The 287444-nt window shown below is 43.3% G+C and overlaps 4 protein-coding genes across 16 annotated transcripts; all 4 read left to right on the top strand.

Moving 5' to 3' along the window:
- Positions 1 to 43063: 43063 nt before the first annotated feature.
- On the top strand, positions 43064 to 45715 carry FOXL2 (forkhead box L2). Its single transcript, XM_005529600.2, has one exon. It carries the CDS (start codon positions 43442 to 43444, stop codon positions 44360 to 44362), a length of 921 nt encoding a protein of 306 aa, XP_005529657.2. The 5' UTR covers positions 43064 to 43441; the 3' UTR covers positions 44363 to 45715.
- Positions 45716 to 74229: 28514 nt separating this feature from the next.
- On the top strand, positions 74230 to 162118 carry PIK3CB (phosphatidylinositol-4,5-bisphosphate 3-kinase catalytic subunit beta). Of its 5 annotated transcripts, none has more exons than XM_088060909.1 (24): positions 74230 to 74248; positions 112232 to 112347; positions 125511 to 125693; positions 126706 to 126931; positions 129575 to 129798; positions 132464 to 132646; positions 132866 to 133036; positions 133532 to 133609; positions 136155 to 136406; positions 136733 to 136829; positions 137633 to 137763; positions 140642 to 140695; positions 141370 to 141558; positions 146091 to 146212; positions 147101 to 147244; positions 148231 to 148330; positions 150442 to 150620; positions 151252 to 151361; positions 151666 to 151744; positions 157192 to 157359; positions 157796 to 157919; positions 158935 to 159080; positions 159876 to 160008; positions 160470 to 162118. In XM_088060909.1, the coding sequence occupies exons 3-24, from the start codon at positions 125541 to 125543 to the stop codon at positions 160605 to 160607; spliced, it is 3201 nt and encodes a 1066-aa protein (XP_087917035.1). In that variant the 5' UTR covers positions 74230 to 74248; positions 112232 to 112347; positions 125511 to 125540; the 3' UTR covers positions 160608 to 162118. The 5 variants fall into 5 exon arrangements, with proteins under 5 accessions (XP_087917035.1, XP_087917036.1, XP_005529658.1 ...); XM_088060910.1 differs by lacking the exon at positions 74230 to 74248 and adding an exon at positions 83500 to 83518; XM_005529601.3 differs by lacking the exon at positions 74230 to 74248 and adding an exon at positions 93649 to 93762.
- Positions 162119 to 173901: 11783 nt separating this feature from the next.
- LOC102113586 (vesicle-associated membrane protein 2) lies at positions 173902 to 222366 on the top strand. The gene is made up of 5 exons (XM_014258369.2): positions 173902 to 174008; positions 204891 to 205008; positions 209286 to 209444; positions 211225 to 211276; positions 213624 to 222366. Coding segments are annotated over exons 1-5 (348 nt in total). The 5' UTR covers positions 173902 to 174006; the 3' UTR covers positions 213641 to 222366.
- A 14539-nt stretch (positions 222367 to 236905) lies between these two features.
- On the top strand, positions 236906 to 282879 carry PER2 (period circadian regulator 2). 9 transcript variants are annotated; one of them, XM_088060911.1, is made up of 26 exons: positions 236906 to 236923; positions 243744 to 243800; positions 244673 to 244736; positions 246587 to 246839; positions 252945 to 253427; positions 254090 to 254158; positions 257258 to 257412; positions 258035 to 258156; positions 259603 to 259804; positions 261362 to 261413; positions 262812 to 262954; positions 263158 to 263236; positions 267604 to 267710; positions 268345 to 268498; positions 268677 to 268785; positions 269181 to 269312; positions 270471 to 270567; positions 271084 to 271237; positions 271320 to 271447; positions 272899 to 273072; positions 273333 to 273593; positions 274336 to 275183; positions 276939 to 277125; positions 277601 to 277793; positions 279355 to 279505; positions 280444 to 282879. In XM_088060911.1, exons 5-26 carry the CDS (start codon positions 253156 to 253158, stop codon positions 280591 to 280593), a joined length of 3939 nt encoding a protein of 1312 aa, XP_087917037.1. In that variant the 5' UTR covers positions 236906 to 236923; positions 243744 to 243800; positions 244673 to 244736; positions 246587 to 246839; positions 252945 to 253155; the 3' UTR covers positions 280594 to 282879. The 9 variants fall into 9 exon arrangements, with proteins under 9 accessions (XP_087917037.1, XP_014113858.2, XP_014113862.2 ...); XM_014258383.2 differs by lacking the exon at positions 236906 to 236923 and adding an exon at positions 237155 to 237234 and having other exon boundaries at positions 246679 to 246839; XM_014258387.2 differs by lacking the exon at positions 236906 to 236923 and adding an exon at positions 237155 to 237234 and having other exon boundaries at positions 246673 to 246839.
- The last annotated feature ends 4565 nt before the right edge of the window (positions 282880 to 287444 follow it).

Raw genomic sequence — 287444 nt, 5'->3', positions numbered from 1 at the left:
AAGAGGCTGGTTTTTGGTGGCAGGCTCTTTTTATGAATTAATGTTAGTTTGCAGTGGGTAGAAGAAATTCCAATAGATTTAAAGAGCTTTAACATTTAATTGAATTTAATCTCCATATACCTTTTCTATTTCCACATGCCTGAAAATTTCCACAAGTTAATTATCAGTTAGTGACTCTGCTCTTTGTCAGATGAGTAATTGAAGCAGGTTATAATTCAGAATCAGACAGCTGCTTTGGAAGTGATGGCACCTGCGTCTCCTGCCAGTTATGTGAGTTCATTGAAAAAAGGCAGAAACAATGGAATATTATTCCATGTCAGCACTCAAAGCACTTGTATTTCACAGGACAGTCTTGTCCACCCAATTTTTCTCTCTGCATTCATCCACTGATGTGTTTTTACCTCATCTTTACCTTCTTCCTCAAATCTGCTCCTTTTTCTGATTGTTCTTTCTGAATACAGAGTACAAAACCTGTCCCTCAGGTCAGAGGAACACTTGAGAGAAGAACAATTAATTCCATGAGAGATATTTATTAATAACATTGCAATATGCTCCAGAAAAGACTCAGGACCCTACTGCCCACTACATTTACATATTGTCATCCTTCCCTTAAAAACTCCCCAAATTGCCTCAGGTGGGAATTTCAGAAGGATCTGAATAACTTCACTTTTCATCCTCACCCAGGTTCCAGGGGCCTTTCTCTCAGGGATAGCCAAGAGATGCTTTAGGGCTAAATATAAGTTGTCTTCCTAATGGTTTTTCAGATTTTCTTCTGAGGTTTATCAGTTCTAGCTGACATCATTTCTGGCAGCTGAATTCTGGTTTGTTACATCAGCAGCTCTGAAAACAGGGAGGTGATGGGAACCTGCCTTCTACGTAGAAAAGTCGCGAAATGTCCATGCCACAAGGGAAGGTTGAATTGTGTCAGAAAATACCAGTTTTCTCCTTTTTCACCTCTCCTGTAACTACTTCAGGTGTTTACTGCATTTGTCACATTTTATTTGGGAGTGCAGATTTCAGTGCACCTCTGTTTCTTTGGGAGGTGTGTGTGCACGTGTCAACGTGTGCAGGAAAGACAATTTCTCTTCTACTCTTCTTAAAATATTTTTATTTGCTATTCATGGAGAGCACCTCTCTAGGGCAAAGCTGAAATAATACAAATACAATTGTTTCTCCCCCTCCCTCACCCACTCCAAAAAATCCCAGAATGTGAAGGTCCTCTCCTGGAAATGAGTCCAGCCCCGTGGATATTCCTTCCTGCAGGAAAAAGAAGGAGCAGGTGCCAAGTCAAAGCTTTCCATCCAGAGGGATGAGTGCGACTGTAAAGAAGTTAAAACAGTGCCTAGTGTTGATTACCTAATAATCACATTTGAAATAGGCTTTTCCCACCCCTGAATATTGCTGGGGTCACTTGGAAGAGGAATGACTGCAGGGATTTCACTCGGGGTGGGGATCCACAGGCAAAAATGCAGTGAATAACTCCTGCGGTATTCTACCCGCTGCAGAGAAACCTTCACCTCTTGCTGGAGATTTTTGGCATCCAGAAGAGCTTATCTTTGAGCAACATGTAGAGTGTAAGGTGAATTGCAAAAGAGGAATGCAGACAGCTTCTCCTATCAGCACATTGTTTTGGTTAAAACTCTGCTGGAGTTTTGTAAAAATGTGCTTGGGGGAAGAGAAACAAGACAAAGTCAGCCTGTCCTCTGGGATTGTTTAGTTAATCAAACAAGCTTATTGGGAAATTGACACTTCTGGGCTTAGAAAATAATTGCTTTTTTATTTTTCAGATGCCTTCAAACACTGTATCCAGCTGTCTGAATAACAACCAGGCACAGAAACAAGCTCTTGCACTTCTGGCTGTAAATGCAAATGTGGAGGGCCAGGAGCCTGCATTGTCAGCACAGGTCTGGCGGGTTTACCTTGAGAAAAGGAGTATTTTTAGACCTGACTTCTTGTGAGGGACTGTGGATCTTGCAGCACTCCGGATGTTGGCAAGAGCAAAACTCTCAGCAAATCACCTTTTCTCTGATATTTTCTGCTTTGTTTTAGAGTTATCTGATAACTTCCACCAATATTAGCTGTTCTTTCGTGATTTCTATAAAACCACCCCTTAGGAACTGCCTGCTTGCAAGGCTGGATGTCCTGTCCTTCCCTCTCCTGAGCACAGCAGTGTGACTCCTACAGCATCGATGCAAAACCCTCCTGGAAATTTCAGATGCGTTCGTCAGCAGTTCATTAAAATGTGCTCTTGCATGTTTCTAAATCATTTTTGCAGGGAATTAAGGCCCTCCCTCCAAAAAAAAAGTATGAATTTTCTTTGTGTGTTGTTGCCAGCCCTGAGAATCACCCTGGCTGCTTTGCCTTGATCCCTGGCCCTGGAGAAAAATGCTGCTGCTGGTTTCTGCCCAGAGCAGCTCTTGTGCAGACACCTTCAATTCTCTGTCACCAGCCTTGCCACTACTCTATCTAATTCCCTTTTCTTCCTTGCTCTTCTTTTATATTTGTGACATTATATATTGTGTTTATTATATTATTTTATATATATATTATGTGATACTTCCTGAGCAGCTTTAGGAGTTTCAGTGCTTGCTGTTTCCTCAGCTGCTTTTTACACCCTCTGCATTCTGTGGGTTTGAATTTTAACCCTGAGAAGTAGGGCTATATTGCACTTGAAGCATGGGAAGTAAAGCCTCTAATTTCCAAATCATTTAAAATCTAGGTTATCATTTTGGTGATCAATCTCCTCAGCTGGGGAGCTCACCTGTGGTCTCAAAGAGAGTGAATGGGGGAGAGGTATGTGAAGTTTGGGGAGGTTTTTTAAAGAACTTTAAGGAAAAAAAACAGGCAGAATAACAATAAATACCTGATCTGGGGGGAAAAACAGGCAGAATAACAATAAATACCCAATCTGAGGGCAGAGAACAGGCAGAATAACAATAAATACCTGATCAGAGGGCAGAGAACAGGCAGAATAATAATAAATACCTGATCTGAGGGGAAAAACAGGCAGAATAACAATAAATACCCAGTCTGGGGGCAGAGAACAGGCAGAATAACAATAAATACCCAGTCTGGGGGCAGAGAACAGGCAGAATAACAATAAATACCCAGTCTGGGGGCAGAGAACAGGCAGAATAACAATAAATACCCGAAGTGCAGAGCACAGCCCTGCTCCATGCCCAGACAGCTCCAGGCCCGATGGTATCTGAGTGACACCAAAGCACCGTCCTTAGCAAGATCTGCACATTCCTTGTCAGCAAATGCCTTTAGGAAGTGTGCAACAGGAAACAGAGAGAGGAGTCCCTGTCTCCAAGCCCACAAGCATTTCCCTGCTGCCTGGAGACCCTTCTTCTGCCCTGTGTGGTTGAGAGAAGTTTCCTGAGCTGCTCAGGGACTGATGCTCCTGTACCACTGTATCTTTTTCCAGCTGGCTGTGGCACGCTGTAGGAACATGTTTAATGTGCATTTTGGGGAGTGGAGGAGGCTGAAGATGTAAGTAAATAATAGAGAACTCGTAATGCTGTGTATTTAATAAATGTATTGTTCTGGTGTTAAATCTGGTTTAGACAAAAGTGGAATGATCAGCAATGAAGTAGCCATTTCCTAGGAGCTGATTTTCTTGTCATTTCAGACATGTAAATACATAACTCTCTCCTATCCCATCATGTATTTTTTTTTCCTAAAAATATCTTGTGTGCCAAATGAATATTTATTTATCTTTAATGTAGGCAAAGTAAATATATGCAGCTTACTAAAGCACTTTAAAAAAGCAAATGTTGAACAGAGGCAAGGTTTGATTTGTCATTTGCACTCCAATAATTCAGGGTTTCAAAGTTTGGTTCTGCACTTCACAGAATAACTCCCAGGAAAATCTCTTTGGTCAAATATGTCCCTGTGGAAATCTGTCATGCTGGATTTAGTTCCTTAGTTCTTGGGTTTTTTTCTTTTTTCTTTTTTTTTTCTTTCATATTTTTTAGGATCTTAATTGGATTTTTATTTTAAGGATGAGAAAGAAGAGAAGTTTCACTGCACAAATTCAGAGGGAATCAGTAAAGTTTCACCTCCCTTTTGTGGGGCTGTTAGCCAAAAAGGAAGATACCTCTAGTGTTTCACTCCAAGAAAAAAAAAAAATGAAGTGTCTGTTTGGCCCTGGTTGGAGCTATCTGATAAGGAGCTGGAATTTATCATTAAAAAAGTCCTGAAGTTGAACTTCAGCTCTTCAGAATGGACTCACCTTTGTGTGTGTCTATGCATGGTCAGCTTCCTTTGTGCCAGTAATCAACAGCAAATTATCTGGGGGAGTTAAGTGGCCAAAGAAAAAATTCTGAGATGAGCAATCACTTTGTTCAAACTTTCTCTGATTCCCCTACTTTTGTGTCCCTGGTTTTGCCCTTTCTCTCGCATTAATTGAATCTGTTAATTACCTGGACATCTCTCATGATTTTTTTGTTCAGTCTACGTGAATCTTCTCTCTTTTTAGGAGGTAAATGGGTTCAGTACAGGCAAGAGGAAGAGTAAATTGTCCTTCCTGGTAATTAACCCTGCTAATGAATGCCCTGCCTGGTGGCTGTGCTGCTCCAGAAAACAGCCTCTTTCCAGGAACATGGAAGTCCTGAGACAGCCTGAAAAGACAATGAACCCAGAGACTGTGGCAATGGAAAGTCAAGACTGATGTAAAAATGCAGACTGTCTCAAAAACAAATAACTGGATTGGCACAATAGTGGCAAATCCTTCTTATTTAACTGCTTTGACAAAGGGAAACTTTCCAAAATACTAAAATGAAAGACTTAGCTGTGCTATTCATATCAAATAATTCCAGCAACCCTCCAGCAAACCTTTCTTCATCATCCTGTGAATAACCTGAGTTAGAACAGCTGGATAAGGAACAACTCAGAATTGCAGATGCTGCAATGCAGATTATATTTTATTAAACTGAAATGAGAGACATTGCAAACTCTCCCAGGGAGTTCAGGAGTTTCCACCCTCCTAGTAATTGCATACTGTACAGGAAATGGAGGTTAAAAAAAATTACAAAAGTCACTCAGGGTATCTCTAATAGCGTCAATGCCTTGAAACAAGTTCTCATCTCAGAAATCCTCTGGAAGAAAGAATCAGGAAAGCCTTTTGGCAGTTCTTGGTACTTGTCAGGAAAAAAGCTCCTGAGCTGTAGTGCAGCCCCCCAGGCCTTTGCAGACCCTGCAGTGACATCTGCATTTCACACTGAACTCTCCTGTGCCCAAAGTACCCAGACAGGTGTGTTGCTCTCTTCTCTCCTCACCCCTGCTTTCCCCTGTAGGCACCACCTCCTAAACAGGGTTGTGTTTGCTACTCCTGCAGAGCTGGAAGGATTTCACTCTGTTCATTCCACACACGAGCAGACAAGAGCATTATCAGCCTGCAGCTTCCATCTCACCAAGGTGATGCAAGATAAAAACTCAGCACTGGAGCTGCAGCTCCAGGTTGCTCTTGCCCACAGCACATCCCCCTCTCTGGGAGTACAGCTGTGCTCCAAGCTTCTCTCCAGCCACCTGGGCTCAAACTGCATCTTAAAGGGAGAGCAGTGCTTTTCCTCCTCCTTCCTCTCCTTTCCTAATGAATACTCTTAAAAAAAAATAAATAAATCCAAGTCTGCTGTTAGCTCTTGAGAATAAGGTTGTTTTGGCAGTTGCAAGTCATGACAGTCGCTATAAAAGGGAGGCTTTATACTCAGATTGTGCTTTGTGAGGTAATTCTCTAAAAAACTTGGAGTACTGGGAGTGTTTCATCCACAGCAGTGCCAGAATGATCAGTTTCCTCTCTGGAGTGGAGACAGAGGGAGGATTATCTGGGAAGTAGAACACTTAATTTTTTGTTTTCTTCAGTGGCTGAGTCATTAACAGGTGTATGGTCAAGGACCAGAAGGTTCTGCACCATGTTCTTATTTCTTCTGGCTGCCTATAATCTGCTTCAAATTGGCCATGAGCTGCATGTACCTTAAAATAGGCACTGTGTACCCCTCAAAAGGAAGGAAATATTTGCTTGCAATTTATAGAAAAGATGCTTTAAATAAAGGCTTGACTTAGCCTGTCCAAATGCAGGAAGCTGAGGCTCTTCAAGATGTGATATATGGGGTGTACCTGATGGATTGTGCTGGAATTGCTTCATGGTTCTGTAGGAAATCCAACTCCTTGTTCAGCAGAGTTACCTGGATTTCTTTACATGTGAAAAAGGGAGTGGTGGATTTTTGTGCATCTCATTTGCTCTGTTTCCCAGAACAAACACAAGGTTGCATGAGTTCCATTAAAATGGCCATATTTGAATTTAAACTATCACAAGTGCTAAAGTCTTGTGGGAGAGGAATAAAAAAAGCTCTGAGTTGTGACACGAATCTCACAGCACTTCCTTTGAGGCTCCATCAGAATAGTAAATTAGTTACACTGAAACCACCATGCTACACAAAATATTTGGTTTAGTTCTCTCTTTGTTACTGGTGCAAGATAGAGGCTCTTAGGAAAACTGAACAATGCACAATACATAAATTAGGCAATTTAGAGTACTGGTAGGGTTGTATTACTATAGAAAGTACAGCTATATTAGCTGCTTTATATTAGCTATATTATATAAGTAGGATGTCCAGGAGAACTTAATTTATCAAAGATTTAGGTAAATTTCAAATTAACATCCTCAAATGTTCCTAAATTGATGTGAATCCCTGACTTAGCGCTCTGTCAGTAATATTAATATGCTGCAGTAATTATGAGAATAGTTATCAACACTTATTTAACTTCTTCCTTTCTGAAATGTCTGTCCAGTTAACAGCAGTGCCATTTACATGATCTAGAGGGGAATTTGATTCTATGTGTGAGCTAACACAAGTAGGCAGCAAATTTGTACTCATTAAGTTTTATTAGAAGATCACATTTGGGGTTTGGCTGGATGATAGAAAGTGTCAAATCTGGAAATACAGCCTCTAGCACATGTGGCTATCCAAGCTATAAAAATGGGAAATACAGAAATAAAGTGGTTCTATGCTTAAAAATGCAAATCTGTGCAGACTGAAAGTGAAAAAGGTGTTTGAAAGATGCCAAACTCTCTTGGTTTACATCATGGGATCTCAAAAGATCAAGTCATATAAAAGGTGATATAACAAATCTCAGATTTGTAATTTTATGCTTCAAGGAAATAAACTAAGCATTTCTATTGTCATATTTGAAGCAAGATGCATAAGAAATAAAAATCCTACAGTGTGCACTGTATTCCTATTTTTATTTTTAATGATTTCAATTTGAAATTATAGGTAATTATTAGATACCAAAAGGTAGCATGTGGTTTTATATAGTTTCTCAGAACTTATTCTTTTCTTGCTGCTATTTCATATTCATATATTTCAATAATGAAAGGGCATTACATTTATATTTTTATTTATATATTGTATAATATACATTTATATTTTTATTTATATTTTTATTTATATTTTTATTTTTATTTATATCTATATTTATATTTTATTTTTATCTTTATTTATATTTATATTTATATTTATATTTGTATTTATATTTATATCTATATCTATGTGTATATTTATATTTATATTTGTATTTATATCTATATCTATGTGTATATTTATATTTGTATTTGTATTTGTATTTGTATTGATATTTATATTTATATCTATATCTATGTGTATATGTATATGTATATTTATGTTTATGTTTACATTTACATTTATGTTTATGTTTATATTTATATTTATATTTATATTTATATTTATATTTATATTTATATTTATATTTATTTATATTTGTATTTATATTTATATTTATATCTATATCTGTATATTTATATTTATATTTATATTTGTATTTGTATTTGTATTGATATTTATATTTATATCTATATCTATGTGTATATGTATATGTATATTTCTGTTTATGTTTATGTTTATGTTTATATTTGTATTTATATTTATATTTGTGTTTGTATTGATATTTATATTTAGATCTATATCTATGTGTATATGTATATGTATATTTCTGTTTATGTTTATGTTTATGTTTATATTTGTATTTATATTTGTATTTGTATTGATATTTATATTTATATCTATATCTATGTGTATATGTATATTTATGTTTATGTTTACATTTATATTTATATTTATATTTATATTTATATTTATATTTGTATTTGTATTTGTATTTGTATTTGTATTGATATTTATATTTATATCTATATTTATATTTACATATTGTATAATATACGTTTATATTTATATTTATATGTTGATTTATATATAACTGCTTCAGTGAAGGCTTTCTGTCAGTAAGAATCAACCGGCTCATTTAAGAGCTTGGAGTTTTTATTTTTCTTTGACTCACAGCCAGCAACCAAATTCCCTGGCTCTTGTGTCCTCTTGGAGTGCTAGGAAAGGCAAAGAGCACACAAGTGGAAAAGAGCTCACAGGATGCTGCAAGGACAGGCCACCATCACACACCTGGCAAATCCTGCCCAGCGTGAGTCACAACGGGCTGAACACACCGAAACCTCTGGCTGCACTGACACGTTTCAGGTATCTAAAACACGTAACAAGAGTAAGAGCACAGAGCTGAGGGCTGGGACCTGCTGGTTGTGGTGTCAGCCAGATGTTTGCTGGCCCCGTCTGTCAGTGGCAGGAGCAGAGGAAATGGGTGACATCAGGGAGAACCTCGCCTGCAGTGGGCTGCTCGGTATCTTTCCAATCTCAGGCTGTTCATCCTTTCAGAAGAGAGGATGGTTTGTCCTGGGAGCGGGATCTGGAACAGGCCCAGGCTGTGTGAGGAGCACTTGTCCTTTTCTTGCTCCCGAGGCAGCGGAAGATGACAGCCTGTGTAGACCATGACCCCGAAACCATGGCCCCTGTCCCTCCCGTGCAGGATGCTGCTGCTGCCAGATGATTTACAGGACGGTGGAGCTCCCTGCCAGCTGGGAAAAGCTCAGCACTGCATGCAAGGGGCAGGGAATGTCCTCTCCACCAGCCCAGACACACAGAGCTGTCCCTGCAGATGGCTCTGGTGGTATCTGCCAGTCATGGTGGATGTCACCAGATCCCACAGTGTCCTCACCTCTCTGAGTTTCTGTACTCCTGGGTGGGGACTGCTCACCCTGCACAGACTGACTGCAGGGTTAGATCCAGCTTCGGGTCACTTCCACCCCCAGAGACATCCTTTCCATCATGAGAGCTTCAGGAGAAGAGAAGGGCTTTTCTACACCCAGGTGGCACAGAGAAGTTAACTAGGGTTGAATTCAGAGAGGCTGTGGGCTGTGCTGGAGGACAAGGCAGAGATTAGTGCACAGTTTCTGAGGGAGGGCAAGCACTTGGATGGACAAAGAGATCAGAAATAATAAAGAGCTGGCAGCTTAGGCTGGGTGTGCAAGGCAGGGAGAGCTGCAACCAGTGATATGTTCAGAGATGTTCAGATCAAAGGGAATAAGGAAGGTGAAAACTGAATTTAGAATTCTTAACCCTCCTAGTCCAAAACCAGGAGTAGATGCACAAGGAGACTGACAGGGACTTGAGGAAGACAGGTGTTGGGACAAGGATCTCGATCCACATTATCATCGTCATCATCATCACCACCATCATCATCATCATCATCATCATCATCATCATCATCATCATCATCATCATCATCATTGCTGTGCTGCTCAAGTTTATTTGCTCTGTGTTGTCTTCTGCTCAGTGAAGTCTTTTGTTGTTTTGTGATTGGTGATTAGTCTGTTCTGTGATTTTGTTTGTGAGAGATGCTCCATGGCTCGATTGCTCCCTCTGCCCTGGCTGTGCCTGCTCCAGGCTGTCCTGTCTGAGATGCAACACGTTCTATTCAGGATTATATATTCAATAAGTTATATTCAGGATATGAAAGAACCATGGGTGTGCACAGGGACATGGGGAGGTTTTCAGGTAAATTTCTTACCCTTCGTAAGATTCCACTGCTACTGTGTCTGTTGCTGGTCCCTGAGCTGGCAGCTTTTATGGAACCCATTATTTCAAATTATCTTTGTTGTGAGGTGAGAGAGAGCCACAGTCCCACACTGCATGGATGAAATCAGGACTTCTTTTCACTTTGTGGATCACTTCACACTTTTAAATACTTGAGTTTCACATGCTGTGTCGTGACAGGTTATATAATATTGTCATATAATTCTCCCTGGCTGACTTTAGTTTTTATTTCACTGAAAACTGCATATCATGAGGAAACCTCATCTCACTCTCCACTTCTCTAAGAGACTCATGAGCACATTGGACACCACAAGCTCTAGTGGAGATTCTCGTGGAGCTCCACAGTTTCCTGTGGCAAGGGACTCCCACCCTGTTTATTAGAAGGTTATTTATCAATGTGAACACCTACCATGTTTATTCTCCCATTTGAACTTAAAGCTCAGAGAGAGAAGAAATTTATCATGAGCTCTTTGGGAATGTAAGTAAGGTACATGAGTAAGAAACCCATATCTGTGTTTGTTTATCTTTTCAGAGAAAATCTGTATCTCTAAAATTCTGGCAGCCCATTAGCCATCCCAATCTCCTTGGTCTCGCTCGAGGTTATTTTGATAAATGTGCATTTTCTGTCCCCTTGACATGATGTGCTTAGATATTCCTGTAGTCTTCACATACAAGAATATCTATTTTACCTTTTAATTTTCTTTAAACAAGAATTAACTCTGTAGTTAAAGCTCTCCTGAGATGGAGCTTCTCCTCCTACAAGCAGGAACACAGCATCGGTGTTAGTGTTCCTGCTAGGAACATTTTGATCTTGGTGCTCAGGAGCAGCTGAAGAATTGTTTCTGCTCTTGTCTATTTTCTGACCAACTGCTTTGTGCATTTTTTGGGGGGGAAAGGGATGTTTGGGGTTTTTATTGTAATATTATTTACAGGAAAACTTGGAAATATAACTAGAGTTTTAAGATGATGTTCTTGAGTTTTAAGATGGGTCCTGAAAAACTGGGTGAGAAAATAATCTTGGTTGGACCTTGACTTTTTAAAATTTTATTTTTATTTAAGAAAATGAAATCTTGAAATGGATTTCCTAAAAGCCCAACATAGTGGTCTTATGTGAAGCAAAATTATTAACTTTCCTGTCAAGACGTTGCTTCTTGAAGATAAAATCGAAGGTGATCTTGTTATGAACAGACAATTTGAACACAAATATTTTATTAAAAATCTGTGAGATGTAATACTTTGTTAAAAATTCATTTGCTTGAGAGAGGATCATCTGAGCCACCCCATGTGGGGACTGGTGGCTTGGTGAGAGTGTCCCAGCAGTGCCCCTGAGCACACATGGGCTGATGTGTACCTTGGGTTCATCCCATTTGGGGTGATCTGCTTCCCAAAGCCCCTTTGCTCACTTCATTGCTCTGTTTGAGCTGTACCCTGTGCTGCCTTGTGCAAAGACATTTCCCTGGGTGAAACACAGATCATACAATGAGTGTACCTCACGTGGGTGTCGAGGTGAAGAACGAGGCGTGGGACCACCTTGCTTTGAGATGATTTATTGCTCAAGCAGACAGGTAAAATGCCAGTCTCAAGGTGTGAGATTTGGAGGAGCAACAAGTCAGCCATAGCTCAAGGTAGCCATGGGTTTCTCCTTCTCACCACAATATATAACATTTTGCTCCAATAGACACGAAACTTGTTTCTATTATTAACCTCTCACCTTTGTTTAATTTTGCCACATTGTGTCTGTCCCTCACTGAGCTGACAGGTCACTTACCCACACACACACACCTCTGTTACAGCTTCCAGAGCCCCAGCCTACTCTCTAAGTCACATCATTACAGTTCAAACTTCAAACTCTTTTGCTTAATATAATTTCTTACTTACTCAAAGCATATTCTTACTTATACCTATAGGGACATAAGTTTATAATTTCTCTACCCAATTTCTGTGCACCTCCATCATTACATTAACCCAAGCTCTTTCCAAGGCTGCAGATTGAACCCTTCAGCATCTGTGGAATTCTCCATTTTTCCATTTCCCACACTTGGGTTTGGATTTTTTCTCTTCACATTTCTTTCCTGGGGCTCTGCAGTCACACTCCCCAGTTCCTGCCTGACCTGGTGCTCAGCTGGTTTGAAGTTGGCCAGGTGGATCCTCTCCTTTTGATGGTGTTTGAGGAGAAAGGTTGGTTAGTTCTTCTCCCATCTACAACCTTTTGAATATAGCCTGAGAGAAAAGTCAGTGTAAAATGCTGTCTGCAGAGCTGTGGAAAGGGACCCATCCCTCAGGAGTGACAGAGCTGTGACACACATCACCAGGACACAGTCTGCTCTGCTGTGCTCTGCACTGTGATGCAAGAGCTGCTCCTCCCTTCCCAGTCAATCAGTCAGGTGATGGATGTGATCAAAAGATTTTAAATGTATCAGCTTGCTTATAAATCACAGCCCTGACAAAAGCAGCATTGTAGCATCCTCTGAACGACCAGGAATTCCTCCTTCTCCCTGATAGTTCCATTTTACATAACCCTAAAAAAGACCAGAAAGCCTTACAATAAAACCACTCTAGAAATAAGGGATTCCTTCATCAAAATGATTTCCAGAATTATTTTTAATCCCAGGAGAATGGGAGAATTCAGACCCATGAATGGACCCATGATCAGCAGCAGTGCCTGTCCTGGGCCCTGCACAGCTTGGGTGGGTGCTCAGTCGAGTCTCTCCTCAGAAACCAATCCAAAACAACAAGGTTTCAGAAGATTTCAGGGAAGAATCCCTTTTCAGATAATTCATGCAAAGTAGTTTTAAAAAAAAAAAATATTCCTTTTTCTTCATAAGTACCATCCCATCCCCCTGGAGAAATCCTCAGTCTGACATCTGCTACTGCTGCTCTGCCTGTTATTATTACTTGTCTTAGAGCCTCTGCCCATTCTTTTGCTTCCACAGCTGCTGCTGGTGTTTCCTCTTGGTGCTTCCTGCCTGCCTGGCCTGAATTCCATCTGGCACCCTCTGGCATCCAGTTGACTACAGGGCTTATTTCTGCAGTAGGAACATGAAATAATATTTGGGTTTCATTTTCTTTTGAGGAGCTCTTCAAGACCCTCTCATGAAGGTAATTTATTATTTTTCCATGCTAACCCTTTGATCTGTGGAGGATCTTGTACCCATGTGAGCTTTGCCAGTGCCTGTAGGGTCTGCAGAGAAACTTGGGGCTGATTTCCTACTGCAAAAAACCTTGAGGAGCTGGTTTGGATGGGGAAGGGGGTGGAATTGGCACTTTTATGAGTGTACATCCTTGCCCTGGGAGCATCCCTGAAAATCTCTGCTTGCTGTAGACACTTCCCAGTAGAGAGGGAAAAATACAGGCAGGAATTCAGGCTGTGCCTTCTCTCTTATTCCTTCACTTTGGTGTCTCTCTGAAAGCCCAGAGAAGGTTTGTGGTGAGTCCTCCTTCCCAGTGCCCTGGAAGATGCTTCCTTCAGCCTTCAGGAGAAGAGGGAGTGCCTGGCTGGGCCCTCTCATCACCAAAGATAACAGCTAAGAGCTGGAGAAGAGGCAAACAACTGAAATTGCAGAATCTTCTCCTTTGTCACCGTATATTTCTCACATTTAATGATAATTAAATTATCACATGAGCACATTCATAATGTAGTACTGCATTTAACTGTGTTAAGGATGGCATGCCCAAGGTATTTTGACTTCTGAGAACTGATAGATGAGAACCTGGCTTCTGGAAGATGAGACATTTGAAAGAGTCCACAGCTTGTGGCAACGGCTTATCAGCAATATCCCCACATGGCTTACTGATACGAGGTTTTTCTGGTTTTATTAGATCACCCAGGAAATATTCCTGTACTAGCACTGATCCCTGCCAGCATCCTGAAGGGTGGGGAGCTTGTTGACATGATTATCTGGAAAAGACATCTTTTTTTTTTCCTGTCCTGAAGTTACCAGCTGCAGTCTATTAATGGCCAAAATAGACTTCTGAGGTAATATTATCTTTTCACCTATCCCATGTAGATTTTTTAAATTTGGAACCAAAATGAATCCTTACTTAGCTGCACTGTGAGTAGCCTGGTGCTGGCTTGTGCACAGAGTGGCTCAAGTGAAGGATTACAGCTACAATCAGTAGTAGTACAGCCCCCACTCGTCTTCATCTAGATGTGGGGCACTATTTACACTGAAAAAGTGTAAGAAGTTATCCTAGGAGATAATACTGGCTAATAATCATTTTTTATGGATGAAATTATTTCCAGAACAACATCTCTGTCCAGGACAGAGAATACCAAGGAAAGGCTGGTCTGCAGTGAGCACAAGGAGTGACATTCTAAGGGATGCAGGGAGCTGTGCTCCCCCAAGCAAGGACCAAGGACATCTCTGCTAGCCCAGAAGCTGAAGATTCAGAAATTACATGGAAATACCGGTAAATTAAAAGGAAAAGGTTGTTATCACCTCCCTTTCTCCTGAAATTACTTAGTTAGCTCTGTTGAAGGAGCTGAGTGCAAGCAGAGACACAGGTCTGAAATCCCAGCTCTGGAAAGAAACAGTTTCCAGGTGGAGGGATCAGCCTGTTCAGAGGCACAAGGTTTGTTTCTTGCAGCTGGCCTTGGAAGATTATTTCTCAATGTTTTGCTGTCATGCTGCTCACACCACAGTTAAGCAGCACCTAAAACATTCTCAAGGCAAGGAAACCAATGAATGAGGAAAAATGAATTTGAATTTACGAGACAAAAATGTGTAACCTGTAAAGGGTTTCATCCCCATGTAATTTTGTGTCAGTACAATGGAGTGGGGAAGAACAAGAGTAATCCTTTGCCCAAAAAAAAAGCTAATTTTTAAGAGGACCAAGCTGCTGAGCCCTGACATGTCTTATATTCCTTAAATCCGTATTTGCCATACTCAGATTTCTATCAAAATACAGGACAAACGCTATGAAGAGGATCCCCAGCTTGTAAGAATGTTGAGTAAAAGCCTGGAAACACAGGGAATGGGTGACAGTGCACTGCAGTCCTGCAGAGAGAAGTGTGGGGAGCTTCCACCAGAACATTCCTTGGTGACTCCTGCTCCTCCTTTGGAGGGATCTGGGCACTGCCAGGGACCTCAGAGGTGAGTGCTACACAGGAAACTCTATTGCCTCTCCCAAAGAGCAAGAGCGAGCACAGGAGGGGTTAATTTTGACTTCTTAGTTAATTCTTAGGTGGTGTCTTGGGAGTGTGCTTGACAATCTTAACTTGACACCTGTAGATATATATTTATTTTTATTGGAACATAGAATTACATTGGATTTTAAGTGATTCCGTTTGGTTTGTAAAATGATATTTTGTTTATATTGGTTCTTCTGGTTTGTTTTCAAAATGTTGTTACAGTGAGTTCTTAAATATTTTAATTAGCAGCACATTAAAAAATACTGTTTTCAGGGAATTAAGTTATTTAGAACTAGTTAAGGCCCTGCTGTATCACTTTAACCTGAATCTAGGCTGCTAATCCTGTTGAATAACAAAAACACTGAATTTCCCTCCCTGGTTGTAGATTCAGGCAGATGCTTGAGAGTAAAGTGCACCTTGAATGTCACACAAGGGGAGAAAATTAGAAAATTGAATATTTTTATATATCTCTAAAACATAAATTAATTCCACTAGTGTTGGTTATGTAATCTAGTGGAATGTCTGAAATTCCTGGGGTATCTGCTTCTGTTTCGTATGATATTTCTGGTGATGTCCAATAAAACACTCACAGGATGTTCCTTTAAGCTGAAAAAAAGATTTTGGTTTTCCCATACTTGTAAACATTTGAGTTCCTTGATATTATTTTATTTTAATGTCATGTATTTAAAAAAATTAACATTCCCAAAGCCATTAGGTCTCTCCTCATTGCTTTTATTGAGCGTTTGTCATCTCCTTGGGGGCCACACAAATAAATGCATCGTGTACAGCAATGTCTGTAAGGTAAAGGTGTAAAGGTGTGGCCATTCAGAAACCTAATATAAAACATTCAGAAACCACATCTAAAACATAAATATGTGCATTGTCCATAGAGCTGGGCTTTACTTTGGCCACACCAGTGCTGCCTTCCTTTGGATAGGGATGGGATCTTCCTCTCATTTTCCCTTTTCCATGGTTCCCCCTCCTTGTCACCATCCTTGCTGGCAGGGTTTGGCCCTGCACCCAAGCCTGGGCTGTTTTCCCTCGGGTTTTGGGGAATATTTTGGAGGCTCCCGGTGCCTCCCAGCCGAGATCTGTCACTGTGTCTCAGCTCTCTGCCTCTGCTCCCTGTGCAGCCCCAGTGCCAGCAGGATTTGCCCTCCCGGATAAAAAGCACAGCATTAGAGGCCCCCAGTCTGAGCAGCTCCGTGATCCCCTGGTGCAATTCCAAACTGCCCTGCTGGTTTCTGGGCCTCTCCCTGGCATTTCGTGGGAGAGCTGCAGCCTTGCTAAACATCCTCCCCTCTCTGCCAGCAGTGGCCTTCTCTGTGACCCTGGTGCTCCTGGAGCAGCTTTCCTGTGCCTGTGCCTTTCTGGCTCACCACCTACATCCCAAATGCCACCCAAAGCCCAGAGTTCCAGCCTTGCCTCCGAACAGTCTGCAGCAGCTTAAGGAAAACATCCTCTGGCTGCTGCCTGAAAAAGGTTCAATCATTATTTCTCTAATCCTCCTAAAGTAAAAAGGCTGGCCACCAAAAACAAATAGGAGGGAGACCCCACACACATATTGGCTGGCTTTTTATCAAAGAGGTAACAGGAATAAAATAAAATAAAATAAAATAAAATAAAATAAAATAAAATAAAATAAAATAAAATAAAATAAAATAAAATAAAATAAAAATTATAAAATAAAATAAAATAAAATAACAAAATAATAAAATAATTAAAAATTAAAATAAAAATAATAAAATAAAATAAATAAAATAAAAATTATAAAATAAAATAAAATTTTATAAAATTATAAAATAAAATAAAATTTTAATAAAATAAAATAAAATAAAATCAAAATTAAAAAATAAAATAAATAAAATAAAATAAAAAATAAAATAAAATAAATAAATAAAATAAAAATTATAAAATAAAATAAAATAAAAATTATAAAATTAAATTAAATTAAATAATAAAATAAAATGAAAAATAAAAAAAAAATAAAAATAATAAAATAAAATAAAATAAAATAAAATAAAATAAAATAAAATAAAATAAAATAAAATAAAATAAAATCTTGACAATTACCTCTGCCATCTGGAAAATACAAACTCAAAAATGTCTGTCCATGCAAATAAAACAGATTTGTACATTGAATATTTTTTGTGTGTGTTTTTCTGTAATATTCCCATCAGCTCCTGGTTCTTAAGAACCATTTCAGAATAGGTGTATGTTAAGCAGTAGTAAGGACAGAGTGTACTGCTCAGGAAGAAATAAGGTGAAATACCCATCAAGAACAGGGTGATTGGAAGAACTGACTTAAAGCAAGTTCACAATTCTGTGCTACTGAGGCCATCCCTGCTTTAAAGCCTCTGCCCCTTGCTGCTGAAGCTCTCTCCAGTGCATCCCCACAGGTGATGGATGCACTCCAGTTCTTTCAGGAGGTATTTTCCATCCAGTGCTCTCTGTAGCAGGGCCAGGGACAAGGCAGCCCCAGAGAGATTTCCAGGCTTTAGCAGAGTGAAAGGGAGTTTGGTTGAAATTAATGTGGCAGACAAAAAATATTTGAAGACCACTTTCTACCAAACTCCTTGTTAATGCTCCAGGGAGCAGAGCAGGGAGTGAGATCACAAAGTCATCCCCAGTGTTTGCTCCAGCATTATTTTTACTGACTGCTCAAAGTTTTGCTCTTTCTAAAGTCCTTAAGGGCCCACTTGCCTCATAACCTCTTATCTTTTTCTCACTGCTGCTCGTGGCTTTGCTTGGGAATGCTCACTCCAGCCACCCTCAAGCACCTTCTTGCTCATGCCTGGGGAAGGCAGCACCCTGCTTCCAATTAGCAAGGCAGGGAATTTGGCTGCAGGAGCCTCTTCCTAACGAGAAACACCTCTGGTGCTCTGTTGTTTGTGTTTGGTGCCTACTGTCCCCAGTGGAGCTCCAGAGATTGCTGTGCTTGGAACCAGATACACAGATCTTGTCCTCATTAGGAGAAAGGTGGTTTTGATGTCTCACTAAAGGGATTCAAAAGACTCGAGCTTAATACAAATCTGTTGCTGTTTTTAAAAGGGGGTTGTTAACTTTGAATAGCTAAAATAGATTAAAACAGCTGCTGTCTTTGGCAAGGCTGTGGCAATGGTTAAAACCAGGAGACAGCTGTGGTACAGCTTAGCCAGAAGCTGCCAGAGAGACTCTCTAGGAAGGTGGGGTGAGCTCTTGTTTCTGCTGCTGGCACCAGTCAGGATCTCCTTTCCACAGCTGCTCTGTGTAGCTCCAGGGGTGCCTGCCTCACCTGCCAGGGTGCCTTGTTGTGTAAAACACAACAAATTGGTGAAACAGGACTCGTACCTTTGAGCAGCTTCCTAATTTCTCTGTGTGTAACTCTTTGCTGCTCCACACCCTGTGTGAGTGCACAATGGGTAGGAAATTCCTTCACAAGGGTTGACACAGCCCCAGCTTTCCCCTTAGGCTCTGGAAACTCTGTTGGACTAAAATTTTACATGAGGAGGAAAAATTGTCAGCTGTGAGGGGAGAGAAGAAAGTCACCATCGATCTGAGTGACAAAATGATGTTTGCCCATAGAAATGAAGTTTTTTTCTGGTACAGGCTGGACAGCTTTGTCCAGATTATATTTCACCAAGAGTCATTCAAAGTCTGGTTCTCTTCATTTTCTCTTTCAGTTCTGTGAGCATTGCAACTTCTGATGTGAAAAGTTGTTCCTACACCATTATACTGTTTATGTTTTTAACCCTAAAATATGCCAGTCTAACCTTCTGACTAACCTTAATGGGATAAAACCCTTAGCATCTCCTTGTTTTCTTCAGCTCCTTCAGTTCTCTGAATTAGAATTACTTACATACTGCTATTGTATTTAAATTCAGAATTTGCATTGTATTTAAATACAGAAATCTCTGTGGGTAATGACTAGTTTGGCTCTAATTATTGCATTGGAAGCCTGAGGCTAGAGTGAGGTTATTGCTTAAATAATATATTAAAGAAAGGAGGCCATTTGGCTGTTTTTGTTAAAAATCCTGGGGCAATCATTTGTGTAAAATCACTGAAGGTTCATACAAATGACACCTGTATAAGCTCCAGGGAGAATGTTCTTCTCAGTTGGTGCTAGAAAAACCCCAGCTTGAGAGTCGTTAATGAAGCAGAAGGACTGCAGAAAAGTTCCCTCCTGCATCTCTACTGAGAGATTCAGGAATAGCTGAAGCAGCTAAGAAATATCACTCATCACTGCTCCAAAACCTGATAGTGGGCTTGGGGGGTGCACCTAAGAGGCTCTTGGAAACTTCTGAAATTGTTTTCATGCTTTAAGGGTTATATTTAACCTTCATTAAATGTTCAAGTAAGTGAATATTTTGGTGTATTAAGTGGGGTTCAGGTTGCAGTGCAGACCACCACTCATTTCTGCTTTAATCTTTGCCCTTATGAGAAGTACTGACCAAGTTTAGACACTATTTAATCTCTTTTTTTCCCCATCTCTTGAATTAAAACCGCCAACAGAACAAAAAACTTTTAAAAAGTCCTACTTACATCTGATCTAAACCAAATGTGTGTTAATATCAGTTTTTCTGAATATCTAGGAACTCATCATGGCTTTGTTAGCTTGGGTACCACGGGCTGGGGATATTCCCAGCGTGTTCTGGTCCCAGGCAGGGCTGGCAGGAACCTGCAGCCTGTCCCAGCTCACACCCAGCTCTTGGCATTTCTCTGGAGGGGAGCCTGAGGTGTCCCCAGCACCTCCCTCCTGGGGCTCTGCTGGCACCAAGGCTCTGCCCAGCATTTCGGGAAGGTGCACGTCCAGGTTTGATTCCCCAGTGTTTTATTTTTCAGATCAGCTCTGCCTACTGGAGTGAGGTTTGGTGGGGTGAACTTGCAAAGTCAGACACGTGAAAGGAGTACTGAAATCCTTTTAAACTGGCTGGACCTACTCCAGATAACTTGCTGGGCTTCTCATGCTGCCAGAGACCGAGAGCTGTGGGGCCGTGTGTCTCACAAGCAAACCACAAAGCCGTGATGCCTGCCCTGAAGCAGCAGCAATCAGAGGTTCCAGAGCTGGGATCAGGTTGTTGGAAGCTCCTGGGGGCTCTGTGCTCGTCCTGCCCTTGGAGCACTCTGGTTTCTGAGCCTGGTACCGCAGGATGCTGCAGCCAGGCTTCTCCAGGGAGCTGCTGCTGCCCTGCCAGGGGCTGGGGACACTCTCTGGCTCTGCACCCCAGCTGTGAGTGTCTGAAAACACCCCCGAAGCCGTGATTCCAGAGAAACTCCACACTCTGCAAATCTCCTTTCAGCAGAAGAGCTGGGACCTGCCCCGCACACGCACAAGGGCTGGACCGGCTTCAGCAGGAGCCAGCAGGCTCTGGCAAGGGCCCCGTGCTGGAAACAGCATTCTGCTCATTCTTCTGCCTGCTCACAGTCCTGCTCTTGTCCAAGGTGGGGACAGCCTGTGCTAGTGGGGAGGGAAAGGAGCAATGAGCTTATTTTGGCCCGTGTTATTTAGGGAGTCAGGCTGCACGTTACAGCATCACCTTACAATCCATAGAAAATGAAATCCTGCTGAAGTCCTGCTCACACCTCTGTGGGGGCTGTGCAAGGGTGTGCAGGGCTGTCCCCCTCCCTGGTACCCTGTGTCCCCTGTGCTGTGCCCCTGGCAGGCTCAGGGCCTGCAATGTTCCAGTCCCTGCAATGTTCCAGTCCCTGCAATATTCCACTCCCTGCAATGTTCCACTCCCTGCAATGTTCCAGTTCCTGGCACTGAGGGCAGGGGACCCTGCCCTGGGACTGCTGGAGCACCAAACTCAGGTTTGGTGTCAGCCCTGGGGCTCTGGAGGGGTGGGACGCAGGGCAGGGAGGGGACACTGTGGGGACACTGTGGGGGCAATCTCTGGGAAGCTCCTCACAGCCAGGGACATGAGGATTTTGCTTCTATTTCCAAGCTTTTGTTTTCATTTCCATACTTTTGCTCTCTGAGCTGTCCCTGAAGCTGGCTAATTTTTCATTCAGAAGAACAAAAGCTAATACATAAAAAAAAATCAGGGAAAAAAACCCAAACCCCAAGCTTCTAATATAACAAATTATCCTCCATACAAACTCAATATTTGGTGTCACTTCAGTGCTCATTCTGCACTTCTAGAGATGTCTGGGATTTCTCCCCTGTTTGTGGGCAGTGCTATAACCAGAGCTGGGTGATGTTTTGCAGCTCTCTGTTGTTACTCACAAAAAATGCAAGTTCTAAAATACTTTACTAAATTCAAAGCTTCTAAGGAATAAGTGAATCTATTAAAAAAAAAAAAAGGCAAACACAAAACCAACTATTGTGGTATTTAAATGAAGTTTACATTTCATATTTCAAATTATATTTTTATTTAGAAATCCAAAATGTTACTTTAGATAATTCTATAGGCTGGGAAAACCAGCGAAATTCATTCAAGATTTCATTTTGGGTCAGCCAAAAGGATTTATTTAAAACAGGAAAAAAAAAAATTTAAAAAAACCAACTCTAGAAACATAAATCAATTTCTAAGAGCTGGGAAAAAAAAAAAAAAGTGAAAAATCCATTCTTAAACTTCTGGTTTAGTCAGTGAAGAAAACTTTTGTTCTGGACATTCAGATCTCTGGAGCTAGTGAGGTGATGAATCTTTGTCCAGCTTCCCTTCAAATAATTAAGACATATTTTCTGTATATTACATTTCCTGGTAATATGATAGCTCCACTTTTACATAATGCTATTTCAGAATTGATAAGACTGGAGGTAATTAATTCTAATATAATTATTTGTTACCCACTGGAGATCATGCACAATAGCACAGGCTAAAAAGGAGAGCTTTTCAGAAAGCAAGGATAGAAGGAGTACACAGAGCAGATTTTTTAAATTATGTTTTTTTCAAATGCTTTCATTAATAAATGTTACTAAAACAGAAATTCAGACAGGAACTGCAGCTCTGTCTTGGCAGCAGTGGGCACTGGCTGCAGCTGGGATCCACTGACCCTGGCTGGGGATTTTGGGGATTTGGGGAGACCCCTGCTGCAGCAGCAGGGACACGAGCTGCTGCCTGGTACAAATTTCAAACAAATAAATTGCTTTCATGAATAAATCCTAACAGCACCCCAGCTCTGGCCACAGCCTGGCTGAGACCTGTGCGATCACTGAGCTGGTCGGTACCTGATAACTACTCTGCCCCTCCTCAGAACACCTATTTTTACATGAATTGTTAAATTCACAAAACCATCTGCAGTGATCCAGCCCTGATTATAGTGTGCAGATGAATTGAGAGGTCCTGTTCCATAACCTCTGCGTGACTTTGAAATGCACATTCCACTCAGGAGCCTAACGCAATCTGTTTCCACTGAAGGAGAGCAACGCTGGAAATATGATTACAATAATTGTATTATGAACATGGCATTGTCGTGATCAAGTGAAGGGCTCCAAAATGTAACTGATAAAATTGTAACTTTGACCTCCATCTTTAGCTCAAAAACTCGGTCCAGTTCAAACATCCCTGTGTATGAGGCTCAAAGGCAGGCCCAACACTTCAACCCCTGCTCCCAGGAGCCACTTCACAGACAAAATTTGGGTAAACAAGAGCTGGTGGGAGGGGAGAAACAGGATCCATCTTTTGATGTCCATTTAGAGCGTAAAAGACTAAATCTTGTGCTGCAACAGTTCCATCAATTCCCTGCAGCCAGAGCAACAGAGAATTCAATTTGAAATTCCTGTGAAAACACGCTGGGGCAAATTCATGCTTGATGTAAATTGTTGTAACTTCCCTGGCTGTACTGGTATCACTGAAACCAATGAATTTGGGACTGTTTGCACCAGATGAGGATTCATCCCCTTCGTAAATATTTACGCAAAAAATGAGAAAATTGGAGTAATTTAAAAATATTTTAATGTGGTGTTCCCAATCATGCAGAACATAGTAGACCCCTTCTGCTTTGCTTTCTTACCCTCTGGCTTCATTCAGGTCCTACTTTGAATTTCTTAGCTAAATATGGAAAGAAATGTGTAAATTGTACCAGTCCTACCATTAGTTTCAGTTTGCAGAAGTGCCATTGATACAGACTCCTGCATTTATTTGGGGTGGAAAGTGTCTATTTAAATTGTGAGATCAATCGTCAAATTAGATGTGTGACTGCACACATCGTTCCAGTGTTTATTTTCTTTCCTGGCACACTTATGGCTCTTTGGGCTTGAAGAATGTAACTCAATTGGAATGAGCCTCGGTGATAAAATGGTCATCACATAAGATGTCTTTGTGTTGTTTTGAAATGTCCTATTACAAGGCATTTTAATAAACTTTGTTTTTATTTTCCTTGATTAATAACACATTTGCTTGTGAATTTTCTGGGATGTTTGATTCATGGCCTTTCCTTTCTTTTCCTTAGAACTCCTTGGTGGCAGCAGCCTCCAGGAGGCCTTGTGGGACTATCCCATGGCGATCTGACCTGGTCCTGCCTTTGTCCAAGTAATTTTAGTCGCACTAACACTTTTGACCCCTGGTGTCATTGATAAGCTCCAGAGCACCGGGTGCTGCGTCAAAAAAGTTTTGAAAGATCTGCAGAAAACCAAATGCTTAAAGCCATGTGATTGATATTTGTTTGTTTTAATGATGAATATAGAAAATAATACTCTGTCACTTTCTCTGCTCTGCCCAGTCACACTGACAGAGAACCTGTTTCATGGAAAGTAGATACATTACATGTATTAAAAACTGCCAGGGATGCAAGGGAGAATATTCTGTTTTCATCTTCTCTGCTCAATAGCTGATAGGATTCTTACCTGCTGCTCAGCTGTGTTAAGAAGGAAAGACACTGAGGGTAGGGCAAGGCATTAAACAGCAGCAGTTGATCACTTCTGCTAATATGGTTTCACTATAAGATACTGTCATCTTCTTCTGATTGGCATTTGCCTCTCAGAGAATTGTTTGGCTAATGCACAGCTTAATACTTTCATTTTCTCTTTTTCTTTTCTTCTTATTTTTTTTTTTTTTGTTGAAACTGGCTTTTATCTTTAAACTGTTTTTATAAAGCAGAAAACTGTCCCTTTGAACTCGTCCTCTGATGTCATAAGAGCTGGGAGCTGACATGAATTACGCTGTGAAAATGCTGACACTTAGAGCTAGGTACCAGCATGTGCTAAAGCGCAGTAACACATGATGCGCCCCAGAATATTTTTTTACCGTAGTGTTATTAGTGGCAGGCTCTTTGGTCTGAACGCCTTTGATAAGCAAAATTAGCACACTGTTTTTTCAGCCTAAGTATGGTAAATTCTTTCCCCTTTTGGGGTCAAAAAGTATAAATATTAAAGAAAACTCCAAGCGTCGCTGTTTGCAAGGTTACAATGTTTGTTATTAGAGCTGCGGAATACGTTCAGTCCTTTAGAGAAGACATTGTGAGGGAGCCCTGAAAGGACAGGAAACATCTCTATTTGCTGGCAGCGTGCCTGTATTACACATATTACACATTTTGCTCCCAGTGCCATCCTGATGGCACGGCAGGGAGAGCCGGCTCAGCTATGCAGAACGAAAACAGCCGGCAGATCGATATTTCATAACACAGCACGCATAACACGGGGGGAAAGGGAATTACAGGAGGCTCTTTGCAGGAAGCCATTTCTGTGGGCAGCTAAAAAAACCCAGGATGTTCACTGGAATTAGGGCCCTAATCTCAGTCCCCTCCCGGGAGGAGAGGCAGAAGGCAGGAAGCACTTTGCACAGGGCTTCCTCTGGGTGCCCCAGAGATGTCCCACAGAGAAGCCTGGTTTTAATGCTGCATTCCTCAGCACAAATAAAGCACAGCTTTACAGCCTTACTTGTGCAAGGCTTGAAAAGAGACTCTTATGGAACCCTCCAGCCTAGGTATAGTGAGGCAATAAGGAAAAGCACCGTTTCCCTGACACTTTTTCTTTTAATACAACAGGGTTATGCCTTACATGAAGACAAAGTGGATTGTGCATCTTAAGTGACATCAGAAAATGATACAGTGCTGTGCATCCTCTAAAGAAGGCTGAGTTTAGCACCACTTATTTCCATCTTTAACCATCCTCTAACTGTGCCTTGTATAAACAGTTTTGATTCCATAAGGCAATTTTCCTGATTGTGTTAATGGATATTACCCTTCCCATGAGCCAACAGAAAGCTTGGAGAGACTTTTAATCTCCCCGTTTTCTTACCCAAAAAAAGAGATCCAACCAATCAAAAAACCCCCAGCCTTCCATTTTCTTTTAACCTAGTCCATAGCTCATGGAGACTAAAACAAGAGAATAAAAAATCCAATGCATTTGTCACTAATGCCAATTAAGAGCAGCAGCTCTGGCTGGGCTGAGGATGGAAGCCTGGCCTGGCTCTGGGCACTCATGTGCAGGGCAGAGAGAGGGAGCAGTGCTGGGTTTCCTGGGGACAATCCTGCTGCTGCCATCATGCTGAGCATGGGTGACAACCTCAGCTGCCTTGGGAGCAGCGAGGATGCTGCAGCCCCTCCAGAGCACAGCGCTGTTCACAGCTGGGTTCCAGAACAGAACAGCCCCACTGGAGCCTGTTTGGGTTCACCTGGCAACAGAGGCCAGACAAAGCTGAAAGAATCACAGCAGATTTATTTAATGAAGGGCTTTCAGGTATGTTAAGGGCAGTCAGAAACCTCCCAGAGGCTGCACCCAAGCTGGAAGATGGTCACAAGTTTCTCAGACAATTACAAGTTTGGTCCATTTCCATCTCAGGGGTTAATGCTCCAATTACAGCTGCAGCTAATGAAGTCATTTACCCCCAGTTTGTTCCCCCCAATTCACTTTTGTTTATTCTTTCAGGGCCTGAGGCTGTGGGGTGTCCTTGAATCTCAGGCCTAGAGGGATTGTTTTGTCTGACCAAAGCACGAAGACAGTAACTAACACTTTATACCCAGTTTAGAGCTATGCACTAATGCAGTATAGGATCTAAAAAATAGAAAAGCTAAAATCTTAAGGCATCATCAGGTGATGTGCTCATCCTCCCCCCGTGGTGCCAAGCCCCTGAGCAGCACTGAGGGCTGTGGGGAATGCAGATGTGGCAAGGAAAGGGCAGCAGCTGGAGGCAGCTGGGGCTGAAGAGAGCAGCACCACGGTGCCCTCACAGCCAGGCTGGGGCTGTGGTGACACCAGGGTGAGCTGCACCCCTCTGCACCCCACGGGAGCACCGGGAAAAACCACATCTGGAGACAGCAAATGTGCAGGGAACACCAGGCTGTACATTGGTGTGTGCTGTGTAGGAATTACCATTTCAATAGTAACTGCGCAGTCATCTTTAGCAACTGCTTCTGCCACCAGAGCTCTCTCTGATAAGGATTTCTGCTGTTTGGAGGATTTATAACCGCAAGATAAGGTGATTACATTCAGAGGAAGTTGTTGCTGCTGAAGGAGCCCCCAGCAGGAGGATTGGTGCAGAAGTCTGCTCTGGTTTCTTGCCCTGTGTTGCTGCTTTACACATCCAGAGTGGCCCTGAGCTGCACACAGGGTGCCCCCAGCTCCATCCCAAACATCCTTCCCACACCACCTCCTCACACTCCTGGCCCCTCTTTTCTCCCCCTGCAGATGAGCTCAGGCTGCTTGAAAGAAAATGCTGATAAAGTTCTGTTCAAGTCCAAAATGGTGTTCTGTTGAACATATTTTATTTTCTTCAGAGACTTTAACTTTAGCCTTGATTTTTGGGGCTTTCTTTTTGCCAAAATAGTGTGAAAGATACAAGAAATTTTCATCTTTTTTACACCCAAAAGAGGGGGGAAAAAAGGGGGGAAATAAAACACCCTAAGAAATAACCAAATCCAGGCAGATGTACCTTAGCTTTGAACAAGGAAGGGCAATTTGTGATAGGCTTTTCCAGAAATGGACTATTTGGAGGGAGGATACTTGCTTGGATAGGGAAAAGAAAAACAAACAAACAAAAAAAAATGATGGGAATTATTAGGAGAGAAGAAGAAACAGTGAGAGAATAAAGCAGGAAAAGGGACTTTGGAAGAATAGGAGAGGCACAGCAAGGGTGGACAGAGGCACTTGGAGACCCAAGGGCACTTCATGAGCCTCACAGGTTGAGTTCTCTCATCTTCCACTGCCCCAAGCTCTCTAACAGAGTTGTCCCAGCTGGAGGGGTAATTTTCATCCTCTCCAAACCAGTCACAACATTTTGAACAAGAATGGTGCAAGAAGAAGAATGAAGAAAAGGCTGGAGGTGAGCAGAACCTGCAAAGGGGCCAAGCACAGGTGGAACAGCAAGCCTGAATATACTGGTGATAAAAGACTTGTCAGAAGAAACTCATGAGAAAGATGTCAAAGTGAGGAAAATGAGAAGGCTATTGAGAGCTTTGAAAGTTAGAATTTCAGGAAAAGTGGAGCTGTTTTGCAGGAGAAGCCCATGTGCCTGCTGCCTTGTATTTTTGCTGCTTTTCTTCAGAGAATTAGGAAAAAATGTGGAACTTTGTATGGGAGCTGGATTTGTGTTTAGGTGGACTTTGGGGAATTTATAACATAATGAGAAGGATTCTTGGACAGCCCCTGCAGGAACCTGAGGCTGTCAGAGGCAGCAGGGGTGCCACAGGCTCTGTTGAGCTGGGCTCTCCTGAGCCTTCCCAGCTCCTGCTGTGCCGGGATCAAACCTCAGCTCCCAACTCCCTGGGCATGGATCACTGCCAGAACAGGAGGAGAATCCTGTGAGACCCCCCCAGCACCCAGCCAGAGCTACATTTTGGCTCAGCAGGGCTGAGAGGAGAAGTGCAGCCCCCTGAGAGAGGCTCAGAGCCCAGCTGCTGTCAGAGCCTCTCCTGCACAGGGTGGATGTGCTACAGGAGCTCATCCCTCGTGTGTGGGGACACATCTGTGGGGGAGAAAAACCAGCCAGGAGCATCGTTCTGAACCTTCTGGATGCCAGCAGGGAGGACTGGCTGCAGCCTTGGCTCGTGAAGTGGTGCCTCTGGGACTGGAAGCTTTTCCTCACAGTTTGAAAAGCTGTGTTGTGAAAAATGCTTTAATACTCACGATTCAACTGATTTTAAAGTGGATAATCATCACTGAGCTTTAAATACACAGAGCTTGTTGTTGGAGCTACAGCTTTTCTTTGTTAATACTAACATTAAATATTTATTCTGGATAAGGATAATCTAGTAATATGGGGAAACACCTGCAATTGAACTGCTGTGATAAGGATCTCTACTATACACTTCTCCTGCCAATATTTTCACAAGCCTCACTTTTTTCAGGGGTAAATAAAGTTAATTCATTTTCCACTCCTGTTGTCTCACGAATTTGAATGTATTTGATGCATGAATCTTTGCAATAGTTTGTAAAGCCCAGCTCAAAAGCTGTGCTAATTTGTTTAAGGAGTTCTGTTTGACAGAAGCCCCTTTTTTCCCCCCAGCACTAATAGGGTGATGATGATTGGGTCATTTTGGGAAACACCAGAGCAGGAGAAGGCAGCTGGAGATGGTGTGTGAGGAAACCCAAAACCATGCCAGGATTTAAGATTTTATGAAGCTGCAGCAATATTCTGTCTCACCCCAATGGAGCTGCATGAGCCACAGGCAGCTCCTCCCTGTTTGCACATGGCCCTTTCTGTGTGGCTTCCTAAAACCTGTAACAGGGTAAAGTTTTCACTTGAAAATGGAGAACGAAGTGATTCGTTTCTGCCTCTGACAATAACCCACCTCACACAGAGCTGTGCTCCCTACAGAGCCCCAAACCCACCTTACACAGAGCTGTGCTCCCTACAGAGCCCCAAACCCACCTCACACAGAGCTGTGCTCCCTACAGAGCCCCAAACCCACCTCACAGAACCCCAAATCCACCTCACAGAGCCCCAAACCCACCTCACAGAGCCCCAAACCCACCTCACAGAGCCCCAAATCCACCTCACAGAGCCCCAAACCCACCTCACAGAGCCCCAAACCCACCTCACAGAGCCCCAAACCCACCTCACAGAGCCCCAAACCCACCTCACAGAGCCCCAAACCCACCTCACAGAGCCCCAAACCCAACTTACACAGAGCACATGAACTCAGACTCCTCTGGGGATTTACAAAGGCTCCCCAGCCTTTCCCCCCTTGTGCTGTTCTGTGTTGCACTCTGAGTGTCAAACACAAATAAGAATATTTGCTTGCTTCCCTTCACACATTTTAACACCCACTGAACACAGCTTTGTAATGAGTCCCTGGTTGGAGTAGGAGTACAGCTGGCAGTGAGGAAATTCAGTGCTTCTGTTTCCCTGTTCCTCATCCCAGGTTGCATACATAGCACTGAAAGGCAGCAAATACTATTTTTTTTTATAACATAAGTAACAAATAACATTTCCATTGTATTTCCATTGCATTCTAAAGAGATTTTTGACCAGGATATATTTATTTGAGATAAAACCAATGTTGATGTTTAACCCACAGAAACTCTTGTTTGTTTTTTGTTTGTCCTAATCCTGCTTTAAAGGCTCCAGTGAAATCTTTCTGTGGAGTACTGAATACCCAGGAGATGTGGCACACCTTTTCTCCTGGCTTCTAGTTCTGCTTGTGTTCTTTTTAAAAAAGCTAATCTAGCTGGAGAACACAGCCAGTTAAAGATGCCTTTCTGTGTGTCAAGTTCCTCCCTCATGTACTAAACCCTGTAGTAACTACAACACTTCTGAGAGCAGGATTTGGGCTCTGTTTATCTGGAATAAATAATTGCCATTGTTTATTCCAGGGCTGGGGTGTCTGTGTTCTCAAACGAGGAACAGGCAGAGGAAAATTTATATGTAGATGAAATCAAATAATAATGTGGATGTTCTTCTTTTGCAGCTCCCTGAGTTGTGCTGTGCACGCAGGGCAATGCAGTGGCAGCATGGTATCACTGATGGGCTGCCTGCCTTTTTCTGTGCCTGTTCCCAGAGAATGTAAATCTGGATTATCTCCTCTTTTAACCATTGAAAAGTAATAAACAATGAAGTTAGAAACTCACAGGAAAATTGTGCATCTTTTAGAGGAGTTTTTTTTTCCCAGTGGGAGTAGGGGGCTAAGTCCTGCTTTTGGTCAGGTTCTGGCCAGGTGTGTGAGAGAAAGGATCCCCCAGCACTCAGTGAGAGCTGGTGAAGGGCACTGCATCCTCAGTCTGTGGTGGGAAAGTGGGAAATGAGCTCCCCACAGGGCTCTTTCCCTGCAGATTTGGCTGCAGCCAGCCAGGAGGGAAATGTCCACGTCATGGCCCCTGTGGAGACAGCACCAGGGCTAAGCCCTGCTCCCCTTTACTTTTTTACTTTATCCTCATTATTTTTATCTTGTATTACTTTATTATCACTGTCATTCTTTGGGTGACATCATTCAGTTTCACTTAAAACTACAGAAAAGCCTGGAATACCTGCAAACAATTTCAGGTGTTAAACTGGGGCCAAAGACCTTCAGAGGACATTCTGTTGTCAGAAGTTTATTGCTCCAGTGCTGACATTTGCTTCAATAAGCAGCACATTCTCAGAGCTTGCTCTTAGAACCCTCATGAAATGATCCTGGAACATCTGCTGAGATTAAACATTTTCCTTGTTTACTTTAAAAATTACAAACTTACTTATCCAAACTCCTTTTTTTTTTTTTTTTGTGTTGCTGTAGCACCCATTTACATAGGAAGGCTTAAAAAAACTCAACAAATCCAGTGAAGATGTGAATTTAAAACAAATTGCTTTAGCAGCTGTCCTAAACAACTAAAACTAAAAGTCCTAATAGTCCAACTATAACTAAAAGTCCTGTGTAGACTTACTGTACTTTGTGTAACTTAGTTAACCCAAAAGCTCTTGGTAGTGAATAAGTTGAGGGCTGATGGTAATTAATTAATCCACTTTAAATTCAGTATAATTTCCTGAGTGTGTGTCTGTAGGCAGCTCTGTGGAATACATGCTGCAGAAATGGAAACCAGTGAGGATTTTACTCTCCTCCAAAATACTTTGGTTCCTATCTAGGTCTGGTGGCTGCTCCTCAAAATCTGAAGTTTTTGCAGTGACTGCGTTGTTGGAGACTTGGGATTGTTACCAACCTCTTGCATAGTCTCAGTGTCCTCTTCATCAAATTTTAATTAAACATTTTCATTAAGAAAATGAAGGTTCCTTAGACATGTTGTTCATGTCAGCCTTCCCAACCATTTCAGAGCCTTTTTTAAATCTATAGCAGTGGAGTTTAGAGGAATACTGTGAGCTTGGTAGTAAATCTTCCAGGGAAGATTCTGTTGGCAGGGTGGGAGGCATTAGGTGCTGCTTCAGAATAATCTGTGCTGACCTCACTAACACACAGAACATATCCTAGCAGGGTTTGGGATTGGAAGTGCTGCAAACTGTGCATTGTGCTGCAGCAGCCTTGTGTGCACAGTTCCTCGTCCAGTGACCATTTACAGCCTTTGAAATTCTAATTTATCCTTTTCCAGTATAAAATGTAATAGCATCACTGTTAAAAAAAAAAATAAAATAAAAAAAAAAAAAACTCTTGAATTTATACCAAGTATTTAATGGCAAAATCACAATTTTTTTTTTATTCCACTTAGCCATTTGGCAGTGGAAAGGCCACTGCCTGTGTTCTCTCTTTGAAGTCTGAAAAAAAAATCTGGCCTAGGTTCTTTATTTGGGGAAAAGAGATTTGCCTTGTGTAACGATTATTCTAATGCCATGAGACACTCCGGGTGCGTTGTATTTTCCTGACATAAACATTTAGCTCATCTTTTGTTTTTAAACCGATGGCTACTCACACCAGCCCTGCAGAATGTGGAAAGAAAAGTTCCCTCTCAAGAGGGATTGTCTTCTCTGCTGATTTTCCACAAGATTTTGCTCGGTGTCATGCATTATAATTATATGACAGGAGAGTATGGCATAGCGTTTCCCATAGGTTTCCTATGTGAGATAAGCGAGATAAACACGGTGCTTTATTTCTGCAGGAGCGCTGCGCGGTTTCCTGGCTCGCGGGAGCTGCGGCTCTCCCGGCTGCACAATGCTCCGTGTCCTGCAGGGAAGCTCCCTGCACAAAGCAAGGAAACCTCTGGGCTCAGCTGGCTGTGCTGGGCTTCCTGACAATGTCCTTATCGCCCAAGGGTCCCTCCACGCTCCTGCAGAGCTCTCTGCGGGCCAGGGGAGCTGCTGTTTATTTTTCTCCCCGTTCTGGGAGGCCTTTACTTGGATCTCTCCTCTGTTCCTGGGCTCCAGCAAAACCGGGAGCACCGAGGTCTGCTCCAGGGTGTGCTCAGCTTGACTTCCAATGACCCACCTCTGCTTCAGCCCTGGCACCCTGGCCAGGGAAATATTCTGCTTAGGGATGGCTTTGCTGAAGCAGGGAGAGGGTCTCTGGTTACAGGAGCGGTGAGCAGCAGAGGTGCTTGCGGTTTGTTCCACGGCCTGAATTGTGCAGAAGGGGAAAGAATACCCAGGCATCACTTTCCCAGGCAGCTGGGAAGCTTGTGCTGTAGGTGCCAGGAAACCTGGGTGGGTGAGAGGTTGAAGAGCTTCAGAAGGGTTCGTCAGGAGAGGCTGGAAAATTGCAGTAATGCTGCGAGTGTTGGTGGTTAACGAGACACCTCAGCCATGGAGGGGTGACCTCCTCCTCCTCCTCCACAGCTTCAGAGCTTTGCAGTTCCCTGAAGTTTTGCTTTCCCATTTTACTTTCTCTAAGTTCTTTTTTTAGTCTCAGACCAAGTTTTGTAACGCACTGACATCTGCTGTGTGTTTGACTAACACAGGCAGCAAAGAGCTGAAACAGGCCTTGCAGCCAGGGCAGAGCTTGAGAAATCAAACCTGAGAGAAAGGGGAAAGAGGGTGGGAGAACCTGGCAGCTCGAGGAGGTAAGAGGCAACCAACCTCCCTGCCCTTAGGAATCCCCTGTCATAATGGTTTTATGGAAGAGGTGCACAAAGTAAGCCAATTTCAGTCACACAAACAGCAGTTGTATCCATGGACTGTAGTTATCACCATGTAGAAAAAACTACTTTAGCTCCATTTTTCCTTTCTTTTTTGATCTAATAATCAGGGTTGTGGTGATGTGGTGGACATCATGTGGTGGGCACAAGATCCTGATAAATGGCTTTTGTGCCACTTTTTGGACACACTGAGGTGGAGAGGAAGAAGTGTAGGTGAATGATGCCACTACCTGCACCATGAGCACTCCATCATGCACATTTACAAATCCTGTAAGGCAGGAGCAGCCTCCAGCCCTCCAGCAAATAATTGTAGGTACCACAGCAGGAGCTGCTGCACGACAGCATCACTTTTAAAACACTAAACCAACCTCTGAAAACACTCTCTCAGTTCAATAGCAGCAAAACTTGGTTTTTTTGGTGGAGGTTGGTTTGTGGCAGAGATGTCAAGCAGCAGAGGCGCTCCCTGGCACTGTGGGACAACCAAACCTCCTCTGCCTCACTCTAAGGCAGCCCCAGCTCCTGCCCCAGCTACATTTCAGCTGGACATTTCAGAGACCCAGTGCAAAACTAATCAGAAATCTTTCATCAGAACAGTTTTAAACAAGAAACTGAGTTGTGCTAAAGGCAATAGGCAATTTTTACCAATAGGCAGTTTTGATTTTTACAGAAAAATTGACAGTATTTCTAATGAAAAACTGAAGCCAGGCTGGGATTTTTTTTATATGTTGTTCAGCAGAAAATAATAGTTTATAAAACCTCACTTTTTTTCTTCTTACAAAAAAAAAGTTCTTTGCTGGTTTCAGGAAAATTTAACAGCCTCTCTGAAAAGGGGGGAACCTCCTAACAAATGGTTTTTCAAAATATATATTTATACCAGCTTCATCAATGAGTTATGAGGTTATCCCCCACGTTAGTCCCTCCATATAGGTATTTTTTAAGGTAATAAGCCTCTGAGGCAGGCAAGACTCAATGCATAGACACTTGAGCAAGAAAGGGGACGTGGGGGTTTTTTTCCCCCATTTTCTATCCCCAAAGCGGCTGTAAAATCTTGTTTTGTAAATGTATGCTTTACTAGAAAAACTAGGGTTTAAATAGGTGATAAACCGTAGTTTCTCCTTTTCTTCATTCCCAGCAAATGTGCAAAATAGCTGCAAGGCCATGACAGTGCTGGATTAACACCTCACCAACAGCAAGAACTGAAACAGAAAAGTACCTTTTCATTATGAGGAGTTTTAAACAGCAGGGGAAATCCTGCTCCCCTCGAGATCAGGAGGGAAATTCCTTTTCAGCTTCATAAGAACCAAAATGTAGCTCTGCATTATTCTGAGAGGCTGTTTAAAAGCCCCAGCATTTCCATCCCCCTGCAGTGGTCGCACAGTCAGGAAAAGCAGCTCTTTCCAGCCTGGTGTTGAGGTTCCAGGGCAGTGCAGAGCCTGCTCAGGAACATTCCTTCAGCACCTGTAGCATGAAGGGACTGCTGCCTCTCTCTTTCTGTGTAGGGTTTTTGTTGTTGTTGTTTCAATGGGACAATGCCTCCCTGGAAAATCTGTGCTGAAGCACCCTTCACTCATCGTTTTTAATATTTCTTATTGCCAAGCCCCACCACATTTTCAAAGGGAGGTGTCTGACACAATCACAGTCAGGGTTTAGAATGTGGGTTCCCAGATGCATTTAAAGACCCTGAGTATTAATTTGTGAGAATTAAATTCATGAGACCCTAATTCATGAGAAACCACGTGTACAAAAATGTGACATGGGATGACTGATGGAGGATCCAGCAGCAAGCAGAGCTTTGTTTTATGCCTTCCAGCAATGATGCTGTTTGTAAAACACCTGAATTGCCCACAAAGTGGGTGACATGCTGTATAATATTCCAGTCATGACATCAAGTGCAAGAAAAGTTGTAATTGCTAATTAATAAACTTATCAGGTGAAGCTGAGCCCAGCTCTCCTAGCTGGAGTGTCACCCTTGGTCACCTGCACATCCTCAGAGCTCTCTCTGGAAGGGGGCAGGGATACACAAAAGCTGACACATCCCTCAAGGCAAAACCCTTCTGAGAATGAAACAGCCAAACCCCCTCATATCCCCTGCCACTGATTTAATTCAGCTACAATCAGAGCTTTAAAACACCCAACTGTTGCACCCTGCCCACTAAAAATGAACCATGGAAAAATAATAAATTTTAATTTTTTGAACTGTTGTTCCAAATATCTGGTGGAGACTTTAACATGCATTTGGTGCAATACCTGCTTCCATATCCAGTGAGCAGTGCCAGAGCTCAGCCCCACACGAAGCCATCAAACAGAGCTGGCTCAATACAGTATTCAGGCATGTAGCACATGCTTTTCTGTGCAAATAAATGCTCTTCCGTGCTTTGTATGATGGCACCAGGCAGATGAAGACTCATACAGAGCTTAACTTCTCCTGACAGCTATTCTCATAATGAGCCTCTATTTTATTTGTTGCAAGGGATAGCTACAAACTGGATGAAAAAATGAAAACAAATTGAAATTAAATTATATGTAAGTAAACAAACTGTAATAAAATGAGCAGGCTGAACTTTCATCTACATTTCAACTGGATTTGAACCAAGTCCCTTCTGAGAGTCTAAGAAAGTTTGGTTAATTATTTTTTTTGTTTGGTCTGCTCTGCATTTCCTTGCTCTCATTGTGACCAAGAGGAGAAAACTGCGAGCAGCTCTGATCTGCTGTTTCTGGCCAGGTCAAAAGTAGGACAGGCTTGGAAATGTCATGAAAATTCCCATGTTTGGTAGATTCCCAGTTCAGGTTTTCATGCTCAGAAGGTTGGAACGAGATGGAGATAAACTAAAAGACCTCAAGGTGATTGTACGGACAAAAATCAACCAGAATTTAGGTGGCCAAGCTTAAACTGAAATATTCAACTTCTTCAAAGTTTCTGTTCTTGCCACGAAGGGAAATTCAGTGTTTTTGGGTTTGCATTGTGCTTCCAAGCCCACTGTCTGACTGGGACAATGCAGGGACCTAAGAGGTATCTGAGGGTCAGATCCACCTTCCACTGGCACTGCCACCTCTATCTCCAGTCAGTGTCTGCTTTCAGGTTATGCTTTCGAGTTCTGGGGGGAGTCTGAGGCTGGCTTGGGCTAAAGCTTAGCTCCTTTCCTCCAGAAGGAAGAGAATTACTTCTATCACATCACTTTTAACCTGATTATCTAGAGATGGCATGTGGTTTGGTCCAGCAAAACAGATTTGTTGTCAGATCAAACCTAGTTATTTATCTTGCAATCTTATAATCTGTGTAGAAGCACAGTAGTTACATTTAAAAGGAGACAATCTTGTGCTTCTAATTGTTTTTAAAGTGCAGCCTGTAGCTGGGAGAGGCACAGCTAGAGTTAGGAGGGAATGCTTTGTCAAGTGCACCACCCTGACCGGGAAGAAGGAAAAAGGAACAGATTTACAGGTGCAGTCGGTGTGCTCCTCCTGAACCCTTCAGGTTTGTAAGAGGGGGAAGGAGCTCCTGACAGCCCTCTCTCACCATAACTGTGCCCCCTGGATCTGGCAGGGCGTTCTCTGGGAGCTGCAGCCAGGGCTTCTGCTCAGCAAGCAGGCGGGGAGAGGCTTGTGTGCGCAGAGAGTTACTCACAAATTGTTTAGGTGGGTAATATCCACACACATTCCAGGTGTGGACAGGCTATTTAAAACAAAAGCACACTGTTCCTGGCTGATACAGCCCCTTCTGCAAGTTCTGGAAGACCCTGGGACATGACTACTCAGCTTTAACCAAGTTCAACCCCTTCTGCATTGCTCAGAAATGGAAGAGGAGCGCGACTTTGATGGTCACAATGTAGATGGCAAAGTCTGAGTGTGCACACGGATTTTACAGCACTTGGCTGTGTCTGGCTGGCTTTCTCCCAGGGCAGCACCTCTGCAGGAGCCTGCAGAGAGTGGACACAGGGCACTGACCATGCCTCACACAAATTCTCAGGGAGCTGCTAAAGACAAAACTCGAATTCTCAGTCCGCAGACTCTGCCCAAACTCAGCGGTGTGAGTGAGTCAGCAGGAGCTGAAACTGAAATCAGCAGAGCTGCAAACGTGTGCAAGCATGTCCCCAGCTGGCCAGCCCTCCGACAGCAGAGAGAGCAGGAGTATCCCCAAAAACTCCCACAGCAAAGTGGGTAGATTAAATAAATTCAGAGAGATTATGTTGATTCATCATGGCTGCAGTTTGGGACCCACATTCTCAGAAAAGTAATAGAAAACAAATTTTTGTTGATGTCTGTAGGTTGGTTGGAAGATTTTTTTCTTGAAGTTTCTTTTTTTCAAAAAAGCTGAAATTTGTATAATTTTCCTTGCTTCAATATTTAGCTAAGCAATTTTCAAATGGTCTAAACAAGCACACAGAATTTTTTATTACCTAAAAATGATCTGATAAGCTGTGTATCTCTACAGCAACAATGGGAGACGCCTGCTTTGGCTCTAATTTTGTTGTACAATGTTATTAATTTGCAACTTCGGGGTGATCTGGACATGAGTGGACTTGTATTTATGGTTTGGGGTTTTTATCCTTTTTCTTTTCCCTTCCCCATGCTTTGTAGAAAAATAAGCATCAATTTTGAAGTGCTAGGAAGAGCAGCTTGCTTTTGAGGCTGTCAGACTGATACAAATGATCTTTGCTTCGAGCTTCCTAAAAAGACATAATTTCTACTCTGTCTAAAAAGCAGAGGCTGCCTTGTTTGTTTTTATTTGCAGCATTCAGCAGCGTTGCTGTAGGCCACGAACTGCAGGATGGCAGCAGCACAGGATTATCCTGCAGAGCCCTAACTGCTGAATCCATAACAGGCAACCTGAACTCTGCTGCGGGCTGCCATTTAATACCGCAAGAAACTGTTTGCATTTCATCATGGAACCGGTTGTGTGAATTCAGGAACCTTCCCTGGATCAGGCTGTGTTTCCAGATGAAAGAAAGGAACTTCCAAATGGTGGGGTGAAATACAGAGTTTGTTTTCCTGTAGGCCTGTTCTCTAAGCATAAACAAATATACCGGAGTGAAGACTCAGGCTCAGGCTACAGAAGAGAAGCTGAGAAGAGGAAAGATGGGAAGCAGGAACAGATGAGGGAAAAAGGCTGGGGCTGTCTTTTCTCGTGAGATAGATTTCTTTGATATTGAGACAGCAGGACCAGGCTCAAAATTAAATGGGATCATCAAAATATCTTCAGAGTATCAGCTGAAAGGGGGAAATCTACTCTCTGGATGCTAAAACCTTTCACTCCCGTTGGATTTGGTAGAGAATTGAGCCCATTTGTAACTCTGCCCCTCAGGCTCTGTTAGATGGGCTTTTATTCAATGTGATTTCAGTCCAGATCATAAAAAAGTTGCTCTGTTCCTCATGAAGCTCACATTATGGATGCACAGCCATCATGGTCTATGGATTGCTTAGTTTTTCCTGTAAAAACAGAAATCCTTGTACAGCTGGGAGCTTGTAAAAACAAGCCTGAAGCTACCAAAATTTTTAGCTGTACAGTATAAATGAGAAACTAAATTCTCCACTGCAAAACATATAGGCACCTAAATATGCTCGAGGTTTTGACAATGAGACTCATTCACCCAGAAGAAGACACTTTCCAGGTGAATATTTCCTTGTGCTGGCATCACACCCTGAGTAATGGAATTAAAGAGCGTTTATGAAATGCTGGACACTGTGCTGCTGGGAATCCCGAACAGAGGGGAAAGCGGAGCTGTGTTTGTGGTGCCCCTAGATGAGCGAGGTGGTTTGCAGACCAAGTGAGAGGTGAGGTTTTGAAAACGCCAGCTTTTCCGAGAGAGAGTTTAGGGTCTAAGGGCAGCGACACGCAGGCAGTTTCGTCTCACATAATTGTTGCCTTGAGGTCGCAAAGTTTTTATTCATTGTCATCGGTGCTGTGCCGACAAAAGCACCTCCAGGTTCGAGCCCTGCCTCTTGCTGTCGTTTAGAAAGGGAGAGAAACGGGCTCGGGAGAGGAAGCGGGGCCGGCCCGGTCCGAGCTGCGGGCACGGGGGCAGCCGCGTCCCGGGGCAGCTCCGCTCCCTCCGCCCGAGGGGCCACGGAGCTCCCGCGCCCGTACCTCGGGAAAATGCCCTCCTCGCAGCCTTTGAACAGATTAAATCTGATGAATTCTCGTTGAGGCCAGAATATTTTATTTCCCGCAGCACATTTCGTTAACTCTCATGAGCGCCGTGGTGTGAGACAGATCCGCGCACGCCGCGTTTAACACGAACCCTAATTTTTCTGGGTTTGTTATGGGGAAAAATATTCCACGATCTTAAAGACAGGTAGTACCTGGGAAAACAACATTAAAATAAATATATATAGAGAGAAAAACTAGGAATACTTGAAATGGTGACTGCCTTGTCGCGGCCGCTCTGCGGGCTGTGCCGAGGGAAGGAGAAGCGCTGGGGGCACGGAGCGGGGACCGAGAGCGCCCGGCCCTGCCCGGCTCCCGGAGCCCCTCACCGCCGCGGGTCCCGTTCCTCAGGAAAACGGGAACAAGGCACGCCTGGGGCGGATTTCACATCCGTGTGGAGCCGAATGAACGCGGGCAGTGCCGGCACGGCCCCAGCGGGCTCCACAGTCCCGAAAGGTGATTCATTCCGGGGCTCCAGCCGCGTGCCGGGCCCCGGGAGCCGGGCAGCGGAACGGAGCAGGAGCCGCAGGGCTGACCGGCCGGTCCCCGGCGGTGCGGGGGGCGAGAGCCCTGCCCCGGTGCCGGCAGGAGCCGAACGGGAGCGGGGCTCTCCGAGCCAGGGGCGGACCGGCGCTCCCCGCCCGAGACACGTTTCCTCGCCAAGAGAAAAGGAGGGAAAAAAAAGCAACCTTTGGGAGAGGAAGGCTGTCGCATTTTCAAGCAAACCGACCTTGTAGGTTCTGCTGCCTGAGGAGGGTGAGTAGAAACGAAAACCCGAAGCACTCGGGCTACTCGGGTCTTATCGGCGATTCAGCACGGCTTTCGAGGGAATCTTCGTCCGGGCTGCCGGGGCCAGACGCGGGGATGGTCCCGTGTCCCGTGTCCCCTCCGCCCTGCGCTGTCCCCCGCCACCGGGCTGAGCCCTGCGGGGATATCGCCCCGGGGCCGTGCCGGGGGCTCTGTGCTCCCTTCGGGAACCGGAACCCGGTCCGGATCGCTAGCGGCGAAGCCCCAGTTTTTTGAGTCTCTCGGGTCGCCTCTCTTAGCGGGGTTGAGCGGCCGGGATTGAGTCCCGCTCTGCCCGCCTCCCTCCCGGCTTCTCCGCACCGGAGCCGGGCCGCGGCCGGGGCTGCTCTGCCCTCGTGTGCAGAAGGCGAGAGCCCTTTCCCCCCCTCAGCAGGCCGGGACACGGGCACGGCACTGTGAGCCCTCTCCATTGCTAATTCCCCTCCTGCTTCCCGTACCCCGGCGAGCGGCTGCAGGACCGGGTCGGGAGCGGCTCCGCTGGCTCCTTCTGCTCTCGCCCTGTCCGCGTTCGTCCGGCTGCTGCCCGGCCCCGAGAGCGGCCCCGGGCAGGGGGGGCTCAGCCGGGTCACGGGCGGACCGGGCCGCTCCCCGGGGCCGTGCCGGGATCCCCGCTCCTTCTCCCGAAAGGGCTCTCCGCGCTCCTCTGCTCGCTTCCCGTCCCCCTTGCTTGCATTCCCCTCGCCGCGACATTTCCGTGGGTGCCGATAAACCCTCAGCTCTCTGCTTACCGCTGCTACAGCGGACAGCTGCCAGGGGCGTGTTCCTGCGCTTTCAGGTAGTTGTTTCATGTCCCAAAAAGGGCTTAATTAGGAAAGGGGAGAGGGGAAAGCCCGACAGCCCCTGCCTGCCCTTGTGTCAAGCGTTCAAGTAGCCGCACTCGGGGCTGCGCGCTCACCTTTGCTGCTCGGCCCGACCGCAGCTCCCAGCGCTGGCCTGAGCTTCTGCCCTGGTGTTCATCCCAAATCGCCCTTGGTGGGGCTGTCAAAAAAACCCAAACAAGACCCTCGGATGTCAAATGTTCTTTGGAGCGAGCGAGCCCCGCCAAGGAGCCCCGCGCCCGGTTTAGGAGTGAGAAGGGAGGAATGTGCCATTTGGGGAGGTGATGACACACGCGGCCGTGCTGCTACACCTGCACCGGCCCTCGCCGTGGAAATGCCTGCGAGGGGGAGCGCCGAGAGCAGCATGGGTGGCCGGCAGAAAGAAGCTCTCCCCGGCCCTGGGGGAGCCCGGCAGCCCCGGCCCCGACGGCGAGGCACAGCTGGCTCCGGCTGCTGCGTCGACCTGCTCGGATCGAACCGCAGAAGAGCCGCCGGGGGCTGCCCGAGGAGGGGAACCCTGGAGAGGGTCTCTCCTGTGGGCCTCATCCCTTCCCAGTTTCGTTTGTGCCCGGTGGCGGCGTATTTATTCCCGGCGGGAATAAACGGGCCTCCTTTCTGGGACCGAAATCACACAGCGCGGCTTCACACGTTCCACCGCCGACGGGAGATAAGGGATTGGTTATATGGGTCTAGGAGAAGATGCAGAAACGTGTTCTAACTGGGACATATAGAAATATATAATTTATATATATATAATAGTTCCTCGAAGAGCGAATTTATTTCTCTGTTAAAATACGTTTCTACATCTTCGACTGCCTTTTCCCGCAATTAGACTGTCCCGGGTAGGGGAGCAGGGACCCGTAGCCGGGCAGGGGAAGGAGAAATCCGCTCATGGGCCACCGAAGCCCTGGGTGCCCCGACGGGAGAGGCCGGCTTCCCCGGGAAAGCACGTTCGGGAGCTGCCAGGCCCCCGGGCTCACGCTTGGTTACGAAAATCGACATCGCATTTAAAATCGTCGGGACAGGGCACATTGGCGTGCCAGAAAGGCAGGAGCGAGTCCGAGGGCTGTGAGCTGCCGGCGGGCAGAGCTGCGGGCGCCCAGGCGAGCGTGCAGCTGCTCCCAGGGCGGATTTGAGCAGCCCGAGGTGCTCCTGGCACGGCCGGGGAGGTTCCTGCTCAGATGGGCCCGGCTCCTGCTGCTGCCGGTGGGAGCCTCGTCTGCTGGAAAGGCTCAGGGGTCAAACGGGGCCGGTGTGCCCCGCTGCCGGGACAGGACCGAAGAGTCCGCTATAAACCGGTGTAAAATCCTGCCGCTGTACCCGTGCCTCAGCAGCCCGGGACACCGGTTTGTTACAGCCCGGGACACCGGTTTGTTACAGCCCGGGACACCGGTTTGTTACAGCCCGGGACACGGGTTTGTTACAGCCCGGGACACGGGTTTGTTACAGCCCGGGACACGGGTTTGTTACAGCCCGGGACACGGGTTTGTTACAGCCCGGGACACGGGTTTGTTACAGCCCGGGACACCGGTTTGTTACAGCCCGGGACACCGGTTTGTTACAGCCCGGGACACCGGTTTGTTACAGCCCGGGACACGGGTTTGTTACAGCCCGGGACACCGGTTTGTTACAGCCCGGGACACCGGTTTGTTACAGCCCGGGGCACTAGTTTGTGACAGCCCGGGACACCGGTTTGTTACAGCGGCATCTCTTGCGCTCGGGCCAGCTGACGCTGACTGTCTGCTGCTCGGGGAGGCTCTGCCTGAAGGCAGGAGAGGGGAAGGAGAGGGGAATGTCAGTGCCACCTATTCTACTCCAGGAACCACGTGAAATAAGCTGAAGCCCTCCAGGGGAAAGAGCAGGAAAGCTTCCCAGTTTGTCATCCCCCGTCTCGCCACCCTGCCCCGGCTCTCGAGGTTCCTGTCAGCCCCGCAGCCGCGCAGGGACCCGCGTGTACTCCGCGGGGAGGGAGAAGGAGCGACCCGACACCTTTTGCTTTCTGCCTTCCGCAAATAAGAGCCGCAAGAACCAACTTGCAGGGAGAGGCAAGAGCCCTCCTTGTGCTCCCCGGGCGCGATCGGTTGGCGGGGCCCGCGGCCAAGACATATAAACGCGACCGCGTGTGCTGCTGGACGTGTGACAAGCCGCCGTGGCAAGGCGAGCGCCGCGGGCACACCCCTTCGCACCCAGCGCCGGGCGGGAGGGGAGCGCGGCCCCGCCGGGCTCCGGGGTGGGCGGCGGAGGCTCCCCCAGCGCCCCCCGGACACCGCCCCCCGCCTCCCCCCGCCCCCGGCGGCGCGGCCGGGCCGGGGCGGGTCCGCTCCGCTCCGCGGGGCCCCGTCGGGCCGCGTGTGCGCGGGGCTGAGCGCGGCGCCGTGACTGCAGGCTGAACTCGGCCGTGCCCAGCGGCCCGGCCGCGATAGGGGAGCGGGCTCCTGACGAAAGCGGAACTCGGCCGGGCCCATACAAATCAGAAAAGAGCCCGGCCGCCGCGGCAGAGGGGAGCGGAGCCCGCGGGGGCAGGGACGCCGCCGCCGCCGCGCTGCACGGACCAGCGGCGCCGCGAGAGGCTCCTCCCGCTCTCCGTCCGGGTCCCGGCTTCTACTCCGGCTTCGGCCCCGTCCCGGCCAGCGCGGAGCGGAGCGGGACGGCCGCCGGCAGCGGGCTCCGTGCAGCGGGCAGCGCTCCGCACCGCGCGGCGCTGGACGCCACGGGCTGCGGGCGCGGGGCACCATGATGAGCAACTACCCGGACGGACAGGAGGACACGGTGGCGCTGCTGGCTCATGACACCGGCGGCAGCAAGGAGCCGGATCGGGGCAAAGAGGAGCTGAGCTCGGACAAGGGCCCCGAGAAGCCGGACCCGTCGCAGAAGCCCCCCTATTCCTACGTGGCCCTGATCGCCATGGCCATTCGGGAGAGCGCGGAGAAGAGGCTCACGCTGTCCGGGATCTACCAGTACATCATCAGCAAGTTCCCTTTCTACGAGAAGAACAAGAAAGGCTGGCAGAACAGCATCCGCCACAACCTCAGCCTCAACGAGTGCTTCATCAAGGTGCCCCGGGAGGGCGGCGGCGAGCGCAAGGGCAACTACTGGACCCTGGACCCCGCCTGCGAGGACATGTTCGAGAAGGGCAACTACCGCAGGAGACGAAGGATGAAACGGCCTTTCCGACCTCCTCCGACCCACTTCCAGCCTGGCAAGACTCTCTTCGGCCCCGACAGCTACGGCTACCTGTCCCCGCCCAAGTACTTGCAGTCCACCTTCATGAACAACTCGTGGCCGCTGGCGCAGCCCCCCGCGCCCATGCCCTACACGTCCTGCCAGATGTCTGGTGGGAACGTCAGCCCCGTCAATGTGAAAGGACTCTCGGGCCCGGCGTCCTACAGCCCCTACTCGAGGGTGCAGAGCATGGCGCTGCCCAGCATGGTGAACTCCTACAACGGCATGGGCCACCACCACCACCACCCGCACGCCCACCACCCCCAGCAGCTGAGCCCGGCCAGCCCTGCGCCGCCCGCGGCCCCGGCGGCAAACGGAGCCGGCCTCCAGTTTGCCTGCGCCCGCCAGCCCGCCGAGCTGTCCATGATGCACTGTTCGTACTGGGAGCATGACAGCAAACACAGCGCCCTGCACTCCCGCATAGACATCTAGGGAGGCTCCGGCCAGCCGCCGTCACAGAAATGCACCGGCCCCGCTTGCCCCTCTCCTGCCCCGGCGCGTTCCCCTGCGCTCCGTGGCTCTCCTCCTCTTCTCTAGCCACGGACTTCCCTCTCTCTGTGCCCAAACTCTCACCGTGGGGAAATAGCAGCCTTTCCCCGCGTGTAGTGTCAGTGTAGGAGCCGTCCCTCCGTGAGAAGAAGGCAGTGTAAGTGTGGGGCTTCCCCGCGGGGCTGCTCCGGCCGCCTGTCTCCGGCCGAGCGGGGATTCACCGGGAGTTTCTCTGCTCGTCTGTGTGGCTTTGTGAGTTGCTGGGTTTGGTGAGAGATTTTTTGGTTTCGGTTTGTTTGCTTTGGTTGTTTTTTTTGTTTTCTTTTAATTTGTTTTGTTTGGTTTGGTTTGGTTTTTTTTTGTTTTCTGTATGGTGTTTTTTTGTGTTTTGTTTGGTTTTTTTTTGTTTGGCTTTTTTTTGGTGGCGGGGGGGAATGCATCTAATCAAAAATTGGTTGTTCAGCCCTCCAAATTATGCTCCTTTGTAATTCGGCCGAAATCTTTTCGGGCTCAGCCATGGGGAGAGTAAAGCGGAGATTTGTAAATAGCGGAGGCATTTTCACGCGTGCGGTGCGGGGCTGGCGGGGCCTAAACACCACCGTGTGCCCGAGTTGCTCGTCTTCCTCCTTCTGTTCATCCCCTCTGTCTTCTTCCTCGCTCTGCAAAGCACTGCGCTTCTTCCGAGCTGTGGCTTGTCGTTAAAAAAGTACTTTACGTGGGGACTGCTGTAACAGCAGATGTGCGATATTGCTGGTTAATAGAAACCGACAAACAGAACCCGCCAGGGTCACTCGTGGCACGTTTCAGCTGCGATAAATATATTTTTTAAAGGAGACAATGTCCTCTGAGGTCTTAAACGTAATTTTATACAGGTCTAAAAAAATTATTTTGATGTTATTAAAAGAAAAAAAAAAAAAAGAGAGACGCTTTCCTGTAAATTGGGATATTTTTCCGTGAGCATATTATTATTAATAATGAAAGTTTAAACTATCTTCAGTTTTTTTGCCCCCAAACCTGGCCCAAAATGGATTTTTCCGGTAGGTTCTGCTTTTGAATGTTCACCCTTTTTCTTAAAAAGTTTCGATCCTTCAATTTTACATAGATTAATGTGGAAAAAAATAGCGATTTCAAAACAGGGGCCAGTTAGTAGCGATTTTGTAAATGTTTGTGTAAACAAATAGATAGATGCTGTGGCATAGTACCATTTTGGGACCAACTTTTCTAGAATGAACTAGCACTTTCATTGTACTTTCTAGCATTGTAAAGTCTCCAATAAAATGCCTTTCCTTCTTTCCATATCGTTTTATTTCACTCCGCTCCTCCGCGTTGGGAATGGGAAAGCGGCGCGGGGAGCGGGGCGGGCGCTGTGCGCTGTGGCTGCCCGGGGCTGCGGGCACTGCTCCCGGCCTGGGCTGCACCGCCCCTGCCCGGGGCTCTGGGCACCGCTCCTGCCCGGGGCTCTGGGCACCGCTCCCGGCCTGGGCTGCACCGCTCCTGCCCGGGGCTCTGGGCACCGCTCCTGCCCGGGGCTGCGAGCACCGCTCCTGCCCGGGGCTGCGAGCACCGCTCCTGCCCGGGGCTCTGGGCACCGCTCCTGCCCGGGGCTGCGAGCACCGCTCCTGCCCGGGGCTGTGAGCATCTCTCCTGCCCGGGGCTGCACCGCTCCTGCCCGGGGCTGCGAGCACCGCTCCTGCCCGGGGCTGCACCGCTCCTGCCCGGGGCTGCACCGCTCCTGCCCGGGGCTGCACCGCTCCTGCCCGGGGCTGCACCGCTCCTGCCCGGGGCTGCACCGCTCCTGCCCGGGGCTGCGAGCACCGCTCCCCGGTGCTCAGCACGGGGTTGGCCTGCGGGAACCCTGCTGGGCGCTCCACCGGCCCCGCTCCTGGTGTCCGGAGCACCGAGGAGATTCGGGGCCCGTTGCGTTGGTTCCGCGGGCCCGGGAGCGCCTCGGCTCCGGGCCGGGCAGGTGCCGGCACCTCGCCCGTGTGCCCGGCCCGGGACGCCGGCGGCGAAGGCCGCGGGGCAGCGCCTGGGGCTGTGCCGGACCCTGGCTCCGTTTTCGTTTCGGAGCCGTGGTCCTGGAAGGAAAAGAGCGGTACCGTGTCGCCCCGAGGCCGGCCCGACCACGTTGCTAAGGGGCCTGAGCCCCATCGGGCCCGGGAGCCGCAGGCGGATCTCTCTTCCCTCGCCGGGCCGGTGCCTGCGGGAGCGGCCTGGGCCTCGCTTCCGACCCTGCCCGTCCTGGTCGGCAGCGAGCCCTGAGGGCCCGGGGCTCAGGATGGGCCATGCGGGGCGGCCCCCGCCCGCTGCCGTCCCGGCTCCAGCGGCTCCGCTCCGGCCTGGACCGGGCCTGCGGCCCCGCGGCAGCAGCGGGGATGCGGACAGGGCTGCCGGGGGTGAAATCCGCTAAAGGGGCTGGCACTCCGCTCCGCAGACAGGGGCCTGGCACTTGCCCTTGCCCGGGGGCCCGGCGCTCTTCCTTCTACCAGGGGCTGCTTCCCGGCACGGCAGGAAGCGGGAGCCTCCTGCCCGGTCACAGAAAGCAATGCGAGACGTGGGGACTGGTGGCATCTCTGCCGCTCGGCGGGGACAGAAGGGCAGAAGGGCTCTGGGGAACCCGCCGGCCCATCCTGGGGCCCTGCTGAGCCCCCCGGCCCTGCTCACCAGGCGGGGAGGGCGCTGCGAGCGGTGATGCGGCCGAGGGGCTCCGCAGAAAGTGGGGTCGCTGCGAGTGGAGCCGCCACTGCTCCGTGCACCGGGGGAACGCGAGGCCGAAGGCCGAAGGCCGATGCCAGAGACGCAGGATGTGACAGAGTCTCAGGCCGTGCGCGGTGGAGGCTCTGCGGGAGCAGCGCGCTGCTCTGCGCCTCCGACCTGTCCGGGGCCCTCGCGTGGGAGCGGGCGGTGGAGGGGAGAGGTAGCACCGCTCACACGCACCGAGGACCGCGGCTTTGCACCGGAAGGCTCAGGGCTTTGGCTGCTTTCTCCTTACTAGAGAGGTACCGCCAATACCGCTACTTTCCTCCTGGGTATGTTGAGGCCAAAGGAGAAACCCCCGCCACCGGAGGTGGGCACGGGGTGAAGGGAGGGTGAGAGCACCTCCCTGGACCCCTTCACAGGCCCACGGGCCCCTCCCCGGGCTCCTTCCTGAGCTGTGCCGTCGTTCGGCCTGAAGCAAAGGCTGGGCCGTCCTTGGCGCACTCCCGGGAGCAGCTGGGGCTCACCAGCTTTGAGTGAAGCGATACCTGACCGTGCCAGCTGCAGAGAGAGAAGGCGGCACGCCGGGACCGGGCAGGGTCGTGCGAATGGAGCTATTCCAATTTCCGAGTTGTCTCCACCAAGGTGCCGCTGTGCTTGAGCCCATAGCGAGAGGCAGGAGCCGCGCGTTGGGAGAGAAGGGGACGACAGGGCCGTGCTCCCGTTCTCCCTGCCCGGCCGGGGTCTGTCCCTCTGCCGGGCTCTCCCTGTGCTCGACCGGGGCTCTGCTCTCCCTCGGCCCGGGCTCCCCGCGCCGCTCCCGGGCAGCCGTGACCGTCGCGCCTGTAGGATATTTTCACAATCGTTTTCTGTATTTTGCAAACAGAGTCTGCACTGAATACAAACTCGCAGGGAAAACACTGGAAGAGGCAGGCCGCCGTCCGTGACCGTGCTCGCCGGGCGCTTGTCGGGCGACGGCCCGAGGGAGGGCTGGTCCTGCCGGCAGCAGCCGGGCCTCAGTTCAGTGCCTCAGGCCTGGGGAGGGGTGCCCATCATCTCCCCGCACGCCGCTGCTTTCCTCGGCAGCGGGCACGGGCCCTGGGGAGCCGGCACGAACCGCGCTGAGCGCTACCGAGCAGCCAGGCACGCAGGGACCGAGTGTGCCGGCTGAGCTCCGCAACCAGCCCGAGGGACAGCCCGGCTGATGTGCAGGATGGGCCGAACCCGGCACAGCCCGGCTGATGTGCAGGATGGGCCGAACCCGGCACAGCCCGGCTGATGTGCAGGATGGGCCGAACCCGGCACAGCCCGGCTGATGTGCAGGAGCGGCCGAACCCGGGACAGAGGCACTTGGGACCGCAGGGGCTGAGCGGGATCAGGGGCTGTGCAGAGCCCTCTGCAGCCAGCTCCGTGGGCACGAACACCACCGTAGGACGAAGCGGTGCCCGCGGTGGCTCAGCATTCCCTCGGCCCGGGTCGTCACCTCCTCCCGCGGCTCCCACCTGTCCCCGGCCGCGCCGCCACCGAGCCCCGCGGGCCCCTGACAGAATGGAAGCGGCCGAGCGCAGCACTCTCGGCAAGCGCTGGCTCTGCGCCTTGTGTAAGGTCTTTCCCCGTTATAGAAATGACGGCAGGAGGAAGGCGCACGGAGAGGGACGAGCTCCCCGGGACAGCACCCAGGCGCGGAGCCTCCCCCGGTGCCGGTGCTGCTCCGGGGGCCAGAGCCAGGGAAGGGGGGCTCGGGACTGCTGAGCCACTGCCCTCTCGGAGCGGCCCCGGCTTTATGCAACGCTGGCGAGAGATGAAAGCAGAAGGGCGAGGGGTGTTTCCTCCCTGACCGGAGCGGGTGTGGAAGCAGCCTGCCCCTGTCGGGGAAGGACAGAGTTTGATCCCCGAGGCTGAGCGGACTCCCAGCGCCCCTCTGCTGCTCCAGCCCCCGGGGCAGTGCCAGCTCCGGGGGATGCTTTGCCACAGCAGCTTTCTCTTCCTCTCCGGTCCTTTGCGTAGGCCGCAAAGGTCCTTTGAGCCTGGCCGGGCTCGGAGGGTGGCAGAGCCCTGGGGGCCGGGAGCGCTCCCCGGCGGCTCGGCACGGCACGGCTCGGCACGGCACGGCTCGGCACGGCACGGAAGGACACAGCACGGAAGGACACGGCTCAGCACGGCAGGACGAGGCTCGGCACTTCACGGCTCGGCTGCCCTCTGCCTGCGGGCCGGCGGGAGCGCGGGTGCTGAACCGTGGGCTCTGTCCCGGCCTCGTTCGTCGTGCCGGGCCCGGGCAGGCGGCAGCGGCCTCGGGCAGGGCAGAGCCAAGCTCCGTGAGGAGACACACACAGAGCTCTTACCTTGAGCCCTCCCTCTCGCCCCGGCCGGAGAGGCTGTTTAATACCGCCTGATTCCTGGTATTCTTGTCAGTGTTTTAAGTGGTGAAAAAGTCATTTCCAGTCCCATGGTCCGCGTTTCACCCTGAACTCATTGAAAAGAGAGTGCGGGGTCAGGACTGTTTATTATACAACCAATTAAAACAGGAAAATATGCAAAGGCTTCATTCAGCGAGATCCGGCTATTGTTGAACCGAAAACGATATTTTTGTTTCAAAAATAAAAAAAGTACATTTGTTACTTTAAAAAAAAAAATCTCCTCTCTGCGTGTGTGACAGTCGGGAGCGCGGCGAGTTCTGGCTCGGCCCGTGAGGCCTCGGTGGGGCGGGCGGCGGGCAGGCCCCGGGACCCCCCGTTCCCCCTCCCCGAGGGCTCCGCTCCTGTGCAGGCAGCAGGGACCGGCCGGCCTCAAACGCCAGGTTTGCTCCGTGCAGGAGGGCACGGGCAGCTGGCGTGGTGCTTCGGTCAATACGGCGAAAAAGCTATTGCGAGGGCTAAAAAGCTCGACGCCCTGGCTGACTCGGGCAGGGCCGGGATAACCTCGGGCAGGGCTGGAGAGCCCCGAGAAGCGCTGCAGAGCCCAGTGCTGAGCCCCGGGGAGGCGCCGGCAGCCCTGGAGGGGTGCAGGGAGAGTGGCCTCAGCGGGGCTCCGGGCTCTGCGGTCCCCCTGCGGCTCTTCCATCCACCCATGAGAAATCCACCAAAAGCCCTGGGTCTGCCGGGCATCGCCACCCTGGCAGGTTCTGCCCTGGGGCCGGGTAACATCTGCCCCAGAGCAGGCCAGGCGGGAGGGCAGGGGGCTCGGAACCCTGCCCAGGTAACCCTCGGGGATGTGCTCAGCAGCGAGCCTGGGAAGCGTTCACCAAAACAATCGCTCGCTCTGGCCTAATCCAATGAGTTTATTTTAGTCCTCGAGCTGTATTGAAAACATTCGCTCTGCTTCTTGTGGTTGTTTACAGTATGTTGGTCTCAACATCACAGCCGCCCTTCTGGAAAAGTCTAACGGGATTCAGGCAGAGGGAAACCAGCACAGAAGGGACTCGGAAAGCATGATGGTATATGATTAATCAAATCAGAGACAGGAAGGCGGAGGTAATCAATGAGTTTTCACTTATAGTTTATTTGGATGGACATCTTTTTCCTTTTTCTTTCCGTAAGTTTAGAAACCACACGGGGTTTTGTTGGCCAAACAAGCAGCTGCAGGATTTGGTGGGCTGGTGGGAATTCGTTCAAAATCAGCTGCATGTTTTCTGAAGAAGAATTCGGCTTTCGACAAAAGCTCGTTCTTGTTGCGGCCGCAGGCACACGGCGCCGGGCACCGGGCAGGGCTGAGCCCCGGGGACTCCGCCTGCCCCCGCCGGCCCGGAAAGAGGCGGGCGAGGAGCACACATCGGGCAGGGAAGGAGAGCCTTGCTCTGCCTCAAGCTGCGCAGTGAACAAATACCCTAAGAAATCTCATCAGGTGCGATTTTAAAGTGAAACACCGGCTCTCCCTGCTCTGCCTCCGAGAGAGGGTTTGCGAGCTGTGTAAGGCCTTTTCCCGTTATGAAATGCGGGCAGGAAGAAAGGCACCCTGCCCTGCCGTGCCGGAGGTGCCAAACTCGGTTTTCCCTGAGGACACGTGCGGGTGCGGGCACACAGGCGGCTCCTGACACCGGTGGAAGCTCCTGGCTTCCCACGAGGACCTGTGAGCCCTACGGTTTTGTTGTCAGATTAATTGTTCGCCTACTTTCGTTTAATTTCTTTCTCTCTCCAAAAGGAACTTCTCCCCCACCCTACGTGAGTAACGAATTCGGAGAGAATACGAAATAGCGGGAATTTCACCTTTCTCGTTCACAGTGACCATTTCCCATGCCATGAGGCAGCACGGGGTGAATTCGGGCACGGAGTGGCCCCGAGGAGATGTCACTGATGGGAATCTGCCCGGGCTTCAGCAGACGGGCTCTGGGAGAGGAGAAGGTTCGTGATTTGTGGGCTGTCGGGGTCCCCTCCACTTCTTCAGGCAAGCAGTGCAGGTTTGGAGGCACGCTGCCTGCGCCGCAGCAGAGAAGAGTCACTGACCTATTGTTAAAGATATGTCGCCCGTTTCCCCGTTTTTCCCCAGTGATAACTGTGATTCTTTTCGTTACTATCGTTTTGTTCCTCGAAAACCCAAACAATCAATAAAGTGCAGGACGAAGCTGAACACAACACGAGGCGTAATGTTCTAAGTTATCGAAAGGGGGAAGAAACAAAAAAGAGTCAGTCGCTACTGATCTCGGTTTGTGGGGGTTTTTTTGGTTTTTTTTGGTTTTTTTTTTCAGGTGCTGCGTTTAAGATGTTCAGAAAAAAATTATATCAGGCACATGATGACCTGCTCCTCCTCTGCTCCCGGCTTTGGCGGTGATATCGCTTATCAGCCACAACCTTTAAGGCATCTGGTACGTGGATCCTGACTGCTCCCTGCGCTCGGGTACGAGTGGTTCTTGTGACACAAAGGCTGCCCCTCATCCAGCCCTACGTCCAGCCCTGCCTCCAACCTCCCCATCCAACCCCCCATCCAGCCCTGCATCCAGCCCTGCCTCCAACATCCCCATCCAGCCCCCATCCTACCCCCCATGCAGCCCCCCATCCAACCTCCCCATCCAACCCCGCATCCAATCCCCCCTAACCCTGCATCCAGCCCCGCATCCAACCCCTCATCCAACCCCTCATCCATGCCCTCCGAGGAGCTGCTGGCAGCCCCAGAGGAGAATCAGAAGCGGTGCCGGTAATGGCTCGCACAGCCCAGACAACGAAATCCCCAGAAATGTTCACCGCCGCTGGCTGCCCGGAGCGGGGTGAGGCCGGGACGGGTTTCGGGGGGGAGCGGGTTGCAGGAGCCTGGGGTTTGGGCAGCCGGAGTTCTGTCTTGATGCTTTTTCCCCAAGGTTTTGGGGCCATACCCACCGGGCAAAGCTGCTGCCAGCCTCTTCTGCTTTCAGAGCTGTCCCAGGTGGGGCAGGAGGGACTCGCACCGGGCAGCCGGGAGCGGCCCCGGGATCCCCGCTGGTACCAGCGGGAGAGAGGCTCCCGAGGCTTCAATCCACGGCCCCGTTGGATCCTGCCATGGATCTGATGTTCCCAGGGGGCGGCGGGGCAGCGGCCACCCCGCCGGGCAGCCAGGGCAGGGACAAGAGCAGGGGGGCTCTCAGTCCCCGGCCTTACAAGCTGTTTTTTCTGCTTCCTAAGAAGCGTCCGAGATATTGATGTTTTCAGGAAATAAATAAATAAATAAATAAATAAAAGAGAAGCTGGAGATTTTAAAAGTTAGCAGTAACGCTTTTTACAATACACATCAGTGATGATATCTTCTGTAGAGCAGCCTCCTGCCCGGCCTGTTGTAGTTCCGGTCCCGGGGAACAGTCCTCTTAACCTGCTCTTCCCCAGAATCAACGAGTTTGCTTTGGAAGCCTCTTGGTTCGCCTTTTTCGATAAACCACAGCTCAGTTCAGCCCAGAGCAGGCAGTGGTGTCTGGGACAGTCACCAGTTGCCTTGGAACAGAAATAGGAACCACTTGTTTAAACATCTTAAGGTCCCAAAATCTCTAAGAGCCATCACAGAAGGGTTTGGGGTTTTATTTTCCCTTCCCGAAGCGAGAAGGGAGTGAGGGGATTATAGGGAAGAATGTCTGCTCTGGCTGCTGCAAGCACCAGAAGATTTTGGTTTGCCTTTTTTTTCCTTCCTTCCATCAGTTTTTCCATTCCTTGAGGAACATTTTTCAGTATCTGAATCAAAGTGCATGATTCCAACTTTTTTTTTTTTCCCTGTTATTTTGTTTTATCTCAGCCCTTTTTCATGCTTTCATTTAAAAAGTGACAGATTTGGTAGAACTCTCAAATGTTTCCCATTAGAGGCGGGGAGTTCTCCAGTGTGCATTTCCGATGTTGCACATGACACAGTTCGGGATTTGAGGCAGGAGCACGCCCTGAGCACTTGGGCCAGTGGGGGCAGTGTCCGAGCCAGTGTCCAGTCCAGTGTCCGGGCCAGTGTCCAGTCCAGTGTCCGAGCCAGTGTCCGAGCCAGTGTCCGGTCCAGTGTCCGAGCCAGTGTCCGAGCCAGTGTCCAGTCCAGTGTCCGAGCCAGTGTCCGAGCCAGTGTCCAGTCCAGTGTCCGGTCCAGTGTCCGAGCCAGTGTCAGAGCCAGTGTCCAGTCCAGTGTCCAGTCCAGTGTCCAGTCCAGTGTCCAGTCCAGTGTCCAGTCCAGTGTCCGGTCCAGTGTCCGAGCCAGTGTCCGGGCCAGTGTCCGGTCCAGTGTCCGAGCCAGTGTCCGAGCCAGTGTCCAGTCCAGTGTCCGAGCCCGGCCCAGCGCTGCCCTCTACTGGCCCCACACCGCCGGAAGCAGCTCCATGTCCCAGCTCTGTGTCCCAGCTCCATGTCCCAGTTCCCTGTCCCAGCTCTGTGTCCCAGCTCCCTGTCCCAGCTCTATGTCCCAGCTCTGTGTCCCAGCTCTGTGTCCCAGTTCTCTGTCCCAGTTCCCTGTCCCAGCTCCCTGTCCCAGCTCTGTGTCCCAGCTCCATGTCCCAGTTCTCTGTCCCAGCTCCATGTCCCAGCTCTGTGTCCCAGCTCTGTGTCCCAGTTCCCTGTCCCAGATCCCTGTCCCAGCTCTGTGTCCCAGCTCCATGTCCCAGCTCTGTGTCCCAGCTCCCTGTCCCAGTTCCCTGTCCCAGCTCTATGTCCCAGCTCCCTGTCCCAGTTCCCTGTCCCAGCTCTATGTCCCAGCTCTGTGTCCCAGCTCTGTGTCCCAGTTCCCTGTCCCAGCTCCCTGTCCCAGCTCTGTGTCCCAGCTCCCTGTCCCAGTTCCCTGTCCCAGCTCTATGTCCCAGCTCTGTGTCCCAGCTCTGTGTCCCAGTTCCCTGTCCCAGTTCCCTGTCCCAGCTCTGTGTCCCAGCTCCATGTCCCAGCTCCCTGTCCCAGTTCCCTGTCCCAGCTCCATGTCCCAGCTCTGTGTCCCAGCTCCATGTCCCAGCTCCCTGTCCCAGTTCCCTGTCCCAGCTCTATGTCCCAGCTCCCTGTCCCAGTTCCCTGTCCCAGCTCTGTGTCCCCCGGTCTGGGGGGGCTCCGTGTGTCTCACCGCAGCCGCTCCGTGCGGCAGCAAAGGCAGCAAAGCCGCGGGGCGGGAGGTGTTTCCCAGCTGTGGGATGTTCTCCGTGTGCTCTCGCAATCTGGGGAATTCCTGCTCTACATTTCTGCTTTTGCCGGCTCCGTTCTCCTGCGCTGCTGCTCTCCCTCTCTCGCCCTCATTCCTGACAGCAGGATTTACCACGGCCCTGCTGTTCCATGTGTTTAACCGCTGATCTCTCCTTTTAGGAAAATTTCCTTCATGTAACAAACAAATTGTTCTGAGTTCTTGTGTCTTGGAGTGTGGCCCCGTACAAATTTTAATAAGGTGTTATGGAAAGCAGCACTTGGTTAGCAGAACTAGACGGTGTCAAGTCATTTTCATAGCCAAATTTTCATGTAAATACACGCAGGATACAATCCTTCTTTGGCAATTGAGACTTTACAAATACAGAAGATTCTTGTGTACACACTTAATGACATTTTTGGTAGTAAACCTTCATTTCATATTACTCGGACCCCAAAAACTCACTGTGTAGTCCATTGACCTTGAGCAAAAGGACATTTGTAATTGCAAAATGTGAAATGAGAAAAAAAGAAAAGGGTATGGGCCAAGGAAATATCCCTTTCCATACATGATTTGCATCTGTTAATGCATGGACACAGGATTGTTGCTAGATTATAGCAACAGTTTGTAATTTATGCAACAAAATCACCAAGTTCTGTAGCTCCCACTGTCACAGAGTTTAGAGGGTTCACAATTTATTAGATCCTACATGAATTCTAATATTCTTTATATGACCAGCTATTGCCCTTTGTTTGAAAAGGAACTATTTATAAAATGTGTTAGGAGAAACAGGGTTTGCTGAGGAGACCCAAGTGTGGCAGATCCTGGAGAAATGTAAGGAGCAGTGAAATGATGCTGCAGCAGAAGGAAGCCCTGGATTCCCTGTGCTGCTGGGAGCTCCCTGCTGGGGACTGCCAGTGGTCCTGCCCTGTTCCTGCTCTGCACAGGGGCTGGGCACGGGGATTTGTGCAAGGGATTCCCCACAGTCCCTGGGCTGAGGTGACCAAGGAGAATCACAAAGATTTCTCTGGCCCTGGTGTCTCAGCAGCCAGCCCAGCTGGAGGATGAGCTGATATCCACTGCCAGCACAGAAATGCAGGCTGCAGATGAATCCCCCCTTTGGCTGCCCAGCCTGGCTGCAGTGCCAGAGTGCCAGATCTGATGGCAGGATGAGAGTTTGAGTGGCAAGGACTGTGCTAGCACAGTTCTCCTCAGTGAACAAACCTACCTACCTCAATTTCCAGGGTTGTTTTTTCTCTAATCTTTCAGCTTCTGACAAAGACTAGAGCACAGCTGAATTTTGGACTCGCTGAGCACCCACAGCTTGAGCCAGCAGTGGGAAAATGAGGTGCTGGCTGTTTCTGGGAGGAAGGTGCTCACCTTGTTTTGGGAGTTCCAGGAGTGGCAAATTTTTTTGTGGTTTATCTTAGTAGCTATGGTTATATTTGTTTACTGTTCATGCAAGATTGAGGCGTTTCTGCAATACCACAGCACACAAAGCAGCCCCAGCTCCTGAGATCCCCCAGACAAAATACTTGTGTGATGTTTGCAGACTGTTGGCTATCACAGACCGAAGGGCACCCTGCTCCCAGAGAACTTGCCAGGACCGGTGTTCCCCTGGTGCAAATCAGCACAGCAGTGATGAGCTCAGTGCACCCTCCTGCTGTCACTATGGATTTCTAGTGACACAGTCAGTTAATGGCACTTTGTCCTTTGTCCTGTGCCTCACATCACTGTAGCACAGAACACCTGTCATGATTTCACTTCTGTGCTGTTTCCCAGAGAACTGAGTGAGATGGATTGTTTTCTGGTGGTCACTCAGTATTTTCTGCCTGGCAGTCAGAAATAAAACTCATCCACTTAAAAAGCCCAGGTGTGGCAGAAGCAGGGTGGAAAAGGCAAACCTCAGAGCACAGCTGTGTTCTCAGACTCCTTGGAGGAGGGTGCCTGTGGATTGGGCACCAGTGGATCTGACACAACGTGAGAACTGCTTTTCTGTATCACTTACATTATGGTTGAAATGTGAAATGAGCTCCATGTGGCAGCAGCCAAAGGAAAGAAAGAGGGAAAGAAAAAAGTAGAAGCACTCTCCAAAAGTTTCGGTTATCCCTTGAAGCTATATTACAACATCTACTGTTCTAATTGAATCAGTGTGAGAACTTTTCCCCTCCATTTAGATCATTCCTAGTCTCTGTCCACTTTTCCCTGGAGATGCACACATTTGATACAAAGATGTGCCAGGGACACCCACACCGAGGGTAGGATTTAATGTTCAGTTTACTGAGTTAGATGTGGAGAAGGAAATGTCAATTCTTACATGCCTTTGCCAGAATCCATTATGATATTCCCCCTCTCCTCTTCTCTTCCCTTCTTTATAGACTTAACACTAGGGTGAGGCACAGGAGTTTTGAATGAGTAAAGGCTACTAGGTCTGCTCTGAGGATGCAACAGATGAACTGATCATTTCTAGAGAGTTTGTTGGGATGAATCAGAAAACCTTCAAAGCAGTGGCAACACCTGTGACAGGAGTTACCGAGGCTGATGGTGATGAAGAAGCATCGTGAAGAAGCACCCTGCCAGCCCTGAGCAGCAGCTGCGTGGGAGGGCTCCCTTTCCACCCATGAAAGCACAGCCCAGTCAGTGCTGTGAGCTCTCATTTGGTACCTTCAAAGAGTATTTTTAGGAGTGTGGAGAAAATCTCTGCATGTTTCAAAGTATCAATGCTATTACATAGCCCAAAATTACTTGACAGCTCAGAAAGCAAAAGCACTGGATACCCCAATCCAGGTCTGCTCCCTAAGTGTTCACATGTGCGAAGCAATACGTGATCCACAAAAACAGATGGCTCTTGTATCCAATGCATGGAATCAACTTGAATTATGAAGACTTTGAAAGGTCCTCAGTTTAAATGTACACGGCTCTCTGAAATGTCCAGCAAAGTTTAATGCAACAATTAAAACCAGATAGATTGTCAGGATTCATAGAGCAGGGGTAGAGTTAATTCAGTATGAAAGAAATGAATGACTGGGAAGAAGACAGAAGAGCAGAAGGAGCAGGAAAAGAGCAAGAATGACTGGAGGGATGAAATGCTAATGTGGGGGGGGGTAGGGAGAGCGAAGGGGGGGAAGAAAAAAGTGAAATTAAAGAGAACTAAAAAAATTAAGGGGGATATGAGATAGGAAAGGGAAGGAGAGAATCAATAATAACACTTTATTGTGTAATCTGTCAGGTTTTACTTTAGGAGAACTAAGCCTGGAGCACAAAGGTTACTGCTCACATATTGAAAGTATGTGGGAGGGATTTGGGTTTTTTTCATGGTTATATATACATACACACATATACATACACACATATACACACACACATATATATACACACACGTGTGTGTATCTGTGTGTGTGCGTGCCCATGTAATTGTACACACAAAATGACCCAGAAATTTCAGTCTTGCTGGGGATCTCCCACTGTTCCCCACACTATCAGTGTTCCCACCCTGTCCAGCAGCAATAATGCCCTTCTCCATGCCATGTTGGGAGCCAGGGCTTTCTGTTTCAGTTTGCTCTTTGTTTCTGCTTTGCCCTCTGAGAGGTGGAAATGGGGGTTCTGGCTGCCCTGTCCTGCAGCCCCTAACTTCAGGGCTGTCCACTGAGGCATCACAGTTGTTTGAAATTGCTGTTTCCTCCTGCTGATACTCATGGCAACATTGTCATTTTGTACTGTCTGATGCAAAACATATCAAACCTTTTATTGTTGAATTAGTTATTAATTGAATTAATGTCATTGGTTTTGTCTTGTCTGTTCCTGTGCATGCAAGCTGCTAGTAAAATAGGATAATTTTCATGCTTTTTAGGGCTAAAAGAGTCATTGAGTGATATTGAAATTATCTATTTGATATTCACCCCATGGTATGAGGAAGGTCAGACTCCTTTAGTTTTCTCCCACACCCTGGAGAGTTTCCTCTTCTCCTTAGGTATCCTCAGGTCCTCTCATGATTGTGTTTATCTCTCATCCCTCCAGGGAGGGCCCCTTTTTGAGGAGTCCCAGTATTTTGTAGTTCAGTGATGGATACTTTATTTCCTGGTGCTGTTGGAAGTGGCATTTCAGCATTTTGTTAGCGACCTGTACGCTTCATTCCCATGCCCTGTCACAGCTGGCATTGTTCAACTTTTCCAAGGTACAAAGTGTTCTAGCTCAAGCATGGATCCCAGGTTCATTAACAGCACGTGGTTAATCTGTAATTTTTCTAAACCAAAAAAGGCCTCTGGCCATTGCTGGACCAATTCTGGATGTCTTTGCTGCTGCTTTGTATAAAAATCTGAGCTCAATTTTGCTATTCTCCCTTATCATCCACCTTTTCATTTCCCATTCTAATAATCCAGTATGAAGACAAGAAACAGAAACATGGATGTTTAACACTTAACAATGTCTTATCTTCTTACTGCTTTTGGAAAAGGGAATGGAAGAAGAAAAACCTGACGTAGGGCTATAAACAAAACAGGAGGAAGTGAGTTCACTGTCCATGGGAAAGCACAGCTCTCCTGTGAAGGAGATTTTTGTTTCACTCGAGGGGAAATGCACCACTGGTCTGGTACTGAGCAGTTATTTTCAGCAGTGCAATGCTGGAAAGAACTTGTCAGGAAACCCCAGGTATGTGTACCTTGGGAGTGTTTCTGAAGAACACAAGGCCTCTAGAGTCTGAGGCAGAATCAGAACTACACTGGAGAACTGGGGATGAAACAGTTAAAACCTCCTTAAGAATTCTACAAGCTTAGTGATCTTTGTAAGAACAGCAAAAAACCCAGATTATTTAATGTCTGAAGTTTGATGAGGCACAAATATAACTGAGAACCCTCATTTTATTCCCTTCCTCCAGAAGATGGCAAAAGTTAGCTGGACTTAACAAAGGCAGAGGGAGGCAAATGTTTCAGGGCTGTGTGCCACAGTTTCAGGTCACCAGAGGTTTAATGCTGCAGCTGGAGGCACTGATCCTGGCCTAAGGGTTTTTGGAGTCAGGCACTGCAGCTCCAGCCCTGCAGAGATGCATCTCAGGGCAGAAACAGAGGCTGCAGCTCCCCAGAGCCAGGCAGGTCCCAGCTGTGGCTGCACCTTTCCCCTCTTCAGGGGGTGGGAATTGTCAGTGATATCTCCATGGAGATCACAGCCAGAAATGCAGCTGTGAGAAGTTTAAATTTTATACACCAAGCATGGAGATGTGAATTGCAGTATTAGTGCTCATGGTATGACAGAGCTTCTGCTGAAGAAAAATCCCTTGAGATTTGCTTCTTGAGTACCAAAGAGATTAGTTCCCACTAATACAGCAGGTATTTTGACTAGGACACTGTGGAGAACTTGCATTTACACAGGAACCCTGACTGAAAAAAAGGAAAAAAATTATAACATGTGTATAGAAAGGAATATCAGATTAAATACAGATTTGGCAGCTAGGATTTTTTTTCTTTCCATCTCAGCAAGGTACTCTAGAAAAAGGAAAGAAATATTACTAACAAAAACAAAAAAGAGAAAAAAATAGATTTTTTTTTCCTCCTGCAGTTAATTTTGTTATTTATCTTCTCTGGCAGTTTATAATTTCAATATTAGGAAAATATGAGTGTATTTGGGTAAAGTAATACGCTGAAGTCAGGAGGCTTCCTGCCAGCAGAAAAGGAGAACTGAGGACTGCTTGTTTAAAGGATGTTCCTGAGGTGGTTCAGCTTAACCTGAGGCTTATCCCATGGTGAAGTTCTAATTTGATTCCAAGCAAATTTGTCCTCACACCTTTTTGACCTAAGGGTTTTGAGAGCTGCTGTAGCTGCTGGATCGATGCTCAGACAGGATTTGTACCCAGGGCCTTGGAAGGGAAGGGAACAGCGGCCAGTTTGGAGGATGTTTGACAAAAGCCAGCACACCAAGCAGCTGGGCTAACAATTCCTCTCTTAAATTCCCTCCAAGAGGAGGCAGGCTGTGTCCCTAATTCACAGAAAGCTCCAACTCTCCTCTTGGAAGGGCAGGGCAGGACCAGAGGTGGGACAAGGACATGGAGCTCCCACCTTTACGTGGAGCTTTGGGTTTGGACAAGATGCTCCCATTTGAGCACACATTTTCTCCTTTCTGCTAGACAGACCAGCCACACTGCTTGACCCACAGTAAAGTAGTGCTTGTGTCTCCTGTTATGAGAAAATCTTCTTGTCACAGGTCACTTTTACAAGGTCACATCCTTATTCTTCAAGCTGACTGGGAAATTTTAACAAAGTGATTCCCTGGCCCTCCACTCCTGAGAAAATGCAAAAATACCAGAACAAAACCTTGATTTTTTAATTTTTTTTTTAATTTTGAAGTCTCTTAATCTGTTAAAATATTCAGCTTCCCATCCAGAAGCAGGAAAAAATCATGTTATCTCAACATTTTTGGCCGAGATGAGTTTTCTGGGTAAATCCAAATGCGCAGGAGGAATATTGCCAGCTGGCTGTTTTTAGCAGCGTGAGAAACAACACCAAGCAGGAGGCAGGACCCTGTATCAGCAGTGCTCCTTGTCAGGAGCAGGCTGTGATGGGGCAGGAGAGCCCCACCATGCCGGGCTGTGCTCTCCATCCCTGCCCCAGAGATTCTTTCCCCGAGGAAAGCATCCAGAGGAAGCAGGCACACAATAGCTCCAGCGGTAGGAAGCTTTCCAGCCTCACCCCTGCTTCCTCCCTCAGCAGGGGCATTACCTGCCCACTCCTCTCTGCTGGGACACCTTCCTGGAGTCCCCTGCTCCAGCAGCTCAGGCTGGGGGAGAGCGAGCCGTGAGCGAAATCCCACAGAAACGGGACCGTTCTCTCGTGCTCCACTGCAAGCTCTGAAGAAGCTGCTGCAGTGTTAGTGGCTCTGCTGCTGCCAGATGAAAGGAGGGGAGCATTCAGATCTAATAAATCAACAGATGTTAAAGTAATTTCTCCCTTCTCTCTTACACTGCACATCAACAGGAACGTGCTAAAGTACTTTTTTATATCGTTTAGCATCTGACATTTCAGCACATCTTGTGTGTGTGCATTAGGAGAACGGAATGTTACTATATTTGTACTCGCAGATTTGGAATGAGAATAAAATCTGTAGAGATGCAATGTGCACATGGAATGTTTTCCAGAGGGGTTCAGGCTGAGAAAACCCAGCACAGTGAACCTTGAGCTGTCTTGAAACTTCAGGCTGTTTTGAAATGGAACTGAAAACTGTAGAAACTAGTAGCTGCTTCTCCAAACCCTATTTAATTGTGGGATCACAGACACCATTGTAAAATACTGAAACAATGTGTTTGATTTTTGCAGTTATTCTGAAAATATCTTGTTCCTTCCTCTTGCCTCCTCAGCTGTGGGTGATGTCCCTCTGGCTGGTGGCTTCAGAGGGGATATTTTTAGGGAAACCAGGTTTTCCTGCTGAGACCTGGCAGGGCCCTGAGACAGCCCTGTCTTGCCACTGCACATCAGTACGATCTCTCCCCATGTTTTCAGCAGTTTGCTGTTAGATCCCTCCTTGCCCATGCAGTGAGGTCCCTGGAGTCACCACAAGCCTTTGGATGGTATAGGTGTGTGTCCCTCATGTGTCCCGAGCCCATCCCGGTGTGTTCCCAGCCCATCCCGGTGTGTCCCGAGCCCATCCCGGTGTGTTCCCAGCCCATCCCGGTGTGTCCCGAGCCCATCCCGGTGTGTCCCAGCCCATCCCGGTGTGTTCCCAGCCCATCCCGGTGTGTCCCAGCCCATCCCGGTGTGTTCCGAGCCCATCCCGGTGTGTCCCAGCCCATCCCGGTGTGTCCCGAGCCCATCCCGGTGTGTCCCGAGCCCATCCCGGTGTGTTCCCAGCCCATCCCGGTGTGTCCCAGCCCATCCCGGTGTGTTCCGAGCCCATCCCGGTGTGTTCCCAGCCCATCCCGGTGTGTCCCAGCCCATCCCGGTGTGTTCCCAGCTCATCCCGGTGTATTCCCAGCCCATCCCGGTGTGTCCCGAGCCCATCCCGGTGTGTTCCCAGCCCATCCCGGTGTGTTCCCAGCCCATCCCGGTGTGTTCCCAGCCCATCCCGGTGTGTTCCCAGCCCATCCCGGTGTGTCCCAGCCCATCCCGGTGTGTTCCCAGCTCATCCCGGTGTGTTCCCAACCCATCCCGGTGTTTTCCCAGCCCATTCCGGTGTGTTCCCAGCCCATCCCGGTGTGTTCCAGCCCATCCCGGTGTGTTCCCAGCCCATCCCGGTGTGTTCCCAGCCCATCCTGGTGTGTCCCAGCCCATCCCGGTGTGTCCCAGCCCATCCCGGTGTGTCCCAGCCCATCCCGGTGTGTCCCAGCCCATCCCGGTGTGTTCCCAGCTCATCCCGGTGTGTTCCCAACCCATCCCGGTGTTTTCCCAGCCCATCCCGGTGTGTTCCCAGCCCATCCCGGTGTGTCCCGAGCCCATCCCGGTGTGTCCCAGCCCATCCCGGTGTGTTCCCAGCCCATCCCGGTGTGTCCCAGCCCATCCCGGTGTGTTCCAGCCCATCCCGGTGTGTTCCAGCCCATCCCGGTGTGTTCCCAGCCCATCCCGGCCGCTGCCGCCAGGTGTCGCCGTGGGGCGCGGCGGGACCCTGAGGGCGGCGCCGGCGCTGGGCCGGGGGCGGCGGCAGGGCCGGAGCCCGGAGCAGCCCCGTGGAAGCCCCGAGGAGTCCCGAGGGTCCCGGACCAGCCCCGAGGAGCCCGGAGCAGCCCCGAGGAGCCCGGAGGAGTCCCGAGGAGCCCGGAGCAGCCCCGAGGAGCCCGGAGGAGTCCCGAGGAGCCCGGAGCAGCCCCGAGGAGCCCGGAGCAGCCCCGAGGGTCCCGGAGCAGCCCCGAGGAGCCCGGAGCAGCCCCGAGGAGCCCGGAGGAGTCCCGTGGAAGCCCCTCGGAGCCCCGACGGGCCCGGTCCGGGCTGCCCCCTCAGGCGGGCGGAGCGGAGCGCTGGCTCTGCCCTCACGGAAATCAGGAGCAGCGCGCTCAGGGCCCAGCAGATCGGGCTGTGGGAGGTGTCGGCTGTGCAGGAGCCCTGGCTCGGCTGGAGGGATGAGCGACATAAACACTGCGAACCAGCGCCCGCTGAGCCGGGCTGAGGCTCAGCAATGGACCGGTGTGCTGACAGTGTCACTGCAGGTGTGCAGTCACTGTGTGTAACCTGTGCACACCCATTGTCATTGTCACCTGTGCACACCCCCTGTCACCTGTGCACACCCATTGTCACCTGTGCACACCCACTGTCACTGTCACCTGTGCACACCCCCTGTCACCTGTGCACACCTCCTGTCACCCGTTCACACCCCCTGTCACCATTACCTGCTCACACCCACTGCCAGGGCTGCAGCTCATGTCCCCAGGGTGCTGTTCCCAGCTGAACTTTCAGCTCTGTCTGTTGTTGAGGAGAAATCAGGTGTCAGAGTTGAGCCCTGGAGAATTCCTGCCCTGAGTGTGTCATTCCCACAGCCCGTGGGGGTCCGTGGGGCTGCTGGCACGTTCTCCACGGGGACTTAAAAAGGATCATTTACAAATACCCAACTGAATGTTTACTACCCTTGCCCGAGATGGAATCAGGCCAGCTAATAAATCCGCCAGCTAATAAATCCACCAGCTAATAAATCGTTTTTCGAGGAGTCTCGGCTCAATTGAAATCCTGTGGGAATAAGTTCCATAGGTTAATTACGTGCTGAGTAGAAAAGGATTTTATAATTTTAAAATATTGCCTTTCAAATTGCATTGAAGTCCTGTTGTTCTTGTATTATTAAAAGAGGGGAACCAGTCAGCCCCCAGCTGACAGCAGGACTTAAACAATACGTGTTAGTGTATGAACAGGACTTGGGTTACTGCCTGCTCTTGTTAATGTCCAGACTTCCTCTAGACTCACTTTAAATTTTGCTGTGAAAAGGTATTTCTTTTCTTCAGATTTGAGTTTTCTACCCTTTCCATTTCCTTCCATATCCCCGTGTTCAAACATCAGGACAAGAAAGAGCCAAGCTCCTATCTCCTGTATTGAATGCTTCTACCAAGTCTTCTTTGACTCACGTGTTCTCTCTCCTGGGAAATCCTGCTCTTTCAGCCATTTGAAATTTGAAATTTCCCAGGCCCTGTGTCATCAGCACAGGTGAAGAAGCTGACAGCTTCAGGGCTGGTGTTTTACTCTGGAGCAGGCAGGGCTGTAATCTCCCTCCCTCCCTCCCACTTAACACTGCTCCCGATATTTTGCTACAAGCTAAGGAGTAGTTGTTATAACAGCAATGTAATTACAGTGCTCACATACCTGAGGTTCCCACAAAGATTTTTTTGTTTCTCTGTCCTGTACCTCAAGCATCCAGGCACCCTGCTGCCTCCATTGACCACATTCATTCCCATGACAGCTCTCCAAAGCTGTCATATGGAGGTGGATTTTGTACCAGCACCATTAGCTGTGAGCAGCAATGTCTGAAAACAGCCGTGCCTTAGTGCTTTACTGAAATACAATTATCTCTTAAAATGCCCAGACTGGGCTGGCCTTTATTTTATCCCTGTAATTGAAATTTGGCTTCAAGTGTTTCTAACTACAGCCAGTAAACAGAGGCAAAACCCAATCCCTCAGCAGTAGTTCATTCACCCATTGTCCAGCAATGTCTCCAGTGATTTATTTGATGACTGTTGCTTGGCCATGGAGGAGATGGGGTGAGCAGTGGGGTGACAGGAGCACTGATGAAAGGGCAGGTTCAACTAAGAAGCAGCTAAAGAATTTGGAGAGTGCATGGGAGATGAGTGTGTGAGGGAGATTGGAACATACATTTCTCAGAGGACTAGGAGGGGACAGCAAAATGTGTGCTTTTAAATAAACTAGCATCCAGATTTTATTATCCTTATTTAGGGTTATCCCAACAGGCCAGCTCTCAGACTTTATTGACATTTGCCCTTGCAATGCCTAGATTTTCTTCCTCTTTGGATTCTGTCCAAGGAAAGTAGGGAGCAGCTATCAGTGAGTTTCCAGTAGTGCTCTGAGTAGAGGGAATGGCCAGGACATATGAAAATAAGATAGCATTACTCATTTTAAGAAGTGGCAAAATCTGGCCTGTAGATATCACCGCTATTTTCCCACTTTTCCAGAATATTGGTCATATGCCAACAGAAAAAGCTGCCAACTAAAACGATTTAAGAAAGGAAACACTGTTTGAAGCCTGGCAGTAAATGTTTTCCTTCCCCTGAAATATGTGCTGAACATGTATAAAGAAGGAAGACTCAGTGTCTAGTGAGGCTTAACATTTTGCAATCATATGGATGAATTTGTTAACATTTTCACACTTTGTTCTTTAATAGATGAACATCATAACTAAGGGTTTTTAGTTAGAAACAGTACTTAAAACACTAAAAACAGGAGACAGTGTTGGATAAATCCATTAAAAAGGCAGTAGTATAGCATTAAAATGCCAACTCCATGAATTCTTTATTGGTTTAAAATTCCTTTGCTGTTCTGCCACTTTCTTTGTTTCTTTATGCTCTGTTTTCTTCCTTGTAACTGGAAAGATCAGATGACCACGAGGGATGAATGTGCAGCGGTGCTGCCTCCCAGCATGTGTAGCTGCAGCCTCCAAGCCCAGTGTTCCAGCAGCCAGGATCCACGTGGCTGATTGTTTTGCAGACATAGTGGTGGCGTATTTATGTATTTCTGAACTTGTTTTTCAGGCTCTGTGGCCGCCTGCGCATCGTGGAGCTCAGAAATAAAGCACTTGTCAGGCAGCAGCAGTGTGTCAGTGCAAAATGGAATTTGCAAGACTAAAGTTTACACGAGGCAACAACAAAATCTACTGTGCCATTCTGCGAGGCAACAAAGGTAATTTGTTATGCAACATAATGAGGATTTGTGTGTGATGGGCAGCAGTGGCTCTTGGTTACAGGACATTGACATCAACAAGCACATGCAGAGTTCATGTATAAGAGAATTGATATACATAGAACAGAATTCACAAGCTTGGTTTTTATTACAGGGGTTTTTCCCATCTTAAAATTTGCAGAATAAACAAACACATTGAGACTGGTGCTGTAGTCCTTTATGTTATGGGTAGGATCTTCCTCATTTCCTTTTGGGCTGGTCTGTGTCTTAGACTTGACTGTCAGCCTGGGGGACACGAGGGCAAGGTCACAAGTGTCATGCATTTCATGTGGCTCTGACACATTTGGCAAGCCTGCCACCCCACACAATGGCAGGGGAAGGGCGAGTGCAGGGGGAGAAGTTAGACACAGTCACAATGCTGTTTGTTGCTGCCCAGAGGGCTGTGATGTCTGATCCCACATGCTCCACTGCTGCTGTTGGCACACGTGCTCACACAAGGCATTTATCCTGCTGGTGGGAGGCAGAGGTCCTGCACCTGTTCTGCAGATGAACTGCAGTGTGCAGGCCATGTACAGAGCTGGGAATGAAGCCCTGGCCTGGAGAGCAGCAGGGCTCATCTGCTTTGCCATATCACCTTTCAAAGGAAAACTACCTGCTAGTGTGATGGGGCCTCATGTTTGTGATGACTTAGGCTACTGTCTGCCTCCAGAGCTGGAGCTAGACCCAAAGATCCTGTTTGCTGACATTCCAGTACTGTCTCACAACAGCTTGTGTAACTCACTGTTGGGTATGTGTTCTCCTGGCCCACGCTGAATGTTTCCCTTGTCATCCAGCTGAAAGAGAGAGACTGCAAGCAACCTCTTCCTGAGAGCTGCAGGGAGAGAGTGGGCTCGAGCTTCACTGATGAATTAATGCAGGAGAAATAAGGAATCAAGACTGTGACACAGCCTGCAGAGGGCTGAGCTGGAGTTGTATTGGTAACCTTTGTCCTGGCAATCTGCGGGGTTGGTTCTGTTTCTTCAGTGTAACGCTGCACCTTGTTCATGATACTCTGCAATAGTCATTGTTGAGCAAAGTGTAGTTCCACGAGTGTTGTGTTAATCTGGAGGAAATGCTTGCTTTTTGTCTCAAAAGCCTGGCTGGCCAGACAGGGGAAGCTGCTCCTGCAGAAAAGCCAAAGACCTCCATTGCCTGGTGTGCTGTGCCTTAAGCATCATTGCCAGTGGCAGGATGTTGGAGTTCTCCTGATTGTGCCAGTGACTCAAAAAGTCACTGATCTGTTTAATCCTGCTCAAACAGGAGCCCAGCTACAGCAGCACCACAAATAAGGGCAAGCCACTGAGTTAACCACTGTCTTGGTCAAGTTACTTTATCTCTCAGTGGCTTGGGGTGTACAGGAAAATCATCACTATGAACTTGCTCTCTGGTGCTTGTGGACTTAACCAAACACACTGAAACAGCTAAAGAAAAGCAGTGAAACCAGCACTGCTTTATTGGTTTATGGTATAATGTTGGACATGACACTCAGGTCAAGGTATTTAAACTAGGATGAGATTGAGAAAAATGTTGCTTTTGGTGCTGGAGAGGTACCTGTACTGTGCAGGTGCCTGCCATTCAGCAGTGGCCTCCTCGCATTAACAGGCAGATGGGTTAGTCTGGCCCCGTTTTCTTACGCATTTTTTTTCACAGCCTCTTGAACAATAGGGATCTAGTCTTCACTGTAATATTTTAGGAGCCACTGTGACAGAAATACTTCATGATGATACTGGTTATTTTAATTTAAGATGTGTTAATTTAATTACCAACCAAAGTAATTCAATTAAGTCTAACCAAATTAATATTGCATCATAAGAAGTACTAAGATTCCAGACTGTGAGGATAAGAAGCAAACAAACCAACCCTTTCTTACAGAAGATGCTATCTTGCATTTGCATAGATATTGTGTACATAATTAAAGCCATCATTAATGTGTAATGCTCTTATTGCAGCCCTTGCCATTTTGTAGCAGTTGGTAGATCTTATAATGAATGAGTATAAAAATATCCCAGGGACTCTGGAAAGCTTTGCAGTGACTTTGCAGACAATGATCCTCTTAAAGCAGAACTCCACAAGCATCCTCTCTTTTTTCCAGGGAAACACCTCGTTAGCATCCATCAGGATGAATGCCATCGTGCCTCAAGAAAACGCTGATGCAGGCTGGGTGAAGGCTGGCAGGTAAGAGCCAGGCAGGAGCTGTGTGCAGCGAGGGCAGAGAGAACAGAGCCAGGGCTGCTCGGCTGGGCTGCTGCTCCTGGGGGCTGAGTGACCACTGCAGCCAGCCCCAGTGAGTGACCACTGCAGCCAGCCCCGGTGAGTGACCACTGCAGCCAGCCCCAGTGAGTGACCACTGCAGCCAGCCCCAGTGAGTGACCACTGCAGCCAGCCCCGGTGAGTGACCACTCCAGCCAGCCCCAGTGAGTGACCACTGCAGCCAGCCCCGGTGAGTGACCACTCCAGCCAGCCCCAGTGAGTGACCACTGCAGCCAGCCCCGGTGAGTGACCACTCCAGCCAGCCCCAGTGAGTGACCACTCCAGCCAGCCCCGGTGAGTGACCACTGCAGCCAGCCCCAGGGAGTGACCACTGCAGCCAGCCCCAGGGAGTGACCACTGCAGCCAGCCCCGGTGAGTGACCACTGCAGCCAGCCCCGGTGAGTGACCACTCCAGCCAGCCCCAGGGAGTGACCACTGCAGCCAGCCCCAGTGAGTGACCACTGCAGCCAGCCCCAGTGAGTGACCACTGCAGCCAGCCCCGGTGAGTGACCACTGCAGCCAGCCCCGGTGAGTGACCACTGCAGCCAGCCCCGGTGAGCAGCTCCCGGAGGGTTTGCGCTTGGCTGAGCTGTGGAATTGTGCAGCCGCAGCGATGCCGTGGCAGACGTGCCTCGGGCTTGTCCTTCTGCCTGAGTGCAGCTCCTTGCAAACGTGCTGCTGCCTCCTGCTCCTCAGCGCTGCTCTCGGGACCATTTCAAGGTCAAGGCTGTCAGGAGCGCTCTGAGCGCAGCGCTGCCCCTCGGATGGCGCAGGGTGATTATTTCCGAGATGCTGGTGCAGTACCTGGAGCACTGAAAGGTTGTTTTCCCCACAGCTTGCTCCTCCTGCCTGCCAGCTGCACAGTTCATGTGACTTCAGTGCATCTGTCAGCCGTGCTGCCTGTCCCCCAGCATCAGGCACAGCAAGGTGAAGGAACAGCTCCGTAATGTTTAGCTGAATAAAGCATCACACGCAGAACTTGCACTGTTGCCAGCAGCAGATTACCAGAATGAGAATGAGAACAACTGTTCAAAAACCGAGTCAAGCGGGATTTTCACATGTAAGCCTTTGGCTGAGATCTGGCCTGGCAGCAAATGGATGTGTGGAGTTGAGTGTTTCAGGCCTCCACTTGTGTTCTCAAGGTGCTGTGTTAGGGTCAAGCTCATCTAGATTGGGGTGGTGGAATTTGCTCTTTAGAAGGAAGACTGCTGCCTGATTTCTCCCTTCCTGGATGTTTTGTTTTTTTTTCTTGCAAATGGTGAGTCTCTATTGCTTGAAAGTCAGTGTTGTGCCAAACTGCACCTATAGAAAAGCCTTTTCAAAAGTCAGGAATTTTGACCATCACAGGATTTGGTTGTAACCATTAAGAGAAGTGAAAATTAATAGATGTTCCTTTATTCTGCTTGCAGCAGATGCTGCAACAGGTGACTGTCAGAGACAGGATAGGTGTGGTTGTCAGGGACTGACAGCTGACCAACCAACTTTAGTTGACCAAATGGGTAGTTTTCATACTGTAATCTAAGGCCAGGTTGAAAGCAGGTGTCTTTGAGGTATTTGCCAAGTGCTAGGGCTTGGTAAGTGCTGTGAGTAAGATGAAACTTTGAATCAACCGCTTTGAAAGTCATTACAGGTTGAGTATCTAATGAAAAACAAAAGAACTAAATTAGTGTGAACAGGAGAGTTCCCAGCAGAGCAACAAAAGTTCCCTGAGAGCAGCAGGCAGCCCCTCACAGCTGCTTGTGTCTCTTCTCCTCCCCAGACTGTGGCTTGGCTTAGCTTTCACTCTGTTGTCAGTACAGGCTGATTTCAGTATGGTCCGAGTGAAAAGAGTTACAATCTCAGGATCTGCCCCCAGGAGAGCTTCAGCTGTGTTCTTAGAAGTGGTCATGCAAACAGGTCTCTCCTATCAGTCAGTTACCTCCTAGCCCGGCCTGTCTTATTTTTGCCCTAATGGTTGCATGAAAAAAATTAGAATTTAGATGCAGCTGTAACCTAACACTATCAGGCAGGAATTAACTGATAATTAATAATAATAATTTTAAAAAATCATTCTTTGAAAGTTATTTTCATGATTTTAAATGTTATTTTAATATTTAAATTGATAATGTTGCCAATATCATCTCTTTAATAACTAAATTCAAGACGGGGATACTGCTTTCTCCTCTAAAGAATGCTATAACAATATGTAAAATATGTTTAATACTGTTATTTCATTAAATTGGGCAAGCATAGACAAGCAGAAAATGCAGAACAGCACAAAGCCAATTCTCGTGGACCTCACAGGACCATCAGGACATTCCCACTGCTTATCAGAAAATATGTAAATAGCTCCTGGCTCCCTTGTTTGCTCAGATATCTTTTCCAAAAGCCTTCTTCCAGGAAACTCACCCTTCTCAAGGTGTGTGGTGAGAAATGATAGTAAAAAGAAAAAGCAAGAAGGATAAAAGGCAGCACTAGATAAAGACGAGAATACAAAGGGATCCCGGGAAGCAGCGAGGGAGGGGCGTGGGTTGTCAGGATCTGAAGAATGCTGAATACACTGATAAGGTGAGATGAAACCTTGGCCAGGAGTCTGTAAATTAGGCTGGGCAGACAAGCTGTCTGCAGGCTGAAAAATCCAACTGTGGCAGTGGACATACAAAACAAGATTCCTTCATGGCAAGGGCAAGGAATTGAGCAAGTGGGATTTGTCTCTGCAGCTCTACCTCAGCACCTATTTTTACCCCTTCAGTTGCTTAGGTGCCATAGCTGTGTTCAGTGCATGGGGAACAGCCTTACTTGGACAGCATCATCTGTCCAGGGATGGCTGGTGGAGGGTGGAAAAAGTGAAGTATTAGCTGTGCTCCGTGGGAGAAAATTGGAAATTTGGATTCAGGAACTATCTCAGGAACACTCAGTGAAGAATTAGAGCCAGCAGTGCCTTGCTGCTCATTGTTCTCTGAAATCTGACACATTAACTCCCTTGACATAGATGGCCATACCATACCAGAATGTCCAAAAGAAGTAGAGTCCTTTCAAAGCAGGGTTTAGCCCACACATGCCGTGAAAGTTACTGATAAAGTGCTGGAAAAAGTCAGTTGTGGAGAACTGTGCCTCCAAATCTGCCAATTCTGATGCAGATAAAAGCACCAACAGTCACCAAGAGTTACCAGTGCAAAACACTTGCTAAGGTCCTGATTGTTTTTCCTTGCTCCTTCTCAGCTGCTTGGATTTTCATCACATCTGCCATTGATTGATACAGGTGTTAGGATAGGTGCCTGGATAGATGCCTCAGTTTAGACTGGGCATTCAACTACTACTTCTAGATACAGAAGTAAGGAAGAAGTTCTTCTGTTTAGGAAAAAAATCAACCTAACATATCATTTTTCCTAGAGGAAGGCAGTTGTTAAGGAGTCACAAGTACATTGGGAAAAGAAGCCAACCACTGTGTTTAGCCTGGAGGATTTCCCCCATCCCACATGTCCAGTGGGAAAGAAGCTGGCATGGTGTGAAGGCAGGGGCGATGCAGAGAGCACCACGAGTGAAGGGGCTGTCTTGCTGGGCTCCGGGTTTGTGCCAGGTAAAGCTGTGACTGAACTCTGACTTTGCAGTTTCTGTGACTCCAGGTGGAAGCTGTGTGCACAGGCTGCCCCAGCACTCCTCTGCAGGTGAGGGTGATGTTGCAATATGCTGATGTAACCATGGCTTGTCTGAGGGGAGGGGAACCAGCACCCTGCAAGAAACGGCAAGGAACTGCTGCTACCTGGGCTTTGTTCTGTGCCACTGGGGAGGGACAGCTCTGCTCATTCTGCAGGACAGGGCAGGGAAGAGATCTGGTACTGAGGATCCCCAAAGCACACCCATGTGCACAGAGAGGAGCTTGGAAAAGGGAATTCCAGGTGGAAAGTGCTTCAGGCTCCTTTGTTCTGTGACATTGGCTTTTCTGCCCTGCTCAGAACCTCAGTTGTGGCTAGCACAGCTGTAGGAGAGGGTCTGGAGTTGCTATTGTTTACTATTGCCCATACCATGCATTAAAAGAATGTCAGGCTTCAAAAATATAATGTTACCATGCTTTTAGCATACATTTCAAATTTGCAGGTTTGAAAATTCTTATTAAACCTTTTGTGCAAGTAGTAAAATTTACAAGAGATCATTAACTCAAGTTTCTCTGCTGATGAACACCACTCTTGCAGTTTATGGCAGACAATAAAACAGGAATATGAGGTTCAGCTTGCCCTGTTGGATGTTTCCAGGCCACCTACTTGGGCATTCTTTGGATTCAGACTTTTCTTAGAGTCTGTGCTTGCCTTTGGCTCAGCAGTTGAGGCCACTCTTTCTGTGGTGTCTGCTCACCGTCCTCCTTTTAGCTTTCTAGTTGCCTCATGTCTGCTGGCAGACGCCCTGGCCTTCCCACCAAATCCAAGCTGTAGCCCTCAGGAGCAGAGCTTTGTGCTTCACCACCTGACAGGTTGCCAGATGTGATGAATGGATTTGCACATCTGTCAGCACTACACCTGAATTTACAGCTTTTGATTTATCAGAACACCATCTCCCAAGCAGTGGCCTGATCCTCAGGGAAGGCTGGCACAAGGCGGTGCTGAAGAGGAGACTGGAGGCTCTGAGACTTTTGTGGCTGGAGGTCAGGCAGACATCTGTGGGAACTGCTTTCTGCTGTGCATTAGTGCTGGGCAGAGCATCCCCCGGTGCTGCAGGGTGTGCCCGTGGGATGCCCCGTGTCACCCTGAGGGGCTGGCAGGGCTGTCCACAGCAGTTTCTGTGGGAGGAGGAGGAGGAGGAGGAGGAGGATGAGGAGGAGGAGGAGGATGAGGAGGAGGAAGAGGAGGAGGATGAGGAGGAGGAGGAGGATGAGGAGGAGGAGGAGGAGGAGGAAGAGGAAGAGGAAGAGGAAGAGGAAGAGGAAGAGGAAGAGGAAGAGGAAGAGGAAGAGGAAGAGGAAGAGGAAGAGGAAGAGGAAGAGGAAGAGGAAGAATGGCAAGGACACGGTGCCCTCAGATGGCTGGGGCAGACCCAGCCCTGCCGTGCCTCCCTCACCTGCTGCTTTCCAGGTAGCTCCTCCGAGGGAACGGAGGCTGGCATGAAACAAACCAGCAGAGTTTATTGCAGTAATCACCTTTCCTCATAGAAGGAGATAAAGGAACAGCTGGGTAACATTTGGCGTGACTCAGTATAAGTGCAAAGTTACGGCTGGAAAGATTACACTTGTAAACTGAGGGGGCTGGCTGTTCCTCTGCCTGGGCCAAAGGTACAGGGTGGCTCTGGGGCACTGCCAGGCCGGGTGCGCCCATGGTGCTGGCGGTGGACAGCGGAGCCCCGGGAAGTGCCAATGCCCGGGGACAAGAGGAGCAGTCCCGGGAGGGGAGCGGGGTGTGTGAGCCCCTGGGCAGCCCGAGCACCGGGGCCGGCCTGGGGGAGAGGAGGAGGAAGAGGCGGCGGCCGGCCCGGGGCGGGGCGGGCTGGGCCAGCCGGTGCCGGGGACGCTCTGCCGGTGCGAGGCTGCGGGAGGCACGGCCGGGTAGGAGCGCGGATCGCGTTATGGCTTTGCTTCTTTGCTGAGCTCCCCCGAGCCCTTCCCGGGAGCGGGAGCCCCGGCCGAGCTCTCCCGGCTCTGCCCGGCCCAGGATGTCCCCGCCGAGCTCTCCCGGTTCTGTCCCGGCCCGGGATGTCCCCGCCGAGCTCTCCCGGTTCTGCCCGGCCCGGGATGTCCCCGCCGAGCTCTCCCGGTTCTGTCCCGGCCCGGGATGTCCCCGCCGAGCTCTCCCGGTTCTGCCCGGCCCGGGATGTCCCCGCTGAGCTCTGTCCGGGCCGAGGGTCCGGCAGCCCTGGAGCTCTGCCCTTGGCTTCGGGGTGAGAACGAGCCCCTCCCGCTCCTGCTCCGCTCCTCGCCGGCTCCTGGTGCGGGGATTCGGGCGTGTTCCCTTCTTCTCGCTGCTGGAGCTTTCCGTGCTGTGAAAACCTCCCCAGTCCCACTGCAGTGGCAGCTTCCCAGTCCTGGGAGAATCCCCCTCCCTAGGGTGCTTCTGGGGTCTCTTTCCCTTTTCGGGGGGAGGAGATGAGAAGAGGGGTTAGGATTGGATAAGATCAGATGCTACTGCATCGAAAAGAAACCGGGGGGGAAAAAAAGCAGAAGAAAAGAAAATAAAAGCAAACACACCAAGGAGATGTGACTACAGTGGCTAATTTACCAGAAAGCAAAGGAAACAGGGCCTCCAGTTGGGAAACTTTCAAACCTCAGCGAGGTCTGGCAGCTGCTGGGACTGGGGAAGTGTGGCTGGCAGCGGCTGAGGCTGACGCCTCCTGCCCGCCAGCATGTGTCAGATCGTTTAGGGTGTTAATGGCAAGAATTCACCAATTAAACAACATTTGTTTTTTGGTTTTTTTTCCCTGAAATATTTTCCACGTGTGCTGTCTAAAGAGTAACCTCCAATTTTTTTAATGATGTAAAGCACTGATGTTGTCTGTCCTCCTCAGCAAGGTGCTTTCCTTAGCTGTGATTCATCACCCTGTTTTTCTATTCCAATTAAGCTGCTCACTTAGAGCACTGAGACAATCAGTGGCTCATCCTACGAGCTGGGCTCAGCATTATCAGCGAGTTCGTCCTTCGGAGCAGGTTCTTGGTAGACCGGAGGTGTTTTCAGTTTCGGGCGATTGTACTTTACTGGCAATTTAACACGAGGGAGGTCAGTGATCTGCTAAAGCTCGAGCAGACTGGGAGGGGTCCGATAAGAGCAGAGCCTTGATTGCTTGTGTGCTCTTGGGTTGCTTCCCAGAGGCTTCACATCCCTTCAGAGAGCTCAGCTGCCGAGGCACCAAGTTTTGCTATTAGGATTGTCCATTGCCCTCGGATCAGAGTCTGTATTAAAGGCTTGCATTCAGTGCTCCAGTGAGAGTTTTTGTACATTAAACATGAGGATCAGTGAGTTAATCTTTGCCATTGTCAGAGCATTCCCTGGGAGCTCAGTCCCCTTTGGCCAGATGCTGGAGCTGAGATGTTTGAGGAGGGGAAGGAGTTCCTTGCAATTCCCAAGCATGGAAGGAAGGAGCCTGGCAGTGGTGTCCTGCTCACTCCACTTCTAGGAGTGGCAGCTTCAGGAGTGCCCAGAAATGGTGAGGAACAGACACAATCACCAAATATATTATTTTGCAGAAAAATTCAAAGTGAAGCACATTACTTTTGTCAATCTTTGCAGTAGACTTTCTAAAATCGTGAATGCATTTTGATTGACAGCTTTGACTCGGCTGCAGCCTGGCTTCCCTGGCCAGGCTGCATCTCCCCAGAGGTGTCATCACAGTGAGTGATCACTGAGTGATCTCACACCTCGTGGGAGGTGTGCTCCGGCAACTGAACCGCAGCTCCGGTGAGGCACCACTTCAAAAACAAGTTTTTGTTGAAAACAAATACATAGTAGGTCTTGGTGTTTTTAGAAATTAAATACTAGAGAGAGTGAGGGTCTTTAATGGAAAGTTTTTTTTTTGTTTTGTTTTTCTCCCCAGTAGAAAGACACCATTTTCAATAGAAAAACATGATGGAGTTTTTTGACTAGCCCATGGCAGCAGTTCCTAAGATCCAGTATTAATGGTGGGATGAGGAATGAATGCAGTCACTCTTGTCCATTTATTGCCTTGACAGCATCCATGAGTGAAACAGTTCCACATTGTCCTGGTGGCACAGTGTCTTCCCTAAGAGTAGGTGGATGTGTAAATCTTTCTGCTTTGCCCCAAAAGTCCACATGGTGCAGGTGGATATTGCAGTCCTTTCACAGCTTGGGGGATTTGATGCTGTTTGCACACCAGTTCCTAGGCTAACAGAGCAGTGAGCAGCCAGGTTTATTTCTCACACTTTCAAGGCCCATATCAGAGTTTTTTGGCTGTGGAAGTTCTGTAGGGATGCTGTGTGCTGCTCCAAGTGCTGTTTCCAAGGAAAAATGCCATGAGCAGGCTCTCAACTTGATAACCATGGGTATCCTGTTCTAAATAGTGGATTCTATTTCTTCCTTGTGTTGTGTTTCTCTAACTTGGCAATGAATTTTAGCCAAATATTTCTGGCTTGTCCTTCAGGAATCACATTAAAGTCTGTCAAACAGTGTGGCTGGGAGCCTTCCTCTGCCACATCTGGGTATGAGCAGTGCTGGAAACAGGATCCTGGCAGAAACAAACCCTGTCTCTGAAGCATTGTGGTTTTTCTGATGAGATCAGTTTGCCACCTGCATCTCTCTGGGGTGTGACTTTATTTTAGAGATTTTGTGAGCGTATAAACAACCTTCTGACCTTCCTCCCTTCCTTCTTTTGCTTTATTCTCCATTTCCTTCTCTTCTCCATCCTCTCACAGTGCTGTGTCCTTGCAGATGTTCCTTATTGCTGGTTTGAGGTGAACATTGTTCCACAGCTACTTCAGACCGGGAGGAAAGAGCCTGCACGTGAGACAAAGAGTCCTCAGGGTTTAACAGCACCCCCTGAGCAGCACAATCAGCCAGGCTTTGGTAGTGCCCTGCTTCTCATCTCTGACTCCTGGGCATCTGTGGTGGCTCAGCAGAGCCAGAGTGCACTTCACTGAAGAGTTGGGAGCAGCGAGGCTGCAATTCCCCACGGAGTCTGTGATCCAGGAGCTCACAGGGAGCTGTTAGATTTCTGGACTGGTAGATTTCTTATTACTTTTCATGGAAGTTGCTCAGATGTAAGGAATTAATGTCAAAGGCCAAAATATTTGGGATTATACTTTGTATTTATTCTCAACAGTCAAAACATCATTGGCACTGAAACTTCTGTGGGAAGGTTGTGAACTATTAATTATTTTCAGTCTACTTGGCATAACATGAAGGATTATTAACATAACCAGTCTTACAGGTGATGATAAATTCAACAAGCATTATTTCTACTTTTTTAAGAGGTTGGTTTTCATTATTATTAATCTTTCACATAGATGCCTTATTCCAGCTGACACAAATTCCTTTTAGAGCCTACCTAAACCTTGTAATTTGCCAGGAAGCTAAGATATTTATTTAAAATCATTTCCCCTCTTAATATAGCAACCAGGGTTTTCTTTTTATCTTATAGAAAGCAAAACATGGTGACATTATCTCAGTTCTGCAGTTACCTGATGTTAAATTCTGTGTTTTACCAATCCATCTTAAGAGGTACAAGATGTCTGTTGAATCTTTGTCTTCTCCTCCAGCAAAGCACTTTACTGATAGGCCAGGGGGAAAACAGTTTTTAGTTGCTCCTATGTATTTACCTTCAATATTGAGTGTAGCACCCTGAACCACAGAGGTCAGACTGAGAATGGCTGTAAGGCTGGTGAAGGACACGTGCTCATTTTGGACCAGCTTCTACTTCTGATCTACCTGCAACCTGCTGTGTCAGGTTACTCACAGCTCTGACATGGCAACACACAGGAAAACATTGAATTGTGAGCAACCCAGGTTCTGTGGCTCTGATTACATCTGTTCTGGAGAATGAGTTGCTTTCTTGCTGGAACACAGCATCCAGGCTGAAATGAGCACCTTGCTCATTTTACTGCCTCCATTGCATGTGTTTGGGTCATTTCCAAGCATGCCTTCCTTTGCTGCAGAGTGCAAAACCACATTGACTTCAACAGCGTCCTGTGGACTCAGTGGCCTTTGGAAATGGAGGAATGAAACTGAAATGCATTAAAAAGTAACGTAACAGTGCAAATACCTGTTATATTGACTGAAATGTATGTGTGAGGAAAGTTACCCTTCTAATAGTCTAAACAGAGAGAACCTGGGTGTGTTTGTAGGACGTGCTCCCCCAGTGTTATTTTCATTAATAGCAAGTATATTTATCTTTCCCCCCAGTGAGCCAGTGTTGAGGCTGTACTTGTAGTTAAATGACATTAATCTGTTTTTGGTTGTTACCCACTTGGTCTGGCACATCAGATGAGTGAGTGTCACTTCCTATGGCTGGGGACACTCAGGCTGTTTCACACTGAGAGCACTGCTCTTCTGGGGGATGCACACCTTTCAGCATCCCACCCTGACAGCCCTTGCCGAACTTTCCCCAGTCTAAACAAAGCTTTGGTGCTACTATTTGTGTTAGTTGTTTTTGTTTGAGGCACAATTTTATTTAGTTTCTCTGAAATCTGCTCTTTCTTCTGATACAGATGATTTTGTGGTGCTTGATGTCATCCGATCACAGCATCACAGGATGGTCTGGGATGGAAGGGACCTATAGAACCTTTGAGATCATCTAGTTCCAACCCCCCAGCCACGGGCAGGGACAGCTTCCACTAGACCAGGTTGTTCAAAAAATAAAACAAAATAACATAAAATAAAATAAAATAAAATAAAATAAAATAAAATAAAATAAAATAATAGCTGTCATGGAAAATACTGCTCATCCTAAGCTGAACTTAAGCACAGCCCTAGTGCTCAGAGCAGAGTCCAGTGCATACCCTACAAGCACCTGTGTCATTTCCACCTGCCCCTGAATTTTGGCTTCAATTAGACAGACAGAAATGTGTAGCAATGTAAATAATTGCTTATATCCCTCTTTTCTACATGCCTCCACAATTATAATGCTGCAGACAAGTAAATATCAAAAAGAAATATCTGTTTCTTGACTTTTAAATCAAGTAACATTTCAATGGCAAAGAAATGTCTATCCTGACATTCATCTTTTGTGATGTGGTCCAGTGAGCAATAGTGTAAACTGTATTTAAACATAGCAATTACAGAGAACAAAGGGATGGCTGAGGGAAGCTGGACTTGTCCATGCACATTACAGGGCTCTTTCAGAAGGCAGCAGTGTCCTCTCCACTTTGGTTCCTAAAATACAGATTCAGATGAGTTTCCTTTGCCCTAAAACTCAGCTCTCAGTGATGGCAGCTTCCTCAGAAGGGCTCAAACCATCCTTGACACTGTAGGGAATTTTCTTAGGAATGACCTAGTGACTTCCTAAATTCCCCTCTCAGTTGTTTTACTTGCATTCTTCTTTTCAGATTTTTCAGCTGCCTGTTTTACTTTGTTTTTGGTGGCTGAGATGGGAACACGGAAATCCCATTTTTTATGTTCCCCAGCTGCACAGCCAGTGTGTTACAGTTCCACCTGTGCTGGCAGGGATTTCCTGGTTTAGAAGATGAATTAGAGTTGAGCAATTCTGAGTTCCTCTAAAAGAAACAATTTTCTTTTCCTGTGTGGAAGGGAGATTGCAGTCATCTGATGCTCTAAACTTGTTTAGACCCACCAAAGTAGCAATTGGTACCAGTTAGAGATTCTGGCTGGTTTCAATTCTATTCTGTGACATCAGTGTAAATCTGAGCAGCTGCTGTTGCTCTCTTTACCTCTTTTAGAGGTGGTTGTTCTTGCAGGAAGAGTTTTTTGTCCAACCAGAGGTTTTCCTCTTGCTCTCTTCTCTCTCAGTTAAAAGGCTCTGTCTGTATTTTACTGTATCTCCAAAAATGATGGCCCTGGTTGACTTCCAAACCTTAATCCCACAAGCAGAAGTGGTTTCTAACATTCCAGTTTGGATGGCCCTAAGGATCCATGTGCAAACAGCTTTCACTTGTTTCCTTCATTTTTTTTCTCTTTTTTTCCCCCCTTTTTTCTTTCCTGCTGCTGAGGTGGTCAAATGGCCAGAACTTCTGCCTCAGCCACTCAGCTTATCCTGGTCTAGTTTCCAAGACAGAGGGTGAGGAAATGGCCTTTTGCCTCGGGAATTTTGCTTTTGCAGTTTTTCTGTCACATACCACATTAAATTCCTTGTTTCTTACCTTGCTGTGAAGTGTATTTGAACATCACCTGTTAAGCAGGACTAGAGTCTGGCTTCATACTCACTTGGCTTCTTTGGTGGAGGCAAGATGGGAAATTCCCAGCTGGAAATTCCCAGATTTCCAGAGTGGCAGATGTTAGGTGTTGCATCTCTGAGTGCAGCACACGCTTCCCAGAGTCACAAGCAAAGAGGGGTGGCAAGGGACAAGGAGGGATAAGAGGAGGAAGAGGAATAAAGGGGACAGTGTATCATCCAAAGTGAATAGGAGAACATGGGGAAACAGGAAGGAGTTTGTGAGGGATGTTGAGATTTCTGATCTTGTTTCTAATTTAGGCACGAGCTATAAAAACTTATGTATTCATATATTTCTCATATGACTTGCTTTGAAGGCTAGTAAGATTCTCCATGAATAAAACTCTTTGTTCCTCTCTCTGACCTGCCACACTTAATCTTTTCAAACAGTCACGATTTAGCAGCAGCTGTAAGAAGATATTTGGGTTGGTCTCCTGATTCCTTCCTGGCACCCAGAGCTAACATAGCAGTCAGAGGTTAATGGGAGCTGTGGGAAATAAACATTTTGGGCTGCAGAACCCACTGGTGACAGCAAGGCAGCAGAATCAGGGGTTGTCCCAACAGATTTTCAACAGACTTCATCAAACCCAGACGTGGCATTGTTGACTTGAGACTACTGTGGATTTGAGACTACAAAAAAAAAGCAATTCTTAAGAAGTACTTGGGAACTACTAGCCAAGATATTTAATTTTTCTCCCCCTTCTGTTTTATGTCAAGGTGGAATTTTGACCACAAACCAGACTTTTGCTGTTTTTTTCCACTGCATATTTCATCTCATGCAGTTTTAAGGAATTAGACTAAAACGTGTCAGCTTAGCTAGAGAACTATTTTTTTTTTAATTTGATGTAACAAAAATAATCTGATAATGATTTCAAGATTCATGCTGACAAAAATTGGAAAAATAATTTAACAAATGACAAGCCTCTGCTAAATACCTTTACAAAGGTCACACTCAGCCAGTTGGGAGAAAAAATGTGGAAAGAAATGGAGCTAAGGTAGTTCTTTAATAAATTTCCCTTTAATATCATTACCTGGACATGAGATAGATAAAAAAAAAAGGAAAACAATGAGTTGGAAACCTTGGAAAATCATATTTAACTAGATGGAAAGAACATAAACAGGTAGGATGGATTGGAAAAAGGCAAAATGTACAGAAGCTGACATATGCAGGGGGCAGACTGGCTTGGAAAGAGCATTGGACTCAGCAGGACTTCTCGTGTAAGGTTACAGGTGTGAGCATGTGGGATCAGCCACTGAGTACCAAACACAGAGTCATTTTCTGGGCATTAAAAGGCAGGTTGCTAATCAAGACACTCAGTGCCTGTCAGAGAACCCGAATAGGGCAAGCAGAGCCACTCAGAGCTGGCAGTGAACCTGCCATGCAGTCACTCACCGCAGCCTTGTGCCTTCAGCAGCCTCGAGGGTGACCCCGCTGTGTTCGGGTGCCAGCCCTGCTGAAGGCAAGGCCCATCCCCGATGTGCAGAGCAGCTGTTTGCTGTTTTGTGTCACCTGCAGCAGCACGTCCCATCAGCCTGAAATGCAGGGCCAGGGCCCATTTTGGGGTAAAGGCAGGGAGGAGCAGTGCTGGGCCAGCTGAGGTGTCTGCAGGCAGGGCCACAGGAGCAGCAGGTAGGTGAGTTAGAGAGGTAAGAGTTACCTTACCTTGGGCTGAGTCAGTCAGCCCAGAAGGATTTATTTCAAACCTCTTTGTCCCAGACAAGATGTGCAGCACAGGACACGGGGAGCACTTGCCAGGCACACCTGAGCAGGGTGTGGGAACCTCAGTGTTCCACTCCTGGAGCGTTCTGCACGCTGGAAGGGACAGCCCCTGCAGGGAGAAACACAAAGCTGCTCTTGTTGAGTCTCCCTGCATCATCTTTCTAATTCAGCATTTCCACAGTGCAACAGCCCCACTTCTATCAGATACTAATTCGAGTCTGCTCTCATTTTCCATCTTTTGAGGGAGGTTATCACCTGATCTTTAGCAACTTGAAATAATCAGTTTTTTAATAGAGTTCATATGGCCAAGCCACTATAGAACTGCACAACTGTTCCCCCAGCTGTTGGTGTAGGGGAAGGAGAGGAAACAGCAAAACAAAATCATGATGTTTTTCAAGGCATATCTTATGGATAATTCAGCTGAGCTTGATCAGTTCTTAGGTTTGAAAATGATTGAGCCTCAAAGTGTAATGGCATGTTCTTTGATAGAAAACCTGACTTGCTGTAACAGGATCTTGTTTCTCACATCTGTGTGTATTTCTTTTTAACATGGATCTGTGATAATGGTAGTTTCAGATGTGATTAACATTAAAAGAGATGAAGTACACCTCTCTCTAATACTTTATTCAGACTTTTTCTCAGAGGAATATTTAGCATTAGAGTCAAGGTTTAAAGGTTAAATAAGCATCTCTAAGTTAAATTATTAAAGAAAAAGACTGATGTTTAACAACAGTGTTTTAAGAGGTTATTTTGCATCTATTATATGAAGAAATTAGCACAGGATAGTTTGGAAGTTTACAGGTGCTATTTCATGAATTGGGACTTTCTTTTCCTGTATTGTGACTGCTCCAGGTATTTTCTCTGTTGTTAATGGTGCTTGAGAGAAAAGGTGCTTGAGAGCTGATACTTGATACTTTTTTTTGCTGTTTTGGAACACGTGTCTGGTCCTCACTGAGTCACCGTAACTGAAAATTGCACTTGACAAAAGGAATTCTAAATATAGTTTAATGACATGGTAAGGATGTACTTGAAGTTTCAGTTTCAGTGACTCAGTGTTGGTGTCCATTGTGTGGGGGCACTAGAAAGGATTTGTGTGGGATGCTGTCCTGCAATGGCCTTCCATCACAGCCCTGCTTCAGCAGCTCTCTGCAGTGTGAGTGAGGTCTGCACGGATCACTGCAGCTGGAGCAGGCTTGCCAGAGTGCTCTGCTCCAAGCTCTGGGAGTGAGCACACAGCAATAAGGATACAGACCTGTGTGCAGTCAGGTATGTAAACATTTCCATATGCTAAATGTGTACAGGCTGTCATTCCATCCACTCTTGGCCTTCCTGCTGGGTGGGTGTGCTCCCAGCTCCCTGCTGGGGTCTGGGGGATCTGCAGAGGGCTGGGAGGCTGCTGCTGCAGACACTGCTTTGTAACCACAAACTTATGGTGTGTGACAGGCTGAGGTCTGACATCCCTCTCATGAGTTGAGAGCTGGGAAGCCAAACTGCTGTGAGGTTGCAGGAGGTGTGGGTTATATACACCTGTACTGTGTGCACTGTGCACACCAAGGAGCCCCTTCTGGCTCTGTGTGTCCTGCTTTGTCCCACGTGCTGCTGCTGTGGAGGCTGTGAGAGGCTCCCCTGTCCCTGTCCCTCTTCCCCTGTGCCTGTGGAGAGGGATCCAGGCAGGAGCTGGGCAGCACAGCTCTGCTTTGCAGGTGGTGGGTGGGTGGAGGGGAAAAGGGATAGTGCAGATGCATTTCCTTTGCTGTCATCACATTCCTCTCTGAACCAGGAGTTTATACCTGAGCTTTAGTGCCCTCAGTGCCCTGGCTGAAAAATAAACAGCTTTTCAGGTGAACTCCTCAGGTCTTGAGAAGTCTAGACACCACTGATCCTTCTGAGTGTCCACTTAGCCCTAACATCTTTAGAAGTCTGAAATACAGTAGTTTTTTTAGTCTTTCATCAAAAAAGGTTATTTCCCTGCATAAAGAAGAGTTAAGGCTGCAGTAAGTTACCCTTTCTTAGGAAAGCAGCAGTGGCTGGCCAAAGCTTCCTCCAAAGGTATTTGTGGATGGTTTGGTCTTTCCAATAGTTCTTCTGTGGGAGAACTAAAAGCAGCAGGGAGCAGAATTCAGAAACCCTTCTTCAGAACTCTCCTTACTGAGCACTGGCATTTCTGTGAGAGCCGTAATGCAGTCGTTAACCATCTCCTGAACAATCTTCTCAGCAGGACAGGCTCCTCTGGATTTTGCTTTGTGCCTGTCCTGATCAGCCCAGACAAATAAGCCCATATCAGCTCCTGAGATGTGCACAACAGTTGTCATGTAATTGTGAGCTGATTTTGGCATGGTGGGTGTTATTTCAGTTCCCCTGAGCAGTGACTGGTGCTGATGTTGCAGCTGGCAGACAGAGGTGGGAGGCCTTGCTGCTGGCAGCTGTGATAATCCCATTACTTCTTTTCCAGATGTGGGAGAACAGGCACAAAAGGCTGCTGCAGTAAGCAGGGGGCAGAGAAGGCTTGGAAGAGGCTGTTCACTGGTATTTCTGCTTTCCATTTATTGCCCAAACAGGAGGATATTTGTTACCAATGGCAGTGACTTAGACCCTTGGATCTAGGTAATGTTTAGTGCTGCTGGTGTCACATCCTCAGCTGGGCTGCAAGTTCAATTGCCAGGAAAGCAATTATGAAAAGGAAACAATACAACTCAATCCACAGCTCTCAGCCCTGTGCAGTTAACAGACATTAAATGAAATAATTTATACTTGGAAAAAGTTATAGAAAATGCATGAGGTTTTCTTCTTACTTAACAGCTCTGCTCAAACTTACTGCCCAGGCATTTTTCAGAGTGGAATTTGGTGTTGTTCCCTGTGAGTTCCTTGGATACTCAACCTTAAGTCAGTCTCTCCTACAGAAAGCCCTCATGAAAGTACAAATGCCAGTGGAAAATCCCAGAAATTTCCTTGGGCAGTTCTTCCTTGGGACTAATGATTCTCAGTCTCATGGAGGTGATTCAAGAGCCTACCTTCATCCTAGTGATGTGATTAACCACGTTCCCTTCTGGTCAGTTGGCTCAGAACAGCCTTTGCCCTGTTGTGGAGTGTCCCACACAGTAAAACAGAAGGAATTACTGGCAAGTGCTGTGCAAGCAGTGGGCATGCCTAGAGTGACACTAAATTCCAAGGAGATTTCCTCTACCAAATTGAGAAGAACTGTAGCTCCCTTTGGGAAAAGATGTGAAAACACATATTCTCAAAATTGGGGTGGAGAACACGGTTGGGCAATGCACGACGGGAAGACAAGGCTGATATAAAACATCCTTGGTGGGAAGAGAAAACCCCCAACTTGCTTCCACTGGAGTTTGTCATCTGTTTGTCAGAGGATTACCAGAACTGCATTACTCCTGAGACATCAGCTTTCCCCACTGCCTGGGCTGTGAGGCCACTCAGAGGCTTTCAGAGAAGGCCATCTCTGAACCAGCCAAGTTTTCAAGAGGTTTAAAATCTGCCTTGGAGATGGGGCAAGAGGAAGATTACCAGCCAGTGTTTGGTGGGAATTGCCCCATTAATAATGGGCTTTAGGTGCAGGAGAACTGAGGAAGACGTTTTTCCATTATCAAAGTGGGGGAAGCAATACCAGTTAAGGCAAGGCTTGCAGCAGAAACATTTACTGGAAGTGTTTGCATGTTACTTAATACCTTGACATGCATTATTCAGCTTGTGTAGTATCAGCTGGGGTGGAGCAGGGAGGAATGGCTTTGGCAGGAGAATTTGTTTGCTCCCCATGGAATATTTTCCTGGTCGTAGCTACCTTCTTTGGCAATGAGATACATTCCAGGAATAGAACAGAAGTGTTCTTGAGCCACATTTTTGTGAGCTGCTGGAATGTGCTCTCTTGTGAAGGCGACCTAACCTTGTCCAGATAACAGCTCCTTCCCTGAGCACTGCCACCCTGTCAGTCTTGCTCCAGAGTGGAACAGAATTGCAAAAAAAGCCCCCTTGAGCCCACTTCAGGCAGGGGAGCATCACTTTGAACGGTGGAGCCATTGAAATGGATGCACCTCTCATTCTGGAAACAAACCCCAGTTTCCCTCACAGAGGGAGGCAGCAAGTGCAGTGTCCCAAGCAAAACACTTAAGCTGCAATTCTGATGTGCCTAAAGGACTTTCTGATCTGCAGCCAAGTGAGCTGTGCTGAGGAAAAGGCAGGGAGAGTTCTGCTCACACCAACAGGGCTGCAGTCACACAGTGAAGGACAGGGGAAGGAGAAATAGGTTGGGAAGCGTGAAGTTCAGCTGGCATCTCTGCTTCCCTCATCCACGCAGTAATTTCATGATTCACCTGCTGGGAGATTTTGTTTTGCTGACAAAGCTGCGATAAACAAAGACTTGGCATCATTTGCATAGTTGTTTAATCTAAAGGTGTGTGAGTCACATAAATGAAACTCTCGACTTGTTGTGATAGACTGCCGGGCAGAGTGGGTGAAACACTGGTTTTGATTTGGTTAATCAATACCTGGAAACCTTGGAAAAGTGATTCAGCACAAAGCCTGGAGTTTCCAAAATAGTAAGGCAGGCTACATTTCTAGTTTTGAAAGGAATAATAATAATAATATACATGTATTCTTACACTGCAACAATTTCTAATTTTTTTTTTGTGATGGCATCTTGCCAGACAGTAATTTTAGCTCTTACAGACTAGAAATGATGATGATGTGTCTGTAGGTCAAAGAAACTGTCTAAAATCTAATTCCTAGAAATAGCATGAGTCTTCCTGATTGAGGATGTCTGGATCATCTAGCAACAAAAGGCTGTCAGAGCAATGCTTCAAAAAATGTACTGGCATTTTAGGAGTATTCCAGGAATCTCTTCTGCATTGGTTGTGCAGTGCCTCTTAGTAACACTGCTCTGAAATGTGTCAGAGTGCTGCTTTTTGCTGCTTTGAATGGGACTCATGGCTCTGGATTGTCAGAAATTTAGTAGAACTATGAGATGAAATTATTTCTGTCTAATGAAGCAAGGAACTGAACATTCTTGCTTCTTACAAGTTTCAGTGTGTGCTTGTGACTCTGCACTGATTTACTGTAGGACATTTTTACAGAAAAATAAACATTGAACTTAATTGTACATTAATTAGTATTAGACTTGAAACATCATTAATAAGACATCAGCAAATGCCTTTTGAAAGCCTATCTGCTGGATATATATGTATTTTTGGTAGTCCTTTTAAAAATAGAAACACAGCAGTAGTATTAAAATTACAACACAGTCACCAGAGGGAAGAAGTTAGAATCTGAGATTTTAGATAGATATTCAAAATAATAGTCCATTTGTAGTTAGAACTGGTATTTTTGAGGAATCATGATGCATGTAGTATTTGTCATTTTTCTAGTGCTTAGGGATTTTTTTCTATTTCACAACAACTTTTTTTAGTTTTCCCTGCTACGTAGGTATTTATAGTGGTGATAAGCAATTAAATTATTGTTTTTCCATGGGCTAAAGAGATGTTAATGAAGTACCTGTGTCTTATGCAGCAATATATCACATTTGCTCTTATCTCTTTCTTTGGTTTGCACATCACGTGTAACTCATGTGAGGTAAAGAAAGGTTTGAGTTGGACAAGTCCTTCATGGCTTGCAGAGTCTCATGGCCAAGTTTTGGGGTGATGCACTGCAGGTCAGTAAATGTCTTTGATCCAAAAGAGAATTACATCAGTGTACTTGGAGGGATGTTTTCTCTCTTGTGGCAGTTCTGACAAAACAAAGTCTTGCTAACCATGACTTACACCATTGTGGCTGGGCAGTGATCTCCTCTAAGAAAACTTGACAAAACATCAGTTGAAAGTCTCCTCAAGGTGAAATTCTGAAATAATACAGTCTTTCATACCCACACTCATTTAAAAGTGTGACAGCCTCAATAATACTCCTGATCATTACTGGTTTTCACAGTTGTCACATCTGCTCTATTATCAGAATTGCCTTAACAAAAAGGCCAGCTAGAAAATAAATATGCAAAGAGGCTGAGAGAGAGACAGATCTCCTGTAATGAATCTCTTTCTAGTCCTTGCCTCTGGCTGAGAATAGTGATATGCCATTAACCTAAGAGATGTAAAACATGCTGTGCTGTGCTTGGAAGGGTGTCAGAAATTCCTCTTGTAAGGATGAGAACATATTTTATTGCTTTTCCAGTTGTTGGTTAGCCTAATGATAGTAAGAATTTCAACAAAAGGGAACCCCCTGTGAAAGCTGATGTTTGATTTTGGTGATTAGCAGATTGCAAAGAGAGGCTGGTAACACAGATGTATCGAGGCAGGTAGAGCAGCTGTTACACTTGAAGTGCTGTCTCACACATCACAACCTGCTGGACACTGAAGCCTATTTTTAGTAGAAGAATAAATAAGCTGGCTGTGCCCTACTTTTTGTCAAAATGTGTCATGGGATTTTTGTATTTGATTAGAAAAGTCGGTAGAAATAACACAAGGGAACTCAGTGCCTCACCTCAAAACTGGCATTTCCAACAATCCAGTTATTGGTTATGAGTTCAGGCCCATAAAGTAGGCAGAGGAAATGATAGGTGGTGGGAGACTTGTCTGTGTGGGATGTGAGGTTACATGTGGACAGAAGTCCTGTTCTAGTAGGCATTGGCCTTTTGGATGAAAGAATTTGTTTTCTATTGATGGAACTATTTTTACAAAATCTGTGTTAGGAAACTGGAAAAATGAAAGACTACGTAGAGTTATTTGTATATAAAGGGAGAATTTGTATATAGAGAAAAGGGTCAGTTGGACCCTTCAGGAAGCTGCTGATTTTTGTAAAGGCCTTACTCTTCCTAATTCTGAGTAGTTTTTTTATCTTCACTTGCTGATACAGATGCAGGTCCATATACCTGATGAGAAAGCTGTCTTGTAAAGTGTGACCATACTCAGAAACCAGAACAGACACAGGAAAAGATACACTGGCTATGGAATTAGTGACAATAAGTGTTTTCAGTCAGTTTGGCTACAGATTAGTGCTATTAAAAATTTGCTGCTTTATTACCATAGAATTTGCATAAACTGATCATAATTGAGAAATGCCTGTCCAGGGTCTCCTGCCCATGGGGTTTCTGTGCTGTGGAAGCAATAGGACTGTGTGCCTTCTGGCTGTGGGTTTCCATGGTGGGGTTCAGCTCCCCCTTCCCAGCGCAGCTGCAGCCTCAGTGCAGAGGGGCTCTGCAGCTGCCCAGGTTTGCAGAGCCCCAGGGAAACTCTGTGGGATCAGCAGTGCTCCAGAAGGACAGCCTTGGGGGCCAGGCCTCCCTCCAGCTCGGGTCTGCTGCAGCTCAGCAGCTCCCACAGCTTGTCTGAGCGGGGAGAGAGCTGAGGCCAGCAGCTCACAGCAGGGCCGTGTCTGCCCTGATGCTGCAGCAGCTGACGTGCTGCTGATTCTGCTGGGGCACAGCAGCCTGCGAGGTCAGGGAGGTTGAGAAAGAGGCCCTGTGTTTCAGGTGGCTCCGTGTTAAGTTAGGCTTAAAATTTTAAAATGAGAGGCCTCGGTGAAGGAATTCAGTGGGGGGAACAGAAGAGTGAAGTGCCAGGATGGGATGCTGCAGCTGGATTTGAGGGGCTGCTGCAGCTGGCAGAGGGGTTTGCCTCTCTGGCTCCTGTATGTACACTCTAGGTTCTCTGAGAACTTTTCTACTGAATTTTGCTCATGTTAAATCACTCTGTTTTGCAAAGCACTCCAAAAAGCTGCTCGTTCCCTCTGCAGGCTGCTGCTTCATTAGCCAAACCCAAATGTGTTCTGTCTGAGGAGAGCATTTGCAGTCTGGTACCGAACATCACTCGGGCTGTTTGCTGCTGCTGCTGCCTCCCCTGCACCAGAGCCAGCCTGAGACACAAACGGGAGCTCTTATGGACACACCCAGCCTGGAGCAAGGCTCAGGGACCAAAGTGCTGCCCAGGGCACCTCTGGGGACTGTCCTGCTCACAGCACTGGGGTGGCACATCACACCACATCCCTCACTGTGCCTTCAGCACTTCTCCATGCACCAGAGAGGCCCTGGTGGCAGTGGCCAGCTTGGATTTCACAGACTGGGCTGTCTAAAAACTGCAGGGATGGGGAAGGTCAAGGAGGCCAACTTTTATTTATCAGCTGAGACTGGTACAAGACCATGCTACCCACATACATCATCCCCTCTGTCATATCATTTATATGTGCTGCAGTACTTTAACCTAGGGCATGAAATCATGTATTAGGAATCCCTTAGTGCTTTCCTACAGGATGTTAAATATAGACTTTGACAGTTAAACCTGATTCTTGGGATTTATTGTGCTAAACCCACGGTTTGAAATAGTCACAGCCAGTATTATCCACTTGTTTATTAACACTTCTTAAATTTCAGTGACTAATGATTCTATCTTCCGAACAGTAATAACCCACTACTTTAGGCAACAGGGGACATATTTTTTCTAGTCTATATAGAGGGCCTTTAGGCAGGAGATGAAACTTTTGTTAACAGATAAACTATATTTTGAATCTTATAAAGCAAACTGGCTTTCCTCTAGTGACTGCTGAGGAGAGTGACATGTTATTTGTCATACACAAGATGTTCTAAAGCCTTTTATTTGGGCAGCAGTTGGCAGCAAGCTGACAAAGGGATGACCATGCAGTGTAAAGTGACCATTATTCTCTCTGCTATTGCTCACACAATTTTGAATATAACTTTTTATTTTTTTTTAAAGTAAAGAATTTCTGATGAGAGATTCTCATGTCATTCTGTATTCACCAGAAAACATTCCTGTGCATTAACTGAGCAGAGCTCATTTGGTTTGTAGATGTTGCCATTGTATCACAGTACCGGACAGTAACAAGTTGCTCCGTTTAAATTTTCTAATGAATTATTTCTAAGCATCTCCTGCCCAGTATTTTACTGTGGTGTGGATCATTGTCCCTTAGATTTAATAACTTAATTTTTTTCAGAATGGCTTTTTCTGCTTCAGGCCAAACATCCTTACATGGCATTTCCATTTGCCTTCTAATGTCTCATGGTTCTGTGATGTTTGCAAATACAGAGACAACTTAGTTCCTTTCTTCTGATCACTGCAGTGACACAGGATTTAAAGAGTGTAAACCCAAAAAACTGAAAATTATGCATTTTCAAGCAACCAGGAATGTGCCCTAGGTGCACAGCTGTTTCACATGCAAAGACATAAGTCAGATCCAGCCTTTTTAGACAAAACCCCTTTCGTTATACTGAGAAAACATATAACAATAGCCTGGGGGGCAGAATAATAGAACATTTGTTGTTTTGTGAAGGGGGGTGGGAAAGGAATCTAAAGATAGGGAAATTGAAAATTAAAATGATATTTGAAGTCTGGTAGGTTGGTTTTTTGGGGGTTTTTTTTGCATGCCACATAGGATATAAAAATGTTTCTTTAAGATGTTTTCAAGGCAAGTTCCTTACATTGCACACACTGTCTGTAACAACTCCATGTGTGACAAGGACATGAATATCATGCAAGCTGATCAACTATAATCTGAAATATGTTAATAACTACCGGTTGAAATCTCTTTATTTCCCCCTGCTAAATACTGAGATTATATTTGGAGGCATAAATCAAAAAAATGTAAAGAAAATTTGAAATCAGAGATTAAAATCCTGGAGAAAAACTCAGTGTGGTCAGGTTTCTTTGAAGTCTATTCACAGAAATTGTCTATACACAACAGCTTGAAAGTGCCTGGGGATTTATGTATGATACACACTTCAAGGCATCATTATGCACTTGAATAGATGACAGTACAGTAAACAGATTTTTAAGGCTCTGGATTGTAGCCCTCTGCTCAGTCCAGTAAGCCACTGACATCATACTTGGCTTATGCTTTGCAAAGACTGCACTGGATCCTGTAGAACAAGCACCTGTGTGGTGTAAGAGTAAATAGCTCTTTTTAAAACAACGTTATAGAGCCTTTCCAGTCACAAAACCATTTGTCATCAGCAAGGCCAACTACTGAGCCAAGGTTCCCGTGTCTAAGCCAAGACTATCTGGAATATTTAATGTCAAAACCAAAAGTATCAGAATGATTTGGAAAACTGCACATCTTGGACTTTTTACGCTACTGGATTTCATTAATACCTTCTTTCTTCAGAAATATATTTCAATTGCAATGTAAACTTTAAACAGAAGAAACAAGTGGCTCAACACGCTGAACTAAACTTTGTTTTACACGATCCATTTGTATGAGCTGCACATCTCCCTGATAAACCAGTTTCATTTGAACTCTACTGGCTTTTTTATTTTTCCCCCCCAGGAAGAAGGGAAGTCAAGTGACGTTATTATATTCTGTGGTGTGAAGCAGCAGCATGATCAGGAGCAATGCCTGTGGCACTGAGCAGACTTATGGAACTGGTTAAAAAAGCAGGAAGGGGAACTGTTAATTGATACATGACACACGGTAGGCAAGATTTCTCATTAACGTCTGCCCTTCCACTGAGATTTGCCTAGAGGTAGTATTGCATGATCACCGTTCGTGCAAAAATCCCATTTGCTGAAGTAATAAGGGAGATCATTGTCCTTCCCAGAGATTTCCAGTTAATCCATGTTGTGGTTGGTTGGGTGGTTTGGAAAAAACAACAAAGCATTTCCTAGATACGTTCTAATCCAAATGTAATGGATTTTCAGTGCCTTGAGAATCGGCAAGGGAAGTTGAGGAAATAAATCCATCCATCCATTTGCAAAACTGGAATAACTGGAAAAATGAACAGACTAAAATAGACAAGCTTAATGATACAGCGTGATTATTAACATAGGGATGTTAAAATATGCATTATTTTGGATGTAGTACGATCATGCTCTTTGCGGACAAGGATGTGCTCCGCCTCGCCCTGTGTTCATTAAGGGCGGCAGGAATGTTGCTGCTGATTGCAGTGGGTGGGGACGGGCCCGCTGCATGCAAAGTTGTTTCGTTACCGGTTACATTCTGCCTTGCCTTCCTTGGATTGCTTCTTTCTAGCCTTAGAAAAGCCCCTTTTATAGGTACTAGTTTCCACACAATTGCTTGACAGCTCAGCGCCAAGAGTCTTGAAGTGAGGATGTATCAGGGAATTCCTTGGCGAGTCAAGAAGCTGCTAAAACGAGCTCTTTTTCCCTGCTGATTTTATAATCGGGAAAGGTGCTCTAGGCTGAGCCTTTCCAGCGAGCCTCCGAGGGAGCGGGGGGAGCTCTCCGGAGCTCCAGCGGGGTCTCAGCAGGGGCCGGGGAGAGCCGACCGCCCTCTGCCCGCCGGCAGCCCTCAGGAGCCGGGGGCGCGGCCCGCCGGGGCAGGGAGCGCCCTCAGGGGCGGGCACACCGCGCCATTGGCCGCCCCCCGCGCTCGGATAGCGAAAGCCCGGCCCGGGTTGGCGGCGGCGGCCCGAGGGCGAAGCCATCGCCTTGGTAACCCCGGCGGAGCGCAGCGCCGGGCCCGGGGCCGGCTGAGGGAGCGCTCCCCGCTGGCGCCGCCGCGCTGGCTGGGGCGGCGCGGACACGGCGGGGCCGCTGCCCGGGCAGGTGGGTGTGAGGGGCTGGGCGTGAGGGGCTGGGCCGCGCCCTCGCTCCGAGCGCGACCGGGCGGCACGGGCCGGCGGAACCCGCTCGGTGTCGGGGCGGCTGCGGCGGGGCTGCTCTCGGCCTCCGGCTCGCTGCTGGCGGTGCCCGTCCGGCCCGGGAGCCGAGCTGCGCAGGAAGGGGGCAGCGCTCCGCTTGCGACACCGCGGTTGCTCAAGCCCGCGCGGGGGAGGTTTCGGCGGCCGTGGGGCAGCGCAAAGGGGCCCGGGGCAGGGCCGGGCTCGGGGCAGCGCAAAGGGGCTCGGGGCAGCGCAAAGGGGCCCGGGGCAGGGCCGGGCCGGGGGCAGCGCAAGGGGGCCCGGGGCAGCGCAAGGGGGCCCGGGGCAGGGCCGGGCCCGGGGCAGCGCAAAGGGGCTCGGGGCAGCGCAAAGGGGCCCGGGGCAGGGCCGGGCTCGGGGCAGCGCAAAGGGGCCCGGGGCAGGGCCGGGCTCGGGGCGGCGGCCCCGCGACAAGTGCCCGGTGCGGGCCGGCAGAGCGGGGCGAGCGGCGCTGCCTCGGCTCCTTCCTGTGCTGGCCCGGGCTCGGCACAGCCTGCACGGTCCCTGCCTGCTCCCGCGAGCGATCCCCGGACGAGCTTTGCGCTCTGCCTGCTGCTTGCTTCCTATTTTTTTTCCCTCCAGCTGAGAACTGCGGGTGATTGCTCTGTGAATTTTAAGTGGCGTTTCTATTACTCGATACTCCCGGTCGTTTTCAGCTGAGGTTTCTGAGAGTTGTTTTCCTTCGGAACCGCAGGAATTTGTATGGCAAAGCAGTGTTTGGGAAATGTGTTTGCAGGGCGGCGCACGGAGCGATGGCTTTGGCTCTGCTGTCATCGGGTGCTCTCCGAGCAGACAGCCAGGCTGCCACAGACGACGAGCTGCTTCTGTGGAAGGGGGAAATAAATCTTCATTAGTCCCAAAGAGCTCCTGAAAGAGAAACGGAAACCTTTCATGCCAGACTTGCTGGTTTGTCTAGCTCCAGCACATGTGTGCTTAGACTTATGCTGGACGCTTTCCAAAATCCGGAAAGCTGAGTTTTTATTGGGGTGTAGGGAGGGTTTTTTTGTATGTTTTGGTGTTTGTTTTTATGCGCTTATAGTCTTTTCTTGTCACTGGATACACTGACAAGTTTTGCTCATTTGGAATTGACAAGTGTAGCCATAACTGTAAATATTAGGTACTAAGTCTGTGCTGCCATTATTTGGTTAATATTGAACTTCATTCAGGCTCAGCAAGTTCCTGAAGCTGGAAACCCCCAGCATTGATGTTGTGTTTTCAGGACTATAGTTCAGGGTTTGAAGTGAGATGAATGCATGAAGGATTTCAAAGAAATTTGATTGTCCTGTGTTTTGCAGTATTCGATAGAGACTTCCACAGCTGTACCCCTTCAAAGATTGACTGAAAGGTGGAATAAAACTTCAGAGCATGCTTGCTTTTAGGGAGATTGCATATAAAGGAATATTAAACACCCCTATGCTTGGCAAGGAGTTGTGAGGTTTAGTGGAATGCCTGAAGATGGCTGGGGAGTCAATGACCAGGTCACCTGGAAACTTTTATCTGGGAGCTTCAGTGCAGACTGCTGGTGTTTCCAGGCTTGGGGAGTTTCATGGCAGCAAGCAATGCTTCTCAGGAGAGTGGGGATTCAGGAAAGGATTCCTGAACAAAAAGTCTTTGGTAACTGGTTTACTGGCATTTTTAGAAATAATATCAGGGATATTGGTAACATCAAGAATGTTTTGATGTGTATTGCCTTGGAAATGTGCTCGAGTGGGGTTTTTAACATCGATTAAATGTTTTGTGGGGTTTGGTTTTGGTTGTTTTTCTGGTTTTTTTCTTTAAATAAAAGAGACCCCTTCTATACGTGGTCTGAAAATATTTTTGTTGTTCGTCTATTTAAGTGTCTATTTTTCTTGAGTAAAAATCACTTCCGTTCAGCCAGGTTTCACTTCCTTAGAATATCTGATGTCATGAATTCACCGGTTCTCCAATTGTCTATGGACTTTTGGCAGAACTCCAAATTCTAGTGTAGGAAAGCCTTCTTAAGAAAAAACAAAATCTTTCTTTGACTTTTGTGATGTGTTGAAGTGAGAACATCTCCTGTTCCACTGCTCCTTTCCCTTTAAAGTTTGCGTATGTCTGTTATATGCTCTATTTTGCAAATAACTTAAACCCAAAATCCAGTAAAAATCCAAGCTGTATATGCAAGGAGGGTTCAGAGGAAGGAATGTTGTTATTTGGAAATGCAGGCTGCTGTTTTGGCTGTTTAGCTAGGAAGCTGCTGTTGTGTTTCAGTGACCAGGGCACGCAGGTCAAGCAGTTTAAGTGCTTTTTCACAGATCTAAAGATACAAGTGGAAGTGTTGCCCTTGGTTCTTCAAAGGTTGCCATCAGTTAGCTTACCTGAAAATAAATGCAGGGCTTGTTGGGCTGTAAAATGTGATGCTGTGTTTATCCAAAGGCCATGGGGCTGTTTTGGTTTAGCTGGACTTTCTGACCTGCCACTTTTGGGACCAGCAGAGCACTAACGTAGGAAGTTTGTCCCTTTTCCCAGCTGGCACTTTCTGTGGAAGCAGTCCAGGACAAAAAAATCTGAAATACACATCATTCACACAGTTGCATAGAAAAGCTGGCTTGCTTGTTTTGGTGGGGTTTTTTTGTTTGTTTGTTTTGTAGTGAATGTGTGTTTTTCTCAGACCAATTCTCTTGGGCTGACACGCACGGTGTTACACACTACATCTCAAATTGTTTGCCTCAAAGCAGGAGAATTTGTAATCGTGGAGACCAGAAATTTAGTACTAATGCTTGAGTGCATGAAACAATTTGTTTTGTGGCAGTGCTGCCTGTCCTTCCAGCCACTCATGTGTGAAAGTTTCAATGTTTTTGTTTTGATCATTAAATCACATCTGGGGGCAAAGATAATCTTGTGTTAGAAATTTAACTTTTTTTTTGTTTTTTGTAATTTATTTTAGTTAGCAAGCAGTTTTATTTCAGGTTGGTAATGTGTGTATTTACAATCCAGAATTAACAGCAGGTAACCTTTGAAATAATCACCATTTGGAGAGCCTTCAAGGTGAAGGTTACATGGATCTGGATAATGCCTGAAATATCAGGTACTTTGTAAGCAGCATCGACCAGTCTGTGTTAGTCTATAAAATTTACATGGGTAAATCTTTTTATCTCAGCCTTTGGTGGAAAGAAATTCAGGAATGTGGTTTTATTTACATACATTAGGAGCTGCAGAGGAGGCCCTCATGTGCAAATGCTTGTGGATATGTACGTTCCAACATAATTGAATTTACATACCGGCTTCAGAAGATTAAAGAAACAAAGAGTAACACCGAGGTGTCAAAACCAGCTTCCTTTGAGAAGTGGGATTGGGGCAGTTCTACTTCCCTACTGATAAATTGTGTGTGTGTGCATTGTTATTCGGTTAGATTTTGGCTTTTTTTAGGCAGCCAAAGTGTAATTCCAGCCTGCTACAGGGCACAAAGTTTCAGAAACTGCTCCTACGCAAACAGAGCATCCGGGCTGTCCTCTCCTACCTTTGCTACTTCCCTGCTTTGGCTTTTGGCCAAACCTTTTCAGGCCATTAAAAAGGGAGAAGAGCAGTTGTATCAACTTCTTACCTTAGGTGCTCTTGAATTAAACTTGTGGATTACTCAGGAGTAATTTTGTAATTTTGTCTTTGGAGCTACATCTAAGTCCATAGAAGTATGTTTGTTATTTGCTTTTAAAAGAGCATAAGAATTAGGAGTACTTTAACTTCCTCCTGACACAAAATATGTATATTTGCTACTCACAGCTTATTTTTGTTTTTTTCAAGCTTGTTAAACATGTGCATTTTTCATAAGTAGTGTTGCATTAAATTTTTGCTATGAAATTGAATTGTAAAGCGTGCTTTTCTGTTTCTAGAATATCTTGCTTTTGTTTGCAAAAGTAGTTACTCAGATTTTTTAGAACAGCTTTGTGAATTCATCAAAATAGCCCCATCAAAATATCTTAAGGGAGCTCCATCAGAGGTATTGATGTCTAGTTTTATGCTTGTGTAGCTCAGCTTTATATGCTGCTGTAAAGCTGAACAGTTCTACTTCCCATATTAGGTTGATCTTTTAGTACTTCACTACTGTCTGTATAAATACAATTTTTTCTTCCTGTATTCCAGAAACTGATGATTTGGACTAAAGTCTGTGTTGGGGGTTTAATTTTTGTGCCGGTATGTGATATTATATTTTGTCTTTGCATGAATTTATTTGTAAGGGAACAGTGTCAGCACTGTTATTTCTGATTTCTTTTTATGAGACACAAGTAATCAGTGTGTTCTCATTTCTGTTTCTTTGGGTTCACTTTTAGAGGCTACTAAAGGTTTAGGTTGATTTTAATTTTCTTTTCACTGTGCTCTTCTGGGGCTTTCCCCCCCATAGTTCTTGTATGCAAAGCAGAAAGCAGAGGCATTGATTTGGAACTGATGGACAGTTTTAAGTGAAGTGTAGAGACTTGCACTGCTTGCTCTCACTTCAGGTCATTCCTTTCCTATCCTTGCCCGCAGGCACCGTATATCCACTGGATTTAAAAAAACACTCTGTGGGAGAATTCAGAGATCAGTTGGAAGATGCAAGGTTGGAGTTGGCATCAGCTGGCAGAATGTGGGCACGAGCTCGTGTGGCATGATAGATAAGAGTTTTGTGGAAGTCATGTGAGACTCTGTGGTGAAAGTTGTCTGTTAATTAGAATTTGTAAAAAATTGTTGTGCCTTTAGTTACATAGTACAGTGCTGCCATGAAGTGTTTGCTAATTCTTGATGTTTCTGAAAGTCTTTTGTGTGCACATAAGGTATCAGGGCAATGAGAAAGTTTAAGAATAAGCAGAAGAGTGGCCAGTTGTCTGTGGAAGCTGTTGTGTGCAATAGCTGGTGGTCTGTAGCATTAACCTGACGCTGTAAGAGGCTCAGAATCCTGCTGTCAAGTGGTTTTGTGATAGATTTAATGTGGAAGATCTGTGCTTGCATGCAGCTACAGAGTACCAGAAGGAGTTTAAAAATCAGAGTAGGTAGGTGGTTTGGAGAACCATAACATCTCTAGAAAACAGAATAACTGGTAACATCTTTTAGTGCTTGAGGTTCTTATGAGAGCTATCTCTTGAGCAATACCTTTGTTATCTTTGGTAAATACAGTGCTTGAGAGATGCATTTTGATACTGCTGCATCATTTTATTTTCTAATAAGCAAAGGTAACATTTTGAAGTGTTCTGTTATTTCCAGTGAACAATTTGATGTTTATGAATATAGAATGTTCACAACAGAAGAATATGAAGCCTGTGTGATTTAAAAAACTGATTACATTTGTGTCACTACAAATAACAGCCAAAAAACCTGCTTTTGAGTCCTGCAGAAGGATGGTTTTGAGCCAGTGGTGTGAGCACTGCTCTCTAGTCCTCCAGAAGGCTGCAGGTTGGTCTGTAGTCTGTGTGTACAAACCATTGGTACAGACACAGCTATAGGGCAGAACCAGGTAAACAAAGATTAGTGTTGCTAGCAGAAACTCAAAAAGCTAAGCACAAAGTTGACCTGGTAGAAAGAAGCACACAAAATGTTATTTGAAAATTGTACTGGGCACTGAATCCCCTTCCTGCCTGGATTCAAGTCTCAGATTCCTTTTCTGGTTTTGGAGAGTACTTTGGTCCTTTTGCCTGTACTTTTTTCCACTTCATCTACCTTTCAAGATTCCCAGTTTTTACTTTTTTTTCCCCTTTGTACAGTCTGGCACTAAGTTTACTACTCCTTCTCCCCAGATCCCCCATTATTTCCCTCCCAACCCCCAAAGAATTTAAGTGTGTTAATCGTACGTGACAATGTTATTTACTCTCTGCTAATGTTGGGACGTTTTTTGCATTCGGGGTTTTTTGTGCTTTGGTTTTTTTGTTTTTCCAGTTCCCTTTTTGACATAAATAGGTGTTGCTGAGGAAGGGAAGGCCTTTGGGATTTACACATTGTGTATTGGGGTTTGAAAATCAGATGGACTTGGAGCATTTGTATTTCTGACCTTTAGTGCTGAGCATCTTACTTTGTTTCTGATATAGGGAAAGACTTTCTGGATGTACTGTTTGGTTATCTGTATGCCCTGCTAAGGATGCAGTTCAAGACATAAGATATTTAAGGAGGATTGTTCAAGTCCTAGCCAGGGATCCTCTAAACAAAGAAGAGTTAGTGTTTGGTGTAAAGAGAGATGGTGCATGTGTGTGTGCTGTCCTTATGGGCACAGGCAATGGCAGCCACAGAATATGAGCAGACACAGTAGAGTGTTAGTCCTGTTTCTGATTAATGGAGATGGACAAGACTGAATCCCCAACAAGAAGTCCAAACCTAGTAGGAAATAAAATTTGCGATGTAGAATCCTGATATGATTTGTGGGAAGGTTAAATATCACCCAGCTGCACTCCCAGCCGTGGGCAGGGACACCTTCCACTCTCCCAGGTTGTTCCAGGCCCCATCCAGCCTGGCCTGGGACATTTCCAGGGATCCAGGGGCTGCCACTGCTCACTTTGCAATTTTACAGCAGTGTAGCTTTACAGCAACATGAAGGGAGGTTACAGCCAGGTGAAGGGAGCCTTTTCCCAAGCACCAAGTAGCAGGATGAGAGGAAACTGCCTCAACTGCACCAGGGGAGGTTTAGGTTGGGATATTAGCAAGGATTTCTTCACCAAAAGCATAATTTAGCATTGAAACGGGCTGCCCAGGGAAGTGGTGCACTCACCAACCCTGGATGTATTAAAAGATGTGTAGATATGGACTCAAGGCATGGCTGGGCTTGGCAGCACTGGGTTTAAGGTTGAACTTTCTGTTAAGGGTCTTTTCCAACCTAAATAGTTCTATGATTTTATTCTGTCTTCTGCCAGAAGTGAAATTGAGGAATTGTGGATTGAGCCACAATAGCAGGAGGTGAAGAACACTTGTGTACTTCTGCTGAAGTGTTTTAAATTATTTACTTGTACTAATGACTGAGGTTGTGTGTGTCTGTAGAAGAGCTGTCTTGTTTTTCTTTCCATGGGAGGAATCTGTGATGAATGCTGACTGGAAAGTGAGTAGTAGTTTCTGAACCCTCTGGAGTGAAGAAAAACATCATTAGTCTGGCAGACTGTCAGCAGCAAATGGTACATTAATTTCTGGCACAAAACTTGCTAGCAAAAGAGACTCCTTTCCGTTGTTAATAATAAAAATAAGGAGAGACTGATTATCTGTGCTTGGTATCTAATATTGTTCTGCTTCTTTTTAGTGCCCATGTAAGCCAGATACAAAGCTTTTGACAAAAGTCCTTCTATATTTTATTAAAAATAAAAAAACACTTTATAATATACTGATAATCAGCATCTGATTGCATATCTAACTTGAAATAATTTCATTGCATTTATGAACTTTTACAAGCTGTGTGCAAAATTTCCCATGTGTTTAAATATAGAGATGTCACTCTTGAGATGTGTAGAATACTGAGAGTCTTCATGCTTGTCTGGTTTTACTTCCCCAGCACTTCAGAGGTTCTCTTTTACATCTGCTACTAGTGGTACTGATGGAGGGAGATAATATTTTTTTAATAAAATTGTTCATTTACACTTGAATTAGGTGACCTCAAGCTATGTTGAAAATCTTAGTAAGCTCAGAATAATGACCAAACTCTATTTTTATCTGAGTAATAATACCAACAGCAACATTTTGCTTACAGAATTGTTGATTTAACTGTTAGGATACCATTTTTTTAATACTTGGCATCATTCTGCACAAATTAGAGTCCAGCTAACATAAATACATAACAGTTGTTTATTTGCATTCTGCAGTCTGTTTTGATAACTGGGAACTTCTGTTTCCTCTGGGTGCTATAAATAAATCTGTTGCATGAAGAGTTGAGAGGGAAGAGCAGAAAAGTTCTGCATAAAAAGGAAAGGCTGTTTAGTAGAGGTCTTCAATAAAAGCAAGTTTGGCAAGAATGTGCAGATGTCACTTAAAAAGCTGGACGTAGTGTTAAGACCACAATCAAGTCTTTAGCTCACAATTTCTTGTAATGAGTAATCAATGGAGATTTGCAGCAGCTCTGTATCTTTTGAAGCTGAGTGCATATATTGGGTGCTGTCCTAATTTCTGCCTCTGCAAATATGCTGTACCACAACTCACTTTATAATCAACTTGTTGGGCCCCACCAAATGACAAAATCCTTATCTGTTTCTACATTTTGAAAATAAAGAACTTCTCTCTGTGTCTGATTTCCCATACTCCATTTGGTTTAACTTAAAAGCTTCAACATTAATTTACTTGGGTGAGAAATACTGTGAGCAAAGCACTGGCTGGGGATTTGTAATAATTAGGTTCTATTTCCTAGTGTGTCACAGACACACAGAGTTCAGAGAGATTGGTGTGTTTTTATCTGTGCATTGAGGGTGAGGCAATTTCTTTCTTTGGTGTCTTTGCATGGTAAACTTGAGTTCATGTCCTTGAACAAATATAATGGATGTGATGCTTAGTGATGGGCTTGGCAGTGCTGGGAGAACAGTTGGACTTGATCTTCTTACAGGTAGGTCTCTTCCAACCTTAATGATTCTAAATTTCTCTGCTGCTTTAGGATAAATGCAAACACTTAATTGAAAAATTCTTCATAGCAGCTCTGGTAGTTGAAATCAATGACAAATAAGTTTTACGTGCTTTGTATTAGGATGGAGAAAAGGTAAATGTATTTTTAAGTGGCCCCATTAAAAAAAAAAATCCATTTAAGTGACCACAATTGTTCCAGCTGATGCACAGGCTTGCTTTGATGACTGTTGGTGAAAATGTTTTCATCAAAAGAAAATCTCCTTTATTGCATTTAAAAAAACAGAGGAGAAATTATTCATAAAAAGTAGGTAGAGGCGTATTGTAATACAGCAGCTAAAGTATTTTTAAAGCATCATATCATAAGATTAAAAAGTTAGAATCTTTAGTGTATTCTTGTCCTGGGAATAGAAATTTGAATGATTAACCCCTTTCTATTTATAGCTGTTTTCTCTGAGTTATTTCTGTTCCAGTTAACTTCTAGGTAAATTTTATAAGAAGGCAGAGCAATTCTTGCCTTAGTCTGTCTCTGCAGCTCATCATTTTAGTATCCTCAAGATACTTCCTTTTTATGCAAATTTCAGAAACCATGACTGAATTTTCAGATTTATTCGTAGTTTGATAACTTGTCAACTTTTATTGTGTGCAGCTGCAGGATTTATAGAGGCCTGCAGCATTTGGTGTCTCCTTTCCCCTTCCCATCACTACTTGCCAGTTGTTAAAATCCTGGTACATCACTGCTTAGGGGTGAATTCCTGGGGTTATTACCCCAGGAGAATGAGAGATGCAGGCTCTGTGTGCTGAGCTGATAAAGCTTGAAAGAACCAGACAATATATACCAATTTCTGTGAAAGTTTTCCACTCTCTTGATGCCCTAAGTTGCTTCTTCATTATTGATTTGACTGGGGCTTGTTGGCTAGGAAAGTAGCATAGGACTCTTTGGGTGGCTTTTAGCTTTATTTGTGCAGTAATAAAGGGTTTTCACCTATGTAATGACAATTTTTTTGCAAAAGAGGCTGTGGTTAGATCCTTATACAAGAAGGGTTCTTCAGAAAGAACAGCATTCCTGAAATCTTTGGCTCAAGCATCTACATTTTGGTGATTACCACCCCCAGTTAAGATGAAGAGCTTAGCTTATTGGGGTGTGGTGGCAAATTAAATGATTTGTTGTTAAACTTTCTGGTTTTTGTGATGTACTTTTTTCTTGCAATGTGTTGGTGAGAAGTAAAATAAAATTTGAGAGGGGCTTTGTTTTCTTTCTCATTTATCATGGGAGAAAATTTGAAAGGAGTTTAGGTAAATATTTTGTGAGCTTTATCTTGTAAAATCACTCTTCTGTTGTCAAGTGTGGTGTTGAGAAATTTCTGTCTTGGTCAAGCCATCATTGTTTGTGTGAAAACAGAAAAGCCTTTGCTTTCAGTTGCAAGAGTCACTTTTTTGGTGTCTGATTTTACCATATTTTAATAATTGCTTTGCTAAATACAGGTGCTGCTGCTGCAGCAGCTCTTTTGTGTGCCCAGGTTTGCATCCCTTGTGTCCTACTGCTTCTGTGGCTGGGAGGTGAAGCACCAGGCTGGGGTGCAGAATGCAGTGAAGTTGTCAAAAGGAAGCCTCCAGTGAAAAGAAGGAGCTCATGTTCATTTCTCAGGGAGAGGATGGGTTTTGGATGTCTGTTGCCAGAAAGCGCTGTAAATACTGGTGTCATCACTGAGTGGCAGCAGGAGGATAAACACATTGACCATGATGGAGCTGCTGCCTCTCCTCCATCCCTGCGCACCTTGCATCTGACAGTGTCAGAGAACGTGTGGTTCCCTGGGCTGAGTCAGCTCCAGCACTGCTCAGGCTCTGCTCCTGCTCAGAACCTGCAAGGGATTTCTCTCTGAAGGGCTCCTGACACCACAAAACGCTTTTGCTTCTCTTGGGAATAAGCCTGAGGTGGAACAGGTAGCTGGTGAATGGACTGAAAGCTTTCATTAATGAAGGAAGGCAGAAAATGCTGTGTAGTCTGAATTACTGAGCTGAGCACTGCAGCTGAGGGAAGCAGAAGGGTTTGGGTTGGTCTGTTGGTTCTTACATCAAATATTCTGTATTTTAGGTGCTATGTCCAAAGGCGGTGTAACACATGTGAATACTATTCAAATCTGACTTTGGGATCCAAATTCAGATCTGTTATTTTGACGACAGGAGGATTGTCTTTTGTGTTTGTTTGTTGGGGTTTTTTTTGTGGTGTGTTTTTGGTTTTGGTGCATTTAGGGTTTTGGTTGTTTGTTTGGTTTTGTTTTGTTTTTGTTTTTGAAACCAAGCACTCCCTTGCTTCTAGCCTGGGATTAGTTCAGATTTGGAGTTCTTAAATTATAATTATAAATATATAATTATAAATTGCAATTATATAATAATATATAATAAATATTATAGATAATACATGATAAATATATAATAAATTATACTTATAAATTATAAATTGTCATGCTGAAATTATGCTTCATATTTTAAATATTTTTTCTATGACACCTTACTACCTGAAAGAGGAGGGGAATGGGGAACAAGAGCAGATTAAAATGTACACTTCTATTATCTAAAGGAGCTTAATAGACTTGCTTTTGAGTGTTGGACATAACTGGAGGTAAACTGCATTTATTAGATGCTTGTATTTTAACTTTTTCAGCACAGGAACTATTCTTAGTGATTACTTCTAGTTTCAATTAGTATTTACTGCATACATGTTGTTAGGGGTGGAGTTCTCTTATTATTTATTATGTGGTAATATTTGGAATCAAACAGCAAGTTGGACTGCAGCAGCATGTCTGTAAAATGCACTTTAGGCATTTCTGTGTTGGTTCATAGTCTCTTGCAATCCACACCTGGGAGTTTGTTTTCATCATAAAGAACAAAGCCTTTCAAGTGATACCTGGAGCAGGGTGGGCAGTACCTTCACAAAACGGCTCATAATAATTAATTACTGAAAAATTGTTCAGTCTTGCCTTTAAACTCTGTGTTCTCATTTATATAGATTCAAATATGAGCACAACTAAAAGCAGAATTTGGGAACTAAATAGAAGTAAATTTGCATAGTTTCACCATATTAGGCATTTCACGGATTGTAATTGGGAAGTGAAACTTGGGGACATGAAAGCAGTGAAGAAAATAGACTGTGCAGATCACAAGAAACAGAAATCACAAGTAGTGCTGCTAATAACATTTCAAGTAACTCAGTAATCATGATGGGATCTTCACAGGAACAGGATGAAGACTCACTGCTTTATTTCTCTGTTTAAAGTGCAGGTAAATATTTATTCATGTAGAAACTTTTTGGTGGAACCAGCTGGGTTTTTTCAGTGATTTTATATCTGTGACAAGCTAGCGAGTAGAAAATGCATCAGCAATAAGGGCCATGTTGAGGTGTTCCTGAATTGGGAGGAAAAGCTTCATCAGCCCTTGTGCACCTTGGGCCTTTTAGAGTTAAAGGTAATCAGAGAGAAATAATGAAAAAGGACATAATAAACTTTAGAATGGCTGAAAATGTCTCATTAAACTAATATAAGATTTCTTTATTAAAAATGATGGTGTGGGGGGTAATTTTGTTCGAGAGCAAGTCCTTGTGTTCTGCTCAGTAATTAACTATGGATTCAGGCGCAGCTTAAAATACAAAAGTATGGGATGTAATTGTGTTGTGATAGAAGACTAAAGGAACAGGTACAGGAATTGCTGTGCTGCTGGCAATTAATTCCCCTGCCCTTGCCCCTGAAACTTCTGTCCTCAAATACTGCTTTAGGTATAATGAAAATCCATGCAGAATCAAATATTTTATTATTGCAGGCAGCCCGTTTTGGGATATGGAAAGCTGGATTTGGGTGGCAGGGCTGCTGAGGGTGTGCAGGGATGGCAAACAGGCTGGCTGGGGGTTCATTGACACCTACAAACATCTCTGTAGGTGTCACAAGGGCTTGTGCAGGGTGCTGGGTTTGTCTGCACCTGCCTAAGCTGCTGTCAGGGGTCAGGCTGGCACAGCTCAAGCCTTGGGCCTCACACCTCACGTGTAGATGAGGATTTTTGGGGAGAGGAGCACTGCTCTGTGAGCACGGCTTGCAGCTCTTCCCTGCTGGCACGCACATGGAATGAAGCGGGGTTAGGAGCTGCAGCACTGGTGTGGAGGTGCAGGTGAGGCCCTGGGAGGAGTCCCATCCTCACACTGCTGAGCCTGTTCAGTCAGAACCCTTCAGTTCTGTGTCTGCAGCCCTGGAGCTCCTGAGCCAGCTGGGTGATCACTTGTGCCCTGTGCTGGATCACAGCTGGGAAAGAGCTGGAAAGCCTTGCCCGCTTCACTCTGTGTTTGTGGAGCGATATAAAGCAAATCTGAGCACTTGTTTGTGAGTCATCTGAAATCATAGAAACTGCTGTGTGTGTAACACGGTCAAACGCAGCCTTGAACTTTGTGCTTTTTGAACCGTGGAGTCCAGACAGCATCCTCCAGCCCAGAGCCTCTGCTAGGATGTTTTATTATTCTGCATCTGTCAGTAGAAGTGATCAGCACTGGCAGCCTCCAGTGCCAAGGGCATTGCAGACTCTCCCTTAGCAGAGACTTTGCCAGTCTCCATCTCAGCACTGCCCTCAGCTCAGGGAATCACTGCCTGCCTGGCAGAGAGAGAGAGGAAAACTTGCTGTCTAGGAGCCTCTTCTTGTTAAGCTTCCTTAACAGTGATGTGTTTCCCTTCTGCTTTGCCCGAAGGTGTTTCTTTTGAAGGTGACAGAGCAGGAAAAAAACAATTGAAGCATTCTGGGAAAATACAAATAAATTATTTTATGTTTGTTCATCCTAAATAGTGCAGATGATTCCTTCCCATCTGGAACTATCTGTTCTGTGCTGGAAAAGTCTTTCATTTTCCAGTGCCAGTAAGTGCTGACATAAAGTTTGCTCTTAGATTTGACTTCATTGTAAGGAAAAAAGATTATTTGCCTCAAAACTCCAATCAGATTGAGTTCTAAGGTACAATTAGTAGGAGGCTTACTGAACCTTGAGCACCATCAGGCAGGACACATCACTGTGAAGGAGGGACACACCCTACCCCCTCCCCAAAAAATTCAGATGTCAGTAACTTGACACCCTGTTAAAAAATCACTATGTTTGAAATAAAGACATGGTGAAAACTTGCAAGATCTTTTTGATATTGTCTTGCAGCTCTAAACTGAAAGGGAACTCAGCAGCGTGTGTAACCAAGTAAAAAATGATTCATTGTAAAGCGTATTAGTCTGTGCTTGTACGAGCATAAATTTGTTTCAAGGAAGCCTGTTGGGCACAGAAGGGGATTTCACAGAGGTGAGCCAGGGCTCAGTGGGGCAGCGCTCGGGAAGAGTGAGCAAGGCCTCCTCACACCATGATTCATCGTGTGGGACACAGGGCTCCTGCCCTCAGTCACCCACTGGATAAACATAATTATGGTATCGAGTTCTTGATGACGAGATAACTGAATCCGGCTTCAAATCATGTTTTTAACTATTATCTGTTTAACTTAAAGAATAATACTTGAAAATGCTAAGTGGTCTCTGTTTTACCCATCTTCAGGAATAAGAAAGGATGTAAGCTAACTTACAGTTCTGACATAGATGTCTGTTTTGAGCTCCTTTGGTGTTCTGCGATTTCTGTCTCTGCCTTTTTTTTCTTTTTCTGTGGCTGTTCTTGTGCAATGGGAACTCGCAGTTTGCCTGTTCAGTTTTGGTTAAAAGATTTTCGTATGAGATAGGTGGGTTTCACATTTCAGAGAAGTCTGAGGCTTTTAAAAGGATATTGTTTTCTGACCAAGCACCAGTAGCTGGGAAAGTAGAACACAAAGAAGAGTGCTGTCCTGTGTGTAACAGTGTGCTGTCCATTGTCAGTAAGGTATTCTGTCTCTTGATGTTACTGCAGAAATCAATGGCAGCTTTAGAAGGTCAGAACTGGTTTGTGCTGCTGCAGAGGCTCTGGGCACTGCACTGTTAGGACAGTGCTTGTGCAGAGGCTGTGTTTTCCAGCACGAGGCAGAGTGTGCTCCCTGCACTCTGCTGTCTGGATCAGCTGTCACACAAGACCAGGTAATAGATATGAAATGCTTCTTTCAGATCCAGGCTTTAACCTGCATTTTCAGCCCGTGCACTCGGGTGTGCAGAGTGTAAAAGCTGGAAGTTGCAGTCATTTAGGCAGATGTGCGCTGCTGTGAGCTTCTCTTTTGCTCACTGTTTTAGTTCCTGGACTTGAGGTGTGATGGCTTAATTACTGGCAGTGAACATTCATGAAGAATTTTGTGTCTGTTATTGTTGGAACTTAAGACTGAGGAAGACTGGGTTGCTTTATATATTTCAGTATTTTGTAAAGTTGGAGATATATGGTGTATTTACTGATGCTTCATATTTACTTTTTTTGTCTCTGACTTGGTGAAATGGTGAGTTTCTTCATTGCTACGGCAGCTAATTCAGTTTGATATTCACTTGTCCAATCTTCAGTACTACTGAGAGCATGAGAAATGCTCAAGACAACTTTGAGGTGACCAAACGAAAAGCTTTAAAATGCCCCAGCTGTGTATTGCTGTCCTAAACATCTGCTGGTGCTGTCCTGATGTCTGGCTCTGTGCTTTCTTCCAGAGTAAGAGGTTTAATTACAGAAAAGACACCCAAGAAACTGCTATATTGTGTCATTCAACCCACTCATAGGTCCTTATCCTCAAGTAAACCTGGAGCATCCCCTCCAGCAAATGGATTTTTTGTGGACTCTGGAAGTATTGACAGAGCAGCCTATCTGATGGGCCTAGAAATTGTTTTAGAGAAGAAGACAATAGAGCCACAATTAACCCAGTAATTTCTAGCTGGCATCTTACATTGCTCATGAATGATTTTTACTTTTTTTTCTCTGTCTTTGTGAGTGGTCTATTTCCCTGGCTTGTAATTGTTTATCTTGAACATTATGCCACAGAGGAGTTTTAGGCAAAAGTTTCTTGTAGCTCTCCCCCCTTTCTTTCCTTGTGATATAATTTTTTTTGGTCATACATTCATAAGTGTTTCTTTGGATGTAGGGAGTGTAGGTGGAGAACTGTAGAAAGTTTTACTGTATTGTCACAGGCATTTTGATTGTCACCACACAGTTTTACAATTGCTGAATTGCCTCATAAGATTGTTAATATTTTAGAAAAACCAAGTTACAATTTACATAAAATCAGTATCTATGTAATGAGGGTGTAATTAAAGGAAATTGCCAAATGCAATTTCTCACACAGAAGTTGCAAGCTGGAATGGAAAAGGATTTCTATAGGGTCCCTGGTGGGTTCTGTCAGAAGATGTCACATAGGTGGTTTGGTGGTGTGTTTTTGGCTGAGTTCACACCCAAGAGACCCAGAAGAGAGGCTCTGTTTGTAATGTCCAGCTGCCAGTTCTAGTTTTCCCCTGTTCCCCAGAGAGGTGCAGTGGGGAAAAGAGATGTCCTCATTAGAGAGTCCAGTTTGTGAGACAGTTCCTTCCAGTCTTTCTGATCTTTATGGAGTTCCCGAAGATGATGCTGTTGTGTTTCTTACGTGGTTGGAGTCCTCAATGGCTGTTCATGGTCTGTAAAAGGCCAGCAGATCTTGTACCACGTCTGTTGGGTGTAACCAGCTTTGGAAAGTTCTCCATTCGTGGTGTGGAGGTGGAAAGTGTCCTGGCTGCCGATGGTGTGATCGGCAGCCCATCGACACCACCTCTCCTAACCCCTGCTCTGCTGCTCTGAAAATGGGAAAGGTTGCTTGGTGGGAAGAATAAGGCTGCACGCCCTCATCCTCTAATGAAGTGTTTGTTTCTTATGCTGTCCTCAAATACTGCTTTAGATGTAATGAAAATCCATGCAGAAGCAAATATTTTATTGTTGCTTGCAGCCTGTTTTAGGATGTGTAAAGCTGGATTTGGGTGGCAGGGCTGCTGAGGGTGTGCAGGGATGGCAAACAGACTGGATGGGTGCTTTATTTGTGTACTTTAGAAATGGTTTAAGGTCTCGAGGGCTGGCTGATCCCTCACGGTTCGTTGTAGAGGACCAGCCTGTTGTCAATGTCATGTCTGAGCTGCAGAGATTCAAAGTGCTGTGAGAAAAGAGGGGAAACAGGACAGGGAGCTGTGGGGGAGCGAGAGATTGGGGTGAATGCAGGAACTGTGACAGGAGCTATTCACAATGCAGTGGTTTGTTTAAGCCATACAATTTATAGACCCTGGGTAATTTCTGGGCACCATCTGATTTGTCATCATGTGTCTAATTAGCCACTGACCTCTAAAATTTGGGATATCCAACTTCTAGTCAAAGAGTATCCTGCTCCTGCCACAGAGTTCAGTCACACACTGTGCCCCTTGTTTGAGGGGCCACAGGTCATGCAGGACTTTTTCCTTGCGTGGAAGTTCTGTTCTCATGCTTGTTAGCTATAGTAGGATGCATTTCGCACCCCCTCCCAAGATTCTGCCTGCTGGCTAGTAGCTTTTTATTTGGATTTCTCTGATTCCACGAGTACAAATACTGACATGGCTGTAAAACATGAATTCCAGGCTGGTAGTTCAGCCTTGTTTCTGTGAGATTCTCGCTGTTGCTTTGTCCTTGCAATTTCCAAATCATATAATACTGTCTTCATTTTTCTCTAGTCTTTCTTTCTTTTTCTTGTGTGTGTTCCCTGCTGAAGGTTCCTAGTCATTAATTATGAGAAGTTTCTGGACTAGCTCATGCCTCTGTAAATAAATAACTCAATGTGTGTGGGTTGGCTTCTTGCACACCATGTGAAAACCCATTTTGGGACAACACCTTTATGCACCAAAAGTTTGTGCATGGAACAGTAACTTTTTTTTTCAGACTTAAGCAGGTGGGGAAATAAGTATTTATCCCTCAAAGCCACTGAAGAGCGTGAGTTGCTTCAAAGGGCTCTGCATGCTAATTCCCAGAGAAATTCTGCTGTGTGACAGTGACAGCCCTGCCTCCCTCCTGGTCACTGTACTGTGTTGAGCTCTCACGAGCACAGTGGGACCTTCTTGGTGTGGTTTAGAAAAATAGTCATTTCTGGGAAGTTTATGGTGTAGTTACGTTTCTTGTGTTGTGTGGCTTGGCCTATAAACCTGGAGGCAGCATCAGTGCAAACAGCACTGCTTTGTGCTTGGGGAATTGAAGTAGTTCTTGTTTATTTCTCTTTCTTGGGAGCTCCATTTGCAGGGTAGAGCTAAGGAGGAAGATGTCTTGGCTCTGTGGAGATGTTTTGCCCTGTACCTCTGCAGGGTGTTTGCTGGTCAGAGACCTTCTGAACCTTTCACTCATTGAACTGTGAACAGGAATATGGGATCACTTGTGTCATCAACTCAGCTTCTCCATAGTAGAACTACAGATGATGCACTCTTAAAAAACCCCAAAACCACCAAAATCCCCCCAAACCAACAGAAAACCTCCACTGAAATCAGCTTACAGCTCAGAGGAGAAAGAGAAAAATTGCTTAAGATAATGAAGGCATCTCTGTCTTTCTTTTTTTTGGCTTTAACTGCAGTGGACATCTGCTGCTCTGAGCCAAATTGAGTGTACAAAAATTTGAAAATATTTGTAGCAGCTAAGAATGCTTTTTACTAATTCATGGTCATAAAACTTATTAGAACAAATGACATATTCAAATTACCGCTTCCTTTATTTCCTTTCTGGTAGCAGGGTGTTTGTGGATTTGACATTCATTTAATTGTTAGATTAATCACATTGTGTAATGAGAATGTGGTGCTGTAGTATTTGAAGGCAGTAAAAAATAGTGTGATTATTTAGGTATTTATGCAGAGAAAGATGGTGCAGCTTTTGAGCCAAATACAAGTTGTTGATTTTCTCATTTGATCAATTACATTATCTTGTGTTTGGCTTTTTTTAGATCACATTGAGGTCATCTCGTGGAATCTTCTGAAAAAATAAGAGTAATAGGAAGAAAATGTTTAATAAAAATATCTTCGCTACACAGTCAAGCTGAAACAGGAAAGGTTCATTGGAGTAAGTATTACAGGGCTGGGGTTTTTTGGGGTTGTTTTCTATTATCTTTTGCTTGTAAAGTCAGCATGGTTATTAGGCTTTTTATTGTAGTTAACTTTGTTATATTAAAAATATAAATGAGTGACTCTGCACTCATTTCAGTTGATCAGCCGGTAATGGACTCATGGATTCTCACTGAACCATCTTCTCTCTTAAAAGTAGATGTGTCTCGTGAAATTGAGACGGGTTTCAGGTTTTTCTCTGTGTACACTGGCTGTGGTTTTGAGCAGGGAGTTGTCTGGTATAGATGTGATCACATATAAGCCCCTATTTGCTGGAAACAGTTAAAGCACTGCTTGTATTTTCCAAGGAATTTGAAAATACGCATTTTTGGGGGTCTGTAACTCTCCAGTCATGGCTCTTCTGAGTGACTTTATTACTTCTGTTGTCACTATTATTTGTCCTCTGTTCTAGTTCCATCATTCATCAAACTTGCTTAGGTTTTCAGTTTATGGATGTCAGATACATCTGTCCTTCACTGTTTGTAGTTCACTTCCAGCTTCTGTGAATTCTAGACTGGCACATGTGTGTCTCATTTCTGATAGAAGAAGCCTCTCTACCTAATGCAGGGACTGTGGATTGCACCTTTTGCTACCACATAAATAAACATTTAAATCCTCATATAGTGTAATTCTTAATTTCTGTATGCTTCATGTGCCTGAGATGAGAAATTGTAATCATTTTTCTGCCACTTTGCATTGGCTTGTCAATGTTTAAACATGCTCTCCTTAGAAACTGGGAAAAAACTGCCTGTGTCTGATGCATTTTACTCATGCTGTGTGATTGTGTGAATGTAATTCTGCAGGAGTCACTGGAAATACTCCTGAATGCCTGGTTAGGAATTAAGAAGGTCTGGCCATTAGAACTGAAAGGGGTGAGAAGTCACTTTAGTTTACAAGAAGTGTATTTTGGCATGTTGCTTTATTACCAAGAGGAAATGACTCCTTTTAGCTTCTTATTTAAACACGGATGTGTAGAGGGTGTAATAATTTGGGTCGAAAAATGTCTGTGGAACCTAATCAGACATGAAAAGCTTTTCATACTTGGTATTTTTAGCAAAGTTTTTTTTTTAACTGCAGAATAATATGTTTAGATGAAATTATTTTCTGCCTTAAAATTACCATAAAATTTTCAATTCAATGTGGATTTAAAGAAGTTGATGTGTGCTAGTTCCCTTTCTCTAAGTACTTGAAAGAAATGTTACAATTTTTAGTCAGCACTTTTGAATTTGCATCAGTTCCTGATCTAGGCCAAATGTCAAGTAACTGGTAAATACTCATGTGCAACATTCTTTTGGCACCTGATTCTGAATTCTGCCCACCCCAGAAGTTTTCAGGAGCTGTGTTACGTGGAGTTATTTGTCTTTTTCTGCCTTATTAGGTTACACAGGAGAAATACAGGCACCTGTTCACAGTGTACACACAGTGTACAAACAAAAAGCCAACCTGTTTTCTGCCTGCATGCTTAATTTGACAAGTTAATTCTCGACCCTGGTGATCAAGTTACTAAAACAGATAAACAGTAAAGTTGCAACTGGGCTCCTCAAATAAGTAAAATGAAGAATGTCCACTGGAGACAGCTTTAGTGATTTTTAATCCTTGTATTTAGGCTTATGCCAGAAGTAAAACTTGCTCAAGGTGTTCAGTAGTCAGTAAACTTATGTTTCTACCCTCCCCCCACCTTTTTCTTTAGGAAACTCAGATAATTCCATTGTTACAATTTAAAATTAATTCAAATTTTTCCTTTTTGGGGAAATGTTTTGCAACCTGTTTGTTTTTAGATGGACATTTGTGTGTACTTGTGTGCCTTTCCAGCATCGCAAGGTATTTTGCAATTGGAATTTTTAAATTAAAGTACTACGAACATTAAAATAAATTCTAAGCAGCATCTCTGTCCACAGTTAAAAAGCCAGGTGGAGTTCTTGTGAAGTCTTAGAAGCAGATGCTGAATCTCAGAGCTGGGGAAAAGTAACCCCAGGAGCAGTGAGGCACTGCTGAAGGGATGGTGAAGGCTCCAAGGGTTGCTGCATTTCTGGGACTGTGGAGCCTCCATCCATGGAGACCTGCAAAATTATGTGTGCAGACTCCTTAGCAACATGCTTTAACTTCAGCTGAGCTTGGGACAAGCTGACTCCCAGAGGGCCTTTTTAGGCAAAATAGTCTGGAATTTCTACATAATCTTAAATATTTTTGATCTGTGTGATGAATGGCCAGAGCTATTTTTGGCTCTGTTACCTTTAACTTTGTGACAAAAGGGGTTTTTAGGACTGTGTCTTTCTATCAAATGGCATTGTATTTCAACTTGTCTTCATAAATAAGTTTCATGAAAAAGGTGTATAAAATACATGTAAATCTTTGCATTACAGTTGAGTTGTTGGATTTCCTTCAGTGCTCAGTCAGTCCTTGACCAATCCTGTCTATGTAAAATGTGGCTGTGAGCAGTCACCTCTGAGTCTGTGTGATGAGGGCATTGAAGCTGGTGTTGGAAGAAAAATAACTGCAAGAATCCAGACTAGATTGTAAGAGGCTGAGACAAGAGATGTGGGACATCAAGCGGCTCTTCCAAATGCTGTTTATTGTCTGGATGATTTTACAGCATTCCTGGGGTAACAGAGCCTCACCTAAAGCTGCCAGCTCCAGCTTAGAGGCAAGCCTGAAGCCCCTTTAGTTCTGGGTACAATGCATTATCTATTTCTCTTTGCTGAGCATCTTAATGCATAACAACCATTCAGCATCACCTTTACTATTGCCTATAGCCTATCATAACTACTATCATTATCATCTTATGGTCATTACTATCCAACCACATGAGTTAGTATGTTACAGCTCAAGCTTAAAGTTGTTTTTCTGTTTGCTTGTAGTGGAAAATTCTTAGACCTTTTTTCTACTTGCTACATCGGCATGTTTGTTTGCCTATGGTATCTTCTGCTTTTCCTAAGACCCATTTCTGCTTGGTATAAACACCTTTTTTGGCTGTGGTCAACATATCCTTTGTTCTAGCCATAAAACCTCCTTCCAGCTCAACTTAACCTTTGCTTTCTTAGTTGTCCAGTAATGATCGGTTCAGCAATTCGTACTTTAGAAATCTGTTATTCTTCTATATCAAAACTTGCTTCCATCTCTATTCCACTTTCAGGCTCTGCATTCAGAGAGCTTTCTGCCAGCATATGTATCTGTAAAACTTTCTTGCCAAACTTTCATCTTTCCCAACACCAGCTTATGTAAGAAACAGACCCCCAGGAAGAATGGCTGGCCTGATGAAATATGTAAAAATTTATGTTTTTTTCCATTAAAGGGCATCTTTCTCCCTTGCAGGATCCATGGCATCTCTGTATGAGGCTTAAGCACAGTCTGCTTGTGTGTTTTGGTCTGTGTGCCCTCCTTGTAGGTGAAAATTTCACTCTTGATTGATATTCATCAGGTTTTAATTATTTTACTGTTTCACCTCCCTCTGTAGATGCATGCAATCTGTCTCCAGCAATCTGCTTTCCTAGAGGTTTTGATCAAAGTACCAGAAATAATTAAAAGGTAAATCTTGTAGTTCCTGTGTGAAGAGGTATCTACTTAAAGGAAAACCCCAGTTTCTAACTTTTTTTATAGTAGAATGTTATGTAGATGTGAGATCTTAACAGTCAGCTGCCAGTGAGATTTGATGGTCTAGGTCCATTTGTACAATTCCAAAGGAGAGGAAATATTAACTGTTTATATATTTAAATGTCTTATAAGTGGAATGTTTCCTTTGTGTTTACAGTGCAATAAAAAATCATTTAAGTGGTAGAACAGGCAAGGAAATCGCAGATCTAATCCTGGTTTATTATTTCCTAGTTTTGATGTCAGACTGTTAAGAAGCCAGGTAGAATTCTTATTTAGCAATTGGAGGACAAGGCCCCTACAGTTTACTTAGTACAATAAATCAGTAAAAGACAGACCATGAATGCATCTTTTCAGATTCATGATAGAGACATTGTATAGTAGTTCTAATAATAGCTTGGGCTGTTAGAAAGCCAGGCCTTTAGGCTGTAGTTTTGCCTGTGTTTTTTTGAAATGATTTTAAGAGCTGTCAAGTGGCCAGGCAGCCCTGAGGCTGCGAGGAACTGTCACTGTGCCACTCCTGCTTCTCTCTGCACCCTCACTGTGCTGGCACAAGCACTGCTGCAGCTTTATGGAAACACCTGACTCATCTGGCTTCAAATGACATCTTTGTTCTGGTTCAGCTCCTTCTCGTTTCCCATTCAGTCTGACCATCCAGTCCTCCTCCTTCCATTGTGCCCCCTCCATTCACCTGTTTTGTTAAGCTTGGCTTTGTTTAAAATATCCAAGTGAGCAGTGCCATCATTACAATGTTTAGTCTATTCTTGGAACTCAACATACCCTGATGTTTCATGCTGGCTTCCTGATGCTATTTGGTTTTTGCCTTTTTATCTTTTCTTTACATTATTTTTTACATGATCTTTCCATAACTGTCCCTGAAGGCCTTCAAATAAAGATCTGCTCTTATATTACCTCCTTACTAAAATTATCTCGAGTTTCATCTCCAGGCTGGGAAGAAGGCAACTCTCCCTCTAGTTCATGAAGTATCTACAGCAGGATCAAAATCACCAGCTCTAATATTTTCCCCAATCTTCAGTCTCTCCTTTCTATCCTGGAGCAGGCTACACAAATGCATTGCCCCTCGTGTCAGGGCCCACTCTGCCTGCTGCTATTGAAAACTTTCCAAAATATCAAAGAGAGCTGTTTAGAAATGCTTCTGAACGTGATTCTAGCAGATGTTTTCTCACAGCCCAGTTGATATAGAGTACTGAATAACTGACCTGGGCTTTTTAGCTCTGAGCTTCTCTCCTTCTTCTTCTCTCCCTGACTTTGTTGGTCAAGGCATCAAATGAACTGTTACTCATATGACAGCGCTTTCATAATCTGCTGCTAAATCTAAAAATCTAATGCTTTTTTACATTCCTTTATACTCCTTCCTTCTCAACCATGCAGAACTGCGTTCCAGCCAGCTGAAAGGGAATGTTTTCTCATACTGTCCCCAGCTTCAGTGTGATCCAGTGATTGGATAGTTCTAAAGACAATTTGATGCAGCAATATTGAAATGTGAAAGGAGTTTTTCTTCTTCCTGCAACTCATTCTACTTGCACAATTCAAAAGGATGGCCTGAAAGTCTTTATTTATATTTTAATGTATCTATGCAGTGATTTTAAGGTAGAGCAGAAGATGGCTGTGAATTAGCTATGAGAAGCTGGTTTTGTGTTCATGAATAACGTGCTGCCTGTGAATTGTCAGAAGTCTATCAGAAGCCTGAGACTTGAGTTTTTTTCACTTGTTCAGCTCATCATGGCTGTTCTTCAGAGGGAGCAGCAGATGTGTGCATTTGCCTGAGTATAAAGTAACAGGAGGTAAAATTTTCCTTCTATCCTCATTGTTCAAGCCAAGTCTGTAAGTTCTTCTGAGTCTGGAATACCATTTCAGTAGTGTTGTTTTCTACATGTAGACTTGTTTTCCAGGAAAAAAAATTCTGAAGACAATCTCATTCACAGCTAGTTTTTAAACTATACTTTCATTGAATTGTAGAATAGTTTTCATAAAAAGGGATGACTAGAGTTAATCTAACCTAACCATCTGTTAAAATGAAGTTACTTAAATTAATTTTTTATTTGTAACCAGTTAACATGTCTGCATTTTTTTCGTATCTCTGAGTCCTGTGGTAGACAATTGCAAATGCATGTGCTCAGCATTTCTTGAAAACTGGGCTACTTTTGTTTATTTTTAATATCTGAGTAGAAACTGCATTCATTGCAGGTTTGAAATCCTGAGTTCAGTTTTTAAAACTTGGTTCATAATGCTGCGGGTATGCCAGAGGAATAAAGCTACAAGAGATGAACAGGCAAAATAATCAGGGATCTAGAATAAAAAGCCCTAATGAAATTATCATTGTTTGTGGAAAATTAGCTGTATTTCATGAGGACAATGTGAAAATCTAGACTTGATGGCTGAGAGACCACTTTTGGTACCAGTGTGAGCACTGTGAGGGAAGGAGGCCTTTGAAAAAGGCCTTTCATGTTTTCTATACATAGATATTTTTAGAAAAGTAAATGGTGTTATTTTTATTCTGATTTCTAGAGGAACCCTGACTAAATGGACATTTAATTTTCCATTCCATAGGGCCAGCTCATGTGGCAGTTGACCTAAACTGCTGGGAAATATTTATAGTACCACATGATCTTTAAAAATAACTTTCCAGTCTACTTTGTAGATGTCTTGAATTCTTAAAATCTTTGCTATTGTAGATAGATACCCACGACATTCATGGAGTGGAAGGATCTCTGCTTTGCTGATTTCGGCACTTGTATTTATCATCAAGTTGATTGTATTTTATTTTTAGAATTGGAAGCAGTTTGTATGGAAATTCACCTGTGCAGCTGTAGAAGACCAAACCTTAAGTAGGTTCACTCTCTAGGGCTAAATGAGATTTCCCATGGCACGGTCTGCAGGGGTTTCCAGGTCTGCAGTGGCACACAGTCCACATTTGAGTTACCAGTGCATGGGCTTCTGGTTTTTAAAGGGTCATTGTTGATCCTGTGTGAGTGGGGAGGGGTGAACAGAAAACACAGCTCTTAGTAGGTCATGCACTGTTGGAATAGGTGGTGCTTGCTCCTGTAACATTAAACCTTGAACATTAACCCAAACTTCGGCTGCAGTTCACTCTCTGCAGCTCCCTGAAAGGTGGCTGTGCTCAGGTGAGGGTCGGTCAGAACGAGAGGACACAGCCTTAAACTGCACCAAGAGAAATTTAGGTTGGATGTTAGGAAAAGGTTTTTTACTGAAAGACTGATCAAGTACTGGAATCATCTGCCTGGGGAGGTGGTGGAGTCACCATCCCTGGAGGTGTTAAAAACAGATTGGATGTGGCACTCGGTGCCAGGGTTTATTGAGGTGTTAGGGCTGGGTTGGACTGGATGATGTTAAAGGTCTCTTCCAGCCCAGTGGTTCTGTGATTCCTCATTAACCCCAGTGTCACCCTGTGCCTGTTCTGTAGGGTGAGGGCCATGTTCTCACCTCATCCTTCTCCTCCTCACCAGCTGCTCCTGGGGCCAGGCCACTCCCGGGCCCATGGAAAACTGGAGGTGTTTGTTCCCTGTGCTTTCCCTGTGTGGCTGCGGCAGGATGGGAGGGAACGGCCATAGGGGGGAAAAGCTGAACAGCGCTGCTGTGGCTGTGGGCTGCCCTCAGAGAGCTGCCCTTATCCTGGGGTGAATGGAACAGGAGCCGCGAGGGGATGGGAACGGGAGCCGTGAGGGGATGGGAACGGGAGCCGTGAGGGGATGGGAACGGGAGCCGTGAGGGGATGGGAACGGGAGCCGTGAGGGGATGGGAACGGGAGCCGTGAGGGGATGGGAACGGGAGCCGTGAGGGGAAGAGAACGGGAGCCATGAGGGGCTGGAACGGGAGGGATGCGGGGAGGGAATGGAATAGGGCTGAGGAGGAGAGGGAATGGGAGCCATGAGGGGATGGGTTGGGAGGGAACAGAAGTAACATGGAATGGGACTGATGAGGGGAGAGGGTCTAGCTGGTGCCCAAAGTGCCCCTGTTACTGTCTGTGCAGTCCTGGGCAGCTCTCAGACACTGCCCTGGGCTGCAGAACAGCTCCTGGGAATTTGGTACAAATTGACAAATAAAAGAGGAAATAGTTCTACAGAGCTGTGAACAGACCCTGATCTAATGCATATATTTATCTTTAGTGTCTTCAGAAAAAATCAGACATTTTCAATTTTTTTAAAAAACATTTTTCTAAAGGCTTTCTAAGTTTCACGGGACATAAGTCTTCCTGCATTTTCAGACTCCTTTTCCATCTTTTTACTAAGTTCTTTTCCCTTGTTTCTTCTCAAGTATTTCATTTATAGCTTGCTCATCTTTTTATAGTACTAGATGTTTACGTGGCTAGAGGAACGATTACAATGATTGTATTGTGCAAGTGCTTAGTGTTTCTCCTGCTTAGACTACGTGATGTGCTGCTGCTGTTTCATAGAAAATGACTGTGGTCAGATTGTCATCTCTTCTGTTCTGGACAGTAAGATACTGTTTAAACACTCTTCTTGTGTGTCCGGATGGGGTGGCCCTTTTCACTACTGCAAGACTTTTGGGGTTTTTTTAGCCTCTTGGCTGCCACATGACAGAGCAAGAAGAGAAGAACTGTATTGATCACAGTGATGATTGTCTTGGATGTTGTGCTCAACAGTTGTAAAAACTTATTACATAAAGCAAAAGTCTGGATAAGCAGAGGGCCCTTAGTTTTTTCATATCTAAAACAAATCAGCTTCTGATATTTGTCCTTTATGTAAATATTCATGGGCTTAGTGAAGAGTAAATCCAGCTTTATATTTAACTTGAAGAGCTGTAGATATTTATGTGCCCTTAAAACACACCTGTGTTTAGAAGAGATGGTGTACAAGAAACTTACTTCTTAAGGAAAATTACTTTTTAGTATAGAAATTATCCTCCCCTCCAACTTTTTGCCATCACTTTTTGTTTGGGATGATAGCATGCTGATTTCTTCCTGAGAGAACTGACCACATTTCAGAGGTGGGTGACATAATTTCAGATCTAAGATAGCTCTTCTAAAGGCTTTTCCAAAGACAGGTGCTCAGGAGAATAAATGCTATGAGAGATAACGGGGCATCAAAATTTTCCATTGACACTGCATTGTGTGTGTGTTTATGATTACTACCTTATTTGCAGCTACTTTTACTTGTGTTTTATTAGTATTCTTCTGGATTACAGTTCAAGATAAAACATTGAAGGTTACACTGGATTTTATGTTGGTGTTCTTTTAACAACAGAAAAACAGATCTCAAAGGATGAGTGGTAGAGGATTTGTGGTGAGTTCAGAAATAAAGGATTTAATGGCACAGTGTGAGTTTTCATAATTGCTACATTCTTCTAAAAGTTTTAGAATAACTTACCTGGCACAGATAAATGTTGAGTGTTGATGTCAATTCAAGTGGATTTGGTACATTTTAATGTCTAAGTCTTCTGCTGATATGATAAATTATTTTCAAAGGAGAGTTCATTGCATTGTTGTTCCATGTCTCAGTTTTTGCAGTGCTCCAGACAGGCTCTCTGTGAGCATGATCTTGGGCAGATCTTCATTTCAGGATAACCTTACAAACTCCCTCCCATGCTTATCCTTGGCATCCCTTGCACTGTTTGATGTCAAATATTTGCACCCTCTGGGTTTAATTCCTGTACATGTTCAAGTTAACTGCCCAGCACAGACACAATGGATTTCTCCAGCTCTGGCAGCAGTGGTGGGAAGCCTTTGCAGCTGGGTGCTCCTGGGCTCTCAGCAATGTCCTGAAGGAGTCACGATGGATTTGAGCTTGGCACAGGATAGTCTTGCCTGCCTTCAGGAAAATGTGTGGGTGGTTTAGGAAGAGAACACAGCCCTAACGTGTAAGCACAGCTTCTGAAATCCTACTGATCCTTTAGTCTAAAGAATAAGTGTGGGACTCCTGGGGATGTTCTGAATACCTGTGTTTTGTTAACTGGATCTGTGCAATGTTCCAGTGGTTCTGCTGGTGGCAGACCACCTGCTGGAAGTGTTGCCTACATTTTTTTTTCCCAAACTAGTCTTGTACCTGCTCTGCATAACCCAGGACACATATTATTTTAGTTCTGTTTTGATTAGGTCTGTTTTGAAAACATGAATGGGCTGCGATTCACATAAAAATAATGTGCAGCTTACTTTTGACTATGTCTGTCTTTAAACTGTTTTAGAAATCAATGAAGAAGTAGCCTGCTTCTGGTAGCACTTTTTTTTTTTCTTTGTTTTTTTCCTTTTTTTTCCTTTCCAAGCTGTCTTGTTGGTTAAATGATATGTACTTTTGCTGGGAGGTGAGGGGAAAGCTATAAGGTCTCCTGGCTTCTGGAATGAGGCTGTTTAGCACCAGAGCAAATTCTTTTGTCTGCCTAGAGATGGCAAGTCCTTTAAAAACCACAACAGCAACACCCAACTGAGAAATCCTGTTTCAGGTCTTCTTCTTGTGTACATTATATAAATAAATACCAAGATGAGTGATAATTTCCTTCTTCTGCAGGTGTTCTGCTCATCTGTTTTCCATTTCTTTCCATTAGTATAAGCTGTTCTGGCAGAACTGCTGGTGTATTAAAATACAAATTGATTAGGAGGGTGAGCATGTGGGCACACACACACATATATGAATCTGAAATTTGCAGGTCAAAGCTTAGAGAAAATTTACACTTTACATGGTAAGGTTTGAATGCTGTCAGTACTACCTGTGCTTTAGAAAAAAAAAATGAGATATATTGGGCTTTGCTCCTGTGAAATTCAAAGTCATTGATTAGACACTTGAGGAGCCAAGGTTAAGTGCTGGTTTAATTACTTCCTTCTTTTGTAAGTGAGGTTGTTGTTACTGTGACAGTGAGCAGGAATAGCTATGAGGTTAACAGCCTGAAATAGCTTTTTATTATTATTTGAATTGTTGGGTTTTTTTTTCCTTTAGCTGGAAGTTGTTTAAAATGTCTCTGGTGCTGTTGCCCCCAGTCCAGATGGCTTTTTGCCTTTGTTTCAGTTCCTAGATGTGATATTGTTAGTTAGTTACCAGTGCCACCACACATGTCCCAGATGGGGCTGTGACTCAACCCCAGAGCTGCTGTGGGTTGGCAATCTTGTGTTTCTCAGGATAAAAACTGGTTCTCTCTCGGTCCCTGTGATGTCAGCTTGCGGGGCAGGAACAGGGTGCTGGCTGCAAAACACACTGACCCGCTTCCGTGAGGAAGGAAATATTAAGTAAGTGCCTGAGAGCAAGAATAACTCCTCAGCATGCTCAGATTGGCAACATGGCTTCTCTTCCCTTTTTAATTGAAAAAGCAGATGGAATTTTAAAAGATTCTGGTGTCTGTGCTGGAAATCTGTAATGATAAACAAATCTTAAAAGGACTGTGTTGTGGTGTTTGGACTCCAGGATATGGAGCAGCATTTTTAAGTCTTGTTTCTTTGAACATTTTAAACTCTTGTTAATGCATTGAAGTGGTTTCAACAACTGCAACTGTGAAAAACATCCGAAAAAGGATGAAAATAGAAAAGATACGCTGAATTAAAGCAGGGATGAACTATATACAAAATAACTATATAAAACAGATTTCCTTACTGCTGTACCTGTCCAAGTAATGCTTTGTAATGGAAATAGCTCTTTATTTTACCCTCATGACCACAGAAAATAACTGCAAATATGTGTATCCAAATATGAAAAAGTATATTATTATTATTTTTTGCTGACTGCTAATTTCAGTTACAACAGAATCGCAGCCAGCATTTTATGAATACAAGTAAATGAATGGAGGAAAACAAATAGTATCCCATTAAAATAGTAACTTGTGGAAAATATACTGATTGGTAATGAGGAATTTCACATTTTGTCTGGGTGTGTTTTTTGGCAGATGCTGTGTTATTCCAATAATGTAGTCTGTGCTGGGTGTAATGATGGGGTAACATTTTATCTCTTTCCTTTAGACAGCTCAGAGCTCACATACCATGCTAAGCTTCACACATCCAATGATGAATGGATGGATTTGTAGACTGTAGTAGTTCATATAAAAAACCTTCATATCTGATTTGTTATTTTTACCACATCACAACCTCCAATTATTTTTGCTTTAATTCAATCTGCTCGGTGTAGTGGACTTTTTTGGAGGAAAATGTGGACATGATGGTGGTAAAACTATTCTTTGATGATGGTGGTAGGAGCTCCCTAATTATTGCTTCTATTGAGAAAAAATGGTTCCTTATGTACTTACACTTCCTGAAATTTAGAGGTCTTTTGTTTGGTGTTAATGAAAACTCTGCTATATTTCTATCTAGTACAAACAAAATATGGAGTGATCCATGCATTGGTGTGGTTACATGATGTGTTGGCAGCTTGTGCTGGTCCTCACAGCTTTGCAAAGACCAGATGGGAAGGTGTTGGAATGATTTGGGTCCTGTTATTCAGTGTATTTACATGGCACTTAGAGGTGGGATGGAGTGTGTTGTCAAATACCTGAGGCAGCTTTGAACTGGCAAGTGGATTTTTGTACTGCTGGCATCCTCTTATCCATTGTGGGGAAGGACTAATTGAAATATTGGAAAGCTGCAAGTGGAGTTGAATATTCTGCCATCTTCTGTTACAAAGGGTGATTTCCCACATCTTGTGCTGTCCAACAGAAATTCAAAAGATGTAGGGGTAACTTGTCTATCAAAGTGCTTTATAATAGTGTTTTCCAATGCTCCCCATCCCTTTGACAGCTGAAGAGCATTGCCTGGATGAGGAGAAGGGTAAATCATTCAGTGAGCCATGGCTGAAGGGAAAACTCAGCTTTAGAGAGTGGTAATCACAAGAGAAGACTTGGAAGGTCAGAAAAACTGGTGGTAGCGTTAGGAGTAAATGAAAATGTGCTGAAATACAAAGGACAGGCAGTCAGGAAGGCAGAGGAGTGAGCTGGGGGAGATCATGGGCAAGGTTTCCTCCTGCCCTGTCGTGGATGCAGTTCCCACAGTTGGTGGAGTTCAGTGATCCTTCTCTAAGGGTGAAATTGAGATAAGTGTTTGTAGAGGAAAATGGCACTTTCTAGTAGAGTTGAAGAAATTTTTCCTGCTGTTAATAAAGATTTTCAAGTTGAATGTCACTGGCCGCATTCATGAACAACTAACAGGAAATTTGCAAAAAAATAAAATAGTGAAACTGATCATGAGGTTTCATATGAAATATTGCCTCATCCAAGAAGTTTAGTTTGATTGTGTTTTACACAGGTAAAGTTTTAAAGACAGCTTGAAATGAATTTCTAACTTTGTTTCAGCTAACCTCTAATTAGATTTTTCTCTTATTACTTAGTTTTAATGATATAAACATCTCAACGATAATGCTTTGCCAGGCAAATACTTTTATTTTGTTAAATAACATTAATGAGTAAAACTGTGCTTATGTATTTGCAGTACTGGCATTTGAGACCTCAGAGTTGTAAGCTGAGCTGCACAAAGCAGGCTTATGTAAACCTTCCAAAGACTTTAAAATGTGTGTCTAATTATAGAAGGTTAAATATACTGAATTTTAAGGTTTTTTTTCCCCTAAGGCCATGTGGTTATGATATTGAGATTCCATAATGCCTCCTGCCGTGACAGACAGCCTTGACATCTGGGCAGTGGATTCACAGATTGGTGCTGATGGCTCAATATCTGTGGACTTCCTGTTGCCCACTGGAATCTACATCAACCTGGACGTCCCTCGAGATGCCACCATATCTCAGATTAAACAGGTAACACCAAATGGGCAGTTAACTGATGTTTGGAATGAGGCCTGGTTCTGATTTTGATGTACCCTCTGGCAAATCAAGTCATGAATTTTGACAGAGAATGAGGAAATGAGGTACTGAAGGCACGTGTCCAGCAGATTGATTGATAAAGAAGTGTGTGGGTGGGGGGTTAGCGCTGGGTTTGGGCAGATGGCAAGGTTTGGAAAGTGGCTTCTTGCTTCAGCAGAGATTATTCTAATAGCTGTATGTTTTACTGTATTGCTACTCTAAAGCTTTTTCTAAGACGTTGGTAATCCATTGTTTGCTGATCTAACGTTTCTCTGATCAGATTTTTAGTGCAGAAGGCACAGATTGGGCTCCTGCTTCTGTTGACTGGCACCAAAGATAATTGCTTTAAAAACTGTGTCTGCTGCTTCTTAAAGGTTTTGTACAAATTGAGGCATCACTTAAAGCGTGAGGGAATGTCCAAGTGAAAGGAAGGAGAGAATGTAAGGAAGTGACCACAGATATTAAAATTTACTGACCTTTGATCGGATAATGGCCATGTGAGGACATTGGGAAAAGTTACTGAGGAATTAGCCAGTGAATGAATTACAGCACAGACTAACCTACTTTTAATACAATAAGTGATTTCAAGTGATAAAGAATTTAAAAACAAACATGTAAGTGACAGCAGTAAGGGTTTTGAACCCTGTCTGGTTTTTTTGCTGCTTGTGGGACATGGAAACTTGACATGCCATAACCCCGTACTGTTGATATTTAGCTGTTTTCCAAAGGAAAGAAATACTGATGCTAACTATGGAGGTCTGTCCTGGAAATCACTCAATATAGAGACTAAAAGTGAGACAAAGTAAACATATAATGATATATAGTGATAAAAAATAAACAAGTTAGCAAAGATGTTTCTATTTTTTGAGAACATAAATTGAAATGACTGTTGCCTTCAGGGCCTTAAGATATGACCCTGTTTTCTGTTTTGTCTCTTTTTTCATTTATTTCTTTGTTTTCATTGCAGCTGTTATGGAAGCAGGCACATTCCTACCCTCTCTTTCATCTCCTCATGGAGATTGACTCTTACATGTTCTCATGTGTGAATCAGACTGCTGTGCATGAAGAATTAGAGGATGAAACACGGAGACTTTGTGATGTTAGACCCTTTCTTCCTGTCCTTAAACTAGTGACAAGGAACTGTGATCCAGGAGAAAAGTTGGATTCCAGAATAGGTGTCCTTATAGGCAAAGGTAATTCCATTTAATTTTTTTTTAAAAATGAGGTTAAACTTTTTTGTGTGAGAGGGTCTTAATTGGGTAAGTAGGAGTGGATTTTTAAAAAATATATATTAACAATTCAGTATTTCCCTTTGTCAAACAAATACTGATATAGTTGGAAAGAATTTAAATACTCAAAATGAAGCACATAAAAGTTGTTTAAAGCTACTTTCTGTATTGCATTTCAGTGTTGTATTACTACACCAATCAGGAACAAGTTTTGTTTTGTAGATGAGGAGAAAATATGTATTATTATTACTAAGTGAAGAACAGCATAATTCTTGAGCAGTGTTATAATAAATAACCAGCAAATTGGATACTCAGAAGGAATTAGAAATTATGATTTTATTATACATGGTGTCTGAGTTGGTTAACAATGATTCTTGTTTTTGCTCTCAATTGTGACACTGATTTTCATCAAACAATGAGAAGCTATTTTTAAAGGTTTCACAGTAACTTATTCTTAATGTTATTTCAGAATTTTCAGCTTTTAAATCTACTCTGCTTGGTTATACAATCAAGATTGACAGGGTCATATGAGGTCATACCTCTTGTTTTAAAACAATGAGCCATTGTTAGGTCTCTTATAAAGACTGCAGGTTTTGTTTAGATTTCAGCAGTACACTGTCTGCCTATTTGTTAGAGCTGACAATGGGAACAGTTGGTCAGTTTAACCATTCAGACAGATCCTGATGGATTTGGAGAGATTCACATTCTGTGATTGAATATTTGAATATCAGAGCTGTGTGAGACCCTGCCTTATGCAGCCCCTATTCTGTACCTTAGCAGGGAAAAAAATGTGTTCCTGTCTGAGCTTCTAAACTTAGTGCTTTTTTCTCAAAAGGTGCTTGGTGCTTTGTGTGATTTGGACAATGTCCTTCAAAGTTCACGAGTGAAGATAAAGACACTTTAAGGCCCTACATGTCCTGAAGTACCAAAAAGTCACAACTTTCCATTGTATCATAGGAACATGGGCTGGTTTGGGTTGAAAGGAACCTTTTAAAGGTCCTCTCGTTCCACCCCCCTGCTGTGGGCAGGGATACATTCAACTGAACCAGATTGTTCAGGGCCCTGTGACTGACCTTGACTGTGTCCAGGATGGGGCATCCACCACCTCTCTGGGCACTTGGTGCCAGTGTCTCACCACCCTCCTTGTAAAAAATTTCTTCTTTAAATCTAATCTAAACCTACCCTCTTTTAATTTAAAAACTCCCCAGAGCTTGCTTTTCTCCAGACTCTCTCAGCCCATCTCTGTTGCAGAGGTGTTCCATCCCTCTGAGCCTCTTTGTGGCCTCCTCTGGATTCTCTCCAGAAGGTTCCTGTCCCCCCTATGCTGGGGGCCCCAGAGCTGAGTGCAGCACTGCAGGTGGGCTCTCACCAGAGCAGAAGAGAGGGGCAGAATCCCCTCCCCTGCCCACCTGCCCTCAGTGCTTGTGATGCAGCCTAGGACACGTTTGGCTTTCTAGGCTCTGAGTGCTCATGGCCAGGTCATGTCCAGTTCATCCACCAGCACCCCCAAATCCTCCTGGGCAGGGCTGATCCCCCAGCCTGTGTTGGTACTGGGGGTTGCCATGAGCCAGGTGCATTTGGTCTTGTTGAACCTCAGTGGGATTCCCATGTGCCCACTACTTGTGCTTGTCCAGGTTCCTCTGGCTCTCATCCCATCCTTCAGGTATGTCACCACGCTGCCCAGCTTGGTGCCATCTCCAGCTCTGTTGAGGGTGCCCTCAATCCCTCTGTCAATGTCATTAGAGAAGCTATTTAAGAGCACTGGTCCTAGCACACCCTGAGGGACACTGCTTGTCACTCGTGTCCGCTGGAACTCTGAGATGTTGACCGTGACCCTCTGGATGTGACTGCCCAACCAATTTCACACCCACTGAGCAGTCCACCAAACACATCTCTTTCCAGTTTAGACAAGGCCTTTATGGGGCCCGTGTCCAAGGCCTTACAGAAGTTCACCTAGGTGACATCCACAGCCATCCCCTTGTCCACTGATGTCATTCAATCACAGAAAGCCACCAAGTTGGTCAGACAGGACTTGCCCTGTGTATTCTTCAGTTATGTGTCTTGGAAAAGGAACTTTACTGGTCTTGGATTGGTAGAAATTTCAGTCATGTCATTTTGACTTGAGTAGAAGATTTTCTTTTTTCACTTTTAAACAAAATTAAAAAGAATGATGTCATCTTTCTAGTGATTAGAAACACCCCATAGCTCACAAGCAGTTCTGCTCTGCATTTACTGTGCTTTTTTATATTTTCTCTTGTGAGGAGAGACTTAAAACTTTCCAAACTATCTTGAACTCAGGGTAAGGTTGGATTTTCCAGTTCATAGTGCCTAAAATTCATGATTAAACACCATGAACCCATGAACATGGTTCATGGTGTTTAAATAAACACTTATGCCAGGTTACATAGGAATTGTGCAAGTAGCTTTGGAAGTCCACTGATGTCCAGGACAGTGTAGAACCCAGCTCAACTCTGAGCACCCATTTTGGATGGGATATCTGAAGGAAACCACCTGTGTCACCTTAACTTAAAGCTGATAGAAGTTTAAATGGGATGGGCAGCATTTGTACAGCTGTGTGTATCCTTTTGCTTCCTTGAATTCTTTCAGGTCTCCATGAGTTCGATGCCTTACAAGATCCTGAAGTGAATGACTTCCGAGCTAAAATGAGGAGAATCAGTGAAGAAAAGATTCAATCTCTTGTGGGTCTCTCCTGGATGGACTGGTTGAAGCACACTTACCCACCAGAGCAGGAGCCTGTTATCCCAGAGAGCTTCCAAGATAAACTCTACAGTGGGAACCTTGTAGTGGCTGTTCATTTTGACAATTGCCAGGTAGGAATGGTTGTTCATCATGTTTCATGAGCTGTTCTTGATCCAGGTCTGAATTAGAATGGATTGCTTATGGATATAAATGAAATAGAACACTTACATTATGGTGTTTACTTCAAAATTCAAAGTCTTTCACCAGGATCCTTGATTCTTGAAAGAAAGTGAGAATGTGACCCTATGGTTAATTGAACTTCTAAAGTCTAATTACAGTTCAGCTTCTAAAGGTAAAATGTACAACTTGTATCTTCTATATTACTACACGTTTGTTTAAATGTGAAATGTGATCCAAAGTTGTCAGGAGTTTTTTTGGCCAAATGTTCCTGTGTTGCTTCACTTACATTAAGTTTTAAGCTCAGTTCATCAGAGATTGCTGGTAATTGGGAGGCACCATATTCAACACACTTGTCTCTGTGTGTGACTCACTGAACATCTTTGGGGTTGATCTGCTAATTAGATTGAGAAATATTTTTTTTTAAAAAAGAAGAATCGGTATTCCCTTTACTAGAAATGCACACAGGAAACCAAAGCACTGAGACTTAGAGTTAGCTATTTGTTAAGGCTAGCAAAACCTTTAAAATAAACCCCCCTTTATTTTCTACCAGGAAAACCTGAAAAGTTTTATCATGAGTTTTTATGATGTTGCTATGACTCTGCCTGAGTCTGCTATATCCATTACCCTTTTTTGCACTCTGCTCTTTTGGGTAACCATGAATCAGCATTGGAAACCATAAAAACTTACAGGTGTGTAAATACATCAGGCTAGATTTGATGTCCATTTTGACTCAGGTGCAAGAGGCTGATTTTCTAATGATTCAGATGATTTTAGTTGCAAAGCTGAATTATTTCTAGCACTATCTTTTTAAACTTAAAAGGTTTAAAATGGTACACACATCTGCCCCTGTAAACATTAAATGTAGAGGTAAAAGCTAAATTTGGTCAGCAGTAACCCAAGCTGATGTTGGATGCAAAAGTGTTCTATGACAAAACCTTTACTAGTCCTGTTCAGCTTAACAGAGAGCCTGTAGTTGTGCAGGAGTGAGATTATCTTCAGCCCTTGATTAAATACTACATCTATATGCATATGCTGACAGGACAAAAGCAGTGCAAAAGTTCTTGCTGGTGCAGAATGTATTTGCCTGCCACTATAATAGCATAGGCTGCTGACATTTCAAATGTTTCAAATGCTTCTGCTGCCAGCTCTGACCTTCAGAGCTATTAACAGTTCAAATCTGAGCTGCTTTTTAGAGCAGTAAACTCTGTTCCAGACTTCATTACTTGCACTGAGCACTGGAGTCATCCCAGGAGAATTAAAGTGGAAGGTGTGGGGACTGTTCTGTCAACTCTTGCAGCTGCAAGATTGAGAGAAGGAAATATTAAAGTACTTTTTGTCTGGAAGGTGTGGGTGAGCTGTAAGGGCTCTGTGGTTGTCTCTGGATCAGGAGACACTGCTCCCCATCTCTGTGACATGTCTGTTAAGGTCATGTGGGGAGGAAGGTTGTCAGAGAGCACCAGCTTCCTGGGAAGAAAAGGTGTTATTCCCTGTCTATCACTAGCAGTTATGGCAGGAGATGAAAGCCTTCACACTGTGGCAGCTTTCTGAAAGGGGGAAGCTGTTGTGAGCCAGGCAGAAACTGAGAAAACACAGAATTAATTTAGTGTGAGTGTGTGGAGTTTGCTTGTTCCATTCGGGCAGCTTGGCTTCTTACCAGTCTGTATAAATAAAGCACAAGTCAAAAGACTCTAAGCAGACAACACTTCACATTTGTCAATATCTGGGTTTAGGGTGCTCACATCTTCAGAACTGGGCATGTAAATAAAAAAAACAACAAACCAAAAAAAACCTTGAAAAAAATAAAACAACAAGACCCCAGGATCTCCTGAATCAACCTTTGCAGATAAACCTGTGTAAATCATAATGTGATGGATGAAGGGAGATAAAAGATTTCACAGAAGACCTTGTACTTTAGGAACTTGAAATTAATTTAAACCTTCTTTTTAATTTACAAAAGAGAGTAACTTCTTACCTCAATATTTTTAGATCACATCAAAATTAGAGATCCTTTGGAAATAGGTCAATAGCCTCTAAGGGTTTTAATTAAAAGCATTCTTTAAAAATGCAGTCTTTCCACGTTGTGTTCAGAGTGCTGCACGTATTGGCTGCTACTCCTCTTTTCTGCTCTCTTCCCAATGTGGTGATGGTTTTCTACATAAATCACATTCACAGTTTCTTCTTCTTTCTTACTTGAAGCTTTTGCTTGTGAGTTCAATGATACTTAGAAAAAGGATAACTTGCTACTGGCCAGAAAAATGGAAAATTAACACATCTAGTACTGCTAAATACTTTGAAATGCATTGTGATTTATTGTCTCCCTCATTCAGCATTCCAACAATACATTGCTCTAGAAGTGTTTAAATCACTGCTAAATCAAATAAAGGCCTATGTTTTAAAAAGTTCTTCTGATAATATAAAAGTTTCGAAATTAACATCTAACAGCTTTTAGGGTGTCTCTTATTTTGATTGTCATAATAATCAGACTTTAAATGTTAAAATAGTCTGGATTTAACAGTTATTATTTCTACCTGTTTTATTATGTGTGCTAAAATCTTAGCCTTGTGTGTTTGCCTATGACAACTTTGTCCTTCAGTATTTCTGTTTGTGTTTTGTTAGGATGTATTTAGTTTCCAGGTGTCTCCTAACATGAATCCCATCAAGCTGAATGAACTGGCAATCCGAAAACGTTTGACTATCCATGGAAAAGAAGATGAGGAAGTTGATCCTGCTGATTATGTGCTGCAAGTTAGTGGAAGACTGGAATATGTCTTTGGTGATCACCCATTAATTCAGTTCCAGGTACACAGAATTTTTTGGAACTTGATGTAACAATTCTCTGCTGCTTTGGCCAAAGGTGCTTCCTCCCATCCCACTACTGAACAGCAGCATCTCCCTCCTGGTGTCTGCAGCCCTCTGCAGTTGTAAAACACATGTGATGAATTCTTTGTTTCTTTGGTTTGGAGGTTGCTGTAGAACTATTCTGCTGGCTGCTAACAGCTGTTTTCCCTGGCCTTTCAGTATATCCGCAACTGTGTGATGAGCAGGACCCTTCCCCAGCTGACACTGGTGGAGTGCTGCACCATAAAGAAGATGTGTGAGCAGGAGATGATTGCCATAGAAGCTGCCATAAACCGAAAATCCTCCAACCTCCCTCTTCCTCTGCCACCAAAAAAAACAAGAGCAACAACTGTGAGTTCATAGGGAGAACGTCTGATACCAAAAGGGAACTTGGGGGACATAAATCACAGTGCCTGGGACTTGTGCTGTCACTGCTGTTCACAGTGCCTGGGACTTGTGCTGTCACTGCTGTGTCCCAGTGTAGCCCACCTGGGTCGACTCAGAGCCTCCTGTTGCTTGGGAGATTTAAACATAAACAGAAATGTGGACAGGTCTTTGCTTTATTACACACTCTGGAGTTATTCAGAATGAACAATCAATTTTGAATTGTCAGGATGTAGTACACGACATATGTTCTCACCCCCAACTCTCTTCCAGCTGAGTTTTTACTTTGTCTACTCTTGTAGCTGTGATAACCAGTTTATCTTTGAAGATTTTAAATTTATATTTTTAACTGCATTTTTTTGGTTTGTATTTGATATTTTTGCTTAAAATGCTTAGCTTACAAAGTAGGTCTCAATGTTACAGTGGTGAAGAATGAACTTGTGTCTTTGTTTCTCTTCTCAGAGTGTGTGGGATATTTCTAACCCATTCAAGATTATTCTATTAAAGGGTAATAAACTAAACACAGAAGAAAATGCCAAAGTAAGTAATTGTGTCTGGTATCAGATGACATCCTGTTCATAATTTTAATGATTTTCAATGCTAAGTGAACTCAGAATCATAAAGATTTCAGCATTTTCATTTATTCCCAATATCATTAGTCAAAATCTGGCTTTATTGCTAAAATACTCCTTTATTGCCTGGAGTTGGATATGTGCCAATCATTGTGGCAGTATGGCATAAGTGTTCATTGGTATTTGATTTTTTAAAACATGTTTTCTCTAAAGTGCTGATAGTGGTGTGAAATGAACTCATTTAAAATAGATTGTCATAAACACCTGACACGAGTAAATTAAATGTTAAAGGCTTTAAAGTGGTATTTTTGTAGTCCTGAATATATTCTGTATGTCTGAACTTGGACTGTGTGCTTCTATACAATATGTCTTTTATTTTCTACACATAAGGAACACAAAGAAAGAAAGAAAGCTGGAGTATCATTTCCTGTAAAAATATACATGACTGGGTTACTGACTGCTGTATAGACCACAAGTTGTTAACACATGGGAATTTATTGCACAGCTACCTCAATGCCTTACAAAACACTTGCCTGTGAGGTAGAAAAGCATTAAACTCCTTTATTTGGTTTAGAGATCAGTAAATTGTGTAGCCACTCCTGTGGTTAACCATTGATATTTGCTGTTCTCATGCTTTATTCAGGATACTTGGTTCATTTTTTTCATTCAAAACTGTTGTTACAGCCTCCTTGTAAATTACCAAACCTACATTTTGGTCAACACCAAAAAGAAGTTTTACATTACAGATAAATGAGCCATAGTTACCTTTTAATACCTGAGACAGTGTGATTGTGGAAATGGATGGCTGCAAAACCAGCTGTTTCCCTTTTCTTTGTCTAAATCATTATTTAGCTAATTCCAATATCTTCTTAACTCTATTCAGTAAACTCTTACGTTTTTAAAACAAAAGATAAAGGAGCCATTGGATTGTGCAAGCAACGTAGCTATCAGGAGTTTCTAAGGTGTTTTTTCATGCTTAGAAAAGTGACTTTTGGTTAATTTCAGTATGCTTTTAGGGGAAAATTAATCAAAATATTCTCTCAGCTTGAGAAGAAACAGGAAAAATGTGCAGTTCTTTTGTATTGACATCTGTGGGCAACATCTAAATGTTTGTTTTGAATGCTTTTTTTAGTCTCGAAAAATTAAAAGTTCAGTGGGTAACCCAGAATGAGAATGAATGCAATGACCCTGCAAACCTGTGCATGTTTCCCTGCCATGTCTGTCTACAGTGTTACAAAATTGTCACTATTAAGAATGTATTTGTTTTCCAGTCCTGATTCTAAGGCTGTTTAATTCACTGCCATTGTTCCTTTAGCCCCACTGTGCCGTAGATAAGCCAATATTCATCCATTTCTGCTGAAACCACCACCAAGGTTCACAAATGCAGTGTTTGTAGCAGGGAACAAAACATCTGTCAGCTGGGTAGCACTGCTGCAGTGTGAGCTGGGCTGGGGACATCCACCTGGGGCACAAGTGACCTCACCCAGCAGTCCAACACCCCATTTTCCAAACACGTGGCATTGGAAATTGCTCTTCTTTTGTCTTGCTCTTTGGTCACCTCATCAGTACACACCATTTCATTTGTAAAAGGGGCATGACAGAATGAAAAGAAAAAAAATTAGGATCCAGTACCTTATATTAACAGGATCAGAAGCCATAGAATTAAAGAGGTGAATTCTTTTTTGACTCAAAACCACTATCAAATTTAATATCTCTCTCTTTCCCTTACAGTGCTCAGCAATAAAATGATAGCTCAAAGGGAATGTGGGGAAGGTTGATTCAGGAGCAGAGGGAACCTGAAACATAAGAGCACTTTTACACATTTAACATTTAACATTGAGAACTTTTTTTTGGTGTTGACCAAAAGATTACATTTATGGGTTTTTCTTACTCTGTGTCTCTTTTTCACACTGGTATTTTGGAAGGCCACTTGAAAAGAATTGGCTCATTTCACTGTGCAGTTTTCTGTGTATATATGTTATTGAACAGAAATGTAGAAATGAAACAAAAAGATGAAAAGAAAGAACAGGGAAGCATCTTAGCATTGACCTGAAACTGAGTTTAATTTCAGTGCCATAACTCCAGCTTCTTTCTTTAGCTGTCCTTCTCCTTTCCTGATCCTTATTTTCATTGTTCAAGCTACCTGGTTTTGTTGGTTTCTGGGTACTAAAGACAAAAAAAACTTGGAAATCCCATACATTGTCATTATTATTACAGGTGACTCCTGCTGTTAGGGTCAGCCGGGTTCCCTCTAAACTGTTTGGAAATAGTTTAAATAAAAAATGAGTTTTTTCTTAAGCTGAAAAAAAACCCCCAGACCTTTCTCACTTAGAAGCACAAATTGTTTCTACCTGGAGATTTTAATTTGTATTCAGAAAATTAGTCTTAACTTCTTCATTCTGCTTAGTTGTTTGTTTGATGAAATTCATATGTATGTGTGTTCTGTATATTATTCTATGCAGAACTCTGTAGGTTCTGTGACAAGCTTAAAATCTCTCATTTCTTTATGGCAGGTTCATGTTAGGGCTGGTCTTTTCCATGGCACAGAGCTCCTTTGTAAAACAATTGTAAGCACAGAAATATCTGGGAGAAGTGACCACATTTGGAATGAAGTGCTGGAGTTTGAAATCAATGTCTGTGATCTGCCAAGGATGGCAAGGCTCTGCTTTGCTGTTTATGCTGTCATGGATAAGATGAAAACTAAAAAGTCTACCAAGGCAATGAATCCTTCCAAATACCAAACCATTAGGAAAGCAGGAAAAGTGGTAATTATTTTATTTGTTTTTCTTGAGTGACCTCCTAGTTATATCAAAATGAGCATCCAGAAGTCTTTCCTTGTCCTCATTTTAGTGCTCAAGAATGCAAAATTAAAAGAAAAGGTATTTAAAACAGTGTATATATTAAGAATTGCACATCTTGGTATGAAAACTTTTGATACTTCTCAGTGATTAATTACTTTTCTGAAAGATATCACCATTTGAAAAAAAAAAACCCAAGTCACCCTCTCAATTGTATGTATATTACAGTGTTTTCTGTGTAGTAACATTTGCTGGCATCTTCATTTCCATGTGACAATTCTTTCCCTTGGCAGCATTATCCTGTAGCCTGGGTAAATACCATGGTGTTTGATTATAAAGGACACTTGAGGATTGGAGAACTGGTACTGCACAGCTGGTCATCATTTCCTGGTAAACCTCAGCTTTTCAGATTTGGACTTTAAGTGTGGCAGAGTGTGGGATCCAATAGCAGAAGATTTACTGTATGCATGTTCAGTTCTCTTGTAATAATCTCTTTATTACTTGTAATTTTTATGTGGATAAATATACAGCATTTTAATCTCTTTCAGGAAAGTATTGTTTAGCAGGAAACAGAAAGAGCAAGAGCCTGCTTGGAGCTAGTGTTCTAAAAGTTTCATTTGCTATGGAAGGAAAACCACATAAAATAAATGCATGTTTATTTCTGATGTTACTTGCTTTTGAGGTGCAGTTTAGGCTTCATTTGGTTCCTGTGCCATGCACCCCAAATTAAATAGATCAGTTATAATGCAAGTGATAATACGTGCATCAGCAAAAACTGTGAAGTAGGATTTTGTCTTCTCCCTGATACTGAGATCAATCAGTGAGAGTGCCTGGAGCCTCTGTGTCACTCTTGATCCCATCCTGAGGAATGCTGTCCCAGCCTGGCTGGCCTGAAGCTCTGCTCCATTTGATCCAGAGGGTGTCTCCTGCTTTGCAGAAGCTTTAGATCTCTTAGGATTTGTTTCACTGTAGGGAGAGCTCAGCTTCACTGACTATTATGTTTATTTAAGGAAATCAGTTTCTCATGGGGTGATAATCCAACATTTGGGAATGCAGGAGGTGGTTTATGCTGGAAATACAGAGCATTGCACTGAAAGTGTTGTGCAGCAAAACGTGCTCTGTCCATTTTATAAGGCAGTGACTTCTTACTGCATGCCTGGCCTGTAATATTAACTGTTCTGTTTGTGTTTCAGACGAACTTGAAGAAATGTTGAATCCCATGGGAACCGTCCAGACCAACCCTTACACTGAGAATGCAACAGCTTTGCACATTAGATTTCAGGAATATTCAAAACAGCCTATTAATTACCCTCCCTTTGATAAGGTAAGGGATGACCCAAAGAGCAGTCATGAATGCTTATGTGGAAATAGGTGTTCCTTCTTTCCTTTCAACACTGCCTTTCCAGTGAATTCCCCTTTCCCTGCCTTTTAGTCACCATTCTGCAGTTTGGTATGTGCTTGACTTCAGGGTCTATTTTGAAGATGTGCACTTTTAAAAGTGGTCTGTACATGGTCTTTTGAAGGTCAAAAGCAAATCAGCTTCCCGAAATATGAATGATCTTACAAAAAGCTAAATTTATCTGCTGTTCTGGAAACCTTCAAACTGTGCTTGCCTGTGATCTATAAAGATTTGTTCTTTCTTGGTACAAATGTGTGTTACCCACTCTTTGGGACACTGCCCTGTGAACTCAAGTCCTTTAAAGGATAAATGGACTCTTAATACTGTGTGCAAAGGGATTTCTGAAGGTCTGCTCTGGGACTGAATCCACTGAAGTGGCCCTGCAGTTTTCTACAGATGAAGATAAGAATATTTGGAATATGTGTGGCTATTTCTGTAGTGTGAAGGATAGATGAAATGTTGTTCAGAAACTAGCAAAAAAAGCTAAGACCTGGAAACAAGTAATGAAATAAGTCTTAAAACAGACTGCTAGTAATACATTATAAAAGTCAGGCTTAACTCATATACACATTAATCTGAATTTTGGTTTGGGGAAAGTCAGTAACAACCCAGAGAAATTGCCTTTTTTTTCTTTTTTTTTTTTTTTTTGGAGGATTTTGCACCTTTGAGTGGCATGGACTCAAAGACTGAAATTGCCAAGTTTCACCATCTTGTTCAAAGGCAGACTTGGGATTTAAGACTCATAAAAATGAAATCAAGTAACAAGATAGGGTTTCTTTTGTTTCAGTTTGGGTTGATAGTGTTTCCCCCTCTTTGTCAACACAGTACTTTTTCTTTTATTCAAACAGCATTGGAAATGCAGTAAGAGCTAAACCAGAACTGACCAATTGCTACCTTACTTGTGGCTGACCAGTTAACACTTCATAGTGGACATATTTTATCCAATTTTGGTATTGCCTTATTTATAATGCTTTAAATTTTTTGCTCATTGCACTTACATGTATTTAATTTCTAAAGAAAAAAAATGACATACATATTACAGAGGGGCTAATTAAAAGTCTTATCTTTAGTAATCACATATTTGTTCTGGCTCTGATGTTTCTTTTCTTTGTCCCTGCAATACCATGTTCTCAGGAAGTTAAAACCCTGGGCTGAATGCAGCCAGTAGATTTGACTGGGTTAGACAAAGTGTAGTGACATTAAGGTGTAATGGTCTTCATCCCTTGTAGCTTTCAGCTACATTCAACTCAATCTCCTAAAGATTCTCTTGGTGCAGGTTCTGTTGAATGAGGAGTGACGTTGCAGCTGCTGGAATTACATCAGCTGAGGATCTGTCTCTCACAATGCTCCAGCTGAGACTTGCTTGCTCTATGGCTGCTTCTCATTTTCCCGGTGTTGTTGCTTGTTTCTGCCAAGAAAACAACGAAAGAGATGCCAGATTTTTGTTAGGGGAAACATAATGTGCAAAAATAGATCAATCTTTTCCATCATATCATCAACCTGCTTGCACAGTGAGGAGCTGTTTGATGCTGAGGGAGCAAAAGTGCCTGGATCAGGGATAAGAAACTTGTCTGAGACAGGAGCCATGTGTGGGGCTGGTCCATGGCCAGTGCTGCAGGCACATTGTGGGGCTCAGGGTTCACTCAAACAAAGCTGGACTTGCAAAGGCTTTGAAAGTTTGTTTGCAAACAGAGTAACTCTGCAGAGCACTGGGAGGCAAGAATCAAGCATAGAATTAGGACACTGTGGTTTTGTTTATGCATGTTTTCACACAGAGTATGTAAATAAGCTTTGTAGCCAAGTAGCAGATGTAATCCATGATATTAATGAGAGTTTCATACAGAGAAAAGAAATAAAACAGGTTAGGATGCCTTTCTAAGGATTTTAGCTGCTGGGTATTTATGCTCCGATTATTACAATCTTTTGTTGTTTCTCGTGTTGTCTGAGTGAAAACAACACAAGTCTTGCTGGACCTGGGGATGCTGTTGTATTCCTGTGTCATAGGAGAGGCAGAGCTCTCAGAGCAAGGAGATGCTGGAGTTCCTTAGACTTTTCTCTTTATTGAGATTTTATTTTATGATTTGTTCCTCAAAGCAGCTGTGGATAGACATACTGGGCCAGTTCTTCATTGTAACACCTGGCTTGGTTGCAGTAATGTGCAGAATGCACTTTGAATAACTGCATTTACTTCTAGACTTAATTCTCCATTATGGGTTGAACTTCAAAAACCAAATATAATGTTCAAAAGGAAATTTAAAAAAAAAAAACAAAACAAAAAAAAGGAGGGGAGATCCAAGATCAAGAGGAGTACCTGCATGTACTGATTGGGATCATATGGGCAGTCTGAGAGCATGGTGAAAGGACTGGGCTTGTGGATTCTTACTGGGATTGAGGGCTGGAAGCATGGTTCCATGGGCATGAAAATAGTGCCCTTGGAAACTGCACCAGTAGAGGTGAGAAAGCAAAGGATAACTCAGAGTTGAGGAGTTGGTTTGTTGAGGTGAAAAATAGGAGGAAAAGCAGAAACAGAAAGCAAGATGTCATCAGTAAGGCTGTTTAATTTAGCTCAGGAGTGGTGAAAAAGGAAATAATCGAGATCATCACGAGCACTGCTGTTCCTGATCTCCCTAGTGCAGATGAGAAAAGGGACACTGCACACAAGTCCGTGTTATACTACTGAAGATACAAAACTGCCTAAAAGACAGCAACATTTCCTTATCTGCTTCATTTCTGTAATGCTTGTTCTAGCAATGCAGTCAGATCTGGGGTTAAATCTAATGTATTTAAAACCAACTTCTTGCAGATACTTGAAAAGGCAGCTGAGATTGCAAGAAACAGTGACAATGCTGCAATGGCGGTGAGCATCATCTAAAGAGTATTTTAAAATTAATTTTCTGTGTTTTTTCAGTTCTTATCTTCTGCATCAATCTAGAAATAAATGAGTCAACTGCTCAAATAGAAATTCTAGTGGCTCTGTTTTCTTACATAATTCACTTTGATGAACTGCTTTAAAACTCAGATATATAACTGCTTTTTCCCATATATTTTGGACTGTGAGCTAAAATTTACATTAGAGCTGGAAAACAATTTAAGATTAGAAGACCAAAGTAAGTGTGTCTCTACTTGGCAGCTGTGTTTTCTTTTGATTGTTGCAAAAGTATTTTTTTTTTATTTCTAATGAAAAGAAATAGTTATTCATGTATCTAAATTTGATCATTTGAAAAATAGAAGAAGAGACTATATTCATCCTAAATGAGAGTGCTCTGTGTTGGAGTTGGAAAACAGAAATATTGCCATCTAGTGTCCTTAACTCCAAAGTTGAGTTACTGTTTCAGAAAGTTCTGCTGGATTTAGAATCTGTTACTTACAGTGCCTGCAGTAAGGAAGCTGAAAGAAAGGCACAGTGGCCGTTTCCCTGTGTTTCATGAGTTTTTATCTGATGTTCTTTCTGCTATAGGATTGCTGGTATTTGAGCTACCATACCAGAATCTTACTGAATTTTTATCACATTCTACATCTCTCATTTTCTAGGGTCGAGGTGGTAAGAAGTTTTATGTTGTGCTAAAAGATATAATGGAAAGAGATCCTTTATCTCAGCTTTGTGAAAATGAAATGGATCTCATTTGGACTTTGCGATATGACTGTCGTGAAAATTTCCCACAATCGTTGCCAAAACTGCTGCTCTCTTTAAAGTGGAACAAACTTGAAGACGTTGCTCAGGTAAGGGAAAAGACAACAATGATGGGGGAAAAAGCTTCAGTTAAACCAACAGTAAACAGGATTTCTTTCCCAAATGGAGCCAGTTTGAAATGGTGCTGTTGTGCAAGCTGGAGTTCAGTGTCTGACTTCTGCAGCCTGGACATGTAAAGAAGAACTTACTCTCTCAAAAAACCCCCCATAAACCAAAACCAAAATTCATTTCAAGGGTCCTCTAAATGATGAGAAAAGCACAGTGGATATTAGAGCCTAATGTTAAAACCTCGTGCTCAAATTTGATGTTAAAAGCAAGAATTTCACAGTCACCCAGTGCAGCCCAGTGCTCCAAGATGGTCAGCCTGAACTAGTCTGTGTCCAGCTGGGGTGGGAGAATCTCCACCAGTGGGGACTCCACAGGCTCTGGACAGCAAAGCCCACTGCTTGGCCACCCTCACAGCAAAAAGAAATCCTGGAAATCAAGATCTGAAATAAAACTTCTTGTGCAAATTGTTAAGCTACTCAAATACTATAAAATCCACATCTCAGACTGGGTAATCAAACCTCACTGTTTTTTCAAAGAGATGTGAGACTCAACCAATGTACAAAACACATCATTCACATCCTCTCTCTTTGACCAAATAGAGCCTCTTCAAAGTAACTTTTAAGGACGTGAGGCTGGTGCTGCGATACAAGGTGCATTTTCAGTAAAATAGTTTCATTTGTTTGATGTACAGATGTGCAGGGTTACTTCACTACACTGTAAAGGAGTTGGTGCAGCTGCCTTTTGCTGCTGTATTTACCCAAATAGAATCCAACTCTTGGGTTGCTTTTTGGGAACAGATTGAACTTTATTACAGGAATAATTATATGAGCTTGTAGTAAGACCATCATGGCTTGATAGGCTGATTTTAAAAGTGATAAAGTAACAGGTTTCTGGATTGGTGTTGAAATGTTTTAGATTGTGTACAGAGAAGTTTGGGCCAAACTAAAAAGTCTGGCCACAGTTACCAAGCACAGCACTCGCTGCAAGGGGTGGAGCCATGCATTGTTCTGGTCTTCCTGACAGAATTCTGATACAAATGATGCTCAGCTTCTTGCAGACCACTACACTGAGATAATATTTATGTCTTTCTCTGAGTCTCATTTTAAAAATTTTCAACTAGTTTTTTTTATTTTTTATGAACTTAGAGCTAAAAAGCATTTGCTGTGAAGGGTTATGACTGATGGTATAAAATTCTATTTTGCCTTAGTATTCTAGCCTTCACATGTTACAAGCTACATGTTCATGGAGGAAAAGGCAGCCACCCCATGAAAATCCATCTTCTGTCTATCCATGATGTGATTTTTGTGATTATCCAGTCAGCCAGATCCTTAGTTTGCTCCAGCAGAGAGTTCATTTTCTGCTGCATCCTTCCTACCAGCTAGGTGTATATGTTCTGTGGACTTCTAAAAATAAATGGAATTTCATCCCAGCTCCTTGTCTGTGCCATGAACACTACACTAACAAAATGGAACACCTACACATTCCTTGCTCACTTGTGTTCTTTCATGTGCAAGAATGCTGTTCCTTACTACTAGTAAAGTTCCTTTTACTTATTAGTAAAGTTCCATTACTTCTGAATTTATTGTTCATTATTAAAAGCTATCTATAAATCAAAACTGTAGAAATAAAAGCAGGCACTTATTTGCTTCTTAAAATATGTGAAGAAAAAGGCATTCTGAGTGCTGGGGCTTTGAAATATGGCCCTTGGTGGCAGTTTTGAAAAGTTATTTGGAGGATGGATATTAGCTGACAGCTCAAAGTCCTTTACATTTGTAAACATTAAGTATTATATATACATAAACCTTTTTATTTAAACAAATGGCTGAAAATATGATACCTTGTTACTGTGTACTTTCTGGAAGAAATATAGTATTTATGTTTGATTATTTAGAGACAAAAGTGCAGCTTATATCATAATATTGGTTTTGCCAGTGTGGAGAGTCTCTCTGAAAAATGAGATCTTACTTTAAGCATGCTGAATGTTTCTGTAGCACATAGACGTATCAGTACTCCTACTGATTTACCTGTTCAGGTAAGGAAAGACAGCCTCATGAATTTCAGGAATTCCAAAATTATCAGGATTCATAATTTACTTCCCATTAAAATTAAATATTTGCTGTACTAGCTGTTGTTGCCTGCTACAGTGGGCACGCTGTTGTACCAAAAAGTTGTTTTGATGCCCATTTTTAGATGTATTTCAGTAAAAGTCTTGACACCTCAAGCAAGAGGTTTAAAAAACCCCAAACATGAAACAACAAAACCCAAAGAAGGAAACACCAGCTGTTCATAAGAAAAAGCAATCAAACACCAGCTGTTTGGACTTAATAACTATATTCCTGTTTTATTAATGCAGCTTAAAAATAGTAAGGCTCTCTTAGAAATGGTCTCTCATATTTGATTGTAGACTGTCTTTAATCTGTTAGTTCAGTGGCCCATGAAGTTATGTCCAGTGGATTCAAGCAGCTTTCCTGAATTATTTGCCATTATTTACCAAGCCCTTGTTGGATTTGCAGGATTTCAGTAGAATGGTTGCACAGAAGGAATTGCCCTTACTGCTGCCATAACCACCTGCAAGATGGCAGAACTTGTTAGTAGAAAGCAAAGACAGTATTTCTTCTCAAAGCAGAATTCAAACAAGCAAACAAAAAAAAATTATAAGAAATTAAAAAAATCCACTTGCTCTCAGTGAAGTGACACCATCATTACTGAAAGTAGAGAAAGGACAGCTGAAATACTTGAAATAACTGGAATAAAAATACTGGCTTCTGCTTAATTGTATTGTCTCATATAATCTTGTTAGGGAAGAAATTGTGGTTATTTCTTTATAGAAGAAAATATTGATACACCAAGGCCAAATTTGAGTTTTCTCTGAAACACACATTGTTCATTCTCATTGCAACCCCCTGTGCAATGATTTCAGCAAAGGGAGGAGCTCTGCATTTTCACATCATCTTCAGTTAATGTACACACTGTGGGCCATGACTTTCACTGCCTGATATATGAGGCATGTGGGACCACTTGAGCTCATCTTTTCAGAATATTTCAGGCTCTCCATTTCAATCATTCAGTATTAACAAAATGTCTCTATTTTTTGCTGGTTCTGCACCTGATTTACAGCAGATTGTGTAGAAATTCTGATAGTTCTGGAGTCTGTGGCTGTCTGACAAGCAGAGCTGCTGTTCACATTTTCAGTGTCTGCCTTGTGCATTAAATATGTGACCAGGGTCAGTATTTCCTGCACAGTTTCAGTCCCAGCATTTCTGCTATGGAAGTGTTGGTGGCTGCAGTCCTTGACATCAGGACTGGCATCGTTGACACTTGTTGGGTCAGTAGATTTTGGAGTGTATTTTTGAGTGTACTTTTCTGTGGGAATGTGACATCTATATTTAAAACACCTGTAGTTTTACTTTATGTCACTATGAATTGTGCATGTGCCCATGGAAGCAGTTTGGCTGATCCTTTCCTCCACTTCTGGAGCTGCAGCACAGCCCTGGCTTTGAAGCGTGATCCATACCCATTTCTTGCCTTCTGGATTTCACAAAAATGATGACTCAATTCAGAATCTGCCCCCAAGGTGTATAAATGGTGTTATGAACTTGCCTGGTAAATGTGGGCTGAGAATGTGGACTCGTGTTTGTCATACTGCTGCTGGAAGCAGGAGCTGATGTGTGACAGAGTAGAAATAAAGATTTTTTCACTGCTGTAAAGTCATTATGAAATCAGGAGAAAAACAAGATCTTATTCAGATTTTATAAGTTGCTATTGAAAGATGAAGTAACCTGTGTTATCTAATTTATAGGGAAGGGTATTATTATCATAGCTTGTTCCTACAGAAAGAAACAACTTGTGCTGTTGATACACTGCATTTATACTAATATGCATTTATATTAATGTGCATTAAAGAGTTTATTTGTATTTATAGTGCACTGTTTCAGTGATGCAACTCATATTGCTCTCAGCAGCTAGCTGTGAGCTTCATAACAATGGAATAAAATCAGTTTATTTTCTGAGACCTCTAAATGTTGTTCTTTTTGGTAGTCCAAAGTTATGCATCATTGTATTCTGTAATTTTTTTCCAGCACATTGTTTTATTATCTAACCTGACCTTTTTGTTTTTTTAAAGTTTAAGCTCATTACTATTCACAGTGAATGTTCACAAAGGCTCCATCAGTTGAGGTGGACAAATATTTTTGGTAAAGAAAGCTTGCTCTCAACAAAAATTTTTTTTTTATGTCATAAACATATAGGTTATATGTTTATGACAGCACTTACAAAACATTTTTATTGAATGTCTGTTTTCAAGCCATACATACCTGGTGTTCCCTAATTTTTGTTTACTGTGCATTGTGTCTGCATGTAGAAAAACAGGTTTTTCAGACTAAAAGTAATCTGCATCATTTTGAAGCGTGAGAAACTTAATCAGAAGTGGGCCCAGTTACCCCAAATTCTTTCTTTCCTTTGTGAGCAGTGAGACCCACCTGTGTCCTTACCTGTCACCTTTTTTTTGGAACAGCTTCAGGCCCTCCTGCAGATCTGGCCCAAGCTGCTGCCCAGGGAGGCTTTGGAGCTGCTGGATTTCAATTATCCTGACCAGTACGTCAGGGAATATGCAGTGGGGTGTTTGAGGCAGATGAGGTAGGTGAGGGTTTCTGGGGTGCCAAACTTCATTCTGTTTGCTCACAGGATAAAACAACCCCAAGAGGAAGGAGCTGAACACGCTGCCTGCCATGAATAGGTGGCCAAATAAAGCAGTCTAATTTCTGGATAGGCTCACTGGCAGCTCAATAAAAGCACCTTATTCTGACGCCTTGCAGGGAATGATGATTGCTTTCCATGTTGCAAGGAGAGCACCTGTGCACCTTTATCACAGAGAGGACTGGCTGTTCATCACTTTCTTGGGCACAGGAGAGCGAGAAACTCTGAGAAACCTTTTAATAACAAAGGGGAAAATATTCTTGGAGTCAAATACTGTAGCACCTGGCACCCAGCCACCTCCACTCTGGCTGTACCATTTAATAGGAATGTGAGCTGCAGCATGTAATAAATAATGAATTACTGATTTGGTTTTGATCCACAGGAGCCTTTCTTCTCTGCAGTTCTTCCCTTATTGCATTTCATTTGCTCTCCACTGTAACCTAGGGCAGGACTTGTGTAACATTATCATTACTGCACATTTCCTGTCCTTGAATTCTGAATTCTCTGTGGTGAATAGTTTAGTGATTAATTTTTAATGGTCAAGGATAGACTTTCGGTGTAAAAAAAAATAAATTATTTTGACTTCTTTCAAATCCAAACAAGGAATTTGGGTGTTGGGCTATCCCAAGAATGCATCTGGAATTATTTCCATCTGGAAGTTGCACTAAGTTGTGTGTTGTCCTTCTCTGTGTAATGGAAAAATTGGTAGACACTCTTATTATTGAACCAAATCCTGTCACTGTTGGGTTTGTCATATGCACCTGAATTTCTGGAGTATCACTAATCTAGCTACTGTCTTACTAACTGCTTTTATGTACCTCATTCTAGTGATGAAGAGCTCTCTCAGTATCTTCTCCAGCTTGTGCAAGTCCTGAAGTATGAGCCTTTTCTGGATTGTGCACTCTCCAGGTTTCTCTTGGAAAGAGCACTTGGAAACAGGAGAATAGGACAGATGTTGTTCTGGCACCTGAGGTAGGAGATTTTCCTTTTCATCTTTCTGAAACTGTTGAGCCTAATTGGACTTTCAAATATGACTTCTTGAGGATTCTTCTAAATGAGCCATTATCATAGTGCCCCACAACTCCTCTTTGTTTCTTTATCTTTGGCATCTATAAATCAGACTTCCCATTAAAAATAAATTAGAGTGGTCTGTAATCTACCCTTGCATGAAAGTATTCCAAAATGCATTCAGCTCTGACTACCTGATGAGTTAGGTTTATAAATACCCCATGTGTTTGTTTTGGCTGTGGGTGCAGTAAAAGCACAATATTTATACCTCACAGTTGGGAAAAATTATTATTGTTGCCAGTCTAACAGAAAATAAAAGCTGTTCTGTGTGTTCTTGCTACTTTTGATGAGCAGTTTCATGAATGGCAGAAGCCTTGGCAGAATGGACTGGAATAGGCTGGATAGGTTGATTCTGTCTTTTGGAACACAATTGAGTTTAATATTTCTAGCTAAAAGGAGCAAGTTACATGAAAATGTTTTAGAGGATAATTGGCTCTGATACAAAGTTCAGTGGTTTGTTTCAAAGTGTTCTCCTTCAGGCAAATTGGGCTTTTCCCTTACAAAGGCTGGAGAATGTGTGATTTAAAGTCAGCCCTTCAGTGACTTCTCAGTGCTGCTCTGAATAAAAGGTCCTGAAGCAGGTGTGCAGTCACCACCTCTTGGCATGAACATTGCTGCCCCCAGAGCAGTCCTGGGCCTTGAAACAAGGGTCCTGCATCCAAACTGGCCTGTCCTCATTGTCTCCAGCACAGAGGGGTTCTAGCATTTTCTAAGAAATCTGGCTTTTTGTTTCACCTATGTGACCATGAGGTGTTTTAGTGTTTGATGTGACCATGAGGTGTTTTAGTGTTTGTTTTGGGGATTTCTGTGTTTGTTTTGTGTTTTTGAATGACTGGAGTGATGCAGTTGTGTAAATGCTGTGATGTGATGAGCAGCTTTTCCCCCTGCAGGTCGGAGGTTCACATCCCCGCCGTGTCGGTGCAGTTTGGTTTGATTCTGGAGGCTTATTGCAGGGGGAGCGTGGCTCATATGAAGGTGCTAGCTAAACAGGTAGGGACTTCCCTTTGCTGTCATCCTGACCTATCCAAGCCTGGAACTCCCATCCTTATTCCACTGCTCCTGGGGGGGTATTGCCTGCTTTGACAAAGGTAGGTGGTGTGAGTGACAAAGGGAATTAAAAGGGCTGAGTGATGGGGCAGTCTCCATGGCACAGAAGGCAGCCAGGGCTGTGGGGCCTCAGGGAGCAGGTTTTGCAGTGCTCTAAGACCTGTGAGACACCTTCATCACTGTCTGTGTATTCTGGACACAACAGAGACTCTGGATTAACTGAAGAAGGGCTTTGTACATTTCAAGTTTTTCTCTCTGTAACGGTAGCTTGTTTGAAATTTTACCTGGATTACTCCAGAACTACTTCCTGCGGCTTTGGCTTTTGTTAAAAGGTGCAAATCATTCAAATAGTAATTTTAGTGTTAATACAGGTCTGTCATGTACACATACACACAGAGAAAGAACAAAGGAGAGATATGTTTGCTTTTAAATACCCTAATAAACATGAGAGGTTTGCTTTTGAAAGCACTAATAATTGTATCAGCAGATCATTAAGAGACACGTTTGAAGTCTCTAATGCAGTTTTAGTGAGTTAATTTAGATTGTGATCTCAAAAATATTTGAAAAATGGTCTCTCTTTGGAGTTAAAGTATTTTATTATGTCAGGCCAGTCACTCAGTGGATGAGTAACTGATGGTAGTGTTTGTCTGCATTGAAACTGTGTTTTGGGAACACATGGAACAGGGATGGTCTGTTGTGCTCTTTATTGCTGCAGCTCACAGGACGTAGAAAAGACCATTTCTTCCATGTGTGCTTGTTAGCATTGTCAAAACCATGAAAAGAGTAGGTGGTGAAATGCTTTAAGCAATAGACGTAAGGTCAGTGAAGTTTTTGTGCACTTTACAGGAAGCAAATGTCAGTAAAATCAAAGAAGGGGCAAAAAAATTCCCAACTGTGCAAACACGGAAGAAATTCAAAGTAGAAATACTTCAAAAAGTTCCTGTTTGTACAACACAGGTTCCATTTTGTTCTCTTGTCACTGATGTTTGTACAGCTCCTAGAATAGTGGAAAAGCAGAGCACTTTTGGTTTTGACAGATGGCTGACCTGGCAGCTCTCCACTGCCCAGTTTTATAATCAAACTCCATACAATTTCCACAGCATCCTGCCTGGCAGGGTTCAGGCTGTGGGAGGGATGAGTTTTGACTCAGCACCTTGTAAGTCAGGCTGAAGCTTCCTTGTATAGAAATTTCATAATTGTTACGTTGCTGCTGTTTGCTAGAGCATGTGTACTGCCCAGCACCTCACTGCTGCAAACACAGCTGATTGTTACAAGAACTATTTGGTGAAAAAGTTGTTTAGATGTAGAAGTTGAATTTGCTCTACGTGCTATCTAGGTTTGTCAAGGGGCTTTGCTCTGTCAGTGTTAGACATTTATATCACCAGTTTCCTTGGAGATTTTGAAACAGTAAAAAACTTTGCAAAACAGAAGGGGGAAAGGAGTTAAACCCACCTGTATTATTGCAAATAATTGCCTGGACTTTTTACACATTTCTAAGGTAAAAACTTTGCTTAATTGAGATTCTATGTTTCAAACACCTTAGCCAATTAAAGCTTTCGTGTTCTGCCTGACTTCAGCAGGTTTTTAATGGCACACATCTAAGACTTGGCTCTTTGAAGTATCTGCATTCACAGCTCATCTCCAGTAATGTCTCAGTTTGTTAGAGTATGAAATAATCAGTATTTCTGTTCCTTCAGTATGCCTAGGGGCACCTATGTTATGTGCTTTGCTGAAATAGGGAACTAAAAATTGTACTTTGAAGAAGGGATTTGTGTTAATGTGTCATACATTAAAATGCCTCACTCAGTTTTTTGGAAATGCTAAGTCATGCTTTTAAAAGTGACTTAAAGTTTAGGAGCTTTCATCTCATTGGTGACTCTGTTGATCATGAAAATGATATTTCTGAAACATGAGTGACTTAATTTCCATCCATGATTTCCATTTTTAAAAAGTTGTAGAATTATTTTATACTTGGTTTTGTCATGAAATGGGTCTTCACATTGTTTTATCTCAAATCAGAGCAATAACTCTTAATGATAAAATATCTCTTTCAGGTGGAAGCCCTCAATAAAATGAAGACTTTAAATAGTCTAATTAAGCTGAATGCCATGAAGCAAAGCAAAGCAAAAGGCAAAGATGCAATGCATACGTGTTTGAAACAAAATGCTTACAGAGAAGCACTTTCTGACCTCCAGTCTCCTCTGAATCCTTCTGTTATACTCTCAGAGCTGCAGTAAGTAAAGAATGAGCACAATTTCACTGGAACTTTGCATGGAAACAGTAAAGCAGGAGCACATTGGTGTCTGAACTTCCTCTGGCTGCATTATTCAGCATGTAGTGCCACAGGGAACTTCTCCTATAGTGACAGGGGGTCTGCTGGTCATCTTCTGAGGTTAAGATAGCAGTTAAATTAGAAGATTTTTGTGATCCATTATGAAACTGTCTTAGTCAATGCATTGCCATGGCTAAACATATTTAAATGTAAGCCTAAAAGTAAATTCGACTGCATTCCTGGCTTCTGTTTTTAACAGTAAGCACAAAGGCCACTGAAACTTTTCACAGCACTTGAAATTGTCTAAAAATTGATGGGAAATGATATAAAGAAAACAATTTTCTCTGAAGATGAGGGTGATTGATTTAAGCAGTAGAGATAGTTTCACCAGTCTGTATCAAATACATTCCACATGCAACAAATGTGTTCATAGCTTGGTGAATGCTCGTAGCATAGCAGCAGAAAGCAGAGAGAACATTTAAGTACTTCCAGACTGGAAGTCTAAATATTCTCTTATGTTCTGAACCATGTTTAGATCTTTTCAGGTGAATTATTTCTATTTGACTAAAACTTCTGGCATGTTTTCTTCTAGTGTTGAGAAGTGTAGATACATGGATTCTAAAATGAAGCCGCTCTGGATAGTGTACAACAACAAAATGTTTGGAGGAGATCTTGTAGGGATCATCTTTAAGAATGGTGATGGTAAGCAATGCTAGAAACTTTCAATTTTTCCTTTTCTTTCTTCATTGGCATGTTTGTGCTTGAGCTGTATTATTCTGTTTTGTCGTAATGTAAACATGGGTTTCTCTGACATCAGTAAGCAAATTAAGCATCTTCTGTTTGAGTTTTAAAGCACAGACACTGCCAGTCAGGACAATGTAATTATGATTAATACCACTTTAACCCTTAGGCTGGGTGAGTATTTTTAGATCACCTTTTCTGAAGGCCTTGGAAGCTAGAGGAAGTGTGTGAGGAATGGAAGCAGTGGTGTCACCTTTCATTGCAGATCTCCGGCAGGACATGTTGACGCTCCAGATTCTGCGCTTGATGGACATTCTGTGGAAAGAGGCTGGCCTGGATCTCCGGTAAGGATCTCCCCAGGGCTGGTTTGTTTGGATGGAGAGTCTACTTTTAGAAATAAAGTTTTCCTGTTTTTAGCACCTTCCCCACTGTCCCCTTTCTACACATCTGTCTGGGTGCCCAGAGGTTTCAGTTGTCACAGCCAGGGCAAGCAGGCTGTGGGAAGCGTTACCTCCTCTCCTTCCAGCTGTGAGCAGAGCTCTCATTGCTGCTCACACCAGCACTGGGAACACCTGCAACTCTGAAGTCACTTTCTCTTGTTGGCAAAACACTGTTTGGATGCCAGAATGTGTTTTTCCAACCAGAAATACCTTTGCATCTTCCAAAGTTTCTTGCAAAGCAGCTTTCTTATTTTCATATGCTTGATAAGGTAAACATGACTTCTTTGAACAAATACTGGAGTGTTCCTAAGAGCAACAGTGTCAGTCATTGCTCAGTGTTATCACACAAACCTCTAGTGTATGGGAAACTTTTCCACCCAAATTTATGAACCAGTTTTAGGTAATATAATTCACAAATTCAGGTTTCAGCTTAGGGAAGTAGTCCTAATGGAAGTACTGGGTGTCACATTATTAGAAACTGGTTTTAGCCATAATTTAAATTTTGAATGCTTGTGCAAGAGCTGTAATCCTCTGTGTTTAAGTGTTGTTTATGAATCTAGAAGTATTTATATTTAAGTATTGCCTGAAATACTTCATTTAGATTCTTGGAGCTATTTTCAAATTTTTTTATGGTTCAAGTATAGTAGTGGGAGCTACATAAGACACATAATATCAGCACAGGTGAGTAAAACTATCAACTTGTCAGTTAGAATGCTTAAGGAAAGGTGGGAATGTGAATTACAAATTGTTTCTGGAAAGGTACATTTGTAATGAGATGGTTGAGTGTGTGTGAAGTTGAACACTGACTTGAAGAAACCTTAGGCTATTTATGTCATTATAAATTGACTGTGAGGAGGCTGATCCAGCATTTGGGGGCAAGGACAGCCTCTGGCAGCTGTGGAATCCCAGCTGAGGCATTCCTCAGTAGCTGCCTTCCCATAAGTTGTTTGTGGTTCCAGCCTGGGCCACACACTGTGCCTAGCAAACAGGAATAGTGATTAGAGTCATCAAATATGCTTTTCCTGACTAAGGCATTTTTTTTAAAAGCAACAAAGGAAAACCAAAAAGTAGCTCTGATGTCCAAGATTTTTCTTAAAACTCAGCAAAGAAAAAAAAGTAGAAAGGGGAAGTTCCTCGTGAGAATTGAAGTTCTATATTTGGCCTCTGCAATTTGTTTGCTTAACTGGGAGCATCTTCCTTCCATTCATTCTGTCATAGTTGCCATTATGAAATAAAATCCTGCAATTGAGGCAGGGTTACAGTTTAGTGTCTGTCAAAGAGATCAATCAGGCACTTGCCAGGAGAAGGCTCTGAAATGACCTTCCTTGGGAGCAGAATTGGACAAAATAGCACTCTGAACACCCAGAGCATGAGGGCACAGCCACAAGGGTGAGACTTTGGCATCTCAGTGTTCATAGCCTGCATCTCTCAAGAAGAGACAGCTCCAGAATCTGTGAGCCAGCAATGGTGGAGTGAGTTCTTTGCCATGTTCATGAGTCAGGACTCAGTGGTTAGTTTTTGCCTGGGGTAGAGGCGTAGTCTCAGCTGAAAAAGTAGTACCAAAGGGCTGCTTTCCTGAAAAATACTGTCCTGTGCCCATAACAATGAGTGCAGTCTTTGCTTCTTGCCCTGCATCATCCTTAGTTTCCCTTAAATTATTTCCATTCCTGGATGCACAATGGATTTTGCACTTTTCAACTTTTTTCCACTGCAGAGAGTCTAGTAACTCCATCCAAGTGAAAGCAGGGCTTGTCACTTGTGCCAGCAGTGTCAGAGCAGCTCTTGCTGCTGCCTCTCCTCCCACATCTGTCATGTTTTGCCATGAGCAGATTGTCCATCTTCCATGAGGCATGGATCAAATGCAGCCATTGCACCACTGAGCTGGGGACAGGATCAGTTGCCTTCTAATTGAGCTGCAATCCACACTCAGTTCTCTAGCAGTGATTGAAAATGAAACCTTAGCTCAGTCTGTGTCTAAAGCAAGCATGATATTCCCAGTGGGATTTCTCAGCTCTAGAGAGGAACACCAAATAGAGATTGATTTTGGGAGCTGAAGGAGGAGAAATCTTTTGTTTGTTTAATTGCCAACTAATTTGTTTTGTGGGTGACAAACAGGGCAGGGGTGTATCAGAGGGGACACCTGTGTGCAGGAGGATGGCACCATGTGCTCCTGTAGGTCCTTCATGCTGAGTTCTCCTGGGGTGTGGGATGGATCTGCTCCCCAGAACAGGACCAGCACCCAGACAAACACTGACACTTAGAGGAGTCTGCCTCTAAGGGTCAGTTCACCTCAAACATCATCCAAGTAGCAGAGAGAAATGAACAAAGCAAAAAGTATATTTTTTAGTTAATCCCCACACCTTAATTTTGAAGACAAACTCGTACTTGAGCACTGAGCAGGAAATAGGTGGCCTATTACAAATACACATCACAGCAGAGGAGCACAACATCTGTATTCCCAAGAATGCTGTGGGATCTGTGGTGCTGCACCTCTCAGGAAAATCCTTGTGTCAGAAAGTGTTTGGGCTGCTTTGCCTCTGTTATAGCATCAAAGTTGTGTTAATGGAGAAATGAGTAAAATAACAGCAACAGAAAATCATGAATTTGAGGAGTTTGATCTATGCCAGGTCACTTTTGCTGTGGTAAATTGTCATAAAAGTATTTAATACTTGGTTAATTTTTGACCAGATGCAGGACATTCTCCAAAACACTTTTTTGTTTCAGTGCCTGTCTATAGTAGGTTTTCATTTTCATCTCCCTTATGTGTGTGAGATCTGAGGTTAATGGCTGTGTATGAGTGAAATCAGAGTTCACACAGATACTGAAAAATGTATTTGTTACTACTCATAAACATGTCAACATTTTTAAACTATTGGACCTGAAGTTACAGAGAATGTGTTGATAAATCACCAGTATTTTGTGTGTTTGGAAGGGCACTGCTTTGGTGATTTAAACACTTGAAATAAAGAACAGTTTTAAAGGAGTGAAGAGAATTTTCTGTCCTACCCAGGATTTCAGTATTGATCTGTCCATGGTTTTTGCAGGCTTTAAAAAGCAGGGAGCATATCCTGCTGACAGATGCTGAAGTCAGAAAGACCAGGATGAGATGGAAAGGGCCCAGAGGATTTGTCCCTAACTTGACTCCTGTCAAACTGTCTCTCTGACAAGGATGTTTTTTCCTGCAGTTGTAAGCACAGAGCCCTCCAGGGGCTGGAGGCTTTCATCATGGCTTGCTTTTGAAGAGGAAGATGTTGGCTGTGTGCCCGGCTCAGCCGCGAGCAGGCTGGGCTGCAGCGCCGTGGAAGGAGGCCAGCGTGCACTTTAACCTGGCCAGCTTTGGCTCCCATTTGTGGGGTGGTGATAAGCATGGGCAGAGCTTCCCTGTGCCCAGGGGCAACCCCAGCCACCCTCCTGCTCCTGGAGAGGGCTGGAGCTGGGCAGGGCTCAGCACAGAAGCGGGAGGAACGTTGTGATCCTGCACTTCTGCTGCTGTTTTGAAGTTGAGTGCTCTTGAAATACCCTGTTGAATCTGGTTTTCAGTGCACTTTGTTGCCAGTAGGGAAGAACCCCAGCCTATATTGTTACTGCTTCTGATGCCTTAGGATTTCAGCTTTTCTGTTTTTCAGATCCTGTAGTGCATTAGTGCATAACTCTGAGCTCCACACACAGTGTTAGTGAGCTCTCTTCACACTTTGGTCAGGCAGAACAACCCTTCCAGGCCTGAGAGCCAAGGACACCCCACAGCCTCAGGCCCTGAAAGAATAAACAAAAGTGAATTGGGGGAACAAACTGAGGGTAAATGACTTCATTAGCTGCAGCTGTAATTGGAGCATTAACCCCTGAGATGGAAATGGACCAAACTTGTAATTGTCTGAGAAACTTGTGACCATCTTCCAGCTTGGGTGCAGCCTCTGGGAGGTTTCTGACTGCCCAAGGTGTGCCTGTTGAAGGCCTTCAATAAACACCCACTGTATTCTCTTAACTCTGCTTAACTCCCAGCCCCTGCTCTGGGGGGCCACCCCAAGGCATCACTACTTGCACCACTTCAGTTGTGTTATCCCTTTGGTGGAGAAACTGCTCAGTTCCCTGATAGCTGTCAGGCAAAAAAGTTGTCTGTAATTTTGTACGGGATTTTATTTCTTCCATGGCTTGGCATAATAGTCTGTGTCAGTTAAGAGATGTGGTTATGGTTTCTAGCAATCAAACTTAATATCTTATATTAAACTTAATATATTAAACTTAATATCTTACATTAAAATGTGTATATATATATATATATATATATAGTTTTATATATCAATACTAAAGACAGCTTCACCAGCAGTATTCCTCCTTTATATGTGTATCTATGTATGTATGTATGTCTGAAGGCACACACATCCATTTTAATGTCCTGCAATTGTTTTATACAGCTCTGTAAGTCAGTGAGTGCTGATGTAAACCTTGTGTGCTGCAGTGTAGATTTTTGTTGGTATCCATTCTCTTACCCAAGGACCATGACCACAATTGAGATAATATTCTTGGCCTGAGCTGCCTGGCATAAGAGCAGACACCTCAATTTGTGATGCATTGCCTTTGAAAAGTTTGCTGTAAGTTTCCATTGCACATGCTGAGCTCCCATCTCATGGGGCATTGCCATTCTGATCAGCTTTTTAAGTATCTGGAGGGAGGAAATGTACTGGAAAAGAATACACTTACCTATTTGTACACATCTCTCTTTGATTTCCGTCTTTAACTGTGTCTCACTGCAATGCAGTGACATGGTAAGAGGTATTTTCACTGGTGTGTGAATACACAGCTGTGTTCTGAGACACCAAGCCAGTTAAGAGATGTATTCCTGTGTTCCATTGGGTTTCTATGCTTCAGTTTAGTAAGAGCTGGAAAACATTCTTTATGTTAATATTTAGAAGGATTTCTAGCATTTTCCTTTGACGTAGGAAGAAGGTGGAAAAGGATAAGATCCTCTTTTGCATTTCCAGCAATAATTTATGGGGAATGAACTGGAGTGGGTCAGGGTCTGTGCAGGCAGGAATTCACAAATGCAGGCACAGGGCTCCCTCTGTGGCTTGTCCTGGGAAATTACAAGAAACTGGGTTCTAGTAAAAAGGAAAAGTTAGGTTTTTAAAAATGTCTCTCTTTTACATCTATGTACAGAATAGGAAAAACGGATGTTTTAAATGGATGTTTTAAATGTATTGCTGGTTTTTCACCTTTAGAAAAAATTCCTGTGTGTTAACCTTTGAGATGTTACTGTTCAAGTGAGTATTCAGCCATATCTCCAAAAACTGAGTAAACACTAAAGAAACATTTTGCTGTTTGAGGTTCTGACATGATTCTGTGTTTCGTTGCAGGATATTGCCCTATGGCTGTTTAGCAACTGGAGATCACTCTGGCCTCATTGAGGCTGTTTCTAGTTCAGAAACCATTGCTGACATTCAGTTAAACAGCAGCAACGTTGCTGCAGCTGCTGCCTTCAACAAGGATGCGCTCTTGAACTGGCTGAAGGAATACAATTTAGGGTAATTTCTACAGTTATTCTCTCAGCTACAGTATAAGCTACAAAATTCCTCTGAAATTTCTCTTTCAGTGTTGAGGAAGGCGTAGTTTCTTGCTAATTGTTTTTCTAGCATGTCAAATTCTGCCTGAGATTCATGTTACCCTTGGGCCTGGTGTTTGCAGCATTTTGGCTGTGTGCTGTTGAGTAAGTTATATTCAATTTGGCAGCACAAGCAAACCCAAGAATACTACATGTGTCTCATGCCTTGATGTTGCCTTCCATATTGCTTGTTCTCCATAGCTACCTTTGCAGGGTGTTTCTCAAGTATTTCTGGTTTTACAACATCCTGATGGACTTCTGGTTTAAACAAGCAAAAATCCTTTTTGAGGCCAAGGTATGAATTCCAATACTAATACACCAATACTAATGCACTATTACAATTTTCTCTGTGGTTGCAGAGAGGACTTGGATCGAGCCATTGAAGAATTTACTCTGTCCTGTGCTGGCTACTGTGTAGCTACGTATGTGCTGGGAATTGGTGACAGACACAGCGACAATATCATGGTCAGGAAAAATGGGCAGGTAAAAATCCCTTCTGTAGGCAGAATGCCTTTGGTGTCTTTGCTATACAAGAGTTCTCTTGAGAACATGTAATGTCTTTAGTGCCTTGGTGAAAGGAAAGCCACACATGGTTAGAACTGATGTCTGTGGTTCACTGAGGCTTGGAGAGAGGTTCAAGGAAAGGAAATGTGATGCAAAGAGCAAATCCTGGTCCATCAGCAGTTCTGTATGGACAGAGGCTGTTCTGCAGAGCTTCTACAGAACATCCAGGAGGCCTTCTAATGGTTCATATTCACTGAATAAAAGTGGTCTAAGGGTATCTTGCAAAAGACCGTCCTTAAAAATCCATTAATTCCATTTTGGAGCAGTGTGGCTCTGGAGTGAGTCTGTGCAGCTCAGCCCTGCAGAAATGCTCAGAGTGGAACTCAGCCCCAGCACAATGTTGTGCACTCAGAACCTGGGGGAGCTCCTAGACATGTGTTTTCTTAATTGTTATTCTGTAATGTAACTTGTCTGATTAAATTGAACTTATTCTGCCTAGAAAACCAGCAAGGGTTATAAAATTGAGAGTTTTACAGACATTTGCAGCATTCTCTTAAGGTTGTAACTCCTGGAAGAAATCTGGAGTGTCCTTATCCTTGATTCTAACACAGGGAACTACCACAGGGTCCTTCAGATTAACCCAGCTCTGCTACGTCTGCCTCTGTCCTTGTGTGGGAAGGCCTTGGATGTGATGATGTTGAGCCTTGTGGGCTCATCCTTGGGCTCATTTTTGTCTGGTACTGCCACCAAGATGTCTTGTGGCAGCAGCACCTTAAACCTGAGTGAATCTTTTGCTGCAGTGGTCATTCAGAAGTGCATGGATGTTATTTTAAATCTTGAAGTGTTTTAGAACCAAATACTCCCAAAGAGTTTTGAAGAGTCATATTAGGAGTTAACTGTTCTTGATATCATCATCCTGTAGAGATATTAGAAAAGTGACAGTTTTTGCTGGAGAAATTATTTTTCACTTGTTTTTTTGTTGTTTTTTTTTTAGCTGTTTCACATAGATTTTGGGCATATTCTTGGAAACTTTAAGTCCAAGTTTGGAATTAAAAGGGAACGGGTACCTTTCATACTCACCTATGATTTCATTCATGTTATTCAACAAGGAAAAACAGGGAACACTGAAAAATTTGGCCGGTGAGTGTTACTTTGATCTATTTGTAATTGAGATGATAATTTCCAGCATACCACAACATACCTGGGGTTGGTTTGTTCATTTGCACTTGTGTGGAAGTGTGCCATCACACATTTACAGGGCTGTCTGCTGCTCTCCCTGAGCTGGGATGTCACAGATTACTTCAGAACCAGAAGCGGCAGCTCTGCAGTTGCTTCTGTCTCCCACAGCAGGAGGTGGCAGGTTCTGCCGGGTTCAGCTCTGCCTGCAGCAGCTCTGGGCTCTCTTGTTCAAGCAAGATGAGGACTGCCCTTAGGAACAGGTTCCCTCCTGTCCATCAGGGCATGTTCATTGTGCTGCCCTCACAAGGCCACGCTGGCCTTGCTTGGATGCTTGGCCATGAGGAGCCAGGTGCTCATGATCTGCCAGCCCTGGCAGCTGGTTCAGTTTTGACCATGGAAGGAATTAGAAATGACAGATATTAGAGGGGCTGCAACAGAGCTTTAGCTTTTCCACTGTATCTCACCCTATAGGATCATCAGGGCATTTTACCTGACAAATTCTCAGGGAAAGTGGGACTGTGACCTCTGGCACTTTTGTTCTTTCTGAAGAGCAGCTGGTGGTGTTTCATACTGAGGGCTCGCTGGGGAGACATGGGCTGTGTTTGTGAGAGCACACTGGGGGTTCTGCAGGCTCCTGCCCTCCGTGCAGCATTCCACAGTGTGCATTTGTCAGAGCAGGTAACAGATTCTGGTTGCAGCCATTTCCATGTGTGTAACTGTCCCTGTTGTGCTCCCTGCACTGCCTGGCTCCCGCAGGTTCCGGCAGTACTGTGAGGAAGCCTACCTGATCCTGCGCAAGCACGGCAACCTATTTATTACCCTCTTTGCACTGATGCTGACTGCAGGGCTGCCAGAGCTCACCTCTGTCAAGGACATCCAGTATCTCAAGGTAAAGTAGGAGCTACAGCTCAGCAGGACTCAGCAATTTTCCAGAATGTGAATTTTTGATTCCAAGATTAATACATTTTAGTTGTTTTCCGTTTCTGTCAAGATTTCCCCACAATTCTCAAAGCTCCATAGAACAAGGTCTGTAGTCAGTCTTGGTACTCAAAGGATGAGTTCAGGATCCATGCATCTTAAATGGAGTCACCTCAGGGGCATTTTACATCCTGGCTCATGCACAAGCATAGACATGGAAAGGTGAAAATGATTTGCTTCATTCTCTTCCAGTTTTATCTTTAAAGCCAGGAAGATGCATGATTTAACCCAACTGATGCATTGCTCAATGAGTAGTAAGCAAAAAAGCATCAAAGGAGAGCAAAACACACCATGACTTGTGTTGAAAGGTGAAGGAGGCTTTAACTGTGCTTTTTAAAGTTCCTAACAGTCCTTGTTTCTCTGTTGCTTTAGGACTCCCTTGCCCTAGGGAAGAGTGAGGAAGAAGCACTAAAACAGTTCAAGCAAAAGTTTGATGAAGCTCTGCGGGAAAGTTGGACTACTAAAGTGAACTGGATGGCTCACACTGTCAGAAAAGATTACAGGTCCTAGGAGATTGTGGCATTTGCACTAAGCTGAAGGTTACCTTGATCAGTGTTTGTAAAGAGTTTCATACGGACCAACAAAACTTCAGGAAGCGCTGGGACAACGCTCTCAGGCACAGGGTGGTTCTTGGGCAGCCCCACACAGGGCTAGCAGTTGGACTCTGATCCTGATGGGTTCCTTCCAACTCAGCACATTCTGTGATTCTATGAACTGATCCAAAACAAGAAACACTGTCACGCGACAGTGAAAACAAACAGACTGAAATAACTCCCATGTCTTTTGCACTCTGCTTCTGAATGCTTGATTCCAAGACTGTCTCTACAGTTAGTGAACATCCTGGATAATCAGTTCCTGCTGACTTTGCACGCTGACAGCTACTAGGCATTTTTAAAAATTCTTTGGTACTTTATGGAGGTGTAAATATTTGTTTTTATACATTAGGGTAATGTGCTCTAACATATCCTCAGGAGGTTTGAAGACCTCTGACAGAACTGTTCTTTGTTTAAAGTTAGGACTTGAAGAGTAAATTTTTTTTATATATATATATCTCCTAATCTGGCTAAAAGATGAGCATATTGTGTATATTTTTCTTATGACCTCTGCCCTGCTGGCACAGATGCATTAATTTTACTGTAAATAGCAGCCATGGTATCACTGTACTGCAGGGAGCTGCTTCATGTCTGTGCTGCTGCCCAAGGAAGGGTGGGGGAGACCTCCTTGTCTGTGTGCAGATGTGCAGATGTGATGCAGCATCCAGATGTTCAGGTTGCACAATTTTGTTCCTCTGACTTAGCACACAAAAGAAACCCTTCAGAATGAGGAAGGTTAGGCCAATTCCAAACGTGCCTGAGACTCCCTCACCGATTACACTCTCCCACTCAGCCTCTGGGGCTTTACCTTCAGCTCCCAGAGAGGCACAATTTGGTTTGGTTCCTGCAAGAAGCTCCTTCCAGCCTTACACTGAAGTTCCTGTCTCAGATCAGTCCTTCCCTGCAAAATGCACTGACCTGTGTAAGGGATGTTTTCATTAAATATACTACACAAAGTGATTTTTTAGAGCATACATACCAAAAACCCCAGCTGGTTGGAGAAGCAAGAGTTTATGGGCAAAGGTCATTCCACAGAACACCAATGCAGTCACTGATCTCTCTGTATTTATTAAAAGCTTGCAGTCATGTTGCTTTACCAAGATATATATGTTGAAGATGGTTGCTGAAGAAACTGGATTTGTTTTAATTTATTTAGTGAGGTACCAGGCTTTTAGGTGCTGAAATGGAGAGCAAATTCGTTATGTGCAATAGGGAACTGCTGGTTAAAAGATGTGACAAACTGTTCCTGAACATCAACAAAGAGAGGTTTAACTACTGCTTGTTCTCTGAGGAACACTGGTAACTCTTGATTCTTGTGGACATTTGGAAGAGAATTAAACATATATATTTACTTTTTGACTAAACACTTGTTCTGCATAGAAATGTTGGATGATGTAGGAATTTAATTAAAGTTGGTTTTACTTTGTTGAGAGTTTTATTTTTGTTGGTTTGGGGTTTCCTTGTTTATTTTAGAGGTTAGGAACTTACCTGGAGTCAGGGTGGTGCTCTGTGTAGGGTGTTGATTTTCTTGTCCTCACCCTGTGGGCTTTTCCGTCTGAAAAGGCTTCTGCTTCTAGAATATTCTACAGGTAACAAGTGGTACGTGGGTTGCTTTTGTTGAGTTTAGGCTTGGGTTTTTGGTTTTTTTTTTATATACAATACCTTAGCATTTAAAGTGTGCCATGTCCTTTTTTTATTTTCATTATTATTTCTATAGCAGATGGCAGGCAAGTTCCAGGTAAACTCTGCTGCAGGTGACAGCTCTGACAAAAGCAATCTCATCCTTAGGTAATTCACAGCATGTGAATTTGCATAAGGAACCGCTCCTGTCAATGCTCTGTTTTTCTGTGAGACAGAGCACTTGGGCATCTCTGCTCTTGTTGAGGGAGAGCTGGGCTGTTGCAGGACTCTGAGATGAAGCTGCCCCTTGGCTGCCTGGGGCTGCTGTGGGCTCTGGCAGGAGGGAGCCCTGTGGCATCTCCATTTCCCTTATTTCCCTCGCTCAGAGGGCAGCTGGGTCCGTGTCCCACCCCAGGCCTCGTGTGGAACTCGAGCAGGTGCTGCAAGGCTCTCCCCTCTGGTGGGGCACAGGAACACCTTCCCTGCTTCCAGCACCACCGAGGCTGCTGCACTCAGCAAAGAGCTTTTGGGTGGTTCAGGGGATTTTGGATGCGACTTTAATGCAGGTTATAAAAGTACTTGAGATGGTGAGAAAATCCCATTGCCTCTGTTCCCTGAGGAATATTTAGAGGTGATTAGGAAATGCTACTTCTGCTCACTGCTTGTGTTGGTTAATAGCCCTTCAATGGCTGTGGTGTGTTTGGTTGTCTTTACCTTCTCTATGTTTATTCTTGGCAATTAATTAACATGAATGGCAGCAAAGACAATGAAGCATTTTCCTCCTGTGAATTGATCTTAATAGCTGAGAAGAGATCCCATTTCACAGGAATGCTTCCCAGGCTGACCTCTCCGAGCTGAACCTGGCAGCAAGCAGCATTTACCAGGTCACCAAAGCTGATTTGGTGATATATCTTCATGTTAAGTTTTGAGCAGAGTCCTGGTTTGCTGAATTGTGTTAGTAAATAGATCACCACTTTCCTCGTTATACTTGCTACGTACAGCCTGTGGCATACAGACTTTCATTCAGAAAACAAACAAATAAATAAATTAATTAAGTGCCTTGTGAAAAGTCGAAGGAGAGAGTGTCCTCTGCTGTTTGTCATTCAAGAGAACACTTGGTTCTCTCTGATTTTGGTACATCAGTCCATTGATTGTTTTTGTACTTTCTTCCCAATATCCAGCTCTAATACTAAATTGGTAAGTTAATTTGGACTGATTTGGGATGTATTTTAGACCAGTTTCTGAATTCAGAAGTCATCAAATAGATTATAATAAGAGAATTCAAAGATTTTGTGTTGAACGTTCAGTTCACATGGTGTCATGTTAATTATCTTTCTTTGTATATGTCCACTGGAAAAATGACTTTTCCCTCTCAAGGCTTTCATTGTATCTGGTAGAGGGGAAAGCTGCCTGGGCTGTTTCAAAAATCACATCTGAAATTTGGTATATGCAGTGTATAAATGATCTTTATTTATTCTGGTTTATTACTGATTGCTTGATGGGTTTGCGTTCTACCTTGAATCATTTCTTTTGTGACAAACGGTGCTGCTTTTACACTCCTGCCTGTCCTGTGTTGGATTTCCAGGGAATGAGCTCCCAGGGATTTGCCCCTTAGCTGTGGAGCTGCTTCCTTTCCCTCTCACGCTTGTGTTGGATGTTTTGGCAGTGGGGTGTTGTTGGTTGTCAAGTCACATTCCAGCAAATGCTTTGGACAGAGCCCATTCCTGTGTTTAGTATAAAAGAGTCCAATATTCCTCTTTAAACTCCCAGAGCTATTGAAATCAGATAATTAAATAGTAGAGGCTCTTAATAATTGATATGTCAGGCTTTATTCTGTAGGATGGTTTCAAGCCTAAATCTTTTAAATGTGTAATCAGTATTTCTATTATTACTCTTTCACAATACAGTGTATTAATGTAATTATGTGTCTGAGTCAGACATCACAATTATGTGTCTGAGCTTTAAAATCTAAGCCTGAAATCCTCTGCAAAGATATAATAATTTTAAAAATTCCTTGTCTGGCAAGAGCTGAAGGAGCAGAGCTGTTGTGGTGCACAAGGGTGAGTAGGTGCTGCCCTATGAGGGGCCAGTGCCCTGCTGCTGTTGGGCCTCACTGGAGGTGCTCAGGAACTCTGATCCACCCTGCCCGAGCTGCCAGCTCTCCTGCAGACAGCCCAGCAGCATCCAGCGGGGACAAGGGAGAGCTGCTCTCCTCAGTCAGCTGGCTCTGCACTCTGCTGCTGACCTGGCTGCCTTTCCAGCCCAAAAACAACCACGAGGAGCTGCTTGTGTCCTTCAGCAAGCCACACAGGAAATCCTCCCAGGCAGGTGCTGAGAGAACTTTCCTTGTGTGACCTATTTGAGCTGATTTCACAGTATGGGACTGTAGAATTTAAAATAATGCTGTTGTGATGAGCTAGTCCTTCATCCTTTCAGTCTGTCACCCTGCTCTTCCTCAGGTGATGGTCTGGAGAAGTCTCCTCTGGATTGCTTGATGAAGAGGATGGGGTTGAATTTATATTTCTTCAAGCAGTGGTATGGCTTTCTCTTGGGAAAGCTGTGAAGGGTCCCAGTTTAGGAATAGCAGAGAAATGTGAAAGGTTAATTATGGTTTGTCAGGACCAGGTTGGCTTTTAGAAATGAACAGAAGTGACAATAAAGCACTATGGAAATGTGGTTTTGGAGGGATTGGCTTTTAGAAGTGAACAGAAGTGACAATCAAGCACTGTGGAAATGTGGTTTTGGAGGGATTGGCTTTTAGAAATGAACAGAAGTGACAATCAAGCACCGTGGAAATGTGGTTTTGGAGGGATTAAGGCCCTTGCAGCACGAGGGTGCTCATAAGATCTCATTTTTGGCTGCATTTGGGGAGGAAGCCTGGGCACTTGCTGGCAGTGTGCAGAACCAGTGAAGTGTGGGCAGAAGGGAGGAACCTGGTTCGTTCCAGTGTGTGAATCCTGCCTAAGGCTTTCTCCTATGTGAAATTCCTGATGGGCTTTGCCCTGGGAGCTTTCAGCAGCTCAGTCTGGTTTCTGAAATGGTCTCTGTGCCTCTTGCATGAGGAGCGTTGGGTGTCTGATATTCCACAATAGAGCTGAGCACTATTGTTCAAGATACTCTGGAGCACAGCAATGTTGTATATGTGGCTCTGAATTCCTCCTGTTGAAATGCTTTTCCTGGGAGGGTGGAAACAAAACATGAGAATAGATGTCATGGCTCAGCCCAAGTATTCCCTAGGGATAGGAAAAAATCTGGATTCCAGCCACCTTACCAGACATTCATTTGAACAAAAATTGAACAGCTCCAAAAGAGGAGTGGGAAGGACAGAGAGTCCTTTTCCCTATGGACTTGTTACTTTTGAATTTAGGAAAAGGAGAGATGAAACAAAGGTCCAAACATCCCAGCCTGTGTTCTTCTGCTTGGCTAAATGAAAGTACCCTTAATATGAATGGCTGTGGGTGACTGTGTCTGTTTAGCCTGTTCCCTAGCAAAGAATTAATCCTGCACATAGATTTGTGCCCATTGGCATGGCAGGAAAAGGTGTTTGCTGCCTGACTTGGAATCATCTGTGTCTGAGGCTCCTTCCACCTTTCACCTGTACTTAGGGATTCCACTGTGCTAAAGTTTTATTTATACCTGGACCTTAATGCCGCCCACCCCTGCCCCAGAGCCTTGGCCTGATGGCTGGAGCTGTTGGAAGAACTGTTTAAAAATGCAGTTTAAGAACTCAAAGTAGCCTTAAATACTTCACGAGTTGCGATTGTTGTTGCTCATTTTAAGGCAAGGTGCAGGATGACAAGTGAGATGTTAACGCCTCTGAAAATTTGGAAATTCTTGGAGGGAATTGGGATGTGAGCAGCAATCCTTGTTGCCAGGACAGCTTTTAGAAGCCCCTTTCCCCCATAAAGGTGCATCTCCGAGGTAGTTAATTTAAAAATAAAACGTTTAATATTCCAGACCACAAGCAACACTGAAGCGAACAAAGGCACTGCAAGTGGCTCTGCGTGTAACAATCACACCCGCTTTGCAGCTCGATGGGATAATCTTTGTTTCCTTGAGAGGAAAAGGAAAGCTCTGGAGAATATTTCTGAAGCAATTCCCTGTCCTTAACAGCTGAGAAATGTTTGGGTTACAGCTCTGTTTGCCGGGTTTCTGCTGGTTAAAGGAGCGGACTGAGCTGCGGTGGCTGGAGCCGGGATCCTCCTCCCGCTGGATCCCGGCCTCGGCTTTGGGCTGCGCTCGGGCTCCGGAGGCTCCCGGCGCCTCCATCCCCGCAGCAGAGCTCAGCAGGGCGGGGGATCGTAGTGATCGAGCAGGCTGTGCGCGATGAAGCCGCGCTGCGAGTGCAGGGTCCCGCAGGGCCGGCACAGCTGCAGCTCGCAGCTCGGACACATCTGGCCCGAGCCCCGCAGCGCCCCGAGCTGGCGCAGCGAGCACGGCTCCCCCTGCGGGCCCGGGGAGCCTTTCCTGGGCGAACACCGGCGCTGCTCCTCGGACAGCTGGCTCCTTCCCTGCGGGCTGCAAGGGCACCGAGAGGGGTGACAAACTGGGAATGGAGAGGTGACAAACTGGGAATGGAAAGGTGACAGCTGGAACAGGCACACACAGAGAGGTGACAGCTGGAACAGGCACACACAGAGAGGTGACAGCTGGAACAGGCACACACACAGAGGTGACAGCTGGAACAGGCACACACACAGAGGTGACAGCTGGAACAGGCACACACACAGAGGTGACAGCTGGAACAGGCACACACACAGAGGTGACAAGCTCAGCCTGTGCACTCCAGGATGGATGAGGGCAGCAGTTTGTGGTTCATGAACACTTCCACAGGCTGTACCTGTGACACACTCTGGGTGCCGTGTGTGGCCACCTGAAAAAGCAGGGATGGAGCAGAAAGGAGAGTCTGGGGCTGTGGTGGCAGTGACAAGCCATTCGTTTTAGAGCACAGAATGATTAAAGTATTTCCATCATTTAAACAAAACCATAAAAGAGTGGCATCAGCTAACGGGGTGGGAACTGCAATACACAGCCCTTCTGTAAAGTCTGAAGGCTGACTCTCTCTCCATTAAGGTGGGAGTACCATGGGAGGTTACTAGATTATTGTTACATTTTAATTTTTTTTCTTTTAACTCAAACTGGGTAAAATTCGTATTTATCACTTACAAATAATGTTCAGAAAACATGATTTTACTGTTTCAATAGTATTTGTCTGCCTCCTGAATGCACTCTTCAGTGAAATTACGAACAACAGAAAACATTTGCAGCAGTAATTCACTTCTTGGATGTCTGACGTTTTCTAGTCCAGTTCCTCAACAGTGCAGCAAGAAAAAACCCAAAACCAAGCCCTTGGTATCAGCTGTGCTGCAGTTAGATGACTCTGAGGGAAAAGTCTGGCTCTCAGGTTCATTTCTTGCTCGTGTATTTGAATCTTCTGTGGAGCCTGCAAGCAGCTGCTGTGGCTATCAAGCCTAATGCAGTTAGCTGAGTAATTGTGGAGACTTGCGTGCACTTCCTGCTAAGACGGTAATTTCATGATAATTACCAAAGACAGACTCCTTTTAGGAGATCTGTAGGGAAAACATCTCTTGGATGAGAAAAGACACTTTTTGGAAACTGCTCCTGATCTTAGCATACACTCAGTTTACTTCATGTTAAAGAAGAATAATACCTGGGAGAAAGACCCAAGGAGAGAATTTCAAATCCTGTGAGAATGATTACAGTAACTCAAAAGCAATGCATTCACAAAGCAGCAAGCTCAAAATCATTTTGGCCTCTGCTTACTTTGGTTAAAAAAGGAATAGTTATTATTACTTAGTCTTTTTGTCTTGTTTCCCTTTTTCTCCCCCTAAATGAAATGAGTAAATATCAAAGCACTATTGCAGGAACACAAGCATTAATTATGAATTTTAAGAAATTTACTATGATAAACTTTGTTGGGCAGTGATTTTTGCTGCATTTACACTTTCCACTGTACCCTGGAGTTACAGCTCTGGTGCAACAAAATCTGCAGCAAAGTTACTGCTGGGAACAGTGGGGCTGTCCCAGTGGCAGTGCTGGTGTTGTACCTGGAGAAACAGAGATGCTGGCCCTGCTGATCTCTTGCTGGGAGCACAGGGAGATGGATAAAAGATTAACACACAGACACACAAGACTTGGAGCACTTAATTTCATCTCTAGTGCTGCCAGTGTTCATAGTTTTTAGCTCAAGTTGTTTAATTAGCCTCTGTTTCCTCGTTTGTGAAACAGTTAATCCAGCAGAGATAACAAGGTGTGGCTCTTCCAAAGCTGCTCTGGAAATACAAAATTTCTTGTTTGAAAATGTATGCAAAATATAATCTTGGATGTACTTACAATTTATTCTTGGGTGACCCAGAGAAGAGGCTCAGTCGAGAAAATCTCTTCTTGAGGAGCTGCTCTTGCTTTTTTCGGCCGTGCTTTCCATCTCCTGTGACTTCTTCTGTGAGTTCCTTCTTTCCTCTGTGCCAGCTCATTTTATCTGTCCTATCACCAGCACCTGCTTAGCTGGTTAGAGCAGGCTGGCTGGTGTTTGAGAGCCTCTGCTTTGCTGGGCTGTGCCTGGTGAAGTCTGGACAAACGTGAGCGGTGCGGGTCACACCGGAGCTCAGCCGAGATCACCGAGCAGCCGCTGTCCATCAGCCGAAGGAAATACCTGCTCTGAAAAATCCTGCAGCCACAAAGGAGTAGTCTGGATAGTCTTGCTCTGGTCCAGATAATTATGGAAAGTAGGATTGGGCATTAAATATAATGAATATTTCCCTCTGCGTGCTCTCTTTCGCGATTGAGGAGTTCCTTGAACCGGGAGGAGAGGGGAGCCAGGAAACAGCTTTGTGCAGGGAGCAGAAGCAGTGAGATAAATGTGAGCTGGAACAAACACTGCTGGGCAAAAAACAGACTCCTGGGAAGATGAAGAACCAACTGGGGATTTTAATTAAGGCTTGGAAATTGTTTCCTTTTTCTTTTGATAAAGCAGTTGATTAGCCCGCATTTCCGCGTTGTGGTGCTTTGTCTCCAAGAATTATCCCTTTGGCCTCTCTGATCGAATTAGTCCCTCTGCTCCACGTTTGATATTTGCTAATTGTGTTAACTTTTGGTTGCTTGACTTGGAGGGTCATGTCCTCCCCCTCCTCTGTCCTCTTCTTCCTCGCTGCTACAAGTATTTCCCATAAATCTCCTAAAACAAACCACACGAAGCTTGTAGGCTTAAAAACAAAATTGGCAACCACTTTTAACTTCTTTTACTCTTCTTCTCCCTCCTCAGCCCCTCCCAGGCTTTTAAGCAGAATTCCCTGTACCCTGTTTTTACCAAAGGGACACACAGAGGCAGGAGGGACTGGGCCTCACTGTGCAAATGCTTGGCAGGACCACACCTGCAAAGTTTCCAAAATTCTCCATTAATACACATTAATGTATATTAATGTAAATACATTAGCATATACCTATCAGTACATTGATATAATAGTGTATAATACATGATATTAATAATAATAATAACATATCATATAATAATGTATAATACATTATATTAATAGTAATAATGTATAATATAATAATGTATAATACATTAATAGAGGAGCTGTAAATACCTCGAGGAGCACAGAACATCACAGCTTGCTACTCAGGCTTGGTAATGAGCCACCCAGGGTTTTAACAGAACCCAGGTAAGCTGGACCTGGATCTCTCACAGAAATGGCAGAAAAGACAATTTATGAAAGGAGTTACAAACACTTCACTGACCTGTGACACTTCCATCACTAAAGCACTGATGTGCTGTGGAGGAATAAATAGAAGTTGTGAATGAAAGTAAGTGACACATCCTACAGTTACAGGCTTGAGGTTTTAATTTGTGACAAAATAATCTGCAAATTCAAGACCCATTTTAGGCAGGCAGCGGTGCTGAGGTGAAGCTCTGCAGAACACAGCACCTGTGGCTAATAAAGTCAGCAGCTGGGCAGGCAGCCTTGCTTCTCAGAGCTGCAAAGGCTGGCTCATCCTGTACCAATTCCACTTGTCTAAAAGGGCAAGAGAAGAAAACAAGCCATTGAAAAAGACATGTAAAACCTGGTGACAAAGGATAGAAGATACTTGGAATAGATATTTTCTTAATTCTTTTAGACAATAGTTTTTGAAAAATTGTACTTTGGACATTTATGGTATTTAATTTCTCTGTTAAAGATGAATTTGTCTGGCAATGCTGAGTCTCCAGTGCCATGTGGGGGAATTCCTCCTATACTTTGTTTAAATGCATTGCCAGATCAGAAGATCTGAAAATGCAGCATTTGAATAATTGATTTATTTGCCTTGCTTTTGTTTTCTGCTTAAATCTTGTGAAACTTAATTACCATTGCTTTCTATAAACCAATTAACTGCTCTCACCTTTCTTATTTAGCACCAATAGTGTTTTGTTTTGTGAGCCAAAACAACTGATACCAGTGTTACTGTGGCTGGCCCTGAGATTTACTCTATTTATTATATGGGCACTCCATAAACTATAGACTACCTGATGACTCTTCTGAATGGGGATCCTACTTGCAGATCTGTGAGAAAATACATTTCCCCCAGGTGAAGATCACGCAGCAGCAGTACATAACATTTTCAGGAGCCTCAGTGTTGTAGCTCCAGGCTGTCCCTAGATAATTTTAAGCAAGCTCTAGCACCTGCAAGACTCCAGGTGCCAGAATTGGTCTCCACCGATGATGGTTGTTGGTGGCTTTTGTTCTTGAACCTCCTCAGCAGTGGCTCTGAAACTGCCTTCACAAAATTTTGCTTAGGGACAAAATACAAATTATGGATGGGGTAAAAACCCACAGTTCACAAAGCAGAATGATTGTTCTCCACACCCAGGAGGGGCAGGCTGAGGGTGCAGGAACTTGTTTTCCAAAAGTGGAGTGTTTCCATCTCCATCCCTCCAACTGCACCAGCCCTGATCCTGCTGTTATTATTGTACCAAACAGAGTAAGAGGGGAAATCTGTGTGGCAGAGCAAACAGACAGAGCAAAAGATGGGAAAGGAGGTGTGGAAGGAGGAAAGTACCTGGACAGCAGCTGGGGAACAATTTCTCTGTGTCTCCAGGATGCAGATTTTCTGATTCAGTTGTGTGACTTAAATGAAATTTAAGCTGTTTGAACTAATTCTGGTCGTATTATTTTTGCCACCACAGGGTGTCTCTGCATCTCTTCCAACTCCAAAGGCTGAGGTGGCCTCTAATGGCAGTCTGCAAGCTCCAGGGAATGTAGGGCTAAAGGAAATGTCCCCCAGGTTAGCTGTGGATTTTCCTCAGGATCATGAGCCTTCTTGGACTGCAATGGTGATGCCTTCATTAGGTGGTAAGGAATTGTTTTTTTAGCAGCTACAGTGCGATGATGTTGTTTAATTTGGTTTTGAGAACTCTGTGGTACCACTCTGCAGGAAGCCATGGCCATGTGGTGTAGCTTCAGCTCATTCTGCACTGTGCTCACAAGGTCTGAGGTGTTTTCCCTGTCGTGGAATGCTTCTGCTAAATTCTGATTTCTGATTTTCCTGATTGCCATTTCAAGACCTTCAATCCTGTGTGGGTATTTCCTGTTCCACTTCAATCAGGATAAATATGGGGTCAGCACAAACACTGCTGTTTGCTCTGGATAATTTGTATAATAAAATAAGTTTGTATAATAAAACATTTCAATATGTTTGGTTTGGAGTCTTCCAGGGGGCTTTTTTGAGTCTTGTGAGCTTTGGCCTAGCATCAGTACCAGATGTAGTACAGAACATCAGTTCCACCCTGCATGTAGTTGTAGCAATGACTGGAAGTGAGACCACAGGAAGGGCAGAAAGGTCTGGGGAGAGGTCTCTCTGTCCCAGAAGCTCCTAACCTCACAAGCCAGGCATGACTTGGTGCTTTCTCAACATTCAGATGTGGCTTGGGTTTGAGGATGAAGGTGAGAATGTCCCTGGTAGCAGGAGGTGCTGTAGGGCTATCCCATAAATATTCATATAACTATCACAGAAATAATCATATATATATATAATATATGATATAAATGTGTCTTTGCCTAGGGTATCTGAAAAGTACACTGTCCTCGGGAGGGAAGAGTTACTGAGGAGTTCCAGATGAGAAGTGCTAAGTACTCTGTGGGTGGATAAAGCTTGAAGGTAGTTGGGAATCTCCTGATTGTCATCAGGGCGTACCAAGTGATCAAAACTCCATCTTTACATAGAGAAAATACAGTTTGAAGTGTTTTCTACTTCCATCAGGAAAAGTTTCTCAGGGCCAGGCTCCTATGAGTGTGATATATGAGCGAAAAAAAGAAGGTTGGAAGTGCTGCCTGAAGTGACATTTCTTCATTCATGCAGATAATTGGCTCCAGCACAAGAGACAGAATCACTCTCCAGAGGCAGGAGGTGTGAGGAGTCTCAAATGCAGTGAGCAAGCTCTCAGGCAGCAGAGAGGGGAGAGGCTCCTGTGACTGTCACTCTGAGGATTCCATATTTCCCAAGGAGCTGGATCCCTTCAGAGCTGACAGCCCATGGCTTACACCTGAATCAGGCTGTGATAACATCTGAGCCCAGATTTGGGCAATAGCTCAGTGTCCTCATGTCTGAGCTGTGGGTGCTGTCACATCCCCTGGATCCTTTCTGCATGGAAATACTCAGCTGGTTGATGACAAGTTGAGAAATTGGGACTGGTGCCTTGCTCAGCCCCAGTGGTGCCTTTGCCTGTTGCTTTGAGGAGCAATTCACCTTTTCTTGGATTTCTACATCAGAAGACACAGATTTGATCTGGTGACACTGTTGCACTTTATTCCCAACAGGCACCCCAAGATTTGAGGTCCAGACACCTAGAAAAGCTGCTTGCCTTACCCAAATGCCCAGTTTGAATGGCCAGTGCTGGCTGCCACTGACACCCCCGGAAAATCTGTGAAGACAGCAACAGGTGAAGCATCTTTTTACAAGTGAAAGGGGTTAAATGCCACTTCTTGAAAAACCACCCAAACTTTCTTATTCCTTCACATCTGTTGAGAGCATGGGAAGGCCTTGGTTTGAACAGGGAGGAACATGTGCTGTTCCAGAGTAAGCTCTGCCCTGCACAGGAGGATGAGGCACAGGGAAGTGCTGATGTTCACGGAGGTGAGCTTGGATGCCTGGCTTGAGGTTGAGGTGACATCTAAGCCAGAAGCACTGGCTGTACTTCATCTGAGACACAACCCTTCCACGATCAGTGCTTCATCTGGCAGCCTGTCTGTCTCTGAATTTCCTCCGTGCTCTGAGCTTCCATTCACAAGTCCTCACCCACAACAGCAGCGATTGAACGGCAGCACCTTCCGTCATTCTCTTCCTTTCTAAATTCCTTTCTTTCCAGCGAGGAGGGGCAGAAGGCAGGTGTTTAGGGAAGCCTGCAGTGGTTTTCACCCGCGGCCCAGGCGGCAGTGAGCCGCTGTGCGGGCACAGGCAGCGCTCGGTGCGGGAGGAGCCGGCGCTGCCCCGGCCCTGGGGAGCGCTCCCGCTGCCGGGAGGGAGCGGAGCGGCTCCTGCGAGCCCGGCCGAGCCTCCCCGCCCGTGATGCGAGGCGCAGGCATGCTCAGTAGCCGCTGCCTACCCCTCCTCTCCCAACAACAGTGCCTACAACAGCAGGAGCCGGCTGGCAGCGGAGCCGAAAGCCATCTTTGCAGGAGAGGGAGGCAGCGCAGCCCCTCGCCATGTGAGTGCCGGCCGGAGCGCTGCGGGAACCCCGGGCTGCCTCCCCAGCCACGGGAGCCGCTGTCCGCCGGCCGGGGACACGGCTGGGACACGGCTGGGACACGGCTGGGACACGGCTGGGACACGGCTCCCGGGGCTGGGACACGGCTCCCGGGGCTGGGACACGGCTGGGACACGGCTCCCGGGGCTGGGGGATGGCCGGGGGGTGGCCGGGACTGGGACACGGCTCCCAGAGGATGGACAAAGCTCCCAGAGGATGGACAAGGCTCCCAGGGGATGGGCACGGCCGGGGGGTGGCTGGGGCAGGGACACAGCCGAGGGATGGACAAGGCTCCCAGGGGATGGACGCGGCTCCCAGGGCAGGGACAGGGCTCCCAGGGGATGGACAGGGCTCCCAGGGGATGGACACGGCTCCCTGGGGATGGACGCGGCTCCCAGGGGATGGACACGGCTCCCTGGGGATGGACACGGCTCCCAGGGCGGGGGACTCCGGCAGCACCGCCCGCCTGAGCTGCTGCCGCTGCCGGGCACCCGAGCGCACGGATGGGCTCTCTCGGTGTTTATCCGGCAGCCCAGGGGGTTACTGACACGTTTCGAGTGGGATTCGTGCTGAGAAGGGAAGGCTGGGCCGAGATCCTCAACAGGTTCGAGTCAGGGCTGTTCAATAGCATGAGTCACTGAGCGCTGCTGCTCCACAGCAAACGGGTCCTGCTTGTTGTCAGTGCTTCGTGAAATGCTCTCTCAGACGCTGCCTGTCTGATCAGTCCAGCCTCACCTTCTCCAGTGCCAATGGCTTCCTGACAGCACTGCTTGATACCATCTGCTCCTTCTTGTTCCCATCTCTCTAAATACCTATTCCAAGTTTTCACGTGGAGCATTAACATTCTCTGCCAGGCGGTGATGAAACCCCCAAAGTCCATTCGGAAACCAGAAGTGTGCTGGGGTAAATAGGAATTGATCAGACACATTCATTCACAAAAGGATTCAGGCAGCTGAATGCATCATTTTACTGTTTCCCCAAGTCATTGCTCATTCCCAGTGACCCTTAAGGGAGAGCCTAAGAAGATGTCTCAAACAAACAAAGAGTCATTTGTGCTGGTACTGGGTGATCTTGTAAGAACTGGAGCTTGGTTGATTCAGAGAACACGAGGAATGCAGACTGTCTTGGAAATCTGTGATTAAATTACTTCAAAAATATTTCCAATAACCAACTGTTCTTCAGGAGGCATTCTCAAAATAGAGTCTAAAATCACATATTCTGAAATGTTAGCCTTTGTATTTAATGCCGTTTCCTGTATAGTATCTCAGACAAGAAGCTTTTGTTCGTGTTGTCCAGAATGTTTTCCAAAGCAAGGAGTGTCTTGGGAGTCAGAAAAACCACTTTCCAATAGAAGATTCCCCATGCAAACAGCAAAGTCTGCCAGTTAAAGCCAGTTCATTGTAGGCTCCTGTTGCCTAGCTGTGTTTCTACTGAGCCAGATGATGACATCAAACACTTTTATTTGTATGTGAGCTGTTCTTCAATGATTAATAGATGAGTTTGCTGATGCAGTTTTATACAATCTGAGCTGTTCTGACACTAAGCAATAATCAGATAATGTTTAACATAACCTGTGTGTGTTTCTGTCTCAGTGTATGTTGGTTTTCATGGCAGCATCCGTACATGAAGTAGAAAGGGCGATACTGATATAACTTGGTCATGCTTCTTCTGTAGGGGCTTTACATCAGACTTCTGACCAAAAAATAGAGGAAAACGGGAAAGCAGTTTTTATCTAATTTGGCCAAATGGACTTTCAGTTTGATAATAGAAAGAAAACCAAGACAAACAAGCAGCTTGTCATTGGCAGAGTCAGCTGGCTTCTGTTTCACTGCCAGATATTGCAATGAAACCTTTCCTTTGAACATGCCTCCAAATGTCATGTCCCAGAGACTGCTGAGTTACTGATGAGCAGCAGAGGTGAGTGGGGATTAGCCACTGCCTCACAGCAGCTTCTGGTGAGCCCCAAACCCTCTGCAGGTCCCTGCTCCTGCTGTTCTACCTGTGGCACTTTTGGGCTCCTCCTGTGCCTGTCCAGACCTGCAGTGACACAGTGCTGTGACTTCACTGCTGGGATAAAGATCTCCTGCCCTGGGCCAGCTGCCAGCCCCACCCTGCACAGTGCCCTGTCCTCTGCAGCAGCTGCAGGCTTTGCTCAGGAAGGGGTGCCTGGCTGTGCCAAGGATTCCCAGAATGCTGTCCCAGTTTTCAGCTTAGGAAAAGGGAAACGCCTGGGGTGTGTGAACCTGGGGAGTGTGTGAACCTGGGGAGAGCTCTTTGTGTTTCATGACTCCTGGTGGGTTTTGTTCTCTCAGTAAGGTGTCCAGCTGCTCAGTTTGGGGTGAGGAGCTCTGCAGCTGGACCATACAGCATGTGGAAGCAGCTTCCTGTTGGTTTGGAGCTGGCAGGGAGCAGGTTCTGCCTGATCTCACCCTTGTACTGGAAACCAAAGAGCAGTGCTCCTTATTTGCTGTGTTTTGTGTGATTCACAGTTGTGTGTGAGCCCAGCAGAGCTGTGTCATTCACATCAGGTGCCAATCTGTCCCCGTGGCCTCTCAGGGTGAGCACAACCCAGGTGAGATTCATTCAGGAAACAGACAACTTTCACCTTTAACCAGGCAGAGGAGAGGAAGCTGTAACATCAAAAGGTTGAGTGAAAGGAGAAGGACATGAAAGGAATTTAAAGCAAGAGCACAGAAAGGTTAGACCTGCCAGTACAGCTGGGAAAATTGTTCCAGGTGAGAGCAAGAGCACACAAACTCGTTTGGAGGAGATGTGAGAAGCAGTGAAGGACAAAGTGGCGCTCAAAGTTGAGGTGTTTCTGGGCTTTGTTCCTTGCTGGAAAAGAGGCCAACAGCAGCAGGTGAATTTGTGGATGTGTTTTGTTTCCAGTGGTCACAAGTCAGTGGGTAATTGTACAGGATAGCAGCTCAAGGCATGGTGTCATCTGCTGTTTCAGCCAGGTCACTGAGCAGACAGCAGGGTGCCTCTGATTGCATTAACCCAGGACAAATGGGCTCCCTTGCAGGGGACAACTTCTGTGAGACAAGCAGCAAAGTACCTGGCTCTCCCCAGGGCAAAACTGTATCTCATTCCTAGGGTAGCAGTTAGAGCTTCCTAAGAAAAATACCTTTCTGCCTGGTTTAGAGCAGCAAGGAGGGGATGGGTGGGATTAAAATGGTCCCAGCAGTAGCAGTGAGTCTGTTCTGGTTGAATGTCTATTCAGTTTCTCTAAATGAGAAGAATGTTGTGGCTGTTGTCTCCTGTTGTTTGTAGAGCAGTACTTAGCCCTGCTTTTGTGGGCATAATTTTATAAAACTTGTCAAAATCTCCCTGCCCTTCTCTTGCACTGATCAGCAGAGACAAACAATTCAGCATAATCCTCTTCACAGTCCTGATCCACGGCTTTCAGGGAGTTCAGGGTCTCACAAAAGTGTCTACAGCCAGTGCATGTCCCAGGAAAGTCCAAGGAGTATGAACTGGAGGGACACACGTTCTGAGAGGTGCAGTTGTTCCATGCTGTGCCTGGCTTCCCTTGGGAATGTGTTCCACAGGAGTTCTGTAAACCCCTGGAGTCCCCTGGGTTTGGGGGTTTACTGGTGGCCAGCTGCCTCAGCCCAGGACAAGCCAAGGGTAGCAGTGACATTTTTTGGTGTTCTCCCTCCCCCTGCAGCCTGGCAGAGGGACTGGTGGCTTGAGAGCAGTCCACACAACCCTGGCTGTGGAGGAGTGGGCTGCTCTTCTCGTTTAAGGGCTGCACTGGAGCCTGTAGTGAGAATAGCCAGGCTGCTCTCAGCAGCGGGGCTGTGCACATGAGAAGGGGATGTTGAGAAGTGGAAAGCACCCCATTTTCAGCACAGCTCTGTCCTGACTCGTGTGCTGGTTCTGAGGCTCACAGCTCTTAGTAAGAGCCTTGAAGTAAGGGTGTCAGGAGTAGGAGCTGCTTGATCTGCTGCCTGGAGACATCACCAGAGGGATCCATGTGTTTTGTTCACTGCTTCCCTCCACTTGCTGTCTTGTGGCATCATGCAGACACAGATCACCTTCATGTAGGAATAAATGCTTCCAGCTCACATGAAGGGTTATTCCTGACACATTCAAGTTGCCATTTGAAGTGAAGGTGGCCCAAGTAGGTTGTGAATCTTTTGGGGGATGAGTATTTGAAAGTGTAGAGATCAAACTGGGTGATATCTTGAGGGCCTCAGCCAAGAAAGAAACCAAGAATGATACGTGACAAGTACAGGCAAGGATTATGTGTCCTGATGAACATTCTTCCAAACAGGCTAACATGAAGTAGATGAAACCCAAATACACTTTGTGCTTTGGTGGTCCCTTTCCTTGTGACTTGGCTCTCCTTGGTTCTCCAGTGCATCAGCCATAACTTGTTCCCCTTGACTTGCAGGCATTTTTCACAGGAGGTTCCAGCTGTGGAGTGACTCACAGGCCACTGAGAGTGGCTGCAGCAGAAGATGAATTGGTCTGGCAGAGGAACACCTCTCCTTTTTTAGGAGCTGTTTCCATAATTAATGTTTTCCTGAAGAATCAGTGATCAGGCTGTAGAGCACCAGGCAAAGCCATGTTTGTGAGCACGTGTGTGCAGAATGTTCCTGGGTGGGGAGGAGAGAAATGGATTCAATGTTCTCCCTCCCCTTGACTGCTCCTGGGCTTTCTACCAAGCAGCCACATCCAAGGGAAAAGGGGTGGAAGGCAGGAAAAAAGAGACAGCCACCAGTCCAACAAACTCTCAGCTCTGTGCACTCGAGTCATTAATGACCAGCCAAAGAAATCAGAAACACTGAAAACCAAGATGCTCCTCTGCCAGTGTCTGTGGGATGCAGAACCCATGGAAGCTGCTCCCTGACAGCCTTAACCAAACCTTTGCAGTTCCAGCAGGAGCAGCACAGTCACGAATCAGCTCAGATTGACCAAACTGTTTGTTTTGAGCAATTACAACTCAGAGATAGAATTTTCTCTCTCCTACGTCATTCAGCACTCCCTGCTGTCATTATTCATAGCCATTACCTGCAATTAACTGGCCTGGGTTTCTTTAATGATGCAATTCCCTTTTTATCCCGGTGTCTGTGGTTGAGCACTCTAAACCCTTTTCCATTATTCACTGAAGAACCATCAAATTATTGCAAGGTGGGTTTTTTTAACTGCTTAGCTATGAAAACCTTATGTTTTTTCAGTGGAAATTAGTAAGGAACTGATTGAAACAGAGCTGTGTGTACTTTTGTGTTTTGTTGGTTGCAGTTGTATTGCTGCTTCTGTACTGGGTGATAAAATTAGAATGGAAGTTTCTGACCAAATGATCTGAATTACGTGACCCAGTTCCTTGTTCCTTGCATATGAAAAATTTAATGAGAAAAAGAAAAGTATATTTGGGAATAAATGAGAGAAAAAATGTAATTTATTAGGTGTTTTAACTTACACCTGGACTCAGTATCACAGCATGGAAAGTAGATTCTCCTATGGTCACCTTTTAGAAGATAAATCCCATAATGTTTCAGGAGTTGCGTTTTGTTTAGGGGTTTTTTGGTGTTTTTCTGTTTGGTTTTGTTTTGTTGTTTGTTTTTTTTTTAGTACATTCTCATCTATTGCAGTGCAATTTAAGTGTAAAGCAGTAGATGTATTGTAATGGTTTCCAATATGTGGTCACTGCGTATTTGGAAGCAGCAGAGAGCTGAAAGTTTGGGTTTGTGAGGGGTCTGTGCTGTGCCCTTCAGTGGAGGTTTCATTACTTTGAAACCTGTCAAAAACACACAGAATTGCCTTTGCAAGCAGCTGGAGACAGAACCAGAGCTGCTGGGTGGTGGGAACACCCCAGGCTCCTGTCTCACACAGTGGTTTCCATGTGCTGAAGTCTGAGTACGCAAAAAAGTGTCCAAAGAGTTTCTAAAACTCCATTTGTGATCTGGAGAAGAGCTGAGGAGAAGAATCCCCCAGTGCTAAGTGTTGTATTAACTCTTCTTAGTGCTTGATACTGGATAGGTGCTGGTTTTCTTTTAAGATGCTTGCACAAGACCCAGATGGGAATTTCTATATTGAAGTTTTAAATTTTTAATTGGTAATTGGAATTTGAAAAGCAAACAGTATTAAAAATGCAGTCATTGTAGCAAAAGTGTTTTTCTTATTTCCTGTTCTGGAAAACATGTTACAAAATTATCAGAAGACTTCTTTGCATTCTAGGAAATGAAGTTGCAAAATTTGGTTTGAATTAACTTCTTGAAGGGCTGCAGTGCCTGTGTTCAGGAGAGATGTTTTGAAAATCATTTTGGGAGATAATAAAAAGATCTGACTGGATGGTGTCCGGGGCAAGCCCATCTAATGGGCTCTGCTTGGAGCAGATGCTTGCACTAGATGATCTCCAGAGGTTACTTCCAACCTCAGTGCTTCTCTGATTCTGTTTGAAAAGGTCAGTCAAAATGGAATATGTTGGAGTTAATTAAACTAACATTCCTCTGTTTCCCAAACATTCAAGAATCTTGACGTTTCATCCGTGATAACTTTGATTTCCCACCCATTGGCAGTGGATGCCACAGAAATACCTCTGCTAGAATGGGAAAACATATGGTATTGAGGCAGGGAGGGAATGTAGGAGCTTGGAAGAATGTAGATCACTGGAATGCATTATTAAATTTGGATTGAATGCAAAAGTTCATGTTCTTCCCACAGAGAACAAAACCCAGATTCTCTGCAAGTGAGCTTTCTCATTTTTCATCTTCAATGCAGTCTTCTCCAGCCTGGTGTCAGCTCCCAGCTCTCTACACCGTGTCTCACAGGGCCTTGAGAGTCTGGAAACTGGAAACCTGGGAAGTGCTGTTCCCCTGGAAATGCTGCCTCAGTACAGCAGAGTGATCAACTGAATAAAACCATTTGTGTTTATACCAAGTGGGAGTGTTCAGATCCATCCCAGAGGAGAAGGAAATCCCCCTGCCACATGCAGCAGAGGTGGGAAATCGCTCACAGCAGGCAAGGAGTGCTGGCCAAGGCAGGAGGTGATGCCTTGGGGTGGCTCCCTGCAACAGAGGCCAGACAAAAGATAATACAGTGGGTGTTTATTGAAGGCCTTCAACAGGCACACCTTGGGCAGTCAGAAACCTCCCAGAGGCTGCACCCAAGCTGGAAGATGGTCACAAGTTTCTCAGACAATTACAAGTTTGGTCCATTTCCATCTCAGGGGTTAATGCTCCAATTACAGCTGCAGCTAATGAAGTCATTTACCCCCAGTTTGTTCCCCCAATTCACTTTTGTTTATTCTTTCAGGGCCTGAGGCTGTGGGGTGTCCTTGGCTTCCAGGCCCAGAGGAATTGTTTTATCTGACCAAAGTGTGAAGAGAGCTCACTAACACTGTGTGTGGAGCTCAGAGTTATGCACTAATGCACTACAGGATCTGAAAAACAGAAAAGCTGAAATCCTAAGGCATCATCAGAAGCTGGGTGGGTCCCTAGCCCAGCACCTTCCCTGCCCCTCCAGATCTCCTTCCTCACACTGGATTCTGTGTACCTCTGGAGGAGAGGAGAGCAGCGAGTTTCCCATGCAAACTGAATTTCTTGCTGGCATCAATCTCTGAACCTTCACAGTGAGCAATCCACCCAAAGTCCTCAGCTCTGGAGAAGCAGGGAGCCTAGGTAAGAGCCAGTGTGCATCCATGAAGGAAAGCTCTTGGGACCTTGCCTGGGCTTCTCAGCATCTCCCCTGCACACACAGGAACTCAGGAGTGCTGGCTCTGGGAGCTGAGGGCTTGCTTTTTTAGACACTGAGGTCCTGGATCATGGGATGTGTCAGCATTTCAGAAATATAAGGATCCTGATAAAGCTTTCCTGGGAACTATGAAAATCATTGATTATCCCTAAACCCACTTGTTACCTGCTTCAGGAGGTTAATGGTCAGAAATTGCATTTGTGCATTTGAATTCACATACAAAAATAGCTCTTTATGGTGCTGGTGGCTGGCCCTGAGCAGGGCCTTAATTGCAGTGTGCTGCAGGAAGGCCAAGGGCACTGCTGCTGGAGAGCAGAAACCTGGTCTGCTGGCCCCCACCAGCTGGTGGCACAGAATAATGCATGGCTTAGTGCTCTGGACATTATTTTGGAGTTTAGAGGGGGGGTTCTAAGCCTTTATACTCCTTATTGCTGCCAGTGATCCAGAGCAACACAAAAGAGACAAAACTCTCTCAATCCCCTCTCCCAGTCGCTCTTTCAGGCTGGCTTGTGGGAAAGCTTTCTGAACTGCAGCTGGGTTTGCTGACAGCTCTGACAGAGAATGGATCCCCCTTCTCTTTCCTTCACATCTCCAGCAGCGTCTGCTTCCAGCAGAGACAGCGCCTGCCACCTGTGCTGGCAGCTCAGGTGGGGAAAGGCAACAAAGAGCTTTAATCAATAGCAGCAAAAACACCCCGAGAGAGGCAGAACAGCTCTTCCTTTGGGCTCTGGGTATTGGGTTGTTTCCTGCCCCTCAGGTGGTGACTCCTGTCCCTCTGGTTCCCCCGGGGATCTGAAGGCAGGATTCGCTGAGCTGGGGCTGGGAGCCTTTCTGCAGATTGGCGTCTGGGGACGGCTCCCTGGGGAGTGGGGACTGCCAGAATGAATCAGCAGATATCTTCCACTGACAGCCTGGATATCCCAGGTGATCAGCAGAGATCCCACCAGCCTATAAAAGTCTGCTTGTGAAATGTTTGACTTCTTCTTTCCAGCAGGGAGCTGTACAGTCATTCCCTGGCAGCTGAGATACTGTCTCCCACACACGTGTGAAGATCACACAATGACATTTTTCAGCAACTTTGTTTACTAGATGATACAAATACAAAAATACTTCAAGTCACTTAACACCTTGATGCCTCTTTCCTTGCACTGAACATTTTAGGGAGATGGGGGGAGGGAATGGAAAGGCAGGATCTGCCCCACACAAATCTTGACAGGAATCACATTTTCCACGTCAGTCTCCATTGCCTCACGCTCATGAAAGCGATGTGGTCTCTTGCATTTCATCCTGGGGCTGATGCATGGCTGCAGCAGCAGCAGTGCTAAAGCAAAGACCAGGCCATCAGCATGTTTGCTGTGACAATGTTTTATGCACTCAGCTCTAGGGAGGAATGAGCAGATTTGATTAAGCTGTGTGTGCAGACTGAGATGTCTCAGCAGTGGAACCATCTCCTAACAGAAATCACAGCTGACAGGAGCTTTTCTTGTTTAACCCCCACCTGGCAAAGCCAGTTATGCAGCGTGCAAGTTGGTATTTTACTTGTTGCTGTTTGCTCCAGAGCTCCTTCAGCAGCACAGCTTTGGCAATAAAACCTGTCCAGTGCTGGTGTGCCCATCCCAGCCCTTCCCGTTCCATGGGCAGCCTGGATGGGGAAAGCTGCCCTGCAGAAAGAAGCGCTTGGAGTAAAACATAACAATTAGAGCCAAGCACTGAATATTTGGGGAGGAGGAAAAACAACTCTGAGTGTTTGTTGTGTAGGAATCGTCGTGTACAAGGTGCTTTCACTTTGAGGTGCTGCATGACGGGAAGGGAAACATTAAAAAAAGGTAGCAAAGAGTAGTTCAGAAGGTAACTCCCAATGAATTAAACATTACTTAATTTGCTGAGCGAACATGAAAAATCCCCAAATGTTGCAAAATATTAAACATTTAACAAAACCTAAACAGTGACTAGCTAAATGTTAATTTAATTTAAAATTTCACTTTTTTTTTTCGGTATTTTGGTGCTGGTGCTTGTCTCTGGGTCTGTTCTAGTACTTCTTGTCTATTTACAGCAAAGGCAGCTGTTTCCTCAAAGTGGAGCAGAGTGTTTGTGCTTCACTGTTTGGGTACATGTAACCATTTGTAAAACTCTAGTGAAAAGGATTTTTCTCAATGGCTTACATTTATTTCTGTTGTCTTTGTTTTGCTTTGAAGCTGATTGTGCAGGTTGCTGATGGGATTTTGCACCTAAATGATGAAGGAGTAGCAACAGAAACACATCCAACAGCCTGTCAGTGGTGACAGGAGACAGGATTGCAGTAATTCCTTTGTCTTGTCAGATAAACAAAGGGAATCCCTCTGCTCTGAGCAGCTTTTCTTTAATTTGGTCAAAGTAGAATAATCTGCATCTATTCTTCTTGGCTGTCTCTTTGAGAGAATAAACTAGGCAAACTCTGCTCATTCTTTTGTAACAGAACAGACTGAATGTGGGCTGGGGTCAGGAGAAAATTAATTTAGAATATGTGAGGAATTGAGGTAAGGGCCTTGACTCTTTCTCACAGAACTTTTGAATTTCTGAAAAGCCTTTGCATTTTCTGTTCTGCCAAGATCAATCTCCGTATGCAGGAGCTTTACCTGGGCAATTCCTTTGCCTCTGCTGCTGCCCACCTGCAGCAGGGCTGGGTCAGGGGCTTTGGGGATAGAAGAGATTGCTGCTGCTTCCTTTTTCCTGCAGCTCAGAGAGCCTGAGGGAGGAGGACAGGGGACAGACTGACTGGGATGTCCAAGCCACTGTGACATCAGACATCACTCACCTCTCTGCTGAACACAGAATGAGATTACTGCTGTCTCTGGCCTTCTGTCTGCAAAGTGCAACAAAGGGAAGAGGAAAAAAAAAAAGACTGAAGGACTTTGTTTGGTTATCTTCAATTATTAAACCATTGCCCAAGAAGTGGGGGCTTGTTTGGAGCTGGGAACTCCTCATAGGTACTGCCAAAACCAAAGCAGGGTTCCTCTAGAGAGGCCTTTACTTTGCCTTAAAACCTTTATTTTGCTTTGCTTTGCTTTGCTTTGCTTTGCTTTACTTTACTTTACTTTACTTTACTTTACTTTACTTTACTTTACTTTACTTTACTTTACTTTACTTTACTTTACTTTACTTTACTTTACTTTACTTTACTTGTGGTGTATTTTGTATTTCTAAATATCTATGGAATTTGTTTTTACATAGATTTTACATAGAACTTGCTCTTGGGCGTGTCCAGATAAATGGGTGTGTAGTTCAGAGATCATAAAGACAAATTGAGTTTACAAGAATTAGGAGAGAAGATATTAATACTCCACAAGAAGTGTGAGATTTTAGGTGAGAAGATATTCAGCACAGGAACAAACACCTCTGCCCAGGAGCATGCAGATTTTTTTTTTTCAAATTGCTGCTGTTTCTAATGTTTATAATGGCAGCTGCTTTGTGCAAATTTGTACAAAGAAAGCTCAGTTCAGAAGTTTCCATGATGCTGTGCAAGAGCTGTTTTACATATGAGCATTGTGATTTCAAGCATGTTCTGTTTGACAATTCAGTGTTTTGTTCTGTCTTTAGAAACAAAGCCCTGAGAGGTTGGTGTTTTTCCTATGTGTGTGTGCTTGTTTTGGGATAGGCAATTTGTTTTGTTTGTCATTCAGAATATCTCAAATGGAGAAGCCACTTGACAAATTTAAATGCTGGAGTTCAACATCTTGTTTTTGGGGCCTCATCTCCAGCCCACTGTGGTGTCTCTTGTCCCAGTTTGGGGATCTGTTTCTTGTCAGGAGTATTTTGCTTTACCCAGGACGTGCTGCTGGTGCTCGCCCTCTCCATGTGGAGGGATCATTTGTAGCAAGTTTAATGGCAACAAACCAAGAACAAATATTTTAAATTTGTGCCTAGAGCACCAGAAAAACTGAGAGTTTATTTCACAGGAGGACAGTGGGTGGCCACTGACCTGGCCCTGCTCACAGAAGAGGAAAATCAAGGGCTGTGTGATACCATAGCAGGTAGAAGAGGATGCATCTGGCATCTTCCTCTTTGCTTCTTGTCCCCAGTCTGCAATGTACATGTAAGTAAAGCAAACTGATTCTGGCAGCACTGGCAACCTCAGCACTGCAGATTTACACAACACAAACATTGACAAATGAACCAAAGAAGAATTAAAATCTCCTTGGAAAACTGAGGCAGATGTAGCCACATAGAATATATTTTATGGATTATTTTCCTTCAGATTAACAACTGTCCATCTATGATTGACCTTTGAATATCTTTGCTCTCCTGTAACTATTTTGCCTCACAAAACCTTCTGTGGAGTGAATTTATTCCAGCAGTGTGTACACAATGTGTGTCCTTTGGATTTTTCATCAGAGGCCACATCTTGTATCATCAGGAATAAACTTGCCTGGCTTGGTTCTAATCTGAAATTTGATTTCTTAAATGTTCATAAATTAAAAAAAAAAAAAAAAAGGCAGGGAAAGAAAAGCATCATACTGTGACATCTGAATGGAACAGAGCCTGTGGAAAATATCTTCTGACTAGAAAAGATCTTTGAAGGGAGAAAATAAACTCCCAATGGAAAGATCAAAGCATGTGAAGGTAATGGATTATGACAAGGTAAAAAAACACCTGGAGAAAGTATTTAGTTCAAACATAAAAGAGGAGTAGGAAGGAGTAGGGTTTTTTGCTGGAAATAAAGGGTAGTTAGATGCCTGGCTCAGTACTTGAGATTATATGTTGTAGCTAAAGGGTTATTAGAGGAAATAGAGACTTTTTTCCTGTCTGGTGCAGCCTCCACTTCCATGGTGTCAAGGTAGCCTTGGAGCTGCAGTCCTGAACTGCTGCTCTATTGCAGAGCTCTGTGCTGCTGACTGCAGCCTAGTGCAGCCTGCACTGCAAACAGGTCCTGCCAGACTGGCAGGGACCTGGGGTCATTGTAATAACTCTAAAAGTCACTTTAACAGGCTGAGCAGGTCCTGCTAGGCTCACAAATATATGGAATTCATCACGGAAAAAAAGGCAGAAACCCATCTGGTGAGCTAGGAGGCGTTCATGGGTAAAGAGCTCCATAAAAATCTCCTGTTCAGGTTATTGTTAGCAAAGATCATCTGCACTGCTGGGCAGTCTGTGGGCCTGGGTCACTCCTGCAGCGTTCCTGGGTCACAGCCACAGAGGAACAGGAGCTGGAGCTGAGCAGCAAAGGCAGAGCCTCAAGGATCTCCCTCTCAGAGCCACATCACTGGGAACCTTGGAAACGCCTCCAGAAGCTGAGATCCAGTCACCTTGTCCAAGGCTCTGCTGGGCTTCTGTGGCCAAGCAGAAGCTGCACCTCACTTCTCCCATTTCTATCCCATCCTTCCCTTCCCACCAAGCAGAAGTCCCAGGGGTTTGTGCCAGAACCTCCTGAACCAGGAGACACAGAGCACTGGATCTCCTGGGAGACACTCAGCCCCACAGAGCCACCCATGGGTGCTGCTGCTCACCCCCCTGGCTCCAAATGTTTGAGCAGCTGCATCTCCACAAACCTGCTGCTTGTGGCTGAACTGACGTGGGATTTGTTGCTTCAAGCTCACAGGCAACTTTGAGTGAAAAAATAATGAATGAAAAAAAATAATTTAACGAAATTAAAAATAAAATTGTAAACTTTTCTTTTGGGTAGACAGTTTTACTTTAAACTAGCAGTTTTCCCTTGTTTTAAAGCAAGAACAATGGCAAGAGCAATCTCTAGTCTATCCCTATGACAAGAAGATACAAATAATTATAGCAGGATATTATATAGGATATAAAAGGAATAGATCTCTGTGGCTGCATGGTCTAGAAGGAATGGAGCAACAGGAGTGCAAAATTCAGCTATAAATAGCAAAGCACAGCTATCTTCTTTCTCTTAATATCTTATTTAGTTTGGTGAAATATAAACAAAACCCAAGAAGTTGTGGGAAATAGATGCAGGAAGACTGGGTTTGATAGAACAAATGGTTTTGATTAGAAATGTCATTACTCTGGAAATGAGAATATAAGAGCTGAGTATTTGATATTCAGAATTCTGGATAGGAGGATGCCAACAGAATTGCAAGTGAGTAATTGGGCAGGAGTAATTGGGGCAGGTGCCACAGTGTGACTGAGGCAGTATGTCAAGAACTGTCACAGTATCGAGGCCTTTGGCAGCTCTCAGTAGGAGACCATGCTGCTCCCACCTTTTCTAGGATGTTCTGTTATTGTTCTTTCTGTGCCACGAGAAAATTGGGCACTTTGTTATGTCTGGCACCACTTTGGGGTTTTCCAGTTGTGTTTTTGGGTTGTTTTTTTTTTTCTTTTTGTATAACCACACAATCTTAGTTCAGCAGCTAAGTTTAAAATTCCAGTTTTCAACCCCACGGTGCACTTGTCCAAAGCAGCCTTTGGCACACTCTGTTCCTGCCAGGCCCAGAGCAGCTGGTAAAAGGGAGAGCTACTCCCAAAGATGCTCCATCCTCCTCCATCTCTTGCTGTTTGACACAGCTCTGGGTGGCTTTTCCTTCGGGTGCTGTCACTTTTCCATCAGTCATGGGGGTGACAGCACACACAGCGCTGCTGCAGGCGGGTCCACAGGGCCACTGGCCACCTTGACTTCTTTTTTCATACTTGGGAAGAAAACATATGGGATTAGTAAGCAACAGAACCTCAGTTTTCGTTTGAGAAAGGAAATAGAGTGATTCATCCTGAAGCCATCCTCTCCAAGGAAGGAAGATTTGAATTATTAACAGCATATCTAACCATGACGGGTGCTGACACCTTCATCTCTTATTTTTACTGCCATGGTTTTCTTCGCATGCAGTGAGAGAATTTACACTACAGGAGCTGTTAATGGTTTCATGCATCCTACCCATTTTTAGCTGCCTAATTTATGGAAAGCCATTACTAAGTGAGTCACTGCTTTCACAGTGTGGCTGAGATGGAGCTTTGGGTGTTCCTCTAATTTCCATATTTGCTTGAAAGGAACATCAGAGCCACATTAAAACTGTTCTTGTTTGGTTATAACAGGAGAGTTCAGAGCCTGTGCTTTACTTGATGGTGTACAAATCCTGAGGAGATGCTCCCTGTCCCTACAAGATAATGAGGGTACTAACTAACTAACTAACTAACTAACTAACTAGCTAACTAAGCTACTTACCTGCCTCCTAGACACCCTGAGCCAGGGTAGCTCATTGTTCAGAGCTTGTGCCTAACTGGATGGGAATGAAGTAATTCCAAAGATTACAAACAAACCAATAGTGGGAATCTGACTGCAAATCTCACTATAAAGAATAAATTGTGGAAGCACGTTTACTCTCTGGTTGATCTTGTTGAGAAGCAGACATTCACAAGTTAAAAAGCCATTTTTGAGGGTTTCCCCTCATCATAAATGAGCTGTGGGTTGAAACACATTTGGGCTGTCTGTACCACGAATGCAACAGGAGAAATGCAGTGTGTGAAATACCCAAGCACTGAATAAGGGCCAGATTTCACAGCCAATACTCTTTGTAATAAATAACTCAGAAATATTTGTGCAATTTAGACAACAAATTCAAGCAGCAACTTTATCAATAGATTAAAGGAAATCCTGAATGGATCTTTTTAAGCTCATTTACTCATCTGTAAACCTCTGAACTTGCTGCAAAAGGCATGTGTTACTTATCTTTCACCCAATTACAAGCTCTTAAAGAAATTACAAAGCTTTTCATGACAGTGCTTGAAGATTCTTTATTTTTACTGGATAAATTCTGAGACAGATCTTCAGCTGCTACAAAGAGAAGTGACTCTGGAGCCCCAACTTTTCTTTTTTTCCAATTAAAGATTTCTTGTGTATGATCTATGATCTACCCACTTCTTTTTTCCCTAGGGATTTTAAAGTGCTTAAAAGATTTTAAAAACCAAAGGAACCACGCACAATAGTGGCTGATGTGCATAAGGTGGAGAAATGATGAGTGATCAGTGGCTTGGTAATGCAAAGTTACAGAAACTAAACATTGACCCTGTTAATCAGTTGGTGTCTGTACATGTTTTCATGTGTAGCACCAAGTGCATGATTTTGAAAGAGCGGTTAGGAAATTAATTCAAAATGAAACCCTTAAAACCTATCATCAAGCTGATCACAAGAGCTTGTACTTGTCTACATATGAACCAATAAACATTCTTTGGCTGCTCTTTTACTCTGTGAGTCTCTGGTGGAAATGGAAGTCCACTGGCATTGATTTCTATAAGAAGATTCAAAGTACTTGGAGTATTTAGAATTGAATTGTTCCATCGTGCTTTTCTAGCAGGATTTTTCTTAATGGAAATGTGTTTGGACTCCATATTCAGTGGCCATACATCTGGATTTTCAGGCAGGCATTTTTAATTTTGTTCTGAACCTAAATCAATACGAACATTTGTGGTGGATTCTTTTATGTGTGCTTTCAGAACACCCCACGTTTTTCACATTGTTCCATTCAGGGCAGCTGAGTGACTGAATGGAGAAGAAAAGCAAAGCAACAACATTCTTTGGAAGCTGAATGATTGCTCATGTCTTACAGCACTTCCACAGAAAATGAACAGTGTCCTCCCCTGGAGAGCCACTGACGTGACTGAGGTGGAAAGCTGAGTAACAAAAGCAAGAGCAGAGGCCAAAAAGAGACATGTGCAAGGCTTTTGAATGGTGCTGGCTCTGGCCAGCCTTTCCAGGAAACACAGCTTCTGTGACTGCCCTTTTACCATCCTGCTAAACTTGATGGAGTGGTAAAAAACCTCCCAGATGCAGATTCCTACAAGCTGTGGGAGATCAGCAGCCAGGTGAGGAGAAGTGAGCAGGAGCAGCTCAGGAGCCTTCCCTTGCTCTGTGCAGGTGTGGGGGAACCTCAGCACAGCTGAGGGTGTGGCAGGAACTGGAGCTACTGAGAGGCAGCAACTCCTGTGAGATGGTAACAGAGGGGAGCTGAAGGTGTTTTGGTGACTGGGGAGGGATGTAGCAATTCTGCAGGTGAAGGCAGGCTTTATTGGTTTAGTTCCTTGTGGAACAGGTCATGATACAACCTGCAAAGGTTGCTTTTTGCTGACAATTATATCATCATAAAGCAGGGAATAAATGGAGCAGTTCTGAACAATGCTGATGCTTTGGACCAGTAGAAGGGATAAGGCTCACTATCAATAACAACTCCTGGGGAACCCTAACCACAAAAAAAAAAAAAAAGGCAGAAATTGAAAGAAAATGAAGAAGTATGATATGAAGTATGATATGAAGTATGATAATATACCACGAGCTTGTTCTATAAATAAATAAGCCAGTGGACTGAGTATTTGTCCTGCTTTGATGCATTTCATTTCCAGGCAAACTAACATACAAATGATAATCAAATGAAGATATTCTTTCCTTTTGGACACTGATTGCTGTCTCCAGTTGTACCAGAGGACATCTGTGGTAGGATGGAGCTGTACCCCACTGTGGAAAGCTCCTTGGACATTGCCTGATACACTTTGGAGTTGTGACAGTAATATTTTACTATAATTGCTTTCTTAAGGGGATGACAGGGTGCTGAAGTTGCTGCCACTTTTTCTGTGTGAGTTAAACCAAAGATGTGTGATTCAGACCTACTTGCTGACAGAATGCTCTGAATTTACATAATTAGAAAGTTCTGCAGATTAAAAGCAATTCATCAAGGCATTTCTCACCAGGAAAATACCTGTGTCAGATTAGCCCCTTTTCCTCCACAATGCTGGGACAGAAATCTTACTGAATTTGAGCAAAATCTCTGAACTCCCTGCCCAAACCATCAGGTGGGGAGTTACAAAATGTCCATAATTAATCCCAGATGTAAAACTCTGCATGTTCAAGATTGAAGGCTGAGTTGAAGTTCCTTCAAAACAAAATAAACCAACCAGAAAAAAAACAAACAAAAAACGCAACCAAACGAAAAACAAACCCCAAATCAGCAACAAAAAAAACCCCAAGAAACCCCCAGTACAAAGTGGAGCTACAAAGCTCTGAAGAAAGAGTCTTTTTCAGAAAACTGGGCCCTCCAAATCTATTGAATCACATGAAATGTTAGCAAAAATCCTACTGAAAAACGTTCAGTGAGAAGTGTCAGAAGTGTCTTTATCATCCTGGTGCTGTTCAGGAAGGCTGTGTATGAAAGTCAAAATATCAATATCCATTTCCAAACTGTTCTTTTATGCTAGTTGAAGCTCCTGGAAGTATTTCTATTAATCCTCATTAACACAGGGGTGCATTACATCTGATGGCTGCTGGGACACAACAAAATTGTTGCAACCAGTAAGAAATTGCATTTATTTTTAAAAAGCTGTGATATTACACAGTCACTCAGATGTTCTAATATTTGTAATATATATATATATATTTGTAATATATTTCCTGATTCCTCAGGAAACTGACTGGAGGGAGGCTGGGAGCTTGGTACAACGTTATCCAGAGAAGGCTATAGCAGAATGCAAGAGAGAAGCAATAAACTGCATAATTTATTATCCATTGCTAAAAATTGATTTATTATCCATTGCTAAAAAAAAGTTGTATCAAATCTTTCCATCATGTTTGCTCCCCTGTGTGAGCACAGAGTAAAAGAGAACTTGCTTTAACCCTGCTTGGCTGGATGATGTTAGTGAGACTGGGGGAATTACTGGCTCATTACTGGAAAATGAATGATGTTCTTCTCGGTCCAAAAGGATTTGAGGATCTGTATTTAGTGGCTAAATAAACAGTAAATGAGCAAAATAAAACCTTTAAATCCAGAAGATGAGATTGTTAACAAAATTGGGTTTTTTCTGCAAGTTACAGATTACATTTCATTTACTCGAATAACCTGGATGTAGCAGTGTGGAGAGATTAGCATAATCACCAGATATATACTTCATCTGAATTTAATTTAGCAGCTATTGATAAAAATCAAATTAATTCAGCTAGAAATTGATTTTTTTTCTTTCAAATGAACTGCAGCTTGGAACACAGACTAAGGCCAAAATGCCATTAAATCCTGATTCATTGTGTTGTGTAGATAGATTATTTCACAGTTTAGTTTTTTAAGCCACTACAAGTTTTTTGAATTACAGCAGGGACTGTTGTGTTAATGTTCAAGTTTTTTAAATTGAAATTTAGCCTTTGTTTAACCATTTAAATTGATAAACCACTAATCCAGGATCATTATGGTTTTGTTTGCTAGACTGGAGAATATTCTAATGACTAACACCTCCCTGAGCTCTGATGGTTCCTGGTTTTGAGATACACATGCACATATATTCATGCTTACACATTTGTGGAATTACTCCAGGTTCTCAAACAGCATAACAAACCCTTGTGCTAGTAACTTCTGTGATTTTGAAGTGAATCAATACTTCACAGTTTATTATTTCACTTTTCAAGAATTGCCTATGAGGATAATCTATTTATTTTTTTTTAATAATTTGACAGTAATCTTTGAGAACTTCTATTCAATGGACTACTCACAAGCTGTTGGTTGTTTTTATTTAAAATCTCATTGTAAAAATGGGAATGTGGTCTGTTCATTTAGGCTGGACTGGTTCTGTTATTTTCTCTTCCATTTTAATGCCGTACTGACTTCAAAATCTATTTTTCCAATAACACTGTAATTTGTCTTTTTGATAATACCTTTGTCAAATAATTTAAATATTCACAGGCAGCAGGTCACAGACTGCAAATTTCAAGATTTTTATGAGTATATTATTAAATTATTTATAACAAGTTAATTCTAATTAAGACTAGGGAATTGAATCAACTCAGTTATAAAGAGAGGAGGCGCAGAACAGGGTAAAATGTACTTTGCCAATGATTTCATGGACCCTTCTCCAGAAGAGATGTGGCTTCTGCCAAGCTACAACTTTACCCAGAGAAGATTAAAGCAAGGAAATTCTACCAAGAAAAATGACTTCTACTCATTTCTGTACTGAATTCCTCTGTGGATATTCAGCCACTCTGGGGCTTCATGGATAAAATAAAGAGCTTGATTTTTAAGGTTTTCATACAGGTACCAAGATTTCCTCGTATTCACAGGTCACAGTTCTTTCTTTTCTGGGTGCTGTGTTCTCTCAGCAGGTTGGTGATTGCAGGGCCTGAGCTGCAGATGCATTTTGGGCACCCTCAGTGGGGACCCCAGCCCAAAGAGGGCAAAGCATCCTTGCAAAGATTCATGTCCCCTGAGCCTGGATGAGTTAAAAGTGCTCAATGAGCCTCAAAATGCCCAACACAAATTCTGCTGGGGAAAGAAGCAGACAAGGCTGGGGCAGACAAACCTGGGTTGGGTCTGAGGTACCACTCAGTGATGCCTGGAGGTAAGGGAATGGCCAAGATGAACTCTTGAGTCCTTTTTCATTTAAATTTTCTCTTTTCCATTGTTGTCTTTGGGGAGGGAAGGAAAAAAAAAAAGCAAGTAAAACCTCATTCAGAAGGAAATTTTCTGCCAGAAACACTCTCCCAGTTACATCAAAATCAGTTGCTTACATTGGGAGCTGACTGACCTTAAATGGTTCCCAAAATTTTTACTATCAGTCCAAAGCCGAATGACTTCCTATTGCCATCTAAATCTAGTTTAGGAGCTGCTTGCAGTGTGAGAGCTGGGAAATGGTGAGGGAAAAGAAAAAGGGCTGAGTGCTCCTGGCTGCCTGCAAGTGATGCCTTAGGATTTTAGCTTTTCTATTTTTCAAATCCTGCAATAGTGCATAACTCTGAACTTCATATAAAGTGTTAACTACTGTCTTCACACTTTGGTCAGATAAAACAATTCCTCTGGGCCTGGAAGCCAAGGACACCCCACAGCCTCAGGCCCTGAAAGAATAAACAAAAGTGAATTGGGGGGAACAAACTGGGGGTAAATGACTTCATTAGCTGAAGCTGTAATTGGAGCATTAACCCCTGAGATGGAAATGGACCAAACTTGTAATTGTCTGAGAAACTTGTGACCATCTTCCAGCTTGGGTGCAGCCTCTGGGAGGTTTCTGACTGCCCAAGGTGTGCCTGTTGAAGGCCTTCAATAAACACCCACTGTATTCTCTTAACTCTGTCCAGCCCCTGCTCTGGGGATCCATCCCAAGGCATCATAAGGAATTTGTGAATTAGGGTATTATTTAACCATCTCACTGGGGAGAAATTTGTCTGTTTCCTCACAGATCCATGAATTTCCGTGCTCTGCCACTCTCTATTGTCCGTGGTATCTAGGAAAGTTAGTCATGTGTGTGGGCCTTTATTGTGTGCATTTATTTACTTATTACCACTTTCCTTTTTAAAACATCCCTTGGTTACCTAGGGAACTGGCTCCAGCCCTGCACATTCCTTCCTCTCTGCCTGTCATCAGGTGTGCCAGCTGATGCCTTGGGGTGGCTCCCTAGAACACAGGCTGGACAATAAATAAGAATAAATAAGAGAATACAGTGGGTGTTTATTGAAGGCCTTCAACAGGCACACCTTGGGCAGTCAGAAACCTCCCAGAGGCTGCACCCAAGCTGGAAGATGGTCACAAGTTTCTCAGACAATTACAAGTTTGGTCCATTTCCATCTCAGGGGTTAATGCTCCAATTACAGCTGCAGCTAATGAAGTCATTTACCCCCAGTTTGTTCCCCCCAATTCACTTTTGTTTATTCTTTCAGGGCCTGAGGCTGTGGGGTGTCCTTGGCTTCCAGGCCCAGAGGAATTGTTTTATCTGACCAAAGTGTGAACAGTAACTAACCCTCTGTATGGAATTTGGGGTTGTACACTAATGCAGTCCAGGATTTGAAAAAGATAAAGGCAAAAATTTTAAGGCATCCCATCCACAGGGCTGCCAGTAGCACTGGGAGAACTGGGAGTCTGGAGCCCACAGCACAGCACTGCCCCAGAGTGATGACTCCACTGCACAAGGACACAGAGGCCAAAAATAAATTGTAATAAAAAAGCAATAACTCTATCAGTGCACTGAATCTTGCTGTAGTTAGGCTGAATTTATTGTGAACAGGTGGGCTGTAACTCCCAATATTTTGTTGGGATAGCAGTTGAAAGTTATTTATTTTAATGGAAATAAAATGCATGAATAACATTTACTTTTAATGTATCTTATGTATCTGTACCAGAATTGTAGTGGCAGGAGGAAATACTTTGCCCTCCAAGGGGTGTAAAGGCTGAGAGAAGAGTAGCTCTGAGGGCAGGGAATGCCAACTATGGGAATGTTTCAGTCATCTGATTTCTGCTTTATTTATATAAACGAGAGTTTATGGTTGACTGGAAATCTGTTGTATTGTCACCAGTTCCTCTTGTCACTTGAATAACATATCGACAATTCAAATTTTTATGAAGTCTTTGACTTTTTAAGCATAAATTTAAACTCAGATATTCCTTCTCAATCCCAAGGACTTTTTATTTCCAAAGAGGGAGGTGAGAAACAAGTGGTTACTTTTCAAGTATTGTAAAAGTAATTAACTTCCAAGTTTCAGATGAATGGAGAGCAGAGTAGAAATCCTCCTTCAGCAGGCAGGGAGGGGATGTTTTGAAAAAAGAACCCAGAAGAAGGGCTGCTTTTAATGATGCAACTCACTGCAGATTTTCAGGCACAAAAAAGTTCAGGCATTTTCACAAAAAGCAAAAGGCAGCATCTTGAATGTAACAAAACTGAGAGATACAAGCAGGGTAAACTGGTCTTTACTGAATTAGTAGATGTTTATAGATTTATTGGGGGAAGAAAAGCAAAATTGAAGTTCAATTTCTGGACTGTGGCATTTTGCAAATGTACAGGTGTTCCCAGCATCGATCCACAGATTACGGCTGTGAGCTTCAGAAATCACACCAGGGTTCTGGAAATGTGATTTAAACATAGATCTCTGTGGAAAGCAAAGATAATCATTAAAAAATCAGAGTTTGAGGGAAAGACGGAAAAATAAAGGTGGGAGCTTAGCCTAAGGAGGAACCAGAAAGGCTCTTGGGGATCCCGTGAGGATGGGGAGTTCAGGAGAGGTGGCTGTAATGTTACAGAATAATCTTACTTTACACATTTTTAGTTTCAATACAGTTCATAATTTTCTGTTAAGAGGCATTTAATGAATTTACATTAGTTCACCAGGTGATTTATTTGGCCAAATAATCTCAAAAATATTTTTTAAAAGATCTTTAAAGCTCTGGCTTTGTTTTATTCAAAGTATTTTGTGTTTTTGGAGGGGTTTTTTTTTTAATTCAGTGAGAACCTGAAATGAGAAGTTTCCCTTTATTGCTTTAATGTATTTTATTGGTTAAATGGAAGCCAGTTATGTTGAAAATGGGAAGAAGGGACATTGTGTGTGAATCATGACACCATGGGGAGGTGGAGGCCCTGTGATGGGAAAGCTGGAAATGACAGCTGTACTTCATGGAACTGAAGGTGACATTTTGGGAGAAATAAGGGTGAAAGTTTGGCTCTGTACAGATCCCTTGGCTGCTCTCTGACACTTGCACAGACTGATATTTAAGTAATGAATAGGTGGGATAAAATATTCACTGCAGTTTTCTTGGCCAAGCAATTAGACAAGATTTAAACTTAACAAGCCTCCTGATAATTAAGATTTAATATAAGTAGAGGTGGTAATTACCCTCTGAGGTTTATCTGTGATGAAGCTGCCACTGAATAGCAGTAGCACATATATATAGACAGGCTACAAAAACTCTTCACTGCTGCTGGAAATGTGACTTTCTTTAGCTGTTTTGTTCTTTCTGGGACTTTAAAGCAAACAAGAAACAAAACAAAACAAACCCAAAAAAATAAAAATAAAAACACCAAAAAAAAACCTTCTTCAAATCTACTCTAGCTTTAAGAGTCCTGAATTTTTGAAACATTTCTCTAGCAACATGTTTGCTATTTATGTCTTTGCCCTATAATTTGTTATCAAGGCAGATTGCATTTCTTAGCTTCCAATAGGAAATGGCAGCAATGATAGTGACTCATTTATTGTTTTATTCTCGCTTTGTTTCAGATGTGTCTCACCAAGGCACCGAGTGAAGCTTTGTTCTCTTAGGCTTCCTCTCTCTCACTTTGGTGTTTTATGCTTTAATCCAGACTTGTGTATTTGCAATCAGTTTTTTTCTTTCCCTAATTTCGCATCAGTAACTCAGGGCAAGAAAAAGAAAGGCTTTGTGTTATCCAGGGTTTGACTTCTCTGCTGGATCTCTGCTTTGTTTTGGTTTGTTGGGGTTTTGTCACAGTAGCTGAAGGGGGGGCTGTGTCTTCTTATGCCCAGTAAAAGCATTTTCCTATTTATAAACTAAAATTCCTTTAATGAAGTTTTCTAGGGAGAAAAGTGCCCCTCTTGCTGTGGTGCTCAGGTTTTATCAGGTGTGCAACCTCAGTGTGCAGGACAGGATGCACCTTGCCAAACCAAGAGCTCTCAGGGATTTGAGGACCACTTCAGCTCAGATGAACCACATTCACATAAGGACTGCTGGGGTAATGGAGCACAAGGAACTTCTGTAAAAGAAAATTCTGATTTTTATTTTTTTTTTTTCCTATCAGTGTCTCCATTTACATATACTAGATTTCATCTATATTGAACTGGCTTGAAATAGGAACCATTTTGAGAGAAAATTAGATCACAGACCTGATCTTTGTGCCAGTTTTATTGCCTTTAGCCCACATCATAACCCAGATAATTGAAGGTTAACAAAACGAAGAGCACGAAGAAAAAATAAAAAGAGAAAAAAAAGAAGTTTGTGTTCTTTTTGCTAGAGAAGAGAAATTATTACAGGAGTCTGAAACCTGCCAATTCTGAAATCTTGTAAGAATTAATAGAAGGTGCAATCAATATTGCCCAGGAACTAGAGATAACACTTCCTTCTGAAAACTGACTTCAATGCAATACAGTGTTTTGGTATTTTTCTGTGTAGACATTGCACTGAAGATAGATTTTAGTTATTAACTATTATGAACATATCACATAAATGATTTTCCATATGTTTTACTAAACTAATTTCTATCTGAAAGCAGCCTGATGCAGATTAAGCAATTTATGAATTGAAACAAGCAGAATGTAGAAAACAATAAATCACATTTGTCCCTTTTTCACAATATCATGTTAACATCTGTATAAGTATTAAGAGAAAGGTTTCTTATTACTGCTTGCACCTGTATTTGCTTTCATTCTCTAATAAAAATAAATCTCATTTAGTATAAAGATTATAATTAGTTTTGTATCAGCAAATGAGAATTAACCCTTTTCTAAGAAAAAAACTCATAGCATGGGACTAAAATTTGCTGAAGTGACAGGTCAGTCTGTGGAAATTACCTCAAAGGGAGATTTACTTTAGGGTTGGATTATTTTTTTTTCAGTGCTCTGCATGTTTGCAGATGTGGAGAGGAGGCTGGTGCAGTGGGATCCAGGAGCTCACCATCACTAACCTGCATTAGCTCTGTCCTGCTGAACAACGCGGACAGAGACTGAGATCCACCTGATTATTGTCTCCAGCAGCAAAGTGTCCAGAAGTTGGAATGTTTCTAAATTAACAAGGCATTATAGATGTTGAAAATGAAGATGTGCAAATAAAAATATTTCTCTGTTGTTGGTAGGGAAGGAAACACAGGAACATCACAGTCATAATACAGAGCAAAAAGTGTTTATGAAAAAAATTTCAAGGTGCATGTATGTAAATCCAAGGGGCTTAAAATTATGAAAGAATGTTCTTAAAAATATCACTGTAGATCAAATTTTCCTCTAATCCTTAAAGTTGGTAAGCAACATTCATTTGGCTTGAAGGAAGATACCAGAGAAGATAAATCAGTTGGTCATTACTAACTTAACAAATGTTGATCAAATTAAAGATGAAGTCTTAGGGTTCCTCTCCTTTTCCTCTGTGTGCATATTTAGCACACCAGATGGTTAATGCAGTCATAATAAACTAGTGGGAATATTTAATTAAATGTGTTCCCAGGACATTAAATGTGGAGTATTATCCTTTGGCTGGTGATCAGAGTAAATATTTGGCAATACGGGAGAGTCCTTGTAGAATATTGTTGGTAATATATGAAAAGCACATTTGAGAACAGAGCTGTGTTCAAAGCAGATCTTTCCTCACAAAATGAAGACATCTCAAATGCTAATTCCTTTTATATGTGGGGTTTTGTTCTATCATCAATTCACTATTACTCATTACCCAGCTATTACAAATAGCACGAGGGATAATTTGAAATTTGATAGTCCCAGAATGGAATTAGCCTAAGTCTGTAGCCATTTACTTGTCAATAGTCACATTTTTACTGAACACAAGGGCTCAGACAGAAAAAAAGCACAATGAAGAGGAACATCTCTGTTCAAGCAGTGATGCTTCCCTTGTAAGTGAAGGGAGTCTGTTTGCTTTTGTTGGGAGCTAATTCTACTCCCTCTGTGAGGTCTCAGAGGGCTGAAAACATCTTTCTGTAGCCTGAAAATCCCTCCAGCTGCAGTGTGCAAATGTCCACTAGCCCAGCAGTGATACTCCTCTGTCAATCAGCTGATTATCTCCTCAGCCCAGCCAGGTCCATGATATCATGGCTTTCTGTACTCCTCTTTTTTGGTTCCCCTGTGGAAGCGAGATCAGTGGAAGGAAAACAAGGATAAACCTTGCCTGCTAAAACAGGCTGGCTAATAACTGCAGGGGGAGAGATGAGCTGGAAGCCTGAAATACATACTACAATTAGTGGGCAGCTGAACTGAAAAGCAAATTACCCCACTGAGAGCATCTCAGAAGTGGGAGGTCATGGTCTCTAACCAGGGCTGTCTTTTGGAGCATCCTCTCACCCTGCAGGCAGAGAACATCATTACCTACTTGTGAGAAGAACATTTCACAGGGGTGCTAGAAGTTTCTCTGCACCTCTGCTGACAGAATCTGTGTGTGGTTTTCAAAGAGTAACAGGACCTGCCATATGACACTACCCCATTTCACTATGGGAAGACCAAAAAATATGGTAGGAGGTGCTGGGATGGATAATTAATGTCTCTTTCCTGTACACAAAGAGAAACACGACTGTCCAGCCACAACTGTGGTAGGCCCATGCTGTTGCTGAGTTTGTACAGTTAAGGACTCGAGTCTGGAAGGCTCAGAATCTGAAAGAGTTTAAATATCAATTTATTTGAGTGGTGACAAGTGAATAGACGACCACAGAAGTTTTTAGTCTTCTCTCTTTGTCAGACTGGATTTTGTTAGGGTTGTGTCAAACCTGCCATGGCCACAGTGATTGGTTAGAAAGCTTTTTTAGCTAGTCTAGAAATAAATAAAATAAAACCCCACAGACCTTCAGACTGTACTTCCACAGGGAAGCACAAATGGGTGGGTGCTTTTTGAAGGGGTCCACATGGAAAAAAGTGTCATAAATATACATAAGCTACAATAGTGAATGTGTACTGCACAAATATGATCTCTGAGCAGTAAAAATAAATAAATGAAATGGAAGAGAGGCAGTGCGATTTTGTTTTATTTGAACAACAGGGAAAGGGTTTGAGGAAAGAGGAATCAGACTGGGGTTCTTAAAAAATTGCCTGCTTAGTTTCACTCTTGGTAGGGGTCATTAACGAGATCTGCTGCACTGATTCACGTTCAGTGCCCCTCCCCTGAGCTGCTGACACCCCCTAAAGCTGATGTGATTCTCACTTTCCATGTGCCTTCAGCTGTAGCTGTGTTTCTCACTGGTTTAAGGCTGAGGGAGAGAAAATAACTCCTGCTGTTAGAAATAGGTCTTAGACTTGAGTCAGAGCTGGAGAGGAGCAGGAGGAGGACAATGAAGAGGGCTGGGCTGCTCTGCCACGGCCTTTCTGTGTGTGGAGAAGCCCCTTCATCCCCCTGTACCTGTTTCCAGCCATATGCAGGGATAACAGCTTTTCCTCAGCTTACTGCAGTGTTGCTAGGATAAAGACTCTGAAGGGATTAGGTCCTGCAGTTGGAGGCTTTAAAAAGCACTTTGGATGGATAAAAGAAGATGCTGAAAGCAGCCTTGGAGGTCCTCATATAAACTGAACCAGGGCACAGTGGTGGCCTGGCATCCTCCTGGTATCTGCACCGTGCATCTCCCTCCCCTGGCCCAAGTGAAAAGATTCTGCTGTGCAGCTCACACTACGAACAAAAATGATAGCGTGTGTCAGATGGTTTCCCAAAATATGAGACACACAATCCTTAATGCTTTTTCAGCCAGTGCTGAAATGCAAAACAGTAACACTGGCTATCTCCAATTCTCTTTTAATTAAGAGTTGCAGCTGCCTTTAATTGTCAGATCTAAATAGCAAGTTGCTTCCAAAACATCTCGGAGAGATGACAAATCTCTTAGTCATGAATTTGACCTGCCAGTTTCAGGCCCAAGTGGAAGAGCTGAGGATGTCTGAGTCAGCTGAGACCATTTTGCTGAATCACTCAGAAAGTCCCTGAGTGTTTTTTCCGAGGTGGCTGCAAACACAGAGCCTGCACTGCTCTGCTGGGTTGCTCATGTGCTGGCTGATCCAAATCTGCCTTGTGCTCTGATGTCACACAGTGGCTGCCATTTAAGAGTATTTGCTAGGGATTCATTCCCCTTTTCACCAACAATAACAGGATTTTGTTCCTCCCTCAAAATTAATTTGACTTGTTCTTGGGAATGGCAGTTCTCAGCACCAATGGTAATCTTATTTTTTTTTCCTTTTCCTAAAAAAACTACACAAGTCTGATGGCTAGAGGCCTAGTGATGGGGCTTTTATATGGATTTTGCATTCTTTTGTGAGTCCCCAAAATCATGCCAGACCATGAGAAATTATACATTAACACTGTGATGCTTCATGTATTTCAAAAGGAAGCTTCTACAACATAGTTCTAATATTTTTGCATGAATTTCTTTGAATAACACTTCTGAGAAATTATAAGCTGATATGACACGGTACAGAGGCAATAATAGAAGAATTATGTAAATGCAGGAAGAATTATGTAAATGTAGGCTGGACTTTAATTCTAGAATTTTTGCTCTATGAGATCACAGAGAATGTCTGTGCTTTCAAGTGATGCAGGCCTTCAGTTCCCCTCTTTACCAAAAAACTTGGGATTAGATTTTAGGTGATTAATTAAGCTGGCTATGTTAATTGCTATGCCTTAGCATAAAGATTGTCATCTCTCTTTGGTGGCTGCAGTAACTCCTGCTGGATGGTCAGGGCAGCTGGAAAAACACCCGTTCTTCCCATCATTTCCTCCCTTGTGCAGGGAGCAGAGAAGCCCCAGAAAATGCAGTTGAAACCAAATTAGATGGCAGTAAGAATGCTGCAAGAGAACAACCTTGAAAGTGTCTACTGTACATCAAGTAATTTTAAGGACAGCCTGGGAGGCACAAAAAAAAAAGAGAATTACTTGGCAGAAAAGGTGTGTGGCAGAGCTCCAGGCTTTGGAGTTATCTCGTACCTCTGACCAAGAATGTCACTGAATTTATAAGCTCTGCTTACAGCAGAACATGTGGCGGGGAAAAACTCTTCTCACATACTCCTCTTGGGTAGTCTCTGGGATTCCAACAGTGCAGAACTCAAGAGAGGAGCTCTCTTGGTGTTTGTAGTAGTGACACAGTGTTTCCACAGAAAAAATTCTGCTTGTGTTGATTGGGGAAATGCCAGTTTACTTCCTTAACTGCAGAGAAGTTTTAAGATTCCAATTTTAGCTCTGTTGTTGTACCTGGATCTCCCTTTGAGGCTGTTGATGCTCCAGGGAGATCTTGTTTTGTGTGGTGTGTGATGTACATTACAGTCAGCTTTGGATCCTTTGTGACAGCTCAAACCCTGTTGGGCTGCTGGCCCAGGGCTATCAATGGAGTGATTCCCTTGCAGGTGGCAGCAGCATCTGGTTTTTATGTTTTCAGTAGTGAGGTCCTCGAAGGATGAGCATTGAGCTCACCAGTGATGTTCTCACCCCAGATAAGAATTGCAGTGTAAGCTACAGCAGTGGTCTCTGGGAGCTTCTGAGGGTCAGGGCTGCCCCCAGGGATCTCAGCCCTCAGGCAATGCTGGCAAACTGAATTTTGCAGCTTAAGGTACCTTGGGGAGCTAGCTGTAGTGCCCCCAGGCGTTTTGACAGTGTGTTAATGAGGCCGTAATTCCAGCAGCATTAATCAGAGCCCAGGATGTAGAAGGGAATGATTCACAGAGAAACACTGTGTTCTCTCAGTCTGTCACTGTGGGAAGGCACTGGTAATGCATGAGTGGGATCTGTGATATTTTTCAGTTCACATGCTCAGGGATTTCCTCTGCAGCTCCAGGAAGGGTTTGATTTCCCTGTGGGAAGGAGTGAGAGGGGTCCCTAGAAAGAAGAGCTGGGGTTTCACAGGATAGAGTGTGGCTGTGAAGGATGGCTGGCTGAGGTTCAGGTTCAGGCTGCTGGGGTGATTTGTCTGCACAAACTCGTACCCTGAGACAGACCAGATCTGTTGCTAGATTTTCAGGACGCTTTGTTTTGTCCTTTGTTATAGGCAACCTGGAGAAAGGCAGTGTTGAAGCAAAGAGCTGCTGTGCAGAGGGTCAGGGCTCTGTTCACAGCAGAGCTGCAAACATCCAGGAGCTGTGGACATGCTGGAGCTGCCCTGGTGGGGCATTTGGTGACCAGCACTGGGGAGGGTCAGCACTGCTGGATGCCAGAGATGACTGAGCCCACACTGTGTGCAGTTCTCACCCCCTGGTTCTTCCTCCTCTCCTTCTGGTTGTGATGGATTTGATCTCCTTCTGTTTCTGGTTGTTTGCTTCCGTTTATCTTTGCTTGGTGAAGTCTGAACACGAGGAGCAGGGCAGTGCTGAACTCAGGGTCACAGCCCATCTCGTGCTGCACTAAAACACAGAGCAGAGGGGGTGTCCTTATGGGACACAAGCTCTGCCCTGCTACTCAGTGGTCAGTTTGGCCATTGGCCTAATTTAGGGCAGATAATCTGAACTGTTTAAAAAAGCAGCAAGGCAGGTGGAAGAGTTTGATAAAGTCCCATCAAGAAATAGTGTAAAAACTGATGGTGGTATGAGAAGGAATGGAACAGTAGGGTTGTGATCCAGGAATGGAAATCATGGATTGAAACAATGGAAAAGCTCTTTGAAGAAGCAGAAAAAGAAGAAGAAGAAGAAGAAGCTACTTTGAAACTTCAAAAGTTCTTTGAAGAGATAGGTACTTTTAACGAGCTTCAGAAAAGAAGTGAACAAGTAAAAATGGTTTTGGTCACTTAGGTTCTCTCGTTTTGTTCCAGGTCTGTTCCAGCTTCTGCCCAGGGTCCCAGCAATGCTGCAGGGGCTGCAGGGCCCCCTCCTGCCACCAACGTGTCCAGCAACAAGAGGCTGCAGCAGACACAAGCCCAGGTGGACGAGGTGAGTGCCACAAGGGTGCTGCTGGGCTTGGCTTCCTCCCTTGTGGACGCATCTGAAGGCAGTGGGTCTAGGAAATTAGATTTGTCAAAGGAGGCACAGTCCAAGAGAGCTCCTGAATATAAACATCCCTGTTCCAGGAACAATTCCACAGATTAAATGTGGGCATTGGTGCCAGCTCAGGGATTCCCCCCGGTCAGTCTGGTTAGGAGGAAATGTGACAGTGGAAGCAGCTCTTGTAGTGTTTTCCTGCACTCCTAAAGGTTAGCTGCTAATTTCACAGGCTGTGTCACAGAGACAGACCTTCAGCCTCTCACAGGCAGACCAACACCACTGGAACTGAGCCGCCGAGGGCGGTGCTCATTAGCAACAGCTCTATTGATTAATCATCACCGTTTATTCCCAATGAAAGGCACCCACACATGATGTCATAACAGCATCTTTAACAAATCCCCTCTCCTTCTCTTGATCTTGGAGGACCATGTGCCTGTTCCAGTTTGGATCCTATAATTCTTGGCTGTAATGGCAGTGTCCATCCAGCTGCTCTGGGGATGGGAACAGCGAGCACACCCTGCTCATGGGCACAGCCCCTGAGTGTCCCAGAGGAACAGGAGCAGCTGCAGCATCCTCACACACCTGCTGCGTGCTTCTGTGTGCTGGCTATTAAGGAAAGGATATTGTTAAACCCCTCCAAAGACTGAAGTCACTCATTGCTTACTGTCTGTGGTGGAGTGTGCAGAGCTTGTGTCATTCTTAAATGCCAATTTGATAAAATACACATTAGAAAATATCTACCTACATGCATAAAGGCCCCTATTTTCAAGAGCTTTGGGCATGCTGTCAAGATAGTAGAGAAGACCACAAAATATCCAACTCAAATGCATTTCTTAAATGAGTTGAATACATGTGTCTAAACGGGCTTTGTCTTTTTGAGAAGCTTTTCTTTGTGGAAAATCTGGAGCAGTGACTTTCTATCTCCCCATTTTTGGGGCTCAGAGTGTTCACAGCATCCTCTGGCTGAAGAAATGCCTGCAGAAATGCCTAGGCTAGGTTCTCTATTTCCTCTTCCAGTAGGGAAAGGAATGTTACATTTTAGCTTTTGTTTTTGGTCAGAATAATGAAATAAACTTCTTGTCCTGAACATGTTACATCATGGTGGTCCTGTATTTGTTCGTGTGAATGACAGCAAAAACAACTAAAAGTTGATAAAAATTGCCTTTTATTGTCTTAAAATGAGTGATGCCTGTCAGATACATAGGGCTGTTCAAGCAGCTCATCAGAGATGGCATCAGTGGGGATAGTGAACCCCTGCTCTGTGTTTAAGACACTGTATTCTGACTCTTCTCACTCAGACCCGTGAAAATTGATCTTTTCATGGAGATGATGACTTAATTTTGGCAGTCACTCCTGCCCAGTATGAGGGGACAATGAGTAGTTCCTGGACTTGAGGATTAGGTGGGTGAAATTCAGGATTTGTGGGGGTTTTGCCTTCCATTTGAGAGTTGATTCGGAATCAGAGTCACAGGATGAACTAGGCTGAAAAAGATGTTTAAGATCATCCAGTCCAACCTAAGAGCTCCTCATCAACTAAACCACTGAGTGCCACCTCCAGGCTGCTTTAAAACACCTGCAGGGACAGTGACCCCACCCCTCCCTGGGCAAACAATTCCAGTGCCCAGTCACTTTCAGGGAAGGATTTTTCAGGGGTTTGGAGTTGGTAGCACCTGGTCATCAGGTCCTTTTTAACAGGGAAATCACAATACAGGAATAGCCAAGGGAGGCAGACTGGCCCTTCCAGCACTGCCAGGTCTCTGGGGTGACACTGGTTTGTAACTCTGAGAGATCCAGTGTGGTGGTGCCAGGGTGATTTTTTTATTATTATTTTTTATATACTTGTAATGTATTCTCAATACCCTTAACATGCATATTTGTAATTTTTTAATATCTTAACATAGTCCTGCTATTTTGCTAGGCCAGAAGACCAAACATCTTAAAACCTTACAGTGTCTTGAGATACCAAAGCCCTCTCTAAAACATATCCTGTAAACTAAAATTAGGCCCATCTGGGGGGGGAATACTTTAGAGATGTCACAACATTCATTTAAGCCTCTCATTGAGTCATCTTTGTTGTATGCTAATTTGCAAGGTCTGTAAATTTATATATGTGATCTACCCTGTGTGTGCATTTTGGCACATTCCACCTTGGTGAATTGTGCTGATGCCTTGGGGCGGCTCCCTAGAACACAGGCTGGACAATAAATAAGAATAAATAAGAGAATACAGTGGGTGTTTATTGAAGGCCTTCAACAGGCACACCTTGGGCAGTCAGAAACCTCCCAGAGGCTGCACCCAAGCTGGAAGATGGTCACAAGTTTCTCAGACAATTACAAGTTTGGTCCATTTCCATCTCAGGGGTTAATGCTCCAATTACAGCTGCAGCTAATGAAGTCATTTACCCTCAGTTTGTTCCCCCAATTCACTTTTTGTTTATTCTTTCAGGGCCTGAGGCTGTGGGGTGTCCTTGGCTTCCAGGCCCAGAGGAATTGTTTTATCAGAATAAATCAGGAGAACAGCAGCTGACAGACCATGGTGCTTTAGGATATAACCCTAAAGCAATTCAAGATCTGAAAAATATAAAGGCAACAATCTTAAGGCATTAGTACCATAAATATAGTTATTAAATATAAATAAATATAAATTATAATATATAAATACAAACTAATAAGATTAAATAGATAAGTTAAATTGCTTTGCCCTTTCTCCCCGATCTTTCCCAGCTCTTTTCTTTCCCTGTTGGTCTCCCGCAGGTGGCAGCAGAGCCCCGGGCAGAGCAGGAAACTTTGGGGCTGCACGAAATCACCGATATTTTTAATGCTACACCAATGCCCGCAGAGTATTTCAGCTATTCATCTCTTGGGTTTTCCCACCCCATTCCTCTACACATCGTAGAGCTTATTTTTTTAAGGCCCGGGCAAACATTTATTTATTTGAGGAAAATGAAATCTCACCTGGGCAAGTGTTCACTGCAGCTGGGCTAGATTCGATAGGTAGTGCTGGGGAAACAAACAAACAAACACTCAAAACAAAACAACAACGAAAAACCGAAACAACAAAAAACAAAATCCCAAAAAACTAAGAGAATGGATAGGAAATAGTATTTTATTTCAGCATTTTCAAATAATTTAAAATTTTCACTACAAATCATTGTACCAAGGTAAAATTCAACTTTAAATACTAGCTGAGAGATTAATACTTAAAAGAACTTATTATTGTTTATATGAAGTTAAGTGCTTGGAAGGTTTTGGGTTGGAAAAGCAAGTTAGAAAATTTGGATTGATTTCATTTTGGTTTTGGTTTGGTAGACAAGTGAAACAAATATTTTGTGACCAGTTGTTAAAGATTCTTTCACTACCAATTTCATCTCACTGTATTTCAATAATGCATCCTTTAAATAACTCTGGATTTTTGCAGGTAATAGTTAAATTTTATTAAATGTTTATAACGTGGAATTTCTTGTTATAGAGCATGAGAATTAACAGGCAACCAGCCTCATTCACTGCTAGAAAAATTGGACACAGCTTAACTGAGATTGTGACACTGTCTGCCATTCGTGGTGAATTTCTACAGGGTTCCCATTTAGTTATTGGCTTGCTAGAAGAGGATTTTCACCTTACCCAATGTATAAAATCCATGCAGGAGCAGCCCTTGCCTGCTGTGTGCTGGCTGTGCAATAAAGGTGGCGTGAGCTCTCTGCCACCCCTTGGGCTGAATCTGCTCCAGTAAAAGCAAGCTTCAAGCAAGACTTCAAATTATAGCTGAGAAGTCATCTTGCCCAGATCTGCAGAATGAGAAGATTGTTTTATATATAAACATATATAAAAAGTTATATAAAGTTTCCATTTAGAGTGGCCTTTGTCTGGTTTCTCTGCTTCAGGTAAGGAAGGTATTCAATGTAGAAGGAAAATAATGGCTTGCTCATAGCAATGTCAAATTGTGGCGCAGAGATCTTCTTCAGGTTTTTGTATCTGTATAAAAGAAATCAAATACTTTAGTGAATGTGGCATTTCATGATGTCCCTTCATTTCCTACCTCAAAGGGCACCCACACAGTGTAGCTCACGGAGTGCTGTTCCCCCAGGCTGGGATTTTGGGGCACTGCCCAGGGAAATGCCGTCACACACCACAAAGGCTGGCTTTAGGGTGAGCTGTGGCACTGCAGGCTGTGAACAGCTGGGTGTCCCTCCTGTGGGAGGAGTGCCACGTGTGTCTGTGCCCCCACAGGTGGTCGACATCATGAGGATGAACGTGGACAAGGTGCTGGAAAGGGACCAGAAGCTGTCGGAGCTCGACAACCGGGCGGACGCGTTGCAAGCGGGAGCCTCGCAGTTTGAGACCAGTGCAGCCAAACTGAAGAGGAAATACTGGTGGAAAAATTGCAAGGTAAGGAATAGAAATCCCTGCTGGGAATGGCTTCGTGGCAGGAATTGCCCTCACTTGCAATTAGTGGAACTTTGCCTGTAGGATTGCACCTCTGAGTCATCTCTTCCAGTCAAGGTGAGAAAGAGGTGCCTTGACCTCGAGGCTCCAGAAGTCAAGCAAGCAACTTTGGTCTTTACTAGAAATCATAATTTCCCATAAAATGTAGATACAGCTTTTGGTGCTTCAAATAGGCATGGGAAAGAATTCCATGGCAATTCTGTGTGAACCACAAAACCTGATCAGGTGCAGCGAATTCTATGAGTGAGAGAAAAGAAGATTTTTCCTTGTGGGGATCATTGATTTGATTTGATTTTCCTTCAGGATGGTAAACCATAAAAAATACCCGAAACTGGGTCCCACAAACTGCTGTGAGAAGGGAGGAAATTTATAAAGAGTGGGCTGGTTAGGATAGAGCAGGACTTCCATCAACCAGCTGCCTTCTCTGCTGTCTAATCCTTTCCCAAGAGCAGAGGAAATCTCACTCTGCTTTTTCAGACCTTCTCCAGTATTTGTGGATTCTGGACCCAGAAACTTCATCTCCTCTTACTCTTCTAAGACTCACATCTTTGCTTCTTCCTACTCATGCACCACCAACATGAACACTGTGCCAAAAGTTCTGCTTCATTTCCATTTCTCAATAGCAACTTTCCTGCTGACCACTTATGTCCAGTCAAACAAAACCACCCGTTCCCAAGGGGGAATCCCACGTGTATCCCTCGCTAGCCTGTTGTCTGCTTTATCTCTTCAATCACAGCGCTACAAAATGTAAAGTAATACAAAATATTCTGGGTAAACTATACTTTAAAACACTCCAGGAATAAAAGGATCTAGGTTAGAAATTCAACTGAGCAGGTCCTCTGGGCTTTTGGGAGCTACACAGATTTTGAGACAGGTTCACCCATGTGACTGAACTACACCAGACCTTCAAACCTACCCTCATTCTCCTTTCCTCATCATCCCTTCCTGCTTTATCCTGACAAACAATCTCCCTGTCCTTCCTCTGGCTCCCAAATTCTGCAAAGAGAGGGAAGAAATTAAAAAAAAAATATAAAAAAAACCTCCTTCAAGCCGATGGCTGGCTCTGTCCTCATGTTAGGAGGAACCACGCCCGTGTTTGTTGTTTTTCAGTCTTTCTGCTCAGTGGGGTGATGATGGCAGCAGGGCTGCAGCATCCCTGGAGGGCTCCTTAGCTCTCAGTGAGCCTCAGGTGGGATCCCTGAGCCAGCCCAGTGCTGGTGTGTGCACAGCTGTCTCTGCTGCTCCTGCTCCTGGGGCAGCTGTGTCCAGGAGAACGTGCTGGGAACTGCTCTGGATGCCCTGGGCTTCCTCTCTCCACCTGCTGCTGGGCTTCAGACTCCTCCAGCTGCCTCTCCACCGACCCCAGGAACGCAGGGAAAGCATGAGGTGACTCTGGTATAATGTGCTGTGTGCTGGGAACCCAGCCACTGGAGCTGTTTTACTCTGGAAATTGAGGTTTTCTCTACTGCTGGGGATGGTTGAGGTTGCTCACTTCATCTTTAGCTCACAGGCAAGAACTGGCCAGCTTTGACAAGAAGCTGCTTCCATTGTTGATTTTAAAACTGACAGTAAATCTGGGGCCTTAGCAAGTCTGTTGCAGTAGGTCTTTACAAGAGTTAAAAGTATGAGGAATGAGTCAATAAGCAAAAGCAAAAAAATTGAGGGGTTAATGTCTTTCATGTGAAAATCTGACTTTGTCTTTCTTATAACTTTCTTTTTATAGATGATGATCATCCTTGGTGTAGTATGCGCAGTCATTCTCATTATAATTATAAGTGAGTAATTCATTTTCTCTTTTATTTATGATCTCAGTAGCTTGTGACTTAAGAATGGCTAATACATTAAAAACCAAAGCAACAAAAAAATGGATATAAAATATTTAAACCGATTAATTTGTGAAATTTCCCTTCTAGTGTTGTGCCTTTATAGTGAGAATTACTGCAAACTCCCTGGACACATCGGCAGAATTTGTTGATATTTAATGTTTTTTACATTAGCACGTTACATAACTTTCCCTAGGATTAAAAGCTCTCCCTTTTTACATTTTAAATAAATTTTTATGCAGTCTCAGAGATCTTCCTTTCGTTACGATGAGTGCCACAGTCCTGGTGTTTTCTACTAAGAGCAGTAATTCCTGAAACAACTCATGCCCATAAAAAGAGGGGGAAGGCACACAGGCAAACAGGCATCTGATGAATTTTTTAAAAGTGTGTAGGTGCTGGTTTCTACCATGCCAGCTAGAATTTGAGATGTCAGTGTTTCTGAAGATCCTTTTGCACCTCCAATGCCCAAACGTTGTTAAAAGACGGCCTAAAGTCTCACTGATTTCCTTTCTCATCTCATTCCACGCAGTTGTAGGGAAGTTGGCAATGAATGAATAATAGCAGTCGTGCTGCTGGGGACTCAGGGACCTCGTAATGACAGGAACTGAACATTTCATTTATGTAACCCTCTGTTAGCAGCAGCTGCTAGGTGACATAACTGTAATATGGCATTGACTCCTAAAAGGGAGATTTCTTCAGATACACAATGCAGGTAGTAACCCAGAAGAGACTCAGCAGAAGGCCAGACTGTGGCTGTGAGTTAATTCCCAGCTCTCGAGTTACATGCCTGGTATTCAGCATGTTTCCATTTTCCTCTGTTGCTCCTGTAAAGAAAGCTTACAGGATCACCTGTAAACATGACTAAATGGAATGAGATACATGTGACAGTTTATTAGCCTTATGAATGCTGGCACCAGAGTGACCCAGAATAATTCCAGGTTTCGTAACACTGATACAGCAAGAGTGGGAAGTGGTTAGATATTAATTAACTATATTAACTGGGAGCTCAAAGAAACTGGCTTCAAGAGAAAGACCAGCCCTTGTTCTGCAGCCTGGTGCAGCAACCAGACAAAAGATGTGCAGCCACTGAGCTGACTACTGGGTATGTATTCCTCAGTGAGCATGGTGTGAGTCTTAACAAGAAAGTAAAAAGTGGCCAGGATAGCTCCTGTCTCCTCCATAGAGGTCTAGGCTGAAACATTTATAAGTAAGAACATTGTTTTGCTTTTGGTTTAAAATGTTGTAAGTTAAAAAAACCCCAAACCAATAACCAAGAAAACAACAACAACCAAACAAACAAAACCACAAAAAAAAACCCCACAAAAACAAAACAAACCAAACAAACCAGTGCAGGTTTGACATGAGCTAGGCTGAGTTTAGGGTATTTAATCACAAACTCGAGTGTCACATTGTTCATCCCAGGCTCACCATAGTGAGATTGAGTAGCAGGTCAGAGAGGTTTGAGTGGACCTGTTGAGATTTGAGTGTACCTGCTGTTCAAACTATTTTTCCAGTCTATTTGATTCTTGTGTGATAAGTGCCTAAAGGCTGCAGCTTCAGGAAAGATCTTGTGTATCTAACTCACTGCTGTATTTATTTACCGTAGCTATCAAGTAAATATTTAAATCCTACAGACACCAAGCATCCAGATGCTGTTAGACAAGGCCTGCATGTCTTTTCCAGTCTGTGATCTGAGTGGGAACAAGATCATCCCCTCAACAAGGGGTGGATGCAGCAAACTGAGCCACTTTTCACCAACTCACTAGCTAACTCCTTCAAAATTTCTAAGAAGAATTCATAGAAATTAAAAAAAAAATAATAGTTTGATGGGTTGGGTTTTTTTTTTTTGTCTGCAATTTAATTAGGGAATAGAAGCAGTGATAATGGAAGTGTAAATATTCCCACAGTGGAGTCTCCTGACATGGTTTTAGATTAGAAAAGCTGCCATGGGGGCTGGAATGGCCCCAGCTGCCTGCTGGAGGCTTTGCAGGTGTTGCTGGGGCGAGCAGCTGCCATCTCTGCCAGTCCTTGCCCTTGCTGCCTTTCGAGCCACAGTCTCTCTGCTCTCTGCTCCAGTTTCCCCTCCAAATTCCTTTGGTCACAGGAGAAGCATCCCCACCTCTGCTAACAGGAGCTCTGTGCCAGACACGTCCCACTCCTCCAGCTGAAATGTGCTAAAGATGTTTGCAATGCTCTGACATCACGCGCTTCTGTGAGATAAAGCACGGCAGTAACTCTGTGATAACTCTTGGGTTTTGTCTTTTTTTAAATCTTTCTTTCCTTCTGCTTCATTTCCCAGTTTATTTCTCCACTTGAAAGAGCAAAGAAGGAAGACTTGGCACAACTTTGTTCATATCAACCGACGGTATCAGTGTTCCTTTGTTGAACTCCGCTTTTTAATTCCCGGCCTCTCGGGATTTTTGCTTGTAATAACCCATAAGCATTCAGTGTGGTGTATTTTGGAATTCTGTTGTTTCCACAAGAAACTGTACCAGCTAAATACTGCCAAGTAGTTCCATACACTGTCTAATCACTGTGTCTTAAAATGTGTGCGCACTGACCTTCAGAAACTGTAGTATATGAAAAGCATCTTAAAACATCTCAGAATCAGAGAATGCAGCTGTGGGGAAGCTCCTGTTTAAAGGGACACTGGCAGGTGGATTGGACCCAAACCTAAGGTTGCAGCAAACATCAGGACCAAAATTCTCAACTGAGCTCCTAAAGTTGGATGGCAAAATCCATCATCAGATGTATCTGTTGCTCCCATTGAAGAAAATGATTCCTATAAATATTCATGTAAGATATCATATTTCAATTTAACCAACCAAACACAGCCTTTTTTGAGATTAGGTGCAGAATCCAAAACTAAAAACACTGTCCACAGAAAATAAATGAGACTGGTTTATCATCTTTTTATGGACTTTATTTTTGTCCTTATGGAAAGCACCTCATGGCGCTCTGAACAACCAAGATGGCCTCACTATGAAAGCAACAAAAATCTGTGAGAGCCAAAAAACACCAGCTAGCACAGTCCTGGGAAAGCCAAGTGAAATGCAGGAGTGGTAACACAAGCATCACCAGTGACTCAGGTACAGTCTCTTGCTGCACCATTTGTCAGGTTTCATGAACATGAATTGGCATTATTGAATGCCAACCCCAATAATTAGAGCCTGGTTTAAAGGCCATGAGCAGCGCTGGTGATGTCTGTGCCTGCCCAGCTGCCTCTGCAGCAGTTTGCAGAAATGGTCCCCACTGCCAGGATCACTCAAAAACCAGGAACAAGTAGGGGGAACAGTGGGGAGAGGCTGAGAAAGGGCCCAGCAAAGCTTTCCTGGAGAAGAGGAAGGAACAGAAACACTGTCCAAAGTGGTGTTAATAGGGTTTATAAAGATATTTATAAACTTTAATTTGTGCATGTGGATAGTTCATAAACTATACTGTCATCTTTGTAAAGTGCTCAGCTGAGAGACCTATTATACTAAATTAATTTAAGCTAACATTTAATGTAATTAAAAGAAATTATATGTTGTGGCTTTAGAGAAAGTTCTTGTATGCTCCTGTGAATTTCTTGTTTCGTTTTTTTTAAAGCAGTGAATAGTTTAATCATCCTTAACTAAACTAAAAATTAATTAATCAAATTTCGAGCCAGGAAATTCAGAAAAGGGTCTTTTTAGGATAACTCCTTCAGAATTTCTAAGAAGGATTCATAGAAATTAAAAAAAAATAATAGTTTGATGGGTTGGGGTTTTTTGTCTACAATTTAATTAGGGAATAGAAGCAGTGATAATGGAAGTGTAAATATTCCCACAGTGGAGTATCTCTCCTGACATGGTTTTAGATTAAAAAAATGGAGAGCCTGTCCAGTTTGTTGCTGTGAATCTGTATATAAATTGTGCAGAAGTAGAATTTTGCAGAGAGAATAAGTAATGATCGATTGAAAGGTTCCAGTTGCATTTTCCCCTAAGTATATATCACTTTATAGTCACATGTCCTGCTTCATATCATTAAGTCATCAGTGGCCCCAGTCTTAATGAAGCTGAATATTCAAAGTTACTAATGTGATAGTGGATTCCCTGGTATGCCCTGATCACTTCAGGTGACAACACAAACAATTCTGAAATGTTTTTTTTCATTTTCATTTCAGCCCTCATGGGCTGGACAAAAATCGTAGCAGCGATGAAAGGCCTGACTCTGGGAGGGGGCACAACTGAGGGCTGTGTAAAAATGAGCTTGCACTGGTAGAGGAATGAGCCATCCAACTTCAGGAGCCATTTAAACTGCTAAGATAACTGGACAGCTGATATGAAGGAATTCTCTCCTGAAAGTGGGACCCTGCCACCCACAGCTGTGTTGGGCGTGGTGTCCCCAAAGGGCTTCTCTACTGAGCAGCCTCACGAGATGGAGATAGCTTTTGCTGGAGGTGGTGCAATTTCAGGAAGGTGAAATGCTGACACTGAGCCTTAATGCAGATGTTCCTTCTCCTCTGGGAGGCTGAACTGGTGCTCAGCTGACAGGACTGCAAACACACATGAAAGAGTTTGAATCCTCTAGCTACAAATACACAAAGCTCCCAAATGAAACTGCAGTGGAAGTGCTACAAGGGTGCAAAGCTTGCATCCTCCCAGCTAATGTAGTTCCAGCAAGTTAATAACCAAATAATACCTTCAGGTGCGAGTGGAGAATAGAAACTGCTCTTTGTGGAATGTGGACCCATTCTCTCTCAAAACTGTAACTAATGGGGGGGATGCCTGCTAAATATAAGTGAGAATTTGCAAGGAAGAGTCAAGAAACCTGCCTTCAAGTGGGTTGTAGAATGTTTGTGAAGACACTGTTTCCTTCTGTGTGGTAATGAAATACGGTAAATTAATGTGTTTAACTTTCCAAAGCTGTTTGCCCAGGGTGTGCTCGTGAATGCTCAATGTTTGCTACTACTTGTGCTGTGGTGGTAGGTTGTCATTGGTGAGATAAACTGTGTAACCTTGCTAATTCAGGAAGCATCAACAAGTGTGTCTTTCCCCGACGCACAGACCCAGAGCTACTGTGGCACAGAATATGGTAACACAGGACTGTTCAGGGTCATAGATTGTGCAAGAGCATCACATATGTGCAGGCTGGTGCAGAGCACAATCTATACAAACACAGCTGGAGATCTGATTTGTGTTGAAGCCAGGATTGATTGTTTTCCACTCGCTGCTCCTACATTTTAAATGCCCGTGCAGTTACGACTGCCTGCCTGTAAGTTTTCCATGGCAAGGTTAAGTCATTCTTGTTCAGTCACCACTGATGAGAATTTCAGCTCCTGCTCTGCACCACTGACTGCTGCCTCAGCTCCTGGGCTGGTAAAGCATCACAAGAGGGCCCCTGTTTAGTGACTCCCTAGCAAACCCTCAGGGCACTCCTAGGCCATTGCTTTCTGACTGCTGCCTTGGGGACCAAACTGCAGCCTCTCCTGGCTGCAAGCAATGCTTCTGATAGCTTTATCCAGAATCAGATACTGTTTAAGACCTGCCTATTCCATCCTCACAAGAAGCTCCTCCCCTGCTTTCCGGAGCCCAGCTGTACATGCCAGAGGCTGTACAGCGGGAGATGCCCTTCACAGACAGCACAGCGGAAAGCAAGGGGTTAACAGCTGCTCCATGCCTGTCTGTGCTGCTGCTTGGCTTCTCAAGGATCTTCTCAATGATCCTGCAGCAGCTCCTGAGCTTGGACAAGTGTTGCTTGCACCCACTACCAACAGGTTACTGAGGTCCTGCTCAGGCATTGCACCTTCTCTCCAATTCAGCTCCCAGATGTGGCTTTAAACCCCAAAACAGCATTGCACAGAACTTGGCAGGAAAACTTAGTGTGGAAACCCTAAGGAGGTGCTTGACCTGATCTTTACATCATTCCATAACAGCACAGTCAATCCAACAGAGTCAAACCTAATCCAATGCTCCTAGAAGAAGGATGGGAGAATCTGACAAGGATTCTGAACCCAGGGCCTGTAAGACAAGGGGTGAGTTAGAAATGTAGTCAGTTGGATTTCTAAAGCTGGCACTTCCATTCAGTTGGAATCCACATGAGGTTAGCCCCAGGAACAGTTTAGACAAGTAAAATATTTGGGTTTTTCCTTTTTATATCGTGATCTGCAATGACTTAAACACTCAGTGATGGAAGAGCAGGACACTATTGACTGTGCAAGGAATGAATTACAACAGCCTCAATCTGCTGTGCTTTTGTCTGAGTAGCAAGACCTTTTAAAATTCTACTGTTTCTGTCACTGCTCCTCTGACAGGGACCCAACTTTCATTTTATGAGCAGCAGCAACCTTGTCTGAATATCAAGGATTTTAGCCCTTAAGAGCAAATTCTTGACATTGGTAGTAGAGCATACCTGCAAAATGTGATGCCTGCTTCTCAGAAGGGCATCCACCATGGCAGAGTTAAACTTCAGGAACTTTTAGAAGATCAAGCTCAACTCTTTCATGAATTTTCATAGTGAATTTTCTCTGTTCCATGGGAGATTATCCACACAGAGGGAATATGCATGATCTATTATTTGATTTTTAAGAGAGCACCTTGAGTGCATGTTAGTGGGAGACCTTCACCAATAACCTAGGGAGCACTTGGGTGTGATCCAGGATTTCCATCTCAGCCCTGCTTCTCCTGCCCTTTAAACAGGGAAGTGAGCTGAACCTGCAGCCTCCCAGTGTACACAGTGAGTATTAGAAAAAGGCCTCAAAGTCTCTTTGGTCTGGCTTTGCATCCTGACCTGAACTTTAGACCTGTAACAGATCATAACCTTTGGGCCCTCTGTCTCGTCAGAAGACTGGGATGCTCTTCCAGCCAGTTCTTCCTCACCTGATTTGCTAGGCAAGAAACTTCAGAGCCAGAGAAAGCACAAGCACCCTCAAATTAGCTTCTTTAAAAGCAAAATTAAAAGGCAGAAGAAAGTAGATTGAAAAAAATTAACTGCAGCTAGAGAAATGAGGCTGGAGGTTTCTCAAACAGTAACATTATTGTCAGGGGGGACACTGGATTGGGGTGTATGAAACAACCAAACCAGAACCTCACACCAGTTGTTCTTTCTCCATCTGGTCTACTTCAGAAACACTTCAGGAAAGGATTCAGTTTTCCTCTTCAGTTAATTTTCCTTCCTCAATTGATTAATGTATGTCTCAATTGATGTGCTCCGTAGTTTTTCTACTCCATTGAGAACCGTAAGACTCTCTGCCTCTAAACACATGCATAAAAAGAGATGTGAGCCACCCAAGGAGTTTACCTTCCTTCCTGGTGCACTGACATTTAAAAGCTACACCTTAGAATAAAGCAGAAAAACTGTGGCAGTCTGGTTACATGCAGTTTTGGTGGAGTAAACACTTGATTATTCAACAATGAGTCACTCCTGCAGTAACCTCATTCTGTCATGAGTGTATCACATCTGCTAACTCTCCAAAGCAAACCCAGAACCTGCACCGCTTTCAAACATGAATTCAGCCTCATGGTTTGCACATAACACTCTATTCAACCAGAGAAGCCATGTGCTAGAAGTTTAAAAGGGCAATGTGCTTGTTCTCAAAGAGAAAACATCATAGGCAACAACAAAGACAATTATGAAAAAAACCTTCTCCATTCTTTAGCTCTTCTCACAGTGTCTGGCTTAGCCATTATTCTTCAAGTCTCTCTCTGTTCTCTTAGAAAGCCGTTGTGGTTTTGGAGCACACATGGTGCATTTGGAACACAGAACATTGTTCTGCCCTCTGGGTTGATTCCCTGCCTTCTGCCCCAGTGTCACTGCTGCCCTCAGCAGAGCTCAGGTGAGCCTTGGCTGAAGCAGAACCTCCTCCCCATAGTGCCCAGCTCTCCTCAAACCTCCACCCTCTGGCTGACAGCACCTGGGGCAGAACACTGCTCCTGGGTCCTCATTCGGCTCAAAATCATCTGACACAAAAGAAGGCCAAACAACAGCATTTTTGCTACACTACTTTAAATTGGAATTATAATTGCATTTATTTAACAGTTCTTGTAACAGAAATTTCATTAATTCTTTTGGAAAGAGAGGAAACACCAAATAAGGATATTGTGGCAATCACAATACCGTAAATTGGGAAATGGTCCAAGTGAAATATTGCTAACATTCAGTAAACTCCTTTTTATAAGTGGCTCTACCTAAGAGCATCCTTTTCATATATAAGCAGTGCTTGTCTATTAAATTCAAATAGCTGAATGCACTATGACAGATGGCAGGTTTTTTCTGGCCAGTGCAGGAGATGGATGGTGCAGCACTCCTTGCAGAGGGCACCATTTGGGCTATTCTAGCCCAGGACATGGGGCTGCTGGCAGCTTCAGTCAAATCAGGATTTCAGAGTGCCTGGGGCAGGAAAGATCCAGCCTGAATGTCCTAGAGCAGTTTGAGCTCAGTAACAGAATCTTTTTGACACAGCACGATTATTACCTGTGCCTGTCCACCTGTAAATGGTCTAAGGTGAGGATAAAAAATCCCTCTGTTGAATCTCTTATATTCCTGTCATATATATGTGAACACATGGTGGTGGTCTGAGTTCTTTGTGAGGAAAAGTTTAGAACGATTAAATCAGTTTCTCCCCCTGATACACTGCGGGTTTGTTTAAAGTAAAACTAAATAATGGCAGCTGCAATTATTTTCTTTCTAAGATGAAGGATTGAGATAGTGCATATAATGGACCTACAAATTCATAGATGCTCAATGCATAATTTTTTCAGAAGTTTAGCTATTAATATTTATATTGTTCATCTGAATGTTTGCTAAAATTTCTTTATTAATGAAAGTAGTCTTGGCTGAAACTGAAAATTCACTGATCAGTGTGACTACCATGCCACCAGCAAGCTACTAAATAATGCAAGTTCAGCCTTTCATGAAACCCAAAGGGAAAATATATTCTGATCCAAAGTAGAAAAGTATGGCAAAGACTATGAGTATAAAGTTTAACCATTACTTATTTATATATTATTTAAGCAATTAACAGCTAGAAAAATAGTCAAACAATTAGTTTCCAAAACTTAACTAAGGATGAAAGAACATTTTTTTTCTCACTAGAAAAAGCTAACTTCAATCTATGTTCCATCTACTTTTTCCCCAGACAATAAAATGCTAATATTGCTACGACACACTCACAGGTCTGCACAATAAAATGTTACAGGTAGTTTACTTATCACTAAAAACACCATTATTTTTGTAAATGAAACGTCCTCCCTCCCCCAACCAGAAATGTGGTAAAATATTACTCACATGAGGTTTATCAGCATCACTGAAAGATTAGAAATTAGCACCTCCTACTCAAGAGCAGGACTCAAAAATATGCTTTGTCTGTTGCAAAAATACATTCTGAGGGGGAAGCACAAACTGTGTAGAGGTTAAAGTTTTATTTGACAGCTCCTATTCTTTTTTCCTTCCCCTTTCCAAAGGAAGTGCTTATGTATGTAGAGAGGCATTTGCCATTTGGGTGAGGTGCTCTCCTTCCAAGGATTGAAAGAGGTGAAACAGCCACATTCTACTGTGAGCAACCTTTAGTCGTTTTGCAGCATCAAAAGTCCTCTCAGTGGCAAGGTATGAACTCTTATTATAAACTTGTTATGCTCATTGCAGGAAATGAGTTCATAGCCAGCTAATTAGTATTTTCCTTAACGACTTGTGCTTGAGTGTTAGCACAGAAGAGCAGCCTCTGGAGGTGTTTGTGCAATCAATTCTGCACTGCAGTATCTCACACTCGCCAGCCTGGAGCGAGGCATGTCCTGGTCTGGAAGTGACTTCAACGTGTGCCCAAGCACACAGTGAATTTCCATTTTCTGTTTAACACAACGAAAAACCCCTCATTTGTCCTTGCTAAATCCAGGCCTGGCATGGAATCTGTGCCATGTTCTAATTCAGAAGTGGAAAAAGCTTTTCTTTGAAGGATAAAAAATATTGGGGTGAAAAGGACCCTCCGGGGCTGCCTGGTCCGATGTCCCGCTCGGAGCAGGGCTGCCTTTGGGGCTGGAGCGGTTACACAGGTTTGGTTTTGATGAGGTTTGAAAACCTCCAAGACCCACAGCTCCACAACAATTTCTGTCATTGGGTATGTTCAGTGCCCTACCAGGGCTGATGAAAGTGCAGGAAACACCTCTGTAAGTGCACGTGGTTTATGGTTTTGCCTTTTTGTTCTGTTGTGCACTGACCTGATTAGAATCGAATTCAGACCTAGTGGAATTAGGTGTAACCCACCTCTTTTTCAAAGAATTCCCACTGAAATTTTCCTTTGTTCTTGTTGCCATTGGATGAAGGCAGATGTGATGATGCTGAGGACATCAGTGCATTCTCTCCCCTGTGTGAGTGTGTGAAGCCTGCTTCTCTGACACTCAAACTGGAATAGGCATAGAAGCAGATGCAGGACCTCTGCTGAAGTCTTGTTCTGTATTATCTGAGGTCAGTGACAAAATCTGGAGTGGCTATTAAGTTACTAAACTGGCACCAAAGAAAGAAGAGGATTTACTGAGATTACTCTTTCTCCTCACAAGTAACCTTGGCAATGCCACACCTGTTTCAAATGCTGATGGAATTGCAGTGCAAAATAAAAACCTTTCTTCTACCTCTTTCCTTGTAATTCTTCAAGCTTTACTTCCTGTAATGGGAATAATCAGAAATAAGCTTTCAGTTGCCCTTTTAGAAGCCCAAACTCCAGACCAAATCTCTAATTGCATTCTTTTTAAGGCCACACCGTGGTGTTAAGCTCTGTAGTAACACACTCAGAAAGGACCTGAAAGTCTGTGCTGAGAACAACATCTCTCACCTCACAGACTCAGCTGTACCGAGCAAGGAGCTGTGATTTGTGCCTCTACAGAAAACAACCCATTTGCACCTTATTGGAACGATCTGGAGAGGGAAAAAATAATGTTGTGGAGACCAGGACATTTCTTAAAGTGCTTTACCTGGAGGTCAGTGGAATTTCATTTATAAATGATAAAATGCATGTATTTTGATGCTGAAATTGTGATGACTTACAAAGTTTGATATTACTGTACTTTTCTGTGAGCAGTGATTTTTTTGAAGTGGTGAACATATTTTCCAGGAATATCGTAGACATTTGTAACATGTATGTTTGTGCCAATAAATCTTGTTTTAAGAAGTTTGAGTTTGTATCATTCTGTTCCCAATACAGAGGACAGCTCAGTTTTTAGGACAGTTCAGTGGCTTCAGCTTTCATTCCCTCTCTGTGTTAAATACTAGAGATTTCTAGAAATGAAGATTTTCTAATTCACACTGAGTTTTTACAAGTTCAGCGGAACAGAAAAGAGAAAAAGCACTTCTGTTGCATAAGCAGTGAAAGAACCCTGTACAAAAATATACAAATGTTACAAAATATATACAAAAATTAACGAATGGTGAACAGGAGGAGATGAGAAAACACATGTAGTGGATTTGACCATATTCTTAATTTTCATAATGGTAACGTGGGTTTTCCCTTTAATAGGGAACGGTGAACTCGGGGAACTTAATGCTATGAAATGCTGATAGTTCATCAATTTGGCGTATGTTGGACAGATTTTAGATGAAGAAAGAAGGATTTTCAGCGAGGGGAATATAGACTCTCTTGCAGGGTCCTGCCTTGACTTGAAGCAGCTGGTGCTGGCCACTTGTGTGATGGATTAATGGGCCATGGAAACTGTTGCCATGGTTATTCTTAATGAGCAATTAAGCCCTTTGAAGGGACAAGGCTTGGAAGCTGCTTTTCTCCCCTTCCTAGCGCCTACACCTAAATTTTAAATTGCATAAGCATCACAGTAACTCCCAGGTAGCTTCACACCTTCAATGCACTGGGGGCATTGTTCAACAACTTCTCCAATTTTGTTGCAAATTATCTCAGAACATAGAAAAGGCACGTTATTGTCCCTCCCCACCCCGAAGCCAGGTAATGTCAAGATGCCTTTTTTAAGAGAAGGTTCTTTATTAGCAAAACTATGGATTTGTCCTTGGTAACACAGTGCACCTGGCAATCAATTGTGGAGACACTTGTGAGTCTAAAAGGAGACAAAGCAATCACTGATTTCATACATTGCACATTCTGGTCTGTGTGAAACAGCACATAAGGATGAAGTGAGAAAGTGAATTATGTTGACTGGTGCATGTGAACATGATATTAAAGAACACAGGAAACTGATCAAAGCCAAAGTGAGGCTTATTAAGGGAGCACAATAGGCTGATGCTCCACTTAGCACTCTTACAGCAAGGTTGTGTAATTAGCTCAGTTTTATTGAAAAAAAATCCCAATTTCTGACTTCTGAGTTTATATAGAATTGCAAGTGATAAAACCAAGTGAAAATGAAGTAATGCTTAAAATAATGGAGCTATTTAGATGGATATGGAAGAATCAGTAAGATTATGTGAAAAATCTATCTTTCATTCTGGTCAGATAGATTTGCACAATTCAGGGCAGTTCAGGGAGCAGAAAGAAGAACTGCTTCCTAGGGATTATTAATTTATGTGGGGTTATGAGCTCTTGGGAGATGCTTTGGAGTGTTAATACAAGACAGTTCAAAGACAAAACAGTCCTTGGGGTGACTGCTTGTACACTTTGCTTTGTAAGCTGAAGTACCTGAAGGTAAGTGAATGAATAAGTGCTTGTAAGTGTTCCTGACAGTTTTAAAATTAAAAAAAAAAAGCAACTCACATGACTAAAGATGGTCAAAATTGCAATCTGAGAAGAAAATTGGTAAACTACTTGAGTTCCATAAGAAAGAGAGTGAGGCAGTGGTAACTACTGTAAAGCCAAGGCAGCTTTTTTTGCCTTCCTAAGAGTTTCTCATCGAGGGAAACACAACCTTGTAACACTGCCTGTGGTTGGGCAGCTATCACCAAAAGCTCTTGCCACACTCTGCTAACCATAAACACTACATTTTACCAGGGGAATTTCCTGGCACTGAGTTATTACACTTTTAAGGCAGTTTTTAGAATGATTCTGCAGAAGTAACACCCTCATCTTCTCCCTTATCATCTGAACAGTGTAATTAGAATTTAACAGCTGTTGGCTGACTACAAAGGAAAATAAAGCCTGGTGTTTCTACATCCTGTTGGCCATAACACAGATTTGCTCTGTAGAATGTAGCCAGTGGATTTGATAATTTGACTTCTGGTACTTACCTAATGACTGGCAGGTTGTTCTTTTTGCTAGAAAATGTACAATACAGCATCAAGCTATTTACACCTTTCCTGGCTCAGCCTAGAAAACACAGTTTCAGCAGGAGCTGGAAAGGCTCCCCAGTAGCCTCCAGTGCATGCTCCTGTGACACAATCTGTAGTAATCCATACAGACAGTGCACTGAAAGGGCTGCCTAGATCAGGGGTGTTGCCAGCACCACACAGCCCTGCAACAACCCAGGTTTTGTTTAACTTCCCTTCTGATGATCCAAGAGACGTACAGAAAAGAGAAAACAAAAAATTCTCACTAGTCTGAGTCAAACGAGCAGGGAGAAAAGGAGGAATTCCTTTTCTCAAGTCAGACTGTCCAGTGAGTCAGTTCCATTTAGAATAGGATGCAGAATGGAAGCATCTGAATTTGTCATGCCCCAAGGAACACTGGGGTTAATGGTGACTGAGGATCTGGGAATGCAAACCAGTAATTACAATGCACAGGTTGCCCTGGCAAAGAATACTTTAATCTCCTTTTAATGTCTCACTCTGAAGACACCTGCAAGCTTCAAAGTTCAATCATTTTATCAACAGGAACTTTCTGGATTAGTTTTGTCATCCTTTTACCTGCTTATCAGTCATCATTTCATAACCACACACACTCTTGGCGCGCTTCAGTCCTCCAGAAAGCTCAATCTGAGCTTCATTTCTGGGCTGGCTCAAAACCTCTTTTTATTGTTCTGCTTACTATCTGGGCACAATGTGTAGTTCTTACTCTTTTGTTTGCTGTTTTTCTTCAGGAAGAAACTTCTTCAGGACTGCCCATGTCCTCCTTAGGCATCCTGACAGTCCATCCATGCAGGCTTGCCAGTTCTATCTCTTCTGATCATTGCAGTTCTCAGCTCTCTGCTCTGAGTAAAGCTTTGCCAAATGCTGTATGTGCTGGCACAAATGTTTTGGTGTCTGTATTGAAGAAACCTGAAATATCTTAATACCATACTAGAATTTCTCACAACTGCATTTACCCTCCAACCCCCATGGCAGTCATCCTAATCATCCTGTTACACCTGCTGGGTTTTCTTATCTCTTTTTCTTACCTCTATAGCTTAGGACCAACAAAATTATGATTGTTGAATCAATAGTAAGCACTATCCTCAACAATAAATTTCATCCAAATTCTCCTGCCTCTATCACCAAAACAAATCCTATTGATACATCCAGTGCCCAGCCAAATGGCAGCCAGGTGACCTGAGACACTGCCCATCAATCCCCTAATAGCTTCATTTCTGTCTTTTGTTTCACTCAGAAGTCTCACAGTTTGCGTGACTTTTTCTCCCCAGACAGGATTTTTTATACCAAAAGTAAAATTTGCCTCCTGCACTTCCCAGAGGAAGCATTTCTTGACTACTCAGGCATCTCTGTTCTCTTTGAATGCCTGTTGAAAATACTACTATTACAGGATGCCTAGGGTTGGCAGCTAGATGGAGAAAAGGCATCTTTGGATAGCTGTAAGCACAAGAATCCTCAAGGTCTGTCTTTAAAACAGACAAAGAGCCAGCCCACATCCTCTGCAGCTGAGCCTACAACTTGAAACTCCATGGAGTGAGAAAGCCAAGCTCAGCTGTGTAAGTAGGGGTGCTGTTCCCATTTTGGGCTCCCCTTGCCTATATGTAGATTTATCAGCTCTCATGTAGGATATTGAAGTGTCTTCTGATGCCATTAAGACAAGGTATCCCTGTGTCTGGACTTGATTAAAAATGGCCTTTGGGTAGATCATTAGTGCAGAGTTAAATGCAGTCTGAACACTTCCTCAGCCTTGTACAACACATCATGGTGTGAGCCTGGAAAAGAGAGGAAGCCAAAGGCACACAATCATTAAAAAGGACCTCTTCAGCATATAACCTGTTTGCTCCTATTTGGCCCAGACATGAGGGAAAAGTCAAAATTCAGTCCTCTCAAACTAGCAGCTTCTATTTCTGATTGTTTTATCTTTGCAGCCCACAGCACAATCTCTGGGAGGCTTCTGTAAAGATTTCTGGAACCACCTCTGCCCCTCAAAATACCCTGCCAAGGGTGGGCACGTGACTACATATCTGCAATACCAGAAAGCATTTAAAGCTTTTAAACTTTCTTTCCACATAGATAAATAAGTAAATATTTAAAAATAAATGTTGTACTGGTTTTAAAAGCGTCTTCATGGAGGGAAAAACCCCAAAGAACAAAAAGGCCCGTGTTTTTTGTTTCCAGCTGTCCAGCAGTGCAGCCACCTGCCTGCTGCAGCTCCCTGAAGTGACCCTGCTGGGCACAGGAGGCATCCAGAGAGCAGAGCCACCCCATGGTGCCCAGCCTGGGAATGTCAAACAGGGGCAGCTGGTGTGGGCAGCACTGCACTGTGACAGCAGGGACACTGCCAGTCACTGCTCACTGCTCAAGTGAATTTATTTCACAAATGATGCCAACATAGGCTAAGAGTGTCAGACTCAATCTCAAACGCAATTTAAATTTGGTCATAATTTGTCTGTATGGGATTAGACTGCATTGGGTAAGCCATTCTGCTGTAACTGGCATCCATTTTAATAGTTTTTCAGAACTCTTCTCCATTTCTTGTACATCAGGTTTTTAGCTGAGGCTTCAAATTTCTCCAGTGTTTTCAAACATAACAGCATTTTTCTTTGTGGGTTTGTCATTGTCTCATTCTGCCTCTCTGCTTCATCCCACCTGTTGTTCTCTGTTTCATGGTACTGAATGAAAGTGTTCTTCCTCTTGTCTACAATACCTATTACTTCTCAAGTTCATTAATTCTTAAATTCCCCACTTTCTCTATGGAAAAAAGTAATCAGATGATTTGTGTGTAGCCACAAAAGCTGCACACTTTGCCTAAGCCATCTTTGCATTATCCTGATGCTTACAGGGCTGCTTCCTACACATTGACATTCCCTATTTTGGCATTGCTCAGGCTGACTGATCATGTTGTCTTGTTTGTCATTAAAAGAACCTTTCAAGTCTTGTTTAAAAACAAGTTTAAAATATAAATGCACCTTGGTCTTCAAATGAAAGGCTGTGAGTTTCTTGTGTGTTTTAAGCCTGTCGTGTGCTCTTGCAAGCATCAGAAAACTCTGCATCAACGTGGAGAAGTACCTGTTGATCCCTTCATGGACCATCTCCACCTGTGAGCCAGTGTGAAGCATGTTGCCTGCAGCTGTACAAAGGCTCATGTGCTGCCTGGCAGTGACCTCAGCAGCTGAATGGAGCCACTCAACCAGTTATGGATGCAGTCTGACAGCCACAGAACAAACATGACTCATGTAAGAACATTCCCTACCTTACTTTTTAATAACTGGTTTCTCCAAAGTCAGTAAAGTAGAACTGAAGGGAGAACAAAGAGTTCTTCAGTGAGCTCTGCACAGTGTTCTCACACACCCCTTGCTGCCCTGCAGGAGCACGTTTGGAACAAGAGCTCCACAACAATTCCATCTTCTCTGCTGGTGTCCCAGCTCCCCCACTGTAACCAGCTCCAGAGCAGATATGGACACAGCAATACTAACAGCAATACCATTACTAAGGAATGGATGGTTTTGTGTCCATGATTGTGATAATGAGGTTGTTGAGATGAGAATAGGGTTCTGAAAATAAGGAGATTTGTGTCTAGTTTGATTATCAAAGCTTGGCTGTGTAACTTCACATACAAGAGTGTTCAACTTTCACATTCAGTTTTCTTAGCAATGAGATACAAAATTAATTTCTGTTGTGCTTTTGCTTTTCCACCTTGCAGTAAATCAATTACTGCTTTGATAAAACTTTCTGACAAAGTAGACCACAGAAATTACAATATAACAGGGTAAACCTTGAAAATGAGAGCTTTATTTGTAAAATATTTTTCGTATTATAAAATCTTAACTCCACCAATGCCACTGACAACAAAGAAAAAAATCTTGATTATATAAGGGGAATTGAGGCTTTGTTTCAGATAAAGCTATCAAAGTATGCAAATAGCAACGTAATTTTTGAATGTGGAATGCAGAAATCCTCATAGTAGGTATTCTCCTATTGTTTCACTTTGGTTGTAGTGGGCTGATACTCCAGGATTGCTGTGACATCCCAAATTGGAAACAATGGAATGCATTCACTTCAGTAGCAGTGGCTGTGCTTGGACAGGCTCAGTGCAATTTTCAAGTATATTTTGTTAATATACAACTATATTAACAATAATAATAATTATATTATATATTGTATATCCTTATAGAATTCATTGTACTGTAATCCAGTGTGTGGCTGGGAAAAACTTCATTCAAATAGATTTGGCTTCTGGAAGTGACATTTGACATTAACTCAGTGTGAATTTTAAGATTCTCCATCTCACAACTTGAGGTGTGGTATAATGGCCTCCTGATGTGGCAAGTGCCACATTGGGAACTGATTTGTATTTCTGAGGGACCTGAATCCAAGTTCTAATGATCAAGTTTGTAGTGAGGTAATAGCTTATAGATAGGGACATCATGTGCTTTAATTGCATTTTAGAACTTGAGGAGATGTTTTCTCAGTAGTAAGTCAGTGTATGACAGCAAAAGCTGATTCATTGGTTATTGGGTTCCAGTGAAGTCTAAAATCTGTCATTTAAAAAACATTCCCTTTTTTGGTTTGCTTTCTGAAGTGCCTTGAAGAATAGGACAGCATCCTCTCTTACTAGGCCAAAATGCAGCTGAAGTCGATTAGCTCAGAGCTGTTTAGTCCAAGCACCTTTTTGCTAGAAAATGTACAATACAGCATCAAGCTATTTACATCTTTCCTGTCTCAGCCTAGAAAATAACTGCTTAACATGAGTTAAGAGTTCCTAACTTGAGTTGTTCCTTTGATAGGGAATCCCAGATAGGACCATAGGGAAACCAACACAGTGAAGGTGTAAACTCTTTCTGCAGAGGAAAATTCTCCTCTTTCTAGCAGTCCTGTGAGTGGGGGAACACATAAGGAGCCACTTCCATACCAATAAAAGGAATGAAAGGTCCCTGGATGTTTTTTAGACCCATGAGAAAGAAAGACACCCCAATGCTCACTTAATTCTCTATCCAGACCCAAAGAAACCACGAGCCCTACAGCATTTTTAGAAATGCCCATGGAAGGCATATCCCACAGCTCAGCTTTTTTGGCAAGGTAAGATTTATTTCGCCTTTCTGTTTTGTTCCAGCTACTCTGTTTTTCTCAAATATAGTTCCTTTGCTTTCCTGTAGCACAGCCTTTCCTCTAAGGAACAATAATTAGCTAATACTACTTAGGATCACTAATTCCTGCTTTCTTTTTATGTCCTTTAACCATTATCCTTTAAGAAATATAAGGGTTTGCTTTGTTTTGGTTTGGGTTTTTTTCTATTCACTGGCTTAAACGACTTGTTTAATTTTATTATTTTTTATCATGAAGTTACACAAAAGAAGCATTGAATTCCAGAGTTCCTCTACTGCTAATGAAGTATGACATGTTACAAGTGGATAGAATATGTCTCATTATGGTAATGAGTACTATATTTTAGTGGGTTTCTGTGTAAAAAAGGCTCATATGATCATTTTGATTTTGTCTGCCTGTTTGCTTCTCCCATTCACATGGTAATTTTAAATTTATTGGCTACTGACAGATAAGAAGAAATCCCAAGGATATTCCAGCCACATAATTGTCAAGAAATTTTACACCTAGGAAACGAGGTAGCTGAGGATTTTCTCCCTAGAGCTGCGCTTAGTAAAGGACTGTAGTTAAGCTTATACCAATTAGATACCCAATAATCCACAAAGATGGGAAAAGATTTCCGCCTCTTTGGTTTAGTTACTCTCTTGAGCAAATTGCCAAAGCTATTTATATCAAAGGGATTTGTCCAAACACACTTTGTATCAGTTCTTCACCCCCTGGTTCTATGTTTCAATGACAATATGCAAAATGAGCTGTCCTTTCTCATTTCCTTTTAATTGATTAGAATTAAACCAAAAGAATTTCTGATTGCTTATCAGAAACTTCTATTTATTGACAGCATCTGTAAAACTTTGTTTACTGAAATCTCTTGAATTGACTTAGTACAAGGGACTTCAGCAATGCCTGATTATGAAAATCCCTGCTTTGTTTTCAGTAGTGTGGCCAGGTACATCAGGTTTTCTTCCTGAAGCAAACTCAGCCAGTCACTAAACAGCCTCTCCCAAAAACAAACCCAAGCTTCCGCTGACTTCAGTGGCAGCAACGAGCAGTTCAAAACAGCTCAAGTGTGAACTAAAGCCGGAAAATTAATTGACACAGAGGAGTAATGGGAAGCTCAATCTGAAAATGAAGTGTTTTTAATTAAGAGACACTCTCCAGAATTATACAGAAAGACACTCTTTCCCATTTAAAATTTGGCTCTTCCTTCCCCAACAAGTACAAATCACCGGTCTATAATTAGTACTGTTAGTGGTAGGAATGGCTGAGTGTCTGGCTGGAGTTAGGCCTGTCGCTGTGACAGGGAGGGCAGTTGGTGTGCTGGAACAGATTCTAGCTAGTTTGCCACTTAGCATCCAATTTCTTACAAATGTTTCTGTTATAATCTGTTAATGTTATCATATTTGTTAAAAATGAGAACAAAGTCAGGAAGAAGGGGGCCTCGATTCCCGGTAGCTGAGAGCAGCAGTGTGACTCCCTTGCACAGTGATTGTCAGCTAACCTGTGAACGAGACCAGCACCAATCCCATGACAATACCTAATCCAACATTTTACATAATGATTCTTTAATGAAAATTACATAAATGCTCACTGGTGGGGAAGTCAGTAGCCAGATGTTGTCTCTCTGCCCTTATTCAGTGTTTAAAGGAAGGTATGTCTCTCACTTTGTTTCTGTAAGACATTGGTAACACTGCACTCTGCAGCAAATCATAAATGCGATGGAGAACAGTAAACTGACTCTGGTCAGCAAATGCAGAGTTGAAATCAATACAAGGAGAGAGAAAGAAACTGGCCAGGAGACAAGACACCCGTTTGATGCCTTTATTAGGATTCAGCTCTTAGGGTGGGGGGCCCAAGGGGTTGCTTGCACCACGGCCGTTCCCACACTGGCAGCTCCAAGGAGGAGGCACAATTCAGCCTTGCAGCACACACTGCAGAGCTGGGGCTTCCATCCTCATGAGAGTAGCCAGGAGGATGTGTTGGTCTGGCTCATTGTCTAGGGTCCTTTCCAGTCCTCTTTATGTCATGGTGATGCAGGAAGATGGTTTCTAAGCAGGCTTAGGTGATGCAGGGAGATGATCTTTCATCATAGCTTGCTAGAATATGTTTCCTTGTCCTTTTATTCCTCTGTTAACTCGTTGTTTTGGTGTCCTGCACGCCTTAGTTTGCATATTACTCGGTTGCACAGCTTCCTGGGAGTTTCTTTGTTCTAGTGTGGCACAGCATCCATGGGAGTTGCCTCGTTCTGTGGCATACCTTTCTAATGGGTTGCTTTTGTTAGTTTGATTTAGCCCCCATGGGAGCAGCTCTGTTACAAGGTAGCAGGGAAGTAAGGGAAAGGGTACAGGAATGTCTCCTAAGAACCTTTAAAACACTTCAGAACCTGGTAAGTAATTAACATTACTAATGACTATCGGAGTAAACAAGGGCTACAAGGTTTACAAATGGGATAAGAACATTAACTGTACATAACTAAACACAGTATTTTAACCGGGGTGGATTTCTTGAGGGATTTTATTGATGACAGAGGGTGCATTAGGAACCAGTGGCGAGGCAAGGGTTGGAACACAGTGTGGTACAGGTCCAGCACCATGTCATAGGCCTGGATGCTCAGGTGTCTCGAGGAATTTGGGTGTCTCAAGAACTAATACGGGCTAAATACGGGCACATTTAATCCAGAAGGGAGTGCGCCTCAGGTATCAAAAGCTGTGGAAATATTTTCTGCTGTCTCATTGCCCTTGAAACATCTTTCTAATGCCCTGTCCATGCCATACCTGGATGTGGGAATGTACTTTCTCACCAAGGAATCAGATTGAGCAGCCCACAGGCAGGAGACAAACTCAGGGGGCTTTCTGAGAGACTGACAAATTGAACTGGCTCACTGAGAGGCCAAGAAAATAGCACAATGGGAAAAGGAACAGTCAAGACCACACAACCATGAGCACTTTGTGGCAGTGATGCCAACCCCTTGAAAGAGAAGATGAAAGAGAAATGTTAGATCAGCTCAGAAATACTGTGAAAGCTGTCTTTGGCATAAATGTCTGGATGGTTTTGAATGATGAAGGCCAACCTGTTTCAGTCACTTTCTTTCAGGGCAGAAGAGGATGTACAAGTCCAACACAGTAGGCAGGAACGAGGATGCACTTTCCTGCTTGGCATCTCTTATTAGCTCTCTTATGCTAATCTAATGACATGTGAATTTCATTTTAAGTGCCTAACTCTGTAATTTGATGTTCCTCTTGGTCTTGGATCCTTGCTCCAGCTCAAAATATGTCCTTTGATCCTGTTTCGGTTTGGCTTTTGTGCTCCCACAGCTGTGATGTAATCCAACCAAAAACTTCTTTCATGGGATATTTTCAGCCGAATTGGTTTCCCAATCTGACTAACAGTACAGTTGCATAATCAGACTTTTAACTCAGTGGAGGTGGTAGGACTGTTCCTTTTGGTGGATGTGTAAGGACTTGGATGACCTTAGGCAGACTGTGAAATCACAAACTATCACTCTCTGAGTTATGCAGAAAGCTTTAAACCCCTTTTCAGCACTGTGAATTCAATTTCAAGCTCTCTTCATTCAGCCTTCTGTAAGGCTGACTGCAGAAAAGGAGTTGTTAATACACACTAAACAGCAGGATCTCAGACCTGGAGTGCTCTGAGATGTTTTCCTCTGAGATCATGCTCATGGGCTTGGGGATAAGCACATGGAGGTACAGTGGGGAAATACACCCCTTCCATTTGTATCCTTCTAAAAGAACAATTCAAGGCTCCTTCATGTGTCACTTTTCAAGATATTTGGAACATAAAATTACACTGCATTTGCCAACAGAAACTGAATTTAATAAGAATAGTTAGAAAACAGTAAGAATAGGGATAGAATGAAAAACTACATTCACCAGAAGTTTTTAGTGAAGGTTTTCTGTCTGGCAACAAGCAGAAACTTGTGCAAAAGACTTTTGAACTGCAGCACATCTCAGGAATTTGCTGCTTGAGGTGAAGTTCTTGTGTTTTTACATTCCTTTACATTTTTATCAAAGCATTTTCAAAACTGTATGATATTGCTGTCTATTTGTTACAGTTTGTTCCTATACTCTCAATGCTTTTAGAAAAACCTGTCCATATATTTACTGGTAATGAGGAAAGTGGGTTTTTTCCTTTCCTCCTCCTTTGTCTGTACAGAGAATAAGAGTGACGACTTTTGCTCATTAGCAAAAAAAGCCTTTCCGGATCTTTGCAAGAATCAATGACTGTCAGCGTCACTGTAAATGGTGAGTAATTAGACCTAGGAAATGAAGAATTAGACGTGGGCTCCAGCTGTAAAGCATTGATTTTTATTTATTTTTTTTTAACTTTTTGATTTTTAAAAAATACTATACAGTTCCAACAGTGCTGTGGAGTATCTTGGAACAGGCAACTTCTACAAGTGGATAGGGAAGCAGAGTTATTCAAAAAGAGAAGCCTTATTTCCTTAGCAAATCCAAGCAAGCCATCCTCAGGTAGTTTTTCAGGTGGTCTCAAATTATTATTTTTACACGTTGAAAGACTTGATTTTTTCCCCTTTAAAAATATAGATACTGTCAATACATCGCTGCTTATCAGAACTGACCGAATTGCTTCAGTTAAGCAAAAATTCTACTTTTTATGTATACTGGGAAAAGGTTTGGCATTTGCGTGTGTGGCTAAAAATCTACTGATCTAAGTGTGAGAAGCAGCGGGATTCCATAGGAAAGCCCCAGAGAGCAGCATTTTCCTGGCGGGACCGCACGAGGGAGCCGGGCAGTGCTCCAAGCTGTGCCCCAGCTCACCCGGGCACAGCCGCCTTGGGGCAGTGCCAGTGGGGCACCTGGAGTGTTTTTGGAGTGATTTGTTCTCGCCATGCTCCAAGAGTTACAACTGAACACACACAGAAAATAAAGCTGGGGAAAAAAAAAACCCCACAACCATTTTAATGCTTTTCTTACAAGCTTTGTGTTCTTTAGAACCGTTTGTGTGCGTGCATATATGTATTTTACTCCTGCTGCTCTAAAAACTCTCATGTTATAGCTACTTACCAGGCAGCATGACTTTAAAAGCAAACATGTAGAACCTGTAAAATTTTGCAATAACTTTATTTTGCTTTGTTCTTTAGTACATGAGCCATTGAGTCAATAGCAATATTCACTCCTTTAGAAGCCTGTGCTCTTGTTACTTCAAATTGGAGGTGTCTGGAATAATTTGTATCTACACATGTGATTTCTCTTGTGCCAATTTTCTGGAAGTCACAGAATTTGGACTGAATTTGGTCAGGGTGCATAATCACATTTTCAATAACACAGCTTACCATGATTTTTGGTACATTAAATATAAAGCTGTAACTACTAAAAGGTGGTATGAATAGAACTTAAAAATTATTCCCATAAGCTTGGCTGAAACAACCAATTAGTATCCCTGTAAAATAAGCAGAACTCAAGTAATGCCTCTGGTAGTTACCAGGGTGGGAAAGGTACCGGCTATTTGTGGTTTTGGTGGTTACTCTTCTGCCAGGACTGGCATGCCCTGCTGCAGTAGGGAATGTGAAGTCAGGAAACTCATTTAGCTCTAACACACTGCCATGGTTTGCCATCCTTCTCATATTTGTAATCAGATGGGGTGGGGGACAGTGTGGATCTCAAGATTTTGCTTTGGTTGAAGTGCCTTAGTTTGGGTCTGTGGGAAGAGACCACAGCCCTTAGCACAGAGCCAGGGACAGATATTTTTGACACAACACAAAAAATAGCATCCCATGGAAACAAAGAATATTATTCTACATCCCTTTAACCCTAAAGCAGAGAACTTAAAAAAAGGTGATGAAATTCTGGATGCAAAGACCTACCAACAACGAGTTGACCAAACTACACAAAGACTACCTAATTAGGATTAATCTTAAAATTAGACTCCTCAGAGTAGTGCATACTAAGAATGGTACTCTGGTAAGCTGACTTGTGCATTGCAACAAATCCAGTTGCAGAATCTGGTCCTAATGCTTCCGCTGCCCACCCCCTCTCCTCTCCACAAGTTAAATATGCCACAGTCCTTCACTCACAGGCTGTTTCTGTAACAGTCAGAGCATAAATATCTGTGTACCTAATGGACTTATCCTTAACACTGCAGTGAGGGAGGGAAGTGGCATTAACCTCATTTTGCAGATAAACAGTGACGGCTCTGTCCTGTGTTTCAACCTATGGCAAGTGAAAAATGCTGTCAGCCTGAAAGTGGCATTGGCACACTCTGCTCCTTCTTTGCAAAGCCAAGTACCATAGTGGAGAAAGAGGAAGCTCATAATATGGATAAAGTAATGTTAATTTCTCAGCTGATTGCTCTGCTTAGCCCTGGGAGATGTGGAGAGTGGAGCAGAGCCGAAGGTGGTTTAGCCACGGGTTATTGGGTTATCCCACTGAACTGCAGCAACTCAAAGCTCAGGTTCTCTCACCAGTGTAGGATGGATGTGCAGGGGCCTGAGTGAAAACCTGTGTGACCGATGTATGAAAATTCATTTAATTCTTTGTTACTGGAAGATGGGAAATGTCAATGGTCTCTGAATGTTTTGCTTGAACAGAAAACTATTTTTTTTAATAAATATGAAAAGCTTCTTTAAACAGTCGGAATGGAAAGCATCTTACGTTAACACGTTACCGTATGCGGAACTACTGTTCCCGAGAACAGTACAGACGTTTAAGAACTTGGAAATTCTCCGTTTGATCATTGTTGTAGTTAGTTATTCAGACTGATGCTGCAGCCCTGCGCTCTCCTGCGCTGCCCATTGCTTTGTGACCCGGCGTCCCCAGCACAATACGTTTCGAAAGTTCAGGGCGTGCATCGAGCGCGGGTGGCAGCATCAGGAAACGGGATACGGGCGCTACTGCCTTATGTAAGCGAACCGAGAGGCGGCAGGGTGACCGCGGAGGGCTGCGGTGCCGCCTGCGCGGGCCTGGCCTCAGCCCGGAGCGCGGGGCTGTCCCGCCGCCCTCACGCCCTCAGGCCGGGCCGAGCGGCGCTGAGGGGCCCGGCCCGGAGCAGGCCCGGCGCGCGCACCAACGGTCTCTCCCCGCGCGCGCGCGCACGACACGTCACGCGCGGCTCCGAGCGGGCCGGGGGCGGAGCCGCGCTCCCTGGGGCGTCACGTGACCGTGCCCACTGCCCCCCCCCCCCCCCCCCCCCCCCCCCCCCCCCCCCCTTTACCCCCCCCCCCATCCTCCTCGGCCCTGCGGTCCCGTAGCGGTGCTGGCGCCGGGCGGGAGGCGCGGGTGGGGGCGAACCGAGCTGCCGCGGCTTCGGCGGAAGGCGGCGCGGGAGCCGGCGGTGAGTGCGTCCCGGTGGCGGCGGCGGCGCGGGGGAGGGGAGGGGCGGGCCGGCGGCGGGGCAGGCTCGGGAGGCGGCCGCGGCGGTCGGTGGAAACATGGTGCCACACGTGAGGCTTATGTAAAGTGAGCGGCGGCCCGGGCGGCCAATGGCAGCGGCGCGCGCCCCGCCCCCGCCCGCGCGCACCGCTGGCGTCATTCGGCCGCGGCCAATGGGGGCGCGGGTGGGGCGGGCGCGCGGCGGCCGGTCACGTTTCTGCCCGTATGAAGCCCGAGCCGGGTGCGCCGGGCCGGTGGGATGCGCCGCGCGCGGTGAGTGGGGGCCCGCTGGGAGCGCTCCCCGCGGCGTGAAGGGGCTGGGGGGCCCGCGGGGAGCGGCGGGAGGGGGCGGCGAGTGGCGGGCGCAGGGGGCACAGGGGCTCTCCTTCCTCCCCCGCCCGCCGGGCCGAGGTTACATAACCCTCGCGCCCGGGCTCTCCCGTTGCCGGGACGATCGAGGCGCGGGTCGCTCCGGTGCCGCGGCGTCCGGCCCGCTGCCGCCCCCGGCCCGCTGGGGACGGGACGCGTGGGGCTCCCTCTGAAGGGCGGCTGTGACACGCCCCCCCACCCCGCTCCCCGTGGAACCGCAGCGAGGGAAGCGGCCGCCGGCTGTGAGTCGCTCCCGTGGGCGGGGTGCGGGGCTGAGTGCGGTACGGCCCTCGCCCGTCTTGGACCGGGAGAGCCTCCGGGAGTGGGGGCACAGACACACCCACCCCCAGCGGGGTCTGCGGCGAGAGCTGGGCTCTGCGAGGGGCGGCCGCGTGGGGCGGGCTGGGGCGCTGAGGGGCGCTGGCCCCGGCCCGGAGCGGAGGCGGCGGGCACCGGTGGCAGCGGGGCCGGGCCCGGCTCTCCCGGCGGGGCTCCGCTCTGGCGTCCCTCCTGGCCGCGGGCTGCAGCCACGTATGTGCCGGGGGCAGCGCCGGCGTGCGGAGGGGGGAGCGGGGGAAGCGGTGGAGAGCACGCGTGCCCGGGGGCGCTGAGCGGCACCGCGGGCCCCGCTCCGGGCCCGTCCCGCGCGGGGACCGGGCTGGGGCCCGGCGGGATGGTGCACGGGAGGAACCGTGTGGCAGTGAGGAAGTGAATCTCACCGCCGATGACATGCGTGAGCTACAGGTAGAGTAGGCAACAGGTGCTGTCCGTTTGTTTTTTGTGTTGCCTATTGTTCTAAGGACACTCTGTTCCTTGAGACGGTGTGGCTGTGCTGCTGTTCACATTACGTGCATACTATTGCATGCATGATTACAAAACCCTTTATGTAAGTACAGTTTCATGCAAATAGATGAGCAGCATGGTAACAGTCAAGCTGACGCTTTACGTTTGACTTTGCATAACAGGGTAGGATAAAGGATAGCATTTCTCTGTGTATCATAGGAACTTAAAAAGGCCTTCCAGGAGGTTGGTATGAGATCTCAGGTACTTGGAAACTACAGTACTTAGCAAGTGTATTCCAGTGAAAAAGTAAACTTGGCTGAGACAGTGCATTGAATCTGATCAAACAAACAGAATCATTAAGTATGGAAAAGACCTCTGAGGTCCTTAACTGTTTCATCCGGATGTCTAATCTAAATCTACCCTCTTGCAGTTTCAAACTATTGCCTCTCATTCTGTCACTACATGCCCTGCTAAGAAGTCTTTCTCCATGTTCCTTGTTAAGCGCACATCTTTCTTTCCCAAGTGCAGGACTGAAATTTATTGTCTTGAGACATCTGAGATTGAATAGCTATCCCAAGTAAAGGGAAAGAAGTGGAAATTCTCTAATGATTCTAGCGGTAAGAGTATCTGTCAAGTCAGAAGTAGAGTAAAAACCTGATTAGTATGGTGAGAAACCCTCCCAAGTTACCAGTATTGTTTCAGACAGTTTGATTGGTGTTAGGGAGAGTGCCCGCATTGTTGCACTGTAACATCAAGTTCCTTCTTGCTTATGCTTGTACATGTTTGAGTGCTTTTGTGATCTTTCTGTTTTGCCTTTGTCTCTGAAACTTGCATTATTTCTGCAAAGTGAGGAGGTTTCACTGCAGGACTGGTCTGTGTTGTTGCTCCATGCAAAGCTAGATGTTAGTCTTGTGATGATGACACTGTCCTGAGGTGTGGAGTCCTGATTCTGGACTGTGGAGGTTGCTTACCTCACTAGTTACACACAGAGGAAAAGAGATGGCCTTTGGCCTGGAGTAGTAGAAAAAAAGTAATACCCTTCAGGTTTTGGTGAGGTTTTGGCTGTTTCAAGTGTGTATTTCAAGACAGAAGGAAGATACTTTGGTTGGTTGTCATAAGTGTCAAACACTGCAGTGAAAGAGCATGGTATGTCCTGTGAAGAAGTGGTTTGGATTGAGGTAGTTCAGAAGGCAGAGGCATGGAAAGCAGGTTTTTGGCTTTTGTGCACTTCATCAAATTTGGCAAGTTTTTTGGTTTCATTTATAATTCAAAAACTGCATGGTTTTGCTGGAATTTTTGTTTATTGGTGGGACGTGTTATAGACTTCTTATATTTTTTCCAGCAAACAAATTCTGTTGGTGAAAAACTAAGTAATCTTAATTTTTACAATTTACTTGTTTTCATTTTGGATTTCCACAGAGAGGCATTAAAGAGTTGGCATGTTCTTGGCATAATACCTTTATTGCTTTTTCTTCTTCCAATCATAAGATTAAAGTATGTAACAACAGTTTACTTGATAAACTTACTTGAGCCTCTCCCTGAGCAATACACTCTCACAGTAATAAGCTTTTTTAGTAAGCTGAGATGCTGATGGAGTTTAGTCTCAAAGTATGAGAATACAGTGAAGTGGGGAAAGTGATTGGCAGTAGAGTTCTGGATGTTTCTTCTGCCCCAGACGTTTATTACGACCAGGAAGTGTTTGGCTTAGATACAGACTGATAAACAGTTTTCTTTTTCCTGGGTTCTTGCCACACCCTTATTTCTCTAACATCTTTACAGTATTAGAATATGCTTTACTGCAGAAAATCTTTTTTTCACCCCTCAAAGAATAAGGAAATGAGCAAGTTGCCATGGGATGAGGTATATTTGTTGTGGTTTAAGAGCAAGAAGATTACCAGTAGCCAGTAGAACAAGTAAATTATCACTAGTCTAGATCAACTGTAGTGTTTTCCATAGGGTTGCTATGGTTGGCCTATGTTAAAAGGAACGTCATGTTCTTAGCAAGGCCTTGTGCAATAGCTGGCATGAGTGTCCTGTAGACACTGTATTATACTCATAACATTACCACATCATAATTACTAGATAATCGGGTGTTTCTGAAAAGGAATTTTTGTCTCCAGTTTTGATTGCATGGCCTAGAATGCCTCTATAAGGATGGTGGATTATAGAGATTTTTAACTGGATTGTCTTACTGCATTCATACTTTCCACGTTCAGTTATATCCCTGTAGTGCAAGTTTTAAACTGTTTTAATATTCATTATGTTAACTTAGCTTGTCAAGCACCGAACAGCAAAGGAGTCAGTTAATACTTGCATTATTCTTTGTGATATTGTTGTATTGCTCAAAAAGGCTTTTACTTGTTCTTTTGGTTATGGATGAAGTTGGATGCAGAAACTGTTGGTCTTGAAAGTAATGCTGCTACTGTTTTGTGTCCTGTGTAAGAGATGTCCGTCAGCTTTCCTGCTGCAAGTGCTGTCTTAACCTTAACCCCTGCTGTGGTGTCAGACAGGAACATTGTTCATTGGTGTTGGTCAGCAAAGCAGGTTTTTTTAAAATAGAACTGACATTTAAAAAGTAGAACCAAAGCTACATTGCCTTTTCTTGTAGAACTCTGCCTTCTGACACTTTGTTTGTGAGGGGATGAGGATGTTTCTTTTTAGACTTCTTTCTGTGAAGTATGTTTAAAGGACATGGGAAAAGAGAAGGTAGCAGTCAAAACTACACTTCAGAGTGCGATAGTTTTGCTATCTTTTGCTGAGATTTCTTGCAGCCCCAGGTTGCTTTTGTGAAATAGCGTGGCAGAGAAGAGCAGAATGAAGAGAGGCCGGATGATTTGAGCATCTGTAAAGCGAGTGGAGATGTTTGCAGTGGCTCTTGGAGCACGTTGTGACCTGCTGCCGGGAGCGAGCAGCCATGTGTAGTAGGCAGGCACCGAACACATGGGACTGCACATGCCTGGCTGTCCATGCCGGGATCTGAGGCTCTGCTAAGTGGCTTAGCACATCACCAGGCACGCTTGTGCAGCCTGCTCGTACTCTGCCTGCCCACACTGCTGGGATGTGAGCAGGCTGCTGTGCCCCTGGTCTGTATTTCCAGGGGACATGGGCAGGCTGCTGTGCCCCTGGTCTGTATTTCCAGGGGACATGGGCAGGCTGCTGTGCCCCTGGTCTGTATTTCCAGGGGACATGGGCAGGCTGCTGTGCCTCTGCTCTGTATTTCTAGGGTTACCTTCAGGTGTCAGTGGGGTCTTTGTCTGGATGCCTGCACCAGTATAGAATCCTCTTACAAGGCCCTCTGTCCCTCTTGAGTTACCAGGGGACAGCAGCAATATACTGAGTCCCATGTGAGTTGCCCAGGCAGTGGTTCTAAAGGGCACATTTTTCCTGGTTATCCAAAGATGAAAGGGAAGTTATGAGAATTTCTGTGTGTGGAAGCTTTTGTAAAGTCAAGAAGTTTTTGTACAGATGTTCTCAGCTACTGGTGATCTGCTGCTGAAGTAGTGTGTGTGGTAGTCCTAGAGGAGCCTCATGAGTTCTGACTTTTTTTTTTTTTGGGAGTCTGATTTAGACAACTTCAGTTGTAGAATGCAATCAGAAGTGAGGTTAAATTTACCTTCCTTAACATATATAACCATGGAGTATGGTTTTCGGTTTTCCTTAATTTTCTCCGAATAGGAAGGAAAATGTTATTGAGGATGCTGAAGGGGTTGTGATTCAACATGCTGTTTACATGAGTGAACTGAAATACACAGAAAGCATTTCTTGGGGCAAGAGGATGAGGAGCTTCTGCAGGTGGTGTGAGCAGACTGAAGAAGTTCAGTACAAGCAATTCCAGTGTTGATCCTGACAGGATTTGATGCTGGGAAAGAAACCTCATCTGTATGCCAAAATGTCTGGGAAACACTTTAGTTTTGCTTCCACCTGTTTTTGAGCGTACCATGGTAATTCTTAACATTTGATTTTTCTTATAGGTAGAATAGCTAGAGATGGGCAGAGATTTCCTGGTATAGATGGCTTTTTTTTAAAGTAGAACTGACTTTTAAAAAGTAGAACCAAAGCTACATTGCCTTTCTTACATCCTGTCCTGAAGCAGAGGCAATTCACTGTTAAATAACACCTGCAATTTATTGTAATTGAAGCTTAGGGAGACAAGATGAAGTGGTGAGGATGTCTAGTACTTGTTTTTTTTTTTTCTTGGTTTCACTTCCTATCCTCCTTATTCCTTGCAGCTTTTGTATCTTAGTACAGTTTTTGTGCTTGACCTTATTACATGTACTTTTATGTTTCTGCTTAGTTTCTTTAATTGTACAAAGATGTTCAGTGAATAAAGCACTTACTGATTTCAATTATATCTCTGCCATGGTTCTCCTGTGACTTGAGCTCTTATTTCAGCATTAATACATCCGAATCCTAGGACAAGTACATGGTGTTTGTTAGGTTGCTGCAGTTTTTGGAGTGGATTATTGATGGGATGGGGACAAGAATTTATTTGGCACAGTGTCTTCCAGAAGGGGACTTTGATTCTGACTGAAATTTTGGACAGGGTGTGAACCACAGCAGTGTGTGAAGAGAAGCATTAGCCTGGAATACAGTAAATGTGGTGAAAGTATGTCCTTTTTCTGGAAGGAGAGAATACATAGTAGATACGCCAATACACTGCTTAATGGAGATGTCAACAAATACTAAAGTTGATGTATGGTGTTGAGATAGTTTTAGATCTAGCTTCACCTGTAATGAAGGTGAAATATATGCCTGCATGGTGGGACATGATAATTTTTCCCTCCTTTTTGTGAGAACACTTGGCAACCTCAAATGTATAATTTTTGTCATTTTTTTCAAAAGGGGCGAGAGCTGACATGGAAATATTAAGAGTTCTGACTATTGATGTTGTGCTTAATTGTCTCTCTAGTTTGACTCAGGAAGACAGTAGAATTTTCTGGTTACAAAGAAAATAAAGTGTTTTTTTAAATTCACACTGCATACAAGTAATTTTGCATACCTTTAAGAAGGCACCTTTTTTAAGACTGGAAGCTGGAAAGAAGGACGTCTAGAAATTAGCATGGGGCATGTGAAGGAGATGTTTAGTGTCTTTACAAGATGTCTCAGCACAGGCTGGGTTTTTTTAATGGCAAATCCCCAACCTGTTGGCAATCGAACTTGGCTCTGGGTCAAGTCTCTTATTCAAGGTGAAAGAATAAATTTGAGAGACAGTTTCTGTTTGCTGTTGGGAATGATCAGATCCACTATGGAGTCTTCAGCACAGGTGGTGGGTTTAACAGTGCAAGGAATACTTACCTGAAAGGGTGAAATAAACTTCATTTCTGGTCTGGCAGAAATGAGAATTGTGGGGCTTCTTAGGTTTATAAAGGGAACAGAATTCAGTGGGTAGTTATTCTGTGCATTGCTCAAGGAACCAATTTAGAAGTTAGGTTACAATAATAAATATTATCAGTAAAATTTCTTGCATTTCCTCTCATCTTGTATTTATAGTCTTTATAATTGTTCTTCACCTGTGGAAGAGATATTTTGCATAGTTGGACTTGTATTGCATTATGAATTGTACTTGATTTATCTTTTATAATAAATTTTTATCTTCATTATAAAACTTGATATTTTTTTTTTTTAAATAGGAATATATTGATGACGCTTTGAGATTTTGAAAGATCATGACTAGTACATTCATTGAGGTGAGTGTTTTATGCTGTACTCAAGAAAGTGATTTGTGATATCAGTTCTTTCTTTAATGACTCTGAACTTGGGAAGGTGGGAGGTGTCTCTGTGGTTCTGTTATTGCTCTTCTGTGTATTTCCTTTGAAATATAGTGTCAGAATGCCCAAAACCAGAGATCTTCAGGGCTTTACATTTCTAAAGGCCTGTTGCACAAATCATGAAGTACATGGAAATGCTGTGGCTTCTCTAAATCTTTATGAAACTGGAATTTAGTGTAGTGTCAGTATTAAGATATCATCTGTGTTGTTTGCTGTGCAGATGTTTATTAATAGCTTCCATTTTTTTGATTGCTCGTGCAGGTGTTAAGGAACTTCCAATTATGAGGAAAATTTTGAGGTCCAGAAAACCAAGTACCTACTGTTACTTAGATAATCAGGATGATAGCTCAGGAAGAAAAAGGGAAAACATTATGCTCCTAAACTTGCATTTAAAAAGGTAGATTATAACTTCCAACAGTGTTTTTTGGTCAGTTGTTTTCTCTCCTTTGAAAATGAAGAAAAGTTCATTGTTAATGGAGCAAAAAAAAGGAGATATAATTAAAGGAGTATGGTGGAGGAATGTAATCTTTGCTGCAAAGAAAATTTATAATGTGCTTTCAATAAATGCGGTCTGATGATGCCACAGTATTGGCCCTAGACAGGAAAGACAGCTGACCCGGGTAGTAATACTGCAATACAGATGGAATTGTAACTGAGATTTTGAGGATTAACACTACAATGTCTGTTTAGTCTAAATGACTGAGAAAAAAAACCCAAACCAACCTGGTTTTCTATGGCTGGAAAATGTGATCTGAATAGGTTCTAAAATCTGACTCTTTTCAATGCTGCAGGTGTGACTCCAGTTCTCTGCAGAAAGTGAACCTGGTTCAGCTTTGTTTGCCTCCAGTATCACAGGTGTGTTCTACAGCAGAGTTTTCACTCTTTTATACTGTGTAAAGTCTTTTGTGCTTAGAAGAGATGTATATATCAGTATGGAAGTAAATGAGGAAATACCACAGGTTCTGTATTCTTCATAAACTGAATAAATTAGACTTCCTTCTGTGGAAAATACCTTATTGGAGATGCCATCTGTAGATGAACTCTTCTAGTGTTTTGGGACTTGGGCATACTCAATCACCTGTACATTTCCTCTGAAAAATAATAGAGAGCAAGTAGAATTGGCTGCCTCTAATTCTGCTCAGACTGTTTAAATATAAGTCATTCAAAACTTTTGTTTCAGATCTACAAAAAACCTTTTGATGTAGATTTGTCTTACTTTCTGTTAAATTGTAGAAAGAAATTTTTGGAAGGAGAATTTTTAGTAGTTTGCAAGGATTATTATTATTGTTTTAATGTCTTAAATGTGTTATTAATTACATGAAACCAATATGATACACAATTAAAATGGTACATGCTGTTACTGTGAATATATCTTCAAACTTAGACTTTTGAAAACCTTTTTTACTTTTTTTAATTGAATATTTTACAGGGAATTGAGTTAGTGTAAAGGAATTGCAAGAGCTGTCGTTAAACAAGGATTTAGCTGGTGCTGAAAGACATTGCATATTTTCAATGTTCAGGATAAAAACTGAAATCTGCAAGTAGCTCTGGCTACAGCAATTTCTAACGCTTCTTGTGGTCAGAAATAAAGCCTATTATTTAAATTATGTATTATCAGTTTATGATAAAAACCAAATCAAAACATCTAAAGAACCAGTACATACAGATTTATACCATGATATGAGTATTTTAGAACTTTATTGGCTTCATGATGTCACACAGGACGGAATGTTGTGAATAAATTCTTCCTTTAGTCTGGCCAACACAAATGTACTTTTAACAGTTGGTAGACGTGCAGCATGTTAAATTAAGGCATGTTAGCATGGGCTGTCTTCCAGAGTGGTTAGCCTGGGATTTGAACACTGTTCCAAACATTTCTTCTGCACATTCAGATGAAGCACTTAGAATGATGTAATTGTCTGTCACACAAATGTTGGTCTTCTGAACTTCATATTCTACCATTTCTTTGTGCCACAGGGCAGTGGCATGCACCAACAGAATTAGTTTCATAGATTTGCTAGAAGAACTTTCAGTTTTTTTGTTTTTATCAAAATTCACAGTGTTTCTCTTGAGAAACTTTTTATTAGAAAGAAAAATAATGTTAATGGACTTCATTAGTAGTGACCTCTGACCATAAAGAAACACTTTTTTGCTGTGAGAGTGAGTGAGCACTGGCACAGATTGCCCAGAGAGACTATTGAATATCCATTTTTGGGAATACCCAAAATTCATCTGTTGGTGGTCCTGAGCCTGCTCTTGGGTAACTCTGCCTGAGCAGGGAGTTGGACATGGTACCTCCAGAAATCTCTTTTGATCTTAATCATTATGGAAATTGAAATTTTGTAACTGCCTGGTAAAATCTTTAATGCTTTTACCAATCCTATTGTGATAGAGGGTCATAAATGATATTGCAACCAAACCTGATGAGCACTTGGAGCTCTGCTGACCATGTCAGGCATTTGGCTCTGTGCCCTGCTGGGCAGGGCAGCCCTGTGTTCCAGTGGCTGTGTCAGCCCATGCAGACTGTACATAGTGTGATACCACTCTGATTGTGAATCCTAAGGGTTATTTTATCTAGAGCAGAACATGCTATTACTTTAAAACTCTTAAAGACGTTATTTCAGAGCAAAAGTGTTAAAAATGCAAATTTGTGTCTTCCTCTGCTGTATGACAGTTTCATGCTTAACCAACATTTATCTGCATAGGAGTGACATAGCTGTGAACATCTCTCTGGTATCTGTTTGAAGAGGACACTGTTGGGGGGCCCAGGTATTTCTTTTATATTTTATAGTTATAGAGGTGTCCGGACTCTGTAATGGTCAAAGATTTCCAGTAGAAGAGGATGAGACAAGAATTAAATGCATGTGGGAGACTCTGGACCTAGGCACCTCATGCTTTCGATGCTAGCTGGGAGGGAGCTTGATAAACACTTTTGCCACCTTTTCATAGAAAAAACAGGTAAGAAACACACATAATAATTATGATTCATGCTAGTAGAAAGATGCTTCCCCTCCTGCTCCTCTAGAGTTTATGCAGAAAATATATTGTTCTGTGTTTGTGTTATATTTAAACTGGGGTTTCAGTCACATATATGTATATATATATGTACTCATTCAGAACAATATTTTGGGTATAAACTGGGAGTTACCTTATTTGAAGCCAAAACATTTTTTAGCCTAAACCCATACTTTTAAATTCAGTTTGAGTTTCTTCAGTGAGGAAGCAATCTGATTGGAAGCATTCTCACTGTGGATGCCAGGGCCCTGATCTGATCCTGATTTCCTGGATAGGTGCTGCTGTAAATTCAGGGTGGCACTCAGATGGTTCTGGAACAAGGCTGTGTCCTGATCAGTTCCCCTTGTAAAGTGGCAGCTGAAAGCAGTGGTTAATGAAGATGACCCTTATAACGCTATTAGTAATTCTTACTTGAATAAGAGTCTTGTGTTTGGGATTTTCTTGAGCTGAGAAGTGAATTCTTATCAAAGAGCTGTGAAATAAATACTGTGAAATTGAGATTTTATGGGAGTATTTGTGGTGTACTAGATTTTGATAATTTTGTAGACATTGACACCTCATTGCTTGTTTAGGAAAAGAGCAAAACTTGTTCATGATTATTTGGAGTGAGTAAGTAATCTAGTAAAAAAGTTCCTTTTTTTAAGTAAAAAGATCTCACAAGAAATTATTAAGCATCGTTGTTATTGTTTCCTATAATCTGAGAATATTGCCATCTCTTTTTTTCCCCCTTCCTTGAAAAGTCCTAGTGAAGGTATTCTGTTAATTGTTCTTGCCAGGAAAACGTGAAGCTGTCAGTGTTGGTGAAACTGCGCAGTTGAGCAAGTCACTTCTTTTATTATTGCTTGTTTTCCAACAAATTCTCTTAACGTTTTTCAACTCCCAAGCATTTAATTATTGTCTAATTGCACAGAGAGAATGCATTCATTGTAGGTGTTAATTTTCAATCATATCTAGAATTGCATGATATGACTAAACCCTTGCTACTTATTTGTCATCTAAATAAGAAAACTTTTATAATTTTGCAAAGCAAAAATCCAGAAGACATTTGGAAGTCCTTCTTGTTGACAAGATCTTCAGTAAAATTTAATCCTGGATGTTAGGAATGTCTCCCATAGGTTCTAGTACATTTAAAAGTACCTAAATATTTACATGTCTATAGGCATAAAATGTAGTGTGGCTCTTGCTATGTTGGGAATATTGGTAAGTTGATAGTAGTTGCAAATTTTTGCTCAAATCATGAAATGTTTGCCTCTTACTCAGTTCTAGATAATTTTGACTCTGGATTGTTAGTTTCTCATCCTTTATATGCCAGTACTAAATATTATAGTTTATGTGTGAAAAGAAATCTGGAAAAATCTGTTCTTTGAATATAACCAGATCTCTGCTGAAATAAGATTTTTGGGTTTAAACTTACGGTTTCAGAAGAAATTTGCCTTCTTGGTGTTCTGCAACCCTTCTTAAGAGTGTTTTTCAGAAACAAGCTCAGTTACTTCTTTCAGCATTTGTCCATACATATTTTGGTCTGGTTTTTTTTGGTGATGTTAAAGTTCAGGCTGTTTCCTTTGTCTTACTGCAGGATAAAGGAGCAACTGTAGGTAATGAATAACCAGAAGACATTTCCTGCATATCTAACCTGGCAAATCAATGCCCATGTTTGTCCTTAGTGCTCAGTGGAATGGCTTTTTGTGAGCCAGTTACCTTAAAATCAAGTTTAACTGGTGCCAATTTAATAGTAAAAAAGTTTTTATTTATAGAGCCAAAATAGACAACATCCCTTAAAAGTTTAGAGGATGGAGCAAGAAATAAAGAAAAACCTGGCTTCTTTCAAGATCAAACCTAAAAGAGCTCTTTGTGTTTCCATGTTCAGATTCTTACTGAACTTAGTATGGGATGTAATTACCTTCCTCAAACTGGTAACAGGAGAGAACCTCAGTGTGGGTAAACATGCAAGCTTTTGCCTTCCAGTGTTGTTTGGTTAGTGATTGGGAATTTATTCAAGCGTATGAGTGGGATGAATATGTGCAATTTATTATGTCATTTTCCCTGAGATGAGTTTCAAAGATAATTAATCTCTTTGTGCTGTCTGACCGTCTGTGCTCCTGAAGTGTTTGCACAGCGCTGGTGTCTGCATGCAGATGTTCCACTTAAAGGTCTTTCTCTGCTGAGAGTGAAGTCTAGCCAGCTGCATCACTTCTTATCTAAATTGCAGAGCATGGAAGAGGGTTATTGCCAGCCTGAGCTTTTTTCAGTTACTCCAGTCTCTTCTAAGAAAATGTCTCCAAAGTTAGGGCATGAATGAACATCACATTATAAATGAAAAAAGCACCAAGATTCCCCCAAAGTAGTAAGGTCTTGTTTTAGAAATGCTTCTCTTTCTTTAGAAAGGGAAAAACTCTTGCAGGTTTATAATAACATTTTTCTTGTTCCTTCCTCTTTACTCTTCCTGTATTCCTTACTCTGGTATGTGCCTCTGGCACTGAGACTTTTGAGATTTTGAAATGGAAGAAATTTTGTGCAAGACAGACTTTGTGATGTTAATCTTCCAGTCTTGCCTAAGAAAACCATTCCAGCTCAGGCTGAGCCAGTTCTGTTTGAAATATACGTCTTTAAAGATGACAAACTTGTGTTTTTTCTATTAGTCAAATTTATTTTTTTTTTTTTTTCCCTCTGGTATGAGTGTCCTTGGGATCCGAATCGTAGTCACTATAATGTAGTTATTAGGTATGGACAAAGCTGCAGAAGTTCTGGCATGTTGTTAGTTACAACCAGAAGAAACAGGACTGAATTGCTTCTTGACACAAATTTCTGCCAGGTATCAAGAGGAATAAAATTTACATGGTATCTCCTAAGGGTCAATGTCTATTTCTTTTCTGTTGGTGACTCTCTTAATTTGTACTCATTGCTTAAAATAAAAATGTTTTTTAAAACCCTGAAAGCTTGACTGTCATTGAATCAATCAACTCTTGTTCAGGAATTATGGGAAATTCCTCAAAAGTTATTGGATAGCATACAGATTTATTTGTTCATTTACTTAGGGAACAGTTCTCTCCCACCTAAGGAAGCACTGCTGAAGTTTCCTACAGATACCTGGTAGAAGCTAGTCTGGGTCAGGGAAAGAAGAGAGGAGACGAGACGATAGAGGATATTTGGAGGTGGAAAAAATTACTCACCAGTGGTTTAACAGCTCAGGATTTCAAACCTTAAGACTCCTTTTTTTTTTTTTTTTTTTTTTGGCACATTTTTATTGCCTCTTAAACTTCTAAAAATTACAAAAAAGACTTTGGGGAAAATAATTTTCCAGGGAAAGGTTGTGTAAAAAAAAATACTTGTGAAGGATTCTCATGGCTGGAAATACTACAGCACATGTAATCATCTCTGGTCTCAGAATTCAGTAGAAGAGGTTTCTCATGCCTAAAGACTAATACACAAGATATTTACATCAGAGTAGGAAAGCTGTGGCACTATCACTGCTCTTCCTATAAATGGCAGTTTTACTGATACTACATTACTGTGACATTGGGCTAATTGAGAGTCTGTCTTTGGTAGTTCATGCTCATAAACTTATCAGTAGTCATTTACATAGTTTTCTTTATAGGAGTAAATACAGCACCCCAAAAACATTATTTTTTTAGTTTTTTAATTTGTGAGACCTCTTTTCCCCCATCTCTAAAAGAAAACATAATTTCCTAACAGATAGTGGTGTTTTGATTATGGCAGTATTTTTTTCTCTATCTAAAGCTCTTTCTAAGTAGCATTTTGTCAGGAAAACAGGAAGGAACTCCAGCCTTACAGAATATAGGATGAGAAATTTCACATCTTGCCTTACATATGTACACCCCAGACCTCCTTTAAAGGGGATGCTGCAAGTGCCTTTTTTCTTAAAACTTCATTTGAATCGTGATGGGGTTAATTACCTTTACTTATGGAACTCTCACAGAGCTTTACAACCTTGGTGTCCTCTGAGAAATAATAGAATAGATGTCACTTGGGAGATGGCTTTTGAGGGTAGCTGCAGTTATTTAAGCAGAATGCTTTGATTTACACAGCAGTGGGAAGAGCATCCCCTGGGTCCAAATGGATCAGCACATTCCCAGGTACCAAACCTGTGTGGTACAGCGAGGTTTGGCCGTGCAGGTGCTCCCTGTGCCACCTTCTGTCCTCCCTGGCTCTGTGCTGTGGTTTTGGTCCCTGGCACAGCCAGGCAGGCGTGGCTGAGCTCAGGCTGTGCCCTGCAGCCCTGGGTGCTGAGCTTCACTCCAAGCATCCTGAGGAGGGCAAGTCCTGTCACAGAGATTAAATCAGAGATGAACTATCTGACCTAGTTAATCATTGGCCACCAGAATGTGCCATTGTGACATAATCCTACAGTTTCAGCTCAGAGTAAATACTCTTTTATTGCGTGCTCCGGTTATGTAATTTCCAAGACAGAAGTGGTTAACCTTAGTCCAGAAAAAACTGTCAGAGCTCCTGAAGGGTAATTCAGTGCTGGGATAGTAGAGTTCAATACAGCAGCATATCAGCAGGTCTGTTTTATCTGCATTAAAGTACCTGCAGAGGAAAAAAGTATATTTTACTCTATTGAAAGGCATTTTTCTATTATCACCTATAATAAAGTACCAGTGAATAAACTTGTAAGGAAAGAAAAAAATCTATTTTTATACCACTGCTGATAGCTTAAGTGAATGTCCTTAAACTATACTTTTAAATGAAAGCAGATATCTTGCATATTATTTTGATCAAGTGAAGAGACAGATAGTGCTTTCTGGAAAATGCAAAATAAATGTAAAATGTCTGGAAAAGCATCATTTAGGAGTGTAAGAAAATAGCTTCCATGTGGTGTTGCTTTGGGGGGAGTTGAATCATGGTGTGTTTTAAATTACTATTGTGAATGTTTTCCATTACAGTCTTTCTAAAAAACATAAATATTTATTTATTTGTGTTTAAGACAAAACTGCTGTAGTTAATATTAACTAAACTTGGTTGTGAATTTTTTTATTGACTTATTCCAGTCAGAGGTTTATTAGTTAATAATTGTAATTTTGAATATTTTAAAGGGACAAAGAGGAAGGAACGCACATTGTTCTGTTGTCTTGAAAACAACAGAGATTCTTAAAAGAGAATCTTAGTTCATAGTTTTACACTATTGTCTGAGTTGCTGAAATGGATGAGATTGTGAGTCAGATTAAATATGATTTTTTTATTAATAAAGTTGAACTGCTCTCCAGTACTCATTTGGTGGTACCTCAGTACTGGTCTGTCCTTGATTTACCTCTGTATACACTGATTTTTCAGCCTGATAACATTAGAATTTGGTTTAAAAGCAGGGATATGTTTGCTTTGTCTTTTTAAACTTACTTTTCCAAGCAATTTTTATCATATCCCCCCAAAATTAGTGGTAATCAGTAGAGAAAATGATTCTCAGGGTTATTCATGGCTTAGAATTTTTGGTGGCGGTGATGAGGTGTGTTTGTGTGTTTAGTTTCCCTGTTCCTGCTGTATGTTCTGTCTGCCTACCTCTATGGCTTTTGTACAAAGAAAGAAATGAAGAGAACAGTAGTGTTCCCTTCCAGCTGATCTTAAAAATACCAAAACCCTAATATAAAACAGAACACCAGCCCAAATTACCTCTAAACCAAATGAGCAATGCTCTGATGTCTGAATAGAGTTTTTTTCTTTATCAAGGTAAACTGAAAGGCAGTGGAATGCTTTCACTGAAAATCATAGCAGCTGTCATCCAAATCTAGGCAGCCATACTGACAAGGATCAAGCAGGAAAGTAGAAAACTAGGGAATATGTGAACTTTTCAGGAGTTTTTCCATGTTTATTCAACTTTATTTCTTATGTGTGGGTTTTTACTAAAAAATAAATACTTCTCTTATGATAAACCATTGTGAGATTTTCAGTTTAAATGAAACATTTCACCATTCAAATGCTGAATATATTAACCACGAATGTAATTTTTTGCTTTCTACAGTCAGTGCAAATTCCAGTTTGTCAGCAAGGCAAACAAGAAAATAATTTTTTTTTCTTCCTTCCCTTCCTCCTCAGACTTCTGCATCTGTACTTCCAAACTGAATTTGTAAAGAGGGAAAATATGGCTTGATTTGCTCTTGGTCTTGGCAGTGTTTCTGATGAGTGTCCCACGGACTCTGTCAAGTTCTGGGGGTTCTCCTCTAGCACTGAGGAGCAGAGCCCTGAGCAGCAGCCTGGGATCAGTAGAAGCGTTTCTCCATCATTCTCTTTAAAAGAGCAGCTCAAGATGAGTGATTATTCTGGACTTCCAAGTGACCACAGCCAGATGATTGCTGAAGATTCAGAAATTCAAGCAAAGCCTGAACACTCTCATGAAGTTCTTCAGGAAGATATTGAAATGAGCAGTGGCTCCAGTGGAAATGATTCCAGTGGAAATGACTCCAGTGGGAATGACACAAATGAAAACTATTCAAGTGGGCATGATTCTCATGGTCATGAATCTGATGAAAATGGGAAGGATTCAGCAATGCTTATGGAATCTTCAGACTGTCATAAAAGGTAGTAGCTATTATTAAATACATTTCACTTTTATTTTTGCCCCTAAAAACCTTTTTTCATTTGAATCATTATTTCTGAATAATAACTAAGGCATAAAGCCTCTTCAGCATGGAGCTGAGTGTGCTACATAAGTTCTACTCTCATGTGATGTAAAATGTAATTTAATATAATTAATAAAGAAAAGGTCTCTGGTGTTTTCATCATTTGCATCTTCCTTATTATCGTGAGCTTAACTTGCCTTATTTATTAATTTTCTTGTAAACCAACTTCTGTAATTGTATATCAAAACCTGTCAATTGACTCTTATGTGTGAGGATGCAACCAAGCTATTTTAATCTTTTCAATAATAGTTTACAGAGAAAAGCTATATTAAGAACCACCTCCCTAGTAGTCCTGTAAGGACCAGGGTGTTTGGACTCAGTGATTCTTATGGGTCCTTTCCAACTCAAGTTGTTCTTTACTGCTTAGATAAATGTATACAGCTTAATGCCCATTTGTTGTACCACACAGAAGCATTTAAAATTTAGGGTTGGGGTTTTTGTGTTGTTTTTTTGTTTTTTTTAAGGGAGACAGTCATTAATTGAAAATAAAAAGCTACAATGAGCTAAAAGTTGTTTGTTATGTTTTCAAATATTAATCTCCTTCTCTTTTCCTTATTCTAGTTCAAGCTCAAATGCATTTAGTCTGATGATTGCAAACTCTGAACATAATCAGTCTAGCAGTGGATGCAGGTAAATTAGTGGGCATATATTATTCGTTAATTTAGATGTATGCTAAATGCTGAAAACTAAATAATTTTGAATTTTGTTTCTTTTGTTTTGTTTTGCTTCAACCTGGATGACTACAGAAGAAATCCTGTCTTTGATTTCTTTCTGTCCATAATCAGTATGTCATGTAGCGTGTCATGTTAACCACTTGATTAAATTAGAGCTTTTGGTTGATATTCTATGCAAGTTGTGTGATAAAGTCCTGTTACTTTGTTTTGATTTGGTAGCTTAACTCTGTAATTATTTTTTTTTGTGGGTCCCATTGAATACTGCTTCAGTTACAATGGGGTTTTGTAGCTTTTAATTTTTTTTTGCTCTTCAGAATTTAGTCTGAGCCTGGTGATGTGTTAACATCAGAATTCACCACTGAGCTATTGAATTCACCATTGGGTTATTCCTGGTGTCCAGCAGCTGGGTCACCTGCCTCTCCTGTGTTCCATTTGCTGGGATTACACCCCCAGGGTGTAAGGATAAAGGATACACGGACACCAGCTGCAGGGATGAATCTCTCTGTATGAACTCTGCTTCTGTCCCTGATAGCCTTGAAGAGCCTAGTAGCTTGAAGGCTCATATTTAGACACTTCAGAGAGCCCTGCTGCACTTGTGTTTTTAAATCAGCTTTTTTTAACTCAACTTTTAATTCAGATCAGGAGATCAAAGCCTGGTCCTGAGCAGATCAATGATATCTAGCTAGAGCATGCTGATGTTAAGACCCACATCTAAGACCTGCCTACCTAAATGTGTTTCTACCTGATGCAGTTCCTAGAAAAGTGGCAAATTCAAATTAATCCTATGCACCATTTGGTGCTTACTCAGCATATTTTCTGTGTCTGCCTTGCAGGCACCTGGAGATTTATTCCATGCTGTATTTTCAACTGGAAATTGTGATCTAGAGTTTGTTGCTTAATGTGAAAAAGTGCACCAAAGGCATTTCTTATCTTTGTTTCCCACTGATTCTGTTTCCTTCACTGTGAGACCTTGGAGGGGGTTATTTGCTGTAGTTTTTTTGGTATTTAAATTTTATTAATAGCTCTCTGCTTAGAAATAATTAGGAATCCAGATGGTAGAGTGTTCTCCCTAGCCATCGGGCACAGTGCTAGAGGGCACAGAGCAGAACCTGATGATCATTTGGGAATGGGAGACTGAAGAAATCTAGAGAATGGTCTTTAAAGAGAAGACTAAAGTAGTCTGATAAACTAGTTATCTTTGTAGGCTTAGTCTTTGATTCAGACTACTGGCATTTGCATTCAGTATCAGTGCCAACCAACAGCTCTTGTTTAGTATCTGTAGTTACCTTTCCAGTTTGCTGTCCACAAAAAACAAAATGAAAATCTCATATCTTTATAGAGCTTGTTTATTCTGTCCTGTACAAGTGCCACCTTCCCTGTGGCTGCCTGCTGAGCTACTGCACTGTGGAAAAAACATTTTGGAGTTGTGTAATTTATTTTCAAGAACGTCCATCTCCTATATTTGCTGCTGCCGTAGGCTAATTTGGAAAGTTTTTTTTTCTTGCAGAAGTCTGAGCAATGAGACTCTTGCATGAGTCTTCTCTAATGAAGCAGTCTGTATTCTGAGAGTACAAATCAGCAGTATGCTCAGTTATTTCATAATCTTTCCTCTCTCTCTTTTTCCCTACTGCCAGCGTGGAGGGTTCTTCTATGAACCTCTGTTAACAAAGCCCTGTTTGATTGCAGCAGTCCAAACTGTCAAGCCACGTTGTACACGTGATTTTAATACACAGCATGAACATAGTGTTTCCCAAGGGAGTACTATAGCCTTTTGTTTGATCCCTTGCCATTATTTCTTGGTACAAAATGACCAGTGAGTAAATGAATGCTGCGTTTCTCACAGTGCATTGTGATGGGAGCAAGAACAATGTGTGTTCTCTAGTACAGCTTTGTCACTTTGCAAGCATTTTTGGTAATGATTTATCTACCTTTTCAAGCTCTTAAAACCTCTCAGAAAAATCCTCTTGAAAATTACTTGGCAGCTGAAGCTGCTTTTCTGGCCGCTTCAATCAGGCAGTGCAGTTATAGTGCCAGGACTATTGTTTCTAGAGCAGTGCCCAGGGTAACTTCTTACAGATTATCAGCCATGACCATCAGGTGGTTAGAGAAGACTTCCCTTTGGAAGGGAAAAAATTTTTAGGAATATTTAAGAACAGCTCTGTATTCCTTTTGATCATAGTGAATGATCAGCTTTTAAAATCTTCAACGTGAAAGACAAGGTGATTTATCATTGTAATTCCTTCCTGCTCCTCTGCCATCCACCTTTGCTGTCCTCTCCCTCACTTCCCTCACCTCCCCTTCTCCTTTTGGATTGTGTCAGCACCTCTCAATAATGGGACGAGATAGCAGGAACTGGAAAGGAAGGTGATAACTTTCTGATATTGGTACTGATAATCTCTGTAGTTTGTTCTTCTACACTGAGACACTCCCCTGACAGAACCTGAGAACTGTGAATGCAGCTTCTATCTCCAGCCTCCTCTGATTCTTTTCATTACAAATTTAGTCAGGGTCCTTATCTTATTTAATGTATTGCCATGCTTAGCTGGGACACATTATTCAAAGGATTTCTCCATTTGTTTTGTTAACTTGATGCTCTCCCTTGCCATGCCCTTTTCAGGGAGCTTTCTCAGGAGAACCTGCTCGAACAGGAGGTGAAGGCTTGAACGAACCTCCTGCTTCTGTCCTTTGAAGTCCCTGAACATTTCTGAGTTTGATTTTGAAAAGAGCTAAGGAAAATACCACTAAAAGGGAGGAGGGGGACTGTGGCAAAGAAAAAAAAAAGAAATTCTGTGGTGCTTGGGCATATGTACTTTGCACATACGAAGTATGTTTTACTATCACACTCCACGTGGTGGTAAATCTTTGATTTTAAATGGTCACGTAAGAATTTCCATAAGTTCTGGAAGCTGATACTGAGTACTAGCAAAGTTCATGAGGCTGGTGGTACAAATTGGATGTGGATGACAAGTGTCAGAGTACGTTTGGGCTTCTCATAGGATGATGTGTCACTTCAAGCATTCAAGTGATGTTGTGTTTTTTGTTTTTCATCTTACAGTAGTGAGCAGTCCACTAAAGCCAAAACACAAAAGGAATTGCTGAAAACACTGCAGGAGCTGAAAGCTCACCTTCCTTCTGAGAAGAGAGTCAAAGGCAAATCCAGTGTCCTAACAACGTTGAAATATGCCCTTAAAAGCATTAAACAAGTTAAAGGTAATAAAGTGTGATTCTGCCTAGATAATGCCAACCCGGCTAATGTGAAACTTTCAAAATAGGAATTTAAATAAACATAGCTCTACACAGAGAACTGTATTATGGATGACAACCTTTCTAACCAGATAATTTCATGTTATTCTCATTTGTTGGCTTTGTTAACTTGTTCCTTTGAGAGCTGAAGCAGCTCTCTAGAGGCTTAATATTTTACTGATGTTTGGTTGAGTTAGAAAACTGATTTGAAAACAATTTTACAGTTTCGTACTGTTTGAGCTCTCAGGCTAAAATATGTGACCATTCATATATGGGTAGATCAAGATGTGTACGTTTGTATGAGTTATTGATGAGGAAGCCCTACCAGGGAAAATGATGTACTTGGAATAGTGCCTACATTTCCCAACTTCTGCATTTATGCCCAAAGATATTTTTGCCATTTACTGCTCCTGGGCTAGGTGTTTATTGATAATCTTATATTATTAATATATGAATAGTAATAATATATTATTACTATTTTATTACTATGTATTATTATATAATTACTATATTATTAATATCCGTAGATTATTAATATATCAATACTATTATTAATATTTATAATTTTTTTGTTGTTGTTCTCATGTAGCCAATGAGGAATATTACCAGTTGTTGATGATTAATGAATCCCAGCCTGCTGGTCTCAATGTATCATCTTACACAGTGGAAGAAGTGGAGACTATAACCTCAGAATACATTGTGAAAAATGCGGTGAGTACGGTGCCCTGAGTCTCAGTGTGTATTGAAAATGCTTCTTGAAGCTGGAATTTTCAGTCATGCCTTCTTCTCACAAGGGGAGGGTTGATAGCTAGGCCAGAAAGCTGAAGAAACTGCCTTTTGCCTTCCAGGGGATGTTGAGAAACTCTGAACCTTTTCAGACTTGGCAAACTTATTTCTGTTGGTTAGGTGGGAAATAAATAGGCTTCAGCTCCCTGATCCTCTGAATTGTACCTTGTGCCTGGAGCTGGTGCTGGGACACCTCTCTATGTGCATGTGATACAGAGCACTGCAAAAGCTGGAGAGCTAACTCTTTCCAAATTTTAGTCGAGGCACATGATGAATCACTTCAGCTGATTCTTAAGTTATTTGATGCTTCAGCAATTCTTTCTCTTAGTGTGACTGAAGAGTGACAAAAGTATTGGAATCACTGTGTCCTTTCCTGTGGGATTTGTCTGCTCTTTGTGACTGTGGGGTGCAGTTATGTTGTGTTCCCACAGAGATGAGAACAGCTAGGACCATCACTGTAGTTCTAGCAGTGAAATGATAACCTGAATGATTTTTTAAATTATATTTATTTCTATATTACTAGTATTTTATATGTTATGGAGTCTTCAAAAAATAATGGCATCTAGATGTATTAGTCTACTTTCTACTACTTTTTTGAACTGCAACCTGTGTTTGAATATATGAAGTTTGAATTCTCTAAAACAAGAGCATGATGGGGGATGTTCCTTAGGTGGAAGTAGGTGGGTTTTGTTGAATCTGTGAATAGTAAAGGCTGCCCACAAGGTGAAATAAATAGGAAATGTAGAGTACAACTGAGAAATTCAGCCAAATGTTATAAACATTGTTCAGGGAATGTGAATATGCATTTGTGAAAGCAGCATTCTGCTGGTAGCTCTTCAGTTCCTGTGCAGTGTTTGTGAATGGAGAACTAAAGGTTGTGGTGCAGGGAGCTCCTGTATGGCAGGAAGAGAAACAATACAAGTGTATGGCACTTCTTCCCACCTGTGTACTCACTGTTTTTTACCAAGTGGTTTAGAGCCCTAACACAAACAACCTTTCAAAAATTTCATAGAAGTACATCATGTCTGTAACAAGCACAGGGAAAATGTGAAGTTATATAGCTGGAAGGTCATTAATTCCTAATTTGTAAATTCATTCTGCATCATAGAACTGTAGACAATGATATCTAGGGCTTGTGATCCAGTAAATAGTAGTGTATTATTCTCAATACATCATGGAAAAATATTCTGTGTCTACTTGATGAGCAGATTCATTGTGTTGAACGACATCTGTAATAAAATTAAATTTTCTTAATTCTCGTTTTGAACTTACTCATGTTTTTGTATCTTAAATACTTGTTTTTCTCAGAAATAAATGCTGCACTGAAGAATGTTCCAAACTGTCTAAATAAATAGAGATTTTTGTTTTTAGGATATGTTTGCTGTAGCTGTGTCTTTGATAACTGGGAAAATTCTGTACATCTCTGATCAAGCTTCTTCTATTCTCCGCTGCAAGAGGGGTTATTTTAAAAATGCCAAATTTGTGGAGTTCTTGGCACCTCAGGATGTCAGTGTGTTCTATACTTCCACCACCCCATACAGATTACCATCGTGGAACATTTGCAATAGAGCTGGTGAGTGGTCTCAACAGAAGATATTTCTCTGACCTGCTTTCAGTCATGCAAATGCAAGTACTTGCACTGATTTTGAATCTCCTTCCATCCTTCCCCATCACCTTTTGAGGGTGTAGCACAGGGGCATTATTAGAAGACCTCTGAACAACACTAGGTGTACAAATCTGTTCTGTAAATCAGCAACATTTGTCTGTTGATTAAAAGTCTTCTCAATGTCATTATTTATCAGTTCTTATTCCCCTTTCAGCCAGATGATGAATGAAAAAAAAGTAGGAATTCATGCTGAATGGTGAATTTAGTTTCCACTTGTACTAGCAGTCAAATGAAAACAGTTTTTCTTCACATTTTCTCTTCCTCAAGTATAAAGGGGACAATGCTCTGTCTCCTTCCTTTTAAAATGGTTATGATTTGAATACTGGACACGTTGATTATGGTGTAGAGAAATGTGTTTCAGCTGTCATCACTGTGCACTCACCAAGTGTAATCACAGCTCTCTTCTTCTAGCCTTAGAAAAATTATATTTGGCATAATTAATGGTGAAGAATCAGATGTCTCAGGGCACTTGATATTTGTTTGTGGTAGGACTGTTTTACTCATGTACCTACAGCTGTTAGTCATTGAGACATATCTATCAACTATTTCAACTGGAAATAGACCTGGAATTCAAGGTCTGCTCTAAATGTTTGAAATTCCAATCCGTTGCATACTAAACCTGTGAAGTAAAGCCAGTGTGTGAACCAATTCAATCTGAAAAAACAATTAGCAATAAACATGTGCTAAGCAATGCATACATAAAGCAGGTCAGAAGGGACCTTGTGAGGGCTCTAGTGCAACCTCTGGCTCAAAACAGGGTCAGTGGTAAATGATATATAATCCTGATTACTCAGTTATGTGGGAGTTTTCTTGGTTTTGCTTTCTTGAAACATTTTCTGTAGCTTTATTATCTTCGTGTATAGATTCAGATTTTAAAAATTGAACAAGTAGAAATGTGCACACTCTGTCATGTATCAGCTGCCAAACAGTATAATATCCAAAATATTGTGCACTGGAGGCCTTTGAAATGCCAGAGCTTCCCTTGGAAGTCAGTGTTTGGGGACTCTGGAAAAGGAGGGAAATAAGCTTAAAACATGAGAAGTCTTCAGGAAAAAGAGACAAGAGGCGTGCTAAGAAGTGTATTTGGTGTTGGAGCTGTCCTAGTGTCTTTCTAGGAAAAGGGTCAAATTTTGGAGTCCTAGGTAGTCAAACATTTTTGGTCATTAAGTGGTGTGAAAGAGTTGCTAAGAGTAAGCAGATAAAACTGGAGAGTTGTTTAGATATGTTTAGGAAAAAGACTTGATAAACAAGGAGCTGTGAGTGACACACCAGCCTCAGAATCTGGGTGATATTCAGATTTAGTTGCTTATGATGTACATTGTTTAACCAATACACATGGAGACTTCAGGGAACGTAAGCTTTTAAAAAAGATTTCAACATTTATTATCTAAGGAAAACTTCTTGTGCTAAATATCATCTTCTAGTAATTTGTAACTTGTTATGAAATATGCTTAATATTTCTAGAGTCTTCCACCCAGGATTGCATGGAAGAGAAATCTTTTTTTTGTCGTATCAGGTAAGACAATATTGCAAAGCTTAGTGTTGTGTTATGAAACCAAGCATTACATAAGTATTTGACTTTTATAAGAACCATGTGGTACGTACATTTCATGCTTTTTCATAATGTGATCATAAAGCAAAACAGATGCACATCCTTGAGTCGATTATTTGTAGCAGCTACAGAGAAAACCAAACTGATTTTGGGAGGTTCCATCTTGGAGTTAATCCCTGTGAATATTGGCCTTTGTGCCATAAAGGAAGGTGGTACAGCTTCTCCTCCTGCTCTGGAAAGCTTTTGGTTCATGTCAGTGGAACTGTTCAGCACCTTCCTTCATTCTAGAAAACCAGTGTCTTAAATTTATCTCATGTATCCCCTAGGAAGATACTCAAGGATAACTTGACTTGTCTGTTTTGCAGTTAATAGAGGAGACAGTTCTTTGGTTTGCTTTTCTTCCTTCTTCTCCTGCCCACAATCACTCCTCTTTAGTTTTTTGTTGGTTTTTTAAAATTTGTTTTATTTTTATTTTTATTTTTTTGTTTAGGAAAAGCTGGAACCTTAGTTCATGCTCTTTCTTGTGCAGTTTGATTTCTTGATGCTTACTGCCTCTCTAGCAGCATTTCTGAAACAAAAATAGTAGATCCAATTATTTAATTAGTTCTCTAGTAAATAAATACTTACTATTGAGGTATGAATAAACTTGAAATGAACTGGGGGAAATGCAGTGCTCCAGAGTGTTGGATTGGATGTACTCTACAAGTACTGCTGGTGTTACTGGAGATTTTTTCGTCCAACTAACACTGGTTTCAAAAGCATTACTTCCATTAAGCTCCACTGTTACATAAACTTATTACAGCTGATTCTTCTTTTGTCACTGTGTAAATGGTTATTGTTTTCATTACTGTGTTTGCATTCTGCTTAAGCAAACACCTGTTATTAAATATTGAGTCTTCACTCCTTCTAAACTGGATTAAATATTGATTAAAAGATGATCTTTGTGTTAACTGAGGGGAAACAGCAGTCTTCATAAAAAAGCCTTGTAAATTCATCCCTCTAAAGGACAACAAAATAACTTAATCTATTGTGTGAGCTGGGTTTTTCTATCAAACTGCCATGTAATGCTGTTGTGGATATTTGTTTCAGACCGTAGAGAGAACAGCACAGTCTTTATGGAAGTTGGTGTGCAAAGGATACCATCAGAATTAGATTCTCTTCCACCAAAATAAAAATCAAGCTAAGATCTTGGGTGCTATTTTAGTGAATAAACTATTTTAGTTTATTATTTAGTTTTAGTGAATAAACTATTTTAGTGAACTGCTAATGTGCAGTTCTTGTGTCATGACAGAAATACAATGGATAAATTAAACTTTTATTTAGCGTAATCTGTTGAAATAATTAACTCTCTTTAATTATTAGTGCGGGAAAGGAGCGTGAAAATGAGATTTGCTATCACCCATTCCGGATGACTCCTTACCTTATCAAAGTGCAAGATCCCGAAATAGCAGAAGACCAGCTTTGCTGTGTGTTGCTTGCAGAAAAAGTCCATTCTGGCTATGAAGGTAATCCTTGAGTGCACAAAGTCTAGTTTGCTTTCCTAAAAGTAAGACCTGTTCAAGCTTTATTAAAGAGAAGGAGAATTGTTTCTGTTCTCTGCCCTTGCTGCTTTCCTATATGCTCTTGGCCAGAATTTTGGACTGGCAGCTTTTGAAGTATTATATATGCAAAACCATCAGTTGCTAATATGCTTTTATTTTTCTCTCAGCACCCAGAATTCCTCCTGACAAAAGGATTTTTACAACTACGCACACGCCGACCTGTTTGTTCCAGGATGTAGATGAAAGGTAACTTACAAAAATTGCTTTTCAATTTACTGACGATCAAGCTCTCCAGTATCTTTGCAGGATTTAAGGTGTCTATATGGGGTTAAAAAATTATGCAACTACTGAAGAGTGTTTAACCTAAGAAAAGTACATCCCCCCATTTTCACTAAGCATGAGAACACATTACAATACAATAAAGTGTATTTAAGTGCCTGCTAGCAACGTGTTCTTCCACTTTCCTTCCCTCTTGAGAAATTCTGGACATAAATTCAGTCAATGAACCCATGTTCAGAAGAATTCCTGTGCTGCCAATTATTACCTGTATGAGACATCTAGGTGTGGGTTTTTGGTTTTTTAACCAAATTCAGCACATACGCTGCTGTCGCTCTCTGCTGGCCCAGGTACAACTAGAGGTACAGCTTTTCAATAAAACATTAGATCTTTAAAAAAAAAGATATAATGGTTCAAATTGCACTTGTTGAAGACTTCACATTGCTTTTACAGTCATAAAAACTGCTTACAGTAAGTATTTACATCCTAAATTAGGAACAAAAATGCCACCTGTGATCTTAATGTATATACCAAGACTTAAGAACTGAGGTCTAAACCAAAGTTTCATAGAATCATTTAGGTTGCAGAAGATCATCAAGTCCACCACAAAACCCTGTCCCTAAATTCCTCATGTGCACATTTTTAAACACCTCTGGGGATGGTAACTGCACCCCTTCTGTGGGCAGCCTGTTCCTTGACAACCTGTTCCATGAAGAAACATTTCCTAATAGCCAGTCTAAAGCTGCCCTGGGGTAGCTTGAGGCCATTTCCTCTTATCCTGTCACTTATTCCCTGGGAGAATAAAATCTCTCACCCAATTTGCTGTTGTCTGCAAACTGATGGAGGGTGCTCTCCATCCTCTGGGCCAGATTATGGCTAAAAACATTAAACACAACTGGACCAAATCCTGAGCCCTGAGGACTTGACTTGATAGAACAATTCACTTATTCCTAAATTGGAAACACTAGCTTTCCTCTTCTTTTTCTGCTCTTCTTGGTATTTTCTTTCTGGTGGTTTCTGATATTTAGGTTGTATGTGGAACTTAATTTGGATTTTTTTTTTTTTTTTCCGTAGCAGAGACTAAGTTAGCTACTTAGTTTCTGACTGCTGAGATTCTCCCATTTGTTTTTTAAGCATTCTAAGAATGCTAAAATTTTCTTTTTAGGTTGAGGTATGGGGGTAGATGTCTTCAGAGAGAGTAGGAGTATAATGGACAGTTTTGAGATTCTGTGGTATTTTTTTGGATGGAAACGTTGCTTCTGAAAAAATACATAATTCTTAGCAAAATGCTTAAAGGCAGCAGAAAAGAGGGATTGGGGAAAGGAGGTTATTGAGATATTTGACTAAGATGGAGTCCAGGTAAAAAGAATACTGTTTGACTTCTGATCCAGTTTTATCTGTAGAGGGGCAGATGTTTTGGCTGAGTTCCTGTAGGATAGACAGTGTAATGCTGACAAACAGTCTTTCCATGCTGTGATTCATACAGTGTCTCTAAACAGCTCAAGTTGATAAAAGAACTACTTAAATCCAGTGTAGTTCTGTCTTCTTCATGGATTTTTCTCTCTCCTTCATTTCCACACATACTTCAAGGCAGCTGCAGAATGGGTTTATCTTTACAAAGAGGCTGAGGGCACAATGCAAAGCTTCTGTTCCTCTGTGCATCCACAGCTCAGTGATCTCCAGCAGTCATTTAACAGAAACTGCAGAATTACTGAGTGCACAGCCTTGCCCTTATTCCTGGGCTCAAGCAAGTCCAGAAAATCCTTCCCTGTGGATCCTATGGCAGCTTCTTTCCTGTTGGTCTGATGTTACCACTTGTTCTCAAATACCATTTTCTAACACTTCCAATGAGGGTTGATTCCATCTTGGTCTGAAATTAGGACTTTGCATCATTTATTTCTGTTCTTGTGATAGTGTAGTTGAGTTTGCTTTCAATTATTCAACTCCTGAGAGCATTGGGAGCCCAATAAATGTTTACCAAGACATGCATATGCAATTGATTACTCTTAAGCTCTCCAGGGTTTGGTGGAATACACAAAGCAAGAGATTCTTAAAGAAAGCAGAGTCTTAATATTTAAAAATGTGCAACTTAACACCTGCTGTTGACTGAGCATTGTTCATAACATAACCCTGAAACTGTTGCTCGACTTGCATGAAATAAAGTTAATTTCTGTAATCAGTACATGTTCATGTATTGGAAAAATGCATATTTGTCTGAACTCTGCAGGTGGATCTCTGCATAGAGTATATTAAGTAAAAATAAATATTTCCTTGAAAATAAATAGATCAGTCCTATTTGTCATAATATATTTGATACTTCATGCATGTAATGGGTGCAAGTAGTTCACAGTGGAGTGATCTTTGTAAATTAAAGTAGTTTCGTATGTAACTTACAATGGTAATATAAAGAGACTTATTCGTATTTTTTTGACACTTTAAATGTCATTCTATGAAACACAAACTAAACTTGGCAGGATCTCCTCATCAGCCATTCTTATACCACACATGTATTTGCACTCATAAAATTAATTTATTAACCTAACCTCTGAATTTTTATGAGTTACTCATTATGAGGAAGCATAATGATGCCAAGACATCATTCTCAAATAGAGCATTAGATGAGCACAGAAGGGCTGGTTGGAAGGAGCTGCTGGGGTCTTGGTTCCATCCTTTTGCTTGGAATGAAACTTTGCCCAGTCCTAGCCAAGGTCAGCTGTGGCCTTGTCTCAATAATGCTGAAAAACCTTCAGGGGCAGAGATGACACAATCTGTATGGGAGGCCTCCTATGTTGCACTGCTCTGTTAAAAAACCTTTTTCTAACATCCGGCATCAGCTTTCTAGACTCCAGTCTGGGATCATTGCCTGCAGTTTTACTGTCTGGCACCATCAAGAAAATTTTAAGTCCATTTTTGTAACTCGTCTTTCCAGCAGTGTGGGAAGCTCCTGGATCATCTTTTAGTTTCCTTTTCATCAGAGCAGGCAAAGCCAGCTCAGTCTCACATTCATTCTAGATCCCTGACTTTCATAAAGCAGGTGGCAAAGAGCAGGAATAGTGCTGAACACATCCTTCTTGTGGTGTTATTCGATGAAGGCCTGGCTGAAGTTGTTTGGACTTGACTGAGATTTTAAAGTCCTCTAGCAGCACAGCTTTTCTCATGTGCTTTGAACTTGGCAGCACTTCTAAATGTCAATGTGTCAAAGTGCTCTGGTTTGGTATGGGTTCCATGCCAGTTTCTGCTCTCTTGCTGTAGTTCATCTGCAAGCTTTTAAGACTCATTATTAAATGAATTACTTTGATAATAAGGCATTAGTTGCTATCCTCTTTCCCCTCTCAGCCTCTTTGCTGGAATGGTATGTTTGATGTTTTGGGGAACTGATGTAATTCCAGTGGGTTGTTGGAAGTGCAGTGTTGAGAGAATTCACTGCACAATGCTCTGAAGTTCATACCTGACACAGATCCCCTGTCTGGTGCACTGGGGCTGAGTTCTTCATTCAAGTGTATCATACTCAGACATCTCCCAGGCCTTTGGCAGTCAGTGGGGCTGGGGGGAAGATGTGCAGCATTTGGAGCTTTCAAGATGACTTGTTGGCATCTGGCAACTCAAACATCACTGAGTGATGTTGACTTAGTACATTTTTTTCTTTTTCCCAAAGCGCATTTTCAGTGGTTAACCTTCAGGGTAAGGTGCAAAGTGGCATTTGTGAACTTCCACTTAATGCAAATGCTTGAAGTGATCAATAAAAATTACTTTGTCACATGAATTAGTTTTTCACATCGCTAGACGTGGTCATGGGTAATGTGCAGGAATTCAGTAGGATTGCTTTTAATTCTCTTGTTAATAAGCTTGCTCCCATGCAGCTCCTCTGAGCTGAACTCTTCACCTGCCTGTGAGAAAGTTGTCTTGAGTGCTGGTCAGCTCCCCCAGTGCTAGTTCAACTGTGGTAATCCTGTGATCCTTAGCCATGGCTCCCAGCCAAGGGATTGGGGTACTATTTATCTTCATGAGAGTTTTATAAGATTAAACTTTATTAATGCTCTTTGAAAATTAGGGTAAGTATTTATCCTCTAAAGTGGGCAGCAAAGAAAAGACAGAACTGCTGTAGCAGACTCCTTGATTTGGTCTAACCACCACCCCACAAACAAAGCCCCCCTTGCCCTAAGTGTATGACTGTTGTTACTTGGCACTGCTTTTTTCACCAAATGTAAACCTAAAATTATTGGTTCTCTTCACAGGAATAACAGCAAAGGAAGCTTACAATGAAACCATTTTAAACATGAAATAAACATTTATTCTACTTGATTTTTATTATGTTTTCTTTGTCTTTCTTTCTCCAGAGCAGTCCCTCTGTTGGGATACCTACCTCAGGATTTAATAGGAACACCAGTCTTGGTGCATCTTCACCCAAATGACAGACCCTTAATGCTGGCAATTCACAAAAAAAGTATGTAGCCTGCTACTGTGGCAGAAATATAATTTTTTTTCTAGGACTTAATAATGAGGACTACAAAGTCCTCAACAAGTAGTAGGAAAAAATTAATTGTGACTTTGATTTTTTTCTCACAAATAAATATTAAATCTTTTACTGCAGAACTTGATTCTTAATGCAAATGCAAGGAAATGAGAAATCACTCAGTTCTGTACTTTCTGTGAAGCATACATATCTACTAAATAAATTGACTGCAAATTAATATTTCGTACATAAAGAAAATTTTCTTGAGAATGATGTGATAGAAGTAGTGTTGTATCTTACATGATAGTCTTTCTTATTTCATAGAGAAGAAAATAAGAGCCATTCTGGCAAAGTTTGTAAAGGCTGCTTCTTCAGCCTTCTTTTGCTTGTTGTATTCTAAAAGTGATTTTCTTGACCATAGTTCAGTAAATTATGAAGATCTGCTTATTCTGGTAGCTCAGTATTTCTAAATGTATCAATATACCCAGTATTTGTTCCCTCAAGTGGCATCTTCTTCCATGAAGAGGAAGTACATTGAATGTCCATTCCCTCCATGAATCCTGAATTGTTATGTAGAACTGTGCAAACATTAATCTGAAATTTCTGTTTGAATCCTTCATTGCAGTTCTTCAGTATGGAGGGCAGCCTTTTGACTACTCACCAATCAGGTTTTGCACTAGGAATGGAGATTATATCACCATGGACACCAGCTGGTCCAGTTTCATCAACCCTTGGAGTCGCAAAGTTTCCTTTATTATTGGAAGACACAAAGTTAGGACGTAAGTAAATATATTTTTGTTTTCCTTTCCCTGAGGTTTACATAATGATCCTTAAGATGAGGGAACAGAATAAGCATTAGATTCTGTGTAGGATATGTAGGTGGTAAATTGAAGCTGTGGTCTCTGTGGTTGAAACACTTGCATTTGCAGTGAGCTGGTGTATGTTTGGTTTGTGCAGGGGTCCCTTAAATGAAGATGTCTTTGCTGCTCCCAACTACACAGAGGACAGAATCCTTCACCCCAGTGTTCAGGAGATCACTGAGCAGATCTATCGGCTCTTACTGCAGGTACAGCAGGGCTTTACTCTTACCCTCCCCAGTTCCTGCTGAGGAAAGGCAGTTTGATTTATCTTGCTGTGACGTCTTGTTTAGCTGCTTCTACTCTACTGGAATTTTTGGCTACAGTCCTGGGAATTCCTTGCACTCATGCTTACCAGACAAGAGTTACTGAAGTATGTTAAAGCTCCAGTTGATATCTTAATAATTTCATGTAGTCCTGGAGTCCTCCAGACAAACAAACAAAAGAAGACAAACAAAAAAAAGAAAAAATCCCAAAAAACCAAGCAACAAAAAAACCCAGTGTAAAATAAAATCTCTTTTCCTGACGTGGAATTACTGGTGTCCTGAGGGGGGGGGTGTGTGTACATATACATATATTTATTTTTTTAATGTTGTTTTAACAGCCTGTACACAACAGTGGATCCAGTGGCTATGGAAGTCTGGGTAGCAATGGTTCACATGAGCACTTGATGAGTGTGGCGTCCTCCAGTGACAGCACAGGAAATAATAATGAAGACACTCATAAGGATAAGCCAGTAGGTTTTGAATTTTTCTCATTCAAATATGTGGCACAAAACAAACTAGTTAAAGTGGGGATTTTTAACTTTTAGAATAAGGTTTTCAAATTAGAAATAGGAGAAAGTATAAAGAAAATGCCATCTTTCTTTTTATTGTTTAGTAGAGAAAAACCCTTTTGTCTGGGGGAATAAACATTTCTGGTGTAGATGAAGCCTCAGGGTACTGAAGTATAGTGATAGACATGAAAGTCAGTGTTAAAAAGAATTTAAACCTGTACAGTGTGCTTGCTTAATCTAATGTCTGTTATATGCTGTGTTTCTTGGAAAACCAGCTGGATATGTGAAAGCAGTTTCTTTTGGGAGGGGAAAGTCTGTAATTACTGTTTTCCCAAATGAAAGTAAGAAGATTAAATGCAGTATACCTGCATAACCAAGGGATAGCTGGACCCTGATCACTTTTAATGTTGTAAAAATCCAGCATTTATACAGAATGAAATACACTGAATGGAATAAAACAATTTTTCTAGTTTGTGCTTCGAACATTACTTCGTGTTTAATTCTGAAAGCAAAACATTTTCCTTGATAAGTTGTATTGCTTGTAGGCTAATTCTCCCAAATCTGATTTGTGTTTCTGTGCTGAGACTGTGCAGACTCCTGCTCTTGCCAAGGTGCTCACTTTCCTGGCTTTCAGTTCTTAAACACTGCTGGAGTAAGCAGATGAAGTCTCAGGATTGCTTATTTAACAGGGACTTCCCTGTTGAGCCTGGCACTCCTTCACTGTTTCCACAGACAGGGAAGGTTTACAGTCCAGTTCTGTAACATCCTGGCACTGCTTAGCTACACTTCTGGTTTTTTTACCAAGTGATAGATCTGGGGTCTTTTTCTGAAGTCATTTTTATAATGTGTATTTTATATTTTCCTATCCAAGTTACTCAAACAGATTGAACAAAACACAGAGCAATTGTTTACAAGAAACACACTTTAAATTTCTTCTCTTTCCAATTCCAAATTTTTGCAACTGCACAACAAAATTATATATATACACATTTCTCCTGTAATCAAACTAATTGCAAGATAGAGATTAACAGAGGTTAGATTTAGTCTAACGAGGAATCATTATGTATTATGTTTTATGTCAAAATTTTGAAATAACTGTTCTTCCCAAACTGCTTGCAGGAGGTTTGTCAATACGCCCGTAAGGTGAAGAATAAAGGACAGCGTATTTTCACTGACAGTAAAGCAAAACTGGACTATAAGAAAGAGTCTTTTGCAGGTAAGACATTAGCAGTTCCTAGTCTCTTGTGCTGGTGCCTTGGATAATATGGCAGCAGGAATTTTTTCTAGTTGAGTTCTAATCAATGCATAAAGACAGCATTTTATCATTTCAAATTATATTGTCCTGTGTCTCTCTGCTGTGCCCAGGAAAATATTGTGTTTGGCTGTATTGAGTCAATAGTGGTGTAACACAGTTGAGGCATGGCCTGAAGCTGTTGCCTTGAAGTAATTTAAGTGGTTGTCCTGATCCTGAGTGTGTTCCAACCCTAATGATTCTCTTACAACCATGTCTATTCCCTTAGGATCCATATGCAGTCTAATTAAACTTTGTAACTCCAAGAACCCATAAGGACAGGAAAATATTTACACAATATTAATTTATTAGTGCATTACAGTGGTTAATTTGTGACCTGCTAAATATGTAGAAATGAAAACCCTTTACTACTGTTGCTCTTAGGGGAGTTTGTAAGGATTTAATGTCTTAATTGAATAACAGCAGTATCTCTTTCCACAGAAAAGCAGAATACTGCTGGTCAGGTGAAAGGTGTAGGGGGAAAGGATACTGCAGCAACAGCAGCTCCAAAAAATGTGACTACTGAAGAGCTGGCATGGAAAGAACAGCCTGTGTATTCCTATCAGCAGATCAGCTGTTTGGACAGTGTCATCAGGTGAGCAGCCAGTGAGTAAATTACTCTTGACCTCTGGACACAGGACTAGTATGTCTAATATTGCTAAATGATTGTATTTTAGGTACTTGGAGAGTTGTAACGTGCCTGGTACAGCAAAAAGAAAATGTGAACCTTCAACAAGTGTTGCATCACTGAGTTCTGGAGTTCATGAACAAAAAGCAGCTGATAATTCTATCCAGCCATTGGGAGGTAACTCTACATCACAGCTTTTTCGTGGCTGAGTTTTGCTGGCAGGCAGTTGGATGCTACTTCTTTGCAGAATAATGACAGGTGTATCTTAGGCATGACCTCATAGCTGCTTTCTCAGTGTTTGATGTTGGTGATTTAACTTTTATCATTAGTATCTTCCTTACAGTTAAAATACTGCGTAGTTGGTTGTATATCCTGATTACAGATGAAATAAACTAATTTATAGTTTATATAATATAATTAAAAATACAGTAGGATTTTGAGGTTCAGGACTTGAATCAATATCAAATACTTCACAGTTAGGACTAATAAGAACAATCAGCTGAAGAATCTAGCAGCTAGTTAATTGCAACAAAAATATGCATATTATTTTTCTGCTTAAAAAAGAGGAACAAGAGAAGGTAAAATTGGACTGTCCTGTGTTTTGTAAGACGTTAGAACCCAATGTTCATCCATGAAAAGTAAAAGCTGGGGATTACTGAGGCAAGTTGTCTTAAGTCTCCTGCAGACAGAAGCATTCAGTTAATCTTTTAGGCCTTACATGTAGCATTTGACATAGCCCCTTGTCTGGATGGGGAGCTAAATGAAGAATGTAACTGGGTAGTACAAGGGTTGTAGATTGATAAAGAACTCCATGCAAGTGAGAGATTTTCTCATTCTACCTTGTCATTATATGAGGCTGAAGGGAGAGTGTCCAATGGAGTTTCTCAAAAGTTGTGAGAATGATCTTGGCTATTTGATGAGCTTCAAAAAGAAGTTCTTCTAATGCAGCTTTTAGAATCAAATTAGAAGGTATCAGTAGGCCAGGAGCAAAGAGTCCGGCAGAAGTGTTGAAATGCTGTAATTTGGAGTCTCTGGTTGTGGTTGGCAGGAGATGATGTGGGTCACCAGCTCCTTGTTGCACTGATATCTGAGACAGATGAAGTCACCAGTCAGGAAAAAGGCAAACTTTAGATCTTAAATATATGTTCTGGAAGTATTCCTATGAAAGCAGGAATGTTTTAATGCTGTGTTGTGAGGCACTGCTCTGACCTCTGCTGGATTACTGTGTGTAGCTTTCAAGGCAGAGAATTTTCAATAGCTGTATGCTCAAAACAAAGCTCTTAGAGTAACCAGCTAATGAAAGAAATCAGTGTACAACACTGTGGGAGCAGGAGGCAACTTATTCTTGGGCTGGAGGAGGCTAGAAATGCCAAAATTTTGCCATAAAAAAAGAGTGAAGACCAGAAAAAGAGGAAGATATCCTTCAATGAAGAGCTTTGGTTTGGCTGTGCAATCAGAGGGTTGCATTTGTTGCTTCATAGTCATTCTATTCCTGGAATGTATAAAGTAAAAAGTTCACTTTTTTGTCTTGTCAGGCACCGTTTGCTGTTTTGCAGCCCTGACAGGGTGTAACTTGAATTTGGTCTTGTTTATGTTCAGTAAGCTGCAACTTTTATTTCTTTCAACAGATCCTGCTGTGTTGAAGGCATCTGGTAAATCAGGTGGTCCCCCAGTGGTTGGTGCTCACTTAACATCTTTAGCTTTACCTGGCAAGCCAGAAAGTGTTGTGTCTCTCACCAGCCAGTGCAGCTACAGTAGCACCATTGTTCATGTTGGAGACAAAAAAACACAACCTGAATTAGGTAGGATTTTTGCTAATATTTTCTCTTCAAGGTGGCAAGTGCTAGCAAGTTCAGATTTCAGACAGGTGAACAGCTGATGTCTGCTCTTCTTGTCTACATTTTTCTTACAGCCGAGATGGTCTTGGGAAATGGAATAAATAGGGATGGAATGTGTAATCTTTAACTTGCAGCAAAATTATTACAGAATTGTAACACCTTAAAAATACATATACAGGGCTTTCTTTGCTTCATCTTGAGTATTTTGCCTTCTGTTCCTGTAGAAATGATAGAAGATGGTCCAAGTGGAGCAGAAATCATAGATGGCCAGCTTCTCGCCCCTCCATCCAGCTCTGCGCACATAAATCAGGAGAAGGAGCCATTTAAAAAACTGGGACTTACGAAGGAGGTCCTTGCAGTGCATACACAAAAAGAGGAGCAGAGCTTCTTGAATAAGTTCAAAGAAATCAAGAGATTTAATATCTTTCAATCACATTGCAATTACTACTTACAAGATAAACCAAAAGGACGGCCTGCTGAACGTGGTATGGCACTAGTTTTCACAATAAAACTTGTATTTATGTAGAAAGTAAATCCTCTTGGGAAGGCATTTCCATTTTTAGTTGTTTGGTGGGGCCAGTGTGAACAGTGACAGTTGCATGCTATTTTCAAAACCCACAAAAATTTTCTGACAAATCTTGCTAGAAGATTTAAAGTGGAATATTGCTTTTAGTGTCATAATGGACATTTTAGTAACTAACATTTTGATTTTTGTCTGTTCTCTGTGCTATTACTGTCATGCATCTACTTTCAAGGGACAAAAAAAATCTGCTTTAGGAAGTTTGCTTTACTGTATCTGTGCTTGTATGCCCTTGTTTTTCTTTTCCTTCTGTCTTGCCAACTGTCTTTTGTTCAGATTTGTGGTTTTGTCTTGTTTTCAGCTCCTTTGTTTTCCAGTTTTCCCCATTCCACTGTTGTGTAATTGGTGAGACAATCTGATCATTTTCTGGTTGCCTTGAAGGTAATAATGTGATCAGCAGGATGGAAATGGCAGAGACTAGCAGTAATAGGGAGATTGTTTTGTTTATTAGGCCTAGGAGCTCTGGATGGCATTTTCAGGAGTGCTTGATAAGATTTTTGTTCTCATTTTGGAACATGAGTCAGACACTGCTAAGCATTTTTTCCAGATTTTTATCTTTTTTTTTTTTTTTTAATTTATTTAACTAGTTATACAGGTCCTGTATAGCTACATTTTGATAACTTTTCTTAAAATTATTCCTTTTGCAGGTGGCCGTGGACAAAGGAATGCCACTTCTGGAATGGATCAGCCTTGGAAGAAAAGTGGAAAGAACAGGAAATCGAAGCGCATTAAACCACAGGAATCTTCAGACAGCACAACTTCTGGAGCTAAATTCCCCCATCGCTTCCCCCTGCAAGGTTTAAATGCCACAGCCTGGTCACCATCAGAGACTTCCCAAGCCAGCTACTCAGCAGTGTCCTTCCCCACTGTCATGCCTGCATATTCCCTTCCTGTTTTTCCAGCAGCAGGGACCGTGCCGCCGGCTCCTGAAACTTCACTCTCTGGTTTTAATCACTTGCCAGACTCTGGAAACAGCTGCCCCATGCAGCCATCCCAGTTCTCTGCACCCTTCATGACCCCTGTGGTGGCTCTTGTGCTCCCCAACTACGTGTACCCAGAGATGAACAATAACTTACCTCAAACGCTGTACCCCAGCCAGCCCAGCTTCCCTGCCCATCCTGCCTTCTCCTCACAGACAGTGTTCCCACCACAGCCCCCCTTTGGCACAGCCAGCCCCTTCCCACAGCAGCCCTTTTTCCCAGCCCAGCCATTCCAGTACAACCCCCCAGCAGAGCCTGAAAAGGCTCCTGTGGCAGAGCCACGCAACGACCCCTCCCGTTCCTGCACTCCTCAGTCGCTGGGTCCTCAGGACCAGGCTTCACCACCTCTGTTCCAGTCGAGGTGCAGCTCTCCTCTGAATCTCCTACAGCTGGAAGAAACCACCAAAACTGCAGAGAGCGGAGCTCCTGCAGGTTTACACGGAGCTCTGGCTGAGGAAGGAGCCATAGGCAAGATCAGGACAGTGGATAACGGCAGTGGGAAGGAATCCTTACCTGTAAGTCTGGATCACACCCCCCTTCTCCTGCCTCTGCTGCATCATTCTCAGTCCTTTCACTTCCAGTTCCAACATTTCCTCTTTGCTAACCATAGACAGAAGTTATATAACATCAGGAGCTCAAAATTGTAGTTGGTAAATTCAAACTTCAGCAAACTGCATAAAACCCAAAGTCCAAACATTAGAGTAGTCTCAATCTTTAAAAGCTAAATCTACCTCATCATTCTTCTAAAGTTACGCTATGAGGCTTGGAAATATATCCTGAAAGAGTTTTGCTCCATGTCATTGAAGAAAATAATATGGATAAGCCCATTGAGAACCACTGAAATAAACTGTAAAATAATGTGAGCATTTTATTTTTAGCAAAAGCTTTTGTGCTAGTGAATTTGTGTGCATGGGAAAAACAATCTGCAAGTTGTCTGAAAGAAGCTGATTTAAATTAAAATCACATCTATGTTTACAAACAACCAACCAAAGTAAATTAAGAATTCATCATTTCTTGCAGACCATAACTTTATTTTTGTTTTGTTTGTTGCATTAAAACTATGCTGAACTATTTGGTAACTTCAGGGTTGTTTTTTTATTTCCTGGCTCATTTCAATTTGATAAATGAGTCTAACAACTTGAGGGGGAGCAATATGTCTGTAAAAGTTTCCATGGTAGAAATATGTAAACTATTATCTGTGCTTTCTAAAGGCACCATAGAGTATCATTATAAATGCTGATGATGGAACTGCATCCTGTATATTTTTTGGCTGCCTCCTTCCCTTATTCAGGAATTTGTTCAGGGTAAATTCTTTCAATTATTACATATTTTGCTAAGTTCTGTCAGCCTTAATTTCTAATATTTAATCTTCAAACTGATCTGCAGTCAAGTTCTGATTAGGTTGGAAAGAAGTGTAGTTAATGCTCCTTCCTTTAAAAATACACAAATAAGTGATCTTGCCTGGGAAGCACCTGGGAACATTTTCTTACTGCTCTCAGTGCCACTTTTCCTTCTCATCTCAAGGAGATGGAGCAGTGAGGAATGCTGATGCAAATCCTTTGAGGAAGATTATAGTAGGAGCAATTCCTCTTATGCTGTGAGTGTCTTGGGTAAAATCTGACTTCTGCAGGACAGTAGATGCTGTCAGAAGTGGACAGGAAATACATTTCTTCCTTTCTCATGAAACCATATTATTAATTTTTTGAAGAGAAATTCAGCTGGTATTAATGAAGGATCCCCTGTCTGCCTGTTATTATTCCTTGACATATGTTACTGGTGACTGCCTTTGAATAATTATGTAAACATTAGAATATTAAAAATAAAATGGATTTATTCCTAATCATTTACGTGATTAGTAATAGAGCTGTTACATTTAGTAACAAATGCATTAATAAATAAAGCCAGTCCCATATGTCCTTCTCAAATTGATTCCATTGATCCCATCAGTTCTCATTGATCCCATCCTCTTTGTTTGTCTCCTCTAGTTTTGAATGTAGGAACTTTTTCTGTCTAAGAGAAATGCTGAACTAATTTTGTGAGATGGCCTGGGGTTAGAGTTCATGTTGATGTGTAACTATAGAGAAGTGCTGACAACTTTGTAGCCTTTCCTTTAAACAGACACTGCAAAACTGTGAACTGTTGATTACCTTGAAGCATAATTTCTGAGAATTTATTAATTTAAAGTCAGAAAGCTATTATATTTAATAATAAACAGCTTTGTTTTTTGGTGTTTGGGATTTTTAAATTTTATTCCTTCTTCTTATCACTAGGCTGAATCTCCAATGGATGCTCAAAACAGCGATGAACTCTCCATGTCCAGTGTCCTGCTTGACATTTTACTGCAAGAGGATGCGTGTTCAGGCACTGGCTCAGCCTCCTCAGGGAGCGGTGTGTCTGCAGCTGCTGAGTCCCTGGGCTCTGGCTCCAATGGCTGTGGCATGTCAGGGAGCAGGACAGGTAACTCAGGCAGCCAGAACCCTCCTGGTGCAAGCACCATATGAAAAGCTCTGGTTTTACTTCTCCTTGCATAGTTTATCCTTGATTTCCTTCTTATTGTGTTACACAAATGTTTTTTCTGTTGTGCTTGATTTACAGGATAGAAACTTTTCCAAGTGTGTGTAAAACAGGCATTAAGATATTATGCAGGTATAGAGGAATAATATAAAGACCATACTCCTTCACATCCATTTAAAACTTTTAAATTCAAGTGAGCTAATTAGTCTGTTGAAATTTAATGGAGACTTTACTTAAGAATTTGAGTTTTTAAAAGATTAATGCAGTTACTCAAGGGTGGAAGTTCCCTCTGTTTAAAAAGAGTAGAATAGTGGTTGTATTTATACATTCAGTTCTCTTTAATCTTCTCTACACTCAAAAGCATTCAGGTAATCCAAGTATTGGACAATTTATAATGAAATGTTAAATCTGTTTACAGGTAGCAGTGAAACTAGTCACACCAGCAAATACTTTGGGAGCATTGATTCTTCAGAGAATCACCATAAAACCAAAATGAAGACAGAAATGGAAGAAAGTGAGCACTTCATCAAATATGTGCTCCAGGATCCCATCTGGCTGCTGATGGCTAACACAGATGACACAGTGATGATGACTTACCAGCTCCCCTCACGGTAATTCCAGTGGCACAGCCCTTCACACATTCTGTGTTTAGGGGAAGCACAATGTACAGGAGGGGAGATGTATAGGAATCTCTGTCTGAGGAGAAATAAACTGTTCAGCTTAGTGTCAAGAAAAATTCTTGCATCCTTTGTTTTGTATACTACCCAAGAACTTCTCAAGAAGGAAGAATGATTTAATTAAGCTTGGCTGTATTTTTAGGTCAGTTTCCTGAGTTGAAATGAACTGTGTGTAGTTTTTGGGAGCTGTTTCATAGTTAGTGATTTGTAACTACTTGGCCAGAAATCCCTGGTGAATGTGCTTAGATCTAGGCATGGTCTGGCCTGGAAGATCTCCAGTCCTTGCCTCTTATCCTTGAGATGCCACATCCAGTGGAATGCTGCTCTTGGACTTGTGCATTTTTTTCTGAGTTGTTAACTTCCATATGTTCATTATTCTTCATAAATTAGGACAAGGAAGTAGAAAATAAAAATCATAAGGCTTCTAATAAAATAAACTTTTTTAAAACATAAAACACAAAAACCATAAAAAACCTACTACTTAAGTAGCAGAAAGGAGATACAGGGGAAGAAGAGGTGACAAGTCTGTGGATTCTTTTATTTCAACCTACTTGTTTGTATTTCTTGGGAGCACTGAATGGTGTTTCGAGAAGAATAAGAGGTTTCAGTAAAAACAAGCCTTTGAAAGGGAAGGTAAACCCTTTGAAACCTTAAAAGCTTTCAAAATACAGAAGCACAGACATGATAGAGAAAGTAAAGAATACATTGTAAGAACTTAAGCATTTTTTTCTAGTTTTAAAAATACTTTGACATTTCTCAGTTTTTGCTGTCTGAAGTGTTGACAGCCATAGGTGGGAATTCCAGTAGCCCATAAAATCAGCAAAGCCTACCAGAGTATTTTGATGAGAAGAGTGAAGCTCATTGTCAGAGTGTAATGCCCAAGAAGTAAATCCAGCCTGTTCTTAGGTGCCCTGTAAGGAATAGAAATTATTTTGGGTATCTTGCTTTCTATTGTCATGTTTTACAAAGGGATACAGCTCGTAAATGTTGCTGTGGGATGGGGTTGTGTAAGTTCCTGAATGGAGGTAGGGCATTTGGAGGGAGAGAGAATTTTGGCTGCTGAAATAAAGCTGTTTTTCTAAAGTTCAGTTCAATCTTGGTGACCTCCTTAAACACATCTTACACTCCTGCTTTATCTCGTGTGCAAGGAGTCTCTGCTTTGGGTTGTCCTCCCACTGGAGGGGGCTTGGAACTGCAGCAGCAGCAGAGGGAAACTGGGTTTTGCTGGTTTCACTGGTGGTGCTGCCTGACTGGCTCTAAGAAAACTCTTCTCACTGATGGGATTTGCAAAGACAGTGAGCCAGCAGAGATGTCTGCAAATGCAGAGAGCAGCTGGAGTAATCACATTTCATCTTCTTCCAATACAAGATTTCTAAGCATAACATTCTAGAGCAAAAATAGTCTTTAAAAACATTAGTATTTGACTGTGTAACCTCACATAGGCATGAAGCCCAGAAACTGCTGAAGCTCAATTTCTAAATACATTTTATTTTAGGGATTTGGAAACAGTTTTAAAAGAAGATAAGCAGAAATTAAAGCAAATGCAGAAACTACAGCCAAAATTTACAGAAGAACAAAAAAGAGAGCTTATTGAAGTTCATCCATGGATCCAGCAAGGTGGCCTGCCAAAAACTGTTGCTAATTCTGTAAGTGTAATGAGTTAATTACTTTTGCATGTATAATAGTGCTTAAATTATTAGCTGCCTATGTTAAACTCTTCCTTTCCTGTTGCTGTGAAAGCTTGGTCAATTATGCAGAGGAAAAAAAAAATAAATTCAAACTTCCATGCAGTGGTTTCTAGCTTGATTCAATTTAGCATAAATCCTCCTTCCAATGGAGGAAATTAAAGTACTGGTGAATACAGTATAAGAAATTTCCTTCCTGTTTCTGAATTTCCATGTCTCTGTTTGAAGTGCTTTAGCAACACAGCAGAAACTTCACTACATCTCTAGTTTGTGTGCAGAAATGGATGTCCATTGATTTCAAAGTACAAAATGAATGGCAATATGCTGATCCTTTTTTCTATCAGACTTCTCACTCAGGATCGTGATTCTTCTAAGTAGTTTAATGGCTTGAAAGGAAAAAAAAAACAAAAAACAAAACCCAACAAAACAAAGCATCCATGCAATTTTACTTGTTGTCTGTGTATTTTGCTTATTCACACACAAATACCTGATTGCATTTCCTTTTCCCTAAGCTTTCTATTATTTGTGGCTTTTTGGCACAAAAGCTGTCAAACACAGAGGCTCTGTTTGCACATGAGTGTTCCAAAAGTCAGTGTGAAGGAATTGCAGTGGAATCCAAATTGTGGTGTTAATGTTACAGCAGCACTGATCCTCTGAGCACCCAGCTCGTGATCTGTGGCTTCCAGTAGAGTTCTCAAGCACTTTCATTGATTTACTGCACTTTATAAAATCATGGTGTGTGGAAAAGTTTAGGATTAAAATATATCTGGTAGCTACAGCACAGGTGGAAAGGTTCCCTTGGAATCAAGGATTGCATGCAGGTGGACTGATGCTTGGAAAAGCTTTTTTTTTTAATTTTACTTATGAGTGCTTCTATTCTTTTTTTTTTTTCTTTTTAGGAATGTATTTTTTGTGAGGACAATATACAGAGCAATTTTTATACTTCATATGATGAAGAAATCCATGAAATGGATCTTAATGAAATGATTGAAGATAGTGGAGAAAACAACTTGGTTTCTCTGAATCAAGTCAGTGAAGAACAAACATAGCCTTTGAGCCTGTTGTTTTGAAAATTGCTTCAAAACGACAGTGAAGGATCCATAAAGGTTTTAATCTTTTATCCAGCAGGATGAATGCAGTTCATAAAAGTACATGTGTTTTTCTTGCTCTACAAGAGTCATTTGTGAATGAATCTCTTTTTAAATGGTGGCAATCTCTTCCCAGTAAGGACATTGTTGAAGATGGTATAACTTTTCCTTAAAAGACTCATTTTGCACTTACATGCCTCAAGTATTTCTTTATAAACTCTAGAAACTTTCATTGATGCCTACTGTTTTTTGTAGAGTGGGTTAAGAAGTGCTGGAAATCTCCTCACATACATACAGTTCTTCAATCTCCTGGTGATGATTCAGCGTTACAAATTGTTGAGCAATTTTGCTTAGTGGCTCTTTAGCATTGTTCTTAATATTTGAAGTGGTCCAGCATAGTAGAAGAAATAACCTTCAAGGAAATCAATTCACACTTGCCCTTCTCATACCAGTTGATCCCATCCTCTTTGTTTGTCTCCTCTAGTTCTGAATGTAGGAACTTTTTCTGTTTAAGAGAAATGTTGAGCTGATTTTGTGAGATGGTCTGGGGTTAGAGTTCATGTTGATGTGTAAGTATAGAGAAGTGCTGACAACTTTGTAGCCTTTTCTTTAAATGGACACTGCAAAACTATGAACTGTTGAATACCTTGAAGCATAATTTCTGAGAATTTACACTCAAGAAATCCTTATGCTTAAAGATTTAAAAAACTTAAGACCATGGAGGATGTCTGGCCATGCCCCAGTTAGGCAAAGCTTGGGGTAATTTTAACCTTTTTTTCTGACTTGTTCTGTCAGGAGGTTGGCCATCAGTTTTTCCAATGTGGCAAAACAAACATCAAATTGTGGCAAGGGGGAGGATTAGATGTGTCTTGTCATTTGAAGATAGTTCTTATAAAAAAGAAGTGATTCTGAGAATAGTGTTTACTCACTCTATTCGATTTACATAATCTCAAATTTAGTGTGGCTGGAATCCTTTGCTGTCAAAGATTTCATTTTAATGCCTCTGATTGTATTGACTTGAATATGTGTACTTTATGTTCTTGTGCTGTTTATGTCTGTTGGATGTGGGAAGAGAACATGAGAGAACAACTTTTAATATGTTGGTTAGTTAAAGGACATTTAGTTGCTATATTGCTAGACGTCAGCTGTAAGTCCTGGGGTGAAAAATGACGAAAGTTAATTCAATTAACTTTGATATGTTTGTCTTAAAATATTTTTCTTGGGAAGCATTTCCTTTTTTATTAGGGTAACATTTCTATTCACTGAAAATTAAGGTTATTTTAATTCTATACAAATACTTCTGTTTGTATACAGAGAGGATGTGAATTTACATTGACACCAAAAACACACAAAAGTGACTGGTATTTGCTTAGTGGAAGAAATAATTTGTTCCAAGTAATTCATTATTAGTCGGAAAATTTGCACTGGAGACAGGTTCTGCAGGTAGTAAAGTGTGTCAGCTTGTGAAACAAGCAGAATCACGATTTTAAAAAATAAATATCTTAAATGCAGTGTGAAGCACTGCCCAGCAAGATCTGATGCCTGTCTTTAACAGTTCAGCAAGGTCAAACGTAAATATTTGTAAATACAAAGTGAATGAGAAATTTTCCGGTGTTGGTGTTCACGTCCGATGTGTTAAATGTTTTAATCATAAATGGAACAGTGCAGCTATACCAACATATGAAATATATTTCATTTTTACATGGAAACACAAACATGGACCAGGGTTTGGGAAAAATAAAAGCTTTATATAAAAGGAGTGCATCATAATTATACAAATAATTTTCAAAGACTTCTCAACCACTTTGAACTTCTCTTTGCTTTAGCATGCTTTTTTTTCACCCCCCATGTCTTTTTTTATTTATCCTCATTTCTTTTATTTTTTTTTTTTCAATGACCATCTTGTAACCATAACTTAGTGAAAGGAAGAGAAAAGTATATTTAGAGCATTTTGTGGATGTGCTTACTTATGGACTTAATCTTGCATCCTTAAAGTGTTTGCATTTACAGGGTGGTATTAAAATATTTTCCTGTAACTTTAAATCTACATGCCTCCATTTATAGATAAGATTCTGAAGCTGTAATTTTTCCAAACTATTGTAAGAGGATTTATTTGTGATGACACTTTGTCAATATGTCAACAATGTTTTCTGTACACTGTGCAATATATTTTGGTTTTGCCACTTGTGACTAATTTTTATGACTTTGCTTTTTAGAAAACTGGTAAATAAAACAGATATATTTTTAGTTGCCTTTTTCTTCCTTGAGGCTTCTACTCCAAGTAAGAAGTCAGAACATGTGCTTTACTGATGCTGTGTGAACTGGTATTTCAAACTCTGGCTTCCTGTCCTGGAGTCAAATTGCTGCCAGCTTTTCTGACCTCTAAGTTTAGTGGTCACATGGAAGATGAAATCTTTATATTGAGGAGTTGTTCTGAAATCCTGTGCACATTTCCTGGAAGAGCACGTGCAGCGGGCTCTGTGTTGTTCTGATCTGCCAGAGGACACCTTCCTTGTGCTTTCTGCTTTATTCCATGTGAGCTTTTGCAGGGGTGGCTTAGGGACAGAGAATTCAGTTATGCCCCTTGGATTTATTCTGTATTTTCAGAGTTTCAGTGATTTTCAGTCTTCTGTCGAGGTATGAGGTATTGTCTTTGAAGATTGCTGAAACTTTCCAAGCTGGAGTGCTTCCCTGTTCATGTTTAATTATCTGGTGAGTTGGAGCAGTGCTGAGCTCAGGGCTTGGACTCCTCCTGTTCAGAAGGGACTCAGTTTACGAGACCTTCATTATCTCTTTTTTCCCATGGCTGTGTTTTGAGAGGTTTGTGGAAATTTTTAAACAGAGCAAGCTAGTACAAGCCCTGCTTTGGTCATAAAGGACCCAGAAACTTCTGTGAGCTGCACAGTCGGAGTGTTTGGGTACCACAGGCTCAGCACACGGGTGAGCTGCCTTCACACCAAGGGCAGAATGTCGTGCACTTCACTGGCTGCATTTTAAAACATGCTTGTTGAACACGTCATCCAAGCCCCTTTGCAGTCCTCTGAATTAACCCTGAATTGGTGGGCAGGTCTGTGTCTGTCTGCAAACACTTCTGTCCTCACAGCATCGGCTCCTGGCTCAGGTGAACACGCAGAGGAGAGATGTGTGGTGGAGCTTTGGCAGATCTCCAAACCTGAGTGTCACCCCCCTGTGCCACTCCACAGGTGCTGGCATTTGGATTCCAGTTCTGATAACAAGAGCCTTGGGTGCTGCTGCTGGGATAAACTACCTGGTGGTGTTTCACTCTTATTTCTGCTTTTGGTAATTTCTTTTTGTTCAGCTGTGAATGTAATGAGAATACGAGTTAAACGTGACTTCAGGCATTCATGTACCCCTCCTTGGTGAGGTATCTTCTGTCAGCACGCGGAGCCAGGAGCTTGCAGAGCTGTTGGGAGGAGCCTTTGTCCGAGTTTTTCCCACCTCAGCAGCCCCTAGATGTCACTGGTGTCCTGGGATTATCTTTGGCAGCATTTCCATCATTTTTTGTCTTTCTTCAGCTTCTTGTGTGTTGGGGCTGGTGAGTTTGCCATGACATTATTTGATGGGAAGTGAAAGCTCTGTGGCTTGAATTTCAAATAAGATGATGGGAAAATTCATACTGAGGAGCTGTTGGCCCAACGACAGTGAATGCAAACATAAGCTCTGCTTGGAAAAGGGAAACAGACTGCTGAAAGCATCAGGTTTTAGTCCACTTAACAGCTGTCATGAATTTAGAGGTGAAAAAAGATGCTGTTCTTACTGAGAATCAAGATCCTTAATGGTTATTTTGTCTCTAAGAAGAGTGGAAAGAACCCAAGGCATTGATAAACCTCTGACCCAAAAAAAGAATGTGGTAAAATGAGTTGCATGTTTCTGGCAAAGTAACAAACAGATGACTTGAAGGAGGATAAGGTTTGTAGGTGTAACTCCCAGAAATTCCACTGTTGAACTGATCACAAGGAGCTTAAGAAATTTTCCCAGTGTATTGAACAAGGTAATGAACAGCTCAGAAACTCCTTTTCCTCAGGGGCTGTGGAAGAGGACCTTGTTTCCAGGGGCAGGACACAAGGTGTCTTACAGCTTTGTCTCTGCTTCACTGAAACAACTTAAAATGCCAAACAAAAAAATAAACCCAAACTTCTCCAGGCTTTCCAAGTGGAAAAGCAACATAAGACTGGGTAGAAACTGAGGCAACTGAACTCTGAAATCCCGGATATTTCTCTGGGTATCTGCTGATAAATCACGAGCTCCACCAGCTGTGTGTGTGCTGGGGTTTCACTGCCCAGCACTCCTGGCTCTCACAGACAGAGAAGTCATGAACAGTGTTTGACCTCAGTGGATAATACAGAGTATGGAAACACTTGCCACTCAGAGAGAAAATGCTTTTTAGCTGAAGGACACGTTGTGAAAGAGGCCCCTCCTGAGGCAGGTGGCATTGCTGAGGGATGTGCAGGGTGGGGACAATGCTGTCTGTGTAGTGCAGGAAGGGAAAATGAGCATCTGCTGGAGCTGGGGTGAAAGGTTTGGTGGGGCAGCCACTACACCCTCAGCCCTAGAGGGATGTACTGCTTTGCACTTCATTTGTTTTCATGTTTTGGAGACAAATAAAAGAGTGAATCCAAATTTCCCGGTATTCCAGGATTTGTCAAGGGGTACTTCTCACTCCTCAGTCTGCAGTAGAACAGGATATAGTGAATTTACTACTCTCTTTAAATTGTTAGAGTGGTCTAAAAGTAAACTGCTTGTGTTGCTGTTGCACTGCCTGCTTCAGAAATTCTAATTCTGTCCAAGAATTTATTGGCTATGCTTTTCCTTTTTAAAAAACCTGACCACTGCTTGTCTAAGGTAAGGTCTACTGCTTTCCCTTCTGTTGTCACCAGCTGCCTCCCTCGGAAATCTGCAGCCTTTTTGCACAGGGTGCTGGCTAAATTCAGCAAATGTACTTTTCTAATTGGCTGTAATCTTTAATTAGCTCAGCTCCAGGAAGCAGAAGAAGGGTTGGGTGTGTGAGCTGTGCCTGCCCTGCTCTGGTTTGGAGAGCCCTGGGGCTGGAGCAGCTCCTTTTGGAGGAGCCTGGTGGGCTCAGCTCCTCCAGGTCCCAGGTGAGTGCAGGGGTGGTACATGGAATTTTCACCAATGATTTAACCTGGGCCATCTGTCCCTTCTGTTTGCTGCCACTTCTGTTCCTCCCCAGCGTTTTAAGTGTTTGTAGTTTTGCCGGGAGTGGATAAAGACGGAGGTTGACACATGAAATAGGCTCAGGATTTGCTTTGTTCTTGTGTTAATAAACTTCTCTCACCTCCTTTTAACTTCAGCCTCAGTTTTGAACACTGGCAGATCTGTCCTCACATATTTTGGAAAACTATTCTTTCATGGTTCAATTGCGTTTCTGAACTTGGTAAAAACCAGGGGTTTCTGATGAAAATGGTTAATTAAATTGCAGAGTAACAACTCTGTGCTGAGCAGTACCTGCAATGCAGAAGTACTGTCTTTTACAGCCCTAAAATACGTAGTTTGTTTCTGCAGCAATACAGGATGGTAGGAAATAAAATCATGTTATTTTTCTCTTGCAGTGAGAGAACACATGTAATTTCCTATACCAACCAGTGTATTTCAGTATCAAATGGTGTGGAAGTGAACCATTTTGTATTTTCCATTGTTCAGTGCAATAGCTATTTTCTAGTGTAGTTTCTCTTCCTGTTTAGGCTAAATGAGGTTTCAATTTACTTAAAAAAAAAAAAAATCTCCAGGAAATAATGGAGTTGGAAAAAAAAACCCCAGTCTGCCTCAGGGCATGGAAAACCCAGGAATGACCTGGGATGGCTACAGGAGGAGCTTTGGAGTGCTGGGCTCAATAACAAACCCAGGGCCTGGGGCCAAGCAATTCTGTATTGCAATTTGTGCAATAAATGCATGTGCATAAAGCATATGGCGTGCCACAAAGCGGGCAGCAGCGACAATGGCAGGAATGTGGCCATCGGGAGTTATTTCCAGGCTCTATATGCAGTTGTCTTTACAAACCTCCTCCTTTTTTGTGTTGTGCAGAGCTGCTGCCCGCCTGTGAATAGGGGAGATTCTGTCCCAGCTGCTCGGAGCAGGGCTGGGAGGGGAGGGGAGCTGGGCAGAACCTTCTGTTCACATCTCATTCCTAGGGAGATGCCTCTTCCTAAACCCCACATCCCTGAGGACAGCAAAACTGCTCGCTCCTGCTTGCCGTGAAGTTCTTTTGCCTCCCTCCCTTTTAGAGACAAAGCCAAGTAGAAATATATTTATTTTAGAATTGAGCTGAAATTTTTTAACTGCCAAAGCTACGTGGCAATACCGAATGATTCCCACATTGTGCAAAGAACTGGGAAATTCTTCCATTGTCCTAAGCTTCCACTGTCTTTTAGTATGCAAAAATATGGTTACTAAACTCTTCAGTAAAGGCTTCTGAAGCTTTGGATGTAGTCAGGCAGTGAATTTCATATTATTTTAGTAATAATTACTTTGCATTACATGAGCAGTGAATTTAAATAAGTTCAGCTATAAAGACCTGATTAGGAACACACATATGAACAACATTGTTTTATTAGTCCTGCCAGCCCCCTAAAATACCTGCTCTGTATGTGCTCTACCATTATGAGGTGATGCTTAAGTCTTAAATTTTAATTGAATTTTCAGGGATTTCTGGCTTGGATTTTTAAGGAAAATCTGTTTGTTTATTTGGCCCTTTTTGTTTGTTTGTTTCTTTTTTTCTTTTTTTGTCTGACAGTCTCTTGGCTATCAGGTGGGATAAAGGTATCTGTATCTCA

This window comes from Pseudopodoces humilis, chromosome 11, assembly GCF_049639895.1.
Source record: "Pseudopodoces humilis isolate 2021_Gansu_Grassland_sample_001 chromosome 11, ASM4963989v1, whole genome shotgun sequence".
Classification (NCBI taxonomy): Eukaryota; Metazoa; Chordata; class Aves; order Passeriformes; family Paridae; genus Pseudopodoces; species Pseudopodoces humilis.
This window is presented reverse-complemented; position numbering and strand designations above follow the sequence as displayed.

Bases quoted from the DNA above. Each gene is read 5' to 3' on its own strand.
- FOXL2 (XM_005529600.2), top strand. From the start codon at position 43,442: ATGATGAGCAACTACCCGGACGGACAGGAGGACACGGTGGCGCTGCTG.
- PIK3CB (XM_088060909.1), top strand. From the start codon at position 125,541: ATGCCTCCTGCCGTGACAGACAGCCTTGACATCTGGGCAGTGGATTCA. The intron at 136,407-136,732 runs GTAATTATTTTA...TTCCCTTGGCAG, and splicing joins TTAGGAAAGCAGGAAAAGTG to CATTATCCTGTAGCCTGGGT. The intron at 148,331-150,441 runs GTAGGGACTTCC...TATCTCTTTCAG, and splicing joins TGAAGGTGCTAGCTAAACAG to GTGGAAGCCCTCAATAAAAT.
- LOC102113586 (XM_014258369.2), top strand. The intron at 205,009-209,285 runs GTGAGTGCCACA...GTGCCCCCACAG, and splicing joins CACAAGCCCAGGTGGACGAG to GTGGTCGACATCATGAGGAT. The intron at 209,445-211,224 runs GTAAGGAATAGA...TTCTTTTTATAG, and splicing joins ACTGGTGGAAAAATTGCAAG to ATGATGATCATCCTTGGTGT.
- PER2 (XM_088060911.1), top strand. From the start codon at position 253,156: ATGAGTGATTATTCTGGACTTCCAAGTGACCACAGCCAGATGATTGCT. The intron at 277,126-277,600 runs GTAACTCAGGCA...ATCTGTTTACAG, and splicing joins CATGTCAGGGAGCAGGACAG to GTAGCAGTGAAACTAGTCAC. The intron at 277,794-279,354 runs GTAATTCCAGTG...ATTTTATTTTAG, and splicing joins ACTTACCAGCTCCCCTCACG to GGATTTGGAAACAGTTTTAA.